The sequence below is a fragment of the Xiphophorus hellerii genome, chromosome 19 (assembly GCF_003331165.1).
Source record: "Xiphophorus hellerii strain 12219 chromosome 19, Xiphophorus_hellerii-4.1, whole genome shotgun sequence".
Taxonomy (NCBI): Eukaryota; Metazoa; Chordata; class Actinopteri; order Cyprinodontiformes; family Poeciliidae; genus Xiphophorus; species Xiphophorus hellerii.
Window position 1 is genome coordinate 22,382,546 of NC_045690.1, and position 286,266 is coordinate 22,668,811.

The following is a 286,266-nucleotide window of genomic DNA, read 5'->3' on the forward strand; positions in this document are numbered from 1 at the left end:
ACCGTGATGCGAGGTGACTCTTTACCTTCTTTTTTCACAGCTTCACTATTCATTACTGACCGCTGTAAGAGGACATGGCTCAGGGCTGATGTCAGGATTAGATCTGCTGATGACTGCCCCTCTACCCGCTCCACCACCTCCACCACCTCCACCACCTCCACCTCCTCTCCTAGCCGGGGACTCGCATCCACCGGCTGTTATTATTTTCTTCCTGCTGAAGTGATTGCAGCTTAAAAATGACCAGCATGCATAAAGTAACCATGTGTTGTATGGAGAGAGTGAGAGAGAGAGAGAGAGAGAGAGAGAGAAGTATACTAAATAAAAACACAAAATAACAAAATGCTATTTACTATTTACTGTTGCTGACATTTTCTTCCTGCTTCACATTCTCTACATGTGTTTTTATAAGCTGGTTTGTGCAAAGAGTTCAGTCCAATTCAAAAGTACTCTACTGATCCCAAAGGGAAACTAAACTCTTCATAGAGGAAAGGTTTCTATTTAAAAAGTCTTCATTTATTTACCTTTTTGTTCATAACGCGCCATTTTCAGTGCACTGTAGAGCTATGAACCAATTTATGTTGGTCTTAAGTTTAAAATCCCAAATGAAAAAAGTTTGTGGCTGCAACGTGACAAAATGTGGAAACCAGGGCTGCAGCTAACAATTCTTTAACTACTCGATTATTCTACCGATTATTTGGATGAGTAGTCGATTAATCTGATTTTTTTTTTTTTTTAAAAGTTGCCACATTCTGCAGATTTTTCATTTAAGCCACGTCTTATACAATATTAGAAATACAGTAGAACGTGGGAATAAAACTCCTTTTTCAAATAAGAAAAATACACATTTTCTTTCTTTTCCTTTATTTTACGTCTTTCTTTAATGAACTCTTGATCGTTTGTAGCAAAGGTTGCATCAGCTGCTGAAAACTATTCTAACATCAACATGTGAAGAGCTCAGCCCTTTCTGCTCGACTTCAACATAGTGTAACGCTGAGCTGGTGATTATTTTTTGGATTAGCTGATTAATAATTGGATAGGAAAAAGTTCTTAATAGGAAATTAACATTTTTGTGCTTCATAATTCGAACCAGGTGAAGCTAAGAACCGACACCTGAGGAGTTCTGGGTGGAACATAGTTACAGTTTAAAAGTTTTTTAATCTTAAATGCAAAATGTATACGTTTTTTATACAGCTTTGGGCTTCATTACTGCCGCGTGTGTGTTGTTCTTTCAGCAGACGGCTTTCTTTAACGATTAATTGATTACTAAATTAGTTGACGATTATGTCAATAATCGATTAATGGCGATTAAATTGACTGTTTCAGTCCTCGTTTAAACACAACCGCAGTACGATGTACGTCAAGCTTTGGAGCAGACGTAATTATGGAGCAGGAGATTGAGGTCGGCTTTCTTAGTTAATGTCACCAGGCAGTCACCATTGGGTCACATTATGACCCAATGGTCATAATGTGACCATTGGGTCACATTATGAGCTCATCTGTTGGAGGGAAGACATCGACTGGCGTTTCTTTCCACAACTTTACTCCATTAATCATCTCTAAACTCTGATGAAAGAAGCGAGAATCGGTCCAGAAGTCATACGACGCATGCTGGCTGCTGGTTCACTCCACCAGACTACACATAAATCTATCCGGAGTGTAAACAACAGCCACACTCCTTCACTCACATAAGAAAACTTCATTAAAAAAACCAAAACACAACTATATCCAGACATGAGGAGGAGGAGCTGCCTGACCGGACCGGCTCATCATGCACTCTGCCCACTGGGCAAGTAATTGTTTACGACTTCCCTACTTACAAGCATGCAAATCTGAACACGTTATTAGGATTCTATAATACAGTGCCGGGCTGTGTAATTAAAAACCGGATCCAATTGATTTTTCCCGCTTTGAGAAGCAGGCAGCATTCCACAGGAAAAAAGGGACTTTACACGCACTACAAGCGGGATGGGCCGCCACAAGTCTCACTGTGTTGTTTCAAGAACAAATGAACAACCATTCATTATTTATTAGGAACTAATTATTTCAAAGGTCATCCCTTTGTCGGCCGTTTCAACACAGGAGCCGCTGAAGGTCTTACTGAAACCAGGAGCAGGGAAAAACCGTGAGCTCGGTCCTCTTTATTGTCACAGAAACACACAGGACAACAACCAGGGACGCTTAGAGAGCTAGCACACATAAAGCTGACATACACGTTGTTGGACAGTAGGAAGAAGAAGTCAAAAATACTCGCACAGAACCAGGAAACCAGGGACGCATGCGCAGGAAGAACAGCCAAACTGTGGTTCAGGAAAAGCCTGCCTCAGGAAAGCTGCTGTCATTCGTCATGGCGAAGCCAGTAGAGAACAAATTACGAGGTTAGTGTTTTAATACTGGTGGTATTCTCAACAAATATCATCTCAAAAAGGTTAAGACCCATCAGAAGACGTGTGGTTAAGGTTTCTGGAGAAATAATTTCGGTTTGTGTCCAGTTTTAACTAGCTTAGCAGCAGGAGCAGCGGCGCTAATGTTCATGTCAAATATGCTAGCGTGCTGTGGTGGCGCAGGGGGTTAGCACGCCCCACGTTTGGAGGCCTTAGTCCTCGACGCGGACGTCGCGGGTTCGACTCCCGGTCCCGACGACCTTTGCCGCATGTCTTCTCTCCTCACCTTCCTTCCTGTGGGAAAAATACGAGCCACTAGCGCCGCAAAAACTCTTCGGAGAAAAAAAAGAAAAAAAAAAAGTATATGTTCTTCCCATATATGCTAGCATGCTAGTAGTCAAAGAGACGCATAGCAGGTTAGCAGAGAAACAGATTACATGTCTCATTGTTAGAAAAAAATTGTTACTATTGATAGATTATGCCTTAATCTATATTTCTCTTTTTAACAAACCCAGTGAGCTAAAGGAATGTGCCAGGATGTAACTTAATTAGTGTAATTAGGATAAGTGGTGGCTGGGTTTTACATTTGTCACAATTCTTGACTTTTTGTCCGTCTTTCTGTGGTTTTGTGGTGAAGATGTTCTGGTACCCCGTTCATTTGCCCCTCTGATGAATCAGAAGCGCTGCTCTAGGATGAACGTTTTTGGATTTGATCTATTTGTGTACATATGTGTCCGAAACAGTCATGGAATATGACTGTTTCGGACACAGTCATGTTCCATGACTAACACTAAATGTTCTCAATTTAGTGTGCATTTAATAAAAGCTATCTCATCAAAACTCTGTAGATTTCTTAATTTTACTCCACTTGCATAGAATAATTCCCACTAGTTTACCAAAAATGATTACTTTGAACTAAACCCATATTTTAACTGTTGATACTAATTTCTACATGCAAATATTGACTAATATTTATCCAGACCAAATGGATGGATATCGTTTGTTTATATTGTTTTATTATATAGTCTGTGGCATCCGCAGAACATTTTCATAGGAATGGACAGTCTGGGCCAGTAAATAAATAAAATATATACTTTCAATAAATACATAAATTACCACTGATTTTATATATTTATTGAATTATTAATTGGGCTTCGCATTTTTATATGCATGTTTTTGATAGAAGAAGATCACTGTATGTCTTTGTGTGAACTGAACTGGATTCTCTGGGGGACCTTTATGGTGGTCAGTGGTTTTTCCAGATGGTGCTATGCCCCCCCCCCCCCCCCCCCCCCCCCGCCTCCCCCTTTGGGGACGGCACTGTGTTATTTACTACAGTCTGCAGGACTGACCCAGTGTTCTTCTTCTTCTATGTGTTTATTTTAGCATCAGAATGAAAGTCTAACTCTTCTCTCCTCCCCTCCCTCTCAGTTTTTTTGGGTTGCTGGGGATCCTGGGGTTTGTGTTGCTGGCTTCTCTCGCTCAGCTGATGGTGACGTAGCTGCGCGGAATCGGAAGAGTGATTTTTATTTATTTATTTTTATACGACCAGAGAAGGGCTGTGAGTGTGTATGCGTGTGTGTGTTGGAAAGAGGGGGGGTCTGGGGGGGGGGGCAACCATTTCATACCTTTAACGCGTGAGCATTAAAGGGCTTCTCAACAGAGGATGACAATCCACAGGAGGAAAGACGCGCACACACGCACACACACGCACACACACGCAACCCGGCGTTCCTCTCTCAGATGCGCAAAGTCCAGCGCGCAGCTCTGCGTGGCAACTTCGCCGAACACGCAACGGGTGAAAAACTGCGGTCGTTAACAGGCTATCGATTGCGGTTTGCCACCGGCGCTTGAAAGAAAGGCTTTCCCTCCACATCCACTGGAGCGGCATCATAATTTCCAACGCTGTCGCGGAGGAGAGGAGGAGGAGGGAGAGGAGGAGGAGGAGGAAGAGGAGAGCGCTGATTCACGGCTTGCAGGAGGAGGCAGAGACGCTTGGACGGGCTCAAGAAGAAGAAGGAGGAGAAGAAGAAGGAGATCCATCTCCCGCCCAGCGTGCAGTCCTAAAATACCGAGCCACTCGCCTCCTGCTCCTCCCTCGTTACTGACAGCCCTGCGACCCACCGGCTCCGTCCTGTTCCGGCCAGGGGAGGATTCTGGGGAGGAAGGGCGCCACGGCAAGGAGAAGACGAAAGGCGATCGCCCTCCCCTTTGGCCCGGTTTGATCCCACACATTCGGCAGTACCGTGGGCAGGCTGGGGGGCGCGAGGGGGTGTGTGAGGTGGGGGATGGGGGGGGAGAGAGGACCTGCACGCTCCCGCTTGTTCATGAGGACGACACGGCAGCCTCGCGGTGGGATTGTGGTGTGCGGATTACTTTAGGACCAGCTCGGCAAAAACAACAACAACAAGAATAAGACTAATAATAACAATAAAGGGGGCGGACGGGAGCTGCTCAGCTGTCTCTACATAAACTCACTCACATACAGATCCAGGTGAGTAACAATCAACACGCAGCCATGCAAAGTGATACATGCATTACATAAAATAATAATAATGAAAAAATTGAAATCTATGTTTTGTAGAATGAGACGTTCTAGATGCACATGTAGAAATGATCACATTAGAGAGGGATGATGATGATGATGATGATGTGAGCTGGATGTGCTCCATCAGCCTGCACGCGCTTCAATCTGACCATCCTGCTGCAGACATGATCCATTACAACCGGCTCGCATGGATTCGTGATATTCTGTCTAAATGGGTGTGACAGTCAAATAACTGCCGTCTCAGAGAAAGCTGGAGTTTTTATTTATTTATTTTATCATCATCATCATTACTATTATTAATTTGTTCTCTGCGCTTCTCCTACACTCTTTGGAGTTGATTGGAGAGAACACACACACACACACACACAGAAAGAGAGAGAGGCCTGCCTGCATCCTATAATAGGCTAAGTTACGGTGCGGACCTATGGGTGCTCCAGCAGGGGATTCCCTCCCACCTTCGTGGAGGCGATGGCATCCGGCCCTCATGATGATTAATCAGCGACAGCTGAGGCTCTCGGTGTGTCTGCTGAGTCCATGTTTACGCGCATCTCAAATAGCCTCCTTAAACGAGACCCACCTCCCAAAATAGGGGAAGGAGGGAAAAGGGATCTGCGCGCAGATCATGCCGCTCGGAGCCATGTAGCAATATACCGAGTGCACAGCGACCTCTGAAACATGAAAATAAATACATAAATTCAAACAGCTAATAGTAGCTGTTTGAAATTACACATTGGTGTAACACTGTGCATGTATTTTATTCGGGTAGATACCGGTGAAAAGTGTGAAAAGAAAATGTAGATGTATGCAGCTTCAGCAGCTAGAAATAAATCTTTTAGATTCCAGAAATGTTTAGAATGTGCTTACGCTACAAATTTAGCTAAATCCTGACTATATATATTTTTAGAAAAAATTTCACTAAATTTATCATTAGAAATAATTACATCTTAATTAGGTTTTTGGCAGAAGTCAGTTATCAGCGGTGGCAGGTTTTAAAATGGGTCAAATGGGCAGTTGCCCAGGGAGGCGTTAGAAGAGGGGTGGAGATGTATATTTCTACTGCTATTGTTCACATGCAGAGTGGGATCAATATGTTCTTTTCTACTTTTAAACTTTAATTAATATAGATGTATATATACTGTATATATACAGTGTATATCATGATTACAGAGGCAGTGAGCGTTGAGTTGCACAGAAGTTCTGTCTCCCATTTGTTGCTACATGCTGCTGGAAAGCTGGCTGAAAGAATGCTACTTTACTTTTCTTACACCTACGCTCTGAATTTACATCCAGTAAGCTCTGAGCTGGTTAGCTAACTCTTCTAGCTGAAATGCGATGGATTGACATCCGGCTTTTAAAAGGTTTGGTGTGAATTTAAAGCTACGGCTCCACCATGATAGCTTTAGCCAAGCATTAGACCTGATTCTAATGCTTGAATTTTGGCTATTTATGAAAGTCTCCTTGCTCTCCTCACTGCCTGCCTGCTGCCGATTGCTAACTTTTTGTCTCTGACACATTCAAAGCTTGCAATTCTGTGTTACAATTCAATCTTACTTTAAACTTTTCCACATTTTTGTCCCCATTTGTTTATCTTTATGTTGAGATTAAATTAAACGCGAGGAGATCCTATTTACTAACGAGGCACCTAGAGTTGCAGTGGATTTTATTTATGGGTGCTTGCATTAAAGAGGACAATGCCACACCTTTCAGGTTAGATTTGGTCATTATTTTAAAACCGTTTTACTTCATCTTGACAATCATGCTCTGCTTTGTGTTGGCCTGTCATTTAAAATCCCAATAAAACTAAAGGCAAACTGTAAATTTTTTTTTTCAAAAGTCAGTGAAAGCATCAACAGTAAATACAGCAAAATGGATAAAAATGATCCAGCTTAGTCATCCAATCAGGCAGTAGGTGGCTCCTGACAATCTGAGTGACTCTGTTAGGATTAACTGGATGAAGTCCGGTTCCGTTTATCCATCCTCACCTTTCACTTTCTCCCTCTGTGCTCCAAAAACACACATTAGATTCTGATTGTGGGTTATAACGATAGCAATAACTGAGAAAGATGTCAAAGGAAATAATTTTATATCTGCAGCTTTCAGCTACGTTCTCACTACGTTTAGTTTGACATTTTCCAGCAAAAAAAAAAAAATCATTAATTGAACTTTGCTATTAAAACAGATGGAGGGGAATCATATTAGAGAGCTGCGTAAAAGTCAGTTTGGTGACTCATTTTAATCCTTCCCTTATCGACTTTGCATCATATTAAGAGGCCGTTTCTTTTCTGTCATAGTCAATAAATACACACTGCATTCCAAGTATGTGTGCAGGTCTGTAATCATAATTAATTACAAATCCAACAAGAATCCAACGTGGCGATATTGTTTCATCGGAGTTGTCTTTGTCTGAATATTGTTACTATTGTGATGCTGAACACATTGCAGTTCCATCAAAAAGCTGCAATACAACCATTGTGTATTTTTTGTTGTTTCTCTTTGACTTTATTGCAGCATCTGCATCACCTAATAAGAGAAGGTTTGGGAAGAAGCAGGCCGGTCAGCGTCGCCGCTACGGCTAAAGCAATGAAAACGCCGTTACCCACTGCCTCTCAGTGCCTTCTGTTTCTCTGGAAATAGTGCTTAAGGAAAACACAATACCTTCATTTTATTCTGACCAATTTCCAGGAAGTAAACAAACATTTTTTTCATGCAAAATTCAACCGTTGCTTTAATTAATAAGTCACACCTCATTCACACAGTTTCTCCCCTGTTGTTTTTGTTTGTGCTCTGCACTGCTGATTCTCTCAGGGATTGTATAGCTGGCTGCAGTCCACAGTGACGGCTCTGCTGATTCAGGAAAATACAAGTTCCTCGTCTCCAGCATGGGCTGCAATTCACTGTCATTCTTTTCTTTCCTCCTCCTTGTGTGTATATTGAAATCTACCATCAAAATCCTTTTCCCCCCACATCATATATATATATACAGTATATAACTTATTCATCTTATAGGGGGGATTTTTGGTACCACTAAAATTGTAAAAAAAAAAAAAAAATTGACATTCCTCTAAAACGATAATATGTGATGGAGTGTTGGAGTATTTTCCAAGGTAACCAATGCTTCAGACCGGTATCTGAACACAGGGATGCAATTTCAAGATACAAAATTGAGTGTAAATCCAGATTTAGGTCAACCAAAGCAAAGAGAAACAAGTGTCAGACTAATAAAAACTGAAATCCTCTACTGATTTCAGGACAGAATGATTGACTGCAATACTTTGCATGTTTCTTAGGTGACTGCTTAAACTGAGACTTCACAGTCAGTCAGCCCCAGGGTTCATGAAGTGTCGTGAAGTTCAGACTGTCCACCAACACTAAATAATCAGGCATAACTGAGGTGATAGTCTTTGCAATAAATCCCAGCTGTTAGAATGTGTATTAAGTTCAGGATGGTCAAGTGTTCATTACTCTCCCCCTGCCACTGGCTTCAGCCGTTAGCATTAAAAGAAGATGCAAGTCTTTACTGTTAAAGGTCTAAGAAGTGCAGTAGATGCTTTGATTGAGCTTTTATGAATTTGGACAACGTCTGAACTGTTCTCGCAAGGCTGCTTTCTATTGGTGTGTTAAGTTTCAGTGTGGTTTTTGATGAGCTTTTGTGTTTCTGTTTGTTGTCACGCTCTCACAATTCTTCATTCAGTAGCACTGCTGAGTGAGTCATTTTCTTCTGACCCGAGTGCTATCCCAGAGATTTCAAACAATCTGCACCACTGGATGCACATACCTGACTCAATTAAACTTTGTTCACAAAATATTGCTTTGAGGTCAAAATATTGTGTGTGAAGATCTTCATTTTCTACCTCACTGGTAACCTCTAGTATTATATTCAAGCCTGAAATCACAATGGAAACAACATAATTTTCATTATTTATGGGCTGAATTTGAGAAATATTCACAGATCTTGAACTTTTTTGCAATCTGTCACATTTGATCAGTTTATCAGGACTAAAATGATAGACCAACACCATGTAGAAGATAAATGGGAAGTTGAATGAAAAGGATTTATACAGTGTTTTCCAGTTGTCTTTCCAGATAAACACCTGAGAAGTGATATCCATATGTATTTAGCCCCTTCTACTTGCCTCCTCCTAAATAAAACCCATATTTTTTCCATTGGCTTCACAAATCAACAAAGTAGTCAATAGAATACACTTGTGTATAAGTTGTTCTCACTATAAGTATAGCTGCTATGTGCTAGATAAAACTGGTGAACAAGCTTTTCCTGAAACTGGAAGCAATAAAAATCAAGATCTGATTGTCTTGGTCTTGGTGCAAAGGGCAAAGATTCACAGATCATTTGGAAGAATGGTTAGTTGTGCCCTCTACAAATCTGCCGTTCACGGAAGAGTAAAATAAACAAAATCCATGAGCTGTCTCCTTTGCAGTTTGCTAAAGGTAGTGTAGGAAACATAGGAAAGATGTAGACGAAGGGTGTCTGGCCAGATGTGACCGATATTAAGATATTCAGCCTACAAGCAAAACTGTTGGTGTCACTCTCAACACACACACCAATAGTGAAACACAATGGTGGCAGCATCATTGACACAACACAGAAGTTGGTCAGAACTGATGGGAAGATGGATGGAGTTAAATACAGGCCAATACTGAAAGAAAACATAAGTCTCAAGCCGTTTAGATAGTTTAAAGGCTTGAGACTTAGGTTTGCCTTACAACTGGACAACAAGCCTAAACATACAGCAAGAGCTGCAATGGAACGGTTGAAATCAAAGCTTTTTCATGTGTTAGTGCCTACGCCAAAATCTAATTAAGAATCTGTGGCAATACTAGAGAATTCCTTCTCACTGGCACTCTCCATTCAATCTCAATTCAGTCAATAAATACACACTGCATTCCAAGTATGTGTGCAGGTCTGTAATCATTATTAATTACAAATCCAACGTGGTGATATTGTTTCATCGTAGTTGTCTTTGTCTGAATATTGTTACTATTGTGATGCTGAACACATTGCATTTCCATCAAAAAGCTGCAATATAACCATTGTGTATTTTCTGTTGTTTCTCTTTGGCAGGTGGAGGGTGGAAAAAAGCACAGCCCAGTGCTGGATCCCAGAGGGACTGTTAGTGTTGCAAGGCCCCTTAAGACGAAGAAGGGTGCATGGAGGGTTCAAGGCCTCTAAAACCAGGGACATCAGCCTGCCTCTGGTTGGGGCTGGTCTCTGTGGCCGTAGCTTTCCTTTGTACAGAGGCCCGGACTACTCCGAGCCCTTTACTCAGCCCCAACAATGCCACCTGCAAGGGCAACTCAAAATGTCAAACAGGGATCATCCTCCCCATCTGGTATCCCGAGGATCCGTCCATGGGAGACAAGATTGCTCGGGTCATAGTCTATTTTGTGGCCATGATCTACATGTTTCTTGGTGTGTCCATCATTGCCGACCGTTTCATGGCAGCCATTGAGGTCATCACCTCCCAAGAAAGAGAAATTGTCATCAAAAGGCCCAATGGCGAAACAACGACAACCACAATTCGGGTGTGGAATGAAACAGTTTCCAACCTTACTCTCATGGCCTTAGGGTCATCTACTCCCGAGATTCTGCTCTCTGTGATTGAAGTTTGTGGACATGAGTTCAAATCTGGTGAACTTGGTCCATCAACAATTGTTGGCAGTGCAGCTTTCAATATGTTTGTCATCATTGGCCTCTGTGTGTCCGTCATTCCCCAAGGTGAAGTGCGCAAGGTCAAACACCTGAGAGTTTTCTTTGTCACAGCAGGCTGGAGTATCTTTGCTTACATCTGGCTCTACATGATCCTGGCTGTTTTTTCTCCTAATGTAGTCCAGGTCTGGGAAGGCCTAGTCACACTATCCTTTTTTCCCATATGCGTTCTCCTCGCCTGGGTAGCAGACAGACGACTGCTCTTCTACAAGTTTATGCATAAGAAATATCGCACTGACAAACACAGGGGTGTCATTATTGAGACAGAAACAGAACGCTCCAAAGGGATTGAGATGGACGGCAAGATGGTCAACTCTCACTTTATGGATGGAAGTGCAACCAGTAATCTGATTGGTTTGATTGAGAGCAAAGAGGTAGATGAGTCCCGTCGGGATATGATTCGTATCTTAAAGGACCTAAAGCAGAAGCACCCGGAGAAAGATCTTGATCAGCTGGTTGAGATGGCTAATTACTATGCTCTCTCACATCAGCAAAAGAGCCGTGCCTTCTATCGTATCCAGGCCACTCGAATGATGACAGGTGCTGGGAATATCTTGAAGAAACATGTAGCAGAACAAGCAAAGAAGAGTGCCAGTGTGCAAGAGGTGCACGTGGAGGAACCCGAAGAGTATGTGTCTCGGATAGCATTTGAGCCTGCTGCCTACCAGTGCCTTGAGAACTGCGGTGCTGCCATCCTGACTATCACCAGAAAGGGTGGTGACGTCAACAAGACGATCTACCTGGATTATAAAACAGAAGACGGCTCGGCTAATGCTGGAGCAGACTACGAGTTCACAGAGGGCACAGTGGTGTTCAAACCAGGGGAGATAATCAAAGAAATAAGCATTGGCATCATAGACGATGACATCTTTGAAGAGGACGAGCACTTCTTTGTGCGTCTCAATAATCTTCGGGTCTTGGAAACTGAAGACGAGGTGTTGTCTGCCAACAGCCTCCCATACCCAAAGGCCATCCTAGGATTTCCCACTGTGGCTACGGTGACTATTCTGGATGACGATCATTCAGGCATTTTCACTTTTGAGAGTAGCTCAGTTCACGTCAGTGAAAGCATCGGCATTATGGAAGTGAAAGTGCTGAGGACTTCTGGAGCAAGGGGAACTGTCATTGTGCCTTATCGCACAGTGGAGGGACTTGCCAAAGGCGGAGGGGAGGACTTTGAAGACACCTATGGAGAACTTGAGTACAAAAACGACGAGACCTGGTAAGAAGAATCCTCTTCTTTTTGTAGCAGTTTTCTATGAAGTTTTATTGGCTCATGTTCATTGGTTAGTGGCTGATTAAGGCTTCTTGATCCGTAATATTCAAGAAGCCTTGATTATTAGGCTTCTTGATTGAACACATTGTATTAAATGGACACATAATTAAATAATATAACTTAAGAATTATTTCTTCGACAATTTTAATTTCCATTTTATATTGCATTTAAACATGCATAAGCTTTACTGTCTATGATGTAAGCTTTAGTGCTCTTTAGCAGTCTGCTGGAAACTGCATTTTGTTTTGAGCCAAAGGCTCAGCTCATTCTTTGACATACAATAATACAAATGTTACCTATTTATGTGGCATTTCCACTGACCACTTTGTGAACTTTGACTCCCTGTTTTTCTCTCGCTAGTTAGACAGCAAACACACTCATCTGACGCTTGTTTTTTTCTGTGTGGAGAGTTTTCCTCTCATCAGACAGTTTCTGCAGCAGCCGTCTGTTTTTTGTGTGCTGGAGATTCCACGCAAGCGTAGAAACAGGAAGTCCTGAAGCAACCCTCTCTTTACCCTTCAACTCCCTGCTGCTTTGTTTTCTCCATCCCCGGAGTTTTGCACGTTTCCCTTTTTCCCTGTGTTCTCTTCATGCCTTGTCAACTTCCTCTGACAAAAAAAAAAAGAAAAAAAAAAGCAGAGCGGATAGATAGAAGCCTAGTTAAAAGAGATTCACTTCTAAGGTCAAAGGTCTGGCTTTGATTTATATAATCAGTGTGTGACAGTGTTTTGCGTTTGATGGTGGATGGTGTTGAAATGAATTATGACACGTGAAGGTTTAATTTCTTCTGAGCGGAGCCATCAATAAAAATCCTGTGATTGGTAATGATGTCTTATGTAAAGTGGGTGTGTCATGTGGTCTTGTCAGCTGTACCATCTGTCTATGATACTGGACTACAACAAACATAGTCATGCAACATTTGGTAGTGTTAAAATGAACGTAGCAAACTGTGCTGTAGCATAGAGAGCGTTTGTCGATTGGACAACGTTTCAGCACATGTTTGTGAGACATTACGATTCTGGCGTCTCTGGAATGCAGCTTCACAAGCACTCGTGTTGTACATGTTGACCTACAGCCACTTAACCACAGAGACAAGTGTCTGCTGTTCCCCGATTCTCTACCAAATGGACCTAACTGGCAGAGACTGGGCTGCAGTGTGAGGGCTGAGACAGCCCCGGAGAACAATGGCAGGGGGATGAGTGTTGGGTGATCAGCATGCTCCAAGGACCTGCTGAGCACTTTGGATTTTACTTGATTTATGTGAGAGAGGCTTTTGGAAGGCTGCTGAGGGAATACAAGGAGGAGATGTGGTGATGTAGTTGTGAGGATGATGGTTTATTGATCTGCTTGCTGTTATTGCATATCGTGCTGAATGTTAGAGTCTCACATAGTGCCGCACTTCTCTACCAAGGGGATGTAAAGCCAAGAAAAAAAAGGCATGCTGTAATTGGTTAACTGAGAGATCTTGAACATAATCAGACTGCATAATAATTTGCTGAATATTTAGTGGGGAAAGAATGACAAAATTACAGAGCGCTATTGAGGAACACTTGTCTTTCCTTAGAAAAACGGTGTAGTTAATAACTAATGTGTTCAGTGGCAGGGCTACTTATTAGCAAAGAAAACGATAACATCCCTCTCTGGATTCGGCTGCTGTGCATCAGAATGAATCAGTTCGTATCAATTTTGACACCAATGAGAATGTCTAAAAAGTTCTTTTGCATAAATATTGACTGTTAGAAATTAATTATTTTTGAAAACCATGTTACACATTACATATAAAATCTATTTAAGTTGTGAGCAGTCAAATAAAACCTTTATTTCTAATAACACAATGTTCCTATGAATTATACGAATTAATTTTTTGCATACCACTTGATGAAGCCATGCTAGCTGTTTTCCCAGTTTTCAGGCTCGGATGTACTGCTGCTGTCGTCCTTTTATGACCCAGTTCTGGCGTGAACATCACCATTATTCCTGTCTTACTTCTACTTCCTTCAGCAGCTTCCACTCACCACAGTTCTACTTTTAAATAGTAGGTGTCCCTATAAATAAAATCAGCCTGTTGTATTGATTCAACAGAAGCTGCAACAATGCAGAGGTTAATCCAGTAAAAAATATCAAACAAATCGACTGAAGACAATTCAGCTAATTAGCTTGAATAGCTTGAGTAAATAGAAACTGAAGATTTCAAATGATGATGTCATTTATTAAGAGCAAAAGCTATCCAAATCACAAATTATCTCTGATTAATCAATATATTGGGGTTGAGATTCAATAGCCCGATTACTATATTACCAGAAAAATCAAGGAATGACCAAAAAAACCCAATCTGACAAAGTGAGGCTAAAAGAAGTCAAAAAGCAACACATTGACCTCCAACCTAAAGAATTGTCATAACAGATAAAAACAGTCATTGACATGGTTCAGTCTGCAAAGAAATACAAGGCCTAATAACCAAAGTTATTATGGAGACAGTATTCTTAAACCAGGAACTATTATAAAAAAATCATTATGATATTAAGCAAAAAATATACAAAACTATTGAATGAAATAGCTACTATAAAACAATGTGATGCAATATAAATCAAAATATGGTGGAACTAATTCAGTTTAATTCTCAATATAATGAAACTGTCTCGCTCCAATCCACGTAGGAGACCGGATCTGGGTTTGAGCTCCCAACACTTCCAACACTCTTAAATTGTAAAAACAAAAAGAGAGAATGATCTATTTGTTTTGTCAAAAAAACGCTGCCAAAGAGTATGACTTTATCCACAATCATACCAAAGGTTTGACAGGAACATTTCCAACATATTCATTTTCTCAGGGAAAAGGAATATTTCTAAAATTCACAGAAGACAAAATTACGTTGGTTCTTCTGCAACCTAAAAACTTCTCCTTGGAGTCATTTTTCTCTCTCTGTGGGACAAAAAGATTGTTACAAAACGTGTTTGCCTCCGCTGCCCTACATTCATATTTAACCAGGGAAATGTTATATTTTCTCTTGCCAGAAGGAGTTCCTCTGTTACAAGGTGAAAACAGTTCTTGGTGTGAAGCCATCGTAGTGAGTAGATGAAGGCAGAGCTGTGTGTGAGAAGGGGCTGAGTGTTTAATGCCCTTCAGCACAATTAGATCACACAATTCTCTCTTCCTGGTTCCCTTTAGCACCTCATTTTGCTGGTTATTTTGCTATCGACCACATATAAGACTGCAAAATGGTTGTGTGCATTTGTATGCAGTTTATGTAAATGTCTGCTTTCAGTAGTTTATTTAATTGTTGCTTTTGTGTTTTCGGTGATTGGATCTTTGTGTAAGCTGGTATTTTATTCCTCCATGTTTTATACTCATATCGTCTCATAAGACGGCCCATGTATACGCAAGATGATACCACACAATCATATTCAATAAATCACAATATTATTGAAAACTTCATTTACCTCATTAACATTAAAGATGAATGACACACAGAATGATGTTTTCGAGCATTTATTTTTGTTAACTGTGATGAGTTTCCACTTACAGCTAATGAAAAATATGACATTTAGGAATAACATATTACATCAGACCACAAAAAAAAACATTTTTTTAACACAGAAATGTGGGTTTAATGAAAAGAATGTCTGTTACGGGAACCAAATATTATTTTCAAAAGGTACTTTTAATCTGTGAATCTCATTAGAACACATTTTAATTAATTAGATATGACTGAAGGCACATATTTGCATCCATTCAGTTGGTGTGCTAAAATTTTAGTAGAAAAATTTTAGTAGAAAATACAGCTGCATTATTACGATTTTGCACAGAGTATGTATTGCTTTATCGAATTTGGATTAAAGCTTTATGCTAGTGGTGCTCCAACTGTGTTACAGCAGACCGGACAGCCCTGCAGAGGACAGTGAGGGGAGCTGAAAAGGCCAATGGGTTGGCCCTCACTTCCTCCACTAGAAACTGTAAAAAAAAACCTGAAAAGCTGTTAAAATGATTGACCTTTGGTCATTGCAGTTATTTTCTCCTGTCTGTTGTCGTTTTTTAAACAAATTAATCCTCGTTATAGTTTGCCATGGTGGTTGTTTTTCTTCCTGCTTGCGTATATCAGGACACAGAACAGTGACGTTTGTCGAGTATCAGTGACGTTCAGGTCAGATCAATGCGACCTGGATGTTAGGTCACATTTGAATCGGATACGTATTGGATATCCAAAGTGGCCTGGATCGCATTCGAAAACAATCCGCCCTGTGTTGTTCAGACTGTCATGAAACAATCAGAATTACGAGGTCAAATTGCGATTAAAAAAAAAGAAAATCGGAATTGGGTCACTTCAGGCTGCAGTGTGAACGCAGCCTTAGCCTGGTGGAACTGCACGGATGTTGAACTACAACACTCCTGAAACGGATATAAATGGCATCATGAAGCAGCGTTGTTGTGACGACATGCTGAAGGTGGAGTGTCCAAAAACGTAGCAGCGTCTTAAAGAGACAGAGGCCAATTTCACAGTGTCAAACACGGCTACTATGGACAGTGAATTTTCTTATGTGTATATGTTTTCCATATACGCAGCAGTAGTGACTTGGCTGTGCTGTATAATGACGCTATGTCCTGGAAAATACACAATATAAAATAACACCTTTAATGATTTCTCACTGGGCTGTACCCCTGTTTGGTATGAAAACAATAAAATGACAACAAATTAAAATTCCTGTTAGTGGTTTCGCCGCTAAGTCCACATAAAGAAAGATAATGATAATTAAATGCCTCTCCTCCCTTTAGTGGCTCATAGAAGCAGGATTAAGTGTTGCTAATGGGAACGGTGCCTCCCTCGCCATACATTCTCAAAGGATTCATATTCTCCTACAGGTGAGACGGCGTGCAGTCCAGAGATAGCTTTGTTAATAAAATAAAGTTAATTTTTTTGGGAGGGCTGGGGTTGGGGCAGTGGGGGGTGGAGGGGTGTTTAGTTTCTGTGATGACTCCGATTAACATTTAGGCCTCCTGAGAAAACTATCTCCAGGCTGGGAGCTGCCTGTGTAAAGCTGCAGAGAATATTAAAGTAAGAAAGGTAGCCAGGTTTGGGTCTCCTTATTGAGCCGGTGAAGATAACACAGCTGAGAAGCTCCATCCCTGGAGAGGCCGATGTTTAACTAAGTGCTGATGGATTCATAAACAAATGAGTGGTGCGCGGCAGACGGACCAGAATCACCCGGAGTATTCGTGGTCGTGGTTGTAAGGGGGAATGAATCTTCCCGTGCATTCACATGCAACCTTTAAGGATTTATAATTGCGGCGATGATAAAACGCGCGATTTTTTGACCTTTTGTAGGCGCCGAAGTCTTTTCCTGAAATGTTTCCTTCGGTATTTCTGGAATGTGTAAGGCGCTACCCCCTCCTGACATCATGACTGACAGGACACATGTTTACTCTGATCCTCGTCCTGCTGAGCGAGGCAGCTTTCCCCCCAGCCAGCATTTTCCATATCTCCCAGAATGGACCCACGGGGCTTACCTTACCCGCCTGCAGCCGGTCCCCTGACACCGCCTGGATCGTCTTCAGCTCAGCTTATCATATTCACGGCTGCTGCTTTCTTTTGTTTCATTAAGGCTAGCCTTATAATCTCTGGAATGATGTCTTCTGTTTTTGGTCGTCGTGTTTTTCTGCAATTTGTTGGAATTGTTTCAGTAGTATTATTCAATTTTCTTCATCATAGTTTGAATGTAGTTTAAATATAACTGATTTCTAGTATTTTCAGTAAGAATATTCAGAATTACGTACAAATCCATTTGGTGGTTTTTGAATTTTGGTTTCTGCAAATCTTTGTTGCACTGATTCCAGTTTCTCTTTAAGAACTGTAATAGAAAAAATGATACAGAAACTGCGTTTAAGTTTTGTTTTTCTGCATTCTGTATTTTCTTTTTTTGCAGTCTTTAGATTTGAAGAGAACAACACTTTACATCAGTCCACTCAATGTCGCACAATTTCTGCTAAAGTCAGTCAATAGCTGTGTTTCCATTGACCATGTAGTTACGCAATTTGAAATTACGAGAATAAATTCACTTACTGGAAACATCGCAACTTTAAAAAAACCAAAATTTTTTGATAAAACGTTTTTGTGCTAAGATGAGGTGGTTTTTCAAAATTGGTGTAGTTTGCAAAACTGCAATGGAAACACTTTTTTCATGTCACATGAGTCACATGATCAACAACTGGATGTTAGTGCTGGTGGAAAAGATGAAAACGACGACAGGAAGTAGTTCAAGAATGAACTACTTTTTTTAATGACTGACTGCGTGAACATCTGATTTTGATTACATTTCTTAGCTAACTGGAACACCTCAATTGCAAAATTGCGGGGGGTTTTTTATATACATGTGTATATACACATGTATATTAATACGAGTTTATAATGGAAACACAGCTAATGTGACTTTTGGTAATGTCGTTTTTTTTTCAGTAGTTTTTGCCGTACCTCATGCCAATATTTCGGCTTCACAGAGGCTTCGTCTAACTCTTACCGAAGATTTTCTTGGATTATGCCAGAGACTGCACTTTTCTGGCTGTTATTTAATAGTTTTTTTTTGAAGTTAGCTTCTATGTCAGTAAACAATGAGCCAGCGGTCATAATCTTCTGTCTGACTGGCATCCAAAATCATGGATTTGATGTTTGGTAATGATTCATAAAGTAAGGGAAGATATATCCTGAGTTGATTAATGCTGTGGTTGATCTTCATAAAAAAAAGATAACCTAAGAAAATACAAATTAAAAACAAAAAAACCCCCTGCTTTTAAACATTTATTTAACTATGGGAAAAAGTTACACAAACCAAACTAAATTGGTTTGTAACAATCTAATTTTGTTTTTACGTTGCTCATCAACTTTGATCGATTTGAATTTATCTTAAAACTCCTTTATATAAAAAAGTTTTGTTAGTCACAACCAGGCTGGATTCCTGCCTGACTGGTACAGCTTATATGTACAAATTACTGTGACGGATCCTCCTCACCTGTAAGAACTGAAATCCAGCTAAAAGTGTTTTGTCAGACCTTCATTCACGCCCTACAAAAACCCTTCGATGTGGCTGAATTAAGAAATTCAGTCACAAATTTAACAGTGGGTTAAATTTCCTCCACATTGATTTGAAGAACTCACTGGCGGCTATCACAGAAAACAACAAGTTATCAGGTTTACAAGAATAAGACAGGGTTGGTTCACACAGCTTTTCCCCCATATTAATTAAATTATTTGTCTATTGCCTTTTATTTATTTTTATTTCTTTCAGAATTTGTTTGATGATCTGAAACATGAAAAGAAAAAAAACCTCTAAGAGAGAAAACTACTATAATAAAAACGCTGATTTTTCTACAAAAATAAATAAACAAATAAATAAATGGCCGCACTGGAATAAGCCCGGCTCAGAGTGAATGTTGTGATCGTCCCGGGCCTGAAACCCGAGCACGGCGCGGTATCAGATATGGTTCTTGAATTAGTGTCTGCCAGTTTGTGAGTACACAGTGCAGGCATTCTGATGCTGCCTTCAATCATGTTCCAGCTTTATGCCAGGAGATTTCTATTTATTTATTTTTTTTTCAACTTTCTTTATTGAATTTTACAATAAAGACATACATCGAGCATTAGTACAATGAAAACACAGTAGTTATAGATAGAGAGAAGAGGAAGTTCAAGCTGATTTCTCCCAGAACCCAACCCACCCAGTCCAGGTCTAAGCACGAGACCAACAGCCAGCAGAGATCCAATCCCTGCAACAGCTTCTAGCAACACAACATACACACACACACATCCACACATACACTTTCCAAAGGAGGCAGATAAAGAAAAAATAATAATACTAAGATACTGATACTAAGAGATTTCTATTTTTAAGTCGCTGATATCTGTAGGTTGTCCATAACCTTTGGGATACTTCATGAGACACCAAAGACAAATTAAGATTAATGATGACGAACAACAAAGCGGCTCAGTTATCGATGCGATCGGTGTGTAACAGCCATCTTGCAATGCATTGCATTAAATGAAGAAGAGCAGACTATCACAGAACCTTACAACTAAAAGCTATTTTTGAGAGTAATGTAAGTCAAAGTACCCAACAAAAGACTTACACACACACACTACAGGAAAGTATCTGTAGTGTCAGTACATACTCTGAGAGAACAAGAAAAATTCAGTCCAGATTCCAGCTGGTGACCTGCCACCTCTGAGGAATCGGCGCAACCAACAATAACTGCCGGAATATCAAACCTACAGGACCAACGGGGTCTCAAGGTTGCCCCTGGCGATATTAGATTTGAAACAACAGTAAATCTGTCCTTAATAACCTGCTTTATGTAGCCGTAAAAAGTGTTGCCAACAAAGAAGGGAAGGAGAGGCATATATTTAGTGGCTTCTTTAGATTTTGTGGTGTGTTGTGATTGCCCCTGGAGTGTTGATGACTTAAAGGTAATCTTTGGAGCGTCTTCCCCCAGTCGCATATTCGCAAATGTTTCCGTGGAACTTCACTCCAAAATATTTGCGGATTTTTTTTCATTTAGCATACATAAAATAATTTTGGAAGGAAAATATGGCTTAGGAAGATGAAAAAGTGAGGACAAGTGCTACTTGACATGCTATTGGCTGGTGTTTTCAAAGCAGCCAATCCAGCAGCCCTATTAATTTTCCTGGGCACTGATTGGCTGTAAGCCGAAGAGCGAAGACAGGGAACACTGTGGTAGTGCTAAGACAGTTTCCACTGTGCAAATGAATACATATTGAGATCTATTTGGTGTTTGTGCTATTAAAATAAGCAGTTATGAACGTTTTTAGAGGTGGTATCAAGAATTCAGAGTTTTTAATTGTTCCCAAAACCCGAAACCACAGAAGTTTAACTCTAATACTTGAAATATACCCGTAGAGACTTTCTTGAAGAGAACTATTTCCAATTTACAATGTTTCTTTGGTTTTTTTTTGTGCCAATACCTTTTTTTCTTTAGGAAATACAATTCATAGTTAGCTTTCCCATTAAACAGGATTTATATAATTTTTTCTTTTTTGTGTGTGTATAGGTGACTTCACATTTTGGGGTTTTAATATTTTAAAACAAAATGATTTGGAGCTGACATCTAAACTGTTTTTAGCATCTTACATTAGCATTACTAGCTTCTTTATTCTGGTGTATTTTAAGGGGAAAAAGTAAGTGTTTGTCTAGTACGTTGGTCTTCAAAAAACTAAAGCTAATTAGAAGTAAGTGAAGTGTAAACAGTAATGTTGTAAACATCAGTATGCCCAACAACACATGGACCACCTGTATCCAAACTTTGGCTTTGTGGGCCAAAGAAAAAAAGTATTGATTATCATCTTTATATTCTAAACTTAAAAAAAAGTTCAGTTTTTTGTTTGCTTGTAGTAAATGGAAAAAAAAAGATTCCTGATGCCTGTAGGGTCATTAATGGATAAAATGTATGGTTTCATTTTACCCATTAACTTTCAGAAGCTCGCAAAACTTCATCGATGTAAACACCCCCGCCCCACAATTTTGCAATTGCTGTGTTTCCATTTAATAAGAAGCGCAATTTAAAATCACACATGAATTAGTTCATTTACGTGACATCATGGGAAAACACGCCACGCCATCATCCTCAAACTGCTTCCTGTCGTCTTCCCTGTGGTTTGCGCCAGTGGCGGCGTCCGGTTGTTGATCATGTGATTGGTGTGATGTGAAAAAAGCGTTTGCGTTGCAAAATAAACCAATTTCGATATGACAAAAAAAAAAAAGAAAAACACCTCATCCTAAAGGAAGGACTTTTTTTTTTTTTTTTAAATCAAAAATAATTTTTTTTAATTGCCGTGTTTCCATTGAGCAAATGTATTTTCAAAATGTCAAATTGGTCAAGGAAAGCAGCTGGAGCAGCTGTAGTGTTCGTCGTCTCAGCTTTGTACTGCAGTTGATCATGTTTCCATCCATGTCAGGAGACATATAAATAAAACATTTGCTCTTGAGAAATGGACAGAGTCTGGTCGCGGTCAATATGGGTCACCGTTCCCATTTCGTCCGCCTCTCGCCGCGGCGGCGGTCCGTGCAGCCCTTCCTGCCCGCGCAACTAATTCTGGCATCTGCATACGTTGATAAAGGTCAGTCCTTCCTGCATGCACAGTGCAGCGGCTTTAAAAGCAGAAATCAATACAGCTCACAATGAACGGAGCCACGAATCCAAAATGCTGCAGGAGGCGGGAGCGGCGCCGCACTTCCCTGCCCTTGTCTTTTTCATCTTCCACAGACAAAAACGTTGAAAGCATATGAAAGCGCAAGATGTTTTTGTAAATTTTTTAAAGCAGTCAGCTGATTTGAATGTGAGAATTTTGCTGCCGGCACCGGATGTCTGGCCAGTGTACAAGTGAACAACTCTGAAGGCAGATGGAAGCAGTAAAGCTGAAGGAATGAATTCAAATCAGGGTTGTTGTTTTTTTCCCATCACTGAAGTCTGAAAACCTCCATTCCTCCCCAACACATCCTGCCTATTCTTGCAATAATCTGCATATAAATATTATCTTTAATTAGATGGTATATTGTATTTTCTGGACTATTTACAGTGCAAATACACATTTTAAATATTTGATACAGTGTTTAATTCTTCATTTGACATCTGTAGGCGATTTTTTATTGTGATTATCAGATATAATGCGACATTTTTATGCAGCAGCAATTTCTGTTTTCTAGTTCTTACAAAGTGTTTTCACTTCTTTGTTTTAGATTTCCTCAAAACGACAGTTTTTTTCACGGCATTTATGTTATAGTTGGTTTGTACTTAAGCATAGCAGGGGTATGGTAGGTAGGAAAAGAGAAAGAAAAAAGAAGCAAAAAAAATAATAATTTGAGATTAATCTCAGAAATTTTCTAGAAATATTTTGGGAAATTTCTGAGTTTCAAAAGTTGAACAATTTTGATTTTGGAAAGTCAGAAATTTCCTTGTTTCTTCTGAGATGAATCTCAAAGTCTTTGGCAGAAATTTACTCCTCCTTTTCTTCTATCTACATGCTGTTGCAATACTTTGACTTGACGACTCCAAAGAAATTATGTTTTCTTCAACAATTTTACCAACATTTTTAAATTTACAGGATGTAATTAATCTGCAGTATAAGGAATGTTTTCTCCTTGCGGCTCCGTCGTGAGCATCGCTCTGGTCTCTGTTGTTCTGGTGCATGAAGTCATGAGTGCTGTTGTCAGAAAATGTAAGAAAACTTCTGCAGTTGCCTAGAATCTATTTTTGGAGTTCTTTATACTTCTTCTGAGAACAAACTTCCTTGGACATCTCCAAGGAAGATGTTAGTTTTCCCTCACAGTCTGTTTGACCGTCGGCGGATGTACTCCAGATAGTTTCAGAAATGGCCTCGTTCCAGGCCTGAGTACTGAGTCTTTGTTGAATTATTTCACAATATCACACCATATTTCTTTCTAAAATGCCCGGAAAAACCTCATATGGATGTTCTCATTGACATCTAGGACTTCATTTTCTGAATGCTGCTGTGTTTAAAAACCAGACTAATATTTAGCAGAGGCAACAATAAAGAAATCCTTCCTTTTATGTAAGATTCTTTTAGCTTGAAGTGCAAAGATTCACTGGGCCACATAGCTTCTATTTTTGACAAAAGGGGATTTTGAGGTCAGAAAAAACAAAAAGAGTCTTTATGATTTGCTTAGATGGAAATCCAAAAGGTTGGGGTGAGGGGGGAGCAGTGATCTGAAGGTTTGTGTCTTGCTTTGATTAGGACTGTAGACTCATCCTCTCTGCAGCCCTCCATCCCTGCAGCAGCGGGGCTCGTTCTCTGCTCCCTGAACAGATATTTGCTGTGATCTCACTCCAGTTTTCCTGTGTGGACGTTCCACACGTCCCACAGCGGCCCCTCTTCCCCTCCTCTCCTGTTGGAGCGCGCCGGGGCCGGGGCCGGGGCCGGTATGCTTTGCCTGCAGCTCGGGGGACCTCCTTTAGGGAGGAACTTATTTTTCCAATAATATTCTCTGGGTGCTGCAGTAGAAAATGCGCCAGAATGCATCAGTAGTTTCCTCACTTTATTCCCCCTTCACACACACACAAACACACACCCCAACACACGCCATCCTGTCCCTCCACTCTCAACTGCCTGGAAGTGCAGAAGCAGGCGTGACCTCGGCATCAGCTGTTTGAAGGGAAATATGGCTGATCCGTGGTTTAAGTTGAAACGAAGGCGTTTCTGCAGCACCAGCAGGACTTCTGGAAGGATGTTTGTTGTGTTTATTTACAGCCAGGGTTCTCTACTTTAGCTTCAGCCTGGGACTCTGAAGATATTTTCACAACAAGGCAGAACATGGACAATTCTTCAACGTGGAAGCGGTGAAGCAAGTTGTGTGATTTCATGTGTAATTTGCAGACTCTTTATTTTAACCTTTCGGGGGGTATTTTTGTAATTTTTTGAAAATAAATTCTTATAATTGTTCATTCAAACTGGTTTATGTTTGTATCCCCATGCTAGTTTAACAGGATAAAGACTTTAGAAATGCACAGATCGGAGACGTCTGGCCAATTTCTGACCACCGTTTTTTTTGTTTTGTTTTTTTTTTAGGAAAGTTCTGGCCTCGTCAGTTTTACGTGGTTTGATTTCTCAATAGAACGACGAATAGCCAACTTTTTCTACACTCAGGATATTTTTGAAAAACATAAACAGCCAATTTAAAAAAAAAACCAAAAATTAATCAAAATTTCTGAGATGTGTCTCTCTGCATCACTGAAAACACAAACACGCATTAAAATCCTCCAAATTATCCGACGGGGTTTTTTATAAAAGTAAAAATAAAAATTGGGATACAGGATTAGACATTTTTTATCATATCTTTCCCATATGTACAACTGGGCAGATATTAATAATTGGACAAGTGACAGTGGTGGTTATGCAGAACAGGATTGATGCAGATTCTTTTTTACATAATCCAGATGTTAATGTCAGATTGGTGCATCTCTACTTTTGCTTCGTCAGATTTCATTTTTGGAAAACCTCACTGTTAGTGAAACCTGCTGGATCTTCTTCCATCAGTAACAACTTCCACACAGAATGGTGTCGTCATCCCGACCACCTGTCTGTGCGTGTGCACAGTGCGTTCACTAACAACAAAAAAGGTCGTATTTTTACTTTTCCGACCCGCTGGTCAAAGGTCAACTTTAGCCACCAGCTGCAGCCTTTCTAAATCAAGCTTTCTGAAGGAAAAGCCAACAGAACGGAGAACCTTTTCCTCCACGTTCGGGTCTTATTTTCTCTTCCGTCATCGGTCAGGACATGCGCTCATTAACTAACGGAAGCGAATTGTAATTACATGGACAAATGGGTTTGACCACGTTATGGAAATTGCGATTCTTAATGAGGATTTTGTAACTCTGTGCATTGTGTTAATCTGGTAGAGTGGAAAACCCAACTTTGCTACTCAAAAATGGAGATTTCAGGTGGTCACGCTCAATCGGAGCGTCCTTTTGTCGGTGATGTGATGACAACAAGATTGGTTATTCTGTAAATCTGAAGGATCTATCGCTGATAGTTCATATAGGGAGAGGGAGGAAGTAGACATGACGGAAACAGGAAGGATGCCGTGTTCCTGCTAATCCCCGTTATTAATGCTCAAGCGGAAGATCGTGAATGTTTTTGTGCGAGCAGAGATGAAATCTCAGGATGATCACATTGACCTCAAACTTTGAGCGCCGCCTGCCGGTGTGCGTCTCTTCCACGGAGCAGGGAATGTCCTGAAACGGGCTGAGAAAACGAAGGGCAACCAACTTCCTCCGCACATCGGAGCAAAACCCTGAGACTGATTCAAAGAGACGCAGCTTCAGATCCACTCCTCGCCGCTTTTTCATTCTCTCCACACGTTCCGTCAGACATCTGATCCCGTCCTCGGCAGTTTAGCCTTTTCATCTATTTTTTTTTTTTTTGTATCCCTTTTGTTTCCCTGTGGATTTTGAGGTCTTTCCTGCCGAGTCGATGTTTCAGTTCTTCGTTTCATTCATGTGTTCTAAAGGTAGTCTCTTTGCTTTGCCTACTCACAGATGAGACGTAGTTTCTTTTTTAAACGCGCTCTCACGAAACACACGATCACACTCACCGGCGTCTGTGCGCTTCAGTGTCTTCAGAAAGAAGCTGTTTGTTCCTCTTCTTGACTTAGATTTTCATCGCTTGTCGACTGCCTCGTACCTTCCTTTTTTTAAAAAATTTTTTTCCCTTTTTTTTGGAGATATTTTTATCATCTTCTGTTTTGTGGCTTGCGCTCGCTCTGTGATTTTACCAGTTTTCTTTGTCTGACCTTGTCCCCAACTTTCCACCTACTCTAGTAGCAAAACTAAAAAGGTAGAAAACGTTTCACAACCAAATTCTAAAGGTAAAATTTGGTTTTAATACATCAGAGAACAAAAATAAGTTACTTAATTCTAAAAAAAAAAAAGAATAAAGTGAGAAGAACTCGTGCATTTTATTGTGCCATGCAAACCGCAAACCTTTTCCCGGTTTTGTCACATTACACCCTACAAATGCTGTTCTACTTGGTCAACTTTATGCTCACAAACAACACTCGCCGTCGCCTCAGACCGTACGTTTCAAGTTTTTCCAGAATAAAATGTTCTTGTCTGAGCTTGTGCTCAATTTTCTATTTAGTGTACTGGCAAAACTCAAACTTTACTGTAATTTTAGAGATTTTATGTGCGAGAGCAGCACAAAGAAAAGCAGAATTGTGAATTGGAAGGAAAAAGACGTGTAGGTTTTCTTTGACAAAAACTGGAAGTCTCAAAAAAAAAAAAAAGCACACATTCGGGTGAAGGAAAAAGCTACGGTGAACTTTAAAAGTGGTTGTTTGGCATTTATAAAGCAGCAAATAGTTGGCTAGTCAGATGAAACCAAAACCACACATGCAGCATCCTGTGTAAAACATGGTGGTGTCTGCGTCATGCTGTGGGGATTAGCGCTGGAAAGAATATAATTGAAGCACTTTTGCTGAAACAAGCCAATGCTGCATCAACGCAGATGCTTTGCGGCTGAGTTTTTTTCATCTGGAACAGAAAAACTGGTTGGGAACATGTACTGTGGTAAATACTGGGGGGGAAAATTTTTTTAGAGTGGTTCAGTCAAAGTCTGAACCCAAATTTAATTGAAAATCTGAGGCAAGTTGAAAATGGCTGTTCTTCTTCTAATCGGACTGATACTGAGCCATTCTGAAGAAAAATAAAATCTCTACACAGGCAGCTGTAACCGAAACATAAACGCACTCCACACTTTTCAGACTCATATCGGTAAAACAAAGATATTCAAATGAAATTTTCCTTCCCTTTCACAAACTTTGTCACGGTCCTCCAAATGGACTTAAAATGAAACAGTTTGAGCTTTTTCAGGCTGAGTGAGCGGAGGCTTTTCAGAAGTTCTCCGTTCTGGCTGCGGGTGGCGTGCGGAAAAGCTGCAGAGAGTCAGTTTGGGCAACAAGCATGTCTGTGCTGCTCCTCTGGGGTCCAGAGATGGGTAAAGCTGTCATGTCGAGGGAGCTGCTGAAAGATGAGGAGGTTACGCTTTTGGGATCTCAGCTCTGCTGAGGCCTGTGGGACCTGGCTTTCTTTACAACGCTCAGTATAATCTCCTGCAGCGTCCTCCCCTTTTATTTTCCTCTCTTCGTGTTCCCCAGTCATGCTGGGAACACACGCTGCCGGCTCCCTCCTGCCTGCTGCACCTTCGCCCCCACCAATCTTTGCACTCTTCCCCTCGGTTTTATCTTTCTAAGCCCATTTTCAGTGTGGGCTTTTCAGCCTTGCTTCTGTTTTTCGGCACTTTTCTCCAACTTTTTTTTTTTTTTTTTTTTACCTCAGCTTTAATTTATCTTCATGTGCATCTTTCTGATTCTTTTTCATTTCTTCTCGCCATCGTATTTATTATTTATGCTCAGCAATATCTGCAGTCCCTTCATTTTGGCCTACTTCTGTCTCACCATCTGTTTTTTTTGTTGTTGTTTTTTTAGAGCTGCTCAGGCCAGCTTCACTCTGAGTGTCAGTGCAGCAGAGAGACGGGGTGTTACAATGTTATAATCTGTATTCACTCGGTTAAAACACAATATCGTGGTATTTATGCAAAGAAACATATAAGATGATAACATTTCCTTGATTTGACAGAGAAAAGCTGCAATTATCATGCTGCTAAAATAGTGCTACATCTTGATTTGTGTTTGCCTATTTATGGTTAGTTTGATCTGAAAATGTAGCAAAAACAAACCCCAGCAGTGTCGTCAGTAAATTTGATGGGTTGTGCTTTTCTTGTTTGTGTTTTTTTTATGCCAACGTTTCCAAACTGTTGAGTTCATCCTCTTGGTACGTGATGGAAAACTTACAAGAAGCAGCCTTCTTTCAGCCAGCTGGCCGGCAGTCTGCAGCAACAACCAGAACTCTGGATTACTCTATGCTTCTCATACCAACATCGTTTGCTTTTGTGCGTGTGTAACGTGACTCCAGGTTATCATTTCTTTTCATGGTACTTATCTAAAACGTAATGAAAGAAAATGCGGCTCGGGAAGCAGAAATGGTCTCTAAAGCCGAATCTGTTAGGAATAACGATCTGGAATCCTGCTTTTTTGACTAATTAGAGTTTCTCGGAGGACTATCAAATACGTTTAGCATTGGTATCAAAGATTCCCTTTGAAGGGTTTTCTCTGAAAACCCACGGGGGCCACTACGTGAACTTTGAAATTATATATATACAGTATATGTATATATACTGTATATATATATAAAAGAACGTTAGCAAAATGCAGATTTGAAGCTACGTCCTTTGATTTGCAGCTAAATATCTTAATTGTAGTTGAAATCATGGGTTAACATTTTCTTTAATCCCCACGTGTCTTTTTCTGTTGACGTTATTCAGTAGTAAGATAAGAGAAGATAATCCTGTTGATGTGTGCCATGTCGGAGATACAGTTCAGGCTGTTCTCAGCCGCCTTATTGGCTGGCTATTTATAGCAAACAACCTTCAGGTTTTGTGTTAAAGGAAATAAGTAGGAAGTTATTCCTGGATGCAAGCTCCCCTCGCATCCAAAAAAAAAAAACAGAAGCCATTTGGCTTCCTGCAACATTCGTGGCATCTGTCATGTTCGATTTCATCCACCTCTGTGCAGCAGCTCTTTAACATGCCACCAGCTGAAGCAGCAACAGGGAGGAGGTGGAGGGTGGAGGGGAGGCAGTGGTGAAATGAAACATGCAGGGAGCAAGAGGAGATGGAGACAGATAAAGAGGGAGGGAGAGACAGGCGAGGAGAGGGAGGAAGAGACAGCATCAGAGGGAACAAGGTGCAGAAAGATAATAATAGAGACATGAAATGGAAAGCAGAGAGAAGGAGGAAGTGTGGAGCGTGTTTGAAAAAAAAGAAAGAAAGACGGAAAAGGGAGAGGGGAAAAACAGCACCTGGGGCAGACAGGAGGAAATGAGAGGAAAAGACGGGGACAGGCAGGGTGAGGGGATGGAGGAGAGAAAATGAGCGCTGAGCCCCCAGATTTCTCTCGCAGCGTCTCTTGGCAGGTCTGATGAGGCCTGACCAGGTGTGGGAAAGGAGAAGGAGGTAGAAGAAGAAGGCGCCCAGTTACTGTAAATGGGGCCAACTTTCCTCACGACGAGCGTTGATTGCTTCGGCCAGATGTGTGAAAAGCAGCAGCACGGGAGGAGGCGAGACGGGAAAGCTCGACCGATCGCACGCCTGGAAAAGTCGCAGTCAGGTTTCCTCCTCGTCACGCCGACCCTCAGCTTGTTGTCCATTCAGCATCACTCCAGCCGCGCTCAGACACACACCCGGCGACGGGTGGAGGACAGTCGGGTTTTTGATTGATAACACACAGAAACCACATCCTGACAGAAGGGAGCATTTAGCTTTATCATTCAGGTACATCAAGGTAGTTGCTATAGCTACAGCACCAGTACATTACAGCCACATGCTTCAGTACATTCGATTAGCTTTCCTGTGTTTGATCTACAAAAAGTAGTTGAAGGAAAAAGGTTCTACAATGATTTTCATTAATAAAAACCTGAAAAGTGTGGCATGCATTTATATTGGCTTTCCTCGGATATGCTAAGCTAAAGTCATTTGGATTTGCTTTCTACTTAAGCATCCAACTTAATCTCAGTAGATCCATTCAATAAATTAGAATATTAATGAAAAGTTCATTTATTTCAGTAACTTCATCACCATGTGAAACACATTATATTGATTATTTAGACAAAAGCTGATATCTTAGCGCCTTTATTTCTCATAATTATGATGATTTTCTAACAGTTAATGAGAGCATGACATTTAAAATGTTCTAAAATATTCAACCCAACCCGGCCTGTGCCCTTAGACATTGTGTCTGACCCTGATCCAACCCCAATGATTCATTTTAATCATAGACCCAAACCCAACAATTTTATTTTAATTCAGATTTTACTGCTTTCGTTTTTAGACCACCATTTGAGCAAGTCTTGTAAATTCTCCCATTTTTTAGCTTTTGTCTAATTTCTTCCGGCTCCATTTTGTCGCTTGTTGTGACAGCAGGGTGAGTCAGGTGCAAATCATCTGGGATGTGTGATTGATAGGAGCGCAGCAGGGCGGGGCTGAGTGCGCATTGTGCTGCTCTTGTCAATGAACTTCTGCACTCTTTCCTCAACAGGTTAAGCTACCCACTCCTCATTTTAGACTATAATAAGTAGATTAACACGACTTTATATTGTGCATTCTTGTTTAGTTTTCTCCAAGCTGTATGTACTGAAGGCTTATTAAACGTGCCAAAGAAGCCCGGGCCCAACCTGGCCCAAACTTTCAGGTCGGGTCCGGTTCATAATACATCTCAACTCTACTTTCCAGAAGGTCACCTAACCCCTAACATTACAGCCTGGCCTTTAATGAAATGGTTTAGATCAAGATGTATTCATGTGTTAAGATGGCCAAGTCAAAGACCAGCCCGAAATCCAACTGAGGATCTATGTCAAGATTCAAAAATTGTTGTCCATATATTTTGTATGTTGAGAAACATTTCCAAATGCTTTTGCGGTAATGGGTAGTTCTACATACCCCACATGCCTGAAGGGGTATGTGGATCCACGCCACACTTTTCAGATTTGAAGCTGTAAAAGATGAACACCATCATTTTACGTTGATCTACAATGTAAAATCCTGATGGAAAACGTCAAAGTTTGGAATTATAATGGCAGTAAATATAGAGAAGCTGCAGAGGCATGGATACTTTGGAAAGGCAGAGCGCCTCAAAGATGTGACAGCGCCTGACGTTTCACAAAACGCCCTTCATTTCTTAACTTTTTCAGTGAGAAACACTTTTTTTAGACATGTCACCAACGTAATAAGAAACCTACTGAGAGGAAATGGTGTTCAGGTGCGCCACCTGTCCACATGCTCCTAAAACAGACGTTGTGAGGCTGACATTTAGCATTCGCGGCGTGTCACTGTTCTGCGAGAATATTAATTTGCGCCACAAGTGGCTCCAGTGGGAAACGCTTGCTCTACACTTCCTATTGAACTGTACAGCTCCGAACCACAGCGGATGTCAGAAGGAGCCAAGTCTTTGAAACCAGAAATACACAGGCATTGTGTTATTTCTTCTTCTCATTGTCAGAAAGCTGGTAAGGAGAGAGGCGGCGAGGCTTTAGACGGGCCTAATTAAAACTTTCAGAGCTTTGAGTTCTCTTTGATCTCTGAACTCACTCCTGGATGATGAGCTTCGGTGTTGTGCTTCTCCCTCTGCGGTGCTGTCCTGTAACCCACCAGTTCCTCTTGCTTAAGCCTTTCTTTCTCCCCAGTTGTCATTTCCGTCAAAAAAAAGAAAAAAGTTCATTTAGCTGTTGCACAGGCATGCATCATTCTACTGATGTCAGTTCATCTCTAGTTAGCCTCACTGTGCTGTTTCAAAGTTGTCTTGCTTTTATGTTTGTGGGTGTGCTCTTGGGCAAAACGGGTATTGGCAAGGTTTTATTACTTTCATTTTTAGAGCATAGTAATTCAACTTTGTTTTTAGCTTTTGTCATCTTCCAGCTCCATCTTGTCGATTGTTGTAACCACAGTGAGTCAGGTGCAAATCATCTGGGATGTGTGACTGGTAGAGCGCAACAGGCTAGGGTGTGTACGCATTGAAGCCCAGCGCGCTGCACTCGTTCATATCTAATGAACCTCTGCGCCTTACTTGCTTTCTTTCCTCAACAAGCGACCTAATCACCTATTTAGACTTTAATACGTAGACTAACACAGCTTAATGCTGCGTTCACACTGAACACGTTTTGAGCATAAGGCGCATCTGGTTTATATTCCAAGTCTATGTAGACGCACGTCAAAATCGCTTTAGACGCTCGTCGGGACGAGCTGTTTTCTGTTTCTAGTCGCTTTTGTAATTTCTCAGATGAAATTATGAGCGTGGCACCAAAAATATTATGTAGCGAAAGCTTCTGCAATCGTAAACCGAGGCTCAGATGTCTTTGTGGAACATTTTGTGTTCAGTTTCTATTGAACAAACAACTGGTGACAGCTGATAACTGCACAATGCGCAAGTGGCGCATTGGAGCCTCTTGCCTTTTTATCCCCTCTCCCGGTTACCGTACTTTGAACAATGGCAGATGAAATATGAAGTGTGTAGGTTTTATTTACTGAAATCGACTCAATGTGACCGTCGGGCTCGCAGATAATTCGGAGGTGTTGTGAATTTTGTGAGTTTTACAAGCTAGTCGGGCGCTAGCTTGTAAAACTACCCTCGACGCTAATATAGCACCTGAGCCCAGTTTGACCGATGCCTGCATTTGCTTGCAGTAAACCGACTACAGAGCACTACGTCACATAGAGTCTCTCTGATTGGTTGACGCTCCATGTCCAGCGGCAAACGTTGGACATGGAGCGTCAAACGCTTGAAATTTTGGTTCAAGTCCGGGTAAGGCTTGAACCATCAATCTAACCTACTGCCAGTACCACATGGTACCATCGCAAGAGACCCCGATTCAGACTCAGAACACGATATAGGGACTGACGTCCTCTTTGTCCTGTCGTCTTCGCGAGGCTAACAGGAAATAAAAGCAATTAAATCATTTTACAGATTTTAGTTTCCAGATCTTTTGCAAATATTGTTAATCTGTGGTATTTTTACTAACGGCTGTCATACTGTGATCATGTCAGGCCTGCGCTGAAGTAGCTGAAATAAGGCCATAAATCTTTAAAGTTTGAAAGGCTTATTAAAGCCCTAATTTTCACAAATTTCATCCAGATTGATTATTATAATTACAAGTCAGCAAAACATTAGCAATTTTAAGGCGCAGAATAACTTACTTCCAAACCGCAAAATGAACTCAAAGTCTCAAACTGAAAGGTAAATTTCAGTCCGGGAAGTCAACGACACCGCAGCCATTAAAGAGGCGCAAACGCGTCTCCGTCCTAAATCGTTTGCTGGTGGAAGAACGTGAGCGTCGGTCCTCAGAGATATTCAAAACATCTGCGAGAACCGCATCGTCTGTCGTCCAACCGCTCGAGCAAATCGCTCCTTTGACTGCTAATTGAGCAATTAGTGCAATGTCATTCGCTCAAAATTACCCGTTGTAATCCCAAATTAGTTGTTCTTTTTCTTTTTCTTTTTTTTTTTTCCTTCTCCACATCCTCAGTTTGAAATCTTTTGGTACCTCGTTTAAAATTACAACCGAGCCACTTCTGATAAGGTAATTTGCGAGCAAGATAAAGGGAGAACGCATTTGATCTCGACATGTTTGAAGTTCAGACTGTTTCAAAGTGAGCGCAGATTAAAGATGGAGTTCAAGTCTGTGCATAAGCAGAAGCGTGTGTGTGTGTGTGTGTCAGGGAGAGGGAAGGGAGTCAGCTGAGGTGGAGTCGCTGCTCTGCTGAAGGGCCCTGGTTAAACACGGGATGTGGCGTCTACAGGGAAGCAGCGCGGAGCGCGGCAGACCCGGCTAATGAGGATCTGTTGCTTGTCATCTCTGGCCAGGGCCATCTCATCAGAATGTCGATAAGAGGAAAAGAGAAGTATAGAATTTCTGTTGCCGGCAGTGACTGAGGCACTCGGAGAGCGGAGCAAATGCGGCGCCTCATAGGAAGCAAAGAGGGGGGTAAAACGTCGGAGGCAGGGGGAGGAGAGGGCGATATAGATTGATGAAGGATTGTTCGCTTGGAATGAGATTTTGTAAGAAGCTGTAGATTTTCTCCCTGCAGGTGTGAACAGAGTTGTGTCACAAAAGCAGTAAGACGACACCCATTCAAACACACACACACCCACCCACGCACACACACACGCACACACACACCCACACACACAACACGCCCTCCGGTGCTTAACATGCAGCACCCAGCTTTGGTGGAGGTGGGAACTTACACATGAACTTACGCTAGTTGTTGGTGTTACAGTCTGTATGTTTTAGAAGAAAAACTGCATCTAAATACACTTCCTGGCCAAAAAAAAAGTCGCCACCTGGATTTAACTAAGCAAATAGGTACAAGCCTCCTATTGGATAAGTACTGCATAGGCGATCATCTTTCAGCTGGCAACAAGTTATTTAACCCCAGCTGATGCAATGAGTAACTCCTCATTTCTTAAACAACCATGGCGAAAGACACATCCTGTGGTCGTGGAAAAGACGTTAGTCTGTTTAAGAAGGGTCAAATCATTGGCATGCATCAAGCATAGAAAACATCTAAGCAGATTGCAGAAACTACTAGAATTGGGTTAAGAACTGTCCAACGCATCATTAAAAACTGGAAGGATGGTGGGGAACCATCGTCTTCCAGGAAGAAATGTGGTCGGAAAAAGATCCTGAATGATCGTGATCGGTGATTACTTAAACGTTTGGTCAAATCAAATCGAAGAAAAACAACAGCAGAACTCAGGAGTATGTTTAATTGTGAACGCAAAAGCATTTCCACACGCACAATGCGAAGGGAACTCAAGGGGTTGGGATTGAACAGCTGTGTAGCCGTAAGAAAACCTCTAATCAGTAAGGCTAACCAGAAAAAAAGGCTTCAGTTTGCTAGGGAGCATAAAGATTGGACTCTGGAGGATGGAAGAGGGTCATGTGGTCTGATGAGTCCAGATTTACCCTGTTCCAGAGTGATGGGCGCATCAGGGTAAGAAGAGAGGCAGGTGAAGTGATGCACCCATCATGCCTAGTGCCTACTGTACAAGCCTGTGGGGGCAGTGCTATGATCTGGGGTTGCTGCAGTTGGTCAGGTCTAGGTTCAGCAACATTGTGTGCCCAAAGAATGAGGTCAGCTGACTACCTGAATATACTGAATGACCAGGTTATTCCATCAATGGATTTTGTCTTCCCAAATGGAACGGGCATATTCCAAGATGACAATGCCAGGATTCATGGGGCTCACATTGTGAAAGAGTGGTTCAGGGAGCATGAGACATCTTTTTCACACATGGATTGGCCACCACAGAGTCCAGACCTTAACCCCATTGAGAATCTTTGGGATGTGCTGGAGAAGGCTTTGCGCAGTGGTCAGACTCTCCCATCATCAATACAAGATCTTGGTGAAAGATTAATGCAACACTGGATGGAAATAAATCTTGTGACACTGCAGAAGCTTATTGAAACAATGCCACAGCAAATGCGGGCTGTAATCAAAGCTAAAGGCGGTCCAACAAAATATTAGAGAGTGTGACCATTTTTTGGTGGCGACTTTTTTTTTGGCCAGGTAGTGTATATGACGACTTATGAAGAGATGATTGGAGCTTCACTTTTACGACTGAGTTTAAACCATAAACGACGTCTGGTTTTCAATTCCAAGAAATGGATTAAAGTGACTGATGTCTTGACTGGGAAAGTCCAAGTCAAGACAAGGCTTGACTTGGACTTTCCTAAGTCCAAGTCAAGCCTCTAATTTCTAATAACTTAAAATCACATTTTCATACCATTTAGTCTGCTTATTACGGTGTGACTATATATCCAGATCTCGAGACTGGGTGACAGACGAGTTCAGTTGACAGGAAGGACACAAGATTTTAGCGAAATTTGAGAAAATCCAGAATCCGTACAGTCGGGATTGTTGCTTTTACTATTTCCGCCACTGTTTGCTCAATGAAAGCGTCAATAAATATCAATTTAGTGAGGCAAATCACACTTTCTCATGTCGCTAGTGTTCTAAAGAAACACATTACAGACTGTTTTTCAAGAGTAGTATTTGTGATTGTGTGGCTGTAACTGCTAAGACATGATTTCACAGCCATACAGTTACCTAAAAAAAAGAAGTAATAAATAATTCTTATAGTCACAAAATCTAGGAATAAAATGTTAAGTCTATATCTCCCATCTGGTTCAGTGTAGATGAGTTCTAACAACCAGAGCAGGATTAGCTCCGCCCACTGGCTTTGATTTGACAAGGCGTTGGAAAAAAAAAATTAGCTCATGCCATCTGGCAGCAGGTTTGTGATCATAAAATATGTCCAAATCGTGATTTTTCAGTCAGTCACACATTTACTAATTACAATTTTTTTTGTGTATTTGTTCCCAGGTTTTTGAATGTAATCCCTCAACAATTTATTTACTAAATGACTTTTGGCACGTTTGGACTTCCATACTAACTTATAGTTATAACAAAGAAGAGAGATCTGTCCCTGGATCTGTTCCCATCCTTTTGGGCGCTGCTTTTCGGGGCTGCTAAGTTGCCACGCTCCGTCTTTAGACTCCTAGTCCTTCCCTTCCTGCCAAAACATAAATAAATAAATAAATAAATGCAGGGATAGGCCCTTGATGAATGTCTGGTTCATAACAGCGATGTGACTAAGGGTTGAGGGTGTGTGGGTGGCGGTGGGGGGGAGTAATGACTTAATCATTGTATAATGGATGGGGGACATCATTCAGGCTCCGATTAGTGCAGGTGTTTGCCACCCTACGAATACTCAGACTGATGAATCTCACTGTCAGCGGCCGAAGTGATGGTGTGGTTTCCTCTGGATGGTGAGCAGCCCACACAAGTTATTTCTTTCAAAGTGTCACCGATTCACTTTCAGGGTTTGTTTTCCGATTTGCCTCATGCATTATTCATGTCGACTTCCAGGAAACTCTTGCCAACTTAACACTTATTCACATTATTAATTCTCCGTTTAGTTGTGGATATGGAGAGTTGTTTTACAGTTTCCTGAAGCCAAAGATTACATCTTTTAGTTGATCTGCATTCATTCTCACTTTAATCTGAAAAGCCTTGCTTTCTTGAAAGTGAAGTTTTTGTTAACCGTCTGCTTAACATTAGCTTGAGATGAGGTTGACTTTTTTTTTTCTTTTTTTTTTAAAGGGATCTGCTTAAACCACTCTGTGGGTTTAAAGTTGGGTTTATAAAATAGCTGTAGTAAGTTTTACAACCCCCTGTCGAAAATTTAATAAGGCTTGCACAAAGTGCAATTTACAGTTCATTTAAATTCTGGGTTTTATTGCGGCCTGTATTGACACGTTAATGCATTTTAAAACTGCAGCACATTCAGAAAGAGTAAATAAAGCCTTTATCAGTTTTTGTTCTCCATCCTCGCAAGGATTAAAAAGATATATATATATCTTCAATCTGGAATGACATCAAATCCAAATAGAGAAAATATGCATTTTATTACTTCTTTGTCTTTTCTGAACAGGGGTTAGAAATGCAACTTTGTACAGTCTGTTGCAAAACTATTTATACCCACAAACTATCATGTTTTTAAATTATTTTTTTTTTAGAATTTTAAAGAAGTTTGTGATTGCAAAGTGGAAAAATATTGTTTGAATAAAAAGAGGCAGTCAGTAATTGTTTTCGAAAACGGGAACATGTACGGTTAATTGAGCTCCATAACCTCAATCAAGAAATGGAAGTATCAAGTAAAGTGTAATTTGGTTTAAGTAGTGGATTTAAATCATAAAAACTGACTGGTTTACAGAAATAAAAACATAAAAGTACCTTGCAAAAGTTTATACCTTGAGGTTTTAGTTTGCTTTCTGAGAGTACGGCTGGGTTCATACCCATTTTACCCGTTCAGTGATTTTCTTTACATTGCACGTGATTCTCTTCAGCAATATCAAATGCACACCACACTTCTCAGATTTTTTTCCATTTAAAAACATTTTTTTCTTCTACCACACAACTGTGTGGTGCTCTCGTCTAAAAAAACAAATCACAAAAAGGACATGAAAGTGTGTGATTTTTATGTAAAAAAAAAAAAAATGAGACCACAGTTCAAGCGGAATGAATACTTTTCTAAGTTTAAGATTAAAAATAGTAAAAGATTACACATTTATACATGATTATTATTTTTTTTTAAAAAAAGGCTTGCGTTCAAAGACAATAAATCCTCACTTCTCACTGAATCGGTTTCCAAAACATTATCAATGATTTATCCCCACCTCCCTTTATTTTTTCAGCATTTTACAATATATGGTTCTGCATTAAAAAAAGATGCAGTACATCAAGGATCTTTCATCTGTCTTAACACCCACTCTCTCTTCATCTGTTCCACTCAGACAAAAAAAAAAAAAAAAAAAAAAAAGAGAGACTAAAATAATCATGTAGAGGCTCACAGTCGGTTCTCGCGGGGCCTTCGAGTTGTTTTGGATGAATGGAAAATGGAACTCCACAAAAGTGCGCTACGTCTGAGAGTCCAAGCTTTGAACAAGGCTGTAATTGGAGAGCTTGACAAAGAGGAGAAAAGAAAACGGAGAGCTAGAGGGACTCTCTGGTCTCCTAATTCGACTCGGGGACACGTTGGTTTGACAGACTGGGAGGGAGAAACAAGACCTGCTGGGGGTTTTTTTGTACCAAGTTTTTGTTCTGCAGCTGTGTATGTGATCTAAACACGGATGTTTCTATGTTATTTGAGCCACTGCAGTGTTTTGAGTAGCAGCAGAAACGGCAAGCTGTAAGAATGAAATGATGAGCATTGTATAACTGTTGCAAAGATCCTTTCATAGACAGGAGGCTGCTCTGTTCAGTATGTGAGCTTCTCAATTCTAGGATTTTTTGGAGGCAACATGCTTCTTGCAGCACAACTTTCATGGTTTTAGATAAATAAAATCACACCAGCAGCGCTTCCATTGAGTGTCATTGACATTTCAAACGTAAACGTGTTTAATGGAAACGGGACAATTAAAAAAAAGCTTATTTTTTAATAAAATGTTTGGCAGTAGGATGAGATGTATTTTTAGCCATATAGAATTTTTTTTTTTCCCCCAAATGGAATGAAAATTCTTTTTTCACATGATCAACAACTACATGTTTCCACTGGCACAAACCACAAAGAAGGCGGCGACAGGAAGTAGCTGGAGGATGATGGCGCAGCGTGTTTTTTAATGACTTATTGAGTGAACAAGCTTGATCGTTTTTCTTATTTCACGGAAACACCACAATGGCAAAATTGTAGTTTTTTTTTTTTGGGGGGAAAACCCCCCCTCATTTTTTGATAAGATTTTGCACTAGGATGATGCCTTTTTTTTTTTTTTTTTATCTTTTTTGACAATCAAAATTGGTTTATTTTGCAAAACTGCCATGGAAATGCTTTTTTTACAACACAGGAGTCACGTACCAACAACCAGACGTCATCACTGGCCCAAACCATGAAGGAGAAGACGACAGAAAGTAGTTTGAGGATCATGGCAAGGCATGTTTTTATCACATGAAGAAACTTATTCATGTGTGATTCGTTAAAATTCAGTTTCGTTTGTAACGGAAACACCAAAATTGTGTTCCCCCCACCTACCCACCCCCCGACGAATATTGAAAAGGTTTTGCACATGTTTGTAATGGAAACGCGGCTACTGGTAAATGTTTAAATGCCTGAATGTGTTTGGACATTTTCATGCTTGAGTGCGTAGCCATGCTAAACGACTCTACAATCTGCAGATGTCCCTGCGGTTCTAGAGTTACAGGACTATCTATAGTCGTCCGCTGACCAAATGTGGATGAGCTCTCAGTCTGAATCAGAGACCGTGGAAAGGTCTCTCATGTCTTCAAACTCTCGTCTGCATTAATGCCTGGACTTAATCACATCACCTAAGGACGCATTATTCATTATGTAGCACGCTAATAGGAATCAGTGAGCGAGAAGCGGTCGGAGCGTTCAACGAGAACCTTGATACGTTGTTGCCGAGGTTAGTTCACGAGTAAACACGGGCCGGTAAGAGGTTCTCACGTCATGGTAACCTCGCTCTTCATTTCACCATCAGTGATGCCATCATCATCATCATCATCATCATCATCATCCTGCTCTGCTGCATATTTAATTCTATAAATGTAATTCTTTGAAACATATTAACTAATGCTTTTCCAAGAAGATGATTTTATTAAAGTTACAGTGATATGTGTCTATGTCATGAGGACTAAAGGGAACCTAAACCGGTGCTAGCGAGGCTTACCCTACTGATGACATCATTATTAAGATCTATAACATTTGTTTATTGTTATTTTCTAATCTAATGCACTGACTTAAGCAAAACATAACACTATGTAGCTGCTGAATTTAGCTCTACTTAATGCTTATTATTGCACAGAACATGATTCCTTTTTGGAGTTCTGGTCTCTATAAAGAACAACAAGCTAACATTAGCTAGCCCGCTACTCAGGCTATCTGTTCAGGTGGCAGCCTGCAGTTGACTGCTTGATAATTGTGGTCATCGCTGTAAGAGTAGTAAGTGATGCTCCTTTATTTTCCATGCCATGACTCTCCTGCTCTACTCTTCAGGGGAGAAATTATATCAAACAAACTCTTGTCTGCATTAATGAACGCAGCTGGTACCCCAAAAAGAAAAAAAAAGATGGTTGTGCCAAAATATTGACTCAGTAAGGTTGAACACAAAAGCATGCCACATTATTTACATCTAAATTCATTCAATATTTTTGAAAACCATGAGTCATATGTTACATTGTGTGGCTCTGTGTGAAGCACCCACTGGGTTTGTGAAAGTTATTTATTTTTTTCCAGTTTCAGACGACAACTGATCTCCTAAAGCATATTTGAAAGCGGTTATTAAACTCTTCCTTTTCTCTTTCCTTCCATAAATTTAGACTGTTTTCCACGCAGTCAGGTCTCTGGAGGGCCTGACAGCAGCAGCTCAGCAGTTGTTGCTAGGGAATCTGTGTTTTGTATGTGTGTGTGTAAATATAGTCTCTGTGAGAGTGTGTGTGAGAGAGACAAAAGACAGAATGCGAGAACACCAGCAGTGCATTTATCAGTAGTAATTGGGGACATTTACTTTGGTTTTCTTTTTCTCATAACTGATTAGTTTGGCATTTGTATAAATTGATGATTTTTCCAGGTTAAAAAAAAGAAGATGATAATTTTAGGTCTCTGCTCTTTTGTCACAAACGTCATCTGGACGGATTGGCCCGTTGCCACTACTCAAACACCTTCACCTGGCGCCCGTATTCTCCCGGCTCCCCACATGAGGGGGGTTACTGAGTGTTGCCATCTTATATTCTGCCCTGAGCTGGCAGAGGCATCTCCCGCAGAGTAGATTTATGAATAAGCAGGACAAACAAACTTAACAGAACAATTCTGTGGAGGCTTTAAGGGATGAAAGGGGGATTTAAAGAAAAAAGGAGGAGAGGGAAAAAAAAAACTAAAGCGGAAAAGTCAGAGGAGCATAGAGGCTCCGATCCATCCCTCCAGGAAGTCATGCCGCTTTCTCCTCTCCTTTCTGAGGAGGCTGCGTTGCCATGGCAACCGCGCCGAGATCTGCACCCGTCGCGCCGGCTCGGCCCTACGTGTGCATGCATGAACGTGTTTCATGCAATTGTCTCATCGCCGCTGCAATGGTGCTTCCTCCATCACTGATGTGTGGGAGTGTGTGAGTGTGTTGTTTTATGAGCATCGAATGCTGTGCGTGTGCAGGGGGAGAAAGCACACACACACACACTTTATCTCTGCCACGCACACACACACACGCCCACAGACAGAGCCTCGCATTTGCAGTTTGTACTGCAGGCTTTATTTTTAGCACGTGGCACTTATATAATCAGGGTGACACTGGGGGGAAATAAAAAAGAAGGAGAAAAACATCGCCAGGATTTTCTTTCGCCTCTGTCTGCCACTTTTACTTTCTGTTTTTCCTCCCTTCTCCTCCTGATCCGTTTTGTTGTTTCTCTACAGCATCTTTTTTTCTATCTCTCTCTCTCCCCCTTTTTTTTTGATCTGCTTCTCCTCTGTTTGCTTTCGTTATACATTTGACTCCATTTCATCTCTCTTTTTCGGCTCCTCTGCCCGTTTCCCCTCACACACACACACACACATCTGTCTCCCTCGCTTCTAGCCTCGCCATAGCAGCAGATAAAAGAACCGCAAGGAGACAAAAAGGCACAGAGTAAAAGAAAGAAAGAAAGAAATTGTTGAAATAAATGAGGGAGAAATTTTTAGTAGGGGGGAAAAAACTGGTGGGAGTAAGGACAACGCCGAGATGAATATAGTAATAAATACAACAGCAGACACTGAAGGAGGAAGCAGGCAGTTTAATTCCTACACTCTCTTGTCTGAGGCCCTTTCCCTTTCTCGTCGGCGTCCACGTTAGTTGGCGTTCATATTCCTTAAGGTAATTTGAAAATGGATGACATTTCAGGATTCATTAGGGGGTTTAGTGCAGAAGGGGCACGCCTGTAGCCGAGGTGATGGGAATAGCCCGCTTCAGCCTGTCTCGCGTTACTTTGAACAAATCCTAGCTTTGCTCATAAAGTGCCTCTCGGTGGGCTGACGTCATGGTTTACTTTGGAAGTGGCTGACATTTGCTGCAGAGCCGCAGCGGCGTGTTTGATGTGATCAAGTACCGCCGAGCTGAATGGCACGTCTGAGGAGTCATCAGAGAAGTGAAGGTATCTGCTCCATGTGCGTCCCACGACTTACTTCGTCTCCGAGGGAAAACTGCTAACGCTGTGATCTACAGCTGCTTTCGCTTGGCACCTGGCTGTGGATCCAGCATGGTGAAGGTCGGACGCTTCGGGAAATTATAAGCGCTTAACGTCTACCGTGAACTTAGTCAGCTGTGATCAGGGTCCCTGTTCCTGCGCATAGCATGATGGGTATTTACTCAGGGTATCTACAGGTTTGAGCAAGTCAAATTTAAAACTTTTTAAGACCTTTTTTTAATGCCACCTTGAATAAAATTCAAGACATAAAAGACTATTCATATAGGGGACGATTTATCGCAAAAAAACTCCACAGCGAAGCTTAAAACATTTTTTCTTTTTTGTACAGAAAGCAGGTAGCTTCGCATGGGTTGGCAACAGACTTGAGCCAGTGGCAAAAATAAATGTTGTCCGGGCAACTGGCGATGAATTTACACTTACCCAAACAGAAGCAGAAAAGCTAGCTAGCAAGTTAGCAAGGGTGTATTACAATTTGATTTAATTCATATACATGAATTTAAAACTTTTGTGGACACCCTGTTATTAGACGTTTTTTCCACAATATTTAAGCCAATATGAAGGTAAAAGTTTGGTGTCACCTTCTCCCATATTCTTCCTGTGTACTGTACTCTAGATGTCATGGTTCAAACTGCAGACAGGACTTCCTGTGGCAGCTCTAAGGCAGGCGTGAACAAATCCATGTGGAATCACGGTGGAGCTTGTATTACAGATGGAGGCGGCGGAGAGATGACTGTCGTTGGAACGGCTTTTTGGTAATAACAGCCCTGCTGGAGACTTTGTTGCGATGTTATTTCCTCAACTTCTGTCACGGCGTAAAATGAGGTTTGATGTTTACGAGTCGAGAGAAACGGACGCTTACTACACATCACTGAATGCGGCTCCTCACTGTTATTTGGCCATAGCGGGATGTAGAGGGGTCTTTCTGTACAGACAAATTTAACATCCAGACATTACAACTCACGACTGTGCAACTTGATGTTAGTGAGGTTTCTCTTTGTGACATAAGGTGCGTTCACACCAGCCCTATTTAGTCTGCTTTAATTGAACTCTAGTTCATTTCTTGGAAAGTCCGGGTCATAATCGAGTTATGATGCGAACCGACAAAGCACACATCTGGTCCGTTGAAGTGGATTCTGGTGTGGTTTGAATGCATATGTGAATGCCAGGAAGAACGGAGACCGCTCCAAAAGTAGACCGAAGTACAGGGCATGCTGGGTAAGTACAACCAAAATAAACCTGTGTGTCTAGCGCTACCAGGAGAAATAGCTTATGTTTTACCAACGAAAAAAGCAAAATCCTGCAGTCAATAAAATCTGACACCACTCCATTTTTGTTGTCATTTTGTGAAAGAGGAAGTTGTGCTCATGTCTTCTTCGGGGATTTTTGTGTCATTTCCGGGTCTTGATGCAGCGCCACCACAGGTGGAGGGGAGAACAGGTTTCTCGAAGGGTTTGGTTCGGTTGACACAGTGCAATCTGAAAACTACCCACACCTCCTGAAAACGTAACAAATGATGCAATTTTGGAACCCAATCGAACCGAGTCTACCGTACCATCAGGTGTGAAAACATCCTAAAGCAATGAGCCACTGCCTGATTCCCACATTGCATTGGACCCTGCATGTCAGCTGACTGAAACACGGTTACTAGGGAACGTAAAGCAACCTTATCCATTTGCTTACCACCGCTCATACACAGGACAAATAAAGCAACAAGTATATTGGAATCACATAAAAACTCAAAATACCTCTTAGTAAAAATTGAAGCATCACATAAAAAAGAAGAAAATGTTAAAATGCAATTACAAAGAAATAAAAAGCAAAGGAACCGATAAAGCTTTATGGGTGAAGCTGGACGAAACAGTAATGTGCTCAGTGTTGATTTAAAGCAGCCAACAGTTTCTGCACATCTCAGGTTTACAGATAGCTGGTTTCAGAGCTGCAGAGCACAGAAGCGATGAATCCTGCCTCCCCTTGTTTGTCTCCTGAGAACACTAAATGAGCAGCTCTCAGATGACCCGAGGGGCTTACATGGTTGATAGCTGACCAGCAGCTCTGAAATGTCTGGAGGTCCAGGACTATTCAGCGCCTTATAGACCATCAAGATTTAAAATTGTATCCTTCCGCAAACAGGGAGCCAGTGCTGTGATTTATCGACTGGTGCGACATGAACTATGGTACTGATTTTGGTCAAAGCAGACTATTTTGGACACTGATTCAGTGAAGTATGATTGGTGGGTGACAATAATTTAAAGTTTTATGCCATCAGTATAGATTATTGTAATACTCTAGATCAAAAAAATATTAAATTGAAGTGATCCGAGGATAGATCCCTCGGGAATATCACATGTAATCTTTATTTGCACAGATTTCCAATTACCAAATGACACAAAACAGTCCTGGCCTGCTAAAAAAAAAAAGTGAATTTCTACACTCTGCTAATTTAAAACAAATACAAATTTGGCTGTCTTGAAGTATTTAAGTGGAAACTAAAGGAACTCAACCCATAACAGTTAACATAAGTTAAGTGATAAGGCTACAGCTTACAGAGGAGAACAGCTACCTGAGCAGGTGGCCTGACTAATCTGCAAATATCACCTTGTGGAAACTTGTGTTACTTCATAAAAAAAACAGAGAATCAAAGATTGGAAACCAGCACTTACTGGTGGAAACTCTTGGTCGAAACAAGAGACATACCCAAGCTTCCTTGTGAATGTAGTCTTCAGTCAGTTTGGTAACACTTGGTTACTTCTCATCACAATCAACGCCGTTGCTCTATGGACAAACTGTATGTAAGAGTCGATATGATTACGGTGGGTAGTTTTGCATGTTTTTCAACTCCTCTGTCATTTCTTTTGCTTTAACTATTGTGCAAAATGAGCATTTAATAATTCACAGCTTGAAACTGAAATATTTAAAGTTTGTAGTTCACCACCCAAAGAATGTGCTCTTAATTTACAACATCAGCATATAATGGCACATGCTCACTCTAACAGTTTTTTCAAATGAAAATCTATTCAATTTCAGTCAAGTAATTCACCTATTCTTTGCCAGTTTCTGTTTCCGTTTAATTATGCAGGAAGTTCTCTTCCTGCATGTAAATATTGTATTTTAATATGGCAAAATTATCAACAAAGCTGCGCATATTGTCCTGTTTTCTTTCTTTTGACTGAAAAGCAGCCTGTTCAGGATATTTTGTTCATCCAAACGTTGGTGTTCCTTTGATTCACTTTAAGCACATCTGCTGACAAAATCTTCATCTATGAAAATGAAAATCAACACCTTTAGTGTTATTTTTGGCTGTACTAGCCGGCAGAGTGGTCAGCAAAAAAAAAAAAAAAAAAAGTGCAGGAGTGGCCGCCTGCGTCAGGCTCACGCTAAGTACTAACAAACCCACGTTGAAGAAACATCTCAGCACGATCTATGGTGTTAGAGCTGGCGTGAACTTTCAGTTCATACTGGGCATGAAGAGAGGAGTGAGGTATTTATTAGTAATGAGCAGCCTGAACTGCAGTGATGCATGCTTACACAGGTCAGCCACCAGGTCCTCACCTGTGAGGGTAAGTCGTGTCTCTTCACTGCGTAAAAAATTTGGAGAGGTTTGTTACTCCAGAGACAGATACTCTCAGATCAAATTAGTAAAAAAGAAGAGAAAATAGCAATAGTAAAGGAATCCTATCCCTAATTATATATATATTTTTTTCTTAATTCCACTTCTTCTGAAATACATAAACACGCCATAAAGGTCCAGGGGATTTGATTTGTTGAATATTTTTATGGAAACTGAATCACAGACGCAATGTGGCTTCCGGACGCAGTAGAAGAGTATTTGCATGAGTCCTCCGACACGCATTTTGACGGATTTCAATATCAGTCATCTATGAAGGGCGGTCACGGACCGATCACCACTTAAAAGGCACATCTTCCACGTGACGACTGTAGAGATGTTTTTTTAATTTGCATCCCCCTCATTCAGAGCAGGGCAGACATGACAAATAACCAGTCTCAGGCAGCATCCTCTGTCAAAATCTAAAACGCTTCTGTGGATTGTTTTTACCTTCCCTCGTCTGGCTGCTACGCGAGGCAATATTGAGAGGCAAAACTGTTGACTCAGGGGGGAAGGAAGCTGTCAGATTAATGACGAAGAAGGGCCCCGAGAGGCGACCGAGGAAGAGGTGGAAAATAGATTCGGCGCCTTCGCAGTTCACCCGACTGAGGCATGCATGTTGAATCCGAAGCGGTACAGGTTTAACTTTGGTTCATCCTGTGTCTGTGTGGGTTTTTCTTTTTCTTTGTTTTTAAATCTTGTGTCCCCTCCCATTGCTCTTGTCATTCTCCCACTGCATACATGTCTAACGAGAGCAAATAGGCAGACGTTTTAATTTTTAAAGGCGGTGATGCGTCCTGACAGGCGGCGGAGGAACAAAGAGGAACGAGCAGGAAAGAAAAAGTAGAACTTTTATTTTATTCTTCCCTTTCTTCCTCTTCATCTGTTAATATCTGTGACAAAGCGCGTTACACCAGGCTTATGTAAGACATTTATGAGCCGTCTGCTGTTTAGTTGACTGATTTCCTCTGGCTTTACATCAACAATCCTTTTATTAACTTTAAACCAAGCACCATTTTTATTACGTTAACTTGTGAGAAAATATTTTTTCCAGCACAACGTTCAGACTGTATTATAAAAAGCAATAAGAATTGTAAATGCGCACATTTGTAAATATTAGTAGCGCAGTTTAACATTAAAACCTTTTCAACATCTCGGCATGGTCACAACTACATTTAAGGGTTTAATTTGAATCTTACATGGCAGTAAAAGTAGAGCACAAGAGTGAAGTAGAAGGAAAATGTAACATGATTTCCAAAAGGTTTTACAACTAAAATTCTTTAGCCAATGACCCAAACGTTAAATATTGACTGAATATTGTAAAAATGATTGAAAACTGTGCAACATTATCATTCCATTGATGTATTATGGCCTATTTTGAGTTGATCTATTACATAAAGTGAAATCCATTAAGGTTTGTGGTTGTGATGTAAGTTTGACCATGTGTGAAAAACGGATACATGTATGTCCAAAATATTTGTAAAAACTGTAATTCAGCTTAGTGATCACTAATCTGAGTGATAAAGTTAATCATTAAGTTCTTTTGAATTTTGATGTAAATTAACGGAACAGTGAGAAAATAATTCCTGCCTAAAAACACATTTTAGGAAAAACAGGTGGATAAAAATAGAAATTTATAGAGGGTTTCTCTAAACACTGCTTATCAGATATACGCTGTTTTCTCATTTTTCTTAATCAAAAAGTCACAGACGGTGACATCATCCGCCTTCTCCTTACAGCTGTGCTCCTTCTCGTCTTTTTTCTTTACCGTTTTTCTGCGGGTCACGTGATCCCGTGTCACTCTTCGAGTCAGGATGCGCTGTTGTCCCGAGCCAAATTTCCTGCCAGGCAGAAGCGGGAGCGGCTCATTTTGGCTTCATAACAAGGTTTATTTTGGTGCAATGGTCCACAAAATGCAGAGCAGAAACCTTGAATTACCAGGTTTCCGGACATCCGTCAGTTAAGTCAAAAGTGGGATTATTCGGGGCGTGCTGTGGTGGCGCAGGGGGTTAGCACGCCCCACGTTTGGAGGCCTTAGTCCTCGACGCGGACGTCGCGGGTTCGACTCCCGGTCCCGACGACCTTTGCCACATGTCTTCCCCCCTCTCCTCACCCTCCTTCCTGTCTGCCTACTGTCTAAAAAATACGAGCGCCGCAAAAAAACTCTTCGGAGAAAAAATTAAAAATAGTGGGATTATTCGGCAGAGTAGAGAGTAATTTGTTATTGCCTGCACAGGGTTTGCAGAATTGCAAAAAGTATCCATACACCTGGAACTTTTCGGTTTTGTGACACTGATGCCACTAAATAAAACCAAGTGCAACCAAATACTTTCACTAGTCACCGAATTTTTAAAGATAGCAGACCAGTGAGTAAATTAATTCCAGTACACAATCATTTTTCCAAGGCCTCAGAAAAACTCAAACTGCACCATAAAAACCAAGGAACACATCAGACAGGCGAACTGTCACCAGGGTCTAACATGGTGGTGGCAGCACCAGGTTGTGAGGATTCTTTTGTTCGGCTGTTTTCATGAAGATGTTTCTTCGAAAGACTTGTGACTTTGGCGAAGGTTCACCGTCCAGCAGTACAACTCTAAAAAACGCACATTCATGAATTAGAAACGCCTAGTCAAAGGCCACACTTAAATAAACATGAACATTTTGAGCAAGATTAGAAGATTACTGCTTAAGGATGCTCCCAACCCAATCAAACTGAGCCCAACAACTTGCAGCCTTAATTTCAGCAAAACGTGTTTTTACAAAACATTGACTCGGGACTGCTGAAAACAAGCACACACCGCACTTTTCAGAGTTTTTAAAAACCGTTAAATGTTGAAATTCATGCCCCCCCCCCCCTTTAACGTCACATTTACACACTCCTTTGTGTTGGCGTGTTATGAAACTCCAGTAGAGCACATTACCGTGTAACGTACAGTTTGAGGTCGTCACACTACACAACATGAAAAAAGTTTTAGGTCTCCAAAGACGTTTTTGTAAAGCTCAAACTGACACCTTCGTTCCAATCCTCTGTTGGATTTCCAGCCTACTTTTGGTATTTCGAGTGCATCGGCTTCTCCAGCTCCGTTGTGGCACTGCTTGTCCACTAATTCACTTGAAGGAAAAAAACAAGACGGCAAATTGGGTTAAGAGTTTCAGAGTGAATTATCTAAATATGTTTATGCCCCAGTTGCACATGTCTGCTGAAGTAGAAGATGATGGGAAACTTGAGGGATCACAGCGTCGTAGCTGCACCACTCACTCACTCACTCACTCACTCACTCACTCACTCACTCACTCACTCACTCACTCACTCACTCACTCCTGCTCAGTGAGGATAATCAGATGGCATGACTGTATGTGCACCACTTTACATGCCTCTAGGAAAGGCAGTGCACTGTTGGTGTAAGAACAATCAGAGTTGCACAACTGATGGATATGTCGGTCCTCAACATCCTTTATTTTCAGCTGCAGAAGTAAATCAAACCAAGCTCCTCTATAAAAATCCTTGCTTTTCTAAAAGAAGAAGAAAAAAAAATCTGCCTCGAGCAAGAGTCAAATAATGATAAACAGAGAGCATTAAAAGATCAAATGTTTGTGTATAATTCATATTCTAAACCAAGGCGCAGCTTTCAACGCATAGTGAAAGCCAGCAAAATCGTCACGTTTTTGTTTTTGTTTTTTCCCACCCAGATTTAGATGCTGTTGTTTACATGCCGTTTATTAGGGAGCTGTTATATGTTGAAGGAGCTACATTATTTGACTAGTGGCACCTTTTTATCTGGAGTTATACGAGAGTAAATGCCGCCGGGGGGTTAATGCTTGAAGAAGGTATTTTGAGATTTGTTTTTGGAGTTTATTTTAAAGCAGAATAATTCAAATTGAAGGCAAATAAACGTGATTACATCCTGATATTAATGTCTGCATCGTTCTTGATGTTGAAAACAATTCTATACGGGGTATCGGTGACAATATCCCTGATCCATGAGGACAGATCTATTCAGTTTAATTCTATGCTTGGAGCTCTGAACGACGCCATGCTTTTACATTATATATTTAGAATTCCTAATTCCACTTTCTGAATCATTTGAAAGAAAGTTTGTTGCTGTTTTATTTTTACAACTTGTTGTTTTTGTCAGCTTATTACTTCTCTTACATTGGCTCCTGGTTGCACTGGTTGTACTGGTGCAGAGTTGTGAAATTAATTTGTAATTCAGTACATTTATGTCTGCGTTTATAAAAAAAAACGTTTTAAGTCAATTCAGCGATGTTCTTCTGTATCAAATCTGTATCGGCTGTTACTAAACCTGAGATAACTGTATCGTATAGGAAGTGAAAAAGGTGAACTGGTGCATTAAGTTCTCCTGACTTTATTTTAAACAACCTCATTAACACTGAAAATAACTAATATCGGCCCTTTTGACATTCTGGACATGATTTTCTTTTACACTAGTTGATTTGTTTTGACTTTTACTTTGTCATGTGTTTACCATTTTCCATTTCATAAATTTATTTTAGTTTTGGTGATGTTTTCTAATTCTAGACCTTGAGGATTGAGATAAGAGGGCGAGTGTCCATGTGGTTCCAGTGCTTTGCTCTGATCCTGCTCATGTGGGTAACAGTGTTTGTTCAGCTGTGAGAAACAGAGCCCTCCTGACTATTTTCATTCATAACTCACTGGTCAACTGAACACTTCATGCCAGTATTTATTTATTTTTTTATATTTCTCTCTCAATACACAGACGAGGAAAAAAATGGTTAATGTTAGACCCAACCTCAATTAAAATCTTAAAAAGAAATCTACAGGGTGAGTCATACGTTTCCGTACATAGAAAAATAAACATTTTATATCGGACAACCGTTTTTATTTTTGTGGGACTCGCTGCACGTCTTGGACCGCTTCGTGGTTGATCGGAAACATTTCCAGCTTTCTGAAACTTGCAAATAAGTTTTGCCACAGTGTCGTGTGTGTGTGACGCTCGTTCCATGTTTTCTGTTAAGGTTCCGTGCAACCTGCTTCCCCAGGGGTGTCCAAAGTGTGGCCCGCGGGGGCCTTTTGCGCCCCTGAACTGATTTTGTGCAGCCCTGTGATGTAATGATTCAAATTTGTCCCACTATGCAGGTGGTTGTGTGCGGAGGGAGACTTTTTTTTCCCCCAAGTAGAACAAAACTAGGACCCACAAATTAAAATCTTGTCACAAAAATGTTAAAAAAATAAATACTTTGCTTTGTATCTAACAACCAAGTTTTCTGTTTTTCCTTTAACTACATGGTACATTGGACCACATTTACCTATTGACATATACACTAACGCAGACTTTGGTGCACCCAAATCTGCTTTTAATTACGTAGTTAAAACATTTTCAAATAGCAAATGACTTCAGTCAAATTAAATCTTTTTCATCTTTCTTCAAATCGACCCCAAACTAAATTAGTAAGGCGGTTGACTTTCTTCCAATAATGGAAACATGCGAAACCCTTTTGAAATTTTGGATCTACAATGATTTACACACTCCTTTACTATAAAACAAACAATTTTCTTTGTTTAATAAAATGTTTCATTCTTAGTTTGTTGTTGATCGTGATGAGAGTTTGGTTGACTAGTCTACGTGTGTTTTCAAGACCTCTAAAAGTCAAACAATTGGGTCCTTCCTGACCACATCTCAGGTCTTTGGTGTCAAACTCATTTTCATTTTGGGCCAAGTCACGATCATGAATGTTCGATTTTGAAAGAATGTGTTGATAAAACCAATGAACAGTTAATAATTAGCTGTCTCTGCATTCGATAAAATTAAATATTTAACATCTTTTAACATTGATCAGTTCTTTCAGAATTTCACCATTTGTGATTCTTTTGCACCACAAAATCAGTGATTTTGGAATATTTGCACTTATGTATGGCAGTAAATGTGATTTTGTTACTCGCTGCATCGATCACGGACTATAACGTGACGTCAAGTAAGGCTGACACAACAGTGTCGTCAAAGTAAATACTTCCACCTGCAGTTCTCAGCATCATTTAAACCCAACATTTTGCAGAAACATTTCCATAAAACTCAGCTACACATTAGCGTGAATTTCCGAATTAGTACATTTCCGCGATCGTGGAATTACGAAAATTCGGAGGGATTGAAAGATGTAATTTGGTGTTTTGAATCGGGAGGGTTCATAAAACGACCCTCCTTGAATTTGACACACGTGTCTTAGGTTGTTGGGAGAGTTTGTGTGACGGAAGTACTCTGTAGTCACCAAACCAAGTTGAGCTTGTTCTCTGCAATCCAAAGACGGCGGATAGACAACCCTGGCACCAGAAACCTTGCCGATATCAAACCACAGCTTCCACGCTGCCATCCTCCTCCTGCTTGTGAATTTTAGAAAGATTTTACAATAAATTTATATCTAAGAGCTGCAACGCCCAGGGGCTGAACCACGTTGAAGGACAAAGTCTTTGTCCCGATAAGGCGTCTCTCTTTTAAAACATGTCATCCAGCTATTCCCCATGGCCTCTGTTTTATCTGCTGGAGTCCTTTGTTACTTCTGTCCCATCCTGTCATCTTTGGTTGCTCAGATTTATATTAGGGTGTGATGTCTGGTCCTCTGACTGAACGACGAAACTGAATGAACAGAGTGCTGCGTGTGCAAACAAGACACAGAGAATATAGATAATTGATTGTTGCACGGCAGACGGGTACAGCAGGCCAGCGCTCTGCGCGCCTCCCCCGGAAAGTTTGATAAGGGGGGAGCCAGAGGTTTGGATGTGTGAGCAGCTAGCTGGTGACAAAAATAAAGAACGATTTGCCTTAATAGGATGGAAGATATGCGGCGATACATGGATAAGAAATCAGAAACAATAGACAGCTGTCTATAGATTGGTGGTTCATAACTAAACCACTTTGTTGGATTTATTTTATATAGATTTTTTTTTTTTTTTTAAATAAGCCTTCTTCTTGTCTATTTATTAGAGCTATTCAGTACAAAGTGAAGTGTCTGAAGGGAGTTACTACTGCAGCTCCAAGGCCTTGCAGCAGCTGGTGACAGTCATCTATGACTAAATAAGTCAGTAAATCATGAGCTATAGAATTTGATGCAGATTTTATGTGTTATTTTTTTTTTCTTTCTTTTCATTGCCACCCTTTTATTGTTGGGCAGTGCATCAGATTTCTGGCCTGGGTAAAAGTAGGTTTTTTTGTTTGTTTGTTTTTTAAATAAAACACAGTTTCAGATTTCTGGTTTAGAATATTTCACCTTTGCATATGGAAGCTACGAAGAAGAGCTTCCTCTTGTCCTTCGTCTTGTTCGCTTTGGACTTCGGTTGAACATGACCCGATGATGTCACTTCACCACTTCATTGTTCTGCTCAAAATTATTGCTAAAAAAATATTACATTTTGTGCACACTCCTAAACTCCCATTTGTTCTCTCTCTTATAACAATGCGAAACGCAATAATCTCTTAGAAGGGTAAAGGACAAGGACTTTAACAAGACCGTTCGGTGGTACTGTGATCTGGCCTACATATTACCATCAGCGGGGATGCATATGTGCACTCAGTAATTATGCTACCATGCAGAAATGCATCAAGTACACCACGTTCCCTTGGTTTAACTCATTAACAAGCAAGTTTTATAATCAGCATCTCGGTACTTTAGGTAAATCATGTCATGGTCAGCAGTTTTGTTTAAGTCAGAAACCAAAGTAATTCTTATTTTAATGGTATGAAGCAGAGGTGTGACCAAGTCACTGTGTTGCAAGTCTCAAGTAAGTCTCAAGTCTTTGTCCTCAAGTCCGAGTCAAGTCTCAAGTAAAGACAGGCAAAAGTCGAGTCAAGTCTCAAGTCAGGAACCTTTAATTTCAAGTCATTTCGAGTCGTTTTTATTTTATTTATTTTTTATAATTTGCAATTATACAAAAAATTCAAATAATAGACCATTTGTTCGTTTTAAAATATGTATTTATCTCAAATGATAGAACATGTGTAGCTGAACACAAAGTATAAAAAACATTTTTAAATTGGACCACTTTATTGCCCAGTTCTGTTAAACTTGATATTCAATAAAAAAAGACGAAAATGCTGACATTTCCACAGCACAATACAAAGAACCAGAACAGCAGTTTTTTCCTCTTTTCTCTGACCTGTCAAAACAATATATTGTCAATATAATTTCCCAACGTAGATGTCTTCAAATACACCAACCATCCTTAGATGATACTAGACCCGGCTCATCATCATGATGGGACAGAGAGACTCTGTTCCCTGTGTTCAGGTCCAGAATCTGCTTTCTGTTCCGGAGCCCCGCTCACTATCCACCGGCTTCCTGAGCTAACACGGTGCACATTATTTGTGGAGGCATTTGAAGGACCGGATTTATGGTAAATCATCACCAATTTAACCCGGAGTACACATGCTAACACGAAGTTAGCTAAAGTCAACTATCTTACAGCAAAAGAAAAGTGCCACCTACCGATCTCTGTGAAGCTTCAAATGCCGGACAAAGTTGGACGTCGTGGCATCTCCATCCGATATTCTCTTCTTGCATGTTTTACAAGTTGCAGTTCGTTTTTTAGTCGAAAGTTCATAACCTACGTAGCCTAAAGAAATTACTCGCGGAAGCATATTTGAGCGGTTATTTCGTATTTCGTTCCCTGAGCTCTGTAGCTTTGCCGCGTTTTTTTAAACGTCCAAATCCTGTTAATTTGATTGGTTGTGCTGCAGCTACGTACACATACATACATAAGGAGAGAGGAAAACCATAGTGACGGTCTGCGCATATTGATACGGAATGAGTGAAATTAATTAATGACGCCACTTTATAAATAATGTGTTTTAAATTTTAAGACTTTGAGTAAAAAATATCAAGTCTTTTCAAGTAAACAGCTTCAAGTCGAGTCAAGTCCCAAGTCAATGGCATGAAAGTCAAAGTCAAGTCCGAGTCTTTGAGCATTTTTTCAAGTCAAGTCTCAAGTCGTGATTTTAACGACTCGAGTCTGACTCGAGTCCAAGTCATGTGACTCGAGTCCCCACCTCTGGTATGAAGACATGATTAGTGCACTCTTTCTACTACCTGAAACAAATTTAAAGGGATAGTTCAGAAATTTCAAAGTAAGACTCAGCTAATGTATTAAAAACACTTAATATCAGCAGCCAATATAACCATCTTGGTATCTTCCATTTTGCACAAACCCCAATAATTCGGTCTTGGGAGATAAAACTGACAGCTGGTTTGGACTTCTACTATCAACTAAACAACTCCATTCTTTTAAAACGTCATAGCCCACTGTTAAAAAAGTAACTGTAGAATTTACAGTAAATTACATTAATTATACAGGGTTACTATAAACTTTATAGTTTTACTATGCTTTTATTCCAATTGAACTGATTTTATCACTATTATACACTAATTACATTTCCTGTTTACTGCAACTCCTTTACATTTTTTAATGTAATTAAATTATATTAAAAAATAATGCAAATTAAGTTAGGCAAACACTATCTTATGGCCTCCATACTGTTGTAACATTTAAACTGGGTGGTAATTTTACAAAAAAGCTGATTGTTATTTACATGGAAAATGAGGCTATGCATCACTAATGGAACATGAACAGCATGTTCAGTCAGAGTTAATTCCATCCATCCATCCATTTTCTACCACCCTTGTCCCTAGTGGGGTCGGGAGGTGCTGGTGTCTATTTCCAGCTAACGTTCCGGGCGAGAGGCAGGGGTCACCCTGGACAGGTCGCCAGTCTGTCGCAGGGTCAGAGTTAATTGTTTTGCATAAACAATGCCATGTCAAAAGAAACTGTGGCAGTTTAAGTAAATGCTATTTTATAGATTTTTATTGTGTTGCAGTGTGAAAAATATCTTTTGCTATTTTCTACATAGAACATGTTGTATTTGTTTTGATGTAAATATATATATTTTTTACTATATTTAATTTTTCTACCCATATGTCACCATAGTTGAAGCAGTTTGCGTTGTGAAGACTGGCGATGGGTTTGTTCTACCAGCTCTTTACGGTAACAGAACAGAGTGGTTTCTACAGTGGACACAATGGTCACTATTAGTTTTATTTGAACTGACACATACCGTACAGTTTTCCCCCCCCCGAGATTTAAGGGAAGCATGATGTCCATTATGATGTCTACTTTCCTCTTGAAACGGCCTGTTTCTACCGTCTACATATCTGACAAGATAAATGGTAAATGGACTGATCTCGTACTTTTCCAGTCATACTGACGGCTCAAAGCGCTTTTACACTAGAGCCACATTTACACTCACAAATCTGCACAAATTTAGACACCGATACGCAGATCGCTAGGCAACTTGAGGTTAAGAACTTTGCCCAGGGGCACATCAGCATGTGATGATCAGGTAAAAGGATTTTAACCTTTAAGCTCAATATGACAATACGTTTAATCATGGTAAACCTTAAGCACTGCAACTGTTCCAAGGAAAGGAAATGTCTTTACCTATTCACGGCTTCTATCTCAGTAGATATTTCTCCTAATATCATTGGTTTCCAGCCCAAACTTCCAGACGTTTTACACCTCCGTGATGAAGGCAAGTAAAAAAAAGAAACAAAAATTCAGAACCTTCTTAGAACCAGTGGTATCAACGGATCAGAGGTAGAGATTTCGGCCTGGGAAAATGTACGTTTTATTCATTCAGTTGAGTTAAATATTCTAAAAATGTGTCTTTAAGTTCAATTTGCAGACGGCTTTTTTTTTTTTTTGTGCCCATGAAGGAAACCCATCTTGATGTAACTTTTGTCATTGTTCCACCGGTTCTAGCACCGACCTCTTTCTGATGGAGGTTAATCCCTGAAGCATGCACACAGAATGAGACATCTCCAGCTGAGTGACAGGTTTTCACTTTGACAAGCGGAGGCTGCAGACGTTTTCTTTTTCTCTCCCCCAGCCCCCATATCCTCCACACCCTCCCTCCCTTCTATCCTCACCATTCTCCCCCCTTCGCTGCTGTGTTTGACAGAGCCGGTACACCCGAGGTGCTGTGAACAGGTGCTGTTTCCCTGTCAGGGATCCCTGCAATGAAGGAGACATGAGGAATGGAGTTGGCGCTGAGAATTACTGGGAAAATCAGGTCGGCTTCCTGAACCTGCAGATGCAAACATAGCTACACGCCATCAAGAGTGTCTAAAAATAAGGACTTCACCGAAGGGGGGTGGAAAGGGAAATAAAATAACCAAAGCATCTGCAGAAGTAGATGTAAGAACACAGAGAAAATACACAAAGGAAGGGGGGTCATTTACATTAAACTACAGAGGAGAAGATGATGAAAGGGGAAAAGAAGAGCGAATATGAGGACAGAATAAGGTAAATTGACTGAACAGGACAAACCACATTCACAGTAATAGTTCCCTGCCTTCCTTTATTAAAACCCCATGGTGAGTTGCTCCCTCCTGAACCTTTCCTCTCTCTCACCAGGTGCTGACACTCAGCGTTCCTGACAAACGCAGCAGGGAGGAAATGAGGAAAAAGTTAGAGAGCTAAGAAAGAGCAGCTATAGGGGAAAAAATAGCTAGAACCTGTCCATGCTAATTTAGCTTCAGATTCAGATGTTACTATCAGAACTACGAGGAGATATATCAACAAAAAAGATATATTTTTTCTAACCTTCCTTTTGTTATCAGTCATTTAGTTGTGACTGATAACATAAATGATTGGTGAGTTAACAAGTTAAACCGAATCTTCTGCTGGTGATCAGTGTGTTTTTTTTCTAAAGGACATCAACATTAAACCCAAGGTGATCCGTAATAGACAGAGGTTGAGAACTCAAAGGGAGTAAAACAGACCAACTTGCATTAGCATCTTCTAGTAGCAATTAGCGTGGTTAGCGAGCTAGCATAACACAAACAGCAGTCTCCATGTGTAAATCCTCAAGACTATAAACTCTTTTCTAAGGGACACCAACATTAAACTCAAGATTAGAGAGTCTAAAGGAAATAAAACAGACCAACTTATAACACTTCAGACTTCCTGTTATCTGTTGAAAGTCTTGTTCTCTCTCAGTCTTATGGACCACTAACATTTCTAAGTATGTAAAAAAATATATATAATTTTGTTATAAAAAGAAATTCTTACACACCCGTACGCCGTCTGATTTAAACATTTTTTAGCAATACCAAAAAAATAGTTTTGTGACCTCCTCATTATTTACAAAGTCCCACCGAGTGTTGTATTCTGTAAAAATGATTATGCACCCAACAGGAAATTATGTACAGCTTTTAATTTTGCTCTCATTGCATGAGGCACATATTTGATAAACTTACCGAATTCAAAACCTAAGTATTTGTTTCAGAGCAGAGTTAATTTCACAAATTATGGTTGGATAACATGTCCTTTAGGACATGTTAAACGGGCTAGCAACTGAAAAATCTGGACTCAGTAGCTAACAAACAACTTATATAAGACACATAAAAGGAAAAATATGTTTCAAAAATAATTTGAGGTAAATGAATGCAAAGCATTATGCAGGCATTTTGACTGAGCAGATGAGTTCTTTTCTAGAGCCTGTCCCCAAGAGGTTTTCAGTGAATGTCACAGCGAATAAGGAAAGTGACAGAAGACAGGATTGATCGGTTTAGTTTCCGACGATTTTTTTCCCCCCCACTTCCTTCTCGTCTTTCACCGTGTGTGCTTTCCCTTCACCGCCCTGGAGGGCCTGAACTCTTTCCAGCAAGAGCCCGACTCTAACTGACTGCCTGAGTGACTGACTGACTGGTTTTCGTCTCTCCTCTTCCTTGAGGTCATACTAATCATCAACATCACTTCACCAACCCTGGGTTATTCATTAGAAGGCCCCGCCCTCTGCTGCTTGTATTTGGCTGTCTTTTTTTTTTTTTTCTTTTGGATATCCCAGTGCACACTAGCTGTTCTTATGACATATTTCAGTAATAAATAGACACAGCATCAAAATGAAACAAGCATTTGTGAATGACTTCTTTCTGGGCACATATTCAGACTGCCAAGTTCACCGTTCCTCTAATATACCTTTATTTCAACATGATCCTTAGGCCAGTAAGTCTGTAACATGCTACTAGTCAAATTAGCTCTTTTTTTGTCGAGACATCTGAGTATTTTGAAGTTTACTGCATTAGAGCAACAAGCTATCAGGCAGTGATCCGAAGACAGAAATATTAAGGTAACTTCCAGCTACATGAAATTTGTTGGGTAAAACAAATTTTATGAAAAGTTACATTTGACCATAATTATGGACTACTGGATGCATGTGCTGTAATCTTACTTTAATTAATGTGTTTTAAAGAGCCACTGTGACATTTTAGATATACATGTATTGTGACATAACCTAACAGATGATGTATAACGTTTATCATGTATACCTGGGATGCCTAAATCAAGATTTTTTGATCAAGTCCTTTAGGAATACGTTTTAGTCCACCTGTTTCACGGTTATGCCATCAGAGAAGGTATTCTGCATACCTTTTTTTTAATCTATATTGAACCAGTCTCTGTTTATCCAAATGATGGTTTTGACTGAAAAGCCCAGTAGATCAGCAGTTCCTGAAACACTTAAGGGCGCTGTATGGTCAGACTAAACAGCCAAAATTGGTTCTCATTGTCATGATGAAAATCATGTCATTTTGTTCTCAGCCTCATGTCGCCCGTACCTTCTCCTCACAACCCTGCTGATGAACTTTTCGTCCCCTCTCCAAGTGAAGCTACTGTATGATCGGTCAGGATTTCGTGGAAGGGTTTGCAGTTTGAGCGGAAAATCGCTCCAACTACGCAACTTCCAAAAGCGTTTTTTCAGCCAGAGAGCAGGATGGATAGTTCTGAGGAGCAATTTTCAGAGGAAGTACATACTGTCCTGGTCTAAAGGGTGAACATCTCACTAACACCTTCTGTTCTTTTTGTCTGGAAACAAAGTAAGATGTTCCAGCCCGTCAATCAGTATTTCCTCCTCCACTGAACTTGTAACTGTTGTCCTTCTCTGCCACGATCGCTGTGTTTACTGTAAACCATTTACTGTACACACATATGACAGAACACCAAAACGCATGCGGAACTTTGTGTGTGCATGAACAAATTTCCTCAAACCACATGACCACGTGTCAACAGTTCGACTTCAGTCCAGCTATGATGGCCCCTTTAGACCAACCTGCCTGGCACAAACAAGTATTCATTAAATTCCTTTCCTTCCCCATTTTGATCCTAATTTCAATAAGCCGTCGTCACCCTGTCCAGATGACTGAATGCATTGAGTTGTTGCCATGTGATTGGCTGATTTGCTGTTTGTGTTAAGTAATTTTACAGGTCCACCTCCTAAAGTGACTGCTGAATATTTGTTCAGCAGTCACTTTAGGAGGTGACTGCTAAAGTCCAAAGTGTTTTCGCTTTGGAAAATTTAATTTCTTACGTCCAGTGGTTGCTGGATTTCACTCAGACGATACGGACATGGCTTTATGAGATGGGAGAAAGTTGCATGAAATCAGTAGCTTATCAGTCCACACAACTCCTCCTTTGTAATCGGCCCAGCTTCAGCTGCACGGGAGTTGCAGGTGCTTGCGTCTGCCAGGTTTTTCTTTCTGGTTGCGGTGGGAGTGCTAATCCTCGAACAGGTGAAATACCGCAAACTACTTCTCACTCCACCATCTGTGCCGTCTGGACGGATTGGACGGCTCCGGCCTCCAATCCGATCTCCTCCGCTGTTAGCTAACGGTAATGAGTATCCGGAAGGACGGCTGATGGCAATGTGCTCCACGGGATGGAATTAGCGCTTTTCCCTGGAAGGCAGCGGCCCTTTTATCCCGTCATTATTGGCAGAGACAATGGTGTGGTTAATCTTTTAAAGACAACACAGCTGAGGGCCAGGAGGGAGGGAGGAGCTGTCCAATAATCTCATCAGAGACCAGAGGACATCCACCGTGATGGAGGAGAATTTCTCTCGCACATGTTGAATCATCCTCCTCTCCTGGCACATCGCAGCGCTTCCCTCTCCTTTAACTCCTCCGCCATGTCCACCATGACAGTCTTCATGCATGTGTGTGTGCAAACAACACCATACGACCATGTGTCTGTCTTCTATGACAGACACATGGTCGGGATGTGAAAGTGAGCAAGCACCATTAAGGGCATTACAGACAGCTTCACTATGTCAAAGAAGCTGTCAAATGTACACTGTAGATGTAAGGTGGCGATGTGAACGGGGAAAGAAAAACACAACGTGTTAGTTAGCGACTGGCAACTCTGATGCTGTTTTAAAGGAGAGCTGTTATAATAACTGCAAAAGAAACAGTTGTGCCAGAGACCTGTAAGGACACTTTTACATGTCTGTTGGTGTATAATATTTAGTAAATGCAATGATAAATTCAGCTCATGGGTTCACGAGTTGGGAAAATATTTTAACATAAGCTTTAGAAAAACTAAGAATCTAGGTTTTCTTGTTTTTAGTAAACAGAGGAAATGTCTAATGAACCACAAACTGTGTTTTAGAGACTCTGTACTCAAAAATTAAATATTCCAATCAAGTATCAAGCAGCCCATATATTATGTTTTTTATGCTTGGTCAATAGCCAACGATTAGACAATCAGGTATTCTTACCTGAATACCTGGTAGGGACAAAAGTTTATTATGCCAAATAAACTTTTTTGAGCTTTACATAGCCTTATGTTATTCCCATGTCAAAAACATACCCGGAGTGTTGCTTGTTTTGATTAATACTTTAATCTGCCATGGCAACCGTTCAGCCTGGTGGGAATGAGCACTGCTTTCCAGACACAGCTCCTCTTTGGACATGCTGTTTCCAGGCTTGTGCATTTCAGAGCATCTCTCCCACACAACTCACCCACTCAGTTCCTTCAGACTAGCAGCAGCAATTCAATACCTGGTGGAGATTCTGCTGAGCTTGTTATATGAGCTGCTTCTCACTGCTAGGCTGTGTTTTTGTGAGCGCTACCAATAAGATTGACAAGGCCTCTTTATTAGCTGACTACTCAGTGAGGAATGTAGCCATTGGCTGTCCTACAAGTCGCTAGAGGTTGCTAAATGACATTTCACCTAATTTCTAGAAATGGGAATGCGAATGAAATTGTAAAGGGCGCCCCATGACAGGGACTATCATCACTGCATTGCGCCATTGAGCGACAAAGTAGGCTTACCCTTTCAGAAGTCAACTGTGACAGGTCTGACAAAGGATTGCTTGGCAGCTCAGATTGAAACAGTGGAGGACTGACCTCGACCTTTCATTCTGACTTCATCTTTGCACAAATCACACCTAGACGGGAAGAAGACTCATCAGGTTTGACCTTAACTTTTTTTCTTTTTCTATAAAGAGACTTCTTGGTCCTTTAGCTACTTCGTTCTGCCTGTAAGGCCAGCATGCTTCCACCACATTGTCTTTAAGAGCCCTCGGACTGCTGCTGTCATGCTAGATCTCTACAAAATAAGTAAATAAAAACATGTCCTTGTGAAGCTGTTCTCCCAACTCACATCCTGTGTTGCAGAATAAGCCGAGCCTCCACTGTGACGCGCCTTTCCATTTTCAGACCAGGTCACCTTCCTTCACCGCTACATGTTCTGGCTGCGACAGCGACGAGCAATTGAAGACAATTCAATAAGAGGACAGGGCACTCTGATCAGTCTGTGGCTATGCATCTTTATTACAGCATTCAATCTGATGCACAGCTATTTGTGCTAAAGTAGCTTGTCAAACAGAATGAATCAAACAGGCCAACCTTTGGTTTCTACATGTTTCATTGTCCTCATGGATGTTTCAAACAGATAGTCGTGACTTTGGTCAAACAGATAATTTTACTTTTTCCTCCTCTTACAATGTTAAGTCTGTCTTAGATGCCTTATCATGGTGCCCTGTGATATAAAATCCCATAGCTGTCTTCTATGTCCATCAGTCCACACTTTGACACTTTATATGAGGGTGCATTGAAATAGCTTAACATTTTTTAGTCATGACAAAGAAACTTTTGATTAGGGATACACCGATTCACTTTTTCACTTCCAATACCGATCCGATACATTAAAACCTCCAACACGCTGCTTTCTTGTTGGACATGATGGTAAAGTCAACCCAGACATCACCAAGAGAACGGTGGAGGGCCACGGGTCTGGTCATCCTTTCGAATACTTTCCAGATGTTTGAAGGAGCCACATTCATCTGTTCCGACTGATTTAATTCTCAGAAAATAGCTGTTCGACTGAGGCTGTACTGTATGCGCATGTTTTAATTTGTCGAGGGCAGAAATGAAGGTTCTTTAACTCTATAACGAACTTTTCAATGGACATCTGTTGGCAAGCTATTCTGCATTTCAAAGTGGCCCTACGGTCCCCAAAAGCCAATGGAAGACAGAACGCTGTCATTTCCATATAATTAGGAATTTACCAAGGGACTCGTTTTAACATCACAAGTTATTACGTTAGATCGAACCCTGAGGTCGAGAAATTGTGTACGTACTTCAGAGAACTGAAGCACAAAACGTAGCTGCAGGCATGCTGTGAATGTGCTCTGTGTGTACAGAAACATTGTATGTCCAGAACCGCAGGCTGCACACAGCGATCAGAATTTCATAGTGGTTTTCCTGCCGTTTGTGTCAGTACGTGCTTGTGTGTGGGTGTGTGTGTGTGTGTGTGTACAATACACACACACACACAGAAAGGAACCCGTCCTATGAACAAGCAGACATCGTTTTATGTGACTACATTTTACTTTCAGTGATTTTTTTTTGTACTAGTTTATGCAGAAATATATATAATATTGTTTTATTCCAGTTGTTTCATGTTTTTCTTACTCGGCTCCTAGTGGTTTTTGTTTGTTTGTTATTTGCTCTTCCCACACACGGACTCAGCATTCAATATTCACTCCCTCACTGTGTATGTAGTCTCTGGTTGACTACATACATACTGACTGGTTGACTTTACAGCAAACACACCTCCTACACTAAAATGAGTGTGTAGGAACAGAGGACAACCGATATCAATTTGCACATTTCAGCTACCGAAATACCTGCAGGTTTCTTGGCCTTTGTATATATCCTTTTTTTTTTTTTTTTTTGCTTTACCCAAGTCTTTTTCTCTGCATCATTTAGATTTTTTTGATCCACATTGAGTCATTCACTCATTTGAAAACAAGCTTTAACTTGCATTCATACTCTAACTTTAGCAGCTGCAACAACAAAATTATACAGCAGGAAAAAGATAATTGTAATTGATAGGGTATAAATAAAATTTGTAGAATGCAAAGCTTATTTTTTTTGTGACTATGAAGCTGAGGATAAATCAGATGCATCTCCCTCATCATATCATTAGTAAAGATGGTGTGAAAAGAGGCCTGGTGACAGCTTTGCAAATCAGGTTTATTGTGTTGGCTAACAATCGGCTAACAGGATGGATTCTGTCCTAATGGCTGTTTATGAATAATTTAATCGCCTCTGTCTGTTCCCGCACTCGGCTCATTGTCGGGGTGCGACACAAAACTCAGACACAAACACAGCGCTGCAGCAAATATCCACACACATTTGAACTACTTCAAATTATAAGCCTGCAATTATTATGAAAACAATTTTTTTTAAAAAAACCTCAGGAGCATTTACACTGACTCTTAAACACTTTCTCTCGTTCACAAGGACTCACAAAAATTTGACACAAAATTTAATAAATTATTATGAGTTGCTGAAGTAAATTTGGAATGCCAACTCTTTAATAAATGTGTCTGTTACTGTCTCAGACGGGGGTCATGACGTCGCCATCGTTCCAAATCTCAATAACTGGGAGCGAATGGCATGAAGGCAAGAAAATATATTTAAGGTTGTGTTTATAGCTTCTTATATTAAGAGACCTTCATGCTACTATATGTAACTTTTATTAAAAAAAAGTTATAAAGTCATATTTTTAATCTGATACTAAAATGGCAAATCTCAAGAAAAAAAAGAGATATTTTTCTGAGAGTTCCTAAACCAAATTCTTAAAATCTCTTTCATTTTTTGATTTTTGGATGTCAATTGAAACCGAAAGAATGAATGATCAACACGTCAAATCTTTGGTACCAAGTTCTTTGGAACGCAGTTTGTCATCTACGATCATTTTATTATATTTCTGAAAACAAAATGTGGGCATGTGTCACTCAAATATTTATGAAATCTTGTCTCCATTAGTTCTGATGAACCCTGTATTGTGGCTCAACTGGATTTATTGTTACATGCCTAGTAGTATCAAACAACATTATTTATTTCTTTTTACTTTTAATCTTAAAGCCCTCACCAGGGCATACATAGAAATCTGTTCAATGCAACACCAACAGCCACATTTCTGTGTGTAGCCTCACCTGTTAGCCTAGCTCCTATAGATGACAGGAGGTTTGTCATTTAGCCACAGGCAGTTTGACACGGCCAGTTTTGGCTCTGTGAGCCAACACAGGCCCAAACCCAACAACCAAAAATAGTGCTCATGAATTTCTTGCCCTCAGTCGTACCATCTCCTTCACCCCCATCAAGCTGCTGCTTCAAATTTCATTTCGACATCCTGACTGCGTCCTCTTTTAGTTCCTCCTCTCTCCTCCTTGTCGTCCTCTGTCAGACACATCACGGCTGAGTGTTTTATTGCGTTGCGTCCTTGCAGAGGAGGACCTTGGGGCCCGCTCCAGACACCCAAAAAAACCTCCCCTCCCACTCTCTCGCATTGCTCTTGCTGTCTGTGTTTTTACTTCTTCTCCCTTTTTTTCTTTCCGTCCCCAGATTTGGTCTTTTTTCTCCTTCAGCGTGTTTTTATGGAGAGACCGTCGCCAGCCTGCATGACAAGTGAAGACGAGCCCCCGCTGCTCCTCCTCTTTCAAAAATCAGGTCTCTCCATTCAGATCAGTGACGGCCGCTTGCCTCTTCTGAAATTAAATCACCCTTTTAGTCGGAGTTCGGCGCATTTTAGTATTCCTGGTTTTGTCTGAGCTCCTTTTCCCCACTGTCTGTCCTGATCTCCATTTCTGCGAAGCTTTGATCTGCCGGTGCCGATGGTAGTTATTTCAGATTTGTGTTTAGAACTAAAATCCAAAAATACGTAAGACTTAAGAATATTGTTTTCACTCCTCTGTGCTGTGAGTGGTCGTTAAATATTTACATTAGTAGCAGAGCCCAGTGAGTAATCAGCCTGATTTCAATGTTGAGGCTACAGATAAACAACGGAGGATACCATGGTGCAAGACTTGTTGCCGCAGCAGAACCTTGTTAGAAAAGTTCGATAGACGGTAGTTGCGTCTCTAGTCACCATATGATTGCACAATTTGATACTTTGAAAATCTATTATATACATAACATTGAATAATACAAATTAAATGCTATTTCACGTGAAAATTTTTTTATCCATTTTATAGTCGGTACATATACAATATAGGTTAAATTCAATTAAGCAAATTGAATATATTAAACTTAACTTGTTTACTGCAAATACAGTGTTTGCTGATGTTACTTTCAAATGGTTAAAATAATATAGCACACTTAAATGCCGCTCTGCATTCCAAAATCCAAATAATAAGTTATTTTGTTTGCTTGACCTGTTGAGTTAAAACCAACAGCCATTAGCACAATGTATGCTAATTACAAATGATGCTAAAGATAGCACATGTTACGCACTTAGAGTAGCCCAAGAATGATGAAGCCTCTGGTATGGGGGACCCCAAATGAAAATCTGCTTGGGGCCCCAAAAAGATTTGAGCCGGCCCTTATGTCACCAGACAAAGTCTCTTTGTGTAGCCTAGCTTGGCGTAGATGTATGAACGGAAACCAACGGGGAAAGGTTTGAGTTTTACAGAAAGCGTTCATGTGTCACATTAAGATCTGAGCTGGGAAAAGGGGGTTTTGTAGCCATGACAACAAGAGAGAGCGAGTGCAGCAAATGGGAGCAGGTTGGGCACATTAGATATTCAAGTCCTTGGCTTGAGAATGGGAGACATCCAGGATCAGAGCGAAGGGTCTTGTCACTGAGCATGCTTTCGATCGGGCCATCTCATGAATCTGACACACGGTAATCTGAGCAGCTGCCCAATGGACGAACCTAAATAAGAGGTTTTGCTCTTTACTCGGAGATGGGTAAAGTCGGATGACACCAGGAGGGCAGGGCGGAGAGAGATAGATAGAGACAGAGAGAGGCCAGCAGTCCGGACAGCTGCAGTCCTGCCATGGAATCTGGTTTATGCGACTCCTTCTCCAGCTTCGTGACTGTGGCTCCTCTGTGCAACGGTATTAATAAACCTGGCAGCGTTCACACTGCGAGCGCTCGTCATGAGCTTCACATCAGTCATGCACCGGAGTGCCCGGCTCACCGGGAGGCTTCACCTCTCCATCTGGTTAAGTGTATCTTGTGCTGGTGCGCGAATCAGCCGGTGATGAGACATCCACCGCCTATGTCCTCTAAACAATATTGTGCAGTTATTTATACTCTATTGATCGGACTGTTACCGCGGCCCCTCGTGCGTTCTGCACGGTCAACTGCATCACTCTCACAAACTCAGGGTTCTGCGGTTCAGGCTGATGAATGATGTGAATGTACAGGAGCAATACAGCAGGCATAACCAAGGCTAACGCTACCGGTTGATGTGTAAGGCAATGCTAAGACAAATTGGGTTACGTCGGCCAATAAAACTGGTGTAGCAATTTGCGTACATTATATTTCAGCATGTTTTGTAAGTATTGTTTTCTTTTCGTCTTTATTAATTCCAGTAGTAGTTTTAGTTTTTTCATACTTTGGTTAATTTTTATGGTTAACTGAATCAACATGTCCAGTTAAAGTCTGATCAAAATGTTAAAAATAGAATTTTTCTCCAAAACAAAATAGTGTTGGAATCCCCTCATTATGAAACACGAACAACACAAACACATTTAATTGCTAATACATCCAGAATTACATTTCGTAGTACAGCGAAAGCTAATCTTGTAGGTTTTTTTTCAGGTAGTATTATTTTCTCAAATGTATTTTAACATGGTGGATTATTTTGGAGGTGGCATTTTAATCTAAGGATATAGATATTAAATCTTTTCTCACAAGTTGAATATTGCTCCAGGGTATACAGTACTGCACAGAAGACACAGATACATCCAGCCAGGTGTTAAATGCACCAAATCCTCTTGCTTTCTAATCTTTCCACAGCGATGCAGCTCCAAAAACAAATGGCTCTACTGTAGTACCAGTAAGAATCTAAAAGATGGTGTTGAATTATTATGATGATACTTTTCTGGTAGAGCTTTTGGTGCTGCACAAAAAGTTAGAACTTATTAAAAAAAAAACAATTTAAAAAGATTTAGTTTCTGGGAATAAAAACCAGGCAAGCTGGCATTATAGAACGACCAGTTCCTTTCTTTCTGGAGTTATTTTAAAACAGCTATTTCCCATGAGAATGTGTTGGCAATATTAAATTTGAAAAGAAAAAAAAAAAAAAAAAAAACAACAGCTTGGACTGGATTTCTGATGCGTCATTAGAACTGCCCAGTTTAAGTGAGCTTAAATCGATGTACAAGATAAAAATAACACATTTGCTTTAAAAGTGGATTTTGATGGTTGAATAATTATTATTTTCACAGATGACTCATCGTCAACAACAATCTGTTTTTCATCCACTGTTATTTTTAAAATCTTCCATAATTCCCAAGAAAGAAGTTATATAAAAAAGAAACTCAGTGGATCTACTTTGGAGCAGATCCAATGTGTGTAAGGTAAAAATAAAAAAAATTAAAAAAGTGGGCAAAATGTCTCTTCCTCTTAAAGTTTCTCTCAAAAGTCTGCATTCTCACTATGTTACCTTCCAGCCACAGACTTCCATGCATTTTACTCTTTCAGCATTGCCCTGTATTTATGCGACCAGTGATGCGTTTCACGGCGGCGGCTGCCGTCCGATTTGGAGATAAAAGTGCCGCTTAATCTGAGCGTGATCCCATCCGTCAAACCGTTTCCAGCAGTAGACGGGAAAGATGAAAATGAGCAGAAGTCGAATTCCCTTTTCAAGCGTTATAACGGTGATGAATCTCACTCACCCAAGATCACACAACCTACTGTAGAAAACGCATCGAGGCATCGCCGGTGTGGGCTGCAGAGTGCTGAGCGTTGTGACCGATCTACAACACGACCCGCCTTGCAGAGACTGTTTTAATAAGATTTTTGCCGAAGTTTTGCACTCGCGGTGCTTCTTAATGTCCTAGATTTTTGCGCCACCATTTTACAACTTCATTTGGTGCCCATGCAGGGTTCGTTTTCCGATGTGCATTTTGGATGGAGTCCAGAAGGCTCAGTTTTTGTCTCACCTGAACTGAGCAGCTTAGTCCACTTGTTGTTTTCAACGTAACATAATTTGGCTTGAAAGTTCTCTAAAACTGTATCTCTGGTCTGTTTATGCTCCTAATATGAGACTTTAATAAAAACTCCTCTGGTCAGACCGAGATTAAATTACATATGGATGGACTCCATTTGCAAATAACGCAAGAAAAATATTGTGCACCCAAATTGTTTTGGGATCTGACTCCTGAAGGCAATTGGTTGAACTGGAGATAAGTTACAGCTAACTTTGTAAAAATGTTAATTTCCTGTTTTGTGTTTAGTTGGGATACTTTTGAGTGGATCATTTAGAATACGTTACATTGGAGCAAAGGTCATCATAGTTATGTTTTTCACTTCTGCATTAAATGAATGCAGAATAGTATTTTTTAATCATAACGTATAGATTGAAAGATTTTGAAAAGTTTAGTTTTTTTGCTTACGCTTTTGCTTTAAGGCGCATGTTATTCAGAAACAGTCTGGACCGGTTTTTTCACCTGTTTTTTTGTTCTATGTAATATTTGTAATATTGATGTCTACTTTTAGCAAGCTGGGCAGCATTTCCTTGTTTTTGTGGTGATTTTTGGCTGGAGATGCAAATCTTTTAGTGTCAAGCGATTCAATTTGATTGCAATTGTTAATGTCATAATTCAATAAAGAAACCATTTTCAATTCTGAAACAAATTTTTCAATTCAAATGGTTAGATACTCTCTCTAAATTATTTGACAGACAAGAGGTAAAGATCATGTGAAAAATTACTTTAAATAATTCTGTCAACACAATAATGCTGTACCAAATTATATCAGTTTATATTTAAACAAAAGAAAGTTTGTGCATCAAATTCTGTGACTTAAATTATCAGGTTAGCTCAGCTGCCTGGGATTTTCTTACATGAAAAAAATTCAAACGCATACGGTGGGCGAGGCTGCCTTCTACAGTGGCAAATACGTACAAATTAAACGTATTCTAAATTCCATTTTTGGGAATTTCCAATCAAGAATTCCCAGGACTAGGAATTGCGATTCCTCATAGAATCAGTTTTATTCTGCGTTGCTTGCTGGATCGTCTGGTACACGTCCGCCTCGTCAGACCGGAGGAAGCCGGAAAGGAATTCAGAGGAAGCAGATTCAGACACGAAATCTGCAGAGAATTTTTTCAAAGAAATTATTGACGAATGTGTTTACTAGGGTTTTTTTCTTTTTTTTTCTATGATTGCTAGAGAAAAGCAATAATCAGGACTGTAATGAGCGCGCCCCATAATCCCTGAGCTTGGTGACAGAAACCAGGCCTGTTTAATTAAGACTCTGATTTCCCGTGAGGCATAGAGGTCTCTTTTTTTCCCTTTCTTTCTTTCTCACCCTCTTCCCAGCCTGTCTTAATTTTATTTCGGAATATTTATTTTTTTTTTTGTTCTATCTTGATCCAAACCACATTTGGAAAACAGCCTCTGCTCTCTTGGTTGCTTTGATGTGCTAGTGGCTCGTGCTTTTCTTTTATGTCCGCCCTAACTGCGGGCGAGGAGTTTCTCCACGAGCAAAACTTTTTAGGAAAAGGGGGTTTTCTCGTAATCCCACAAAATAGAAGACGGCAGTGAGTCAGAAGTAATGTGTGGGCTTAGGAATGAATGTTTCAGTTATTCTGCATGTACTTTGGTGGTGGATAAATGCAGAGAGGTGAAACAGAAACTCGCAACATAAAGGAGCACAACTAAAGGAGGCACTTTTGAGTGAATATTCGATGCAGCTTTGGTTTAAAAGTGAAAGTCGTTTCTTCAGAAGGACTGATGCGGCAGAGAGAAATGTTGCCATTAATTGCTGCTCCTTATCCTGAGGAACTGGATCTTCAGTTGTTGTTTTTTTGTTTTTCTTGTTTGTTTGACTAAATCAATTAAATGGGGAAAGACTTTGGTGGAAGTGATTAAAGGGTAGATAAGAAAAAGAAGGAATTAAGTTTGTAGCGATATCCCACAACATTAATAATGTTCAATGAATGTCTTAAACATGCATTTCCTCTTCTCAGTAGCAGGATGTATCCTGAGGCTCCGTTTACACGGAGCTGCTCTTCGGTGAAACCGTAACATTTTTTGTTGCGATCCAGCCGCTCGCTTACATGAGCGACTGGAGTCTCTCACAGCGGCACTTTTCGAAACCAGGTGTCAGAGGGAAACTTTTCTGTGAATCACTCCGCAGGCGCGAAAACGCACATGCGCAGAATGCACAGCGATAGGGTAACAACAAAAACAATGGCGGATAGCATTGTGCTGTTTTGTGCTACTTGACCTGTTTAGTTTAACACGATTTCTGCTAAGGAATAGATGTGTTACATTAACACTTTGTTCATGGGAAACAGAGACGGGTTCCTATGAGATGGAATCTAAGAGTCAAAAGTGCTTGTGTGCTCTATTCAATGCTAAAATCACAGTGCCATCTGGTGGTCTGGCATGACAACTACAGCTGACTCAAGATGTCTTGGCGGTGCCGTCTAAACGTGGAACATTCGAGTTTCCCAGGCACCAGTCTTATATCATATTATAACATATCCTATTGACCTACAGAGGTGTCTCCCTCGCAATGACATATTTCTACTTTTTAATGGAGATAAAATGGAAGCCGTATTTGAAAACAGAAATCACAAGGAATGCTGTAGCAAAAGAATTCAGCTGTGGTTTGTTTTTTTCAGATGAAATGAGAGTGAAGCGACACTGTTCAGCACTCTCTCTTTGGCCCTCTCTGCATCACCTTCTTCTATCTTTCAATTTCTTTTGCTGTTTGCACCAAACCCCCCAGGCACCCCTCTACATCCAGTCTGGGTCTGGAAAAGGCAGAGGCCTCTGGCTTCTGGCAGCCTGGTGCAGCGGAGGTGTGAACCCTGTAATCGCCAGTCATTACTCAGTGGCACTTCCCACACTCCAACTTAAGTGTGTCTCGTCTGCCATGTTAACATCAATACATCATTATCACATTAATTTTGACAGATCAGTGTAATTCAGTGTAACAAGGGAGAGCACTGTTGGAAAAGCCTGGACTACCATTTAATCCACTGTACTATAAAACAAGCCAGATTATTTCTTTTCCTGAACACCAGATTGGATATCATTCTTCCTTTAAGCCTAAAATATGAGATTAGCTAACTTTTTTCTTTAGATCCTTCTTACCCTTCAAAGCAAAGGCACCTTCCATGCGAGAAATAAAAAGAAGCCGTTTATTTTTCCAGCAGAACCTATTACGGCGTGTGTGACTTTTCTAGTCATGGAATCCTGAAAGCATTTGCAATGTCAAGTAGAGAACTATTGGCAGGAAACCGTGGGTGGGACCATCATTTCAATTCGTCAAGCCATGAAAATCTCTGCAGCTCGAAGGAAGTTTCCTGATCCAACAGTCAGGATGCTCCAATGGGGGTGTCTCGTGGTGTAACGGCAGCCATCCTGGGTTCTTCCTTCCTTCCCTCGCTGCCCACTTAGTTCTAGTCAATAAAGGCCGCTAGTGCCAAGAAAACAAGCATTTGTGACCTCAGGGGAAAACACCCAACAGCGTCCAAATACACTTCTAAACGACGCTTAAAGAGATGTTTTTTTAGGCTCTCACATTCTCCAATACTCTGATAAGTACAGCTTTGTGTAGCTATATTCAATTCAGGTTACACATATGGCGCCGAGTCTCATCTCAAACCATTTACCAAAACAAGTCGATTTAATTGAATCATACAGACAGGTTCCAAGTTAATTACCGTTCTAATTGTTCAAATAGTCTAAAAGTTTTTTGTTTATGTAAGGGTACCCAGCACATTGCTTCGAATCACTGACTTGCTGCATTCACTCCTCCTGGATGAGCAGACAGAGACAAACAATCGCTTGCGTTGTGTCGTCAACTTTACAGCAATGCTACACTGAGCCGGTAGCGACAGTAGCTGTGAAATGTGAGCAAATCTTGTTTATATTCTGCTAGTGTCGAAAAACATAATTTTGCAATTGCAGTGCTTCCACTAAATAAGAAATTAAATTAAAATCACATGAGAATATGCTTGTTCTCGCAATAAGTCACTAAAAATTACGGCAACAATGGTTGTGAGCAGCTAAATTAGAAATAGTCATAATTCAGTCATGGCGCTAGAACTCATTATCTATGAGCCAATCATAGGAGACATCAGAGTCTAGTTCAGGCGTTGGAACGGCAAGAACCTTATACTTGGGTGCGGCGACGTATGTGCCGCTTTGGGGAAATTGTAGTCCGTGATTTCACATTAGAGCAATGGGTTCAACACGTTCAAATGACACAAATCTTTTTATGAACGGTGGACCCAGCTGCACATTGCCCGAGAAAAAACAAAATTATTTCAAACAGAAAGAAACCGCCACCCTCCACAAGATCACGACTTGTGCGATGCAAGCAAAACCAAAGTGCAGTTTTGCGCAATACATCGATTTCGACGCGGCAGAAAAACCATCTCAACCCAACGCAAAAAAACTTTTATCAAAAAGCATGATTTTTTTTTGGAACTACTGTTTCCATTAAGCAAAATTATAACATTTTTATGGTTAATGAAAACACAGCCGGTGGGAAGGAAAACTATGCTTCAACAGGAAGTAACATTGAGCAGAGCCAGGACCTGGCTCAGTACAGGAAGACCGATCTTTCACGAGGAAACCCTCCACAGACACACTGATAAGAGGATAATGTCACTTGGAGAAGAAAAAGTTGAATTTATGGCAACAGTTGCTCATTTAGTGGCTGCATCTAGCAGAGAGACATGGTGAAACACAAAGTAAAATTTCTGTTTAAAAGCAAAAGGACCTTAAATTCATTACATTTCCACTTAGTGGGATGTTATTAGAAGGTTTTTGGTGCAATGGGGAATGTTTTAATGGCATTCGCTCCTGTGTGTTAAATTAGGAGTTTAGAGTATAATGAGGTTTTTGGGTTTAAGGGCTGAAATTAGTAGGCAAAGTTTGCAAAAATAGTCTCCAAATTGCAGGTGACTATTTGTTCAGAAGAAAAATATGTTTTTATGGACTTGTGTTGCTAACAGCAGTAGCAGTAGACTGATCACAGCAATTAGCACATCCTACTGGTCGGCCTGCTTTACACTTAGGAGATTAAGTCGGATTTAATGTGATTTCTAAAGTTTAACAGCTCAGAGCTTTTAAACAGATGATTTTTACATATTTATATATATATTTGTACATTTTTCCAGCTGATGGCACAGTAAAACTATCCACACAGTGGTCTTGAAAACTGTTGCACGTGAAATGACAGATCTGGACGCAGCTGCTTACTTACAGCCCAAAGGCAGCCTCTTGCGTCATTAAATGAATTGCTTTTTTCTGTTGTTTTTCCATAGAGCGGATAGTCATAGATTAATAGTGAGGCTGTATCTGTGGTTTGCTTTTAGCTTGCACTGATGTCAACCCCCCACAACATGCAGGCGGTGTGTGAATGCGCGCGCGCGCGCGCGTGTGTGTGTGTGTGTGTGTGTGTGCCAGATTCCATTAGTCCATTAGACTCCTGTGCGTCTTCTTCTCAGTCTTGATGAAAACCGAAGTGCCGTTCACGTCTGCAGAGCCGGCACTGCAGACTTGTCGCCTGGCTAGGAAAGGAAAGCCCCGCTGGTGAGATGTGAAGAGAGGGAAAGCAAGATGGATCGCTCTGCTGTCCGCGGTGTGTTAAAAGGCAGTTAGACTGTACAGTTTCCCTCGCACGGTCACTCACATCCTGAGCTACAAACATTTTAACCAGAGAATAGGATTTACTCTGTGAAGCATGCTTTTGTCTGGATTTATGAGACAGAATTTCAACTGTCCACAATTATAAAAAGACTCAAACAGAGGCGGGTAGAGAACCCAAAAAATTTTACTCGAGAGAAGCACAACTTCAACATATTTTTATCAAGTAAAAGTAAAAAGTACCCATCCAAGAAATTACTCAAGCAATCAATATCAGTAGATAATACGTCTGAAAGAATATTCAATCATTTCACTGAACTCTTATCCAGAATCGCACAGCATTCTGGGGGATGTAGGCAGAGACTTTAGCCTTTTAAACTCTCACGGTGAACTAAAGCTAGGTTGGTGCCATCGACTAACTTACTCACTCTTTGGTTACCTAGCAACAGCCTGTTGAGTAACTCGCGCAGCAGCAGTGCCTAACAACTGCTTAAAAATACACAACAATGTTGTAAAGTGAAAACTGAGGATAAAAGAGGAAAAGAGACGTCAGCAGTTTGGCTGCTGACGTCTCTTTCAGATATTTAAAACAAAAAATGAATCAATAATCATCGATATCGACTGATATGAAACGCTTATATTTTGAAACGTTTTTCAGCCATATCGTCCAGCCCTGCTGGTTAGGAAACAAAACAAACTCTGGCTGTAAAAGGGTATTTGGTAAAAAAAAAAAGGCCACTCAACTGAGTGATCAAAACATCAACAATTTCATTTTTGAAAATTACATCATCAAATGGACCAAAATATAAACTTATGTGGAAATTTTGATCTTTTAACAACCAGTGAAAATAATGAATATTGCAAAAATAACAAAATCAAGCCAAATACACATTTTTCCAAATCAGTTTCTTTCTAAACTTATGAAACGCTGACCGAAAACTCAGGTGTGTGTCTGTGTCTGGTGAATGTTTGGTTAAAACAAGTTTGTTCTTCATTCAGTGATGTTACTCAAGTGAGAGTAATGCTGCATTATATTGAAATTACTCAAGTCAATGTAAAAAGCACAGTATACCAAAAAAAAAAAAAAACACTACCCCTAAAAATACAGTTTTTCCAAAAAGTTTCAGTCAGTGTAAGCCAACTCTGGACTCAAAGTGTGCATTAGCACTGGTACCGACACAAAGTTGGAAAGCCAGAGAACGAGCTGCTTTTTGACTCAATGCATGATGCATGAGCGGCTATCTATAATGAATGGAGCCGGGCCACTCATCTTACTAGCTGGAACTCCTGCTTTCTAAATGCATTCCCCCAAATAGCATGCAGAAAAATCCGGTTTCCCTTCGCTTGTATTAGCAGGGAAAGCGTTCTCCCATGAGGTGTCAGACACATAATAAAGTATGTCATCCCCTTTTTCCAGGGCCCGCTGTGCCACTGTCGGCTGTTGTTTGGCTTGTCTGACGCTCGCGGGGCGAGCTTTCTGCAGCCTGAGAGAGCGGATGCAGAGAGTGTCATGACTCATTTAGGGTTTGCTTTCATTTCCCTGCAACCGACAGCGTGTGATGTAACCTTTGCATGAGTCCGGCTGAAATCAGCGAGGCTATTCCTCGAGGAGCCCCCTCCTCCACCTCCTCCCCCCCTTTCCGAGCCGCCGCCGAGGCATCAGGGTACCCACTGACCACTTAGCCGCCCGGACCCGTCAATAACTCTTTATAAAGATCAATTAGGGCCGATCAGTGGAGAGAGCGCCGCTGGGGCCGCGGTGCCATATCGAGCCGTTTCTGTGCGATGATGTTTCACGTAGAGCTTTTTCCAAAGGAAGGGCATCGCACCCTCAAGACATTTGACTTCATTAAAGGAGCGTTCTCCTCAAACCGGAGTCATAAACCCTGCGATGAACTACTTCTCTCTTTGTCTGTGCGCTGAAAAATAGCATAGTGTCCAGCCATCAGTCTGCCTGAAAGCACCGTGACGGAGGAATGGAAGCGATGCAAAGCAGCACGTAACTGTGAAGTGGGATCAGGCCACTTTATCATGATGTCCTTAAAGGCGCAGTATTGTGTGTTTTCCAGGCGCATGGTGCCATTTTATAGCGCGATAAAGTAACTATGTTACCTCCAATTGTTATAAAAATGCTATATTTATCAAATATGACTTTAAAGAAATTTGACTTTGTAATTTAACACCTTGAAATTGGGCCTCTGTCTCTTTAAAAACTCCTTTCACCTTCAGAAAGTCATGACATCGCTCCTCTATTAACCCTTTAAGAGCGTTTTTACTGGCATTGTACTGAGAAGCAGCTTCTATAATGAGCTCAGCAGATGTGCAGTTCCACCAGGTGTTTGCTAATTGCTGCTGGCTAGTCTGAAGGAGCTGAGTGGGGGAGTCGTGGAGGAGGAGCTGCGTCCACCCAGGCATTTTGCACAGGTGAAATAGTTGAAAGAATCAAATCAACACTCCAGCCAACTTCAGCGTAGCGCAAAAGCTTTTTATCGAAAAATATGAGGTTTTTTTTAACATTAGTACATTTCTATTAAGCAAATTTATTTTCGTAATTCCAGTTGCCACAATTTTAAGGTCAATGGAGATGCAACTAGCGCCACATTTGGTTAGATTTTATTAGGACAAAATTGAACAGAGCTGATAGCTATACCTATTATAATCTTAACTTCATATTTCTGCACCTCTTTGGCAACCAGGCTTCATTGTGTAGCTGTTAGATTAACTCATAGGGAGATTATGGAGAAACCAAACTCTCCAGCACAGATGACAAGTAATGTTCTGGAACTTTGAGCTTCGTAATGAAAATGAAAACTTGGTTTTTATTATTATTTGTTTTATTATTCCTATTTTGTTTTTTATTTTCTTTTTTCCATTTGACTTTTAGTTTTACATTTGAAATGAAGATTTCAAAAAGAAAAACATTTTTGTGTAAAATTTGTAAAAATGAAAGTCTGCACCGAAAGTTTTGAGAATGTTCATATAAAAAGAATCAACTCACACTTTTCACATTTTCATTTTAGGAAGTGAAACCACGTATCGTTTCTATCCCACTTCACAAATATGAGCCACCTGCTGTTTTTCTACCTCGTAGAAAAATCCCAGCAAAAATACTTTGTGTGATGTGTGAAAACGATATTTTTGTAAGGCACTGTGGCATTTACTTTTTGTGACAAAAAAAAAAAAAAAAAAATGTACACCGTTCACAGCCAGACTGACTAGAAGCTCGTGTTTTCAGTTCATTTTGTTTTTCCGTCCACTCTGCTACGGACGGGTTTTTACTCATGTCCTACTTGTGCTGGATGCGGTGATGAATGTGGTTGTCATGACACCAGCGCCGGCCAATGAGCTCGCGGGTTAGCAGCGCTGCACGTCATGTCTGACGGCTGACTGACAGGCCTGCTGCAGAGCGAGCCGACCGTTCACCGTCTAACCTTTCTTCCATGCTGATTATTAATCCAACTTACAGCGCGCTTCCCGTGTCCCTCCATCGCAAATTAACCTTTCTCTTCTTCTCTCTCCCTCCTCCCCTTCTCTGTCTTTTGTTGGGTTTTTTTTTTTTTCTGTCCCCTTACCTTTCGCAAAAAACCCTGTCCTTTGTCCTTTCCCTCCTCCCCCCTCTCGCAGCAAGTTTGTTCACGTGAAAATTATTGACGATGAGGAGTATGAGAAAAACAAGAACTTCTTCCTGGAGCTGGCTGAGCCTCGCATGGTAGACATGAGTCTGCAGAAAGGTGGAGTACTCAACTTCTTTCTCTCTTTCTCTGTGTCTTACTCTCCCACTTTTACTGCTGTGGCCTCCATTTGCCTCATTTCAGCCCCTCTTCTCTGTTTCTCTGCCATCCTCCTGTGTTTTTAACGCCAGGTTTTGTTCACAACTCTGTTTTTTTCACAATCCCGCCGCGGTAAAATCACATCTTTTTGTTCCTCTCAGCGCCACAGTTTCTCCCCCAGACGCCATCGGCATCTGCACAAGGAAGCAAACAGTCTAGACGTCACTTTCATATACTCAAAGGCGCAGGCAGACACTGTTATATAGAAACATGCAGGAGTTATTTATAACTTTACAGCCAGAGCGTCCATGATGAATGCTATAAACTGGTTCTGCTGAGGAAGGATTATTCATTCATTTTATTTAGCAGCGAGAGAAACGATTCACCAGATTCCAACTAATGGTTTCATCAGGCTATGAAGTATTATTTTAATATACTCATATTGTATAGCGTCCTGCTAAAGAGAGAAGTACAATAAAAGTATTTTTGCCCAGCTTTTCTTCCTTGCGTTTCAAATAAAAAAAACTTTAGTATCAGATTAAGATGTTAGTGAATAAAGTTTTTTAACTGATTTTATTTATTACTATTATTCACTTAATTTTAACGTTTTTATGCAGACAAGCAAATATTTCCAACTAGATGACTTTTGAAGGCAGATGCATCTTATTTTGAGGATGTGTTAATTGGGGACGAATGCAAATGCACATTGCCGTTTTCACATTTCTATTATGGTGCAGACTGCATGATAATAAGTTAATTGTACAGTCATAATTAGGAAAGAGTAAAAATTGTGACAAGAGTAAAAATTTAGATGTGTAAAATATATATAATGTGGGACATGTATGGACGTGACAACAGGGGGTAGGATTTAGTCAGCATTGTCTTCTTCCCACTCCTTTTCTGACTGGATATGAAAGATTTGTTTTTTCTATGGCGAATTGTGATTGTGCTTCTTTTTGGGTTTTTTTATATATTTTATTTATTTTTTTTCTCTGTCATTTTACGTGTTCGAAATGAAGAAAAATGTAATTTTATTTACAAAATATAACACTGGCCATAAAAGACATAGTTCTCTACTTTTCTTGACAAAGGTAGTAGATAGGGAACATGCAGTTGATTGATGTGTTGATACAGCGGATGGGATGCACCGATCAGAACTTCATGGCCAAAACCAATATCTGGTTGTATATAGTGTGAAGCTGGGTTCAGAAAGTTCCTATTTATTTCAAAGAATTAAATTAAATAATTGCCAGCGTTCGAAACGCTGTGTAGAGGAGATGTCATAGACTGTATTAAAGACAGAGTAGTTAGCATTAGCATTAGAAACTGTAAACACCAGTCTGTGTATTTCTCAGGTAACACAGATCCTTTCCCCAACTCGTTAAGATTTTTTTTTTTTTCAAAAGAACAAAGCAAAGAAATTTTGCTGCAATACATTTAGCCTTCCTGTTGTCCACTGACTTATCTGTGCCTGTTCAAAAGTGGGAGCCTTAATGAATGGAAGACATGCTCCAGAGTTAGCCCAGTTTCCTTTCTATAAACTTCATCCTTGTGTAATTTTTAAACACCTCACTGATATTGAAACTAGTTAACTCTCTTATTCGCTCCGTTACAACTTCCGACTGAAGCAAGTGGCTATTACTGCAACATGTTTAGGTGTTGGTGATTCATCGACTAAAAAAAACAACAAAAAAAAGAGATTGCTGCTAACCACCGGTTAAACGGAAAATAGTTTCAAACGTGTCAGGATTTCCTTTCGTCATTGATCTCAATGTGTGCTTTAAAAATAATAATCAAGCCGTTACAAAAAGTATGAACCACTCTGCTCCCATTTATGGTTCTGGAAATATCTGTGTTTTTGTTATTTATTTATTTTCTTTTCCGCTCGGAGTTGTACAGTTGCCCGCAGCGTTCTTGAGTTGAATTGTTGGAGACAGTAAAGGTGTAGAGGAGAAGTAAGCTAAGCGATTTGTTCAGACAGAGTGCCAGATAAAGATAGGTAACGACAGGTGAAGCTGTGCAGGATACATGCCAGTGGTCAGGTCCAGTCTCAAGGGTCAGACGCTTTGAGGGGAAAGAAACTGAACCTTTGTATGCTGTTTTTTTCCCCGCCTCTTTCTTTTCAGAATGCCCTGCAAAACCTGTTTATAGCTAATCGATGCATGAAGAGTTTTGAGTCACTATGCGTTACAGGAGCCTTTCATTCACTTCCATCTACTCACTAATTGACAGAATTCTTTGCAGTGTTTCTTTTTCACATGCTCCAGTTTTAGGTACATTGGAAATCACTTATATCTGCAACCATAGAAACTGATGCGTCTATTCTCTATGTAGTAATTAATGTTTTAAAATCCTGACTGAACAAAAGATCATTTGTCAAGATGTACTGTACATCTATGGGAAGCTAAAACATGATTTTATCCAGCTTTTTCCTGGTGATTGCTGCTGTAGGATTAATCGAGTTCGCAACGGCAGCTGCAGTGAACCAGTTTGTTTTCCCACCTAGTTGAGTTTGAATTTACTGCTACATTTTCTTATTTTTTGAGGGGGGTTTTTCTAACTGCACACCTATGGACATGTTCTTCGATGCCTAAATATGGATTTTCACCGTTCACTGCTACAACTTTAATGAGGTGATGCAGGTGGGGTAAGCAGGTAGGCGTCTGTAACATGCGCCCAAAGTGAAACAGGGTCAGTGTGGTTTCTCTTCTCTACATCACTGATGCTCCTGTTGTGCACATTTCCTGAGAAGTTTCTGGCCAGGAAACACTTTTTCACTCTTCCTAACCTTTGTGCATGAAGACGATGAAGTTAGGTTGTGTCAATTTTGATTAGCCAAATTCTTTATTTTGATCATCTTTCTCCTGAGTTGGCCTTTTAAGTCACTAGCTGTGTTTTCATTACAAATGTGAGCAAAACTTTGTCAAAATATGTCACTAGAACACAATGTCACAATTGCGGCGTTTCCATTAAGTAACAAATGGAATTAAAATAGCATGAATAAGTTTGTTCAGGTGGTAAGTCGTTAAAAACATGCCACTGCCACGCCATGATCCTCCAACTACTTCCAGTCATCTTCTTCTTCGTGGTTTGCGCCAGTGGCAACATCTGGTTGTTGATCGTGTGACTCGAGTGATGCAAAAAGAATGTACTATAAAAATAAATAAATTTTGATACGTCCAAAAATACCACCACGTTTTCTCAAAACTGTTGTGTTTCTATTATGATGTAAATCTCTTTGAACTGCCTTGTTGCTCAAATATGGTATACAAATAAACTTGACTGATTGATTAAGCAAATGAATTTTCAAAATGTCAAATTGCGCAATTGTGAATGGAGACGCAGCTAGTCTGATTTAAAAAAATGTTTAATTATTTTTTTCTAATTCTTATTTTAGACCAAACTCAGCACAATTTGACACATACTTTCATTTTCAATGTTTCTGTTCATTTCTATATTTTTTGGTTATGAAATGAATATACAGGACTACATAAAAAAAAACACCTTGAAGATTAATTACATGCAGCATTAGACCCTGTTGCATGGATTCCACCAATCGGGACGAGGGAATCCATATTTTACAAAGTTTTGTAAGGCCTATGATAAATTGTTTTCTGTTTTTAATTTGCACAAATATTATTCATGCTCAATAAAATACCCTGGGGGGACATCCCTCTCATTCAGAGCCAGACCTTCCCGTCCCAGCTGTAGTCTACACCTAGGTTTATTTTACTAAATGATTCAAATGTTACTCATTTCAACTGTAGAAGCAGAGCAACGCCGCTGTGCATCTAATGAAAGCCCAATGTTTGCAGAGAATTATACGAGATACGCCTACTTACTTTGTAAATGCAGAAGGTAATAAATGTTTGATTTAGGTAATGAATGTTTAAACTATATACAATGAGGAGGGTAATGAAAAAGCTCTTTTTGTGCAGCATCATATTTTATGAACGTGTCTTTGCTGATGAAATCACTTTGATGCCACATTAGAAGAAACAGAAGACGCTTTATTAGGCTCGCGCGCACGTTGTTCTCTTGCAATTACTCCTTTATTGCATCAATGAATGATAGGATGGTTTTATAGTTTTTCGATATAATCTAACAATCATATTGTTGTTCAAAATCAGTGATCTGCAGCTGATTGGGTTTGTTTTTCTCTTTATTCAAGCCAAAGTGGAAAAGCAGAAATGATGACTATTATATTAGAGTCTTTGTTTCTGTCATAGCAAATAGCCTCGCTCCAGTTTTCTTACATCAGAAGGCTACTCTGTCATTACAGCCGCACTAACTGTTGTTTACATACTGATTATTTCTTTGGAGAGAAGATCAAACTGAAAAGAGGGGAAAGGAGTTATCAGAACGTACTTTAGCTCTTTGATCTGTTAGGGGCTTATTGCTGTCAGTTACATCACTTCTCGAAACTTTTCCTGATTTGTTCATGGGATGGGATTCTCGGATCAGATTCTGGCAGATGTGACTGAGTCCCAGGCTGGCAGGTCTGACTTTGGACAATGTGTGAGTAATGAAAGCAATCAAGGCAGCAGTCACCCTGACCTGTCAGTCTGGAGATGTTTACTGCCAGCTCTAGCAATGCCCTTCTCTAACTCCTGTTGAAGTGGTCAATACCATTAGCACTTCCAGTGAGGTGGTTATAGCAGCCACTTCTGCCGCTGATGCAACCCAATACAGCCGAGTCTAAATGAGCCGCTTTACCGTTTGACGACAGTGCAGAACGTCTTTATGGCAAGACGTGCGAAGATCTGAACAGGTAGTTTCCAACGTTAATGCGTTAATGCATACAATTATTCTGAAAATGTTTATGCGCTACTATTACATAAACCAGATTAGTCGAACTACCTATTTTGGCATAAAAGCCTCTCTCCCGCAGAGGATTTCCTAGTTCACAGAGGTGCGTTATGATTCGACACAAGGAGCGACGAACAACAGCGAAAGTTTTCCGTGACCTGCTACTTTCCCTTGTCTCCAATTGAGCCTATAACCCGTTACAGAAATGCAACTCCGTTTTAACACAAAGACACCAGACCAGTCAGTTTGCACTTGGACAATAAAGTGTAAAGAGCTGATCCCTGAAGTAGAGAGGCGCAGTTCGTGACCATGTGTCAGCAAGTATCCAGCTCAAGTGTTCTTCACTCAGACACCATATTCAGTTATGACTTCTGACACATCCGTTGGCTGAAAGACGTCCTGGAGGCTTTTTGCTGCATTTGTTCGAATTGTTTCCCCATCCTCATGCTGCAGCGAAATACAAAGCTAGACGCATATTACATACATTAAAGGGTTTTTTTTGTCGTTTTTGTTGGACAAAAGAACCATATTTTGTTTATCATAATTTGTAAAAGCAAGACGAAGGGTAAAAACAACTAAGGGGGCAAGAATTGTCCAATACCAGTTTTCAGCATTTTTCCATGAAGAGCAGAATCACAAGTAGGGAGGCTACCTAGAAGTACTTCACAATGAAATCAAAACTTTACCCTCCAAAGTATTCAATTGCCTCCAAGACAACTGTACCCAGACAAGTCACTCTTCTAGCATCAGATGTACACACACTTGATGGGAATGAACCTGTTATCTTGGTCTGGCAATAGTAGGTTGCCAAGAGGAGAGAAGAGGCTGCTCTAACTCTTGAAATGCTACAAAGTCAAAGATGAGAGAAGGATGTATTGGGCAGTGGAAATTACTAGGTAGACCTTCAAATGGCACAGCAAAAATCACTGTCCTCATTCACGTTTAGGGTTTTGTCTTGTTGGTTTCAGTCTGTTTCTTCCCATCATGTGCACACAGCTCAAAACTGAACTCCGGCGAGAAGGAAGCATGCCTTTGCATTGGAGAGTATGTTCGGGTATATTGGATGGACGTTATAGGTGATCACGTGCACGCATCGGTGTGTTTGTGTATGCATGACTGTAGGATTAAAGTCCCCTTCCCAGCCCGCTCCTTGTGGTAATCCATCTCCCACTGCCACTTTCCATTCAAATCACGCTTGCCGTTGGGAAATGTGCCACCCGTCGGCTGCCTCTCTCAGAAGGAGCTCTCGCGGCTTCTGAGGGCACTTCACATGCTGTTGTTCGAGCCTGACCGTCTCCTTTCTCACAGTCCTCTTTCACACATGCATTCATTACCTCCAAATGAGCAGTGAGTCATGTTGTGGAGGAATGCAGCAGACAAAGCAAGGAATCAAGCACAGATGGAGTTTAAGATTGCAGGCCTTTAGATAATCTACAATAGGGGGAATTGATTTGGAAATGACCCTGTTACATTATTATATTGATTGAAACTACTCAATGACAAGGGCATGGGGTCCGTTTATAATGTGCAAACAATATCAGTTGCATTAATCAAATATGATCTTCATTGGTTATTTCATAACAATTGGGTGGGAAGTATGACTTCTAGTGGAATTTAGTTTTACTAGCCACAACCAGGCACTGACTGATCCCAGAACTGTAAAATCCGATTTAAGCCAAACCTTTCTGACACCACAAAGAGGAATGAAAAAGCAAAACATCAAGCCTTGGAGAGAAACAGAGCTGGTCATATCAATAACAAAAGAACCCAGATCAACATCTAGAGAACTGCAGGCCAAACTTGCCTCAGCTAAGGTCAGCGTTCATGATTCAACAACAACAGAGAGACCGGAAGAAAGAAAATGTCATCCATAGGAGAATTGAAAAGCGAAAACCACTGCTGACGGGAAAGAAAACGAGGTCCGTCTGACTTGTGCCAAAAAGTATCTCAATCTTGTCCAAGAAAATATTCTCTAAACTGACGAGACAGAAGTAGATCTTTTGGAAAGTGCTGTTTTATGTTAGACGCAGCGTAAAACTAACGGCATTTTGAAAAATAAGTTGTCAATGCAGGAATATAAGAGGCTGGCGGATGTTTCCAGTGGCCATTGGGCAAGAAAGAAATCCTTAAAAGGTGTGTGCAGCCATCAATTTGTGAACTTGAGCTGAGGTTGTATAGGATAGTGATCTAAGACAGTGATCCTTCTACCATTGTAGATAGAAAAAAAAGTAAATCTGGGCCACAAACCTAAACTTTTTAACTTTTCTTGCAGAAAATGTTCACTTTTTTTTTCTAGAAAATTTCTGAAATTAATCTAAAATCTTCTGAGTTTTTTCTAGAAAATATTTTTACATTTGGACCTCAGAAATGTCTTTTTTATTTCTGAGATTAATCTCAAAATTTCTAAGTACTTTTGCCAAAAATGTACTCCTTTTTCTTCTATGTACAATGGCCCTAAAACGCTGTCATAATGATACAAAGTACAAAGCAATACGGTTTATGTTTGATGTTCAAACAATCAATTCGAAATGAACTGCACAGTACAAAAAAAAGTTAAGCTATAATTTATTAACAGAATCATGTCCTACCCATTTCTTTTAATCAGTTTAGGTGGTTTCTGTCCAGATTGTAATTATCCACCCTTGTGAGGTTAGCCACAAAAAGCCCACCCTATTTTGAAACATTGCATGTTGGGATGCTCAGTCCTTTCCTGGAAGGCCTAAATGACCAGTATTAAATCAATTATCTGCCTAATTGAGCTGAGATAAAAACTCATTTTCCTTATCACCAGCCCCATTAGCCATTACAGATGCCCCGGGAGACTTTGAATGTGCAAATAGTTCAAAGTGGAGCACCTTAACGCTTCCAAATCTCATGTTTTTACAAATGATACATTTTATACTTTACAAGATCAGGCAGCTAAAGTCCTGACGAACACAGCAAGTGAGATTTCTTTGCGGTAAAAGTCATTTGCTTATCAAATGACACATTTCAAGCGGGCTTCAATTCAATCCTGGTCATTATAGGCCTGATATGTACTTTAACAAGCAAATCATTATAAGCATCATTACACAGATGCTCCTACCATGCCATGCGTTATTACCCTAGGAACTGACACAAAGACGACTCTAATCTGCTGATACCTACCGTTTTTCCTGTCTCCTGGTGCTTTTGCCATCAGTTTTCAGGCTGTGCCCTTGGGTTTTGTAAGTGACGGCAGAAGGGAGACCTTGCTGGGTGAGCGATGGGAACCAGCTGTCGCTCACTGCAGCTGGGGCCATATTCTTCCCACTTGTTGGAAAGCAATTCCGGGACCTGAACCTACACCTCAGCTCATTTAGTCGTCTCACTTCCCCTTATGCAAAAGCCAAAAATGATCAAAGATGGGTTTTGGTGTTGGGATGAAGTATTTAAAGCCAGTTTAATTTTAATAAATTCATGTGGAAAGTGCAGAAGAATCAGATGGTGAAGTATTTGATAATTACCTAGAAATGACTGGCCCCAAAAAAAGTCGCCACCTGAATTTAACTGAGCGAATAGATATGGATAATTACTGCATAGATAACCGTCTTCCATCCAGCAACAAGTTATTTAATCAATCCTACCTGATGCAATGATTAACTTCTCATTTTCTAAACAACCATGTGGAAAGACACATCCTGTGGACTTGGGAAATATGCTATTCTGTTTAAGAAAGGTCAAATTATTGGTATCAAACCGAGAAAACATTTAAGGAGATTGCAGAAACTGCCAAAACTGGGTTGAGAACTGTCCACATGTTATTGAAAACTGGAAGGATAGAGAAGGGCCATCGTGTCTGAGGAGGAAGTGAGATCAGGAAAAAGATCCTCGAGTGATCGTGATTGGTGATCACTTAAATGTTTGATGAAATCAAAAAACAGTTTTTTCATGACCTTGATGTGGCCCAAAATGAAGACAATCCAAGACAATTTCAAAAGACCTTAAATGTGTTAAGAAAGTCACTTAAATAACTGAGTGAAGTACAGTTAAAACACAATACTGCTCTAGGACTGCAGGGTGTTTGTCATTTGAAATATAGTCAATGTTAAATGCTCCACTCTGACTTTTAAAAACAGAGATACAAACTGGACATGTTTCGACCTCGTTATGTGTCCTATTAGAAACAAAATTAGTTCAGTTTAAAACCTTTCTGCTTATTCCGACGCAATGACTGAATACAGGCCAAATTCTACTTAATACAGGGAATAGCCTTTAAAATAAATAAACACTCTTAAAAAGAAGAGATATTTTAGTTTGAACACAGAGTCGAATTGCCAAGAATCTGGGATGCCTAGAAGGACCAACACTGGTGTGATGGCATTGTGGTTGGATTGATCTTATTAGGCAATTTTTGCAGCCTTCATTGGTCAGTCTGAACAGTTAATGAAGGTCACAGGATGCCTCATGGACACACTGGACACAGAATCACCAGCCCCTGACAGAGTTTAATAGGGGTTGCATGTGGACAGATGGTTGGATTGCCTAACATTTGCGGTGCAGAGATGCAACACTGCCAAGAAATGGGGACAAATATGTAAACGAGGACATCTACACATCATGAAGGAACCAGACATTTGTATCACAGCACCCCATGTCATAGCTGGACTACATTTTAACCATTCGATTCCACTGGTGTCATTAACGCCAGACCACAGACGGCTACTTTTGGAATGGTGCACCCAACAGAAGGCAGGGAAGAATGACAAATGGTGTCACATCAGGTTTAATAATACATCTAGGTTCTGAGCTGCCATTGATGTACTGTATGGTGGAAGAAGGACCAAACTTACTGCTGCTGCCAATGCCGTTTAGAAGCATTGACATTACTTCTGGCATCATGGTGTTGGGATCCAAATGGTCAGACTTTGGATCACATATAATATCGATTCAGTGGACTGTGAAGACACTGCACTACTACAGTGGTAGCTTGCACTGAGGCACCACCACAGCACAGTGTTTCAACTAGACAACACCTGTCCATACATGACAGGGCTTCCCCCTGGCGGTCCACCAGGCTCTACTTCTGCCCCCACCAGGCTTAGCATTGCTTACTTAAGTTTTTTTATGTTAGCATTTTTGTAAGACTGTATAGTTGGTGTTCAGACATTAATCTTCCAATAACACATAATTATTGAGTGATATTTTCAAATTTCCTGTCCATTTCCTGACCATCCATTCCGTAACAACGGAACAAAACTATTTTCAAGACGGCTAACGAAATCAGAGCAGTGCGTCTTGTGTTGCACTGCTCTAACGAAATCAGAGCAGTGCAACACAAGACGTCTTGTGTTGCACGTCTTTACCTTGACATCTGAATCGTGGGATCAAGCTCGTGGCGTTGCTCTAGTGGTTCTATTATCTTAATTGCTTGCGTTCTGTGTTGCATGCTGGCCTGTAAAGTTGCATCAGATCTGGTGGGTGTTTTGGCCTCATCATAAATCAGATTTTTTTTTTTTTAAATCGCTCTGTTTGCAAAATCTCTGAGCTCTCAACTTGTTTTCAAATTGCACAAAACCCACTATGAATACAGATTACTTTTGTTCATATTGAAATATGAGTGGGATTGCCGTAGCGTGTAAGGGGAGAAATTAAATAGGTGCGGTACTAATGTAATTTCAATGGGAATAGCATCATCGTGCAATGAATAAGAAACCCTTTTAGGACCAGTACAGGGGACATGCAAGGCATAGCCAGGAAGGCTGGTTGACTTTAATGCAGAAGTGGATAGAGAAGCCCAAAATTGTACTCAAGTAGAACTAGTTCAACATATTTTTACTTAGAAGTAAAAAGTAGCCGTCCAATAAATTACTCCAGGAAGAGTAAAAGAGTATTTGGTAAAAAGGACAAAACAGCAATCATTTAATATTTAAAAATGACATCAGATCAAAATGATAATTCATATAAACATTTACAAAATAGCAAAATCGGGGAACACAACTGAAACACTGAGTTCCTTTAAATCTAGACTAAAAATCCACTTGTTTAGAGTTGCTTTTGAACCACAATAAAGGAAACATCGACCAACATAGATGATGATTTTAATGACGCACTCATGAAAGTGTAATGTTTGTTACTGGTTTCTCAATTGCTGACTGTACACTGTTTTCTATGAGTTTTATTTTTGTGTTTTTAAGACATAAAGCACTTTGAACTACCTTGTTGCTGAAATGTGCTATACAAATAAACTTGATTGATTGATTGATTGAATAATGAGCTCAGCGGATGTGCAGTTCCACCAGGTGTTTGCCAATTGCTGCAGCCACCAGTCTGAAGGGGATGAGTGGGGAAGTCGTGGGGGGAGGGCTGCTCTGTGAGGCAGAAGCTCGGAAACTTGAAGACTGCAGCTCTGAGGAGGAGCTTTGTCCTCGAAGGTGGCACTAGGTCCCCCCCCCAGGCGTTTTGCACAGCTGAATGGTTGCCGAAGGAGATTAAAGGATTTCTCAAACATGCATGAAAGAATCAAAGCAACACTCCAGCTGTGCTTTTGGTGAGGAACTAACATTTTAACCTGATGTACAGCTCAAAATAGTTGATTATACACAATACTGAGCCTTCAAAGACTGTTCTTCACATACGCTCAACATCCAATCTGACAAGAGTTGTAGCTACTTTACAAAGAAGAATGGGCAAAAAACAGTCTGATAGAGACTGCAAAGGACTTGTAGCTGGCTCTGTAAAGCATCGACTCAGCAGAGTTGAATATAAATGCGCATCACATTTTTTTGGTATTTTGAAAACTACGCATTCTTTCACTTCACAGTTATCAAGTACCAACCCGACAACATGCATCGAAGCTTCTGGTGGTACTATGACAAAATATGAAACAGCTTAACGGGGATGAGTACTTTGCAATGCACCACGCATGTTGACATGTTTATCATTAGTTTTGCCAAAAACAGAGAATGCATTTTGTACGCTTTCCCCTAACCACAAACGAGTTTACAGCTTTCTTTGAAAGTAGCGTGCCTCACTACATGGAAAGTGCATTAACTCTTCAAATACGTTTCATTTTTTCATGTCTTAGCTGGGCATGTGACGTTCTCAGTGTGACCCAAGACAGAGGTGGAGGTTTCAATGAAATCAGGCTGGCAGGACTGAGTTAAATCTTTTCATCCATGCTGGTGTGATTTCAGTGCGGCACTGAGGCAAGCAAAGGTCCTCTGATTAGTGACATTTGTCCCATGGCTGGTGGAGCAGACTGGGAGGTGAACATCTGACTCTACCTGACAATGAGCCCCGGACTCAGTGAAACACATGAACTCTGGCTGGAAGCACACTGGAAGACAAAGGGGGTAATCTTTACGGTGTTCATGCCTCGTGGATTTAGTGTCTGCATGTGTCCCCGCTTGTTGTTAATAAAGTAAATGCACATTAGTCGGACGCTCTGCCGGAAATACGGCACGTGAGCAGCCGGTGCATCTGCTAACGGCACAGTGAACTAAACTCATGTTGATTTTAAAACCCAAATACGAAAACCATTAGATTTTTCAATCAGCCAGGAAACAGCAGTGATCTGGGCAAAGCAAAGTGGTTTTCTACACAACAGCAGGACGCAGTTAAATTGGTTAGCTTGAGCAGAAAGCGCTCAGCGTTGTCAACACAGCAGCTCACTATGGCTACTGCTTCAGAAGCGTTGATTTATTTTTTTTATCAAGTATTGATTTTTATCAATGCTTCTGAAGGATTTTTTTGTGTGTCTTTACAATCTTCAGTCGATATTAAATTTAAACTGAATGCTTTTTTTTGGTTTTGGATCAGATGGGATTGACAAAACGTATGTGTTTGATGAATGTCACATGAAATCATATTGATGAAAACTATTTATAACTTCCTATTATTTTTCTTCAAACTCAGCAGATTATACACAAAAAGTTTACAATGCCCATTTTGTCTGTTCAAACAAATGTATGTTTCTATGCTCCAAACAAAAAACCAAAAGACTTTGTGAAGATGCAGACTGAAAGGCCCATCAGCAAGGAAGAAGCCAATCCTCAGATTCCTCAGTTTGTAAATTCACTCAGTGAATTTACACCCCTCAGTGAATGGACATCCCTTACTCTTCATGTCCAGCGGTCTGATAAATCTAAAATAGAATATTTTAAAAGTAACGAAAACATAAATTCTTAAAATTTCCCTTGTCTCATCATTCTGCTACTGACCGTAAACTGGAAAACTTCAGTCGGTGTCAATGTCATGCTAAGAGAAAAGTGTTTATCTTTTAAAAGTGTATGTAAATATCTACTTTGAACCGTCTGTCACACCATTCTCTAATTAATGGCTAAATTTGTTTGTGATCAATTGTTAAATTGGTTACATTGTAACTAAATTCAAGTCTAAATACAAATAATATTGTGTGCGACACAAATGTGGTACATGCATGAATCTGACATTCCTTATTTTAAAAAAAATTCCCAATTTAAGCAAAAATAGTTACTACCATATAGATTTAAAATGCATGAAAAAATATTGGCACTAATAGGGTCAAATGATTTAAATTTCCACAGACGCTAAGGTCTATACTTTAACACGCAAAATATTCTCTAAAAATCTGAGCAGCAAATCATTTGACGCGATCTATTGGGTGTCATTCCATCGCATTCAAACGCTTTTCTTTCCTGTTTTACTGGAGAAACTGTCACAGCATCATTGATTGTATCAACATGCAATTAAATGTTAATGCGGAGATGCGGCTGTGTTGCCTGAAGAGTTGCATCAACAGTCCCTTTAATTATCGCTGATTGTGATTATAAACTTGCCGAATCTTCTCCGTTTGCCCTCGTCTTCATGCAGAGCCTCCGCTCAACTTTATAGAAATCAGTGTAACTTTAGTTTATGCTTAATATACGGCTCTTTTTTTCCTCCCATGCTGGGATTAGTGTGATTTTCTGAACTGCTAAAACTGCCACTGGAGGCGATCCATGTAATACAGATTTACAGACAAAGGTGTGTTTTTATTTTAGATGAAAATTGTATACATTTTTTGAAAAAATTTGCCTTAATTATTTATCTGTTTAATGATGATGTTTCATTAAACAGCCTTTTTTGAGTCTATATTTCAGTTAATGATTAACAGATTACTAAATTAGTTGCCAATTATTCCAATAATTGATTTATCACAAATAATCCAACTAATCAGCCATACTTTTAACATTTCCCAAGCTTTATCCAGGACCTGTCTCGTGTGTCCGTTGGACTTTGTAATGCCGTCTTGGACTTTCTTAACATGACGAACATAGGAAGGCTGTAACAGGACCCTATTAAATTAATGGTGACCATGTCAAGCCAATGTCAACTGAAGGTCACCGTTGTCACACAGAAAGCAGTGTGTGTGTTGACTCGTCAGGCTGCCGCTTTAAACACACCTGTTTTGTTCCGCCGGTGTGTTCTGATCTCAGTCGTTATGAGCACGCTCTCCTCCAGATCGCGGGTTGCGGTTGCAGGACGGGACCCGCCACTTAGCGAACGACACGAGGGCATCCATCGAAATGCGGCTCATCGTTTCAGTGCAACTCTCAGGCCTGTTTGTGGAGGCAGATGCACGGCGAGGTAGTTGTCAGGTAACAGTTGCCATGGATGCTGCGCTCTGTCAGGAGTAGGAGGGGAGCTTAAGTGTAATGGGTTTGAATTGGCTTGTTGAATTTAAGCCTGGAAGAGGTAAAGAGGGAAAGGTGGACGCAGAGCGATGTTGAAGGTGGAGACAGTGAGGTTATTTTGAAAACCCACGCCATCTGTGACAAGCAGCACTAATTGTCGCTGAGAGGTGTGTGGAGGCTGATCTCATCACTGAGCAATGGATGATCAACGCTACCACCTGCCATGCCCATGGCGCCCACGGTGTCAGGCGTGTCCTAGCGGCGCTGGTTGGAGGTCAGCGGGGGGCACCAGTTAATGTGGGCTCTCATTAACATTGTTGTCAGTGCTGACCTTAGTAGCCCCTCTACTCCTTCCTTAAACTATAAAAGCCCATCAGTGTAATGGCTGATGGCTTCCTGGTTTGACCCCTGGTTAGCATGCTGCTGAGTGTGACTGAGGTTGGATTTGCTGCAGTACAGCCCCAAGAAGCGGTTCCATCAAAGAGATTTTGACTGTGGATAACGAGTCATAGAATATCTCAGTCTTCCACGTTGTTCACACTAAGGAATGGGATCGCAACATGTAAATCTTCCACTCTAAATTAAACATCCAGGCCTAGTTAATATCTGTAGACCCTATCCTGACTGGGAAGTTTGACACAAAAACAAAACTGAATATGACCAAAGAAACCTCATTATCACAGAAAAACACGGTGGTGGAAGAATCATGATTGTGGCTTCCTTTGCTGCAGGTGAAGCTGTGGTTTTTGTGAAATTGACTGAAATACAAGCGGTCTTCAATACCATTTAGTTTTGATCCAGAACCCTAAGATGTTTGGTAAAAAAGCTAAAAATGAAGAGAGTTATTATGTTTTTTATCTGCCTTACAGATACAGTAAGTAACTTTTCTTGAAAAATATATTTTTTTTTACCATGTTTTGACAGTATGGTATGAGACAATCTGTGAAAAGTCAAGCTCCTTTGCCTTCTCCCAGAGCTAAACAACCAATCAGAGCCAGGAGGAGGGTCTTAGCGCTGTTAATCACGCTTGTGTATGTGCTTCTCATCATCCTCCCTTTTGCTATCTGTTACACTACAGCTTCTGTAATGGCAGGGTCTGCCAGGAATGCTCTAGCATCGCCACCACTAATGGTGGATAAACAGTTTTCCCGGAACGATAAGTTGTTCCTCCTCCTCAGCACATTGAGCAGCGTGTTCACCTGGGTGACTGACAGCAATAAGACCTTAATCCTGGTTCTAATTGGTTGTTGTACATACTGCAGCTTTAAGGATGAAAGGATAATTTAAGCTTTGGAATAGAGCATCTCAAGTCCAGAATTAATACTGCGTTTCATTCATGTCAGAAGTCGAAAGTAGGAGCAGGGTTTGTTGTCACGTCCAAGGAAACAACATTCCACCAAACATAGTCTGAGGAATTGGGGTTTCAAGAGTGCGACGCCGAAGTAGCCATTGTTCGCAGTACCTCTTACGAACATCGTTTATCCTGCACTCTCCATAAGTAAACACCGCTTTTAATTCACTCAGTTTAGACTCGAAGGCATTACATGTAACATTGATTCTAGAAGTACTCTTACATGTTTTGTCGTGTAAAATAAACTTGTTTCCACCACATCTCACTGCTGTTGATGCAAAGAGCAGCCATATTGAAACGCCAAGTTGGTCTTACAAATCGTAACTGGGGATAGCTGGAGCTTGTTCCATTTTCAGAATGAGAAGTCTAACTTTGGGGGTCGTTCAAGTGGATTTTTCGGACTTCCTCGTTGGAATTTGCAACTTCCCACTTCAACTATAACGCAGCAGAAGTTTAACAAAAAAAATTGCTGCAGTGTCCTGAAGAAAACTCTGGACATAAAAAATGATATGATAGTCTTAGATATTGAAAGATTTTTTTGCAAAGCACTATGGGAGAATACTAGTTAATCAAGCTGTGGCATGCTGAAACATTCTGATAAAAGGATTTATGGCAAAAGGGACCAGTATGAAATATTAGTATATATATATGTACATTTTTACAACAGGGTTATTTAACTTTTTTTCCCCTCCAACATGTTTGGTTGTTTTTCATTTGATAAATGTGACATTATATGCCTGTGATGGATTGGCGACCTGTCTAGGGATGACCCCGCCTCTTGCCCAAAATGTCTCGCTGGAGATAGGCACCAGCAGCCCTCCCGACCCTACTAGGGGTATAAGAAAATAAATGGATGGATGGGACATTATATGCGCAAAAAATGGTTTTCTTGGTCTCATTTTTTTAAAACATCAAGAAAACCTGGCTTTTTAACAGCTGTTTGTGGACTCCTGAGAGCCGCTGAGTATGAAATATTAGTGTATATCACATAGCCTAAATAGCAGTTTACTCTGCTAACACAACAAGGCAGCTGAATCAATCACATTAAAAAAAAAAAAGCTGGAGTCTCCAAGTGTTTAAGGACTGAGGCGACAAACGTAAACTACATTTTCTAACTCTTGCTTGATAACGAATAATAAGTTAATCAATTTTGTGTAAAACAGTTCTGAATCATTTATATTAACACCGTGGCACAGTTCCAGTATTTCCAAGGATAAGGATGTCTCAATTAGGAACCAAATTCTTTGAATAATCATGATAAAATATTAATATTCAGACTGTCACATACCCAGAGGGGTCGAAAATGTCAAAGTGTTTAGAGAAAAAAAAGTTACTTCCACAGACCTTAGTGGGAAATAAATGGTCTTTGGGCTGATGTTAATGTGGCGTATGACGAAGGTTCCCTCTTCTCTGTTTATCTATAAAAAGTCAATGAGACGACCCGCCGGCGCCTCTGGGTTTGTCTGGGTGCAGAGTGAAGACCAAGCGGGGCCGTTGATCAGAACTCAGGGTTATATTGGAGAGTGGAGTAGCCGCAGTACATCACACTGACAGAGACGCTCCGTCTCTGTTAGCTTGTCCTCCTGGTGGTCAACACTCAACAAAACCCCAGACAAAATATACTACAACTGAGATTTATATACTAGGACTATATGAAAACATGCACAAATATTTTGTGTAAGGTTGTCAATGCAAATGATCTAAAAAGTTTAACTTATTACGTAACGCAGAGCAATTTACCTATTTTGACCTAAAAGCCTCTCTTTTGCGGAGGGTTACTTAGTTCAAAGCAGCATGTTACTCAGGCTTGTACTGCGGTCAACGATCCAGAGTAGCCAACGTGAGTGAAAAGTTGATCGAGGAGCGTTTGTGTGCTCAGCGGTAAATTTCACTGATGGTCGTTTGGATAAAACCAGGGTAGTACAGTATGTACTTATTGTAACGGTGAATTATCCTCCCACCAAAGCACAACTAGTTCTTAGTTAACATTTCTAGATTAACATTTGAAACAAAATTACTTTTTTTTTTTTTTTTTTAAGTTTCCTGAGTATAAAAACCTGGAAAACTAAGATGTTTAGCTTGAGACAATAGAACTTTTTAAGCATTATTTTAAAGTTAATTTTTACATTTCAAGCTTACAAAGTTGAGCATTAATCGTAATTAATCACAGCGCTAGAGTGTGATTAATCAAATTAAATTTTGAATCTACTGACAGCACTCATCTTGGGATAAACAAATACTTATCAACGGGCGTCTTTCTGCTTTAAAGTGAATATGTTTGTTCATTATTTCCATCTTAACAACATAGTTTTAAATGCATTTGGCTGTATCCTCTTTTTAGGTAGAGGAACAGCTCAGTTGTAGCTCTCCTAATGACTTTCCCAGAGCATCTTAATGCCCCCCTAAAACATTTTCCGCTGCATTAATCTACAAGCATCACCAAATATATTACTAGCATTTAAAGCCTGGATAAATGGGACTTATATGATTAGCTAAGATTTACTGCAGTCCAAGCAGCTATTTTAGATTCAGATTCAGATGTTCTGATGTGCTTCGGACTGTGGTGGGATATAGCGAAGTGCAAGCACTTTAGTACATTTTTCATGTATCTGTACTTTACTTAAGCAGATTTAATCGCGGGTACTTTCGACTTTTACCTTCAGTACTTAAAGTATTTTCAAAAGCAAATACTTTTACTTAAGTAAAAATGTTAATTTGGTACATTTTTGTCTGTTTCTTTGTACTGTTACTTAAAATTACAGATGTGTTCACTTTACACCACATGTAACGACATTCAAGCCTTCCAAACTATGACTTTTAGTTTAGGGTCCAGTCTGTTGATCTTTTAATCCAGTTCCCAGAAGGGTTCTACTTAGGTGACTGTACAGATCTGGCTGCACTCAGGAGGGTAGCTATTTAAACATAATCATTAAAATATGGCTCATTACAGTTAATTCAAGATTTGACGTTGCTCTAGTTTTTATAGGAATACTTTGGTTTGGATAGTTTTTATGTTTCTTCAATATGTGATTTTACTCGGGTCATCTTTGCCTGTGATTAAAATCAGTCTGATAATCTGAATCATTAACTGTAATAAAGGAAATAATCTGTAAGAAATGGAAAATAGTTTTCCACAGAACTGTATTTATCTCCATCGGATTGCAAAAAAAAAAGTCATTAAAATAATGTGTGTCCTCATTGTCTCCTCCTGATTAAACCAAAATGCATAAATGCCCAAACCATTGTGCAGTTTGTGTGTTTTTGCCCCCAGTCACACACCAAACACTGATGAATGGAGTGGTGTCAGAAAAGAAGACAAACATGCAGCTTGATGGGTTTTTTTCTCTAGATATTATGAGGACACCTCTACAGAAAAATCAGCCTCAGATGCATTTTTGCTGGACGAACTTGTGAACCCGAGCGTTTATTTGTGCGCATGCGAATGAGAGCCTGTCCGCTTGGATTTGTGTGGAAGGACTGGTCTGAGGACATTATCAGGGCTGATTATCTGCCCTGTAATTGCCTGCCGCTGACACAGCAGAGAGGCTGATACTGCCGCTAAATAAACGAGACCGTTAACAACAGGGCCGTGCAGAGACCTATGGAGGGGCAGGGGCTCAATTTAAAAAGGGGCACATTGAACAAAAACTCCGCACAACAACATAGCAACAACCCATATTAATCAAGAATCTAATTGGATCCTACTATATCATTGTCATCATGCGGGGAAATGTAAAGCAAATCTAGTCTATATTTTCCCCAACAGGTAAAAAGTTTCTGTTTTTGCTGCTGACAGTCCTGGAGGGCTGAGCTGATCTGAGACTGTAGCTGTTAAACAGACCAGAGGAGAGAAGGTCAAAGGTTATGAAGTTATGAAATAAGCTAATTTGCTACCTTTCTACTAATTAAGCCCTAATAATATCTATTTAACCTCTAGAACAACCTGGCTGCAGACTGATTTATAGATCCAAAAACTCAAAGGGGTGAACTCTATATAATAGTTTGATGTTAAACCTCTAGATCTAGAATTATAAGACTGGGATATCAAGGCAAAGAAAACTCAGTAGCTGCTGGTAGGGGCCATTCAGGGGCCTCCAGACATTCAGGGGCCCCTAGAAATTAATTGTAACACAGACCGTAGATCTAAACCTGTAGCATCATTTATAGAGAATGACAATGTTATGAAATGTTATTTAATTCATTCAGCTGAGAAAAAACAAATAGTACATTTAGGATTTAATTAGGACGTTTACTTTGTAAAGCTTTAAAGAATCATCTTGACAGTTTGATTGTTGTGTTACCATGGCTACAATATGGTGTAATCTTTGTGTTTGAATTGGGTTTGTTCACAAATACATCACAGCAAATAACCAATAATCAGTGATTGATTGTAAACTCTGCCAATAAACCTGGTCTCCCTCTCACAGATTCACCTTATCGATATTTAAACATGTTAGTGATGCTGAGGTTCTTAGTAGGAAGGGGGGTTTTGTCTAAGGCCCCATATTACCTTGGGCCGGCCCTGGAGGAACAGCCGCTGCGATGCGCAACTCTGGAATCTACCTGGAATCTACCTGGAATCCACCTGGAATCTACCTGGAATCCCCCGGTGGCCCCTGTCAGTCGATGCTTTGGAGACATTTTGATTCATTTCATTGTGACATGTTTGGTTTTTTGCTGCGGTTCTAATTATTGCTACAATATTTTCTCTGATGTTTATTTTCTGAACTCTAAATGCTCTGAATCTTCCTTTAACACTTGAGGTTCTGCAATAATTTCTATCTACAGCCGTGAACCTCCAGCCCAGATCCCGTCAGCAGCGGCTTTAACCTGCCTGGTAGAAACGTTAAGGAGAAGCAGAGCGAACAGTCACAAGGTGGTACCGGATGGTACCGGGGCTTTGAGGTGCGTTGCGACTCGTGGTGACAGTCGGTACCGTGTCTTATATCAGGATGTCTGATATAAAGACAGATATTCTTTCTATATGTCGGTGGAACCAACTCAAGCTGCCTGTAGTGAACCGGGCCTTTAGCAGAATGATGAAGTTAAAGTCAGAAGTTTTTTCTGCAGCCGAAACATTTCTGTGTTTAGTGGCGAGGCGGGTTTTGTCCCACTATTGCAAGGATGATTATAAAAGTATAAATAGAAACAGTTTTTCTAACGTCAGCATCAGACCTACCTTTTTATTCACAAACCACTGTATGAAAAAATATTCTTGCCCATAATTTGATAGTTAGAGGACACAGAACCGCTCCTCCTCCTCACCATGGACCCGGAGTCTGAACAACATGGAGGCTCTGAGAGTCATTATTAGACTGAGGGCAGCCAGACTAGTTTATTTTTACAAAATTATTATATTTAGCTAAATATTATAGCTGAGGGGCACAAACAGGCCTTCTGACATACAGATTAAAAATAAAAAATTGAAAAACATTTTTTTTGAAAAAAAAGAAAAAAAACCTCAAAAGGGCACTAGGGGCATCAAGGATAAAAGGGGCAGGGGCTCAAGCCCCCTTGATCCCCCCCGCTGCACGTGCCTGGTTAACAAGTATGAGGCGCCGGTTTACACTCGGAACCGCCAGGCGTCTGGGCCGAAGGAAAAGACAGAGGGGCAGGAAATTAAAGCGTCGACTAGGGAGGCAGAGAAAATATGATGGTGTTGGGATTTTTTTGTTGTTGTTTTTTACAGTATTTCTGTATTCATGATAAAACATTACGTTGTTTTGGGCTCAGGAACTATCTCTAAACCTTTCATTTAAATTTCTGCCTAAAGTTTTGATTGTTTTCATCATAACAAATATGTCAACAACAATGCACACCACATTGTCAGCTGTGCTGCTAACATTTTTGCCAATGCCATTAGTTAAATTTCGAAGTACAAGATTGATGGTTATCAGAAGGATCCGTTTAGGGTCTGTGTTGGCATCCAAGTAAGCTGCAGAGTTGCTAAAATATACGGCTTCATTGGAGTTTGATCTGAAAAAAGGCCGTAAATTTAGTCACAAAATTACTTGTTAATAGTTTCATTTATCGAGCGCTCCTGCTCTGAAACATTATTTTAATCATTCATGAACAGAAGCTACATAGATCGTCTACTGAAAGCAGACAAAAAAACAACAACAAAATCTGCTGAAGCAACCTAACCAACATAAAAAGTTTTCTGATTTGTTTAAAACTTTGATGTGTATCAAGCGTAGGATATTTATGTAATTTTTATAAAGAATGTTTTTACATACAGTACTTCCAAAAGTTTGGACACAACTGTGTGTCCAAACTTTTGGTCTGTACTGTATTTGTTAAAACATTTCTTGAAGCTGTCACCATGTTGTGACAGTTTGTAATGAGACAGATAATCTGTGAAAAGATCAATTTCCTTCCTGAACTACTATTGCTGTCTGAAGAAATGCACCGCTCCCAGCTAAAACCAACCAATCAGAGTAAGGAGGCAGGTCTTAGTGCTGTCAATCAACTTTGTGTACACGCTACTAAATGTGTTAATGGCGGAGAAACAGCTTACCGTGACAGGAAAATCCATCGTCAGCTGTGGCTGTGCTAACTAGAGCCCAACAGGAGGATGAGGAGGAGATGAGCAGCGCCACACTTAGGGGTGATTGACAGTGCTAAGACTCGTCTGCTGGCTCTGATTGGTTGTTTCTAGATTGCCCTCGGAGAATGCTTATGAGCTAATCTTTTTCACAGATTATCTCTCATACCATACTGTCACAACATAGTGACAGCTTCAACAAATGTGTAAAAATTATTTTTTTATAAAAAGTTACATACCACAGCTTACACACACACACACATCATTTGAAAATTTTGTTTGTATTGGATTATCTCTGTCTGCTATTAGACATTATCTTAAAATGTTGCTGCTTAATGTGAAAGATCTGGACATTCAGATTTTTGCTTATGAGTAAGAACAAGAGACAGAGAGAAAATAGATGAATAGACAGACTAATCAACAAAAGTAAGAAAGGCACATTAAGAGTCTGAAGCTCAAAATGTTAAAGAGGCAGGAGGGGAAAACATTGATTTACCCAGACAAACAAAAGGAAAGGTTCCTAAAGAGAGAGAGAGTGGAAGGAAACACTTGTAAATATGAGAAACTATCCCCAGTGAAATGCAGCATATGGGTCGATTAGAAGCATCTCTAGAGTACTTTGAGGCAGACTGTTAGGGGTTTGCAGTTTCTCCCAAACAAGCCGTTATTTAAAGATCAAGACGGATACGGAAGCTGAAACCTGAAGAACTAGTTTCCATACCATATTCCTCTCTTTGCATATTACAGTTGAAAACAGCTTTTTTTTTTTCATACACTGGCTAAAACACAATATATTTTTTTCTCGCTCTTTGAAATTGAGTCAGGCTAAACCTCGGTGTCAAGTCAAGTTAAACTGTACAGCATTTTTCTGCAAAAAGACAAATCAAAATCACAAAGACATCCTACACTGACCAATTATGAAACATGAAATAAGCATTATGTTTTGTCAAAACCCATCATCAAAATCATCAATCACCAAGGAGAAAGTTATGTCACCTCTACCCATTGATTTGTTCTAAGTATCTGGAGATAGGCACCAGTAATAGTACTGGTAAAACTAAAACTAACCTAAAACAGTAAACACTTAGCTTGACTTAATTCCAGACAGTGAATTAAAGATTGTCTAATTATAAAGTGTATGTAAATATTTGGTTTCAACTATATAGAATAACAAATGTTTACTACAAAACACATGTCAGGTGATATTAGATAGTAATGGTGATATTATTGAAAGGGGCAGGACTATGTAAAATGTATTTTACATCATGTTGTAATGTTATTCCCTCATCGAAAACATACCTGGAGTGTCGACTTCCTGAATGTGGAGTTTCAGAAAGAGCTGGAGTGTCTTAAACAGACACTTCAAGACATTAAATTACAAAGTCAAATTTATTTTACGTCATATTTGATATATATTTATAGCATTTTTACAACAATTGAAGGTAACAGTTACTTGATTGTGCTATAAAATGATTCGATGTGGCAGGAAAAGACATAATACTGCCCCTTTAAAGTATTCTAAATTCAATTCCATAATGGAGGACTGCCAACTCTTGCTACTATTCTTTATCTCAGAGTAAAACCTCAGGAGTCAACTCCTTGTTTCACAGAAGAAGAAAAAAAAAAAGCGTTGCGAGACACTGCCAATTTTCCTGGCAACGACTGCATTTGTTTACTGTAATCACTGTAATATCTCAAGATGAATGAGTTCAAGATTTATTGATGTCAAAATGCCACACGCCGCAGCTTTAATTAGCTCGACGAGATTAAAAACACGACTTTTTCAGCCATGAAAGGCTTCCTTCAAAATGCTCGGGCAAAAACCACCCGGCATTCAGGTGAAATTATCAGTTTACCCCGTCTGGCTGTGCCGCTTCAAAAGATGAAGCATGGCGCGCTCTCAGCGTTTTGGCTCCCCGTGAATCCGCGCTGTCAGAAACATAGATACGGCATAACAAGATGATGGACGCGTTACACAGGCTGCATATTGAAAGATAATAAAGGCAGCTGAAGCATCCGTCTTAGTCATCTCGGTTCGGCGGTGTGTGTGTGTGTGTGGGTGGGTGTGTGGGTGTGTGTTTGTGTGTGTGTATGTGTGTCTGTTTGGTATAAATTGGCCCTGGTGGTCGCTGCAGCTGAGATCCTGAAATGTTATTATTTTAGCACATCAACTTCAGAGGTGGGAAAGACTGGGATGGGTTTTTTTTAGGTTTTTGGTCTCAATTTGCACGTCTGCCTATTTTTGCAATGTGCTGATGCAGGCCGACATTATTTCTCTAAGTACTTTCATAAATGCAGGAGCTTCACTAACGAAGACTGATCACACGTCGGCAGTATGACTGGATCTGAAAAAACAAAGATATCTCGTCTCTTCCCATCCTTTTATCCCTCCACAAACCTCTGACTTTCTACCTGCGCCTTCTTTTTGTTTCCTGCACACATTTCTCTGTGATGGTGTTGCCAGTGAGATAAAAGATGAAAACTTAGCTGTTCCCAGTTACTCCAGTGCCACCATGAGGCTAGATATTGTGGTTTCCCCTTTAATATCCAAACATCTATAGCACAGCACTTTAAATCTGAGGCACACATTACCTACTACTATCGGTTAAAAAAACTAGTGCTACTTCTTTTTTTAGTCTGATCTATTAACCAAATTTGTTTTCTCACAGTTTATTCAATGATTATGTTCCTTTAAAAAATTGCTTTTATTCATTTCTTTTTGTATTTTTTCAAAAATGACTTTGTATTAAAAAAAAAGAAGTTAAACAAAGGTGCTGCTCTTAAAAGTGTAAATAGTGCATACACAAAGTGCTCAGTGGAATCAAGCTTTTAAAATTTCTGACTTCACCACTGACTCTTGTATTCAAAGCGTCACCCAGGCCCAGCTCTGTCTCCATCCTAGTTAGAACTGCCTCGATAAGACAAATGATGATTCAGTCCTAATGAGCTGAGCACAGATCACTTCTGTATTGATTCCAGGACTCAGAGCCCAGATGTGAGATGATGACACTTAAAAGTGTAACGCCAACAAACACACAGTCCTCCAACGTGCTAATTATATCCTTCAGGTGATTGTTTTTCCCTTCCAGCTGTAAAATTACTGGCAGACTAACAGCACTGGACTGATTGTGAGTGCAGCTGGTAGACGCCCTAAATCACCTCTCGTCACATAATATAGCACGAGCTGCGTTTCCACTGACCTTAAGATTGCACAAATTGGAATTACGTAAATACTTTTTCTTAATCGAGACACGGCAATTTCAAGAACTGACGTTTTTTTCTCTAGGAGAAGGTGGTTTTTTCGGCTGCGTCGAAAGTAGTGTATTTCTCATGACTGCAACGGAAACAGTTCGCATTGCACACGTCATGTGATCAAAAACCCGGTGTTATTATGAAGACGAAGACGACTAGAAGTGATAGGAGGAGGATGATTATTGCGTGAACAAACATTTACATGTGATTTTTTTCTTTCTTTCTCCCCTCCAGGGGATCTGTTGTGGGCTCTAGTGTCCCTTATATGAAAGTAGGCTGACAGGAAAGGGGGAAGTAAAAAGGGGAAGACATGCGACAAATGTAAGCGGGTCCGGGAATCGAGGACTCAAGGCCTCCAAACGTGGGTCGCGCCATCACTTACGCCACCACGGCTCTTACATGTGATTTTAATTGAGTTTCTTACTGATTAGAAACACCAGAAATTGTGATTTTTTTTTTTTTGTCACATTAGTGAGAAACATTTTGAGCACATTTGTAATTGAAACGCATTTACTGCCTACATGATTTGAGGCAATGTGTAGTCAGTCATGTGTCTGTATACGTCTACGTATCTGCTGTATAAACGTCTTTGAGTCCTGGTGTTTGCATGTTCTCCCTGTGTATGGGTTGGCACTTTGCCCCCTTTCGTACCTTCGTCGGCCGTGTCACACCCTGTGTCTTTAGATACAAAAAGAGCTCTCTTCTGAAGAATGTTTCAGGTTGACCATGGCTCAATTCATACCGGCCAAGATGAGGTTTTTATTTTTATACCTGCTTTGCAGAGCTGGCCCAAGATCATAGGATGCCCTAGGTAGAATTTCAGCCCACTAGGCACCTCAGCATTCCTCATGCTTGATGATTTATGCATTCTGCACTAACACCGCTTGTTTTGCAGTTACTTGGAGAGCCAGCAGAAAAAATGAATTACTATATGATGCAATCGTATCGGTCATATCACAGTGTTTAATAAATTAAAAACAGTCTTGCAGTATTGCAAATATCCCAAAATGTGCTGAGTATTTAATTTCCTCAGTAATTGTTGAATGTTTTTATGAAGTAGTGTGCATAAAAATGAAAAACTGTGATCAAACAAGGCAGTCCTTCGTGTCGTTCTCTCTTTGGTATGGAAATTTTGATTTCAAGCGACTTTTGATGGCATTGTCATTTTCTTTTTCACGTGTTTCTACATAACAGGTTTGAGTATTTTGGGAATTTCTGTCGTGAAGTGGAATAACATATGATGGTTTACTTGGAATTTTTTTTTTTTGTTACTTTTCATGTTAAAGAAACTCAGTTATATGTTTAAAAAAAAACATAAAAAACTTATGAACATTTAAGATAACAATTAATCCAAATACAGGGCACAATGACATCATCGCAAGATAAAACAATGAAATTACATTTTTCAGCTCAGGCCAGATATTCTTTTGGCGTTAAATCGGGAAATACATCCATTTTAGGTTTGTTATGATTGTTCAAATTATTCTATTTGTTAAATGCCAGAATGAAGAGAGAGGTGTTGTCTTTAATTGTTTCCACAATCAAAGTTTGACATAAATTAAAACTGATTTGCGTTAATGCAATTAGAGAAAGCAGAGATGTTGGGCTTTGTAGGCTTTTGAGAGCTTAATTCACAGCAGTTGAGGTCGGCTGTAGCGTACTTTGAGGCAAACGTACTGCTTCCTTATCTGACATCATGAAAAATTCAAAGAAATGAGTCAAAATATCAGGAACAGAACATCGGACTTCTAAGAATTACATTTTTAGATGCCATTTCCCACAGTAAAATCAGTCCTACATACAAGCTTGCAGGCGATTTCACCTAATAATATCAATGGCATACTACTAAGAAAACCTTTACATAGCCATTGAGGTTGTATTGTACAGCATCTCTTAACAGAAAGATGATCTTAATGGCTTCAAGTAAAAAAAAAGAAAAAAAAACATTCAAAAAGATATAAACACAATCAGCACAGGAGTAAATCCAAAAGGAAAGGGCAGAGATTAAATATTTAAAAGCATACCAACTAAAATCCAAACCAAATTAAAGGCTAGGGTTATTTTTTTACTCATATTGTAGTATTTTTAATTTTTAAATGTATCTATTTGTGTCTTTAAAGGTTAAACTCATTTCCTTAAAGGCGGTCTTAAGACGACCCTTGAAAATGTTTTTTTTTAAAAAGTGTCTGAAGACTATTATTTTTCGTAGCTTATTCCAAAGAAAGCTTACAAACACACTGTATGAAATGCATGTAAATGTAACAATTTAATTTTGGGGGCATTTACTACATCAAAATAAATTTGGTAGTATTAACTGTTCTTCTGATTTAAAGTCAAATGGTAAGAAAGAAAAATCTAATGTTTTATGTAATGTGGGCTCATTTCAACCATTTTTTCTTCTTTTGTATCCGGATGTCTTAAAAAATGTACACAAAAATAAAGTGATACGCATTGAAGTACAAGGATAGGGACAAAATGGCTGCATGCAGGAATGAACTATAGATTATTCCAAACCCCTTTATTATTATTTTTTCCAACAAGTCAGTCTTTTTACGATCACTAGAATAAAAGCATATACTGAAGCCCATAAACCCAACATGCCTGCCTAACTGCCACATTGTGGTTATGCTGTCAGTAAGTTAAAATCCATTTAAAATTTAATCAGACTGAATTGTGTTTATTACTTTACAGCTTTACAGCAGACCTTAAAGCACATATTGTGTTTGAAAGGAAATACTTCTTGATAAGCTTGGTGTTTTGCACATAGCCGAATTGGTTCCTTTCTCTTTTTGTCTCAATACGGTTTAATGACCGACTTTACACAGTATATGTTGCACCACTGATATAAAATAAACATCCATCCCTTCCTTCTTCTGATGCCAACTGAAGTTATAACTAGGATGGTTTGGTTGGAGTTTAGTTTGGGAGGTTCTCTGACTAAACTCGGCTGGTTTTTCTGCCACATTTATCTTCAGATCACCCAGCTCTGTTAGCGCTAATGATAATGAAGCCGGTCGCCCGCAGCAATTATTGCGCTTACCTAGTAATGACGACAAACTGAGGGTCTGTGCGACAACAAACTGGTCGATTACTGTCTGAAAGAGGTTTGAGCAAGGAGTCAGTCAGTTTATGAGAGCGGTAAACCGCTTTGGTTTTTATAACGCCTTATCAAAGATGCAGGCCACACTGTTCAGATTTTCATTCATCAAAAAGTAAACCATGCATCTTATTCCTTCCACTTAACAAATATATATATATTTTTTTTTTTATTGTTGGTTTGTCAAATAAAACCCCCCAATAAAATGCATTGAAGTCGGTGGTTGTAATGTGAAAACTTCCTGGGGGCGTGAATACTTTTGCCAGGCACTGTAAACATCTTTCTAGATCAAATTTTCCGAAGCGCTTTCTTATTTTGTGTCATGATTTATCCTCTGCCGACGAGCATGTGAGATCATTTGTGGCGTCACCGAAGAGTCCCAACCGATGAATGAGCAAACAAGAGACATTCTTGACGTTCAACAGAGATGTCAACAGCAGTACACTTTATTTTTCAAAAAATATCGGGTCAGAAAAGGGATGTTTACTGAAAATCAGTTCCCCTGTTGACTAATTACAGAACAACAAAAGTGCCTCTGCTTATCACAACCTAACGCTCCAGTGAAATTAAATGTGTGTGGCCCAGTGGCAAAATATCCCTGAAAGCACTCTGTCATTCAGGGATTAGTTTTATGGAAGGCGAATTTACATGTTGAGTTTAAGCTTTAGAACAATGGGAGACACTGATGTGCAACCTTCCGTTTCAATAACATTAGGGCTGCACAATGTGGCTCATTTTTTATACACATTATTTATGCACTCACATTTTCTCTTGAATTGTCCATTGCTTAATTTCACAAAAGTCACTCCACAAACTGACTTGCACACACTTTTAAGAGTGCTGCGAACACACGGCTGCATTAAATCACCTTTCCCTCTCAGGTCATGCCTCCCCTCTCTCTATTCTTCAATAAATTTAGAATCTTCATTGGAAGCATGTTGTTTCTAGCTTTAAACATCACCTTTAAATTGTAGGAAATCCATACATTTTCTAAGGTGTAATTAAAAAAAAAAACAGTACGAAGAACCGATGTTTGTTTCCGTCTTGTTTCTGTTTGTAGAGAAGGGGTAGAGGATAGGTTCCTCTGTGGTGTTGGTTCTTTTCGTATCGCAGTGATAGTGATGCAGCACAGGGTGTTTAACTGGAGCAGAGGAACAATGTAGGCGGTGCGGTCGCTTTTGCACTGTGTCCAAGTGCAGGAAAACACATATAATATTGGTAAATATCAGTTATCGGCCATAACAGCAGTTTATCTGTGCATCCACAAACGTGGGATTGGTGGATAAAGTGTTATCTATCTCCATTGATCATTGAGTCGGGAACACCCTGGACAGGTCAACAGTCTATTACAGGACGACACTCAAGCCAATGGTCAAGTTAGACCAATTAATACCAACTACAATTGTACTCTCTTTTAGACTCTTGCAAGTTCTGTTGGCTGCATTCCCATTGGTCACTGCTTTTCCATTCCTCCTCATTCCCTCTCTCCTCTCCTCCACAGCCCTGTTGTTAGCTGATGGTAAGTTACCCATTCCTCCTCTCTGCATCATGTGATGTGTGGGTTGTGCCTGTAAATGGTTTGAAATTAAATACTACTTTTCAGGGTTGTACACAGACACTAGGACACTAGGGTAAAGCACCTGCCCATTTTTCCTCTGGACAAAAAGGTGCCCTTCTGAAATCTTTTTTTTTTTTTTTTTACAGTGTAGTATGTGACCTGCAATTAATCTCATACTACTAACACAGAGAGGGTTCCAAAAACCACACAAGCTGCCCTTTTTTAATACTTGAGCACCTTCCCACCAAAAGGCAAACTGCACGCCGCTGCTAATTTTGGGTGATAATGTTTCTGTGGTAAAAATGTAAAAGGTTCACTGCAAAACCACAAAATCTTACCAACTAATTTTGGTCTTATTTCTAGTGCAAATACCTACACTTGAAATAAGACTAAATGAACTTATAAGCAATTTTCTAACAAGATATAGGAGTTTAAGTCAGTAATCCCTTAATTTTGATGAAATCATTCTTGCTACATTGGCAGATTATCTAACTTGTAACAAAACATTTTTGCCATGTTATGAGTGAAATAATCTGCCAGTGGAGTTAGCACTTTCTCATCAATATTATGGAATTACTGACTTACAATAAATGCCTCTATCTGCTGAGAAGTTAGTTTTTTATTAATTTAGTTTTATTTCAAATGTAGATATTTGCACTAGAAACAAGAGCAAAATTTCTTGGTAAGATTTTGTGGTTTTGCAGTATTCAACATAAATAAGCAGTTTTGAATACAGCCTTTTTGAATTTGCTTTTTATGTTATAAATCAATCACAACCCCTTTTTTTAAAAAACGGTATCAATAAGCCAACACTGCATTTGGGCCAATTTTGACATCCATGTCATCCTGTCACGTCAACATTTGATAGCCGGCAAGATAAAATAAAATAAAAAAGTCAGCATTTTTGCAATTAGAAATGTAATTACCCACGTTTGATTGCATTTTTATTAATTTCCTTCTAATTGTCATGTAGCAGCGCTGCTCAGAGCGAGGGGACGGCTGCATAATCACATTTTTAGGACGAGCGAGAGATATCCCGTGAGGGTGACGGTACACACCGTCTTTTGGGTGTGGAATTGATTTTTGCTTTACAGTGTGTGCGTGCGCTAAGGAGCTATGACACTTTTATGCATGCCTCTGTGCGCACGCTTTCTCTCAGATACGCCCTCCTATCAGTAGAGGGCCGGCTGTGATCTTTAATGGCGGCGTTAATATTTAATGGTAAGCGTGTTGTCAGCAGAGAGCAGCAGGCTGGGACTCGGGGCTCGTATAAAAAAGATGACAAGTTCCCCACGCCAGGTGGCTCAGTCGGCAGGGGGGAGGGAGAGGAAGGATCCGTGAGCCACTCCTTGTTGATGGAGTCCGACGGCACAGGATTGATGCTGCGGAGCTCTTTATTGTGTGCGTTTCAAAAGCTTCTCGGAGCCTCTGGTCACAGTTGGGCCGCGTCAGATATGTTATAGGCAGATGTAGAAACTCCCCAAGCGACGAAAATGAGCAAATTTAAACTAATCTTTAACGTGTGTTGACAGTCGGTGGGTGGCCATCAAAGTAGTCTGGGTGTTTCGTTTCAGTTTTAAATCAACAGGGCTTACTCATTCCGCATGCAGCATCCATTAGCTGCTCTGTTATTAAAAATGAACAAGCGTTATCACTTAGTTCCATCAGTACCTATGGGATTGAAATGCAGGAACCTTTTCCAGTAGCCAGACTAAGTTTCTGAGCACTCCAGTTTACAGATTAAACCCCAAATGTTCATGGACAATGGGTCTAGTGAGCAGGTAGGACTTTGTTTCTACCGTAACCAAAGATGGAGTTTAGCATGGTTTTAACCATAACCACTGAAGCAATCTGAGATGACTTCTTTTCTGCTTTTACTGCTCTTGTGTTGTGGCGGTCACAGAAGCTAACTGGGTGTGAAGTGAGCACATTTGCTAACAATGATAAGTATTCTGACAATCTCCGTTTTAAGAATCAGAACGAAATTCACATTGTGGAAAATAGTAACTGAGGGCTGGACTTACTGAAGAGTCATTTTTTTGCCGTATAAAATTACTTTGAACTCAGACTAAATCTAACCATCAGCTCAATTCAATATGAGCTGTTGTCTCTCCCATTCTGACTTTGTTTTTCAAAAGATATTAATTATTGTGCTCTATAATTTTTCTTTTTGCTTTAAAACATTAACACTAATGTCTAACACAGAGATTGCCTCTTTTCCTGACAAGAAAATGACCGATCACAGGGGGAAGGCGAGATCAATCGTTTCAATTTATTTATTTGTTAGAGTTCTATAAGAGAAATCAGGATTAGCCATAACTGGTATAGGTAGGTAAACCATTTATAAAAATCAGTCACAAAACTACATTCATCCCATCTCTAGCAAAAATATATCATGTATTTTGCGGTACAACTGGTAGGAAAGTTCCTACTAAGTGTTTAGAAGGAAAATTGCCGCTGAATGGGCTTTCATTTTCTAAAATGTTAGCCTTAATCCTCTATGGGAACGTCCCATAGAGTCTCCAAACATATACGTTTAAGACAGGTAAGACAATGACTCTTCTATAATACTCCACACAGCCCCACTTAAAACAAAATTCAAGTAGCTTTTTAATTAATGTATAATGTTTCAGAATTTGAAATCAATCACTTAAACACTTCATACATATAGAAAATAATAAACATAACCAAATTAAACTAGCTTCTCAGTAGTTCCCTTTCATTAAGCAATCAGCTGTTGGCAAGTGAATTAAATGTTTGGTTATATTGTAATTAGATTGTAGGAACATCTAAAAAAGGGACATCTGGAGTAGACAGAACAAAGCAAAATGAAGGCTGAAGTGTTTCCGGATTAAATTGAAGCACTTCCGGATAAGAACCAGAGTTTAAACAGAAACAGAAATCTCATGTCACTTCTTTTTTTTTTTTTTTAAAGGGAATTCACATTTTACCGTCCTAGAGATTTGACATACATAATATATGTTCAGGGAGTAAGAGTTGAGCTTTTCTCAGTGAGATTTTTCTACTTATTTCATCCATGCTGCTTCTGTCCATTCAGACGTACCGGACAGGAAGCTTACGTCTGACGAGGAGGAAGCCAAGCGGATCGCCGAGATGGGAAAGCCGGTGCTGGGGGAGCACCCGCGGCTGGAGGTCATCATCGAAGAGTCGTACGAGTTCAAGGTGAGGGAAGCCGCCGCAGCTGATTTGTTTCTGTGAAGCTTGCTGTGTTTTCAGAGGAGCTTCTCGTTACCTGATACTGGACGGTGCCGCCACCGTGTGGTGAATCGGGTGCACTTCTCTCTGTGAAAGCAGCGTGATGGTGTTGGTTGGAGAAATAAAAGTGGTCTGTGTTGACATCTAGAGCACAGTGGACAAGCTGATCAAGAAGACCAACCTGGCTCTGGTGGTGGGAACAAACTCCTGGAGAGAGCAGTTCATGGAGGCCATTACTGTCAGTGCAGGTAACGCTTTCTGTTCTACTCTGTCTGCTGGACTAAAATCTGCTCATCTGCTCATGTGTGAGACTCGGGGTGTTCTGGTGAAAGAATAGGGTCTATATAATATCAACGCATCTTCTTTTTTTATGTTTAGGTATGAAATACAATGATATTTTGGGTCAGCTTTGTTCTCTAAAATAGTGGTTTTGTCATTCTCGTACAGTTCCATTGAAAGGTATTCACACCTCTTCAACTTTTTCACGTCCCGTTTTGTTACAACAAACTTTAATGTGTTTTATTGTGATCAGAAGAGGGTGTTATGGCTTCACTTGGAATTATTCTGACTCGCAGTGAATGTCACGACAGTATTCTAGCAAAGAAAAAAATTGACTCAAGTAAGAGAAAAAAGTAGCCATTAAAGAAATGACTAAAGAGTAAAAAAGTGTCTGGTTAAAAGGCTACTCAAATATCTGATTGGAACATGTGATTAATATTTAAAAATAATGCCAGACAAAAATGGAAAGTTAGATCCAATATTCTGGTATTTTAAGGACTAAAACTGAGAAATGTCTACAAATGAATAACACAATTATAAAATAACAGATTCAGGCAGAAGAAGCATTTCCAAATCATGAAAAAGAAACTATATGAAACTGATAATTAGTTAGCAAGAGACATGTATATACTGTAATTTAGAACCGGGTGAAGTATGTCCAGTGCCAAACGGCAGGTAGAAAATATAATTTGAAAAACAAAGCTTGTATTTAAGCAGCAGCTTAAGCTGTAGGTGTGTCTGTATTTCATGCATTTTGGGGTTTTATTTTCTTCATCCAGTGAAGCTAGTCACAGTTACTGAAGTGTACAGAAATTTTACTCAAGAGTAGCGGTACTTTACTATAAAGTAACGCAAGCATAGCAAAAATGATCCAAAAAGTACATTTCCCCCCAAATTGTTACTCAAGTAAATGTAACTGAGTGACTGTAACTACTTACTAACAAATCTGATCGAGAAAAATCTGCACAAAAGCAGAGCACAACTCCTGTGCAAGATTTGGGGGTTTTTTTACAAATAAGAAAGTGTCAGGTTTGACACCTATTAAAGACAAGTTGAACAACACAGAAAAGACAAGAGAGTTAGATTCTTTTGTACTCGCGAGGAGAACGGACAGAGATGTGTTTACAGTTACAAATCTCCAACCGCCCTGAAACACATTTGTCCGCTCCTCTCTTTTTATTACTTTCAGAGTCCCTATCACAGAGAGCACTGCAACTCTAAAGGGGTGGGGACAAAGCATTTTAGTTGCAGTGCTAAATGACAATCACTAACTAAACACATGTTATCTTGCATTAGAACACAGAGTAAAAACAGAACAGGTCGTATATCTTCAAGGCGACGATTCGTCAGCTATCTAACAGCTCAAAGGAAGAAGAAGTCCTGGCGAGCAATGAACCCGGTGAGCACGGTTATCACTGCTTCTCTTCAGGGAGGCCCTCTTGTGAAGACGGAGATAAAGTAGATCAAAACATACAGAAACAGTCTTTATGTTTAGAGAAAAGAAAACAATCATGGAACATCAAATATGAAACACTATTGTTATAAAGGAAACAACAAATATATGATAATATATTCATTTCACCTAACATTCCCCCGTGTTTATCACATATTTGTTCTAATTCTCACATCCCTCCAAAGGCAGCCACTTCAAACGATTTTCAGCCAGGAGTTCATTTTTTAGGAACGCAAACATGCGTACACTCAGGGATCATATTCAGCCCACAGGTTAGGGTCTGGATACAGGTTAAGAGAGTCGTCATCAGAGTATTCTTCGTCAGGCTCAGGATGGTTTGCTAACAAAGGATACATCTGTGCCTTCTGGTCTTCCATGGGAGAGATAGCTGTGGTAATGAGACGGTTAAACAAGGAACGCAGGCAAGGAATACAACAACATCCACACAAGGTTAAAATTACAGCAAAGACTGCAATTGATACTAAGACAGAGGACACAAGGGTTCGGTACTCTCCCAAAAACATCCATCCATGCATCCCACATGGAAGTATTCACACCAGAGAGTTCTGTCATTTTGCCATTAAAGGTACGGAGACCCGCAATGGCCTTCGTCAGGCTCCCGTTAGCTGCTGTGTTTGGCAGAAATGTGCAGCACCTTCCTCCAAAGATAGCACACACCCCCCCTTTTTCAGCTAGCAGCCTGTCAAGAGCAATGCGGCTTTGGAAAGCCATCAGTGAGGTAGCGGCCAGCTGCTCGTGCACCGCCTCGAAACCAGCCTGTGTCCAGTTGCCCAGTTTTTGCACGTTGTAATGGATGTAATTGATTCCGTCTACGTTTTTGTTTATCGTACACCACCAACAAATTGAAGATTCAAAACCAGCTGAAATTTGGTCAACCAATTTATATTCATCAGGTACACCGTGAGGGACGCCGATGGCGTCGATGTACGTGGGATCACCATAATTTTTCCATGTTAGATCGCGTTTCTCTAAATGATGCCACTGTTGTGGCAAAATGCTAGATAAGGTGTGAATTAGATCTTTTGCGGACATAGGATAGACAGACACAGGTAACAGTAAGGAGACTAATGCACAAAACCCTGTCACCTTTCGAGGTAATCTATCAAAAAGTCTGTCGTCACCGCACCACCACCAACATCTGCACGAGAAACAGGGTTAAAGTCATTGTTTACATTGATTACAGCAGTACACATGGTGTCTGAAAGATTTCCCAATCTTTTCCCAGACCCTGTTATATTTACACATGAGAAGTTACTCGGAGCTATCTTTAGAAGAAAAGGTTTCTTTTCATCTGCAGCTGTAAGGGGAAATATTGAATCATAAATCACACAGGTGCTATTAGGATTAGTCTTAGTCATTACTTCTAATAGACATTGTTTTGTAATGGTTGCTGGAGTCACACGAAGTAGAGGCCTTGGTTCCATACATACTACACAATACAACAGTCGTTCCCTGATGAAAACGCACACAAAAAAATAAATAAATAAATAAATAAATAAATAAAAACAAAAACAACATATTTACTCGCAATTTCATCAAAAGTGCATCAAACCTAAACTATCAAAATGTTATTTAAGAAATTTAACGGAAAAGTGAAACTTCTAAGATTTAAAACAGTAAAAGTGTTTATTTCTGGCAGTTTTAATGATTCTTTACAGCTACTAGAGACCCAAACTTTAGCTTCTCAGAAAATTAAAACATTAAAGACCAAAGAAAAAGGATTTTGAATAGAAATGTACCACAGCAAAACAATCTGGCTCTTCATTGAGAGCTGTATGCAAGCATATTACAGAAAGGTGAGTGGAAGGTCTTAATCCTGTCAATTAACCTTTAGCATGTTTTCTTGAACCAAAGGTCAGAACTTAAAGAGGAAAACAAATCAGTATCAACAAAAAAACCCTCGTCGAGTATTTCTGTGATTAAATTTTAAACAACCCAACCCCTCTGACAACATAACAAGTCTGAATATGGCCATTTCACAAATACACACATTATTAGGTCCTTTACAATACAATAAAATGTATCAAGTAAATAGTGATGGTCAGTGTTTCTCACACTACGTTACATATTGTGAGGTAGGTGTGCCTTCATTCCACGGCAGTGCTTCACTTATCACTACATATGCCTCATAAATAACCCTTAAAAATTCTTGTAATGAGTTTGTAGCCCTTCATATCTGCGAAACATCAAGAAATGAGAAAAACAAAAACAATGTGCAACAAAACTACAGATAAATGCACAGATGGACTAAGTACATGATCACAACTCAAAAGGCAGAGGAAAGCACTTTAAACTTTAGTTTCAGCTTAGAAAAGAGCATACAAAAGTTTTGACTGTTTGTATACTTGATTGTTTCTGAGATAAGTTAGGAAACTGTCTAAAAACACAAAGAAAACCTCAAAAAAGCCATTTTTAATAGTCATTTGTAAACATTCATAAAAACTCCTTCTCCCATCCTACAAAAAGCTTTAGCTGAGCTGAACCAGGTGTTTATGTACAGATGTGGGAACATCTGCGATAGCTGGTAGGTGCAGCCTAAAATACCTTAAACAATAATCATTACATCAGGATGAGACAGAATGGAAAAAACAAAACAAAAACTAAACAATTATATAACAGAAACACTTCAAGTTGAAGCCCGAGGGTGGTAAACAGGACTTATTCAAGATCTACAAACACACGCCACACTATCTAGTTTAGAAGAGAAATATGCTACTGGTCCCATTTTATCACCAGGTTGTTGAACCAGTACAGAAGTCATAAAATGACCTCGACAATCTACCATTTGAACAAAAGGTTTTTTATAGTTTGGTAGAGACAGTGCGGTGCTTGACACAAGGGCCTGTTTTATTCTGCAAAGGGCCTCTTCTGCTTCATCTGTCCAACTCAGCGGAGAGGACATTTTAAAATCTTTTTCATACATCAATTTGCTTAAAGGAGCCACAAGTTCTGCATAATTGGGCACCCAGGTTCGACAATAGTTAGTTAGTCCTAAAAAGGACATCATCTGTTTTTTGTTTGTGGTTTTGGGGGCTTGGAGAATTTTTTTTTTTTTTTTTTTTTTATCCTCCAATATGGTTCGTCCCCCTGCACTCAAATCATGACCCAAATATTTTACTTTTTCTTTACATAGCTGGAGTTTATTTTTATTGACCTTATGACCTTCTTCAGCTAAATGTTTTAAAAGCGCTAAGGTGTCTTGCTTACAGGTTTCCATGTTTGGAAAGGCTAATAAAACATCATCTACATATAACAAAACTTGGCTCCCTCCTGGGGGTCGAAATGTTGACATACTGGCACTCATCACTTGAGAGTAGATTGTAGGGCCTTCACAGTAGCCCTGGGGCAGTCTGGTATATGTGTACCTGTTCCCTTCAAAAGTAAAGGCAAACCAGAATTGACTCTCCTTATCAACAGGTACTGAGAAAAAGGCATTACTGATGTCTACAACAGTGAATACCTTTGCATCTGATCTAAGGGAATTCAACAATGTGTGTGGGTCAGGTAAACACGGTGCCCTCTGGATTACAGCATTGTTTACTGCTTGTAAATCCTGAACCATCCGCCATCCGACAGAAGGGGGCTGTTTTTTGACAGGAAAAATAGGAGTGTTGCACGGAGAATTGTCACACCGTACTACGACTCCTGCCTCAATAAGGTCTTGAATTACTGGCTTTATACCCTCCTGTGCATCTTTTTTTAAAGGGTACTGTTTCACCTTTGGCCTATATTCAGTTTTAGGTCGGACTTGCACTGGCAAGGCTCCCTTCACGAGGCCAACATCCGTGGGTCCTTTGGACCATAATTTATCAGGAATGTCCTTTAAGAGAACTTCCTCTTCTTCTGTAAGCAACAGATGTCAGTGTTGTCTAGAGTGCAAACGCTGCCCCTTTTGAACCCATGCTGTCCAAAAAAGTGCTTTTCTAGTTAACCCAGTAGACGCACTAGTTGCCACATTTGCGGAGGTTGCCACCCAATCAGTAGCAGCTTCTCCTTCCTCAACGACCCTGCCCAATTTATCCCACTGCTCACTTTTATGTTTAAACAGGGACACATGTGGAGGTGTCCATGTTCTGTTCAAAAACTTTAATTCCTCTGGGAGGCTCACTGCTGCCACTGAGGTGTGTTTTGTGTCAGTGTACAGATAGGTCACTGTTATCTTGGCCGGGGTGACCTTGTTGAGCCTGGCTTCATAGTTCTTATCAGGCCCCGGAGTTGTTTTAACCCAAAGAGTGATGTGAAGACTCTCAGGAGATCTTTGATCCTGCGGGGCAGAGATGGCTTTACGCCCCTCCACCAGAAGAGTCTGTGCAATGTTGTGTGGAGGCCTGTTAGGCACATCCAATGAATAGTGATAATATGGTTCCCCATATCCCTGGACGACAAAGAAATCTTCCTTTTTTATTTCTGATCCCTGCCTATAAAAAACTTGTTCCTCATTCTGGAGGAAAACCCCTGGAACCTTTTTCTTCTCTTTTACTACCTTCTCGGCATGAATAGCATGATTAATGTATTCATCTAAGGTTCCAGTCCCCAATCCTATGTAATGTTTAGTTACCCATGATCTTATTGCGTCTTTTGACCCTGCATGTAATGCATTTTTTAACTGTTGTTTATATGGACCATTTTCGTCATCATTTTCCACCAGTCCACTGTGCATCTTAAATGTGTTCATCATTCTTGTCCTAAAATCATCAAAAGTTTCTTCCTCCTTCTGTTTGATCCTGCTTATCTCAGTGTAGTTTGCTCTGCGTTTATATTTTTGAATTGTTCTTGCTGCCCCCTCTGCCCCTGTATTAGGATTTGAAACTTGTATCATTGGATACAGTTCAGATGTATTTGGCGGACTATCTTTCCCTACTGAAGGACAAAATGGGGGAGGGAGAGAAGGCGCGATGGAAGCAGTGGCCCCCTGCACCAAGCTCTCCCCTAATGTTCTAGACCATGCAAACTTTTCTCCTTTTGATCTAGTGATAGGCCTGTCACTATCGCTGTCCTCATATTCAGGGGGCGATGGCAGAGCTGGGTATAAACTTCTACTCTGCCCTCCCGGTTTTACCCCCTCTGTGTTTTTTTTTTTTTTTTTGTAGAATCACCATCTAGTTCTCCACCCCCTCCCGCTGCTTGTTGCTGCGTTATCTGCCTCCTTGACCCAGTTTCATTATCCTCGTTGCTGTAGTACATCACATTCCTGTCTTTATTCTGTTCTGCACTCCTTTTTTTAGATTTATTCTGCCCATTTTCTCTTTTTAGCGCTAATTCTAACCAAAAATTCACATCGTCATACCCCTGTTAATGCATTTTCTTTGGATTTGACTTTGGTTTTTTTTGTTTGATATTATCCTGCAGTAAAGTTTTTGTGAGTTAAGACGGCCGTCAAAGTTATAGTTTGTTATCCAATTATCCAAATGTTTTATTTTACCAGGATCCTGGGTTTCGACATATTTCCAGTCATTTGATGTTAAACTGTCTGTCGGCTTATTTCTACTCATCCCTTTTCCCATTTTTATGAAAATTTGGCCCAGTTTGTCGACGCCTAGGGAGTCCTAAAAACTGGGGTTCTGTTCAGTAGGCCAGCAATTGAAATAACCTGTTGAGGTAACCCACGCTTCAACTCTTTCGAGTGGGGGTTCTTACCTCTGCATCCTCAAGAGGTTTGCTGGTTACAGTCCTACTGTTTTATATGAGGTAAAATACCAAGTGGTATTTCTACCTCCAATCACTCGCACAGACACACACACTCTTTTTCCTATTTTTTATTTTGTCGCGGAATTTAAGCGCCTGTTCTCGCAGGACTCCGCCGTCCTTTTTTGCAACGGGTATTCGTCGGGCCCCGTCTCCCTGAACAGGAAGGCACCAGGCTCCGTCCACCTAATCACGGAATTTTGCGCGAGGACTCCGCCGTCCTCCACGGATTTCGTGCTCTATTTGTTACCTGTTAGAGTCTAGAATTGACAGGGTTTTCTGTGCGCGCAATGACCCTCAGTCACTCGCCACTTTTAAACAAGAATCACTCACCCCCGTTGTCTTTCCCTGGAGCACCGTCAACCGTGAGATCCCAGCAGGCAGGTCGAGCTCCAGCCCTTGAACAGGATCTGATAAGTTTCCACTAGGAAACTTGCCGTGCGCACGGTCTGTACTGGGGTCGACCAGACCTGCCGGAATCCTTCTGGTGTATTGGCGACCGGCAATCGAAGGACCAAGTAAATGTCAGGTTTGACACCTATTAAAGACAAGTTGAACAACACAGAAAAGACAAGAGAGTTAGATTCTTTTGTACTCGCGAGGAGAACGGACAGAGATGTGTTTACAGTTACAAATCTCCAACCGCCCTGAAACACATTTGTCCGCTCCTCTCTTTTTATTACTTTCAGAGTCCCTATCACAGAGAGCACTGCAACTCTAAAGGGGTGGGGACAAAGCATTTTAGTTGCAGTGCTAAATGACAATCACTAACTAAACACATGTTATCTTGCATTAGAACACAGAGTAAAAACAGAACAGGTCGTATATCTTCAAGGCGACGATTCGTCAGCTATCTAACAGCTCAAAGGAAGAAGAAGTCCTGGCGAGCAATGAACCCGGTGAGCACGGTTATCACTGCTTCTCTTCAGGGAGGCCCTCTTGTGAAGACGGAGATAAAGTAGATCAAAACATACAGAAACAGTCTTTATGTTTAGAGAAAAGAAAACAATCATGGAACATCAAATATGAAACACTATTGTTATAAAGGAAACAACAAATATATGATAATATATTCATTTCACCTAACAGAAAGAAAAAAAAAACTATGATGTTATTGCACATCATAACTATAATCGCTTTTCAGATGCAGTCAAATGCTTGTGTAATGTTATTTCTATATAACTTTAAGCTACAGTCATCCGAATACATGCGTCTGTACCCTTTATGAAAATACTCAGGTTACTGCTAACCCTACATCTTTTAAATCTTACAACAACAAAAAAAAAAGTAACATCCACAAGAGGCACAGCATGACTCGCATCCAGCAACATTAACTTCAACATAGCAGCAGCTGCAGCCGCCGTCCAGCGAGAGCCAGCGAAGGCCTTAAGTTTTGTGGTACTGAAATATTTAATCAAGAGTGCATCTTTACTATTTGATGATCCGTCGTGGGCTGAAAAATGCATGCGGCTCACGCGGCCTGACAGCTGGAATCATGACAGTTGCAGGCCTCTTGCTTGTCTGCTTAATGTCCTGCAAGCTGCTGGTGCACAGAGGAGCTCTTCAGCGTGGAAGAGTCCTGCTCAGGTCTTCCGGTAGCCGGACTGTGGAGCCTTGCTCGTCTCGCAGAACACAACAACCTGCAGATTGTTAATCCAATCGAGTTTATTAATTTGATATCCTTTAGGGCTGAAACGATTCCTCGAGTGATTCGAGTACCTCGATTATTAAAACTCCTCGAGGAAAATTTATCTGCCTCGAAGCTTCGTTGAATTATATTTTATTATTTAGCGCACCTTGTTCTGGCCGGGTCATTACTTGCGTTGCGCAGAGCTCTCACTTCCGCCTGAGTTGTTGACGAAAGCTTAGTGTTAGCGGCATAACGTCCAGTTTTCCAGTTCGGCCTGAGAGGATTTTATTGATTGATGATAATGTCCGGGTCTTCGTCGTTTTTCGGGGGACCAATAAGGATCCTTAAAATGACTGGCGCGATGCCTGGAGTACGGCAGCTTTTCTCCTCCCGGAGCTGCTGCCTGGTGGCGGTTCAGAGCGAACAGCGGGGAAAGAGCGCTGCAGGTGTATTTATACAGGTGAGCGGATAAACTGAACACTGCAGGCGGCTGCACATGAGATGATTAACGTAAGTGTAGCTTTACGGGTGAACCGGAAAATGTATTTCATATCACCCATCCAAATGGGTGGCGGAGCTCATCGTGACGTTACACACCTGGTAGATGTTTCTGTGTGTGACGAATGAAGGTGTTAAATCCCGTCGCTAACATGAACACAAAAGCTATAAATGTCTGGGCAAGGTGAGAGTTCATCTATTAAACAGACTGAAGATGAATACAGAAACCAAATGCTGGAGTACAGACATTTAACTTAACAAGTTATTTTTATCTCGTTAAAACGAGAAAGTTTTCTCGTTTTAACTAGACACTGTTTCTGAATTTATTCCTGAACTCTGGCAGTTAAAAGCTTCCATAGATCTGGTTGTGAAGAGATCATTTAAGCCAGCCCTTTTAAAATATTTTCTGTCATTTCTAATTTCTTTTTAAGAAAAAATGTTTTAAGAAAATCTATTAAAATCGATAATTGGATTCAGTATGAGAAATATCTGTGATTTTATTTACAACCTACGTCTGATGCCTTCACAGAACATCTGGATTTACACTTCAAACTCTGCCCATGTGGACTCGAGTACCGTAATTAATAAAGACAGATGGTTGCCCTGCATTTCAGAGTAAAGAGGGTGAATCCAAATATGCACGTCAAACATAAACGAGAAGTCTAAGTAAAATGCATCGACGTTGTGGTTGTAATGTGACAAATATGACCGAGCAGGAGTTTAACCTAAACTTTAAAGACTTACGCAAGTTAGTAAAAGTAACACTCATTTAAATAAGTAGTAATAAAAAAGAAACAACTAAAGTGCTCAATCTTTTTTTTTTGCCGCTGTCAGCAAACTTCACCTCATTTCTTAATTGCCATGCAGAGCAGCTTGTCCTTTGAGGCCTCTGGCACTGACGAGTAGTTATCACGCATTTGGAGTCAGATTTGCATAATAATAACCTCCGGCTGAAGTCAAAGAGACGTTTCCTGCTGGGAAATAAGTGAACATGCCATTTTAAGTGATTGTTGTTCTCCCTCTTTCCTTCTCTCCGTCACCCCCTTTACTTCCTCCGTTTTCTCGAAATCCTCTCCTCTGCTCTCTTTCTCAAAACTTTCTCCTTCGTGGCATTCTATTTTCATCTCCCTACATCTCTGCCTGCACTCTTTTCAATGCTATCAATCCGTCCTTCGTCCCCCTGCCCCCTCCCCGCTCAACCCCGCTTCCGCCCAGGAGATGAGGACGAGGAGGACACGGGCGAAGAGCGCCTTCCGTCCTGCTTCGACTACGTCATGCACTTCCTCACCGTCTTCTGGAAGGTTCTGTTCGCGTGCGTCCCCCCCACGGACTATCTGAACGGCTGGGCGTGCTTCGTCGTGTCCATCGTCATCATCGGCCTGCTCACGGCCGTCATCGGCGACCTGGCCTCCCACTTCGGCTGCACCATCGGCCTCAAGGACTCGGTCACGGCGGTGGTGTTTGTCGCTCTCGGCACGTCCGTCCCAGGTGAGTCCGGGAATAGCAGGGGAGCGGCGGGAGGGTGCCTCTGATAAGGACGCATCATTTACACAGTACTTCACCGGGTCTGATTTATAAACCTGTCCTCGGGTTTATAAAGCCATGCTGTTCATAGGTAGATTTTTTTTTCTATCCTTTTCTCACGTCCTCAAAACTGATATTTGACCTCGACAGGAAGATATTTTTTTTCCTAAACCAATGCATCAGGTGTTTTCTTTGATTAAAAGGTCCTTCAGTCAGCTTTAATATGAGGAAGGAATATACCAAATGATTTTTTTAAACTTCAGTTGACCTGGTGAAATGGTAAGGAGAGAAATTAGAGGTCATATCCCCGCAATAGCCACTAAATCTGTCAATGTATTTGTGTTTTCCTTTGAATTCACAGGGAATGACGTCGACCTCAGATGCTAGTTTTAAATATTTTTAAAGCGTGTGTTTTGTTTCGCCAACAAATTTACAAGTACGAATTAAGCTGATTTATAAATTTGAAAAGTTTATTTCTGTAAAGTTTGTTATGGTTTACAGCTAGTTAAAGAAGAAAAATTCTTAGGAAATAAGATTGAAGAAAAACAAAGAGTCATCCAACTGAATTTGCTTTTGCGTTACATGGCCTCCACACTCGATCAGGGTTCTCGTTCATGAATTACTGCATCTGAGCGGTGTGGCACAGAGGCGATCGGCATGCATCCGTGTTCCCAACTAAATGTCATGCAAATTTGTAGCAAACTTTTGAAATGTCAAAACAAAAGAATAGGAAAACGCAAATTTAGCACGTGTGCAGCAAATCGACCAGGCTACGCAAAGCAAAATTTGCCAGATGTTGACGTTACGCATAGATGTAATAAACACAATGGAGCAGTTGCAAGCAAGCATGGAGCACACATCTCAGAAAAACGTGGGAGAGTTGTCCACTCTGAGCTGGAGGTTTGGACTTTGAAATGTTTCATGCCTCTGGTAAGGCACAGACCCACCAGTGGATAGAGAGCATCGCTACGCCAGAACTGGTTCGGCTAGCGCTGAGAAAGCTTTTGGCTTGCGGAAAAGCCCAAAAACTTTCTCGGCGGAGTCTAAAAGCTTGTTTTGTGAAACTGAGGAAGGCATTTTGAATTTCGCTATTACCATCAAGCTTTTCTAATGCAATACTTCAAAATGCACATAAACGTGGCTAGTGGCTCTCCTGATGCCTTGAGGAGCCGGTTCCATATTAATGCTGACTCATGCATCTCAAATGTTTTTGCTGAAGCAGAACTGAGTCCAAGAAAACCCTCCTGTAGGGAAATTGGACTAAAATCGTGTAAATCAGAAGGAGAAAAGAAGAAAAATTCAAGTAAATTCACTCAAAAGAGGTTTGCTGCCTTATGTGATGCCACCAGAGACAACGCTTGTTCTTGGGAGGGTAGAATGTAACGTGATTTAGAAAACATTTAAAACACCAACTAAAATAAAGTATCAAAAAAAAGCTGACCATGACATACTGTGATAAATTACACCTAAAATGAATTGATTGATTTTACAGAAAAGTCTGGCTGGTAGCTTTAATTCACATACTGACGAGCTGTTGGGACATTAATATCAAACTTTTCTATCTAATCTTTTCTGGGTGTACTTGCCCTTTTGTGGAAATACTGTATGAAAAAAATAAAAACCACTAAGAGCTAAGCCTGCAGTAATGTGGCGTTTAGGCCACAGTGAAGGAGATTAATTCAGCTAATGTCTACAGAAGTAAAACATTATTTCTTTAGATTCCCTTTCAATGACTTTGTCAGTGCTGCCCTGTGGCTTGTAGTTCTTTGGTGAACCTTTTTGATAGTCTGAGCTTTAAAAAGTTATCAAGCTAAAATCTCTGGAGACTCTCAGGCTTCTTGTTGGACAGTAAATGAGTTCACTGTGAGGTGTCTTGCATAATTTTCCTCCTGCTGCAATTTACTATGCTCTTTTACTTTGGGAAAAGCCATTCTTTCCCTAAGCCCTTCCAATCAGACAGCTTTCTGAGCTCTGATTGGAACAACACTCCCTTGATCTCCACCGACCGAAGAATGCGTACCGCATTTTTTGTCCTCGAGGCGGATTCAATCAGTTTTCATCAACGCTCACCACATCCTCACCGCCAACGAAAGCCTAAATTACTCGCTCATCTGTTTATTCAGATCTTGATTGGTCAATTTGAAACTCGTCTGAGCCACTATTTCAGGGGAAACGACCACATGGTCACTGATTGTACCTCCTGATTACGGCAGAAGCTTTGCTTCATCAATCTATTTGAGTCTCTTTTACCAATGGAGTCTCTAGCAATCAGATTTTTCAGGTTCTGTTTGTTTCTATGGAGCTCTGATAACGCCAGGCAATACGTTTACACCACACAGTTTTCAGCAGAGATGTATATATTTACCTCGTACTGGGTGGAGGTGTTTAAACTTTTATACACAGTTTTTTCTTCTGGATCAGAGCTACACAGTCTTACGTTAACTAAACAGATCAATATCCAATGTGTACTGTATCTGACATAGACTAAAGATTTTATTTTAGCAGAAAAGGCTTTGGACTAAACTGTTACTCGTGTTAGCCACTCTAGCACCAAGTACAGTGTATCAGGCCTCGGCACACTCAAACATTTGCCAAAAAACCACAGGAATCACCCACTGATTTCAAAAGTAGCCTACAAAACGATGAATACCCGACTTACCCAGCCTTGCAAGAACAATAGGCATCAGTGATCTTTGTCCACAGCTATATTGATGTAGAGGGTGAGTGGATCTGCCGTTTTCCTCGTCGATTGAAAGCATTTTGCTGTGAGGTGCACAATGTTGGAGGCATCGCGTGGCTCAAACACCTTGATCTCATCCAAAACAGATGACATGAACTTCTTAGTTCCTCTGTCCATTGTAGAAGCTGATATATTGTGAAAATCCGGTAGAAATGATGCACTAATCGAGTCAGAAATACACTGCAGAGAATGAGTCAAAGTGGAAGGCGCCATGTTTACATAGAAACAACGCACCGCGAGGCTTTGTTTGTGGGACTTGCGACCACGTGGGATTTTCTAGGTCGGTGGTGGGCGGAGCTTGGTAAGGTCCATAAAGGCCTCCAGCGTAAAAATAAAATAAAAAAACATATCAACGGCTTCCCTAAACAAGGCTGACTTTAACACAGAATGTCTTCTTTCTGCAGATACCTTCGCCAGTAAGGTAGCCGCCGTCCAGGACACCTACGCGGACGCTTCCATAGGGAACGTGACCGGCAGCAACGCCGTTAACGTCTTCCTGGGCATCGGCATGGCCTGGTCCGTGGCCGCCATTTACTGGCACATGAAAGGGAAGCCGTTTGTGGTGGAGGCCGGCTCGCTGGCCTTCTCCGTCACCCTCTTCACCATCTTCGCCTTCCTGGCCGTGTCGGTGCTGCTCTACCGGCGCCGAGCCCACATCGGAGGGGAACTGGGCGGCCCGCGAGGACACAGACTGGCCACGTCGGCCATCTTTTTCAGCCTCTGGTTTCTCTACATCCTCTTCTCCAGTCTAGAAGCCTACTGTCATATAGAAGGCTTCTGAGCAGGTTGAGACTCCCGACGAAGAAAAGCAAAGAGTGGAAATTGGGTCAATCTTAATGCTAGGAACGGTTTTTTTTCTAAGATATGTCGTCTGCTCTCTCCCTCTCCACCTTTCCCTAAAGAAACCTCGGAGGCACGCATTCTGCCCTCTAGTGCCAAAAGGCCCGCACTGCAGCTTGGGTTTTATCTGGGTTTTATTTCCCAGCATGCCCACAAAGGATTGCCAAGGAGGTCCTGCATTCTGCTGTTAACCTGGAGAGAGCAGAGTTAATCAGAGGTTTATATTTTTCTCAAAACGGGACAAAAAAAGACTTTTTAAAGTAAACATATTTTGGGGATAAAAATGCAAAAACGAATGCAACAAAAATAAACAAGAGACCCAGTCACACAGAGGAATTAAAGAACTATTTTCTGATTTGAAAAAAAATAAATAAATAATAATAATGACATTACAGTTAGAAAGGAAAATACGATGCGACGCGATGTGGAGTGAAAGAGGGGTGGATTGATAGTATTTATTTTATTTGCGTCCTTTCCTAAAAGGAGCTCTGTCAGGAATCCCGCAATCAGGAAGAGGAACAAGAAACGACGGCGACGGCTCACACCGCCGGACGAATCACGACTCAAGCAGGAGAACATGGGGGTGGGAGGAATGCGAACACGGTCAAACTGCCCTGAACATTACTTCCTTACGCTAAATGTATCTATATATATTATATTTCCATATTTTCTGTATATTTTCAATATTTGTTTAAATGTGATCCTCTACTGCTCTGACAGAGGATCGCCGCGGCGCAGCGGGAGGAGGCCGGGGTGAGGGAGGGCAGGGTCAAACTATATATCTGAGGATGTCTTCACCTTTCTAAGAGTTATGTATCTTGCCTATAGGTAAACGAGTATGACATTGTATTTTTGTTTAATTACCGATATCTTGGTCTCACTTGACTTTTCACCGTTTTTTGCGATCGGAAGTCCGAAGAAAAGAAAAAGAAAAACGGCTAAATTTGTTGCTGCAGAAATAAATTCAGAGGTATTTTTGTACTCTTCCTTCCATGCACTTTGCTGTATAGTTCTACTTCTGGAGACTTCTTCTTCTTCTTCTTCTTCTTCTTCTTCTTGTACATGTGCAAAAGGCTAATGGTCAAAGTGGTCACGATGAGCTGACCGTCACGATGAACTGACGGGCCTGTGGAGGGAGAGGTGTTTGCTGCAGCTACCCCACAAAAATCAGACTCTTGGTTTGGTCAGAGATTCCCCGTTCTCTGCATGAGGATGCATTAGTTAATATACATTTAGTATCTGTGTCCAATTACTGACACTCGTGATTTGTGCATCACTTTGTCTTGGGTCTCTAGGCTGGTTTTCAAACTCAGAACGTATTCGTTATCACTTTGTTTTGTTCTACACTGTAAAAACACAACATCTTACCATGTATTTTTGGTGTACTTATAGTGCAAATATCTGAGTAGACTTGAAATAAGACAAAACTAAGTTATAAGTGACTTTCCAGCAGGAAACAGGAGCTTGTTTGATATAAATAATTCCTTAATATTTATGTCTTTTTTAAAAAAAAACAGTAGTTCCACTGGGAGATTATTTCACTCATAACAAGACCTCTTCCCATATTAATGAAATCATTTGCCACTTTTTTATTAATATTAAGAAATTATTGATTAAAACAATCTCCAATGTCTTAAAGAAAAGTTACTCGTCAGTTAAACAAGACCAAAAATATTTGGTAAGGTTTTGCGTTTTTGCAGTGTAGCTAGAGTCAGAAGTGTCACTATTGGACATAGATGATCTGCTCTTTCTCTAAGGAGGTAAGTGGACCCAACCAGTGAGCTCGTATGATACCGGTCCTAACGTACAGATCTGGAAAACTCTTTAATCCTGCAGTTTTCAAACAAGCAAGTCAGCTTGTGTGGTATAACAACGTGCAGTTTTGACGCGCTCCAGCACCTCACACATAATCCGCTGTCCTGGAATCTTTAGAAAGAAACCTTTAGAAATATGACATGGAAAAACTTCTGGCAAAAAAACAAACCAAATGGAATCATTAGAGAATTTTGCCCTGGTTTCTCAATCGGATTACGGCCTGGATTTTTTTTCCCCCCTGTGAGGAATGATGGAAAGCATCCCCACAGGATGATTGCTGAATATGAATAATCCACTTTTTTGACGAGGCTTTTGTAAAAGACACCTCACAAAAATTCACTGACTGAAAACCTAAGTTTATGCAATTGTTTTTTTTCTCAGTTTCGTTAAAATGTCTTACATTTTTCGATAACTTGAAGCATAAATCTTTTCGCGTTCTTAAGAGAGCTCTAAATGTATTTGTAGGAAGGAATAACATGAACATGCTGCAACAATCTGTAAGATTTATTTCTAAACATTTATTCATTTTCACAATTACAATATTGATGTTAAAAATAGTGGAATGTCAAATTTTCAGCTCAATAAGAAAAAAAAAATGTCGGCTTAAAACAAACGGAAAAAACTCACAGTCATCTCAAAATTACCTATGAAATACAAATAATATCATTAATCAATCAGGCTCAGAGTACAGATCTGTAATTTTTATACAGGGCAGGGTCAAATAAATACTATTTTAATTAAACTCTTGCTTCCTCAACAAAGGTTTCCCTATAACTTCTCCAAATAGGCATTTTAAAGGTGACTAAACCTTATTAGTACGCAACAAATCTCTCTTCCAAACACAAGATTAGACTAGTGTTGCTATTTGTTCTAGAAATGCATCTGCATCTTAACTCGAGTCGAGCAAATCTCAATCTCGTTGTAATCTGTTGATGACAATGACAAATAAATCTTATCTTATCTTATCTTATCTTATCTTAGAAATACAGAATAATCAGTGAGTCCCAATTTCTATACAGTTTAAGTTATTAGCTTTAGAAATCCTGAGGCCTTCAACTGGTAAATTAAAAAGCATTGTGTCATATTGGTATTAATTTTATCTTTAAGTAAAACAACTGGATAGACGTCATCAAAACTTGTGATTTCTGTTCTGACTTTTTTTTCTGCCAGATGTTGTAGAAGCCCTACGCATGTTTACGGCTGCAAAAATAAAATATTTCTCATGGAAAAATATTTGACTGAGACTGAGTGGGAATATTCTCAACACAAGCACCCTGTCGTTTCACCAAAAGCGCCAAATAATCCGGAATATCGAGTTATTTAAACGGTCTCCGGAGATTACTGCTTACTACGGCTTTATGCAATGAACGTATCTCGTTGTTTTTCCAAAATATACAAATCCTGATTTTCACAAAAAAAAAAACTCCAGAATATCTTCTCTGTTGTGATCTCTGACCGAAACGCTTCGTATCAGGTCAGCGTCCAGGGCTGCTGGTGTCGGTGCTGCAGGTAGCTCTGGTTTCAGATCCAAAAGTCGACATAAATCCACGTTATGTACAGAATCTTCAGTGTGTCTCCACAGAAACACACACACACACACACCCCAGGGGTCACTATAACGTCACATTTCACCCACGGACTGTCAAATTTTTTTTTCATTTGTTATAAATTTGCTATCAGGAAGTGTGTCATATCTACATTCTGTGACTATCTCTCATTTATTTAGTTGTACTTTGTAGCTAAAATGTCAGCCGGTTTGCGTGTGTGTGTGTGTGTGTGTGGGTGTGAACACACAGCATATCTGAAGGAACCCGCCTTTCTGTTTTGCTTCCTTTTCTTTCCCTCTCAGCCGGTGGGATTGAAGGGAAACATCATTGTGCAGTAACTGGACTTGTGGTTGTCGTGGGAAACTGAAAGGTTCAATAGTAGTGTGTGGGAGCCTGGGGGGGTTATAATACTGTTGTTTTAATTGTTTTTCTTTTTTTGCGTGTGTGCGGGGTTGTGTGGGCGTGCGTAGGCGGGTGTGTGTGGGTGTGTGGGCGTGTGCGTGTGTGTGTGTAACAGAAAAGGGGCACATTTTTTTGGATGAGTATGTTTTGCTTTTTTTGTTTTTGGCCTGCTATGAGATGTCAAAATAATAATAATAATAATAATAATAATAATAAAAATTAAAAAACACAGCAAAATCCAAAAGCGGATCATTTCTTCTTTTTTTTTTTTGCAAAATTGAACCAGTTGTTCCGGTTCCGAGACATATCACTCTCACCTTCACTAATTAATCCTGTCACCTCTGCTCTCTGAATTCTAGTTAAAATATTAAGACAAAATATCTGGTCAAAATCTGTAAAAAATATCATTATTGCACCTGTGTAATCTCACTCTGACAAATTGAGGAAAAGCCAACTTTTATTCGAGAATATTTATACACTGCTGGCAAAAAAAAAAAAATGTGTAAAGTAATAATTGTTTTTAACAAAATCACAATATTTTTGACTACCTTTGCATCTTGTTTAACATTTCACCTCCCTTTGGATTCTCTCACACTCTCCTCTCTTCAGGTCACACACTGTATGAGACTAAAATGGCTGCTGGGAAACCATTTCTGATTAATTTGGCCATACATTTTGAGCCATTATCCTCATAAAGGACAAAGTTATGACCCATTTTCTGCTTACTGGTAGACTAAAACACCCTAAACAATTGGTGTAAGGTGTTTTTCATCATATTTGTGGTTTGTAATATCCTACACCTATCTAGATTGTTCACTGGAAAAAAAAACAAACAAAAAAAATCTTACCAAAGCACAACAGTTCCTGTTGAACTCCCAGTTGATTTTATCTACTTTGTTTATGATGTGTTGAAGGAAAAAGCTTTTTATTATTATTATTATTTTTTTTTTAATAGGCATCAGTTCAACCAGATAGTGTCTCATCACGCCACACTGAAAAAACACAAAATCTTACCAAGTATTTTTGGTCTAGTTTCTAGTGCAAATATCTTAGTACACTTGAAATAAGACGAAACTAACTTCAAATAACTTCCCAGCAAGATATAAGAGCTTGTTTTAGTCAATAATTTCTTAATATTGAGTACCAGTGCCTGAAGAATGTTAAAACCAGTTGTTTTTAATCTTTTTTTCTGAATTTTTCAGTGAGATTGTGCCGCTGCAGTAAAAAAAAAAAAAAAGATTTTTTTTTTTTTTTACTTATTTTGAGGAAAATTTATATTTTCCAGGGGTTCATTTGTCCAATTCTCTTTTTTGTTGTTGGGAACCGGGGTTTTGGGGGTTTTTCTCTGTTCGCCTGCTGCTTCATTCTTTATCCACCAGATGTGTTAGAGGCTGCACACCTGGAGAGGCGTGCCCGCTGACTCAGTCAGCACACCTGTTACTCATCGCCCAATCATCCTGGAGCTTAAGAGTAGCAGACTGCCAGCAACTCGTCGCCTGAGTGTTTGCCAGTAATGGTACTCTGAGCACTATGAGTTAGCGCTCTGTGGTTTCCTTAGAAGACCTTCTAGTAATCAATTCTTGTTGCCTCTCTGTTTCTCACGTGATTCTTCGTGACACCTTGGAAGTTTCCCTGTGAAAACCCTAGACCTGGCTTTTGGATTTTTCCTCCTGTGTAAGAGATGGCACACATCTGTCATTGTATACAGTCTGGCACCATCATTAGATGGACTTGTAGTATTAACGCTCATTTCTACAGCCTGTGATAATCAGATTTATTTAAATGTTCCAAATCCTTGGGGCAGACTGTGGATAGTTACCCACTGGTTGCCCGAGCCCCTTCTTCATCTCTGCAGATTAACCATAAACCGTTCCTGGATTACCCAGCTGGCAGTCGGCTCGCTCCTCTGCTCTCCTACACGCCTGAACTTACCTGTCCGCCCTCCACCGCAGCCTCCACATCATCTGACCAGAACTTACTCGGTCAAGACCTCACTCTGGAACCTGGATCACCTTTAGGACACCCACAAAGATACCAAACCCACCAACCAACAGTTTCCCCTCTTCTGGGTGGAAGTAACCTGCAAATCAAGTAAGATCGGTCTAATTTCTCGAGTTCCGATTACCTCAAACTCACCATCTTCCTTGCTGCTCTTCAGTGTGCAGACGATCCCGTGGGCCTTCCCCCAGGACCAGACCCTTTCACCAACATTTTCATATTATTCAAATAAACTTTATTTATCTGATTTCCCGTTCTCCTGGTGTTCTGCATGTGGGTTAAGAAACTGGAACCCAGCATGGCATTAGTATTTTTTTCTGCTTTTAAGATGACAAAAGAGAATTTATTTTTTCCTTAACTGATCATTTTAAGTCGGTAAATGCTGCAGCTTAAATGGGTTTCCTGCGTGTAAAGAAAGCACAACAGTGAATCATCCCAAACTCAATTGGATTTTGTAGTTGATTCATTTTACTGCAGCCGCTGTCTGCAAACTCTGAACGTTTTCGTTTTCGTTCCGCTACATCGAGGAAGTGTTGCCTTCCTGCATACATGACATTAAGCTCCTGAAAATAGGATACAAATTTGTGTTAAAACTAAACTCAGTAGTTTTTAACTTAAGGATGACAGTTCAGTTTAAACACACATGCACATTTCTTATAAGTAGGACTGTTTGTTGGAAAGCCGTTAATGAGATTTCATTTTTTTTACTCTTTAATTCTGCCTTGTTTTACAGAGTTGTGTATGAATTCTCCTTAGAATATGAATGTTTTATGCTGAGTATGTTTATCTTTCAAACATTTTAATTTAATGTGCATAAAAACACATTAAATGTTTTTTTAGTGTGTTCAAAAAACATTAAAAAACACTTTTTAAACTTTTATTAATAAATAAACTTTACTTTAAATTAACTTTATTAATAAATAAACTTTTTATTTATTTTTGCTAAATAAATAAAAAGGAACGCCTATTGTATGTGTGTGTGTAAAAAGGGGCTCGCCCAGGGAACCATTCATGCTAGAACCGCCCCTGTCACTGAGCTGGAACCGCATGTTGGGAGGAGGAGGAGGCTGGGAACTAAACAACTGCTGACGTATCCATGCACCAATGGGATGGCAGAGGATATTCGCACGTTAGACAGCTAGTTTGGAAAGAAAAAAAAGAAAGAAAAAAGACCACTGCGTCCAGGAAGTCCCAGCGATGATTGGATGCTGGATGCAGCATGGGGATCCATGAAGCTGCGGTAGCGATGCGCTTTATGGGGTCCAGCAGGGATTGCAAGGGGGACGGTGCAGCAGCACAAGGCTGCTAGTTCTCCACGGTGTTTATTTGTGAGGTTAAGCGCTACTTAGCTCTCTGTGCGTGTGTCTGTGTGTGCGCGTCGGGGTGTGAGGACGCAGGACGCTCCAAACCGCGTCAGGTGGATGCGCTGCAGCGATCCACTTCGCCCCTATGGATCGCGTCCATGGATGTCTTCAAACCTGCTTTGGACAGCAGTTTGAGTCCCCAGGCGTCACTATCTGAAGAAGCGGAGGCGGATGTTTTTCGCTGGCCCGGCACAGCGGAGAGCGGCGGCGGCGGCTCGGCTCAGGATGCGGAGCCCGCCGCGCCGCCGCCGCCGCCGCTACCGCCGCCTGGTGTCTGGACGGCCGTGTTCGACTATGAGGCCGCTGCGGACGACGAGCTTAGCCTGCGCAGGGGGGACCTGGTGGAGGTCCTGTCCAAGGACTCCCTGGTGTCGGGAGACGAGGGCTGGTGGACCGGTATGATAGCCGACCGGGTTGGCATTTTCCCGTCCAATTATGTCAGCAAAAGGAACGGAACAGAGGAGGAGGCAGGCCTGCGGGAGAGCTCGGAGCACCCTGTGCCTCCTCTGCACCGTGAGTATCCCCATTGTGCAAAGAATCTTTAGAAGAAAAAAAATAACTAAGCAGTAAACCAATGCGCATCTAAAACACGGATCATGGGGATGGAGCGCTTCTGGCAGCATGCTGGAGGAAGCTGCACATTAAGAGTGCTGTGTCACTCCGGTTGGCCTAGAAACAGGCTGGCTAGGCATCCTCAGCTTCAGGACCATTATTCAAGTGGTGCACCCCAGCTCACCGTTATCCTATGGTATCCCCCAGAAAACAAACCGAGGAGAACACGTCCTCCTTTGCGTGTAAAATTAGGTTTTAATGTAGTGTGTGCGCTTGGTTTGCAATATGATACAATCGGTTTCGCAATAAATAGAGGCTCCAACGGGGTGCCATGACCAGGCAGTTTGCTGTTCCCTACGATGCACAAGTATTTGTAGCGCTAGTGGCCTTTTACTTGATCATGAACATGCAGGAAAGGCGACCAGGGGTGGAGGATGGGGGGTGAGAAGCAATGAATGGCCTGGGGTCAAGAGAGCTGCATCAATATATGATGATGCACCTGCTCCTGTGCTGACTGAGCTACACAGCACCTAATATTAGATTTCTTTTTAATGGGAACTATCAATTAGTTGCCATATACACACATTTTTTCATATGTACTTTATTTTTTGAGCTCTCTGCCAGTTTTGAATACCGTCAGTCCAACCCTGTCGAAATTGTAAGTGGCCCTCATCAATAGTCGCCCTTTAAAACATTTCTGGACGCGGCCCTGTAAATGTACTGACGACGCTAGTGAAGTTATGCTCTAACCACAAATCCAGTTTTACTCACTATAACAGATTTACAAAAGAAAAAAAAGGTTATCAGATCTAGATAAACCTGTTTTGTTTGGGCGGACCGCGCTGTCGCAGCCGGTCGTTCACACCGGTGACCCACTTCCACTCACCTGAAATATTCATCAAGGTCAGCCTCGCCACGCAGACGTTCCCTTTTCTGAAAACATTTAATGTCTCAATTTAGTCGATAAATTTACCGTAGCAATTCTGCATACATTTTGTTTGGAAATATTTTTAATCGATATTTCCGGTTAGAAATAATGTGGGTGTAACAGCTAAAATAACGTCTATTAATTTAATATAAGTTTTGCGTGCCTGGTTCGTCCACCGTGTTGAACGAAACAACAAATATAACAGTTGGCTTTGTGATAAACATGAAATATACGTTATTTAGCAAAAACTCCCTCAAAGTTAAGGAGCTTAGCTTGCTAGCAAGTTTAGCATCCCCGCTGTTGTTAAGCTAGCTGGATAAAACTTTCATTCTGGCTCCAACAAAGAAACTATACTACAAGTCGCAGTTGTAACTTCGAAGAAAGTTAAAATACTATTTAATTATTTAAGTTAAGATATGGAAAAGTAAAAATATCTCAAAGAAAAATGCCAGAATGCTAAATACGCTTTGTTTTACACAATAAAGTGGTATTGTTCTTTACAGCTCTTGCTTGATTCAATGATCAATATACAGTTTTTTTAATTGAAAAAGCACTTGAATTTAAAAAAAATCTTTCTCATAGCATATCTGCTTTGTTCTTAATATAGTTCTTAAGCTTTTTTTTCTCTAAACTTCACTTTTATTTTGGCATTTTGACTCAGTTTTGATATTTTTTTCCTTTTTTCATCTATTTTCCAACAACAGGACAAAATCAAGCAAAAAAGTGTTTTTTTCCCCCTCACCGTTTTCCAAAACTTGATCAAGTTGTTACTCTTGACACCATCACACTCTTGACTTTTACAAGTCAAGATCATTATTATATCAAAGTTGATATAATAACAAGCACCCATTTAATCATATTAGCCTTACTGTTCTTTGTTAAACCATCATCTTTAGTTCAATTCTAATCATATTGAGGTAGGATTTGTAACCAAAGTGGTTAAGAATTGAATTGTTTAAATTTACAAACTAATTATTCAGACAAAACTTAATACCATAAAGAAAAAATCTATTTTAAAGTGCACAGGACATTATTTCTTCCTTCTCCAACTCTAGAGTCTACATTTTAGGACAGATACTTGATCTATCTGAAGCAACACAGTGACTTACAGACACAAAAAGCATTCTTCTCATAAATGACCTAGTTTGGAGCATGGCAAACTTGTTTAATTGCTGCAAGTGTTGTTTCTGTCTCCTCTCCGCCGCAGTCTTGGAGATCGATTTCTCGGAGTTCACCCTGGAGGAGATCATCGGGGTGGGTGGCTTCGGAAAGGTCTACCGCGCAGTGTGGCGGGGCGCCGAGGTGGCCGTGAAGGCGGCCCGACGGGACCCCGACGAGGACGTGGCGCAGACTCTGGAGAGCGTGCGTCAGGAGGCCAAGCTCTTCGCCATGCTCAGCCATCCCAACATCATGGCTCTTCTGGGGGTGTGCCTGCAGGAGCCCAACCTGTGCCTGATCATGGAGTACGCTCGCGGGGGGCCCCTGAACCGGGCCCTCGCCGGGAAGCGCATCCCCCCATGCACGCTGGTGAACTGGGCTGTGCAGATTGCACGAGGCATGCACTACCTCCATGACCAGGCCATTGTCCCCATCATACACAGAGACCTCAAGTCCAGCAACAGTAAGATTCCCTCACTTTGTGTTTTTATTACTGTCTCATTGAATAACTGCCAGAACACTGTGAAATATACCACAGTCCCGTTTGTGTTGCGCTACTACTCTTGTATTTTTCACGGTTATAGAACGGGTACGGAAATAAGCAGTTTTGAAACTCCAGTCAATTATACACTAATCTGCACTAGTACGGACTTTCTCTCTCATCTACCAGCTTTTTTTACCCCAAGAAAAATTCTCTTAATGCACCTTTAAAGTGTAAAATAAATCTATTACTGTATTATATTTTTATTATCATTACGTGGTTAGAAAGTATGTGCTTCAGAAGTCAAATCAGGAGGAAAAGGAGTTTGCATGTTTACTTGTGGAGTTGTTGTAATCTTGCATTTTGCCCAATTGGATCCTGTAAGTCCCAAGCCTATTACTGAGGATTTGCCCAGCGCTCTGCCCCGGCCTCCTCATTGGTGGCTCCGACAATGTGTGCAGTGAGGCCCCCGGCTGCCATTGGCTGATTCTGTGGCGATCATCTCGGGAGCTTCACTTTCAAAGTCACTCAGACTTGATGTCACGCTGGACTTTGTGGGGAAAACCCAAACCTTCCTGAGCTTACGGAAGCAAGTGGCCAGAGGCTGACCTCTCTTTCTCTTTTGCTTCTGCCTTTGACGTTAGCCTCTAAATGATTTCATTAGGACAGTCTTAGCAAATGAAATATTTGTGTTTATTTTTCGTACCTGTGTTTTACAGTCTTCCAATGGATTCCTTGTTTCCTCAAACGTATTTTGCCTGCGTTTAAGCTGACTTTCAGTCCAACTCTTTCTTCATTTATAAACAGTTGAAACTTGATATTTTCATTCACTGTAAAAGATACCCATATTGATTTTTCTGACTGTCGGTATTAGCAGGCCTATTTCTGTTTGCTAAATGCCAAACACACACAAGCATAAGCTCCTCAAAATAGTTTGATGGAGTTTTGTCTCATTCCTCCTGACAGAACTGGTGGAGTAGAGTCAGGCTGAACGTCTTGCTCACACACACCTGCCGTCCCATCCTCAGTTACATCAGATCTAAAACATGTGGAATAGAGGACGAAATCCAACACAACCACCACCAAAATGCCATGAGAGACTGTTGATCTTCCCACTCTCCCCCAACAATGTTTCTAAACTCACATTTTTATCTTGAAATGACCATTATTTCCCCAAAATAGTCTTTGTAAATCCTGTTCATAGTTTCAGCTACATCTGCTGCATACCAACCCATCTTACCCAAAGGGCTGTGCATTACAGCGAGTTCAGACATCTGAAGCATGACTGGCCTATCTGGGATGGAGAGGGGAGTGACCACATCTGCAGTCAAGCCTTATGTAAAGGGGCAGTAGTGTGTAAAATTGACCTTTTTACAGCTGTGAGTCGTGTTATGATGTTGTTTCCTCATCAAAAACATACCTGGAATGAGAAATCCTTTAATCTCCCATGGCAACCATTCAGCTGTGCAAAACTCCTGAGTGGACCTAGCTCAAACGATAAGTCTTCCGAGCTTCTGCCTTACAGAACTCCCATCCCCCGTGACTCTCCCTCTCAGCTCCTTCAGACTAGCCTGCAGCAATTAGCAATCACCTGGTAAAACGTTGTTAAAGGGTTAATAGAGGAGCCATGTTGTGATGACTTCCTGAAGGCGGAGTTTCAGGAAGAGCAGGAGTTTTTAAAGAGACAGAGGCCCAATTTCAAAGTGTTAATTTACAAAGTCAAAATTCTTTTAAGTCATATTTAACAGCATTTTTAGAATTGAAGGTTACACAGTTACTTGATTATGCTATAAAATGTCACCATGTGGCTGGAAAACACAAAACACTTTCCCTTTAACTCAGCTGCTTACCAGCCGGGTTCACTTTAGCCCCATAGTTTGGGTAGAATTTCTGCGGAAGCCATTTCCACGGCGTCACAGTGACGTGAGGGGTAGATGAAGAGGCGCTTGATGTGCACCGCAGCCCTTGGACACTCCCCTCCTGGGCTGGGCGGGTGCAGCCGCAGCAGATGGCCCGGGCTTTGTGGAGCTGAGAGGAAAGGCCTCAGCGCAAGTGTTCAGGATTTTCCAGGGCACGTCCGGACAGGGGGGTGTTTTTCATTGCCTATTAGAGCAACCTTGGTTTGTTGTAACAGGCTATTTCAGGAGTTAAACTGTATAATTAGTGCTATGTATGAGACGTTGGGTTGTAAAAGCATGAGGGGAATACATTAGCATTGATCAAGGGGGAGTTGGTTTTCTCCTCTGGATTGCTTTTGTTGTCGTAGCTCGTAGTAGCTTTGTTTTTACTGTTTATTCTTTCTTCTTCTCTTCTCTGCTTTCATCTTTTGTATCCTTTCATTCTGGCCTTCCAACAACCACACCTTGTTTTGTTCACCCCCTCTTGTTTTTTTTGTTTTTTTTAATTTGCCGTTGTGGTAAATCACGGGACTCATGCTACCGCTTCATCTCAAATCCCGATGGTGATCACCTGAAACCCTCCACCCTAACCTCCCACCAACCTGCACGCAACCCCTCCTGCCCCTCCCACTACCTCCAAACTCATTTCCATTCACCCAACCCAACATCCCCACTTCCACCATTGCCGCACCCAGTCCTGATCCTCGAAAGGGTGGAGATGGAGGACCTCAGCAACAAGACTCTGAAGATAACCGACTTTGGATTGGCCCGGGAGTGGCACCACACCACCAAGATGAGCGCCGCCGGGACCTACGCCTGGATGGCTCCTGAGGTTATCCGCTCGTCCACGTTCTCCAAGGGTAGCGACGTGTGGAGGTGGGCGGAGGAAGGAGAGCCCCTGCAGAAAAAAAACAAAAAAACAACAAGCTGCACAGAGCTTAGAAAACGAATCCATGAAAGAAAAGAAAATCCATGAAAAATTGACTTTATATTCACATTTATGTAATGGTATGTTAAGGCCATTGTAGATTGAAAAAAGAAGAGGAGGAGTAAATTTCCACCCAAAAAAACTCAGAAATTTTCTGGAAAAAAACCCAGGAAAGTTTCCAAGTTTGTATAGTCAAAGATTTTCTAGAAAAATTCTGAAATCATTCGATTAAACTTGGAAATGGGTATGTTTGAAAAGTCGCAAACTTGCTAGAAACACTACATTTTCTAGAAAAAACTTTTTGAAAATGTTTGACTTCTGAAACTCTGCAAATTTCCAAATGTCGAAACCTGTTGAGACTTTAAAATAAGAAATTTCTCCCCCTCTCAGCTCCTTCAGACTAGCCCAGAGCAATTAGCAAACACCTGGTGGAGCTGCACATCTACCTGAGCTCATCATAGGAGCTGCTTCTCAGTGCAACGCTGGTAAAAACAATGTTAAAGGGTTAATAGAGGAGCCATGTTGTGATGACTTCCTGAAGGTGGAATTTCACAAACAGCAGGAGAATTTAAAGAGACAGAGGCCCGATTTCATGTCGTTTTTTTAAGTCATATACAGCATTTTTATAACAACTAAAGGTAACTTGATTGTGCTATAAAATGACACTATGTGGCTGGATTACTGTCTCTTTAAGGATCAGTAAATCTCTAAAGTTTACCTTTTGAAACAAAATCTTTGCTATTTTTCTAAAGCCCAACTGAATTGGTTTTGACTGGATTTAACAGTTTGAATACATTTTCTCATCGTGATTACTCTCTCTATATTTAGAATCCCGATCAAAGTAACAATCCACCCGTTCGTTGTCTTCCACCTACCCGAGATCCGGTCGTGGGGTCGCCAGTTCCATATTTCCCGACTGATACCCTTTTGACTTTTCTGTTTGTCACATAACAAACATGCCAATATCCGCAGCTCTTACGATCAGCTGCAGAAGAAGAGGTACTAGTGGTGCCTTTAAGAGCTAAAATATCAAAGTTGCCACAGTGTAAAAAGAATCTGGCGCATTCCTACACGATTCCTTGCTAACGTGATTTGTTTGTAAGCTCTTCTTTTATCTGTCAAAAGACACACCACTCTGCTTCACACACTCACGCTCTCTGATATTGACCTTTTTCCGTCTCCGCTCGGTATTTACACGAGTGGGGTGCAGAATGATCCTGTTTTTGACATTTACCAAAGTAATGTGGCTTTCTTGACAGTCCAGTCTCTTTCAGCAAGCACGCTGTTTAACATTCATGTATTCCTACGCATTGAAATCAAAATGATCAAAATCCCACATCTGAGTGATCAAGTGCAATTTTCATGCCATAATCACAAGTCTCCCTGCGTTTTTCCCCTCGTGCGTTGGCAGTTATGGCGTGCTGCTGTGGGAGCTGCTGACTGGAGAAGTTCCCTTTCGAAGCATCGACGGTCTCGCCGTAGCCTACGGAGTGGCAATGAACAAACTGGCTTTGCCCATTCCCTCCACATGTCCCGAGCCTTTTGCACGTTTGATGGAGAGTAAGTAGAAAAAATAAATAAATAAATGCCATCCCACTTTATCAACTGGTGCACTTTTAGCCCCAGAAATGTACCATGAAATAACCAAACAGAATATCTAAAGTGGTCTTTTTTTTCTTTCTTACAGACTGCTGGAGCCCGGATCCTCACTCTCGGCCGCTGTTCACAACTATCCTGGACCAGCTCACTGCCATCGAGGAATCAGGCTTTTTCGAAATGCCAGCAGAGTCCTTCCATTCCCTGCAGGACGACTGGAAACTGGAGATCCAGGAGATGTTTGATCAGCTTAGGACCAAGGAAAAGGTGATGAGAAGAGCTAGAAAAAAACCGGAAAAAACCCCCCCAGAATGTCATTCTTTTTTACTTGATTTCTTAAAGACTACAGTTAAGTGAACTTAATTTATGTAGCACTTTTCATATGTCAGAAACTGGAGAAGGAAATCTAAAGATAAAACCTTTGTTAAAACTATCACCATGTTGTGACAGTACGTTAAAATCTATAAAGAAATCGAGCTCCTCCACCTCTTCCCTGGGCTGCTATTGCCGTCTGAAGAAATGCACCGCTTCCATTCAAAAACAACCAGTCAGAGCCAGGAGGCACCTCTCAACGTGCTAATGACAGAGAAACGGCTTACTGACAGAGGAAAACCATTTATCCGCAGTCATTGGTGTCCATGCCTAGCCTTAGCATTCATGACGGGCTATGCAGATGGGGAGCAGTAGAACAGTAGAGCTGTATGTCATCAGCATAGAAACAATAGTACACGTAAAAAAAAAGAAACGGACATGTTATTTGACCCAAGGGGAAAGTATACAACAACAAAAAATAGGTCCCAAAGATTGAGCCTTGCGGTGCTCCACATTTTGCACACTCGAGTCTGACATGATGTACAAAACCACTGAAGATGTGATTACACGTCACTCATAGTTTATTTCTCCTCCCCTCCTCCACCAGGAGCTGCGATCGTGGGAGGAGGAGTTGACCCAAGCTGCGCTGCAGCAGAAGTGCCAAGAGGAGGCGCTGAGGAAGCGCGAGCAGGAGCTGGCGGAAAGGGAGATCCACATCGTGGAGCGGGAGCTCAACATCATCATCCACCAGCTCTACCAGGAGAAGCCGCGTGTGGAGAGCAGGCAGGGCAAGTTCCGCCGCAACCGCCTTAAACTCAAAGATGGAAACAGGATCAGCCTGCCCTCAGGTACAAACAGCTGGCAAGCATCAACGTACAAAAGGAGACAAAATATGCTTGTGAGGCGCCAAAACCTTAGAAACTGGACATTAGCATAGATTTGACTTAAAGCTACCGACTGCAGCTACAATGAAATGTTTCCTTGAGAAATAGTTCACGCATTAGAAATTGTTTAACTAAACACTGTGAAATGTTCAGTGCTTTGCAAAGACATTAAGAAAGATATTGAGCCAGCCACTAACTTCAGTGTGTTTTAAGGGTGTATTCATGTGATAAGAAGCATTTTTTTTGTCCAAGTCATCTTTGAGGAATAAAGAAGTTGTTAAGCAACCTACTGCAAACAACTTTGTTTAATACTTTTGCTAAAATAACTTTTGGCAAAAAATAACTTGGGCCATTATTTTAGGAAGGTGATTGTGATTGTATATTCACGGCAACCTTGCAAAGTATTTGTACCGCTGGAGTTTTTCGTTTTTTGTCAAATGACAAACACAAATTCCTGATGTTCTCTTCTTATAAAAGCCATCCAGACAGCATGATGCTGATAAACAGGATGATGTGAGTTGTTGGGATTTTTTTGTACCCAATTGTAAAAGTGAAAGTAACTTTTTAACCGTTTTAAAAAATATTTTTACATATAAAAAATATTAAAAGTGGGGGGTCCATCCCTGCTGCGTGATGCTGCCACAAACCTGGGACACCATGGAGGATGTTCCATGTATGTTCATGTATTTTAAATTCCCTTTACTGTGATGCCAATAAATAAATTCATTCTCAAGTCACTGTACTGGCAAATAGAATCCACCTTGAAGAGGGGTGTGAATACTTTTGCAGGCTTTTGGGAATGTAGCGCTCCACAGTCCACGGCGTGACAAACTCAAGGTTCTTCCTTAGTTACTAGCACCAGAGTTCTGTTATGGGTTGCAAAAAGTTAAACTGTTTCGTCTTAGAAGGATCAAGCTTTTCTTACTTGGCTGTTTTTACTCTGTTACCTTCGGCACTGTCATGGAAGCTAAGGGGTTTCCGTTAATGTCCTTTAGATTTTCAGCACAAAATCACGGTGCAGGCGTCTCCGTCCCACGATCATCGGAGGAGTCTGCTCAGCAGCGGCTCCAGCCCTCCAACCAGCCCGCTCATGCTGCCGCGCCTTCGAGCCATCCAGCGTAAGGACAAGGCTTCTGGGGTTTTTTTTAAAAAGCAAAGAAACTGGAATTGTTAGCATGTAGGACAGCACTGATCATACGGGAGGAGATCAGGGCCACTGAAAAAAAAAAAAGAAGAAAGAATTCTGACTTTTCTGACTTTAATGTCAGACTTTCAAGTTAGAATTCTGAGAAATTTTTAGAATTTTGAGATTCAAAGTAAAATTCTGAAAAAAGAGCCACAATTCTGAGAAGAAATTCTGAATTTTGAGATTCAAGTTAGAATTCTGATAAGAAAGTCAGAATTATGTGGGGGAAAAAGTCAGAATTCATACAGTATCATGCAAAATTATACAAGCTTGTCTTAACACAAATTTCTAAGTTGAACTTTTAATAATATGTGAATCAAACTTTCAATATTTTTTCAGTTACCCCCGGGGAGGGCTGCACAGAGCTGGAGAGAAAGGGCTCGAGGAAAAAAGGCCGCTCCCGTGGTTGTGGCGTTTATCGGGAGCACAGCGCAGACGCCAGGTGAGAGAACCTGAAATCAAATCCTCTTGAAGTCCGTTTAACCATTCATTTTGAATTAGTGTTTGATTTTTTATAATTTTTTTTATTTTAGTCAGACAGCTTATGGTTTTCTCATCCGTCACAGTGTGAAGCCTCCCCACGAGGGCAGCAGGCAGCGGTCCTGCAGCGCCCCAAACCTCCGCAGATCTCCCAGACACAGTCCGGCCGTGCCTGGGGTGCCCAGCCTCCTGGAGACAGGTCAGCAGGAACGTCTCAGCCGGTTTGAGTTTGCCTGAGAAATGAAGCTGTTGGCGTAACAGAGACACATCAACCCCACACTGCTGCGGTTGGTGACCCACAAGTGTGTCTGCAGCTGCTTGACCACAAACAAGCACTTGCAAAGAAAACAAAAATCTATGAGGGGCCGTTTAGGACAAAAACTATGTTTTGTCTCACACACACTACTAAAGACTCATACACACACACAAAATACTAAAATTGCACATGTACATTATTAAAAATACGAGTCTCTCAGGGCGTGCCGTGGTGGCGTAGGGGTTAGCGCGACCCACATTTGGAGGCCTCAAGTCCTCGACGCGGCGGTCGCGGGTTCGACTCCCGGACCCGGCGACATTTACCGCATGTCTTCCCCCCTCTCCCTCCCCCTTTCCTGTCAGCCTACTTCATAAAAAGGGACACTAGAGCCCACAAAAAGACCCCCTGGAGGGGTTACAAAAAAAAAAAAAAAAATACGAGTCTCACACAGACAAACACAAGTCTCATCCCCATATATACACCACACTTTTCAGATTTGGATGTTCACTATGTTGTGTTGGTCTATCATAAAAAAATCCAATGAAAAACATTGACACTTCTGGTTGTAAAATCTAAACACAAAGGAACAAAAATGTATGCATATTAATGGTTTTGCTTTTAGCTTTTGATGAAGTTTTTTTTGTTGTTTTTTTTTTTAGAAAATGAAGATTGCTGCTTCACCACAGAGCCAGGCGCAGCTCCTGGCCAGTCCTACCTCTGCATTCCCTTCCAAAAAGACGCCCACACATCTTCCTCCATCGAACACGAGGGAGATGAGTACTGCCTCAGCGGCCAGGTTCCCGGAACCCCGCCGTGCAGGAAGAGCCCCGGGGGAGGCCGGCGGTCTGAGCTGGTCCTGCTGGGCTGCGGGGCTCTGTTGGCGGCCGTCGGATTGGGCTGCAACCTGCTCACGCTGGCCCCGCCCGAGGAGGGCATCAAATCCAGATGGGACGCTTTCTTCCACAGAACCGCCGGCCAAAGGCGGAGCACGAGCTCCCCGACCCGCAGGCTGTTCCACAGGGAAAGCCCGCTCAAGACTTCGACCCCCGCCCTGCCCGAGCGAGGTTTGCCCTCTTCGTATACTCTCCTGTCCTTATCGTCGGTGTCCGACTCCAACTCCACCCACTCACTGCTGCGTTCCGACAGCGACGAGCTGCTGATCTGCAGGCCCGCCTCGGCGGCGTCCCGGCCGCCTGCGCCGCCTCCGCTCTCGCAGCGCAGGGCGCCGGTCCGGACGCCGGTCAACTCGCTGGTCAACATTCACGTGGAGAGCTTCAAGCGGAACCCGCGGCAGTCTCTGACGCCCACACACGTCCCCTGCGTCCCGCCCTCCGCACGGTGCCTCCGCAGGACCCCGTCGGACGGAGCCATCAAGAAGAACGGCCCTTCCAGTTCACTGGAGCCGCTGCCGGAGAGGAAAGCTTTGGACAGTGCGGGTAAAGACGTGACGTCCCGTTTTATGTTGTAGAACTCTACATTTAATAATTTCATATCCTATTAGGTTGTCTTTAAATAGAAGCCTTATGAAAATGTTTGGAATTATGCCTGCATAGGAAATAAAAATACAGCATTCCAACATATAGTACAGACCAAAGGTTTGGACACACCTTCTAATTCAATGGGTTTTCTTTATTTTCATGACTATTTATAAGGCAAGAAATCCCACTTATTAACCTGACAGGGCAGGTTGACCTATGAAGTGAAAACCATTTCAGGTGACGACCTCTTGAAGCTCATCAAGAAAATGCAGAGTGTGTGCAAAGCAGTAATCACAGCAAAAGGTTGCTACTTTGAAGAAACTAGAATATAAGGGCTATTTTCAGTTGTTTTACACTTTTTTGTTTAGTGCATATTTCCACATGTGTTATTCATAGTTTTGATGCCTTCAGTGTGAATCTACAATGTCAATAGTCATGAAAATAAAGGAAACTCATTGAATTAAAAGGTTTGTCCAAACTTTTGGTCTGTACTGTATTTGTAAAGGGGCAGTATTATGTAAACACTACGTTTTTTTTAGCTTTACCTCATGGTATAAAGTTATTTCCTCGTCAAAATAAGGTAGTGTTACTTTGATTCTTTGATGCATGTTTGAGAAATCCTTTAATCTCCATGGCAACAATTCAGTGGAAAACACCTGGGAGGGACCTGGGAGGGACCTAGCAGCGCCTTCGAAGCACAGCTCCTCCTCAAAACCGAAGCTTCTGAGCTTCTGAGCTTCCGCCTCACAGAGCAGCCCTCCCTCACTCAGCTCCTTCAGACTAGCCGGCAGCAATTAGCAAACACCTGGTGGATCTGAGAATCAGCTGAGTTCATTAGACGAGCCGCTTCTCAGCGCAACTCTGGTAAAAACTTTGTTAAAGGGCTAATGGAGGAGCCACGTTGTGATGACTTCCTGAAGGCGGAGTTTCATTATGAGGAGGAGATTTTTAAAGAGACAGAGACCTATTTTCAAGGCTTTAAATTACAAAGTCAAGTTTCTTTTAAGTCATATTTGATATATACAACGTTTTAATAACAACTGAGGCTAACGTAGTCACTTGACTACGCTATAAAATGGTACTATGTGCCTCAAAAATACATAACACTGCTCCTTTGAGGCAAAATTAAATAGTTTTCCACAGAGATGGACGGATGGACTAATCTCCAGTCTGGCAGCGTGTTAACAATAATCTGTTTTTTCTGGTTTAACAGCAGCAGGTGGCTTCAGGGGTTTAAGAGTAGACTCTCCTGAGGTTCCCCGGCTCCCTGACCCCAACGTGGTTTACCCCCCGACCCCCCGCCGTCGCTGCGCCCCAGAGCGCCCCAAAACCCTGGACTTCGTGGCTCGGCCTCGCCCTTCGCCGCGGCCGCGATGCGACATGTTCTGGGGGGACTCGCGCGTCAGGGCCAACGGACAAACGCTGGGCAGCGGCGAGTCGCCCGCCTACACCTCCAGCACAGAGACTCCGCCCACCGTGGAGTTCGGCAGGGACTCCGCGGTGCTGCCCACCCCCATGGAGGCCCCGACCCCCTTCTCACCCCGCAGGAATGCAAACCTGTTGGATGAGTCGGACGAGGGACAGTTCCGGGACGGGACGGTCCCTCTGTGCAGGCCGGAGTTCAGCCTTCCCAAAGACTCTCCTTATCATCCAGGATTCTGGTCCTGACTCATGGACAGAGGTTGCTCCTCCGCTAGCTGGAGGACTGTCACCACTCTATGAGTTTGAGTTAAGCTTTCCCCCCTTCTACACCATTCACACAAACCTGCAATGAAGTTTTGTTCTTGCTTCAGTTTAACTGTATTTTGATAAATATTTATCAAAATTGGCATCTAGAATTTGTGAAATGTCTGGCTTCAGAGACAGCCGGAAACCCCTTCGTATCACGTTCATCAGCTTTAGGTTCTCGTTTCACAAAGCTTTGCTCTCCTGTTTCAAGCTTTGGTTTCGATTGTGCATTTACTGAAGTGCACTTTTGAAAATCATCATGAATGTAAGACAGCTTTTTATTATTATTATTATTATTATTATTATTATTATTATTATTATTGCCAGGAAGTAATTTCTAAAACCACTTGAGCTCCTCTCCTCCGTCTGTTTCCCGCTCAGGTTCTGCCGGTGGACGGATTCCCTTTTTTTGCACCCAGTACACCTTCCTCACCAGTCGCTTCATGTCCCACAGATAGGGGGCGCTGTTTGATATAAGCACTCTTGTGTCTGCTTTAGAGCCACATTGTTGCGACTGTAAGAAGCAGAGAAAATAAGTTAATAGATTGTTTTTGTCTTTTGGTCCTTTTTTGTTTTTAATGGTTAAAGACATTGAGAAACAAATCTTAAAGCTGAAAGGAGAACTTTGTGCTTTATTGCTGCTGTTAAACTGTTTGGGTCAGAAATGCAACGTTTGTTTCGCCCACATGGGAAGCAGGCCCAAGAGATGTATGGAAGTTTGTTTCTTATTATTTGTATATTTTTAATGAACTACTTCATTTATTGATTTGTTTGGTGTCTTATTTTATTTTATTCTTTATCCTGTATGCCTTGATTTTTGACACTTCTTAATGCTTTATCTGAATGTTTCTGGGGCTTTCGGCCTTTGCACAAAGCATCAAGTCATTTGTTTGTAAGCTGCACTTTCTTCATCGCTCATTTAGGAATTACATTTTTTTTTATGCATTTACGTTGAAAGATTAAATTTTTTTTACAGTGTCTTTGCCAAGAAATGTAGCTGCCCAAACGAGCACTTACTGTATCATCACAAATCAGTTTTTCTTGTTTTCTTTTTTTAAATATAGTGTTTCAATCTGAAGAATCCCAGTTGTTTAATGGGAAGAAATTATTAGCTTTCTTCAAAAGGGATTTAAAAGAAAATCTGTTATAATTTGGGGGAAGGGTGTAGATAAATTAACCATTTTACAAATCTTAAATAAATATGGGATTTTAAAAAACGGAAGCATGGGATAATGCCAATTATTATTTATTTAATTTATTTAATACCTGCAACATAACTGCTATGAATAATTGAGAAAAAAAGAGCTGAAACGTGTCCTAACACCCTGCAGCGTCAAGTTATTTATTTATTTTCTTCAATTTAAGTGACCTAAGTTACATATGAGGTCCTTTTGGTCTTGATACATGTGTAAAATGTAATGCCTCCCCCCTGGGCCCCCAAATCCCCCTCAGAACTGTGAAGAACATGATCATGTTCGATGTGTACCATAACCATCTGTTTGAACTGCAGGTGACGCGACGCTGAGCTCTTGGATGAAACGTGAGCACAAATAAGCTGGAAATACTGTTTACTGATATTGTATGTTGGAGGGGAGGGGGCGATTCTGCTACTGAGTGACTTGTATTTGCACTGGAACACACTGACTCAAGTAAAATCGGAAGAAAAACATAAAACTGTTTGTTTACTTTCTTGTAGCGCTTTGGATGGTGTAAGGATATACTACACCTATCGTCAGTGGCTCTCTGCCCAGAGCAGCATAGTCTAGGGGGCGGTATGAGTACATGGAGGATGAAAAACATGGAAAGTTATCCACCAGCATTGACCAAAGCAAGCCGTGTTTTGCTAATCGATATGTCTTGTTAAATATGTGTTTGCGACGCCCTTTGTTGTGCAAACTTTAACCACAAACAGAGGCTAGCTAATAATGCTAAAGCTGTTTTTCACCATCTGAACACTGCTCCGAATTTGGCCACGAATTAAAATAATGTGAAATCTGGACTGTGTTTCATAATCTCTAGACTTAAACCTAGAATATCAAAACTGGTTTTCGTATTCTATATTTTCTAAATTGAACAGTAGGGGTTTATCAATATATTCGTTTCACAGGATGAGACGATATACAATGTTCTATTCATGTGAGTGGGATGAGCATTCAGCAATATTTTGGGAGAATCCAAAAATATTCTTTGGTTATTTTCACAAATAAGGTTAAAAAAAAAATCCCAAACTCAACAATTTTATTATAATCTTGTTATCAGTGCACAGTAACACAGTACAGGTTAGAATTGTTTACACAGAAACCCAGGCTGGGTTTCTGTGTAAACCTTCTTGCTGTAAGAAAACAGTGCAGACCACCAGGTGTGATTAATTTATGTATTTTAGATTTTGAACTAGAGGTGATCAAATAGAAACAAGAAGCTTTGATAAAATGGTGAAACAGCCCTTTAGCTGCAGTAGGAACTTGCAAATTAGATGCTAACTTTAGTGTCTTTAGCTGCTAGCTTCTTATGGTATTCATATCCTCAAAGGGCTTACAAGCTGTATTGTACTGTCACTTTGTGAACTACAAAAACTGTTGCTACGCAAATGATTAACAACTGATTGGAGCGGCCCGTCAAGTTTCTGAGTTTAAAAAATGTTTAAAATTGACAGGAAATTTGAAATGATCACTTAATAATTATGTGTTATTGGAAGATTAGAAGATTAATATCTGAACACCGACTATAAAGTCTTAAAAATGCAAACATTAAAGAAAAAACTTAAATAAATAAGCAATGGTAAGCCTGGTGGGGGTACAAGTAAAGCCTGGTGGCCCACCAGGCTTATAATACACTGGGGAAAACCCTGAATAACTACTTCCTTTCTTACTTCAAAATAAGAGTCTTAAACATATAAGGCGTACAGGACAGTGTCAAGTTTACAGCATTCCCCTACTTTTCTGCGGCTTAGGTCACACTTACTTCACTATACCAAAATAAATCCCTAAAATCTGTTTACATTTGTCTATATCCAACTACATTCACATTTTGGAGGAGTGATCTGCCTCATAAAAGCACATTTTGATGTTCAAAGTCATGACCCAGATTATTATATGGATATAAATGTGTAAAAAGAATGAAAAACTATCTTTGTAATTATTAAACAAGTTTATTACACATATACTATTACCATACACATAAGGAATTTTAAGATACAGTAAATGTTGAGTGATGTGCTTCGTTTTGGCATTAATAAAGACATACAGTTTCCCTTTTCATTTAGATTTCCACAGGATTTTACATAACAGCCTATTTACATACTATATGTGTGATATGTATCTGGTGTCGTACCATAACCGTGTGCTTCGTGATGCTTTTGTGCTTTTACAGCACCTTTTGTGTTCTTACAGTCAGATATAATCAAGAAGACAATAACATTTGAATTACATTTTCAATTTTAAATAATCAAATAATAGTAAGGGGAGAGGTGTGAGGGTGGTTGCTGCTCACTTTTAGGAAGGCATTTGAAGCACGTCTCGTGCGCGTGCCGACTTTCAGTGAAACTTGTCGCTCCAGTTTCCGTCGCAGGTGTCGGCCCGGATGTGTCGGGACTGGCAGTGCATCGGTTTAGAAGAGCTAAAGCGCAGTGTGTAGAAATTCTTGTCAAATGCATTTGGTGCGGTTTCTTTTTCTGAAGGACAAACATAAAAAAAACGAAATTCCGGAACCTCCGTAACAACAGACCCAACCTACACAACAAAGTTTAACAACTGGCAACCGTATGCAGTGCAAAGCAACAAAACAAAAAAAACCGCTAAACAAATATGATTTCACACTATAAGACCTCTGGCAGTTTTTAAGGTCCGAGTGGCACACAGTGGGGCTGCAACTCATGACAGGTGAGGCGCCGGCTTACGACGCTTCTTTCTTTTCCTTCTGGGCATTTCGGCGAATCTTCATCTCTGTCAGCTGGATGTAGCGGACGGCGTTTGTGTCTGTGGAGAAATCGAGAGGAAATTGTTGTGTTTTCTCATGAAAATGGTCATGAATGTGTCACTTTGCAGGCATTTGGCCAGTCAGATTCCCGTCGATGAATCGTCCGGCAGAACCTCGGTCGGCCTTCAATCGTGATAAAAATGTAGATTAAAAGATGCGTGACAATGCTATTAAAGGGATAGACCAACAGTTAATGAACTTCCTTGGCGTCTTCAAGTGAGTTTCTTGGTTTCAATTGAGATTAATTGGACCTGTAGGTTTAATCTGATGGAGAGTCTAAAGCTCCTTTCCTCTGACGGGAACTGCCTCACATGCTCCATCCTCAGTGCAATGTTTCACACAGGAAGGTGATGGATGGCGCACCGTGTCCAACCTCCATTTCCTGTCTAAATAACAACATACTTCTGTTTGCATAAACTACGACAACATTTTTGAAATCAGAGTTGTTTCCAAACGCAGAAATTCACTTTGCTCTAGCCGTTAGCTTCAGGCTGCATGTCCAGTTGACGTAGATTTTTACTAAGCAAAGACACAAAGAGGGTTAATTACTGCAGGAGAAACATGAACTGCTTTAAACTGAATCAGTTGAGTGTTTATGCATTATCTCTCTAGAGATATTTTTGAAGGCCTTCCTAAGATTAAATGATTGAAATTTAGTTTATTGGAAGAATTTCTACCCACAGATTAACTTTAGGGGTGACAACAACAGCGTAGCATCTTCCACAGCACAGTCCACTTTAGATGTTTAAATGATTGCCGACAAATCCCAGCCTGGTTTTCGTTTCCCAGAGTCTCCGGCGTTTCATGGCTTGTAGCCATGACAGAATTTCTTGACTCATAATGAGCTCCCCAGCACACGCATTCAACGTCTGCCTCTTGTTCCCCCGTGTGCCTGCCCGGCCTTGTTCGCGGAAAGCATTTCTGCAAGACGCTGCCTGCTCCTAGAACCCGACACAATCCTTTCAGATCCACGCATGAAGGAGAGAGTTCAGCTTTGACATGACGCACGGAGGAGGATTTGTGTGTGGACCACGTTTGGGTTTCGAGTAAGCAGTCCAATCTGCCACTTTGATTGGGATTGAAATATTTCATCGGTTTTAAAACTGAGTGACAATCAATCTGCGAATTCATTACCATTTTGCTGACAAAGCCTGATCTGACACGAATAAATAAATATGCACACAGACCTACATGTATCCTCCACAGACTGAACATTCAAATAACAGAAATTTTCTTTGAGATATTACTTTTTGTTTTTTGATGTTTTTTTTCAAGCGGAGAGCCCCCAGAGCTTTGCCGCCCAGAGCGTTGAGGCCCCCCCCCCATTTCTAAGACAGTGCTGTGACTGCTGACCTGATGGCTCCTGTTTGTTCGACTCCTTCAGGTAGTACAGGGCCTTCTGGTAGTCTCCCAGGTGGTAGTAGGCCACTCCGGAGCGGTAAAGGGCTTTGAAGTTCTTCCCTTCCTTGAGAAGCACTTTCAGGCAGTACTCCTTCACCCGCTCGTAGTTCACCAGCTCCATTTGCAAGAGGCAAGCTGGAACGGAGAAAGACGTTAAGAGGTCACATTTGAACGTTTTTCGTCTTTCGTGCACGTAATGATGTATTTCCTGTAAAGTGCATATTATAATTGGTTATTTTTGTTAACCCGACTCACTGGGCATGTAAAGAGAAAGGGTTGTGGGTTGTGAGCAGGGCCGGATTTACAAGGATGTGGGCCCCCGGGCTGAAAACCATTTGGTGCCCTATCCGCTAAATAAATATATATATAAATATATATATATATATATATATTTTTTTTTTTTTTTTTTTTTTTTGCTATTGCAAATTTCAGTACATTACATTGTCAAACTTTGCATAATTGAGTGTGAACTGATGATACCAACTGAGAATGGTTTGTTTAATATCATAACATCCCCTGATCACTACATCCATGCTGCTCCCAATAAATAAATAAATACTATAACTTCACAATTGACAGGGTTTCCCCTAGTGAATTATAAGCCTGGCGGGCCACCAGGCTTTACTTGTGCCCACATTCGCTAAGCATTCTCTGTTTATATGCTACAGGTGTCTTTATACATCTGTAACAGTGGTAATAAAGTGTCTCTTTGGTGAAACAGTCGGAAGTAGAATGACATCGTTACAGTCAGTATGTGAACACACAGGAAGTCTGAGGTCAGGGGTCATTTTTCATTCACCGGAGCTCCGGAACCACGGCCTTCCGACACGCTGACAACTTCAGCAAATAAAGAGACAAGTGAAGGATGAAGGATATAACAAATCTGTACACTTTTAATTAGGATGAAACAACTCAAGTGCAATTTTTTATTTATTTTTTTCATTTTAATTGTATTTTTTTATGTTTGTCTTTTTAAAGATTTTGGTGTTTACATAGTGTTAATAATGTCTTCTGATAACACATAACTGAAGGGTCATATTTTCAAATTTCCTTGTCAACTTTAAACAGTTTTTATCCAAATACACGACGGCTGCTGGATGACTGCGCTGGCGCCCCCTACCATCAGACTTAGCAAGATTTCAAGGGAAAGCCCTGCTTGATATGGGCCTATGAATCTTTAATGAAGGACAATGTTTGCAAAAAATACATTCATACATTTTTATTTTTTTTTATCTGTGGCGCCCCCAAAAAACTGGTGCCCTGGGCTACTGCCCCTGTAAGCCTCTCCTAAAGACTGGCTCAGGTTGTGAGTCGTTGCTAGACTTTCTTTCTTTTTTTTTTGTGGCAAATCAACAGTGAGTGAGCATCGGTGTGACAGGAAAACGTCTCCTACCAGCCAGGCTGTTGTAACACTCCAGCTCCGCATTCTCCATCGCCCCCTTCTGCTCGTCCGTCAGCGTGCTGGACTTGCTGATGGTCGGCAGGAGGGTGGACGTGGACTTGGGGCCGGGGTCCGGATCCCCCAGCACCCTGCACAGCCCCTTGATCTCCAGCAGAGCGCGGTGGTACTTGCCGATCGCCTCTCTGTATTTCTTATCCTTGTAGCACTGAGTGCCTTGGCTCTTAAAGTCCAGCGCCCGCCTCACGACGTCAGCTGGCTCATTGTGGGATGGTTGCTTCAGCATCGACCCACCATGATGCCTCTGCTGCAGGAGCTGGAGCTGCTGCTGTTGATTTTTGCTATCTTTCGTCCGGCTGCCGCTGTTGGGGGGCTGAACGCGCTGCTGGAGCCTCGGGGAGACGCTAACGCCGCCGCCGCCGCCGCCGCCGCCGCTGTTGGCGGTGAGGCTGCCTCTGCCGCTATCCACCCTCTCTTCGCCTCCAGCCTGGACCGCACTCATCTTGGACCCGTTCCCTTTTAATTTCCGTCTACCCTGGCCCTCCGTGGTATTTAAAAAAAAAAAAAGGAAGCCTGCGTAGGAGGGGGGAAAGTGGAGCTTTTCACCGCATCTTATCGCCTGTAGTCGCGCCTTTCGCCTCGCCAGTGTCGCAGCTACGTCCTCTCCGTGCGCAAACCTGCGCTGCGCGATGCGCGCTCCTCTGTTGTAACCAGCTGCCCGCGTGTTTTCTATTCAAGCGAACCGATTGGTCGAAGAAGAAGAAGAAAAAAGTAGAAATAGTGCATCCATTATAATTCCCCAACTGAGTGGTTTGATTTCATTGTGAGTCTGAAAAAGAAAGTCCTGGCAGAAGAAAGTTGTATTCTCTTAGTCTTATTTTGGGCGCCTCTTATTGGTTGGCTGTAATTACAGATCACGACGCTTTTATTGAGAAACCGCTACATTTCACCTCGTTTCCTATTTTAGCGACCAGATGTGTTGGAGCTGAGTAATGTGGACTTGGAGTCGCTTAATCAGTTCTGCACCTAATGAAATCCCAAAACACCTGGACCGAACCAGTACCAGGACTTTTCCCGCCCCTTCAAATATCAAAAAAAAAAAAAAAAAATTCACCTAACAGGATGTGTTATTTTATACATTTCTTGACTCTTCTCTAACCTTATTCATTTCATGTAGTGCATATTCAATTTAATGTGAGCTCTCAAAAGGCTAAGCAGGTTTCCGTGATTACATAACGAGACTTATGATAAATAAGTTCAGAACAGTGTATTCTGCACAACTCAAGAAATGATCAAACACAGTTTTGTTAGAAAAAAGTCGTATGAAGAAAAAGTTGCGGTTAAGATGTCGCTTACTTGTTCAAACTTAAAGTTAAACTATTTAAAAGGAGACCCCCCCCCAAAAAAAGAAGCTTATTTACATCCTAGACGCCACAAAGTATTTTAAAGGATCTCATTTTACAGTCAGGAGAAGGTTACCAGAAAAATTCACGGATGCAGTTACCTGTTAATTGGAGAAAATACTCACCAATATAATGTTTAATTGGAGGTTTTCTATAGTACACATGGTATTGCTAATAAATATTGTTACTGTGTAAAACATTTTTTTTTTTTTTTTACAAAAATACATCTTTTTGGATGCCTTAAAAATATATTATCACCACAATAAACTAGTTAGATTTACTAAATAAAATGTACAAAAACTAAATTGTTTTAATTCTGAGTTTAAAATATTTTCAAAGAAATGGAATAACAACAAATCAATAATTAAATGATTAGTTTTGCAGTGTTTTAATGTATTTAATGTACCTTTGTTGAAAGTGTATGTTCAAAATATCCAAAATGTATTTAACACGTTTTATTTACCAAATCAAATGATCACCTATCACTCTTTTTCTGTGCACAAATTAGGAAAAAAAATATTTTGACAAATTCTTCAAACTAAATCTGAAAAAAAAAAAAACAGAATAAAAAAAAAAAACAACAATTCAAAAAACTAATAATTATCCCCGTTAATGCATTACAGCATACGTCATCGACCTTGATCTGATTTTTATTCTACACATAATAAAGTGTATAAAAGCGTATTAAAGTGACTGGTCATAACAGCTGTAGACCACGCTAGCACCTTTACGCCACAAAGCTTAACGTTTGGCAGTTTATCAATAGTACATGACCTACACATATAAATATACTTTAATACTTTACTGAAGAGCTATTTCTGAACAAACACAGCGAAGTATGGAGGAGTATTAACCGCTAATACACATTAATTCATCTATGGTTACATAGGAATCAGTGAGAAGTGGTGCTGAATCAGCTACTTGAATAAGTACTCCATTTCTCAGTGGAATATTTGAATCATGACCCAAATTCAGTGCAAGAAGGGGAGGGTGATGGACAGGGGATGGCATATGAAATTATATTCTGGCTAAGTCTTTAATAGCTGCTTGTGATAAATTGTCTTTTGGCTCATCTTGTTCCCAATTGAGCAAATAATGTTCTTTGAAAATGTAAGTTTTTTGAACTAAAGTCCAGCTTCATTGTAAACATCAGTCATAGAGGATAGTTTACATCTCAGTTCCTGGCAGGTTGATCTAAGACATCAAAACAGAAAGGACTTTTTTTTTTTTTTTTTTAAACTGACAAAACAATGCATTAAATGTTTCCTTCACAGCTTAAGATTAATGTCTTTCTAAACAGAAAATTCATGTTTGCACGTTTACCTGTCAGTGTTTTTTTTTTTAACTGTTTTTATAGTTAAGCGTAACAGATGTGACCGGTGTATAACAATTTTGCAACGCTCAAACCGTGGTGTGATAAAAGAGGAAATGTGAAATAGGAGGAAAAAATAATCAGAAAAAAAAAATGTTAACATAACTTGAAAAAGCTTATCGTATTTTAATGGCACTAAAATGTACAAACGTGAAACATAAACAAAAGTTTGCTGCAAAGGCGTACTACTGAAAAATACAACAAAGTAGCTCGTAAAAGCTTAGACTCGAGTGATATTATGGAAGAAAAACAGATATTTTAAATGAGTATTGAGCAGTAATGATTTCCAATGGGTTGCGTCATTAAGCTGCGACACGACGGACAGCAATGACGCAATTTTTAAGAGACTATTTGTTTACTGTCATGGCGTCGGTTGATTTCCGAGGTAGGCTAATTTCTGTGTTGCTATGTGGAACGCGTTAGCTGGTTTATTTAAGATTTAAAGATTTTAATTAACATAGTCTAATGTGAAACGAATGGAATAAAGCTTAAATTTAGAGTTGGTGTGTTTTAAAGGCTTTTAGTAACGCTGTAAGGTAACGTTAGCATGCCAGCTAGCTTTGATAGCTCCGGTGTTCTTATATTATATGGTTTCAGACTTCATTTCTTTTACAGTGTATTAATTGTTTTGTGGGGGTTTTTTTGTTGCTCTTAAGTATTCAGCTTCTTTAGCTTATTATTTCTGTCATATTCGTGTGTCAAATGGCAGGGAATTAAAAATGAGGTGTTTATTGCCAGTCGTATCTATAAACAAATCCCAGGTTTTTAGATGGTGTTGGATTGTAGATAAATAGAAAATTCATATTACGCTTTGCTTGCACACAATAGGTTTACATGTCAGTATTTTTTTTAAACTGTTTTGAAACTATGGTGTGATGAGGGGGAAGTTGAAATAGAAGAAAAGAGCACAGCTATACATATATTTTTGCAAACAGGATAAAGATATTAAATATCACAATGTGTGTTTTAGAGCTTCCATCCTGATTGACAGATGTGAAGTAGAACCAGTGCTAAAAAAAAAATAAGTAAAATAGTTTTCTACCACCAATTAGAAGCCAGTTTCAGTATTGTGTTAGTGTACAATTCATGGAACATGACTGTAACAAAACTGTCTGTTCAAACATTTTCAAGATTTTAAAAACTGGAGAAGTGTGAAATGTAACAATACTGCCCGTTGAGGACTTGCCAATGAAGCCTGTTTCCATGGCAACCTTGCAGACAACCTCCTGGGCATATCGTGGGTGGACAGCGGCTGGGTGCCGATTCTCAATCCCGGGAATGTTCTGGACTACTTCTCCGAGAGGAGCAACCCGTTCTATGACCGAACCTGCAACAACGAGATTGTGAAGATGCAGCGGCTCACTTTGGAGCACCTCAAGTAAGTTTATGATATTTCATGACTACGCTTTTTTTGTGTGTTGATTTTTTTTCTTCTTCTTAGATGTGCCAAAAGTATTAACGTAAACTGAAATCGATGCACAGAATTGGAACTGGATGTAATACAGAAACTCCAAATCTCTAAGGTTTCCTGGGTCCTGCTTATTAACTCAAAGTGTTTCGCTTCCTCCCATATTAACTCTGCTACTTTCTCTCTCTCTCTTTTTTTTTTTTTTTTACTTTTTAAGTTTTACATTATGAAGGAAAATGTTTAACAGTTTTAAAACTGTAACCTCTACAACCTTGGTAGTTCTACCCTAACCCTATCCTTGTAATTTGCGCATGCCTAATCACTGTGCGGCTTATCGATCATCTGATTTTATTTCTGAATACCGACTATAGCCGCATGTAAAAACAAAAAACAAACAAAACATGAAGTTTGTCCTCAAAGTGAGGATGATACTGAAAGCTGTTTTCCCTCCATGTTGTTTTTATTTCCAGTCAGATGGTGGGAGTGGAGTACATTCTTCTTCACGCTCAGGAACCAATCCTCTACATCATCCGTAAGCAGCAGCGGCAGTCTCCAACACAAGGTGAGCGGAGCAACACACCACACCGCTGCTGCGTTGTAGCCAGTGCATGAACTTTATATTTGAAACATTGATAATAAGATTTTTCCATCCTGCCACATGTAAAAAATCTCCGTCTAACATTTTCTAGTGATTCCTTTGGCTGACTACTACATCATAGCGGGAGTGGTGTATCAGGCTCCAGACCTGGGGACGGTTATCAGCTCCAGAGTGGTAAGTCTGGTTAATTATAGCTGCTGTTAGTCTTTTGGTGTGTTAAGATGCTGGATTTATTTTTAAGCTTTTGTCCTCTTTGTATTCATTTTGTGCTGGTTTAGCTTTCTGCAGTCCATGGAATCCAGTCGGCTTTCGACGAGGCCATGTCGTACTGCCGCTATCACCCCTCCAAAGGATACTGGTGGCACTTCAAGGATCAGGAGGAGAGAGGTTGGATCTTTTTTTTTTAACTTAATTTATGTTCCCAACCTGTGGTTGGTTGATAATTACTGAAACATACAGCCCTTTGTGAAAGTAGTCATGGCACTAGAGATGCACCAATCCAAGATTAATATCTGTATCAATATCTGTATCGGTCCCAATATTGGGGGGAAAAAAACCTCAAGATCAGGTATGGATGACAACGTGCCCGATCTGTAAGGCCGGATCTATTCAGTCTAATTCTATGCTTTGTGCTGTGAGCGACGTCATGCATTATTATTTAATTTACTGTACATCATATTTAGAATTCCTAATTGTACTTTCTGAACTATTTGAAAGAAAGTTTGTTTCAGTTTATTTATTACATTTTTGTTTTTGTCAGTTTCCGTTTGTTTATTTATTTTACATGGACTGTTCTACTCCTAGTCGCACTGACTGAATAAATTAAAGTTGTGATGTTTTTACATGTTTGACCAAGCTTAGTGGAGCTATTGGTGGATTTAAATGTGATGTACTGTATTTTAGGAAATAAAATTGCAATTCAGTACTTTTATATCTGTGTAAAAAACAAATAAATAAATAAAACAAACAAAAATAAGTTTTAAGTCAATGTATTGAATTGGTATCGACTGATACTAAATTTCAGATATCTTTATCTGTAGTGGAAGTGAAAAAAGTGGATCAGTGCATTCCAAGATACCGCTCTTTTATTTTCATTTTTCCTTTACATTTTGCCATGTTACAACCACCAACTTCAGTGGATCTTATTGGGATTTGACGACTTGAGGAAACTTTCAGCCTGCCTGAGTCAACACTTCATAAAGTGACCTTTTTTAGTAAATATATCTCCAGGCGTTTTGGTTTGTCTCTGCCAATGTCGTACATGTCGAGACTGAAATGTGGGCGTGTTACTCTTCAAAGATTTGTTCCATCTATGTCCAATTGGATGGAGAGTGTCTGTAAATATCCACTTTCAAGCCTAATTCCAGACTTTGACTGGGCTGTTTTTAGTAAGATAGCATAAATTCAGAAAATTTGAATGGGTGTGAATACTTTTTGCAAAGCCCTGTATGTGTCGGAACTATTCAACAATGCAAATCCAAAGACATTTCCCACATTGCTTTCTAGGTTTGCCGTCTTTCTCAAAGGTTTCATAACTAACTTTGTCGCTTGTTGCAGAGAAAACAAAGCCTAAATCCAAGAAGAAAGAGGAGCCCAGTTCTCTGTTTCAGAGGCATCGCGTTGACACACTACTTCTGGACCTCAGATCAAAGTTTCCACCAACTTTTTACCAGGTACCTCTAGTATGTCTACATGATTATTCATACTAGAGTTTTTATTGAAACCAAACATCTCGCAAATGATTGCCGATGTGTTTTCTGTCTCTGATTTCAGCCCAAGCCTGGCGACAAACCGATTCCAGGTATCATATTATATCGACATAAAATTTTGAATCTGAAAATGTGTACGTTTTGATGAATTCTTCATATTAATCCCAATTAATCAACCACAACCTATGTTTCAGTCGAGGTAAAGAAGGAGCCTGAACCTCCCGCAGAAGCTGTGAAACAAGAGGAGCGGGAGCCGGCCACCAAGTCGTCGGCGCCGGCTCCGCCGAGCAAACCTCCGCCTGAGAAGAGGGCGAGGCTGCAGTAACGGGAACAACATTGTATTCCACTTCCTTAGCTGGGAGAACAGCTGCCCTCTGGGAGTCGTCGTGCTTCGCCCCCCCACCCCTCCAAAAAATGCAACCTTGTCTAAAGTAAAAATATATATATATTTTTTTAACTGAACTGACACAAAAGGACGTCCCGTCTCTTTTTTGTAGACTTAGAGGAGGAGCTTAGAGCTGAGTGCGTTTCAGGGCAGCTGGACTGAAAACATGGCCGACCCGGGTTACGTCAGTAGGATCTCTAATGTGGATTATTTTTTTTGTTTTGTTTGTTTTTGTTTGCAAAGGTCAGCATTAGTGCCAGCTGACTTTTTAATGTCGGCACACTTTTTTGTTGTTGTTGTATTGATTTCAAAGGACGGTTTCAAAGCCTGCTTTTCAAGAGATGTCATTACGTTGACAGTGAAGCAAAAACCAAGGTGCTGACTTCCAGCTGTTTCTAAAAAAAATATCCACCACACTTACTTTATTTTGTGATCAAATTATTGAGTTAATGTATATACTTGTTTCTTCATTTGATAAGTTTTGACGAGTTGTAGTTTCCTATTACCTTAAACACACCAAAACACTTTACTGCTACCTTGTCAACTGCATGCTACTCTTTTTCAGACTAAAAGTTGCTTATGGGTAAAGCATAAAGGGGTTTGAGGATAAATGGTTTTCTTGATGTGCTTAGTAGAACTGTGTTAAGTTTGCTGATGAAATGTTCAAAACTGGGTTGGTTTGTAACCACATCGATGTTTTACAGCCGTGCCAGAATCAGAAGGGTTCAATATGCTTTTAAAGCACAGTGAAAATGCAGAATGAATCCAGATAATTGGACAACATCCTTCCATCCAATCTTCGATTTTGATTAATTGTTTTACTCTGGCCCGCTCCTCTGGAGAACATTTTTTAAATATTTTTGTGTGACGAGAAAAATAAACCTTTCAACGAAAATATGTTGTGTTAGAACAATTTTAGCACCCATCAAAAAAGTTTTAATTAAAAAAAATCAACGCTAGGTGTCTCTGTCGTTCCATTGAGCCTTTCTGCTGTCTGCCTTCAGCAATAGCAATTAAGATTTAAATACGTTGTTTTAAAACATTGCTACACATAAAAATGGAGCATTGCTACTAGAAACTTAGATATTGGAAAAATAAATATCGTAAGAAATTTACATGTTTTCTTGATTATTTTCCATCTTCCCATTATTTTTCCTGTAACGCTCATAGATGTAGAAGAACAGAAGTCACACGAGTGTCAACGGCGTCCATATTGTGAGTGGCATTGTTTTAAGGTTTGTAGGTCACGAGCTCTAGAGACTTATAGATGAAAATACAACGGACAAAGACTGGACACTTCATCACTGTATTTTTTAATAAGCTGGTCTAAATAATGCTAAAACATTTATTATATTTCTATAGTAATAAATGTATTAATAGACATTTATTATATATAATAAAAAATCCATTATCATACAATAATTTATAGTACAGTCATATATTATAATGAATAATATTAACTACATATTAGTTAATATATATAGTTAACTGTAATTTCAGTATTGCTATATGTTAAGCTACTACTAAATGAATAGAAATTTGAACACGAGGATGTAATATATGGTGACGTTATTTTACATCTACCCTTAAATAAAACTTTGTTAAAAAATCCGAAATGAATGTTTTAAATCTTAGAAACTAAATTTGAATTTACTAACATATTTTTGTATATTTCCAGGGGTGAATTAGGAGATGCTGACGTGGATTTTACGCGCACCGTGTTTCATACGGATCCCTCGAGCTTATTTTGAACAGCGGACTTCTTTGAATTTTTCTACTTATAAAATTATCATATATTAATTTGCGTTATATATGATTAATCAATATAAAACACAATTAATAGTAATGCTTCTTTTATTCTGAAAACACCGTTCCCAAGTAGACTTCTATTGGCTTTTTAAAATGAATTTGCCACTTACAACATGGCGGACGCGCTGACGTGTCGTCCCAGGTTCGGGTGGACGAACCCAACGCGGCGTCTTCCTCTCCTATTTCTCTCTTGATAGCGCTCCCAAACGTGCTTCCACGGCGCCTGCGCACGGACGCGCACGAAGAAGAGCCTTTCCCTGCAGGGCGTGGAGGACCGAAACAGTGCCCCAGCTGGCCGGACCGGGCTAGCGTCAGAGAAGATGGCTGCAGAGGGGATTTTTCAGGCCACTGGCTGAAAACAGAGCGCCGTTTGTCATGTTGAGCGACGAGTAGCCAGCGTGTCAGCCCGGTTGTTCCGTAGGTCGGTTCCGCCCGGATTATTCGGAGGGAGGGGATCGAACAACATGGGGTCGCAGACTCTCCAGATCCTGAGGCAGGGGGTCTGGGCTTCAGTCACAGGCGGATGGTACTACGACCCCGATCAGAACACGTTCGTCAACGCTTTGCATCTCTACATCTGGCTGTTTCTGCTATGTTTCCCCTTCACGCTGTACATGGTGAGTGGTTCTGTATGACTCCATACTTTAATTTCAGCCTCAGTTTTAGGTTGTTTGTTGTTTTTGTTTCTGGTGCCGTTTTAGAGCGCAAGTTACCGAGCTAAAGTGTCCGTTAGGTTAGCCGTTAAAGGATCCCCACGGTCTGTTATCTGGAGCAAAGACAATGTAACCTTTATACCAGTTTCACGTCGCGGCACAAACATAAACTGTACTCAGATTGTTCCTGTAAAAAAAATAACCCGACCAGTTTATTATCACGTAGTGCCTGGGAATGCCGCGAGCGATCCCGCAAAATGCGCTTGTCCAAAAAAAAACTAGATTAGGTCAGGAGAAGCTCTGTTGTTGAAATTTAGTGTTGAAAGACGATTTACAAAACAAAAAAAAACAAAAAAACAGTTGATTAATCAATTACCGGCTGTAATCATTGAATTTATCCCCCGCACCTTGTTTGTTTTCCTTTGTAGTGGTTTGGTTTCTGATCAGTTTCAGAAGCAGCCAGCTGTTAACTGCAGGAGGGCAGCTGATGGCCACAATAATAAAGCCTTTATAAACAAATGCAGTTGTTATTGCAGTAACATTATTACACGGGGGAATTTTTTTTGGGGGGGGGGGGGGAAATATTTAGCCTTTAGTTATAACCCCACATTTAATCTGTGGGGTTATTAAAAAAAAATCCTATTTTAGGGATTAGTTATCATTCAGAGTCCCTTGTGGCACAATTTAAATCAGTTAAATATAATGTAACTGAAGCACTTTTTTTTAAAATGCTTTTTTTTTTTTAAAGTGCTTTTTAGTTTGTTTTTGTTCTTTTAGTTTTATTTTTTAATTTCGGACTTTTTGTTTACAGGAGTAGCTCCAAAGTTCGCGGCATGTTTCCATAACAACTAGGGTTACAGGATAAATATCGTCCGGCCGATAAATCGGCACCGATTTCCTTAATTGTGTTAGATTACCAGTCTTTAAAACGTCTCAATTGTCGATTTCAATTACGGGGATACTTGATTTTTTTATTTTATTTATTTATTTTTGTCGCCGAATATGGAGACAAAGTTGCTGAGTTGTCGTGGGGTGACGATTGTTATCTCCGCGCCTGCAGACATGACCTGGTGGACGGGACTGTCAGTCAAAACCTCTCTGACGGCGAGCCAAAGAGGACAGTCGCTGGTTTTCTAGCGTTTTCCCAGCTTTGATAAGATCCGTTTCGCATGCAAGCATCACCCAACTATTAGACGCTATGAAGCTTCCATCCAATTGTTTTGGGACCAATGTCAAGAAAAGAAAAAAAAAGCATCCCACCAGCACAAACGTAAACACGTGGAGTTTAGCTGTGCATAGACTTTAACTGAAACCGTGTTCTTATATTGTGGGAGACTGGGAATGGGGTTTTGGTATGAAAATAAAGATAAAACACAATAAAACACCTCCTTTCCAGTGTACGGTGGAGGATCTATAATGCTGTTATAATGAGACTTTGATGGGCCGGACACCAAATCGGATATCTTTCATGGATGTCTATGTCAGAAAATAGCACTCCAGGTAGACTTGATCTAAAACACAGACTGTTAAGTCTGGCAGAGGATCTGTGATGCTGTGGGCTTGCTTTTCTTCCAAATTTCCTGGCAGCCTTGTCAGAGTGCACGAGATCATAATGTCTTTGAAATAACAGAAGATTTTGAATATAAATCTGCTGAACTCTGCGAGTGAAATCTAAATGAGTCATCGTGAATTTTGATCCAAATCACTTGGTTCAACAGACGCAATATCTGGAGGATATATCTTGTTTTTTGCTTTTTTGTTTGTTTCATTTTGTTTTTACCTAGGTGAGTAAATGCACTCATCGTGAGGTGATTCTGCAGCAATAAAAGGAGATCACTCAGGAGATCCAAACTGGGTTTAATGTGACTGAAATGTCGCTTTAAGATCTCAAACTCACACACAAATAAAGAATTGGATTTTCTAATGCAGATGTGTAACAAAAACTAAGAGGTCATGTGGATAATTGATTATTTAAAAAAAAAAAAATACTAATCTGTGTCTCCACCCAGGGGTCAGAGAGGTCAGAGAGTGATTTACTGACCCCTAAGGCTGGTTTGCAGTTTCAGTTCTATTCCTGGAGTGGAAATGTGTTGGTCAGCGCTGTGTTTTATATAGTCCTGCTGTTGTTTGTGTTGACTTGAAAATGAATGCAGGAAGAGGGTCTCGAAGAGCCAGAGACGGCAGCTGGCGGTCAGGCAACTTTTAGGGAATGTGGGTCACTTTCCGCGCTGCAAAAAAAAAAGGAAAAAAAGGGACTTTTTTTCAAAGTCAATCACATACAATGATGTTTTAAAGACATTTCCGGTTCCCATGGTACCTGACTGAAACAGTTGTTGATATGTGGTCCAGCTGTTACGGTGAGCTGTCGGTCATGACTCCACACCTGAGGCCCCGCACCCAACGCTACAAGAGGGCAAAACGTTTGTAACTGAAGAAAAAAAAAATCCTTGAATCTCAACATTTGTTTTGAAAATTTTTGTTCTTTCAGTTACAATACAGTTTCACATCCTTATTTTCAGTTTCATTTTCTTCAGTTTCAAATCTTTTTTTTCTTCTTTTTTTTTTAAATTCTGAACAGACTATATGGCCCCAATTTAGCTCCATATTCACAGCACTACCTGTACTAAAGTATGTGAGCTATGAGTAAACAGCTGACTGCTGTTTACTCGTAGCTCTGGCTATCTGGAGTCTGGAGCTAAAATAAATAAACAAAAAATGATCCATCCATCCATCCATTTTCTGTTCACCCTTGTCCCTAATGGGGTTGCGAGGGGTGCTGGTGTCTATCTCCAGCTACGTTCCGGGCGAGAGGCAGGGTTCACCCTGGACAGGTCGCCAGTCTGTCGCAGGGCAACACAGAGACATACAGGACAAACAACCATTCACACACACTCACACCTAGGGAGAATTTAGAGAGACCAATTAACCTAACAGTCATGTTTTTGGACTGTGGGAGGAAGCCGGAGAACCCGGAGAGAACCCACACATGCACAGGGAGAACATGCAAACTCCATGCAGAAAGGCAACATAAAACAACATTTAATTTCCCTTTGGGATCAATAAAGTGCTTTTAAACTTGAACTGAATTTGTGTCTGTGGGACTTTAATTGCTGCGACACAGTCGCAGCCACAGTTACCTAACAAAGAAGTAATAATTAGTTCTTATCGTCACTTTTATCGTTATCACAATAGTACCGCAATATATTGTGATAAAACTTTAAGTCCATATCGTCCACCCTTATTATTGTCATATATTAACTTTTTATTCACTTACATTTTATAATTTCTTTCTTCTTCTTTTTTTTGGGGGATTATTTCTCACGTTTTATGCTAAAACGTGAAGCATTTTCTTCCTGTAAACCACTTTGAATGACTTTACCGTGATCTCTGCCAGCAGCGCACCTTACAACTTCCTCTCCCTTCTCCCGCCTTTAGGCCCTGCCGCCAACGATGGTTATAGTCGGAATCTACTGCGGCGTGATTGCCGCCATATTCCTGCTGCTAAAGATCGTAAACTACCGCCTCCACCATGCCCTGGACGAGGGCGAGGTCGTGGAGCACCAGGCCAAGGAGAACCAGAGCCGCAGAGGGGGAACGCAGGGCGCTAACGACGGCAGCGTCACCCGTCGAGAGGACAGCAACGGCCCGGGGTGAGCTGACCGGTCCCGATACGAGAAACCGGATGAGTAAGAGCGTGGCGCGCGAGGCGGTCATGCCTTCTTATCGACGATAGCAGAGGGTCACGTGGAGCGGGGGATGGCTGAGGTCATCAGTCTACTATTTGTATCTATTTGTATCTACTATTAGTCATTACTAGACAGTGAGACGACTGGAGCAGAAGCGCTGAGTCAGGCGTTAGCCGCAGTTTTATATGTCAGGATTTTTATGTAAATCCTAGGGAGTTCCATATAAACGGAAAGATCGATAAGAACACAGAAAAATGGATAAATAGGAAGAAAAATATGAAACCGCGCTGTCAGATTAGGATGCGTTCACGTGTAACAGAGGTGGGTGGAGTAGCCAAAACGTTGTACTCATTTAAGATCAGCAGCATGTTTTTATTTAAGTAAAAGTAAAAAAAAAGGTAGGAAGTAAGATTAAAAAAGTACTGTAGGTCGTATTATGTTATTCAAGTAACTGTAACTGATCAAAATATGAATCATTTGATATTTTAAAAATTGCATCATCCACCAAAAACATAACGTTGTGTGGAAATTTTTGTTCTTTAAAGACCAAAATGAAAATAACATAATAACAATCAGGCAAAAAAAAAAAAAAAGAAAATAACAACACATTTCCAAATTAATTTATTCAATACAAAACTTATGAAACTTTAACAAATACTACAAGTGTGTGTCTGAGGAGTTATTAAAGGGACAGTAACTTCATAACAACTTTTATCCTATTGACCAACTGAATAACCGTCTGAATTGCGTTACATACTATATTTTTAGTAGCCCCATTTTGTACTGATGCCCCTAAATACAATACAGAGCAACCAACCGGCTTAAGAAACAGCATCATGATTAGCAAGGAACAGGCGTGTCGAATGGATACTAACACCATGTGGTGGCAGCAGCATCATGCTGTGGGAATGCAGCTAAGTACAGGAGAGTATGGAAATAAAACAATAGCCTAGACCTGAGGCATCTAGGCAATGACTAAAACGTAGGAGCCACTGTGCAGATCACAGCATGTTTATGTGTTAAAATGGCCTACTCAAAGCCTAGACTAAAGTAGAAATGAAAATTGGTGACAAGACATGAACATTGATGCCCTATCTAACTTTTTTTTTTCTTAAAGAATAGGGAAGAATTTCAGTCAGTAGATGAGCAAAGCTGGTAGAGGCGTACATTAAAGGACTTGCTGGTGCAGCAAAATATTATTCTACAAATTATTCGCACAGGTAGATACATTTGCACTCCACACATTTCTACGGAGCCCTCTAGGGGACATGGAGGATTTTTTTTTTCTCTTACGTTCCCTTGCAGATTATGCCGCACTTTATGCGTAATTGAATACGGTATCTCTGTCTTATTAGGTTCTGTTTTGTCTTTGTCTGTTGCATGAAGTACATTAAATTTAATTTTTTTACACTGCAAAATGTGAAGCTGTGATGGCACCAAAATATATATATATATATATATTTTTTTGCAAAATATTTGATAAATCCACACAATGTTTATTCCAATCGTATTAGTAAGTGGCATAACAGCGAATAGTTCTGAGTGTATAAATACTTTTCCAGGACAATGTATGGATTTTGTTCTTTTCCGAAACTTGTGAAAGTGCTAATGAAGTCTTTAATGGCATGTTTATAGAGAGGCTCGGCGTTAACCTATCATTCTGAACACTTGGTTTTATCGTTAGTTTTTACTTTCTTTTTTTTTGAATTATTATTGAGGTACTCATTTCTCACTCTGGTGGAAATAAAAGGCAGCCGGTTAGGGGTTTTTGGTGCCCAGGAGTTGCAGAAATGACTCATGTTCACATTCCCAAGGGGAGCGCTTGTAGGACGCAGGGGAAAAGCAACGGGATGCATGACGGTCCTCGACCGCAGGGACAGTTGCAGTCGCAGCTTTGCCCGCAACATCTGCAGCAACATTCCAGGTCGTTTTCAGTTTAGCTACCGACAAGAGCTCCTGCCTGTTTTGCACTATTTTTGTCACTTTGTTTGAGTTTTATTTATTTATTTATTTTTCTGGTTTGACCTGGTATGGAAACTTTTTTTTTATTTATTTCTTTTATTTTATTTTTGGCATATGGAAATGATTTACGTCCTTTGAGGGATTTTCTGTTTCAACATACCAGCTGGTTAAGTAAGCATGTCTGGGCTAAATATAAACCTGGAGAAAATCTGCATGAATGCATTTCCCTCCCCCGCCCTTTTTTTTTTATCATCAAGTTTCATAATCCAAAGAAAACTTCCAGTATGGAGCTCTGATTATTGTGAAGGACACAAAAATAAAATGTTGAGAATAATTTTGGGGCCTCCAGGAAAGTGTCTTCAATTTGTGTTTCGCAAAGGGACCCTGGCGGGGGCATAGAGATGGCAGATTTCATCCGACAAGAGACTCCGCCGGTGGACTGCAGTTCAAGAAATTCTTATATTGGGATGGAATCTAATCAGGTAAACAAACCAGCTGATCCCTTGCATATGTGACTATCAAAAAGATCAGTTTGACTTTGAGACACAAAGTCAAAAGGCTTGAGATTTGACTTGGACTCTTGGTTTGAGACTTGAACCTTTGTCACTTTTAATTGAGCGTAATGAGTGAAGAGAAGCCATCTTGTGAGTTACGAGCCACAACTGTTTCCCAATTTTACTTTCTCGAGCTCAGATTGAGGAGAGATCCGGTCAGAAATTGAACATCGACAGGTTTTAATCTCTTATTATTGTTTGTCTTTTGAGCATAAACACTTATTTATATTTCTAGAGGCATACACATTGCACTGGATGGTGTTTCAAAAATACTACTACGCGGCGTTTAGCAGTTTTTTGTTTGCAGGAATACATGTTAAAACTAAAGATATACTGTATATAAATTTATTTTATTTAAAATTCCCAATTAAAAGAAAATTTGCTATGTATAACATTATTGCGGTAACATAGCCAAAGGATACACAGTAAAATTTTATATTACTAACTTGTAACGATTTATTTTCAGGAATTGGGATCCACTTTTTTTTTTTTCTTTCTTTACTTCCGATACCGATACAGATATCTGAGGTTTAGTATCGTTTAGTATATTCAGCTGAATATTATTAGAAAAATGGGAATCTCATTCTGAAATTTGATTTAGGTATGGTTTCTTGAACAGAAAATGAGAGATTCATCAGATTTGCAAATAGGAAAAGGAAAGGAAGGAAAACGGGGCCGATTTATCGGTGCACCTCCATGAATTCGTTGGACGTATCAGAATCAAAATATTAGCAATAAACATCATATGCCAGCCTTCACCTAATCATAATTTGTAACTTTGGATTACAGCACAACTAAAGTGTATGTCATGCAAAATGTAATTAGTTGGCCTCTTTTGTGTTTCGGTGCACCACCACAGGGATGTAAATATCGCTCTGAGGAACTGAGCTCAAATGAACCCATTTGAGCGCATCCCTTACCGGAGAAACAAGCGATTCTTTTCACAGCAGTTTTAATTTAAAACACTTTCATTTTTGCTCCACTTTGGTTGGAGAGTCAAGCTTTTAATCAGCATAACTAAGCAACCAGCTGGCAAGTGTTCGATGAGATATTTGTTACGTAATGGCTTCATATAGGCAAAACTTCTTTTTACAAATATCTATTGTGCCTTTGGCTAATATTAAAAAGTTTTGTAAAAAGGTTGCATTAAAAAATCATAAAGAAAACCACGGTTTCCAACTTCATAGTAGCAAAAAAAAACAAAAAAAACACACACCATCAAAACACATTTCCTCATAGGGATATAAAACATTATGCATTAGCACTGATAGAGCGTTATTTGCTTTTCCCTTCCTAAGCGAATGATAATTGCTCTCTGTTATTGCCAAAGCATAAAAGCAAACGAGCTCTGACTTCCCTCTTTCAGATGCAAAATAATCTGAAGCTGATAAAAGGTGGGAAGGATTAGTCATTCATTTAGGTCAGTCAGAGTGACGTTGCCTGTCCGTTTAAACTCGGTTAATATAGGAATTGGAATGAAAAAAAAAACCGCTCTATTTTGTAATTGCTGGTCAACACGTCTAAGGTTTATTTGTACGTTTACAACTCTGACCTCAAGATCCAATATGGCTGCCCCTTACCAAATGAATTGTCTTTTGCCGATCCGTCCAGTTTTCAGTAACAATTTTGTTTTCTTTTTCTCTTCCCCCTTCGTTTCTCAGATTGCATCAGCTCACGGGAGAGCGATGGGTGTCAAAGGTAAACGGAACAACACTCCGCCTTGCTACATAATAATATGCTGTACTTTGAACTACATTTATTGGCCTTATTGAGGATGTTATAAAAGTGCCTTGAAATAGATCCGGTTTTCATCGAAGGTCGATTTCACTTTAGGTCTCGTGAATCATGTTTGTGTGGATTTTGGAAGTAGGTCTCAGATCATCATCTTGTTGCAGACCATCTGTCTCCAGTTTACTACAAGCCAGGAGGATCTGATTTAAAACTTCCTGCAGGGTTGTTATGCAGCCTGGAGCTGAATTTCAGTATTCTCCAGGTCTGGATAAGTGGGGTAAAATAAATTAGATATTTTTTTTGTTTTGTTTTGTTTTGGTACTTTCATACAGTAGTTTGTTCCCGATGCCATGGTCTAAATGTTGCATCCGTCCTCCCACACGTACTCCTTTTCTTTCTTTGTTTTTTACTTGGTTTTCTCTTGATCACTTTTTCCGTACCTGTGTAACTCCATATATGTGAAATTTAAAAAAGAAAAAGAAAAAAAGAACTTGCTACAAGAGTGCAGAGCTGCTAAATGCCTGGTTTTACAATCGTCTCATTATGGGTTGCCCACATCCTTGACCGTGAGCTCCCTGCTGTCCAGGAGATGTACCCTGACTCAGCATTGCTTTGACCTCGGCAGTCAAACCGGGACGAGCCGGCCTTAGGCAGACCGCTACAGTTTCTGAAAAGATTCACTGTAATACTTAGCATGGGAGGCATTCTCCGGTAAGGCTTTATTGGAATCCGACGTAGAGTGTAAATCAGCTTCTAGCTTTGCTTTGGGCCCATTACGCTGTCAGGTTGAAGTGGTTGTTTCGCTGAGTTTTTCAATGAGTCATCCTAATTAGCCGGCGGTTTGTGAATTAGGGTTTCAGATTTTTGCCTTTGGTGTATCATCCTTTACTTCCCTATTCTTTCATTTCGTCACCTTCGAAGTGGTCATAGAGTGTTACTTTGAGGGGGTAGGGGGGGGATCATTGCAGAGTCTGAACATTTGGTTCTCTGGAGGGAAGTTTCCTATAACAGCCATGCTGGCATTCCAGGAATATATTGAGAGCTGCTTCTTTTGACTGTTGCAAAAGCAAATCTACAGTGTTTTGTTGGGCATTCATGGTATGAGGCTAGGCTAGCTGTTTTCTTCATTAGTATTCTCTTTAGAGGTCTGTTGCATGTTGAGTCCAAGGACTAGTGACTGTTGAAGATGCACCCATCAAAACGTTTTGGCTGATTTCCAATATTCTTCAAAGCCTTGAACTGTGGAGCATTGCTTTCATGTTTGGGAACAATAACATAAGATAAACAATAGTTATTTATTAACTTCCTACTGTGAGCAGCTACTAATTATTTATATAAGACGCAGAGGTGACGCCACACTGTGTGAGAGAAAGGTAGCGAGAGCAACTGATGTGAGCAGGGTTTTACTATTCTTCCTTGAATCTTAAATGAGCAACTTGTCCGGTTAGCTAACGAAAACAGTACTTTCTGTGTTTGTATTCCTACTCTAAGATTTTGGAAAGAATGTAAACATTTCCAAATTTGACATGTTCCACAACAGACAGAGGCTGGACATTAAAAAAAAAAGAGATAAAACACAGCAACTTTCCTGTAGCCCATTCGGACTTCCTGGTACCTGATGAAAAGCTCACACTCTTTCATAGCCCGAATGAACCACAGACATCTCTCAAAATTGTTTTAAAATTTTATTTATTTTTTACTTTTTTTTAAAAAAGCTAATTACTGTACATCTCTTGGACTTCATCTTGAAAAACTTGCTCGTACTGAAAAAGTTAGCTTTGGGACGTTTTGTCTCAGTAACGGTGTCCTCACTGAAGAGTGTTGCTCCAAGTACCGTTAGTAAAAGGTCATAGTTCTGTTCACCAGTCGGTTAATATTATGATTGTTACATTTATTAAATCTGTCAGCTCCTCATTACTTTTAATCTTGTTATCACAGGAGACGTGGGAAAGGCTCCGGACGACATCAGCTTGACTCTCATCGGGAGCTGCAGTCACGATCACGGTAACGACACTTTGAAAACAAGCCATAGTCTACCCACGCTTTGAAACGTCGTCTAATGTTTTCGCGTCTTCTGTGTTCACCCGTTATAGACCTGCTGTCGGAAACCAAGATGTACTGCCTCGTTCCCAGTGACTCCTTTGCCTCGTTGCAGCCTTCCACCTCCTTGTGTCCTTCAGAGCTGTCTCGGGAGGCCGGCGACATGTGCACCTCTGCTGCTTATCACGTCAGCCTGTCGCACTCGTCTTGTGACACGGAGGTGGCCTCCCACGCGTCCATGCAGTCTCAGGCCTTCAGGAAGGAGCTCCGTTCTCGGGGTCTGCCTCGGACCTCCAGCTCGTCGGGCTCTGCCTTTCCCGACCCCTGTCTGCCAGACTTTGCTCTGTATCCTCCACCCCGGAGAGGGGGCCTTGACACAGTGTGCGAGCTGGAGGCGGCAAGACCGCACAGGCCCGCGCTGTGCGACAGAGAACAGCTATACCAGCAGGATCAAGCGGTGCCCTCCACCTCAGGGGAAGAGTGCTGCAAGCACAAGGACTCGCACAAAGTGGCCCGCTCTGCCTCCAGAGAGGCGGGGGAGGGCAGCTCAGGGCTCTACCAGGTTGAGGTGGGTGCTGGTAGGAAGGGCTCGGTCGGGGATGGAAAGTCTCACGCAGGAGAGCGAAGCGCGGACAGCTTGAGGAGCTTGAGTACCCGCAGCAGCGGCTCCACCGAGAGCTACTGCAGCGGGACAGACCGCGACACCAACAGCACCGTCAGCAGCTTTCACAGTGAACAAACCAGTTCTACGCATGTGGAAAGCCTTCTCTCACTTTCGGGGGATGAGCACGTGCCCTCACCCGCAGACGGCCGGAGTTCCAGCCTCGCCGGGGTGGTCTCTCGAGGTCTCGGCAACGTTCCCTCTCGGGAGGCCAATAAAAACCCTCATGCTAATGAGCTGACTGCTAAGCAGACTGTGGGCACCTCTACTTCTTCCGTAACCCAGGAGCAAGCAGAGCCTGGGGAGAGCACGGAAGAACCTGGCGTCAGGACCAGTGCCGATGGCTCGACGGACGTAGCCGCGACTGAGCAGGACAAGGCAAAAGCCGATGGCCGGCCGAAACCTGAAGCCGGCGTTCAGAGGACTTTGTCTCTGTCAACTGGGCGCCGTGGACGCCGGCACGGAGGGAAGAAAAGAGCGAGCAGTTTCGATGCCAGCCGACGCCGGGACTACATGGCGTTACGTGGAATGGTTAAACCCTGTAGCGCCGTCTTTACTGGAGGAGGAGAGGACGACTCTAGTGATCAAAGTGAACTCAGCTGTGCCTCCAGTCTGCATTCCACCAACCATCTAAGCACGGACAGCTCGTCCAGCACCACCTCCCGCTCCTGCCACTCGCCAGAGGGTCACTTCAAGGCCCTGAAAGCCAAGCATGCTGCTGCCACTTCCCCCTCCTCCTCTGCGGTCAAATATCCAGGAGTGTCTGAGGCGGAGGTGGGACTCAGAGGGAAGCGCCGGGCTTCCCGCCGTACGCCCAGCACTGGCAGCGCCAAGACGCACGCTAGAGTGTTGAGTTTGGACAGTGGCACTGCCGCTTGCCTTAACGACCCCAACCGCTTAGGAGCGCCGCCTGGGCCCCGGCCCCTCACCACCTCCAAGTCGGATTTGGAAGCCAAAGAAGGGGAAGTCCTGGACGCTGCGTCTCTGCTCGGTCGGGCCTCCCAGCTGGAATCAGTGACCCGCTCCAGAAACAGCCTGCCCAACCAGACGGCTTTCACTGAACCTCAGGATGCAACTGCAGCTTCACTTCGAGGTTGGTACCAAACGTCTTAATTTTTACCCTCACTTAAAGACTTTGTTTTAACAAATCGCCCTAGAATGCTGTTACTTATCTACTCTGTTTGGCTTAGTTTGTTTTTCTTTTTCACTTTAAAACTCCTTAATTTCTAATTTCCTGAGATGTTTAAGGTTGTTTGTCCCTACTTTACGAGCGTACTTCCTGTTGGAAGCTTTTGTCAACTTTTGTTATTTTAGTTTATTAACACAAGCATAAATCTAGAGTTCATGAACTTGTTCTCGGAGCAAATGAGGCCCTCCAGACACTGGGAGGGTTTCACAGCGGCTCGCGCTGGTGATTGCAAACGGGATGTTGTCGGTCTTCCACATTCAGCGTAACCATGGTGAGTTTCCATGGAGTAGCAATTCTGACCCAAGCAAAGTGCTCCCTGTGCAGATCACTATTAGTATGACAGCACAGTGTGTGCTTTGTGTTGAGGTTGAGCAAACAGATGCTGTCTTATTAGCATGGTTGTGTTGAGCACTAGCGCTGTTCCCTCCCTGGGCCTTCAAGCTCGTGAATTAATGTCACAGTTTTACTCAGGTCTTCAAATATCTTTTCGCTCTTGTTCTATTGCTACATTAGGCTGTGTTTTTTTTTGAAAATGATGCTGACTCTCCTTGGCTTTCTGAGCTGTCATGTGATCTTGCAGCCATGAGCAGCATTGTATTTGCAGCAGTGGTGATGCCACACGGTGTGTATGAGAGAGCAGTTGCTGTTCCCCGCGCATCCTATTGTTGACAGCATCTCAAAAGTTCAAAATGAACAGCACCTGCCAAACACTAGCTTTCTGTTGCACCAGTCTGAATTCATACCTGTTATGCTTCCACAGACAGTACAGTGTTTTTTTTTTTACTTCTTTCACTTTTTTTGTGCCTCTTCTGACTTCATTTTAAAAACCCAACTGATGCTGATAATAGAGGCTTCATCTCATAAGTATTAACCTGCACACCGAAGGGTGATATGTTCGGACAACCCAGTTACACCTTGGTAGGTCAAACCAAAAATTGCCCATTTCTGATCATCAGATGATTTCTCAGTGCGTTTTTAAAAAAAAAGAAAGATTTAGTTTGATTCCTGCTGTTTTGATTCATATTAATGCCACAGTTAATAATATGCAGTAAACAGACTTTTGTTTGCTCTTGTTCTGTTTGAAGTTATTTTTGAATTTGATTTAGATCATGGCTATTTTTTTCAGTTTGCTCAAGGACGTTGTGACTGAGTATGCTGAATTTTATTCATAAATGAACATATTGTTAAAGTTTTAGGCGCTTCATTATCTTATTTAATGCACTCGAGGTTTTGGTAAAGCATTCTTCCAAACTGGCCTAAACTCATATATCCAGGAGCTGTTGCTACTTAAATATTTACTATGAATTAAAAACATTATCTAAAAACTGATGAGTCATTTTTCAGTTCAATACTCCTCTGTATTTGTCCTGCTATTAAATTGTCTTTAGGAGTGAATTTCTTTAGAAATGTTTTTCAGGACAATGAAAAGCACCGAGCAAAGCTAGCACTAGATAGCTAATAAGCCAAGAGGGCTATTTTATTGTTTCACTCTAAAACTATAAAGTATGTTTTTATTTATCTAAATTGTTTAGTCTTATTTTAACCATTATTTAAGTGTCAGAAATCCGTCTGTTCTCTCGGGTATCAGAACAACAAAATGGGTAAATCCCCGAGACAAGCTAACTTCATGTGCGCTAATATAAGCTAAGTGGTGTTTTTATCTTTGGAATATAAAACCATAGAGTAAGCTGAATTTATCAGTCTTACCATAACAACTATGAAAATGTATTGGAAATTTCAAATGTCGGTTCTGGGATATCCAAAGAATAAATCTGTTAATCACAGAGACAGGCTAGGTCTAGCCCAGCTTTGCTAGCCTAGTAAAGCTATGTTTTTACTGCTAATGGGTTTATGACTGTAAAAAAAAATGATCCGGGGTGTAATGTATCCAGGGAGAATTTTATTAGGCTTTCCTTCAATGGCAGCAGTGTAATAACTCTCGTCTCATCCACCACAGTCTCAGTGTTAGTCATACATCATAGTTTTCTTTTAAGGAGCGCCCCGGGTTACAGGGGGGGGAAATAAAAGCAGAGGTCAAAACATCTGACTATTCTGCATGCAATTTTTCAGGGACAGCAGTGTTGTGTTGGCCAGTGTGGAGCCAAGAAGGTAAGATCGAAATCAGGTAATAAAATAACCCTGCATTGAAACTGATGCAACATCCAGGCTGTAACATCCACAGTCTAAATCATTTTAGATATTTATGTATCAGAGATGCAGATCTCTGGTAATGTCATTACAGCTGTTAAATTAAAAACATTTCAGTTTTGATAATCATCTTAACTGCTTTTATTTTAATTGTGCTTTGTTGACATTTCCTTTGCGAATATCTAGTCGGTATGACTTACAGGTCCGTCTCAGGATTAGAATATTGTGAAAACAGTCTTTGTTTCTGTAATTTACCGAAAAAAGTCAAACTCAGGCAGATGTTTCATTGCATTATTTCCGTTCATTTTGATAATGGTTTAGTGCTAATGACAGAAAATTCAGTTTCTCAAATAATTTAAAAAAAAGTCTACTTAAAAGTATATTTCATCAATATTTTTATTTTATAGTGGCTCTGGCATCTCTCGTTTGTGTCTGGACAATGCTCCACAGCCTGTCTTTGAATCAACCAAAATCACAACTTTTTCGAGTGCACGTTTTCCTTCCACTCAACTTCCTGCTAATATGCTTTGATAGAGGCCTCTCTGAACAGCCTGCCTTTTTAGCAATGGTCCTAAGTGGCTCATCCTCCTTTTGAATTTGTTGGTCATAAAAGAGCATTTCTGTCAAATAAATACGTTTTTATATGAATCTAGTGTCAAATTTTGAAACTAAAATTTTGATTATGAAATGTTATTGTTTATTATCTACAATGGTCATAGTTAACATACAAATAGTCACTAATACACGAATATATATTACTCTGTGTTTATTTAATTGGTCCAGTCAACTTCACAAAACCCAAACATTGACCCTCATGCAGAAGGAACTGATTATTTTCTTTTGCCCCTTAATACAGAATTAGGTCAGTAGGTTTTACTTTTCAAAAACCTACTTTTCTAAATGTCATTTAGAAAACATTTCCTAGGTCGTTTTCCAGCTGTTGTTTATATATAAGTGCTGGAAAAAAATCTTCTAAGCCACACATGAAAGCATAATTTCCGGGAAAGGAAACAAATCCACACTAACGGACCGATGACGTCTCTCACCACGACAGCGCCAGGAAGTGAGGAGACGGTCATATTCCGTCGGGAGCGCAGCACGTTTCGTCGGCAGGCCGTGAGGCGGCGGCACAACGCAGGAAGTAACCCCACCCCTCCCACCTCGCTCATTGGATCTCCTCTCAGGTACGGCGTGCGCAGGGTCGGTATGTGTGTGTGGGTGTGTGTGTGTTGGGCGGATCTCTATGGTTGTGTTGCCTGGTCTGAACATGTCACCTTCCTGTCCTCACATCGACATCGTTCTGCCCCTTCTGTTGTCCAGAACTTCAAACCAAACATCATCTCTCTACCGCTTTCTTTGCCCTGCTTGCCTTATTTTGCCAACTCTCGCTCTTTTCCACTTTTTTATATTTCTCTCTGGTGTTTTAAAGTTTACATTCTAACCATTAAAGAATTAAATCCTGTAAGACTGAGAGTGTCTTGAGTGAGAGGACCAAAGTTTTGATTTATCGACTTGGCTGTAAATTGTTTGGCTTTTTTTCTTTTTGACGTGACTGCATGTTCTTGATCACGCTTCCCTTTATATTGCCTGCAGCCGGCATTTGTTTCAAATTGGCGCTGTATAGATAAACTGAACTGAATAGATCACATTTAAACACACACATTTCATCAACATAAAACAATTTTACCAAGTTTTAACCGAAGTTGGGGTTGGGCATATTGTATCGGTTATTGCGATACATTTCTTATCATAAGAATCTTCATTTATCGTTGTCACAATAAATTCCAACTAGCGATGTTTTTAAAAAACCCAAAACACTCCGCATTAGTTTGACTAATATTTCCACTGTTTATTCTATTACAGCACCAATAAATATCAACACATTTAAAAAATATGATTAGATTTAGTGGCTGTGTGCAGTTTTGTGAAACAAATCACACGTCTTTATGTGACTGGTGTCCTAAAGAAGCTTGATGGAAATGTTTTTCAAGATCGGTATTTGTGTTTGTGGAGATATAATTGCTGTGCCATGCAGTCGTAGCATTACAGATACTTAAAAAAAGAGAAGTAATAAATAGGTCTTATCAGCACTTTTATCATTATTAAAATAGTATCATAAAATATCGTACTACAATGTTGTAGACAACAATGCGATAGTTGTGCTAATGCAGATGTTCTGTTTTTTCTCTGTTTTCAAATTCTGTATGTTTTTGTTTTTTTTAATACGGTGTTTTTAGTCACGGTTATTACACAATTAGACTCTTAATATTCACCAATATCTGCTCTTAATAAACTGATGCCAACCTGGTCAGTTTCGCAGGAGGTGAACGGCCGACAGGGTCTCACCTTTAGCCGAGGATCTGTTTTGTCCTGTTGCGATCTCTCAAGGTCACGCCTCTAAATGCCGACTCTTCAAAAGTGTTGAGCAAGAAAAACAAGTGAGCAGCCTGCCAGGGGTCATAAAGTTAAAACTAGATCCTTTGTCCTTTACTGCCTTTACACTTTCACCTTCTCAGGCATTTTCTCCTTTGATTATATGATCCATATGTATAAGCAGTAATCGTAGCTTTGTGCAGGGCTGGTGAAAGGTTGCATACGTTCACCATAAACATGCATTTTATGCTCGTTTCGAGGTTTTTAAAGGTGAATTTGAACCATTTTTCAGGTTTATTTGGTCATATACAAACAAGTGAGTGAATCATTCATTTCACAAGTTTTAATTGTGGATTTTCTCCCCACACACACACAGTGTCTTTCTTGCTTTCTATCATTTTTTTTAAATCTCTCTCTAGTGTTTGGGTTTTGAAGACTCCGTATTTAAACTCTACCTGCTGCGTACATTCATAATAAACGTTATTATTTTAGTGTATGTGTTTTTTTTCTTTTTCTTGAAGAACGTTAAGGACTGAGAATTTGGAAAGTTGAGTCTGGAAAAGTCAGGAATGTTTGCATTAAAATGTCTAGATTAGAACCATGCTGTTTTCATGCCAGGGGCGCCGCCAGGAATCTTGGGCCCTATGACAGAAATTAATTTGTGCCCCCCCATGCAGCTGCAGTTCCAATTTTTTTCAGTCTGACTGTTAACTACTGTAAGTTAAAAATGGGCCTTTACAGTTTATTAGTTTAGTTGCAAGCAAGTTAAGAATGTTCCAATGCACAGCACAAGTGATAACCGAAAACTAGTGGTTAAAAAAAACAACCCAAAAAGCGCTTAAACATCATTAGTTTTTTCTATTCTCATATCCTTCTGTCGCTAACGCAGCGCTCTCTCCTCCAGCCTCCCTCTGTGTTGCTGCTGTTAACTAGAACAAATCCCACCACTTATTTCCTCCCCCTCTCTCTCCTCCAACAGTCTTCAGGAGGCTCTCAGCCAGGCCGCCCAGCCTTCTTCCTCTCTGGTGAAAACTCAGCCATCCAGAACCCCTTCCCAGGTGACAGTGCTGAGCGCGAGTGTGTCCCTGCTGGCCAGGAATGGAAGCGCGCACCTGGAGGGTTCTCAGGACCAGGCCTCGACTGTGGGCGCCACCAGCCTGCAGGACGACTTCGGTAGGCGGCTTATCGAGAGCAGCTTTTGTTTTTTGCCTCTGTTTTAGCTTTTATTTTCTCGTTTTTCACAATCAAATAGTTCAGAGTTTATTATTAGTTACTTATTAGCTAGACTTACAAAATCTGAAAAAACTTGACAGGGGTGGTGGTTGGGTTTCCAGCAGGGCAACCTGCTACAATGTAGCTTAGCTTATAGCTCACTTATGTGCTAAAACGTCCCAGTCAAAGCCCAGACCTAAATCTGATTAAGAATTTGCAGCAAGACTTGAACCCTGATGCTCGCAGATGCTATTCATCCAGTCTGAGAACGGACACGATTCTTAGTTTCTGTTCAAAGCTGATAGAGAAATTCCTGAAATATTTTCCAGCCGCGGTTGTAGCAAAAAGTAGAACAGAATAAAATCCTTTATTGTTCCACAACGGGGAAGTCTGTGCAAAGTGACGGGCAATAACAGCAAACAACTCACACGAAGACAGAATATATAAAAAAGTATAAAAACACAATAAAGATTAAAATATTGTACAGTAAGTGGAACATTTCAACATAAATAATGTATAGTTTAAAAAAATATTCAGGAGGAAGTCAAGCAGGCTGAACAAAAACAAACATTTTTCACATTTTACTTTCAAGAAAAAACCAAATCAAAAATCATGTAAAATTTCCCTTCTGACTTATGATTATGCACACCCCTGTGTTCTATCAAATAACATCTTAATGAATTAAAATTGAATCTTGTGGCTAAACTGACACAATGTTCAAGGGGCGACTCAGAGAGAGAGAGAGCAGGTTATGGAAATGACGGTCTCAGTCAATCACAGGAGAGTGCCTGTTATTTACAGCTGGCGGGCCGTTGTAATCAGTTAAAGCCCGCTGGCGTTATGCGTGCTCCATTTATGGCGCCTGGCTGCGTCTGAAGCCAGGGGGGATCTGACCTTTGATCCCAGCAGAGCGCATCCATGTTCCCTTCGCAGACGCACTGACACTGACCGTGGCTCTTCACCATCAGAAAACCGATGGTCAGAGGAAGTCCAGGAACCTGTGTGCAAAACAAAGAGAATGCCCGATGTGACCTTTTCTCCTGCTGTCCTTGTGTAACACCTTCCTTTCTTTCCTTCCTTCCTTCCTTCCCCATTCTTCCATCCTCTATAACAGCATTAATCCATATAGCATTGCATTAGGTTTCTTCAGTGTGTGGTTCCAGCCTCTGACCTTCAGCAGCTCGTGTTAATGTGTGTGTCGCTCAGCTCCTCAGCCTGTGGCTGTCGTTCCACATGATTACAGGGAAACAGCAGCAGATCTGTTGCTCCACAGCTGAACTGCGGCCAGCTGCTTGAACAGTTCTCTGAACATTTGTGTTTTCTGCACAGCGGGGCCGTAACCTCCTCAAATATCTCTGATAAACACATTTCAGATTTACAGATTCCTCGGTCGGAGTACGACTTTATTTCTTTCTCTTCCTAACAGGAGAAAACGCACCTTTGCTTTTATTAAAGTCAGGCAACTTTTTACAGCAGCTGATTATCGACTGTTTGGTTTTGCAAACCGAGTCGTGACATTTACACCCCCCTCTCGGCGCTTGAATTTGAAGTAAATATTAACACAAGCCGGTTGCTGTTACCACGGCAGCGTTTTAAGGATCGCAGTACTTGACGTAAATGTTGCAGCTGAACAGAAACTGAAATGAGTCCGAGACGGAAGCGTCGCTAAGCGTTCTCCTTCCGTCCGCTTCTCATTAAGTCGTTTTCAGAATCCGATTAAAACGCCGCTGTTCATCTGTTAAACTCTGTCCAGACTTGCGCTAAGAAACAGGAATACAATGAGAGCGACTACTCCAAGGCATTAGCCGCCCTGTTTTCTGAACGCAAACATAAAGCTGACTGGTTTTTTTTCTGTCATGTTTCCCCCAGGAAAGCTCGCTCCGTCCCTGTACGAGGCCGGCGGATGCGACATGTCGCTGGTCAATTTTGAACCCGCAACCAGACGAGCCTCCAACAACCTGTGGTAAATTTCAATTTCAGAAAGTTGGGCTTGAGAGGCTTAAACTCTTCCTGGCTTTTTCATGCAGTTTGGTTAAAAATTTTGTGGGGGGTTTTTTCCCGGTTTTTCTCATGACTACGAAGGCGTATCAGGGCCATTGTAAAGAGAGAGAGAGAGAGAGAGGAAAAAAAGAAGTAAATTTCAATCAAAAACTCGGAAATTTTGAGATTCATCTGGAGAACTTTTGCGCGGAGAGAATCGGACATTTCTGAGTTCAAAAAGTTGAAAATTAGCGAAAAAGAAAATTGACATTTTCAGATTAATCGCAGAAAATGTCTTGAAAATTTCTATGTTCAAAAAGTCAAAAGATTTACAAGAAAAATTTCAGAGATTCTAATAATAATCTCAGAAATTGTTTCAAAAAGGGTAAAAAAAACCAACAAACAAAAACAAAACGTTTCAGTTTCAAATTTTCTGAGTTTGAAAACCTTTTATTTAGCATCTGTGTTTTATATCTATCTCTGGGGATACATAACTTACTTTTTCTCACACTTTAAGAAACCCCCATCCAGGATAAAACTGCTGAAAACAGTCCAGCCGTTTTGTTTTTAACTTGATGTCATTGGAAAACCAGGATCTGCAGACGTTTTTCTTCATTTGGTGTTTGTGCAGGGACACCGACTCCCACCTCTCCAGTTCTACCTCAGTTCGCTTCTACCCTCACGACCTGGTGAGTAACCAACTAATAAGATGATGTGTGTGCGCACGTATGTGTGTGTGTGTATGTGTGTGTGTGTGTTTCGGAGGACTTAAGGGAGGGAGACCAAAACACATGACCTTGAGTGACATGTGGAAATTTGTCTGCTTATGCTGGTTTCACAGCTTCTTTAAATGCGCTCTTTGTTTTTGATCTGTGTTCTTGTAAGGCTTAAAGTAACAACATTCTGTCAAACCACCTTAAAAAAAAGAATCACTTTTACTATTTTTGTTTTCCAGAGGTTTAATTTCAGCACTTTTTTTGGGAAGGAGGGGAAAAAGAAACGTCACGCGCTCCCTTGAGTTTGTGATGTTAGTCGCAAATTGAGGGAACTGTAGCTGACCACGAGACAGTTCTCCCTCCATCAGATCCGTCTGAACCGCCTGCTGACCATGGACCCGGAGCTGCTGGAGCAGCAGGACGGAGACCTGAGCCCGGAGCTGCAGGACGCGCCGGTGGGACAGGACAGCGCCACGGCCTCCGCTCCCGCCGGCAAGGCCAAGCAGTACTACCGCCTCTGGCTCCTCCCGTACCTGTGGGTCGGCCTGCATTTCGACCGGCTCACGCTGCTGGCGCTGTTCGACAGGTGGGCTCGTCTTTATTTCTGCCCGCGTTTCACGTCGTGTTGGGTAACTTGGAGTTTCAGACGACCAAACCGATCCATTCGATCTGTGAATGCATTGAACGGTTAAGAAGTTTTGGTTTTAGTAGGCCTGCTGCAATAAGCAACGATTCAATTATAATGGCGTGATAAGTTCGAGCGACCTCAGTCATTTCCATTTGCATGATTTGTTGTTTTGCTCTTTCTTCAAACATTAGATGATAAAAGTCTTCAGTCTGGTGCTGACTGAAGACAGTGAAGGCAAGAAATAAATTGTCTTTATATTGAAAGACAATTTTTGTTTACAGAGACTTCATAATTCATTTTGTTTTTTGCTTCTATTGTTTTGTTTGTTTATTTTGGATATTTCAAATATCTTCCAGTTCCAGTGTTAAGTACTCATCAGAATTTTAACGTTGTTGATCTCCGAGAATATGTTCTTGCATCAATATGCCATTACCATTATGTTACTTGAAAATTATCTCAAAACAACAATGTTATTGTTTATCGCAATAACTTCTGGGACAATTTATCGTCCAGAAAAATTTGTTATCGAGACAGATGACAAATTTGGGGATTACATAAATATTCTTATTTAAACCCATAAAATACATATGGATTCTCATTGATTGATTACAGGAAAAATAAGAAAAAAAAACTTTTCTCGTATTAATAAACAGGAAACTCTTAACATTAAAACTAAGCTCTTCATAAGTCATTTCAACTTTTTAATCTTTGGAGACAACATGGCGAAGTTGAGAGAACGAACGATCGATGTGGTGTTAACATCACCAGCATCACACATTTCAGTGTTTTCCAGGCGAACCTCAGGGTCCTGTCATTGGGCCGTTTTGAATTCTGAATTTACATGTTTGATTTATTGCGGATTTCTTTTTATTAATATTGTTTTTCATGCTATTTTTAAAAAAATACTTGTCTTTATTGCTTCTCTCATTTTTCTTTCTTCTTTTGGGTATAAATTGTGATACACAATTTGTGTTGCCGTTTGAGCCACCAGCAAGCATCGTTCTCCCGCCGTCGGTCAGAATGAACTTTTCATGAACGGCAGCCCAAGTTCAGAGCACGTTCTTTCTCCCTCCTGTCCAGTCCGCTGACCCATGATTTGTTGCTTTCTGTGTCACTATTCCCTCTTTTGTTCAGTTTCATTTGAAAGAAAATGCCATTTTTCTCCGTCTTCGCACTTAAACGGGCTGTCGCATTTGTATTCGTCGTCGCTCCAGGAACCGCGAGGTTCTGGAGAACGTCCTGGCCGTGGTGCTGGCCGTCCTGGTGGCCTTCCTGGGCTCCGTGCTCCTCGTCCACGGCTTCTTCACCGACATCTGCGTCTTTCAGTTCTGCCTCGTCATCGCCAGTTGCCAGTATTCCCTGCTGAAGGTGAGACCCCTTGACTCAGCGGCAGCTTAACATTGTGTCGACTTGACCTGAAAAAAAGAAAGTAAAAGAAAAAAAAAAAAAAAGAGGAGGTGAAACGGAGAAGCCGCTTTTGGAAGGAAGGAGTTCAGACGCTGCTCTCATTCGTCTCGACGCGGCGGGGGAGAACATGAAAGCGCGGCGTTCCCCTGAGGGGGGAATCTGTGACGCTCTGAAGTGTTGGGCTTTTCTTTCTCTGTCAGAAATGTTTAAAAAAAAAGAAAAAAAGAAAACCTCTGATATCTACATGTTTGCTCAAGGCGTATCAACTTCCTTCCATTATTTATTCTGCTTTTCTTTATTTCCAGAGTGTTCAGCCAGACTCCTCCTCGCCTCGACACGTACGTAGTTATTTCTCATTTGTTTTACGCCACATAAAACTTCTAAAAGTTCATCTTGAACCAGTTCAAATGAAGTGACTTCTGTGTTTAAGGTAGAAATTCTGTCTGGATTGAACATGTTTACAACCTGTACTTATTATTTAGTGGGAGTTGTTTTTTGGGGGTTTTTTTTGGGGCTTCTGGAAAATGATGCTGCTTTTCCTCTTGTGAGTCGCCCCCCTCCACCTCCCTCCCTCGCGTCAGTAGGGCTGCTCTGAAACGGCGTCTTTTATTAATGCAGCTCTTACTCAGCTGCAGGCGCAAAGCTTTAAATAGCTGCTGAGAGTTTAGGCCACGGCTCACTCTCTCACTCTTTGTCTGCATCTCACTTTCTCTCTCCCGCTACCCGCCGGTGTTGTCCCCGTTTCCGCTCCCTGAGCTGACGTTCCGGACTTTGGATCGTGACGTAAAAAAAAAACAAACAAACAAAACATTTTTTTTTTCCAAACCCCAAGTCTGCGGTGGTGTGAAAAGCACGGCAGGTCACTGCCTCCAGCGAAAACTGGCACGAAAATGACCTTTGTCCCTTGGAACAGATCTAATGTGACTCTGATCACATTTTCCTTTGGGATAATTGTATGAATCACTGAACAGCAGTGGGAAATTACTATTACTTCTAGTATGCCTTTATGAATACATATTGAACTTTTATATATTGTATATAGTAGAGTTGGTAATATTAACACACAAGATTAATATTAAAATTTTAATACATAACGCAGATTAATCAAACTACCTATTTTGACCTGGAAGACCAATTAACTCATTTTATTTGTTGTTTCTGTTTGGTTTACTTTGAATATTTAAAATGTTTTCCAGTTCCAGTATTAAATGTTCAATAGAATTGAAAGTTTATTGATCTTTGAGAATGTGTGCGCTATTATGTTCCTGAGCGACGTTGCGAAGACATCCGCTCTCGTAAACGCCCGGCTGCGTCAGGACATCGCCCAAGACCGTGATCCTTCCCCTTGTGCCTGCAGGGTCACAATCGCATCATAGCATACAGCCGGCCGGTCTACTTCTGCCTGTGCTGCGGCCTCATTTGGCTGCTGCACTACGGCAGCCTGAGGATCACCTCATCCCGCTTCACCCTGTACGGAGTGGCGCTCACCAGCTCGCTGCTGCTGGCGTCGGCCAGAGACCTCGTCATTGGTGGGTGCATGTCCCGCTGGACGTTTTGCATATTTTATTGTTCCAAAATAAGTAAAAGGAATTTAAATCATGTCAGAAAATCTGCTGTGTTGCTAGTCCAGATGCAGAAAGCGCTGAAAGTCACCTTGTGTGTGTGTGTGTGTGTGTGTGTGTGTTCCTGCAGTCTTCACTCTGTGTTTCCCCGTCGTGTTCTTCATGGGACTGCTGCCACAAGTCAACACGTTCGTCATGTACCTCTTCGAGCAGCTGGACGTCCATGTGTTCGGGGGCAACGGTGAGTGGCTGTGACCTCGGCGGGATGACGCGGCACACACTCACACACTTTGTCACACCCAACACACTGCAACGCAGGGAGGCCTCATAGCGGCGCTCTTCCTGGCCTGGTTCCTGTCAGAGTTGTCTTGTTGCTGCTGTTTTATTTTCTCTCTCTCTCTCTCTCTGCAGCCTGCACGAGTCTCCTGTCGGCGCTGTACAGCACGCTGCGCAGCGTCGTCACCGTCGCCTTGCTCTACGGCTTCTGCTACGGAGCGCTCAAGGTAAGAGCTGACCAAGACGTAAAGGTGGATTGTTGCAAAAGCATGCCCGCCGGTTCCCTTGTCAGTAGGCTAGTTCGTGATCTATTTGTTTGGTCTTTGAAGCCGTAAAGTGACATAAAAGCAAAGCTTTCGTCATCGTTCTAGGAGACCTGGGAGCCGCACCACATCCCCGTGTTGTTCTCTGTGTTCTGCGGCCTCCTGGTGGCAGTGTCGTACCACCTGAGCCGGCAAAGCAGCGACCCCTCTGTCCTCATGTAAGCCTCGGCTGTTTTTTCCCGCGGCTGCAAAATATTAGCGTATTTTTAGGAGCTTGCTTTAAAACATCTGATTTCTCTGTCAGCTGGATTTTGAAACACTAGTGTGGAAATACAAATCACTGCTCTCCTTCTTCAGAGCTGGATGTAGGTCACTGGCTTTATTTTATCAGGTTAAGGAAAGAGAATTTAGTAATCTAAGTGTTTTTTTAACCTTTGCAGTGACTTTTACAGTGATATACAAGTGTGACTGTATCGGCTGCTGCAGCTGCAGCGCCCTCATCCGGCTTTTATTCCTTTTTCTATTCATAAACAAATGGATTTCTACCCATCTGCTTAGCTTTTGCTTATCACAAGTTAAATATTTTGAGCGCATTACAAAGACAGTTGATTATAAAAATACTCAAGTATAATTCAGCAGATTAATCTATATTAAGACGGGGACTTTAACACAGTAATATTAATGAATTCGATTTTAACGTGTTCAAAAATGTTATACTTTTAGTCTTCTTTTTTTTTTCAAAAGAAAGTCCTGAGGTGGAACCATTGTACTGTGTTTCTGGTACGCCTGTAAACCTGACGCGCCAGCGACATCTGCTAACAGCAGCGATGGACGACAAACTTTTTGTCCATCTCTGTTTATTTCCATCTGCACACATGTATATGTAATATTCATGTGACTTTTTTTTCTTTTTTTTTTACAAAAATATTTCTCAAAGACTTACTAGTAGTTTTTAAAGCAATAAACAAAGACAACAAATTCTGCTGAACTAGTGAATTTTTTTTTTATGTCAACCATTACTGGGTACTTGTAATATTGTGGAATTTGAGATAAAAGATAAAGGCATTTGAGGAAAAAATATATAAATTAATTGTGCCCGGGAAGTTATGAGAAGAACTTATTATTTTCTCTTCTTACTTCGCAGCTCACTGATACAGTCCAAGATTTTGCCAAATCTAAAAGACAAGAACCCAGAGGACCCCCTGTCTGAGGTGCAGGACCCTCTGCCGGACAAGCTGAGGGCCTCGGTGGTGAGTCTGGCATCCTGAGCCTTCTAAGCTCTGGTTAGGCGTAGACCAGCCACATGACATTTTGTTAAATACCAATTTCTCATCTCATGCCTGATGTTTCTTTTCAAATGTGTAGAATGAGCGCCTGCAGTCGGACCTGATTGTCTGTGTGGTCATTGCTGTCCTTTACTTTGCCATACATGTCAGCACAGTGTTCATAGCACTCCAGGTACAGTAAAAACGTTAGCTCTGAAAACTACAGTCAATGATTTTTGGAGGAAATGAGTAAAGCTCGCAACATGGCCGCAGACTTTTTCAAAGTCTCGCGCGATTTTTAGGCCTCCATTTGTCCGAGGAGCATCCATGAACAAAACCTTTGACCCCTTGTTTCTGCTTGCGTGTTTGGATTGAGAAGATGTAACGTTTAGGTTTAATGACGGCCTCGTTTTCTCCTCAGCCCTTCCTCAGTTACGTCCTGTACGCTCTGCTGGGGACGGTGGGACTCCTCACCCACTACCTGCTCCCACAAGTTCGCAAGCAGCTGCCCTGGTACTGCTTCTCTCACCCGCTGCTCAAAACAAAGGAGTACTACCAGTTTGAAGTCAGAGGTAAGCAAACGGCGCTCCCTAAAGCTTTGACCCCTTTTTTTTTTTTCATTTTTGAAATTACAGCCGCATATTTCAGTGAAATATATAGAAGTTTTCTGCGATACGCCGTACAATGAAATAAACAGAAATACAAACGGAGCAATGTATTTCTGTTCATGGAGGAAATACGAAAAAACAAAGAGAGTAGATCAATATTTCTTATTAAAATATCGTGGTTTTTTTTTCTTATTTTTATTATTTCCATATATACTCATTGCCTTTTTGTGTTTCTAGACCCATTTATCTGCAGCTCTGGAAAAAATGGAGAGCCCACCTCACTGAACCCTGTTGAAAACCTCCTGGTTGTTCCACCAGATGTTCATTTCTGAACTCTTCCTCAGTTAAAACATCAGCAGTGTTGTTTCTAAATGAATATGAACTTGTTTCCTTTGCACTATTAAAAAAAAACACTGCATCTTTTTCGTTATTTTAACCATTTCTCATTTTCTGCAAATAAACACAACATTTTTGCTTTGAATTTCAGAGACATGTTGTTATTGATTCATAGAATAAAAGAACAATGTTCATTTTACTCAAACACTTACCTATGAAGAGCAAAATCAGACAAAGGGATCATTTTAAGTGGTCTCTTAATTTTTTTCCCCCCAGAGCTGTAGATTGACGTTTAGTTGTTTAAACAATAGTTTAATCGACTTTTGAAAGAAGAGGTGGACCATGCAGGATGTTTTTTTCTTCAAACTTCTCCATTTCATTCAAAACCTTTCTTTATGTCGGCATGTGACATGTTCATTTCGAACTGCAAATGAATGAAATAAACAAGTAGAAACGTGAAAATGTCACCTTTTTTCAAAATTATTTACAGATAAGAAATGAACAACTGGTGTGCATTTGTGTTCACCCCTTTTTATTCTGACACCCCTAACAAAAACCCTTACTTGACCAGCTGCTGTCAAGTCACCTAATTTGTAAATAAACTGTGACAGCAGCTAAAGCAGGACGGCTTTGAGAAGAAATGAACAGCATGAAACACTTTCACAGTATCACGGTATGCCATTTTAAAAACGGGTGCAGCGATTGTAGTTTTCTATCCGATCACCGATTTATTTTTTTACATTTTTTTTCGAAATGCCTGACCTGCCTGTTCGGGTTTTGGCCGTCCCGCCGAGCTGAACTCTGAACCTTTTGTCCCCTCTCAGACGCGGCTCACGTCATGTGGTTTGAAAAGCTCCATGTGTGGCTGCTGTTTGTCGAAAAGAACGTCCTTTACCCGCTCGTCATCCTCAACGAGCTGAGTGGCAGCGCCAGGGAACTCGCCAGTCCAAAGAAACTTGACACAGAGTGAGTAGTCTACATTTTGATGTATTATTCATGTGCTTTTACTTCCATTTCGTCTGTCTGCGACCAAATTTGCAATGGGATATACAACGTTTTGCTTTATTTTAGACACATTTATGGGAAACCCTAGTAATATATGAGTAAAAGAAAAATAGGAAAAAAAATGTTTTATTGCTGTAGTATTAAATCACAAAAAATAAAAATTTAAATTCAACTTTTAATTGAATTAAATTATGAAAACAACAAGGTCACAGATTATGTTCCAATTTTTTTATTTGATTGTTTTTGGGGGGGGGGGGGTTAGAAATTTTCTATTAGTAATCCGTGACTTTCTGTTTTTCTTGTCAAATGCTTCCTGCTAGCTGAAACCTCACAGAAAAGTTGTTCCTCATAAACGACAAAAAAACTATGCCAAATGACACACCGCCTTATATACCGCCGCGTTTATAGATTTGACACATCTGTGAGTAAAATGTTCCTTCAGTGTCTGTATAACAACATCATTTCATAACATGCTGTGCAGATGATTTCATAATATTGGGTGCTTAAACTAAAAAGCTTCATTTCCAGGTGGTTAATAAAAATTTTTTTTAAAAATGAAGCAAGTCAATGTAATGTAAAGTTACAGGGGAAAAGTAACGTACCCGCTCATGACGCAGCGGGACGCTGCAAATTCCACATTATTGATGTCGACATGTAGCCGACGCTTAGAACGAACCCACATCCAGTCCTGCATCCTTACTTTAAAGGCGTAATAATAGGACTTGTTGGTCCACAAAATCCTCCTTTATTTCCTGATACGTAGACATGCATAATAACACCAGCATGCATGTAAAGACAGGAAACGGCGCAAAAGCAGCTCAGGATCGAACCTTTCACCTGCAAACATTCCAGCTGGACTGGGCTTGAAAGTGAGGATATTTATAAACCTGTTGCAATAATCAATTAATCAATTAATCACACAATAAATTAAAATGAAGCTCCGTAATTTCCATTCTGACCATTAATATTTTTTTAAAGGGCAATTCTGTTTACAAAGACGACATGATCCATTTTATTTATGGTTTCAGTTGTGTGTGGGTTTTATTTTTCATCTTTGGTTGTTTAAAATATCTTCCAGTCCTCGTGTTCTCAGTAGTTAAGTGTTCTTAAGACTTAACGAGTGTTAGGTTTGTTCACAAAATGAAAGTTTATCCGTCTGTGAAAGGACGAACTTGCATTATTACGGCATTTTCAAAATGTTCCTTGAAAATGGCCTCAAAACAACAATACTGCCGTTCATCGCAATAATTACCGGGACGATTACATGGACGAGAACTTCGTGTTGACTGCTGAGTACAACCGTGGGCCTCTTAAAAATAACTCTTTTCTTCACGTGGCATTTCTTTCCACATGAAGTAAATTTACTCAGAATAAATGCAGTAAAATGTTGTTTTTTTTGGTGCTTGCTGTGCCAGGGTCGGCGCTCTGATGATCACAGTGGCCGGCCTGAAGCTGCTCCGCTCCAGCTACAGCAGCCCCACCTACCAGTATGTCACCATCCTCTTCACCGTCCTGTTTTTCACCTTCGACTACCGCCATCTGTCCGAGACGCTGCTGCTGGACCTCTTCCTCATGTCCATTGTTTTCAGCAAGGTGAGCGGCAGCAAATCGAAATCCACCGCGACTTTCGGAGGTGTTCATTTGGGACCGTGTTGATGGACAGAACGTGTGTTTTCTCCCTCCTTCTGTCTTTACAGTTGTGGGAGCTTTTTTACAAGCTGCACTTTGTTTACACCTATATCGCTCCGTGGCAAATCACCTGGGGCTCAGCCTTCCATGCCTTCGCTCAGCCCTTCGCCGTGCCTCGTATCCTTCGGCCCTGCACTCAGCCGTTTGACATGTTCGGTTTCAATAATCACTTCGTTAAGCGCGTTGTCATCACGGCGCCTTGACTCGAGCTCGCCCAGATTCCGCCATGCTGTTTGTCCAGGCTGTGGTGTCCGCGGTCTTCTCCACTCCGCTCAACCCTTTCCTCGGCAGCGCCATCTTCATCACCTCCTATGTTCGGCCTGTGAAGTTCTGGGAGCGAGACTACAAGTAGGCAACGCTGTCGTAAGACGGCACCTGTTTGTTCCTGTCTACGCGTTTCTAAGGTGGTTGATTTTTATTTATTTATTTTTTATTTTATTTTGAGCAGCACCAAGAGAGTCGATCACTCGAACACCCGGCTGGCCTCTCAGCTCGACAGAAATCCGGGTGAGTCGTCGTTTTGCGTTGATCTGTTGCCAGAAATCTTGACAGAGACAGACCGTGAGGCTTAAAGTAGTTCTCAAACGGCGAGCTTTGGATTTTTTTATTTTTTTTTGCCTTCCTCGCCACTTTGTACGTCTTTGGAACAATTTAAATTTGTTTCAGATATCAGCATGAACATTTTCCCCCAATGAATTAATTAAATAATTGGCTCAAAGTAATAAAACTGTTCTTACGTTTCTCAGTGTGAGATCACGCTGCATTGCTAAAAGCTAGATATGTTGTAAAGGGGCAGTATTATGTCAAATTGACTGTTTTGAGCTTTACAGAAAGTTATAATGTTATTAAAGTCATACCTGGAGTGTTGCATATTTGAGAAAACCATTATTCTCCGGTGGCAACCATTCAGCTGTGCAAAATCCGTGGGGAGACCAAGCGAGTGCCGCCTTCGAGACGCAGCTCCTCCTTGGAGCTGCAGTTTCCAAGCTTCTGCCTCACATGGTGTCCCTCCTCTGCAAGTCCCCACTCAGCTCCTTCAGACTAGCCAGCAGCAATTAGCAAACACCTGCTGGAACTGAGCATGCGCTGAGCTCATTAGAGGAGCTACTTCTCAGTGAAATGCTGATAAAAACGTTGTTAAAGGGTTAACAGAGGAGCCATGCTGTGATGACTTCCTGAAGGCGGAGTTTCAGGAAGAGCAGGAGTTTTTATAGCGGCAGAGGCCCAATTACAAAGCGTTAATTTACAAAGTCAAATTTAATATTTAATACATATAGCATTTTTAGAACAACTGATGGCAACATGACTTAATTGTGCTCTAAAATCTCACTATGTGCCTTGAAAACACAACAGTACTGCCGCTTCAAGGCCTCTTTTACACATCTCTACCATGTTTGCGCAGCCTCTAAAATGCGCCTTTTCATTTCGCCTTTTCTCAGGATCGGACGACAACAACTTGAACTCGATCTTCTACGAGCATCTCACTCGCTCCCTGCAGCACAGCCTGTGTGGAGACCTCCTGCTGGGCCGCTGGGGGAACTTCAGCACGGGGGATTGCTTCATCCTGGCGTCCGACTACCTGAACGCCTTGGTGCACCTCATCGAGATCGGCAACGGCCTGGTCACCTTCCAGCTCCGGGGCCTGGAGTTCAGAGGTGAGGCTGGAGATTTGGTAGCGGCGTTGTGGCCTCTAAAATGATGTCTGTTTTCTAAATAACGGAGAATCTGACGGAAAAATGACTCAGGAGGAAGGAAAAAAGACAAAACTTTTATTAATCGTCTCGTACTGTCCATTATTAACCGGTTAATCCAAAAAATAATCAACACCTCAGCTCTCCACTGTATTGCTGTTGAGTGCTGTTGTTGTATAAGCAAGACTTGGGTGCTGAATGTGCTGATTATTTTTATCCAATTAATTGATTAATCGCCGGAATAATCGATTACTAAAATAATGGTTGATTTGCCTGAATGAGGCTGAGTCCTTTCTTTGTTTACTAGCTCTTCTGTTGTTGTTGTTGTTGTTGTTTTCTCTCCTTTCTAAGATTTTGAAAAATAAATAACATGTAAACAATTACTCAGCAAGTTTAGATCCAAATGAGCTAAAAAAAACACAAATATATGAATAAATGATTTTACTACCTCAGTTTAACGCTTTATTGCAGTGGAAAACACACCTGGCTGCTGTTTATCAGCGTGATTCTAAGTCAATTATCTCGAGGGTTTGTGCTACACAGCGGACCTGATGAAACGGCAGCGGCGCCAGCAGCATGTGACGCCGTGAACCTTTTGACACAGTCACCAGCTTGTCAGCTTCTTTATCTGTAAACCCGACAACGTCTTGTTTTTCAAAGCATGATATAGTGAAGTGGTGTGGAAAAGGTTGCTTAGCTAGTAGTCTGTACAATAGAAGAGGAATTAGCTCCCTATTGTAGTAAAGCCAGAGTTTAAGGGGGTTTTATCGTCATGGAAATAAACGCTTGAAAATCTCAACTTATTTATGGACAGCAGAAGTTAAAAGTCATCACTCTCCTTCTCATTTGTGATTGTTCCCGTTTTGTTCTTTTAGGTACTTACTGCCAGCAGAGGGAAGTGGAGGCCATCACCGAGGGAGTGGAGGAAGACGAGGGCTGCTGCTGCTGCGAGCCGGGCCACCTCCCTCACATCCTGTCCTTCAACGCTGCCTTCGGTCAGCGCTGGCTGGCCTGGGAGGTTCTGGTCACCAAATATGTTCTGGAGGGCTACAGCATCACCGACAACAGCGCCGCCTCCATGCTGCAGGTGTTCGACCTGCGGCGCATCCTCACCACTTACTATGTTAAGGTTGGTTTTCTCATTTGTGTTCATTTTTTTTGTGTGTGTGGGGGCGGGGTTTTTCGTTTGTTTGTTTTTTTTCATTTTTTGACATTTTGGACGACGCTGCATACGTTCTGATCAAAACAGCGTGGCACGACTATATAAAACATGCTGTTTTCTTTTGTTCATTTCTGTCATGTCACAGGTCTTAAATTTCAATCAAAATGGCTTAATTTTTTTTTTTACTTATTTGGCCTTAAATATGTTAATTCAGGTCTTAATTTGTTTGGCCTACCAGGACTATTCAATTTTTAATGTGTAGTTTTTTGGGGGGTTTTTCACACGCAGTTCTGTGACTCAGCGGTTCAGGTCACAGCTAACTAGCTCTTAATATATCCTAGCTAAAAGCTAGCCAGCTAACTTTTTTGCGACTAAGTGTAAATTTATTGGCAGTTGGCTGGACAACGTTCGTGTTCGCCAGTGGCTCACTGCTGTTGCTAAGCTACACGATGCTACGTGCATCCTTATCACAAAAGCTTGACACTATAAAATATTTGATTTTCTTTTGTACATTTCTGTCGTGCTACAGGTCTGAAATTTCATTCTTTCTGAAAAACGCCTGAGGTTTAAGTTGGCGAAGCCGCTGTTTGAAGACACTTTGATGATTCAGTTGATTGTCTGAAAGTTGAGAACAGATCTGAACTTGTCGCTCTCTGGGCTCAGGGTATCATCTACTATGTGATTGCTTCACCCAAGCTGGAGGAATGGCTGTCTAATGAGACCATGAAAGAGGGCCTGCGAGGATGTGGCGAGAGGAACTACGTGGACCTGGATCCCACCTTTAATCCAAACATCGACGAGGACTACGACCACCGGCTGGCGGGCATCTCCAGAGACAGTTTCTGTGGCGTCTACCTGGGATGGATCCAGTACTGTAACTCTCAAAGGGCTAAGGTATGCCTCAAAAAAATACATCTGATCAGATTCAAATCTTTTCTGCGTATGATTTATGTTGTTTGTTTGTTTCTGCACAGTTTGGTTTGTGTTGAAGCTGATGGGAGGGAATGCTTTGTTGCTTAACACACCTGGTCTGATCCAGCTGTAAACATTTTGGATTTGATCAGACGTTAAAACAACAGCTGACTCCACCTGCTATGAAGCCTAACGGGACTTTCCTGTTTCTGCTTCGTCCTGCAGCCGCTCAACGGTGACAAGGACTCGCCTCTCGTGCTGCTCTGCTTCGGCCTGTGCGTCCTGGGAAGGAGAGCGCTGGGAACGGCAGCGCATCACATGTCCAGGTTGTCTAGTCATCTTTTTTATGCCAAGTGAATGATTTACAACGCCTGCGCAGCATGCTGTGTGTTTTAAAAGCTAAACAGCAGCGGGAGGGGGATTCCTCGTCCCCCGTGACTTTTGTAAATTTTGTCACAAGCTTTTAAAGTGTCCAGTTGTGTGTGATTTGATTTCACTGTAATTGCAGCTGTTCAGCAGTTATAGCGAGTTAACTATTTTACAAACGGAAAAAATCCAAACATTTTTCCATTTGTATGAATACTTCTGCAGCACGTGAGCACTAACGGTTGAATGGTGGAATGGTTTAGATGAAAATAAATTTGTGTGTTAGAACGGCCCAGTCAAAGTCCTGAACTAAATCCAATTGAGAATATTTACTTTGTAAAAACCCACATTAAATTTATCCGGTTATTGAAAAACAGCATTGGTCTATTACATTCCATCCCAGTAAAATACACTAACTTTGTATTCGGATGATGGCAAAATGTGAAAAAGTTTGATTGGTGTGATTATTTTTTCTACACACTGTGAACACTAGACGGATAGCAGCATTTAAAACTTCCATCTCTTCTTTCGGATTTCCCTCTCAGCAATCTGGAGTCTTTCCTTTATGGACTGCATGCATTATTTAAAGGAGACTTCCGCATCTCTTCCGTGCGAGACGAGTGGATCTTCGCAGACATGGAGCTGCTCAGGAAAGTTGTGGTGCCTGGAATCCGAATGTCTCTTAAATTACACCAGGTGAGCGAGGCTGTAACAGGGTTTTCGCACATACTTAAAAAGTCTTAAATTCATGTATCTAAAATTAAGGCCTTAAAATGTCTTGCATTCATAAAAGTTTATTTAAATGTTGTCATGGCAGGACTGTTTAATCTTGCATATTTTACGTTTTGTTTTTTTTTTCATTCCTTTCGGTGACTCCAGGGAATTCAGGCTACTAGCTGCTAATATACACTTGCTAGCTAACTAGTGTATACCCTCAAGTTGAAGGAAAATATTTATCAGTAACATAATACCGTTTCTAGCTAGCTAGCTAGAAAGGGAATCAGCCAGCCCTTGCTAGCAACCCTAAAATGTACCCTAATATATACAGTTATTGAGAGTATATACTAGATAGCTAGGAAGGGTGTGTTAGGGTAGCTAGCAAGGGCTAGCTGATATCCTTGCGAGCTAACCAGCTAGCCATAAATGGTATTAGGCTATTGATAAATATTTTCCTTCAACTTGAGAGTATATACTAGCTAGCTAGTAAGGGTTATCAGATTAAATATTTTCCTTTAACTTGAGAGTTATATGGTACTTTGTCTTGATCTATCACATACAACCCTAATAAAATATACTACGTTTGTATTCAGAAAAAAAGTGAAAAAGTGTGATTGGTATGAATACTTTTTGCAACACATGAGCGCTAAGACCCTCCTCCTGACTGATTGGTTGTTTCTGACCAAACGGTGTATTTGTGTAGTTAGCACTGGGAGCACTGGGAGAAGGCGGAGGAGCTTGGTCATTTCACAGATTAACTGTCTCAGTCAATTCTATTTTTTACAGATTTTGACAAATACGTAAAAAACAGATTATTTTATAAAAAAGTTGTAAGGCTCAACTGAGACGCCATCTCATCATCCGCTGGTGCGTTTCTCCTGCAGGACCACTTCACGTCCCCCGACGAGTACGACGAGCCGGCTATTCTCTACGAGGCCATCTCGTCGCACCAGCAGAACCTGGTCATCGCTCACGAGGGCGACCCGGCCTGGAGGAGCGCCGTGCTGTCCAACGCCCCGTCGCTCCTCGCCCTGCGCCACGTGCTGGACGAAGGCACCAACGAGTACAAGATCATCATGCTCAATCGCCGGTTCCTCAGCTTCCGCGTCATCAAGGTGGCACCAGTTCGAACCGGAATCAGCCACCCGTCGTTGTTCGACACGCTGATTTAACGAGAATCTCCTGCTTTTGCGGGACAGGTGAACAAGGAATGCGTCCGAGGCCTCTGGGCCGGGCAGCAGCAGGAGCTGGTGTTCCTGAGAAACAGAAATCCTGAGCGTGGGAGCATCCAGAACGCCAAGCAGGCCCTGCGGAACATGATCAACTCGTCCTGCGACCAGCCCATTGGGTATCCCATCTACGTGTCTCCGCTGACCACCTCCTACTGCAACACACACCCGCAGCTCGGACACATCCTGGGAGGGCCCATCAGCATCGCCAACATCCGCAACTTTGTCGTCAGCACCTGGCACAGGTTCCGGGACGCTTATGGAAACCCACTTCCACATCAGCACGTTACTGATGTGCTAGTTGTGTGTGTGTGTGTGTGTTAAATATATTGGGTAAAAATGAGACCAAAAGCCTTTTTCGTTGCAGGTTAAGGAAAGGTTGTGGTGCCGGCTGTAACAGTGGAGGGAATATCGAGGATTCGGACGCAGGGGGGTTGTCGTGCGGCAGCGGGAATGGGACGGGAGGAGATTCTCACCAGAGCTCAGTGTCACACAGTGGAACCACCGGACCCGCTCCCCCTCACTCTTACCAGCCCCATTCACTAGGTGAGGCGACTATTTTAAGATGTTTGCCACATAACTGTCCACTGGTTTTAGTGGAATTTTATGTAAGTCAATTAAAAAAAATACTTTATTTATTCTAAAGAGAAATTAAATGGTGTTGTAAATCATATGATCCACGTGTCTTCAAAGAGTCGCTGTGATGCTGTGGTAGCAGTCAGTCTAGCAATGAATCTAACGAGGCCTCTGACTGAAGACTGTTGCTGTATAAATGTCTTACAGCTCAGTATCTGGGCAATGTTCCACAGCAGCATTTCCTGCTTTTGAGACACGATTGTTAAAAAAAAGAAAGAAAAAACACCTGGTTGCCGTGGTTATGCATCATAGCTTTCTGAATGCAAAGATCCTTCCAGCTTCTTTGATAGCCCAAGGCGCACATGTAAAAGAGTGACCAACATCCCGTCATTGCTACTTAACTTACACTAACATAAATAAATCATCCAAAACTGCCTGTCTGTTAAGAGCAGTTATTAAACACCCTTTGGATATATTTTTATTTACAGTTACAAAAGTCTAGTTTGGTTGTTTCAATGCAATTTTTTCACTTTTAGTTTATTTTTTGAGCAGACAAAATTAAATCAAACTCAATCAATTTATTGATAAACTTTAAAAGATTTTTAAAAATAAAATGCGTTTTCAGTTTGACAGTTTTGGAAAAGTTTGAGCATCCCTGACAAATGCTGAAATTGCAGCTTTTGTTACATTTTCAGACGGTACGGTTCAAACGAACCAAACCTTTTGAAAAACCTGTTCCCCTCCTCGCCTGTGGTGGCGCTGCACCAAGAACTACTGAAGGAAATGACAAAAACTGCAGAAGAAGACACTGAGCGCGACTTCCTTCTTCAGGAAATGAAAACAAAAACAGAGTGGCATCAGATTTGAGCATTTCTAGGATTTCTCTTTTGTCTTTGGTAAAAGACCACGAGCCATTTCTTCCTCTTGCGCATTATTTTGGTTTTACTTACCCAGAATGCCCTGCGTTACAATCGGCTTCCTGCTTTTGAAGCACTTTCCAGTCTGCTTGGTATTTGACCTGCGCCAGAGTTCACTTCAACCGAACCGAGACTTAGGCTTTTAGGCAGACCACAGTTTGCTTTTTTTGGTCCGTATCAGAGTTCGTTGGGCGTTCACACCTCCCCAAACAAACCGGACTTTTAAAGACAAACAAACTAGAGTTCGATTATTGCGGGCCAAACAGGGCTGGTGTCAGTGCATCTCTAAGCTGCTCCATTGTAGCTCCTTCTGAATGTTTAGGGTTCTCCTGCTGGAAGCTGAACCTTTACCAGAGTTACCATAGGCCTCTTGGCGACTTCACTAATTAATGCTCTCATTGCCCAGTTTGCCATTTTAAATGGAAGGCCATGTGCCGGAAGGGCTGTTGGGTAATATTCTTTCTAATTTCAGATGATAGATTGAACAGACAGACCATGTTCTGTGTTCCTTAGTCCTCACGACGCGGTTTCCTTAATGTTCTCTAAGTCCTTCCCAGAACAGCTGTTCTGTTTCTGAGATTAAATAACGCCGCCGGCTTTTCGCACGTCTTATAAACAAAACTTATTGGATCTGCTTTGAACCTCCGCGTCCAGGCACCAGCCAGAGCTCCCAGTCGGTTCAGTCCGGTCTGGTTCGTCAGTCCCCGGCCCGCGCCTCCATGGCCAGCCAGTCCTCGTCCTACCGCTACAGCAGCAGCCGTCATTCGTCGCTGCGCACCTCCGCCACGGGCCTGGAGCCCTGCCGCCGTTCCTCCACCAGCCAGCTGTCCCTGCGCACGCTGCCCACCTCCCTGCAGCTGCGGCTGGGCTCCACGTCTGACCCCGCCGGCCCGTCCTCCTCCCTCTCCAGCCACAGCATCCCGCCCTGCAAGCGTCACACCCTGGTGGGCCTGCTGGGAAACGACGGTGTGTGCAGCGCCGTGACGGACCCACTCAGCCAGCTCCACAACCACCACCACTACCCGCAGCAGCACAACCCCACCGTCTCCACAGTACGAAGAGACGACATCTCGTACAGAGTCCAGGTTTGGGGCTTTTTTTTTTTTTTAAGATGATGTATTATGCAAAAGGCACTCTTTTGTCCATTTGGGTTTCCTGCGCTTCTAAAAGCAGACCAAGCACTTAAAAAAACCCACCCAACCATTTTTCGGTAATACGTTAATGTTTTTTGGTGTCTGGAAAAAGAGCTGTGTCAAAAACCTCCAGAAAGTAACGTCACAAATCAGCAGGCACTGCCCGTTACCTAGCAACCTCAGCGGAGCTTCAGTATGTTTGGTCAGCTGGTTTTATCACTTGAAATGGCTGCTGGAAAAGATAAGTGTTTTACTGTTGACTTATCATCCAGAAACAACGTGCTACATTCTTGTTGGTTGTGCAGGAGGCTCCACTTCTGCTTTTCAAAGATGTACGGTTGTACAATTGCGCATCTGTTTGCAGCCGTTTTCATGTGCGAGTGTAGACATTGAGTTGGGGGGGCGTGGCCAGCAGCAGATTATTTGGAACTTAAACTGTTCAAGGAAGCATGATAGGTCACCTTGAAATATAAGACATTCTAGCGCTACGCTTGTCAGATTTGTGTGTTTGTGAATTTATCAGCTCTGATTTAAGTCTGTGTTTTTTTTTAGATCGTGGACGTGACTCAGGTGTTGGAGAACATCAACCTGCCGAAGCGGAAGGAGCTGCTGTGGCCCGACGAGGCGATGAGACTGAGGGCAGGACGGACCTGCTGGAGGGACTGGAGCCCCGTCGAGGGCATGGAAGGTCATGTAAGTCGGCCGTGAACGTTACTGTGTTCAGCTACAAAATCCGAATTTTTCCCGTTAGAATTAGGGGCGGGCGATATGGACTTTAAGTTTTATCACGATATTTTGTGGTGCTATTGTGATAACGATAAATATGACGATAAGAATATTTATTACTTCTTTTTTAGTCAACTGTAGGACTGTGACTGCATGGAGTGTGTTATTTTGACTTTATTGTCATTTGACTTTTCCTTGTAGCATTATGACTTTATTCTGGTAATATTTCAACGTTGTCATCATATGTTCACTCTGGCAGTATTATGTCTTATGGTATTATTACGACATTTTTTCTCATGTTATTACAACTTTATTCTGAAAATATTACAACATTTTGACGTAAACTTTGTTCTTGTATTATTATGACTTTATTGTGACTTTTTCTTGCAATATTATGACTTTTTTTCTCGTAATAAAACTTTTTTTTCGTAGCCTGGCTCTAATACTCTTGTCGTACACAAGAGGCAAGATTTTATTTTTTTCTTAATTTTTTTGTTCATTACTTTTAAGTTGACTAAAGTCACCTAATTACATTAGCAGCCACCCAGCGTTAAAAAAAAGAATAAAATACTCCCGTTTCCTCTCCATACTTGCCTCATAAATGTGATTGGCTGCTTCTTCTCACTGACGCACTTCCTGTGTCGCCCCCTGCAGGTGATTCACCGGTGGTTGCCTTGTAGCCGAGACCCAGCCAGTCGCTCCCACATCAACAAGACCATCCTGCTGGTACAGGTGGAAGATAAACTAGTGCCCATCATTGATACTGGGGTCATCGAGTTGGGTGCCGAGGTTTGAGACTATTCAGCCAAGCACACGCAGCCGCACGCAATGACCAGGTTGCTTGTGTGGCGACACCCAGGCCTCCTCCCACCCTACACCCTCCACCCTCCACCCTCCACCGCCCTCTGGCTTTTCAGCAGGATGCCAGATCCTGCAGACAATGTGGAAATGGGAGCTTCCCCCCTCGCTCCCGTTCCTCAGCGCCGAGGGGGAAAGGAAGCCAGGGAAACGTGCAAACGCGGGCAGAGTCTCCATTCGTCGTACACGCTTTGCTGCATCCACGGTATCTGCCTTGCGTCGCATCTCAGAAATGCTGCATGACGGTAAACAACGCTTACATTAAGTTATTCTTTGCTGCTGGTGATTTCATTTCTATGCACCGCATCTATGGTTTTCTTAGATTTTTTTTATTATTATTATTATTACAAAGCGTAAGACCAGAGGAGTTGTTTTTTTTTGCCAAATAATTCTGTTTATGATTTGCTATGGTTTCATACAAGTTAAAGCTTTCTCTCACTTTATTATTATTATTTTTTTGGGCTGCCAAGACTGCAGAGGAAGTTATGCAGAACGGAGACAAGTGGGTCCCCAAGCAACTCTGCTTGATTGTTGTCATTCCTTTTTGTGGATTAGTTAGATTTCTTTTTTTTTTTTTTTTGCAAGATTACGCTGCGCAAAGAATTAAACAACTTGCACTACTTTTTCTTTTTTTTTTTTTTTTTACAGTGATGCACTACAATCTTTAGATCACGTTTTATTTATTACAGACTCTGAATGACCATGGTTACCGATGCCTTGGGGAATGACGAAATGCAATCATTATTCTGTTTTCGGACATTTTTGTTTCGATTTTTTTCAGTTTGATAAACTTGAAAATAACTTTTTACTGTATATGAATTTATCTATACATATATATATTTACACAAATATATATATATATATATATATATAATGTCTATATCTAAAAGATTTTGTTTTCGATATTTATTACTGTGAACATAGTATTTTTTTTTTTTCCTTTTGGGACAAAGCTTAATGTATTAAGGACCATCAGTTGAAAACAAGATGCCGCTTTTTTTCGATGGACTGTTTCACTATTTAACTTGATTCTTTTCTATATGGAGAAATAAAAAGTTTGATTTATTGTTCTCTTTACTCGACTCGTTTTGTGTTTTCCGTCGACTCAGTGGCTGACATTTCAGAAGAGTTTACGGCAGCTTTCAAATATATTTGTCCTTCCACATTTTCTCAAACCACGCTGACTTTGTTCTCGTTTATCTGGATTTTATTTGGTCTGATCCAACACAGAGCAGCGTGTGATATCGAAATACAGCCAGTAAAACAAAGCAATGTTCAACTCAGATATGAGCACTTATGAACACCACTGGTTTAGGTTCTTTGTTTGTAAAAAATTGTTTAATTGCTTTGTGTTTGTTTACCGTATTAAGTTTAAGGAGTTTAATTTGACAAACTGCAGTAAATAGGTACAGTAAAAATAAATCTTCAAACTACTACAAGAGCTAAATTCCTACAAGGCGGTTTAAAAAAAATTTTTTTTTAAAGTGAAACTCTAAAATTAGTTATCAGAATGGAACCTCAGAGGAGGAATAGATTATAGGTAGAATTTAGGTTTTGTACCCCAGGGATTACAGCAACATTAAAGTTTCCCCCCCCCAATTATTTAATCAAGGTTTACTGTAAGCTTTGTGTCTTTAGACTTACTTTTCCTTGCATATTTCTGTATTTTACACAAGATCTAAGCAAATAAACTCAGTTCAGTAAAGAATGGAGAAGATAAAAATTGCTCCGACACCACATATCCAGGAATTTCATGCAAAACAAAAGGTTGGGTAACAGATTTTCTTATCACAGTCCTTTTTTCAGGATTCCCTGACCTAAATAAATATTTAAGGTCATCTGTGCACATGTTCAAAGCAGTCTCTTTTTCTCCAGGTAAAAGCACATTTACTGTTTTTTTTTTGTTGCTGCTGTTGTTTTGTTTTCAATGAAGATGAGCAGAAGTGTTAACATATGGAAGACATTAAAAGTTTTGTTGTGACCGATGAGCTGCTGGGGGACGTTTTATAGCAACATATCTACATGTTGCATCCTCCCATCTGACTACAGGAAGGTGAGTCTGTTTACTTTGACTAGTCCGCCTGCTGACTGGATGTGGCAGGTGTTGCTCGGATCAAGTTCTGTTGATCTGCTAAATCTAAAGGACGACTCTACTTATTAATATAATCCAAACTACAGAAGCATCGTCGGCATGTGTTTGCCTCCGATGGGCTTCACGGAGTTGCTGCATATAAAACCGTATTAAACTGCACAACAAGGTGACTTGAGGCACTTTTGTTGCGAGTTTTGTTCTTATTTCTGCAATTTAAAAAGATCCGTGAGTGTGTTGGAATTTTTGAATATCTTTGTAACAATAAAAATCATTTCCTTTCAGCAGAAAATCCTTACTTTACAAAAAAAAAACCCCAAAAGATCTTCACCTCTTTGTTGCGCTGAATCGTGAAACAAAGCAGCAATTGTATTCAAAATAATTCTACACGTACACATTTGACCTTTGCTCCTGCTGCTAAAAAAAAAAAAGAAGTACAAACTAATGTGAGAAGGAGAAAATTGTTCCTCTTGCTGAACTCTGTTTGCTTTATCAATAGGAATCATAAACTTCATGTGTTCATGAGTGTTTTTTATCTGTAGATGCTGCACTCAAACCTCGCGTCCTCTTCTGAGGAATCTCTTATCTCCAGAACATTTTTATCGGAACTTCAGAGTAGCATTGATCTGTAGAACATGTCGATTTTTTTTTATTTATTTTTTTGTCAAAGTGTAACCTTTGTCTTCATGATGGCTTGTTTTGCACCGAACGCTGAAGAATCCACATCGATGAATCTTTGAATTAAGAGTGAAGCCTAGTTTCTGCTGAATATGCGAGTCATGTTTCTCCCTCAGAGCTCCAGCTTCCTGTTCATCTCTGCGCTTTTAGAGCCCTTATGTCTTAGACTCTAATGACAGCTTGCATCTCTACGGAAAAGGGAAAGAAAGCTTTGAGGGGGTTTTCTTGTTGTTTTTTTTGTTTGCCCCCTCTGCTTGGATCGCCTTGCTATGGAAGCCCGTTTCCGCCACTCTGTAAAAAAAAAAAAAAAAAAAAAATTATCTCATTATAATGAGATACTATCTCATAGATACTATACTATCTCATGACAAAATATATATATATATATATATGTATATATATATATATATATATATATTAAAAAAAAAAAAAAATTCCCTTCTCACCCACCGCGGGTGGTTCTTATCCTCTGAGCTCGGGTCCTCTACCAGAGGCCTGGGAGCTTGAGGGTTCTGCGCAGTATCTTGGCTGTGCCAAGGACTGCACATTTCTGGACTGAGATGTCTGATGTTGTTCCTGGGATCTGTTGTAGCCATTGGTCCAGTTTGGGGGTGACTGCCCCGAGGGCCCCGATGACCACAGGCACCACTGTGGTCTTCACCTTCCAGGCCCTCTCCAGTTCCTCCCTGAGGCCCTGGTATTTTTCTAGTTTCTCGTGCTCCTTTTTCCTGATGTTGCAGTCGCTTGGTATTGCTACATCTATCACAACGGCTTTCCTCTGTTGTTTATCCACTACGACAATGTCTGGTTGGTTCGCCATTACCATTTTGTCTGTCTGGATCTGGAAGTCCCACAGGATCTTAGCTCTGGCGTTCTCCGCCACCTTTGGGGGTGTTTCCCACTTTGATCTCGGGGTTTCCAGTCCATATTCTGCACAGATGTTTCTGTACACTATGCCTGCAACTTGGTTATGTCGTTCCATGTACGCTTTCCCTGCCAGTATCTTGCACCCTGCTGTTATGTGCTGGACTGTCTCAGGGGCCTCCTTGCACAACCTACACCTTGGGTCTTGTCTGGTGTGGTATATCTGGGCCTCTATTGCTCTGGTGTTTAGGGCCTGTTCCTGGGCGGCCAGGATGAGGGCCTCTGTGCTGTCCTTGAGTCCAGCTTTTTCCAGCCATTGGTAGGATTTACTGATATCAGCCACTTGGGTTATTTGCTGGTGGTACATCCCATGTAGGGGCTTGTCCTGCCATGATGGTATCTCTGGCACCTCAACCTCCGTTCCCTGTTGTCTGAGATATTCACTGAGCACATTGTCTGTTGAGGCTTTGTCCCTGATGTATTTATGGATCTTAGTTGTTTCGTCCTGGACTGTGGTTCTCACACTCACTAGTCCTCTGCCTCCTTCCTTGCGGCTCGTGTACAGTCTCAGGGTGCTGGATTTGGGATGGAATCCTCCATGCATTGTTAGTAGTTTTCTAGTCTTAATATCAGTGGCTTTTATCTCCTCCTTTGGCCAGCTAATTATTCCAGCAGGGTATCTGATTACTGGCAGGGCATAGCTGTTTATTGCGCGGATTTTGTTCTTGCCATTGAGCTGGCTTCTCAGGACTTGCCTTATTCGTTGGAGGTATTTAGCTGTGGCTCCTTTCCTTGTGACCTCATCGAGGTTGCCATTTGCTTGTGGTATACCTAGGTACTTGTAACTGTCCTCTATGTCTGCTATTGTTCCTTCTGGGAGTGAGACCCCTTCTGTGCGGATGACCTTCCCCCTCTTGGAAGGTTGGCTGGCTGGATAGCTCAATAGATAAGGCATCAGTATATCACCCGAGAGGGCAGGGTTCGAATCCAGTCTGGGTCCTTAGGCAAGACCCTTCAAGCTACTGCCTACCTCATACCATGAGAGACACAAAAATGCATAACATGCCGGCTCAGACGTCGCCTGGCCAAACAAGGTCTGCGTCAGGTGTTGGGGAACCAGAGCACCTTGATGACAAATGGGCTACTGGAACAAGACGGAAATGGGCGAGAGATATATATATATATATATATATATATATACGTATATATACAGTACAGACCAAAAGTTTGGACACACCTTTTAATTCAATGAGTTTCCTTTATTTTCATGACTATTGACATTGTAGATTCACACTGAAGGCATCAAAACTATGAAGAACACATGTGGAAATATGCACTAAACAAAAAAGTGTAAAACAACTGAAAATAGCCCTTATATTCTAGTTTCTTCAAGGTAGCAACCTTTTGCTGTGATTACTGCTTTGCACACACTCTGCATTTTCTTGATGAGCTTCAAGAGGTAGTCACCTGAAATGGTTTTCACTTCATAGGTGTGCCCTGTCAGGTTAATAAGTGGGATTTATTGCCTTATAAATAGTCATGAAAATAAAGAAAACCCATTGAATTAGAAGGTGTGTCCAAACTTTTAATCTGTACAGTATATACAGTATATATATGTATATATATGTATATATAAATATATATATATATATATATATATATATATATATATATATATATATATATATATATATATATATATATATATATATATATATTTATATAAATGTGAGTTTGTGTATAATTAATATAATATCAGGGTTTCCCCCAGTGTTTTATAAGCCTGGCGGGCCACCAGGCTTAGCACTGTTTATTTTTTTTGTGTTTTTTAATCAGAGCCTTTTTAAGACTTTATAGTTGGTGTTCAGGTATTAATCTACTAGTCCTTTAATGACACACAACTATCAAGTGATATTTTCAAATTTCCTGTCAACTTTAAACATTTTTTAACTCAAAAACTCGGCGGGCCGCTGAATGAATGACTGCCGAGTGTCCCAACCACCAGGCTTAGCAAGTTTTGTGGGGGAAACAATTTAGTTACTGAAACACATGAACTTTTTAAGTAATCCATCCATTCACTATTTTACACGTTTATCCATACAGGGGTCACGAGTGATGCTGGTGTTTATCTCCAGTGGTGGTGAACACATTCAAACATGGGGAGAATTTAGAGAGACCAATTTACTTAACAGTGATGTTTTTGGACTGTGGGAGGAAGCCGGAGTACCCGGAGAGAAACCACCATGCACAGGGAGAACATGCAATCTCTGTGCAGCTCTTTTTAAACAATAAGTAATAATAATTGTATAAATGCCAGAGGCTCGCCAGCTGAAGGTAAAGGTAATTTTATTTAAATAGCACATTTTCAGCAACAAGGCAATACAAAGTGCTTTACAGGATTTAAAAGGAAATACAAACAAAGTAACAAACCAAAGGAAAGAGCAAAAGAAGAAAAATAATCTAATGTTGATCTAAAGGATGTAAACTAGTTGATCCTGTTCAGGTTACTAAATATCCTCTGGTCTAATTCTGGGTTGGGAGAACAGGAGTCGTAGTTTGTAGTTATTCTGATTCTGATTCTGATTCTGATTCCATTTCTCGGCTATATAATATTGATCTAAATAGTGCGTACTCCACAATTTTAATATTACTAATAAACTAAAATAAACCTTTTCTGGGTTAACAGTGAGTACTACACAGTTTCTAACAAAATAAAATAAAAAACAGGAAAGGACGCATTAGGGCAAATGGCAACATTCAGACAAAACAAAGGACAAAACAAAGACGTCACAGGGCCATGACAGGAGGGGTGAGGTGGGAAGGAGCGTTATGTTTACATCTCTTCAAGGAGATTGGAAACATGCAGCCCTTCCAAAGCAACACGGGAAAAGAAAATTCCGATACAGAAAGTTTTAGGTCGGGTAGATTATAAATTTCAATCTTACCTAAAGTCTCTCCGATACATCTCAGTTCAAAATGATCCAAATTAGTTTGGTCGTTCCACTGAGCCGAAACTAGCAACTTCTCCAAGATCGATTATATCCCGTTAGTGAGTTTTGAGTCCTCAGCTGGGCTGCGAGTCTCAGCAAGACTCACATCCAACTTGCCTCTCTGTCCACACCAACAGTCTGAGTGTTTGCTAGTTCGGCCAAGTCCGTCATAAATTTGTCGATAAGCCAGGAATCCACAAGCTCCAAACAGCAGAAATCCTGTTATCATAAATAAATCCAGGGTGTATCCTGGCAGCTGGAGGCTCCACAGCTGGAGGCTCCACAGCTGGAGGCTTCACAGCTGGAGGCTCCACAGCTGGAGGCTCCACAGCTGGAGGCTCCACTGCTGGAGGCTCGACAGCTGGAGGCTTCACAGCTGGAGGCTCCACAGCTGGAGGCTCCACTGCTGGAGGCTCCACAGCTGGAGGCTCCACAGCTGGAGGCTCCACTGCTGGAGGCTCGACAGCTGGAGGCTTCACAGCTGGAGGCTCCACAGCTGGAGGCTCCACTGCTGGAGGCTCCACAGCTGGAGGCTCCACAGCTGGAGGCTCCACTGCTGGAGGCTCGACAGCTGGAGGCTTCACAGCTGGAGGCTCCACTGCTGGAGGCTCGACAGCTGGAGGCTTCACAGCTGGAGGCTCCACAGCTGGAGGCTCCACAGCCGGAAGCTCCACAGCTGGAGGCTCAACAGCTGGAGGCTCCACAGCTGGAGGCTCCACAGCTGGAGGCTCTGGGACTAGCGGAGGGCTAAGGGACCTTGTCGCTGGAAACGGATGTTGCATGAGGAGGCTTCTTTGGGCCAGAATTGACGGAACCACAGAGAGGCATCATGGGTCAGTGACCGATGGAGGCACAGAGAGGAATCTCACTTAGAAAAATAGTGTCTCAAGCTTTTAACAGCGCTAGAAAAAATCCTTTTAATAAAGCTGCCCCTCTTTTCCTGTCGTTTTATCAGGTGCCTTTCAAGACATGACACTATCACATCGTCGACTACCTCGTGCTCCATGAAGGACAGCGTCCATCCAGCAGAACACTCAAAGTTTTTAGTGAGATCACTAAAAACTTTCTTGCTCAAGGCAGGAATCCATTTCTGCTGGATATTGTACAGCCGTCCCTCAAATTCAGCACAGATTTTATCGACAATACGATCTTGAGTGTCCCTCAGGAAGCTAAGACACCAGGGTGTCTTCGACTCCTTGATTCCTTTAGAGATCAACGACTTAACAAAAAGCCGTACGCCGTCTTTTTGGTATGCCTCGAATGACTTCCTGATTGAAAACAGTTTCTGGACGAACCAGATGACAGGATTCAGCAGAGAACTAAATTCTAGCTCCACCTTCAGCCACTCGATGGGGTCTTCGTCGTCCAACGGAGGTGTCACCATTGAAACAACATGCTTTAAGAAAAGCATGTTGATTATCTCCGTGCACTCCTCTTCAAAGGTGTCATCAAAGCCCATAGCCCAGACGAAGGCTTGAGAAATCATATTTCCAAATTTAGCTTTCAAGTCTTCATATGAGAACTTCTGGTACTCAATCAAGTCCGATACTGGATCTTGAAACACGGTCGTCAGGTGTTTTAAGAGATATTTAGTGTTCTCTTTGATGTACTCGTATCCTGTTGTCAGATCCTCCCAGTCTTCCCACCGGACTTGGTCGTAATATTCCTCTATTGCAGGAATTACATTGTCTTCCACTAAGACTTGGAGATCTTCTCTTATCAAATCTTTGGGAGCCATTTTGCTGAACGCAGATCCTCTTCTTCTTGTAGTAACTCAGAATGAGGTAGAATTTTACCAACAGGAGTTATATACCTGTTACACAACAAAGCGCTAGTGACATCACAAACTATGACGCATCAGCACAAGAATACGTGCAGAGCTATGACGTAATCGGCCTGCAAGTGTTCTGACGATCTGCGCTACCTCGTCATTTTGTCTTATCTGACCACTTTTCCCCCCCCAGTAACGAGTAATCTAACGCGTTACTATTCCAAATCCAGTAATCAGATTAAAGTTACTTATCCAAATCACTGTGCGTTACTATTTTCTTTAGTAATGTAATTTTATTTCCTCTGCGCGTCTTGGGGAGCGACCGCCGTTTCTACGCGACATTTATCAGCTGATCAGAAACATAAACAATGGAGGGAGGAGGGAGATGCGCATTTTGTTGCTGGAACATCAGGAACTATTTTGAGTTTCTGTCAAGTCCGATTATTATAAGTGACTTTGGGCTTTTTTTTTTCTAACGTTGCTAGCAAACCTAATGAGTCGCGGGTTGCGGTTTTTTGGGCTTGTTTTTGAACGTGAAGTTGCTCATTTGGGCTTGGAAATAAGCGGAGACGCAAAATAAGACCCAGATGTTGACCGACATCCGGGTGGTTTTAGTCAGGCTCTCCCTGCTGTCCACCATTTCCTGGATGAACAGGGAAATGTTCATCTATGTCACATGTGTCAAATTCAAGGCCCGGGGGCCAAATCTGGCCCACCGTAGCTTTTTATATGGCCCTCCAGACTCCAAATTACATCAATAAGTCCCTCACATTTTTTACAAATACGCAAAATTCACACAAAATCAACAGATCCCCACATTTTGTCTGATTTTACTGACATTTCTTCTCAAAATTGGCCAAAAACATTTCGTTTAACCTCACTTGATGTCAAGTTATATCTGTGACTGATACAGCACTTAATAAAAAGTCAGATTTAACATCATATATTAGAGCAAATATCGTAAAAGAATTCCTGACAAACATTTCTATATTCATATTTCTATATTCATATTTTTTATTTCTATATTATTCTGTGATAAAAGAACAAAAACAATCAAAGTCCTGTTTGGACTGATCAGTGTGAAAAGATGTTCAATATAATTTCACTTTAAGAAACACTTATTGAATGCTGAAACAGCTATTTATAAATATTTTAATTTAATTTTATCATTATACTCTGGAACAACTGGCCCTTTAAGAACATTAAGCTTTTCTATACCGCCCAAAATGAAAAAAAGATTTTGACACCCCTGATCTATGTCTTTGTTAATGTCGAGGTAATATAAATATATGTATACATACAAATATGTTTAGTATATATATATATATAACTATATAAACCAATTCTTGCTATGTTTAGCTCAGAACTTGGAAAGCAAAGTGTAAAGTGAGCGTAAAGACCATAAAAGTGCTCAGTGGTCAATGTTGTCAAATTGCCCTTAAGAAACTCATAAATAGGAGTCCCCCAAGGGCCCCTAGAGGGCACAGTTAATATGTAATGTATATATGATAATGTGCAATTGTATGTCGATGACACAGTCATTTTTATTATAGCAAAACAATCTTTAAGAGGCAGCAAGAACTTGTTCCTCGTCCTTTGCACACACAGAAAATTAATTGAACTTATGCTAAATCTAGGGAAAAAAATTTTTTAACACCATGCATACTGTCCTTCTGGATGATGAAGAGCTGAAACTAGTTAAAGTCCTGTCCTTAAAGACTCATATTAAGACCATGACTATAAAAGCATAATGTGAATAGTTGATGCCGATATGGTGATTAAAAATGGCCAAAACATTCTACACATAACCGCTGTAAAGACCTAGATCGATATGAGACGTTACCTTTTGAAAACTTTCAAAACATTTTACAATGTTTTAAACACCTGTAATAAACAAATACCTTAAAAACTGTCCTGAAATATCAAACACAACTCATTGAACAAAACTTGCCAGTTTTGGGGATTGTAATATCCCTTCAGGAATTTGGTCTGAATTTTTCAGAAAACTACTTTTTAATAAATTGTTTTCCATGGATTGATCTGCCTCTAACCTTAATATGCAGATCAAGCCCTGGTGCCTTTAAGAGCCAGTTGAAGGTGTGGCTCACCAGTCTTGTGATCATGAGTCATGTGCGTCGTTCTGGGCTTCACCTATGCTACAGTGGTGTGCCAGCTGTGTTTTGTGGGCACCGCTGGATGGACACACACAAGCTGTATTTGTTCAAGAATACACACTGCCCCAATTTTTTTTTTTTAAAAAAGCAACCTGAGTTCTTAAAAGCAAGCAAAATGACTGTAATGGAAAATGTTATAATGTGCCCCTCACCCCTCTTGTGCTTTAGATTATGTCTGCATGATCTTTTCATGACATTGGTCAAGCTGCTCTCCTACAGACTTCCACAGTGTCATATAACAGCAGGGGATGTCTGTGATCCAGGAGACCATCTATGAGTTACTTCTCCAACCCAGAACTGAGGCTGCATTTTATGCATTGAGTAACAATCCCCCCCCCCATTGCTTCACAATAGACAAACGGCAAGACCATCGGTGTTGGGCTCCACAGAATCCTTGGTGCATAACAATCAAGGATTCACACCTATAATCCAATCAAGTCTCTCTTCTCTCTGCTGAGAAACACCCAGAGACGGTGACACCCTGCTGCTGTATGATCTGCTGACCAGCACATACAAAAGGAAGCCCAGAATCCACTGTTAGTCGGAGCAGACTAGACAGGCTTCTTTGACTCTGTGCTTTTGTTCTCACCTTGCAAGTTTTTAATAAATTTCTTATTTTCTTCTCATCCAGACTCCTGTTAAAGTATTTTTTTTCCACAACGGTGACACTACATTAATTTGATCCCGTAGCCAAGTCTTCATTTTTATTTATTTGCAGTATCTTATTTCTAACACCAGATATCATTAAAGCAGTGTTTTCTCTTATAGTGTAACTATTGTAACTGTTTTCTCTTATAGTTACAAACCACCAGGACTCTGATCCTACTTGATACTGTGCGCCCTAGTTTTTTTTTTGTTGGTTTCATTGAAAAACATGCAGGCAGGTCTGTGCCTGAGTCTGTTGGAATCACATGATCTTTTACAGTCAAGGCCCGCCCACCGCGCGCTCTGATTGGCTGATACGTTTTTCCCGACGTCGCTTATAAACGTGCCTCGCGAGGCGTTTCGGGATGTACGTCCAGCTGACGCGCCTCTCCAGAACCGTCTGAACCACGGCATTACAGGTAATGAAACAGCTACATGTTTCCTTCTCACACATATTGCATTATTTTGTGACGTTGGAGAGTCAGAAATATCTGACTGTTTTTTTAAATTTAAAAATAAAAGACAGTTGGCTGCTTTGTTGTTCCAACGGCTTCGCCAGCTTCCCAGGATGGATGTATCACGTGACAACAGGCGTCACGTGGCTGGTTAGCAGCCTAGTTGTATCTTCAACCCTCCATATATGCCGCTGCTCTGACCCGGTGGTAGTATTTGCTTTATTGCGTGGTTAAAATCCCCCTAAAAGGACCGTTTTATTCCGTTTCTTTCCCACTCAGGGCTCCTGAACTAGGCAACAGAATCATGCGTCAGTCCGTGCTGCTCGCGCTGCTCGGCCTCAGCGTCGGGCTGGTTCTCGGGTATCCCGCTGCGGAGGAGCCGGACTCTGGGAAGCACTGGGTGGTTATCGTGGCCGGCTCCAACGGCTGGTACAACTACAGGCACCAGGTAAGACGGGGACAAACGCGGGGCTGTGGGAATGACTCGTGTTTTTTTTTTTTTTTTTTTTTAAATCCCCCCCTCTGTAACTCGCACTCGCTCCAGATAACACAGACACCACTGCACTTCAGATAAGCTTCCTTCCTCGTCGCTTTGTGCTTTCCCAGCTTCCCAGAAAGTTTAATAACCGCGTCTATGTGTCTGTTAACCCGCATGTACCTGTCTTTTCCTCGCGCAGGCCGACGTCTGCCATGCCTACCAGATTGTCCACAGGAATGGCATCCCGGACGAGCAGATTGTGGTCATGATGTACGATGACTTGGCACGAAATGAGCAGTGAGTTTGCTTTTTTTTTTGTCTTTTACTGTTTCTCTACTTCTCCTTTCTTCTAAAGAGTTCAGAAACTGCATGCCTATTACTGATTTCTTAATAAGTTATAACACTACAAATGAATTTACAGGAGGGATTGTTAATTGTTTACGTTGGTGGTTCTCAAGCTGTGGTGCATGTACCACAGGTGGTACTTGGGATGGCTGTAGTTGCACTCAGGAGAAATATTATTCTTATTATTATGTGCGGTGCAACAAATTAGCAGTACTGTAGTGAAAGAAACAGATTCCAGCAGCTACTTATGTCATGTTCAGATTCATTTTGAAGTTGGAATTTGAATATGACTTCACCATGTTCCAGTTCCACGTCTGCAAAGAGGTGGGACTTGCTGCTCGACGTGCTCCGTTATCAACGATATGTGCCAATAACGATGCATTTCTCCACATTTTTGCATAGAGCCGTGTGTGTGTCTGTGTGTGTGTGTGTGTGTGTGTGTAAACCGATTTAAAGAAATACAAATGATCACAAGTGGAAATAAAAAGTTGTATTTTTATGACATCTAAGGTTTTTCTCAGTCAGAATCCCAACTTCCATGGTCTTTTTAGTAAATAGTTCCAACTTCAAACTTGGAAAGTTTTAACTTCCAAGTCCAAAATGCAGCGTGTAATTACACAGCATTCTTCAATTAATCATGCAGTGATTTATTTATTTTTTTACGACAAATTCCCAACGTCTGTCATGTCTTTTCCTGAGTTTCTGTAGAACCTCGTTAAATACACTTAATGTTAATAATTTATTACTATATATTTAATCCAGTAAGTAATCATAAGCAGCTTTTTAAGCAATATCGCATTTCGTGTTGACGAGTAATAACATACAAGTATAATATTCCTTCTCTAATCTGATTGTTTTGTTAATTTAATAAAACAAACTTATAATCTTACAATGTCACATTATTAATACAAAGATTTCAAACTAAAATGCACGAAATGATCTGCAACAAAATATTGATTTTTACAGTTGTAACACTATTTACAATAGTGTTATTGTAAATAGACATTCTCTAAATTATATAAGGGTTTTAAAATGAACAACTTTTTTTCCCTCAGCTGCTCTTTATAGACTAACACAATAATAACCATCTTATTTATTTAGATTTATTTCGTCATCCGCTTAAGAGATATTGCTGGTCGAACGTTTCTAGCTGTAGTTTTAAATCAGATTTTTCTTAGTTATTGCCAAACATGCTAAATAACAGTGTAGTCCACAGGTGTCAAACTCCAGTCCTCGAGGGCCGCAGTCCTGAAACTTTTAGATGTGCCTCTGCTGCACCACCTGAATAGAATAATTAGGTCATTATGGCTCTGGAGAACTTATCTACACAAGGAGGAGGTCATTAAGCCATTTCATTCCAGTGTTTTGTACCTGTGGCACATCTAAAAACTGCAGGACAGCGACCCTCGAGGACTGGAGTTTGACACCTGTGGCGTAGTCCATCAGACAGCTTGGCTGTAAAGGAGGAGTAAGAAGACGGGCTTGTCACACGGCCCGCCATCTTAACAATCTTAGCAGATTATTAAGGTGCTTCGCACTGTTGGAGTGGCGTTTTGGTAAATCTTGGTTCTTTTGAGATCCAACCCTGGTATGACAGGCCATTGAGGGATGCAAAAGATTTAAATAGTAGGCACAGACAATCTGCCAGTGAGCAACTTTTCAAAATAAAACTGCTAAGCTCGTGTTGATTTGGTGATAGACGTAGCACAATAGACTCTTTTTGTCAGTCAGAGAAAGTCTTTGGGACTTTTGGAGAAAACAGTGGGAATATTTCTACTGTATTTTTTTTTTTTTTTTGCTGTATAGGGGCATCCTTGTCACACATCTTTAAACCACAGTAAAACAAACCAAAAAAAAAAAATCCTGCTTCCCTGTCGCCGTGGCACACCAGCCTTCTGTCGTTAATCATGAAGAGGCTCGGGTAAAGTCACGAGGAAACGCCGGCGGTGCTTCCTTATTAGTCTGTTTGACCCGACGTCGGGTGAAAGAGGCGCAGCCGTTGGTTTGACGAGACAAGCGTTTGATGCAGCAATTTTAGGCTAGAGATTTCATTAAATAAATGAAAAACTTTAAACCTAACAAGGACTATGATTTTCAACAAATTTGCTCATTTGGTTGAAAAAAAACGGTTTTTCTACAATCAGATACCTAATTGTTACACAATTATTCTGTAAATAATTTCTCTTTTATCAGTGGTTTTGTTGCCATCAACGCATCAAATATTGTTTTACTACATGATAACTCGCTTTTTTTTATTATAATATCAAGAAAAAGTCATTTCTTGAGCAATAGGGTCTGTTGACGTTTTTATTTGAGCTGCATGGTGGATTAAACGCAGCCTATGATTGACTTTGAAATGCAATCAACTGGAATCCTCCTTATCTCTGACTCCAGAAAGTGGGCGAAGTTCCTCTTTACATGTGGATTGTGCTCTAATATGACGTTATTATGAAGATCGGGGTCAGTGGTTAATGAATAACGAGCAGAGCCAACACAGGTTCTCTTACATAGCACATACAGAGCAGGCGGATTTGTTTTATCCAAGTAATGATGTGATTTCTGGGATGGAGACGATGATCTGCAGCTCGATATCATGTGACTGGTGAATATAAAAACAGTAAAGCGCTGCAGTGCTCTCACCGGCTCCTGTCACCTGACACGTGAATCATTATCCTTCGCCTGTTTCCTCGTTAGCTCCTCAAAACCCTTTGTCAGCTCTCTGCACTTCCTTTTCTCTGAAGTCGAACCATTTTGTCGTTCCAGAAACCCCACCCCTGGAATAGTGATCAACAAGCCCAACGGCACCGATGTGTACAAGGGAGTACCTAAAGACTACGTCGGGGATGTGAGTCGCTCAGTACCAGCTTTAGCGGAAAAACTGTAAATGGCAGCTATGAATTGAAAGTAAACTTTATTTGTGTGTGTGTGTTTTTTTTTGGTTGTTGGCAGGATGTGACCCCAGAAAACTTCTTGGCCGTTCTGAAGGGCGACGCCTCGGCAGTCAAAGGTGGTTCTGGAAAGGTGTTGAAGAGGCAAGTAGGAAATAAGAGAAAAAAAAACAAATTTTTTCATAGACAACACCTGACACCAGCACACCTGGTTCATCTGGTTTATTTAGTGTTTTTTTTAGTAACATTAATTTCTTTCTTTTTGTCTTCTCTTTGGCAGCGGCCCCAACGATCATGTGTTTGTGTACTTCACTGACCACGGGGCACCTGGAATTCTGGCTTTCCCCAGTGATGATGTGAGGATTCCTGTCTCTGTTTTCTTAAGATTTAAACTGCAGATTAAAACTTTTTGCTCATATCAGTTCATCACATTGCAAGAAGATATAAGAATGGCCTCCCTGCTGTGAGCCGAAACTATTATTATCGGAATGTGACGTCACATAGCTTTTGCTCATATAAAGAAGGATTTTACTCATATTTTATAACAAAGACAAAAGAATTGTGCATCTGATACAAACTTATATTTGTATGAAGGACAGGTAGCATGACAGAAACACAATATTTGTGTGTATATTCCAGAGAATGCAGACCTGAACTCTGAAAAACATATAAAAAAAACATTTGGATTGCTTTATTTAAACTTCCTGTTAAAAGTTTAACTGTTTCCCTCCGACTGATGGAACTAGAAACATGCCTTTGAAAATTGTTTCCTTTTACATAGCTTGTTACGTCTTTGGGCTTTTTCTAAATTCATACTTAAAAACAACAAAAGAAGGGGCGTGCCGTGGTGGCGGAGGGGTTAGCGCGACCCACATTCAGAGGCAACGTGGCCTCGACGCGGCTGTCGCGGGTTCGACTCCCGGACCCGACGACGTTTATCGCATGTCTTCCCCCCTTTCCTGTCAGCCTACTTTGAAAAAGGGACACTAGAGCCCACAAAAAGACCCCTTGTGGGGCAATTAAAATTTTTTTTTTTAAAAACAACAAAAGAAATTTTTTTCAGTCATTCTCAGTCAATAACAACTTCCACACCGAAGAGTGTTGTCACCATGACTAGATAATGCTCAATATGGTTCATTTTCTGATTGGAAAAAGATCGGAATTTTGAGTTTTCAACTGCGTTTTTAAATCTGGATTAAGATGCATCATTTATATGATCATGAATCAGTTTGAAACATTTCTGCTCGCTGGCGCTTCACTATAATGAACCTGCAGAATCTTTTAGACATTATCTGATTATGCGGACATCTGCTACTTCTTGTTAACTAGTTTGACTTTGCAAGTTCGAGATTCAGAGTTGGTCTGTAGCTCAAATAGCAGGATAAGAAACAGTCACAAACAAAACTGCTGAGTCTGAAGTTTGTCCAAAAAAAAAGAAAAATAAAACCCTGTCGCCATTCGCTTTGTCTCCCGTGTTCTGTAACGTTGGAGAGCAACAGACAGATTCCCTAGTCAGTGCCCGCTGTCTTGGTGACGTAACGTCTGTCAGTCTGCAGCAGACACTGCGTCCTTTCATCCCGCGTTCAGTTAAAAATCCTCTTGTTTTTCAGCTCCACGTTGAAGATCTCCAAGACGCCATTCAATACATGCATCAGAACAAGAAGTACAAAAAGGTGAGCTTCTGCACACGCGACCAGAGACGTTCTGTTCTGGGGGGAGGCAGAATACTGACATGTTCTTCCTCCGCAGATGGTGTTTTATATCGAAGCGTGCGAGTCCGGGTCGATGATGAAGAAACTGCCTGTTAACATTGACGGTGAGCCAAACTTCCTGTGACTTGAAGCCACTGATCCGAGTCGCAGGCTGAGTCAGAGTCATGTGGTTTGTTTCTTCGTACTGTTTTCACATCGTTTGTCCCGTCTAGACTGGACTATGATCCTCTTTTAACCTTTTTAGATGTTTCTCTAAACTCAGTGATGTCAGCATTATGGCTTGTGGCCATTTCTGAGCATCATGTGATGAACAGAACCTGCTTACAGTACAAAAAGACTGTTTCATCGTCGTTTTTCTCCTAGAAATCGTCACCTGATTGTGATTTAATTATACTTTGCTTTTCAAATAGAAATTTCCTTCCATATTTAGTAAACAGAATGACATCAACTTCATTTGTTGCCAGTTATTTGTGTGGCTAGCAGTAAAATGAGAATGCACTTCCCCAGGTTATTCAACAGCTTATTGTGGAAATGTATTAAACTAATAAAAACAAAGCTAATGAAAACATGAAAGAAACAAATTGTTGCATTTTACCAGCTTGAGAAGGAAAGTTGAGTATTGGTGTGCCTGACAGTAGCAGTGCAAATAGTTAATGAAGAGAGTGTAAGGACTCCCTGCTCCTTCAGAGGCTGTGAAAATGATCCTGGACAGAGGATATGGACTAGGACTGGGTCAGAACCAGCCAGGACACTCTGAGATTGTTTTAGGTGTTACAGTTTTAAACCACTGTTCACATTATTTAAATTCCCTTTAATAGGAAGTTAGAGACCAATGATTGTTTGTTTTTTTTATGACAGAGATTCCATGTTGCCACTTCCCCACATGTTGCTGCCCACTGCCTCTCAGCTGGCTAAAACAAGAGGTTTTCCCTCAAACTCAGAGAAAAAATTGATTTGACTGTTCGAAAATATTTCAGACTGACATGTCATGGAAACTAAAGGAGCACAACCCATTACTTATTTTATTATTTATTTTTTTTTACAATTTAGGTGACAAAAGATTAGCAATAAGTGTCATCGATTTGCTAAAACCTGTCAGCGCAACATGCAGGTGGCAAAAAAACGAACCATTTAAGTTGACAGTTTCATTTAGTTATTTGAAACTTTAAAGTTAGCTAAATACACGTTACTAAAGTGTTTTGGTTAGTGACGTCTGTCGAAGCTGAAGTAGCAGTGTAACCCGAGGTCGCCTGTGGTTTTTTTAGTGTACGCCACCACTGCAGCCAACGATCACGAGTCTTCATACGCCTGTTACTATGACGAGAGCAGGGACACCTACCTGGGCGACTGGTACAGCGTTAACTGGATGGAGGACTCTGATGCGGTACGTAATGTTAGAGTTCAAGCAAGCAGTCATTCTTTAAATGTGTTTATCGGTTACTACCATTAACTAAATGTTTTTATATTCATAGGTTCTTGACTCGTATTTGAGTTCAACATGGTGAAACGTCTTGATTAACATTTTAGGAAGTGGGGAACATGAGTGAACTGTCATTTCTGTAACCAGCTGCTGCTCTGAAATACCGTTAAGATGTCAAAAAATATATTTTCTTTCTGAGATTTCTGCAACTCTGAGGAAGCTTCTTAAAATATGCAACGGATAAGAAACGTGCATTTTCATAAAACAATTTTTTTTAAATTAATATACATTTTTAAGAAATATACAAAATCTGGAAGCAGATTTTTACACATTGTATAAAAAGACAACATCCTTTCTTTCTCCACAGTCTGACTTTATGTCAGATAAAAATTCATTGTGTTTTTGTGTGGGATTGTGAATTTTTAATTCTCTTTAAAGTCAGCAGTTTTAGTATTTATCTGAATTGTCTAAAACTGTATGACTAAATGATATATGTGTATGATTAACTGGACTACTTATATCAAAGTTGTTCACACTCACTTTCTCAGCTCTACTCATAATTTTTTAGTTGGCAAAACCTTCAGACTTTGTTGTTATCGACTTGTCACTTGTTTCCTTTGAGTCAATTTCCATTTGGAGGACCCGTTGGTTACCAAACTTTAACTTCCCATCTAAATATGAATATGAATATTAACTGTGTAACTCCTAATGCCTTCAGTTGGCATCTTCATAAATTACCTCCAAGACACAAAAGCCACTTTTTCACTGTCTTTTTGAAGTCTTGGCTGATTTCTTTACATTTGTTTCATTATGCTTCCATGTAATATCCTCCCAGACATACAAAGCCATAAAATCATCATCTGGACCTTTACGCTACTCATTTACAGAACAATAACGTAGATTTCGCTCTCCGTTTTAGAAACAATTGTCAGTAATCCCAGGTTGACCTAAAACGGGAAAGGTTTGGTGTGATTTGATGTCAGACAGTGAGAACAGAAATGTTATATAAAAAGTATCTTTCTATGCAGTGTTTGCAAGTATGTGGTTTCAACTGTATGGGTTAGGAAAAAATACATTCTCTGCTCCAAACACCTGTTGTCAGATGAGCAGGAAAAGGAAGTGGTGAATGTTTGTAAAAGCAGCTGCAGCAAGTGGTTTTTGAAAAGAAGAATTAGATCTGACATAAAAGAGATCTGCTGTTGGAAAAAAAAAAGAAAACTATAACAGAAACCTCAACATTAACATTTACTGTAAATCAGAACGGATGTGGTAATTTTTCTCTTATACAAGATTCTAGGAGAAAACATGAAGTGTTGCTTTTAAAGCAAAGGTTATTTGAGGAAATATTCATATTTATTTTGCGGTGTGATATTGGGTTTCCAGGAGGACCTGACTAAGGAAACTTTAATGAAGCAGTTCAAAATTGTGAGGACCGAAACCAACACCAGCCACGTCCAGCAGTTCGGCAACAAGGTGAGAGACGGGAAACTTCACAGTAGTGTTTATAGTTTATTCTTGGTGTTTTATTATTTTGCTTTTCTTTTGTCTGTCTGCAGACTTTGGCCCACATGAAGGTTATCCAGTTTCAGGGGAACCCAAAAACATACAGGCCACCTGCTCCTCAGTTGACCAACCCACCAATCACAGCCAAGGACCTGACCCCGAGCCCCGACGTCCCCCTGGCCATCCTGAAGAGGAAGCTCATGTCCTCCAATGACATCAGAGCGGCGCGGGCCCTGCTGGCGGAGATCAGCTCCCACCTCAAGGTACAGGAGAAATCCCCCTCTTCCCCTCCGGGGGGCGCTCCAGAACTTTGGACGTTCCAAACTGTTGATTTGTTTGCGTGCGTTCAGGTCAAGGAGACTTTGGCTGAGACCATGCGCCACATCGTGGAGAAGGTGACCGGCAGCATGCTGAAGACGGAGGAGGTTCTGAACGACAGAGCCGAACTCTCCCAGTATGGCTGCTACAAGGCCGCTGTCAACCACTACAAACGCAGCTGCTTCAACTGGCACAAGCCTGAGGTAAGAGGCAACGCTTCCAGTCACTGAATATGGCTGGACGGAGTGTGTCTGAGAGACGTATCACCATATAAACGTTTCATATCAGTTGATATTGACAATTTGGTTTTAAACATCTGAAATACTGCCAGATGTTTTCTGTTTTATTCACCATGCAGAAAACCAAAACTTTTTTTTATTTTTAACCAGTTTTGAGGCACAGTGGTGAAATCTAAAACTGCTGCTGTGCAAGTTACTTAAAAGGTTGTTGCTGGTAGGGGTGGGCAATATGGACTTAAAGTTTTATCACAATATTTTGTTACTAGTGTGACAACAATAAAAGCGAAGATACATAATATTAACTACTTCTTATTTAAGTAACTGCATGGGACGGCAATTATAGCCTCACAAGCACAAATACTGCTCTTTTAAACATTCCCATTTGGTAAAAAACAATGTGATTTGTGTCACTAAAGAGCACATAATGACTTCATTTACTCATATTTTCAAATATATTGATATTTATTGATGCGTTCAATGAAGAAACAATGAAGAAAGTAGTAAAACTAACAATTCTAACAATTTGTTTTGTTTTTTAACATCATTAATTAGAATTTATTGTGGCAAAAATAAATCAAAATTAAAATCATGATTAAAAAAATGTATCATGATAAATGATAAACGATGTGATAAGCGCCCACCCTAATTGCTAGGTAACCAAAGAGTGAGTTAGTTGATGCCACCAATCTTGCGTTAGCTAGCCTTGAGAAGTTGAGTGGCTAAAACATTTCCTCTGCCTACATCTCCCAGAAAGCTGTGCAGTTCTGGATGGGAGTTTGGTGAAGATTCTATATATTGAATATTCTATGAGGCGTATTAATCTATTGCCATATATATTGCTATTGATTTATTGATGCTCAGACCAGCGTCAGACTGATCCAGATCATTGTGGTTGATGAGGCGAGCATTTTGGACTCTATGGCTGAAACTCTTTCACGTGACCTGAGTTTGGTTCTGTTTCCGAAGAGGAAATGCATCTTTTCTGACAGATTGTTCATCAGAAATGTCGCACACAGCTGGCATTAATCCAAAACTGTGGTTGGCACGCTCTCATAGGAGGATAGCAGGGACGGCTTGTAAGCTGTTGGACCTTTACAGTAATACAACTAAAAGTTTTAAAAAGAAAACATTTGATATAAATGTTCTCCTTTTTAATAGACTTTCTGAGTCTGCTCTGTAATGTCTCCTGTTTATCAACTGCCAGCAGCTCCACACAACTCTTCATTTTTAGTGAATGTGACAAAATGTCGGACATTTGTACCTCAGTATGTTTGGAATGTGAAATATGTCGGGACAGCATCCAGCTGCAGCGTACACCTGAGATATAAAAATGATTAGATATGTCAGGAAATCTATAACCAAGTAAACTGAAAACTAATAAATGCAGGGAATACAATAATAGAATACAAAAGTATTCTGTTTTGTACTATTTCCATTCTCAGGTGATGAATTGAACAGGTGAAGTTCTAAGCAGGTGATTGCACTGACTTTTATTAAGTGGTCTCTGAGTACAAGGGGTCTAAATACAGACGTAGTAAAGCAATCAGTTATAAAATGCAATTATACGCCAGTTTATATCAAACAACGACATAAAATGTCAGTAATTTATGTTTAAATTTGTGGTTGTAAAGTGACAAACTGTGAAAGTTCAAATATTAGCAGTAAAACACGATTTAAAGAAATAAAATACATTACAGTTTGTTTTACTTCTAGTTTTGCAGAATGCTAACTACCTCAAAAAAGAAACATTACGTATTACTTTCACATCAGGGGTGTCCAAAGTGTGGCCTGGGGGCCTTTTACGGCCTGCAGACAGATTTTGTGCGGCCCACAACAGCTGGTGGTTGATGCAAATTGAGATTTTTTTTATTTTTAATCAGATCAAAAATGATTACAGACAAATTTAAATCTCACAATAGAAGATTTTGTCTACAACACGAAGTATTCAATACTCAGGCTTTGTGAACTTTTCAATAAAAAAATGACTTAAATCTGGTTTTAAATGCTCAGAATTGACAAAAAAAAAGTTCCATTATTTTCAGTCGAGACATTAAAAAATTCAGAGTGGATTACTTTCTTTTAATGAAGCAAAAACCCTTTTTTACATTTTGAATCTGTAATAATTACACTTCCCTTTCCAACATAAAAAGATGACTTATTTAATTAAAGTATTGTGACTTAGTTTATTGTTCAGAAGATAAAAATTTTTTTTACAGTATTTTGGGAATTTTTAGTCCACATGTGACAAAAAATTTGGACGCCCCTGATTTACATATTCTTTTTAAGTCAGTGAATTCCCCACGCCGCCTCTCGTTCAGCTGTAAGGCTCGAATCAGAAAATCTCCTTCTTCTCCTGGAACTTCCTGACCTTTCGGTCGCCTGATTATTTACGTGTTGGATTAAAGCGGAGACTGTGGCAACGTTTCTGACGTGCGGCACCCTTTTTTTTTTTTTCTTTTCTTTTTTTAGTTTGAATATGCGCTCAGGCATCTCTACGCTCTGGTGAACCTGTGTGAAAGGGGATACCCTGCTGAGAGGTAACGTCCACTTCCCTGTTTTCAAACCGCTTCTTTATTCTGCATTTGTAATGTCGTAACTGTTAAACCTGAAGTGTTATTTTTAATGTGAAAATGACTCAGCTTTCATTTTCTGTTGCCAAGTATTTATTCAACATCAGTGAAATGAATCGATGCCCTTATGCGGCGCAGTCGTTGCTAATTTTGTGCTGTTTTCTTGTTTTCCAGCATCCTCATGGCCATGGACTCTGTGTGTCCCTTCAGCAAGTAAAAACCACTAAAACCATTTTTGGCCTCAAACTGAGCAGCTTCTCGACGGAGCTCAGAAACTTCATTTTGCACTGCTGAGGAATCAATCGGATGATGTGGAGTTGACGTTATTGTTTCATGAACACACTATAAGCACGTTTTTACCATGCTGTTTGATTTTACCTAGAATTTTTACGCTTTATGATGATGTTGCACTATCACTGTGAAGTTTGTCAATGATGGATTACTGCTTCTGCCTGTTTATTTTGTTTGTTTTTAAAGAATATAGGACAATTATAACACTGGGATTCCTCTGAGCTTTATCTGTCGGATTAAGTGTCTTACTTTGATGGTTGATTGAGATGTAAAGGATGGACCCTAAGCCATGAAAGCTGGTGGAGTCTCAAGATACTTTATTGTACTTCAGAGATTTTGAAATTAAAATGTGACAAACCAAAATTGGTAGTGCTTTTGTTAAAATGTTATTTGACCTTTTAGGTGAACCCAAACACATATAAACCTAAGAATAGCATCAGTATGTGTTAAAAATCATATCAATTTCAGGATCGCCAGCAGTCGCTCACACAGGAGACATTAAACAATGTTTCGGTAAATAAAAACAACACGGTGGAATTTTTTGACAAGTGGATCAAACTTGCGTGATATGTCAGCGCAAGAGTAAGCTAGGATGTTCACGCTCAGTTTGTTTACGGTTCCTTAGACTTTGCTTCAATTTCAAAGAGCAGACAGATTAAAGATATATTAAATACTGCATATTCAGCCTAAAACTGGAAAAGAAAAATGAGGTAGCAATGTCTGAAAATGCCGATGAACATTAGTCTTCAGTAAACTGAAATACAAAAGAAAATATTCTAGGATTGTTTAAGTGAAACTCAAATTTGTTGAGTCCCTGTTAAATTAAATTCTGTTACACTTTCAAACACTAGCTAATTTTTTGGTATCTCTATGAAATAGGGATGGAAACCAGTAGATAAATTCATATTTTCTAGAAGTAGTATAATTTCACAAATAGATATTTTTTAAAGTCCACATGTTTTCTACAGTTTGTTTTTTAAACTGAGGGCTAAGATACCCACATATCAAAGCAGATTATTTTATTTTCTATTAATTTATTAATACTTTTTGGATCATTATCCTAGTACTGACCCATTTTCCTGCTATTCCCAAAAGTACATATTTAATCCGGATGATAGGCTATAAGGACCTTCCATACATCCAGATGCCATGCACGAAGCGTCTAATGCGTGATATAGAAACCTTGTGAACGAAGATGCCACTCTTCACTTCAGCTAAGCCTAAAAAAGGGAAAGTAAGCCAAACTAAAATAAATGTGTAAATGTAAAGCCACCGATTGACCTAATAATCATATGACTGTCGAGACATATGACAATAACCAATCAGCTAATACATCACATGATTCAGTTTCTTACATGACTTTGGTCAAAACTGCAAGTAGACTGATTATTGTCACAACAATGACAATAAATGACTTAACATCACATGACTCATTGTCACTCAAAATTCCAACATCCCTCCACTTTTTACATAATGTGTTTACGCTGGTGTGGTCTGCTTTTGGTTTTATTGTTTTTTTCCCCCCCGACATAAATAACATTCAGCTTGACTTTTTAGATGAATCTCTGCAGCACAGATTTACTGTACAGGCCCACCTGTATGTCCACATCGTCACGCCTCTGGGAACAAGCAACATAAACAACGAAAGTGCGACATCATGTGGCGAGATGTTTTATTGCATACTCAAACAATAATTATATTCTGAATTGAGCTAACTTTTCCAAAAACAAGCTGACCTGGTGGTTATTAATAGCAAAATGAGTCGCGTGTACAGGCACTCAAACAGCCAGGTTTTGCTTTTCTGTAACAATAAAAAAAAATGTAATTAATTTTTTTTTTTTTGTCACGTAACGCCTTAACCGCAAACCATGCAGTTATTTTTTTTAAGTGGACCAATTCACATTCCCAACTAAATTATTATTATTATTATTATTATTATTATTATTATTATTATTATTATTATTATTATTATTGTTTTCCATGCAGGCAAAATGCTATGCTACCTAAATGTAATGAAACGAGACGGACAGATCCGGTCAGGGCATCAGGGCGGCGTCGTGCTTGCTCCCGCCCACCTCATTAGACAGGAACCTAGCCGGACCGAATCTCGCCTCAACAACGTGAAATCTGGACCGACTGGAAGGAAGCTTTAACAGAAAGCAGGCCGCTGGTCGAGTTGTGTCAACAGAGAGGCAGCAAGCGACCGCCTGGGCTAAACTCCGCTTCTGACCTCTCTTTGAACGAACCGTATCATTTCTTAAGTTCAGCCCGCAAAGGTTAGCTTGCTTGCTAACTTCCAGCCTCGACGTATCTCGGCTGGTCTGTTGTGCAAGATTGGGAGCTACTGAAGTCGGGTTTTTTTTTTTAAGGTTTCGCCATGGGGTCCAGAGCGTCCACGTTACTCAGAGAAGAAGAAATAGAAGAAATCAAGAAGGAAACAGGCTGTAAGTTAAAACAAAAGACGGATATTGAACTGTGTGTGTGTAGCTGGAGGTTTACTGTGCTGTTTTGTGGATTACCTGTTCGCTGTCAGCGTGGTGTAATTGTATTAAGTATTAATTTAGGAGAGTTGTGTGTGTGTGTTATGTTCTGTTGTCCTGCCTTTTAAAACCTTGAAATTGTTTGGTTTGCAGTCTCCCACAGCCAGATCACCCGCCTGTACAGCCGCTTCACCAGCCTGGATAAAGGAGAAAACGGCACACTCAGGTAGGCAGCTGCACATGAACGCACCACCTAACATTTTCTGACGGAGGCAGCAGCTGGGTGGATTTACACCAGACATTAAAGTCGGTTCTTACAGCTGTTTTATATTTGGTAGTAAGTATCGATCATATTTTCCAGGATGAATCTGATTTCCTGTTGATATTTCAGATCTATTTTCGTGACTGTAGGTTCTTTGTTAGATGTCAAAGTTTAGAATTAAGTGGGGGGGGGGGGGGAAATACAATATAATCCGCAAATTTCCAATACTTCCTGCTATAAAAAGTTCACGCAGTTGGTTGATGCGTTTTATAGAAAGAAATATGTGGAACTTGCTTGTTTGGACGCATTTTTGAGCAGTTGATTCTCGCAATCTCTGCCCTATTGATTGTTGCATCTTTTTTTGTTTTTTTTAATGTGCTTATAAATGGGGAATGTCTCCACATGGAACAGAAGAAGTAGAGGATTATTCTTTGTGGAAGATCAATAAGAACCTCAGGGAGGCGATTTAACTGGCTCTAGTTGAAGGTGATAGGTGATGGAATATGAGATAATTATTGAGCAATAAAGACTTTCGTGTGAACCTTGGTTTAACACGGCCCTTTGGTTTGGCAAGACAATCATTTGCAGGTCAGCCCTTCAAGGACGCTGAAATGTGTCTGCAATTTCGCGGAAGCGTGTCTCCTGAAAGACATTCTGTTTACAGAAAACACGTCTCGGGTGCTGCTTGTCCTCATTTATTATCAGTTTCCCTTATCGAACGAGAGTTGCCATAACAATGACCTCTAGAGGTCTACATCCAGCCCCCACCTCTCTGAGAGCTTGGGGGGTGGGGGGTGATTTTGATTTAAAAACTTGGTTAAAGTATATTTTTCTGCTAAGCTAAAATCTCCTTGTAGCGGACCGTTATGGGGTTGTCTTAGAAGTTAATCATATTTTCTGATATTGGCAGTCGAGAAGATTTCCAGAGGATCCCTGAGTTGGCCATCAATCCTCTTGGGGACAGAATCATCAACGCCTTTTTTCCTGAAGGGTGAGTTTCTCTAACTCGCCGTTTCTCTCTGCCTTTTGTCTGCAAAGTCCTTGAAGGCCTTGTCAATGAGGAATATTGATCGATGAAATTGATGGGGCATTTGGAAAAGTTTGGGTTTGAGTTTGAAGAAAGAAAATACAAGGTTTTCCTCCAGAAAACTTGCTAAGCCCGGCGGCTGGGTACTAGTTCGGTCATTCATCCAGCGACCCGGCATGTTTCTGAGTTTAAGAAATGTTTAAGGAAAACATTTTCAAGAAAAATATTTCAAGAAATTTTAAAATATCCCTTGATAATTGTGTTATTTGAAGATTGGAAGATTAATAAATGAACACCAACTATAAAGTCTTTAAAAAGACTTAAATAAATAAGCAATGTTTAGCCTGGCCGGGGCACAAGTAAAGCCTGGTGGCCCGCCAGGCTGAGAATACACTGGGGAAAACCCTGAAAATGAGATATAGAAATGTTTTTTTTTTTTTTTCCCCATTTGTCTAAATATTTAATCCACCCAGCAGTCTAATCATTTATCCGTCCATTTTTCCATCCATCTGCCTCTCTGTTTGTCCGTCCATCCACCAATTCCTCCATACATTCATGCATTTGTCCATCCGTTTGTTTTCCCCTCCATCCATTAATCTGTCAATTTGTTTATTCCATTTTTCCATCCATTCATTAGTTCATCCTTCTGTTTTTTCCCATCCTTGTCCATCCATCAGTTCATTTGGTATTCCCTCAATGCATCCTTTAGGACTGTCCCTTTGTTTTTATTTTTTCTCCTAGTTTTTTAAAATTATTATTACCTCCTAATGTATTTAAAAAAGGTATAGAGACATTTTCTTTGTTTTGTTTTCCACTTTCAAAACTAGTTTCATAAGTTCGGAGCGCTCTGTAAAATTAAAGGACTTTGACCTAAAAATGTGTAGGAACATTTCCCATCCCTAAAATAAGCCTCATTTATATATATATATATATATATTTATATCAGAGTGGAAGACTGGAAAACCAGATGTTGTTTTGTCTATATCATTAAAATCCCTAAATGTCTCAGGAGTGGGCGTTTGGATTCCAGACGTGGCTTTTAATGGTTTCACATGGCTTCGATTTCCTCTCGGAGGTTTGGCACCGTTGGCTTTCGCTCAAGCTGGAGAAGAAGAAGAAGACCGTACCGCAGGTGTTGGATTACCGCTGACTCTGAGGGTTTTTGTCTTCCAGGGAGGATCAGGTGAACTTCAAGGGCTTCATGCGCACCTTGGCGCACTTCAGACCCATCGAGGACAACGAGAAGAACAAGAACCCGCCCGCCACGGAGCCGCTCAACAGCAGGACAAACAAGCTGCTCTGTGAGTGTGCGCCGAGGTCGCGTTAGGGTGGAGCAGCTGGCCATTATGGGGAACATTCACAGGGGTTTTGGTCAGCGGGTTACCACTTGCTTAACTTGTTTTAAAAAAAAAAACGTTTTATTCTTTTTTTCCCAGTTGCTTTCCGTCTGTACGACCTGGACAGAGACGACAAGATCTCCCGGGACGAGCTGCTGCAGGTCAGTGAGTCGGTTTGCTCTGACTTCCTCTGCTTTTTTTTTTTCTTTTTTTTTTACATTACAAAAATCAGTCAGATTCAATCAGTTTGTTTCCAAACCTGTTTCCAGTAGAGACAAATAAACAGGGTTTAGGATTTGGGTGCTTGAAATCCTTGGAAAGGCTTGAATTTCAGTTTAGTGTTTCCAAGGTTTGGAAAGTGCTTGATTTCTGTATAAAGTCCTTCAAAGTGCTTGATATTCTATCTGCACAACTTAGTAATAAAGTTCAATGTAGCCTTTGAGTAAAATCCTAAAGTTGCTGAATGTTATTTACAGTTAAAACCAGATGTATTCATTCACCTAAATAAAAAACACACAAAAAACTTTTGTCTCAACGGCTGAAGTTGTTTTAAGTTAGAATCACCAAAATAATTTCTACTTGTTAAATGCCAGATAACATCTCAAGGATATATTTTTTAGATATTTTTTTCTTGTAACTTTCTTTGTACATTATGTTTACGCCTTTATTTTGACCAGGGATTTGAGTCACCTTCAGATTTGTTGGGGCTATCTCAGTGCATTAGTTCTTAATTATTTCTAATGGCTCAATGACTTATTGATCTGTGTAATTACAGTGAAGGTCGTCTTACAATTTAAACACTAAAGTTACTGAAATTGGAGGATTTTTTTTTTTTTTTGTGCTAAATTAGTGTTTTGTTCTCGGACCAAATCAGGTGTGTGGTGTACAAGAGACATTTGAAACCATAAAATTCTTACATTTTAGCTACCTTGTCCCCTCACAAGACATTATCAATAACAATCATAAATGATATCAGATGATAGTGAATTGAAACAGTCTTTTTTTTTTAGTTAATTTGTATTGATTTGATCTCCAAAGTTTCAAAACTTCCCTTGAATTTGCTTGATTTATTTTTTATTTTTTCCTGTGGGAAAAGTGTGCAAACCCTGAATAAACCAACCCAAATCTGCCTGGTGTCACTTGCTTCCCAACAAGTCAGAGGTCAACGGGACTCAGTTTCGCAACTTCAGCTCCAAGGCGTTCTTCACGGAGCTCTATTAACCGAGTCAATGAAAAGACTTTGGCTTTGTGCTGACAGTGATGTGATAGCTCACCTTAGCTGCAGGCTCTTCATTCTCCCGTCTCGGGGCTTCCTGTGTGTTATTTGTCGTCTCTCCGTGAAGCCGCTCCGGTCTGGGTGACATTGCTCGACCTGTAATTGGTGGGAAGCTGCTGGTTGAGTGAGTCAGACGCAGGCCTTGTTTGGTGCAAAACAGTCCTACCACCTGGCCTGTCTGATTCAGACTAAATATGTGACTCCCAATGCTGTTTATGTCATTTTTTCACCCCGCTAAAAAACTGACTTTGATTCCTATAATCACTCACCAAGGAGCTAAAATACCTCCAAGTGATCACGTTTCTGCAGTCAGTGTAGCGTTAAGTTTTTTTTGACCGCCGTATTGTCTGCGTAAACGCTTATTTCATCTTCAGCCGTTGCTTTTTTTTTAAAAAAAAAGAAAAACATTCAGTAACCGTGACGACGTCGCTTGTTTCAGGTCCTTCGGATGATGGTCGGCGTAAACATTTCGGACGACCAGCTCGGCAGCATTGCTGACAGGACCATCCAGGAGGCCGACACCAACGGAGACAGCTGTATTTCCTTTCAAGAATTTATCAAGGCGAGTTGCATTTCACCTTGTAGGCTTTGACTAGACCAGTGCGAGGTCACATTCGGCTCTGTTCTCAAATTGACCACTGATTTGACTCCGTCACTGTCAACCGAGTGACTGTAATTTGCTCGGGTCCTGTTTGTGCAAAACGGACCCAACGACCATACTGCCACTACCGTGCTTGGCTGTGATAAAGTTGTGATTTTTCTTGCCATTTCTCCGAACGTTTTTCTGGGAAAATTGGAAAATATTTTCACTTCTTAATAGAGCTGCAACTAACGATTATTTTAGTAATTGATTAATCAATAATCAATTGGGTTTAATCGATTAATAATGTTTTTAATAGACTAGTTGATTTTTTTTAAAAGTGATTAAAAATATTGGTAAATTCTGAAGAATAAATGCATTAGAAGATGGAAATAAACAAATAATTCAATATCTTTAAAAAAAATGGCCATTTTAAATGAGAAACTAAACATTGTTTTGCTTAAAAAGCAATAACATCAAATTCCTTTGGTGAATTTGAAAAAATTCAGCTTGAGGAGTTTTGTATTATATTAACATATTAACAGACAAATGGGTTTTTATCTTAAATGTGAAACATGTGTATATATGTTTTCTACAGTCTGGGCTTAATTGCTGCTCTGAATATGTTCTAAATTAAAGGCTCTAAATTGCCTTTTTTTTTTTTTTGTCTGTATACACCAGCTAACGATTAATAAGAATTGTGAAAACAAAGTTTTTGTTTTTATTTTACTGTTTGAACTGTAATGCTATAAATTGCTTGCAGCCTCACCTGTTCGCATACTTGCAGTAACCTGCATGTATGCGAACAGGTTTTAGTTAAACTAAAACTTTAACTATAATTTCTTGTGTGTTAACATGCAGTTTTGCCTGTTTTCACAGGTTTTGGAAAAGGTGGACGTGGAACAGAAAATGAGCATCCGGTTCCTCCACTAAAGTTTCATTTTTTGTTTGTTTGTTTTGTTTCCCTACACACTTCATGAGTAGAGCTCGGACTGGTCAGCTGTTATCAGGTCATAGTTTCATCCTGCTTTTCCGCAGCCACATCCAAGTTACGCACCGTTTCACAGCGGGCAGACGTCTCCGATCCTGACGTTCTGCCGCTCCGGGGACAAAGAAGGGGTTGGGGGGCGTTGAGTTGTTTTATCCAATGTCACGATGTACACCTTCCTAATCGCCCACCGGTGTTTATTAGAGGGCCATAGTGGGTAACACTTCTATTCTATGTGGTAAAGCTCTTCGCTGTCGCTATGAGTAAGTTCAAATCAAAGTTTACTCGTGCTGATAATATATTTAATTCATGCGTCTTTGTAGAAATAATGTGCAAAGTGTTAAATGTGTTGATTCCATTTCATGTGTTTTTTTTGTTGTTTTTTTAACGCTGACAGGATTATATGACTCCTTCCCTCCGGCCTGCTGCGGAACAAGCTGTAATTTATTATCCAATCCCCCGAGGCGAAGCGAGACCAGCCCCACTGATTGTTGATTTACTCACTGAAGTGCCATGACTAAACACTAATCACAATTCTGTAGCCTTGACTGTGTCACTTTCATGTGGACTAAACCTAAGAGTTGTTAAAACTAAAGTCTTGTGATTCTTTTTGAAATGAAATCCTATCGGGACTTGATCAAAGCCTAGGAATGAATGTTGGGGTCTACGGTGGAGCGGATCACCTGAATCCACACAGATATCGTTTCATTCTTCTGTTACTTTCATCTGTTTCTATCGTGGCTAATAGGGGGGGAAAAAATACAAATGCTAATCATCTGTTTTCTAACTTATTTCTGTGTTTAGCTCTAGATGCCAAAGAGTGAATAATCTGCATAGGAGTATGAATCTGAACCAGAGTTTAGTTGTCTGAGCCATTAAAGCTTCAGTGTGACTTTTTTTCATCTCTGCATTCCTCGGTAACAGAGTGCAGGAAGAACAGCTCGACTATTTTTATCAATCATTATGGGATCATAAGTTATATATTATGTGATGTCTCTCTGTAGCTGTGCAAGTGATTATTGAACTTGATTTGAATAAAAAGTGCCATGCACTCTGTGTTGTTTTGTTGACGTTTGCTGCTTTACTAGCTGATGATACATGGGATTTGGGGAACCAATATATAATAGCTGATATTTATAGTATGAAAGTATTTTAAGGAAACCTACCTGTACTTTTCTGTAAAATCAATTGTACTATTTTATCATTTTAGACTAAATCTTTTTAAAAAAAATCCAAATCAAGTTTTTTTTCCTCACATATCCTGCTAATGACATCAGGATAAACTGTATTGGTCGCATTTGTGCGCCCAAATAAGGAATTTAACAATGGTTTCACTTTGCCTCCACGTACATTTGCTTTATGCAATTTCCTTCTACAGAAAGGATTTCATTGATGGCCCAACTATTTCGCTTTTCTCATGTTTGTCTTGCGTGACTGTCGCACAACAGACTGTGTTGTTCCACTTCTCAATGTCTATGGTAATGAAAACCTTTGGAGGTTTCCCTCCTCCAACACACGTTAAAAGCCTGAATTTGGATTTAGAACTAGATGACACAATGGGTGTAAATTCTTAAACAGTAAGCTGGCCAAAATCTTAGTTTTACTGCTGCGGTGCCCTGAGCAGAATTTTTTTCTTTTTCCTGTTTAAAAACTCCGATAGGCATTTTTTAAAAAGAATGTAATTATTTCAACTGCTGTAGTGGAAATTGCTGGGGGTTTTTTATCCGCTTGTGTTTTGTATTGTCGTACATTAGAAAAATAAAAATATCTGTAAATAGGAAATTTGCCAATTTATAACGTCTCTATGCGTCTGAATATCTTTTAACTAAATAACCCTTTAACGTTGCAGTGATTATAAACAACCTCTAATCCTAATTAAGATAAAGGACGAGAGAAAAAAAAGAAGTGTTTCCGGGGCGGGGTTTAAGCTTCGACTGACGACCCTTCCGTCCAATCGTCGCACTCCTTTTTTTTTTTTTTTTTTGTGCTCGTGCTAACAGAGCAAAAATGGCGTAGGGAGCGGAGGGTGAAGGAAGGAGAGGACCTTCTTCTCTCCACCTCGCCGCGTCCAGGAGAGGAGAGAAGGGGGTCCGCAAGTTTGAAGTTTTCCTATAAAACTGTCGAGTCGCCTTATGGGAATAAACCTGGCAGTCCTGCAGGTGAAGAGGACCGCAGAGGAAGGATCCCCCCCCCCGGCTTTTGTTTACCATTGTGTGCGGCAGCAGCTCGCAGGAACAGAGGAAATATTTCTCCATCATTTCACGCTGAGGTCAGTGCTTCGGTCAACAATTCCTTGAAAGATTTTTTTTTTTTTTTTTCCTCTGCGAAATTTATTTATCCAGTTCTGAGTGCTGCATCTGTTATGCTATTCAGCTGGTTAGTTAAGGTATTAACCACTTAGTGTTAGTGCTTGCGTGTTTATTTACATTTTAAAATTTATGCAGTGGCGGTTACAGATTTAATGGCGCCCTGGGCACCGTGCATATATATATATTTGTATGTATACGTTACCACAATATTATCAGAATAATGCTTAAAGAAATGATCATAAATACAGAATGATACCTGACATACATTTAGAATGATAAATAGATTAGAAAATGATCATTATTTATTATTATTAATTATTATTATTATTATTTTGGTATCTGCCTAGGAATACCTGAAATCTGTGAATATTTGGGACTCAGACCATATTTAGGTTAATATCCATTAATGCGCACATTGGAAAATATTCTTATCACTGCCACAGAAGCTAACATCCACAAACTGTTTTATTCACGCTTGACGGTGCAGCCAATCGACACCAAGAAAAATGAACGGGCGCTCCTGGATTGGCTGGTCTGCCAGCCAATGATGTGTCACGTAGCATTGTGCTCTTTTAAAATGTTTTCGATATAAACAACAAAACTTCTGCAAATAGGTGGACTTTGTGCAAATAATTTAGTAACTGGGAGATTTTAAGGTGTTAGTTTAATACCGCGTTTTCTCTTCCAGTGAAGCCGAGGCTTGCAGGTAGAGAGATGGCGCCGATCCCGGGAGAAGACCCAGAACCTCTACTTCTGCCGAGCCCAAGAGAACTGTAGCTAAACTAACCCTCTTTTGGGGTCCTCACACTTCTCCCACTGCCTGTCCTGCTGTTTTCTGGGACACTGGATATCTCTCTCTCTCTTCCACAGCCTTCCCATTTGTCCTGACCTCTTTCTGCAGCCTAATCGTCAGTGAGGACCGCTCGCAACATTTCAGATTGACAAAGATTTAAAGTCGTCCAACTTCGGACATAAAAACTATGACATAAAGCATGGTGTAACGACACCTGTAAAGAAACGGGTGATTTCCGGGTGACGCTTATGTAAACATTCTCAAACCGCACAAGAGGTTAAACTATGTGTTTTTTTCCGAAGAAAGTAAAGACACAACATACTGTAGCAAAGATCAAGCGCCTGTGATACAAATTAAGATTCGTTGATTCATTTTCCTTTCTTCAACTACCTCATTGCCACAGTAAGGCCAACGGGATTGAGAGGAGCATTTTCTGAACAAAGAGCATGGCGCTACGGAGCACCACAGCGGTCACTTTTGTCTGTCCGTCAATGTTTCAGTATTGAAGTCAGGTAGTCGGCAGGAGAGCAGAAGATGAATATCCTGTTGCTTATATTCAGCATGAGTTTTGTTTGTTAGGAGGATTCCTTAAACGTCTTGCCTAGGCATGAGCTGGTAGGTTTTTATAGACGGCACAGTATTTCTATAAAAATCTGAAGCCAAAGTGGGTATTATGAGACAACTGCTTTTATTTAACCAGTAATATTTAGGTCGCTGAAAACGTACAGCTAAATTTGGGCTCCTAATAAGCAGGGAAAACAGCAAAAGTCCCTGCCAGATTACAGTGTGCAGCAACGTGTGGGGAAGGGGCATGGCTTTTTCCGGCATCTCGTTAAAAGCATCTTAGTGTTTTGTTAAATTCAGTCTTTAAAATTTTTTATTAACAACCGAAATTTATTTCCATCTTGCTGCCGTTTTTCTGGAGGGGGAGGAGGTTGGTTATGTGATAGTGACACAGCACAGGATTGTGGGTAGTTTAGCTGAAGCAGAGAATGAGCGAAGTTGGCGGTAAATTATCGGTTATCGGCCAAAATGGCAGTATTAATATCGGGTATTGGTATCAGCACAAAAGTTCACTTCGGTGCATCCCTGCTTCGGACCTTGATGCTAATATCATGCCTAGCCGTGTCTGCGTAGCATCAAGAGTTTACATCTCACGCTTCTTGCAGCTTATAAATGGTTTCCCCTTTCAATTTTATTTTAATTTTTTGGCCATGTACATGTAAAGGGAAAACAACAACAACAACATAATTACATTTTACTGGGATCTGTGCAATATTTGATCTTAACTGTCATGTTGTTGACCAAACTGTATATTGTATAAAACAAGTGACAAGTTGTTTGAAAGCAACAAAATCACCAATGTCTTCCATTAAGATATGTATAGACTCATGTGCGTTAGCTTATTTAGCGGGACTGTGGTGCCAAAAAACACCATAGCAGCCATGCATGACCAGTAGTAATGCTTGCTTCATCAAGAGTATCGATTTGTAGGCCGAGCTGAAGCTCAAATCTGTGGAGTCCATTTCAGTAAAAACTAGCCTCACATACTTAAAAAACCTCTAGGTACGTCAAATTTAGATACCGCTTTAACCTCAAATCTAGTGCTTGAGCTCTGTTTTAAGGCATGTATATGCTAGTAGGAAATATATAGCATGACACAGTTGGGATACACCATTACAAAGAGGTGCACCAATCACGATTTTGTGGCTTTTGTACGTCTTTGACGTGCCAACGTCGATTTTAATCTTTTATGACTTCTCTTGAACTGTAACGCGAGAAAATATAACGGCATTCAAAATATTTTATTTCTAGTCGTCCTGTCGTGATTGGAGATCGATTGTGTATAGTAAGAGCCGAGGCAGTGTCACATTGTCTGTGAAAGAGGAGTCGCTGTAGAATAGGGTTTGCAAGTATTTTAAAGTGCAGTTTAAGGATGTCTAATTTTAGCTCTTACCATCGTTAGCGCAGCTAGCATTAAAGAAACAGCATCAGTTGTATGTATTACTCATAGAGAGCGTAGATTCTTACACCAGCTCTTAAGGATAAGATAGCAACCTTGCTCTACTCTGTTCAGCCTTCCTGTTTTCCGCTGAAGTCTGGCTCTCTCTCGCCGGACTGCAGCCGTTGAGAGAGCTGTGAACTATGAATGAGTCTCAGACTGAGGTTGCATTTCCATGAACCATATAATTGCGCAATTTGGCATTTTGAAAATAAATTTGCTTAGTGGAAACACGGCACTTTCAGAGAAGTTGGTTTTTCGATAGAAAATATTGTCTCTAGGAAGAAGCGGCGTTTTGGCCGTAGAGAAACTGGTTTATTTTGCAAAACTGCAATGGAAATACTTTTTCAAATCACCCAAGTCATGTGATCAACAACCGGATGAACAAACTTATTCACATGTGATATTAATTGCATTTCATATTTAATGGAAACTTTAAAAAAATATATATATATTAGCATAATATCAACAAAATTTTGTGCACATTTGGAATGGAAACGTAGCTTATGGTGAATTCGCTGGCTGGAAAGAGTTTGAATTTTCCAAAAGCGGATCTCTTGGTGCACCTCTACGCGTTTTAATGTTTGTTTTGTGTTTTATACTACATTGTAGTCTGTAAAGGTTTAACATGAGAGCCAAAAACTTTCTTCGAGTACCTAGTCTCAGATGGGACAATCTTTACATAAATGATTTAGGAGGAGGAGCTTAAATACCCAACTCAGCATCTTGCATAGGGCGATGCTGTTTCAGTCCTCGTTGTGAAATTGTACAAGTGACCTCATAGTTTTGGGATTCAGAGCGTTCTATTTTAATCCACATAATTGTATTTAATTAGATTTTTTTTTAGAAGCAATAACCTGAAATAATGCATGAATATAGCTCCAGGAGTTGGTGTTAAAAGGATTGTGTTGACATCTCATTGAAAATCCCCCCTTTCCCTTGCTATGCCTTTGAACTATAGGTGTTAGCCACCTATTTCCTTTTATTGTGTCTTTGCTTTTTAGCCTCATTTAGTTTTAGTCGTTATTGAACACGGAAAAGGCTTTAAATTTGAACTCTTGTAGCATCCACAAAGACCCTCTCCTCGTCTGCCAGTTGCAGGCTTGAGAATAAACGCGGCTGCAAAGAACCGGCCGAACGACGCTGGCGTGAAAAAGCACTTTCTCTCCACGTACCGACTTGCACCGCCCATCGTCACCGTCGCGTCTTGAATGCTGTGTTCAGGCAACCCTGTAATGTTCTTTCTGGTGATTTATAATCCCGATTTATGAGCAAGTAGACGTCCAGGTGATATGAATTTTGTGGGTTTAAAAAAAAATAAAATATGCATGATTTAGCAGAATAACGAATGAATTGTATTGCATGCAATAACCTAACCTTGTAATGTGAATGAGTGTAATTATAGGGAGAGTGGGGGGGGGAAGTATTATGATTTTCCAATCCAACTGAAGGTAACGCCGACGGTTTTATCGATTAGCTGCGATTTTATCGATTAGCTGCGATTTATATATATATATATATAGAAAAAAACACCTCTAAAACAAGGAATTGATCAGTTTCTGTGTTTTTCCTGTTGTGTCACATGCTATCTGGCAGTACCACTACAGTGCAGCTCTGCAGTTCTTGTTCCCATGAGGAAAACTTAACGAAAGCTTTGGCGAGATTCCTGAAATTACTTTGTTGCTCAACTTTCCCACCGAGATGGTGGGCTGTATAGCGACTATGCACTCCAGAGGGAGGAAACGGGCATGCCTAATATGTGTGAGCCTCTTGTCTGGTTTTGTAATAAATGAATTTAAAAAAAAAAAGAAAGAAAGAAATCTGTATCAGAAAAATTTAAGCAATAAACAGCAGCATGGTGCCAATTGAATTGTGTCGTTTCCTTTACGCTTTGATAATGAGCAGCAAATTATATTTTGAGACACGGAGTTAAAGCCGAAAAAGTAATCCAAGTTGTATTTTTAAAATGTTATTATACCAAAGAATTTTTATTTAGTCATTCAATCAGATTGATAAACTAAAGCTGAACGTTTGTATCCATGTTTAATGCTAACATTTACTTTGCGGCCCAGACTTAAAAAAATTAAAAATCCAACCTTTATTGTTCAAACTTTTTGAATATTCCCCTTGCACAGCTCCCAGAATGGCCCAAATTCCTGGCTCCCATCTCCAGCTCATTCCCCATTTTTACTGGCCGAGTTAAAGAAAGTACATTTTATTTTTCAAATGGCCTATGCACTCAAAAAGGTTTAGCAATCATCATGTGTCTAGGTTTTAATAGGGCAGGTAATGGTTGCTCTGGGGACCTCAAGAGGCCACTTTCTGCTGCTGTTATCCAACAGTGAGTATATTTTGAAACTGAAGTTTATAGTGTTTATTACATTGACAGTAAAGGGATTGGTGGAGATATTTTTTTTAAAACATAATTTCCTAGGTTGAAACAAATGGAAAAGCACCACATGCCCAATGCCTGTGATGCTGTTTCTCTTACAAAGGTCCCTGCAAGCTTCTTAAAAGAGTTTTTTTCCTCCTTTTCACGTGTTATTCCTTTCACCCTTGCTGTATTTAAATAAAGGTCAAACTTTTTTTTTTATGCCCTTACGGTGAGGTTATGCTTTTGAAATAAAAAATAAATTAAAAAATCCTAATTTGAGGGGGGTTTCAAACGTATTACTACTAACTACGTAATATTTGACAAAGAAATAAGGATATCAAACTGAAATTTATTGTAAAATATATATATAATGTACAAATAAGTGTAGCAGAACTTGAGTGAAAAATTAATTTAAAAAAAAGATTCATTATCAGTTTAATCAAAAGAAAGGTACATTATCAGCTTTGAAAAAAAAGAACACAGAACATGTGCAGCCTAACAGCATCCAGAATGATGGAGCATCATTGACAGAACAAGTCCACACACACATAAAGCACAAACATCTTACAAACACCACTTCCTGCTTCGACTGCTGGTGTTCATACTCATGTCAGCCAGCTGGCTGCAGGTGTGTGCCATCAGATCCAGCTGTTCTTCAACCTCCTGCCTTGCCTGCAGAGAAAAGGACAGAACTGCTCAAAGTTTTTACTAAAAAAAAAAAAGGAAGGAGTGTCTCATTTAAAATCACACCTTCATTTAACTTTTGAAGTGTAATTTGTAGGCTGAAATTTCCGCCACCTTTTGTCAGGTGAAATTAGCTTGAACTAATTTAGGGTACTATAATCAACCGGAAAGGTCTACAAGATCAGCAAAAGGAATCCAGTCAAAGTGCATCTTAGTGTTCCCAGTTGGCTCAGGTTATTTGGTTTTTGTTTTTCTCACCTCATCAACAGTTTCCTGGAGAGGCGCCAGCTCAAACGAGAGAGACGACGCCTTCACCATTGAGCTGCTGTCCAGAATGTAACTGCAGGCACAGACATTTGTTATTATTATTAATTATGTGTGCTAAAAATAATGGCATAAATAATTATTCACTCGTCACGTGACAAGCTCGGTAGTTTGACAGACACAACATGCAGTTCCAGTCAGAGCTGCTCACCAGCTCATTTTGGCTTTGCTCAGGAGAAAGACGGAGCGAGTAGCGGCCAGATGCGCAGGAGCAGCGTGGATGCGTTTCCCCACGACACTGTTGCACAAACGGCATTTTAGATTGGAGCAAATGCTGAAAGGAAACAGAAAAATACAAGAAATTTAGTTAAAAAAATAAATAAAATAATTATGAAATACCCTACAGATGAGGTTAAAGGTGAAAGGCTGGGTTCAGAAGAGGATCCATCCAACATGGCGATCCACTTAACAGGGAGAAAAAAAAAAAAGTCTGCAGTGGTGCATAAACACTTGTTCAAAAGCAAAAATATATATATATATATATATATATTTTTTTTTTTTTTAAAGCCTTGCATAGCCTCTTTAACATATTTATATTGTCAAATTACAAGTAAAGCTTAAATTGTAAAGTGGATTAAATGTTACATTTTCAGTTTTTTCGATACTAATAACCTTCAGAAGTAGAAAAAAAAAAGATTAACCAGAGTTCACGTAAGTGTAATTTTATGTCAGTGGAAATACTTTGTGCAAGTCACTATTATCCTCACCAGTCAGCCATTTCCCCTTTGTGAACTGACTCCAGAGCGCCACTCACAACCACGTCATTGGTTACTCCTGAGGGAGAGGAAAACTTACATATAAGTGTAAATAAATCAGAAAGGAAATAAGCTCAAATTAATCAAAAATGACTAAACAACTTAATATCGCGAGACATTCTGTCGAGCGATAAAAACTGTCATTAGCAACACGATTTCGGTGGGTGGGTTTTTTTGTTTTCAATGATAGTAGTAATAATAAACAATACATTAATCTTGGAGGATAACAGATTCTCCACAAACAAATTTGCCAACAATAACTTCGGAACTACTTGCATTGACTAAATTGCATACAAACAAAACGCAAACAAAACCTACGCATGCACATGACGGAGTCGATGCATGTCAGCTCTCCGCACAGCCCCAAAGAGTCCGCCAGAACCGCGTTACACTGCGCACAGTGAAGAGTCATTAAATGTTCTAATGGCGTAACCGTCTTTAAATCGTCGATTCGCTCCACTATGAGATCGCCGTCAAACTCCATTACACCCAGATACACGGCATAAAATAAGCGACTGGTCCGCGCTGCAGCGTTTGAACCAACACAGGAAAGGAGAATACGTCACGTCCTCTATTGGTTTGACCGTGAAAGGCCTGTGGTACAACACCGCCACCGTGTGGGGGATCGAGATACTGTTCTATTTATACACTCATGCACTGAATTTTATGAATTTTGTCTTAATGTGCCCTAAAAAACGATTAACACTCTGAACTAGACACTCATCTCCAGTCGCAACTTGCTGTCATGGAAAATATTGTTTTAGTTCTAAAGACGTCCATTTATGTTAAAATATCAAAAATGTCTTCCTTGGGGTGTAGAGCAATAACGTTCAAATCACATTTTTATATCATATGTTTGTATTTAAGAGTTGATCAAAATGATCAGAATTAAATTCATACATATTTTTATAGAATTAATTACAATAATATGATGAATAACCTGCATTCAATGTCAGAAAACGACGTCAGTGATAAAAAAAAAAAAAAAAAAAACACAGAAGAAACATGAAATAATTTAATTCTTATTATTTTATCACACGATGTGCTACAAAAAGTTCTTCTTTTGTTGTTGTCCACATTCATTTTTAACGCAAGTTAACGCCGTTCTAGTTAGCAGAGCCGTTTCTCTAGGTTTGATGAGCATTAAATTAATCAATAATTTTATGATGCGACACCACAAGAACCATAACTTAAAACAACAGTAATGATGTTGCTTCATTTTCAAATGAAATGATATACACAGATTACATGGGATTTAACGTAAAATTAGCTAAAGTTTAACAAATACGTTTTGAATCAGATTATTTAATTTGAACATTTAAAATGTAGAATAACTGTATTTCTTTCACACTTTGTCAACCAAATTTACTACGTTTTTTTTTTTTTTTTTTTTAAATCAGGTTGAACCTGATTGGCTGTGCGTCGCATCCGGTCAAAGGGAAAGAGCCAATCGGGTAGCTCCTTTGGCTGTGTTTTGAATCGGCGGCTATTTTAACCGTCGGGCGCCGAGGAATCTGGGAGAAAGCGGCGTAGACATAAACCCAGATAAATAAGTGAACTAACGCGCACCTTGAAGTGGAAAAGCAGCAGATGAAGATGGATTTGAACTCTATGAAGTACGCGGAGCTGCGAAGCATCGCGAAGGAGCTGGGGCTGAAGGCGAACACGAAGGTACTTTGACGCGTTTACTCCGACCGGTGATGCTAACGGCAGATGTCGGCTAACTTTTAACGCTAACTGTACGTGAAGTGCGCTTGAGATTGATTTCTTTGTTCGACGCAGGCCGATAAGCTCCTGAAAGCCATTAAGCAGCACTATGAAAAAGAAAAGAAAAATGACGAGGGAGATGAAAATGCAGCTTCAGACAGCGGCCGGGAGGATGTAGATGATGCTTCCCAACAAGAGGCTCCCAGTACGGCTGTGTTTGTGAACACGCGTCGGGGGAGAGGAAAATGCATCAAGAGGAAGATCACTGATGCTGCTGAGGTATTGGGTTGTAACAGTGACTTGCTTTCGGATTTCTATTCTCTTGATTAAATCCCCCCCCCCTCTCCTCACTTTTCTAGGCTGCTGACCCAGCCGAATCTTGCAGCAGTTCAGGGGAGAAGAAGAAAAGGAAGGTGACCCTGGACAAAGACTCTGAGATGAACGAACCGGAGCCCCAGCTGCACCCGGCTCCTGTGCTCGCTGAAACAGGTCGGTAAAGCTTTTTGAGAAAGATTGTAGAAACCCAGACATGGACTAAAGAAATTCTAAACCAAAAAAGATGTTCTGGTTGAAGAGACACAGAATGAAGTATTTTTCCCTTGATGGGGTCTGAGTGGTGAATGATGAATCCAGTAACATTGGAGTTATTAATTTTTCTTTTCTACGTTCACTAAATGCATCAAAGCTAAGATCTTCCACTCTTCTAACCAGACGCATACATAAAACAGCTTGTATTTTGATGCACTTTTATTTTTTGAGTGTAATCAAAATCGTAGGGCCATTTCATACCATAAAACAAAGTCATCCCTTCATGTTTTGTTAGATTAAAAGCTACGACCTCCATCGACAGAGCCGAAATCCACCTTTTCTGCTTTGTGTTGTAATTCTTAAAATAAAAAAAATTGCTAACCAGAAGGTCAGGCAGGAAAGGATATTGAAAATCAGTGTTGGCGAGGAAGAGCTCCATCAGTACATTTCTAATTGCGTTTTTTATTTTTTTTTAAGTGAAAAGCCACAATTATTCATACTGTTGCAAAAAATTACTCCTATTTATTAATAAAAAAAAAAAAATATGATACAGAGTTTAGCAAAAATCCACAATAAGTGCATGCATTAAGTTTGTATTGTGCAGAAATATTTGTAGATTATATCTATGTTTAATATATATTTTTGCTTTCCCCCTCTTTATGAGTGCCACAACTATAACAAGTTAACATTAGTTGGATAATTAGCAGGTAGTGGCTGCTTGTATAGTTAATTCTGGTTTTTAAAAACAATTCTAGCACTTTAGCCAGAATGTGTGAATCTTATTTTTCCCCACACTGTGACTTTACATGTCTGTCATGACTTGAAATATTTTCGAACAGGTGAATTTGACTTCCTTGTATTAGAAAAAAAAAAACTTTTTTTTTTTTTTTTTTGTTCAGCTACATAGCAACGCTTTTGTACTTGTGCAAAAATTCTTTAATAATTTTTTTTATCATCTTTGTTTTTTGGGGGGCAAAGGTATGACCGATTCTTTTAGCTGTAACGGAACTGTGATTCCTTAGAGTGGTCTACAGCTTGATACTGGTAACCATGGTTACTCATAAGGGTAGAGTTCACTTTAAACGGCGCGTTTCTTTCAGAGATGAATGTGTTCCCGTCGTCTGGTTCTCGTACAGAAAAGGCACCGAAGGTGGTAAAAGGCGGCAAGATCCCTCGTCACCAAGGCCTCCAGCAGAGGAGCAAGGCTTTGTTGAAGCCCACAACTCCTAGTAAGTTTTCTCCTCCCCTAACTCACTGTTCTTGTGGACGAATGAGAAGCGATGATCCTTTCGAGCCCTTCAAGGTAACTGTTGTGAATTTGATTTCCAAACCAGACTTTAAAAAGCTCCATGAGGCCCAGTTCAACAAGATGGAGTCCATCGACAGCTACGTCCAGCGGAAGACGAAGCAGGTGGAGACGTACAAAATTCCAGTCAAAGACCTGAAGGTGATTAATGAAATCATATTGGTCGGCTTTCATTTGAAGATTTGGCGTGTAATGCTAAATGCACACTACAGTACCTCTGGGGGGGAAAAATGAAACCAACTGGAACATGTTCACGTTTTGTTGCATCAGAACCACAAACTTTGATGTATTGAGATTTGACGTGACGGATCCACGCATAGCTGTGCATTATTGTAAAGTGGAAGGAAAGTGATGCACTGTTCCCTTGCAGACCTGGATTATGTGTTCTGAAGGCTCCACATGGAAGGAGAATCCACCAATTGAAATCGGTTCAGAGTGACTAGATCTCAGTCAATCCTATTAAAACTTTTAAATGAAGAAATACTTTAAAGTGTTTCCAAAGGAGAATCACGGCCCCAGCTAACTATTGATTGTTCTGATAATTAATCAATCTGATTTTTTTCTAATTGGCACATTCTGCAGATTTTTCATTTAGCCTCTTGCACTTCTTTTTTTAATCACATTAGAAATTGAGTGGGGGGGATTCTTCAATTCTTTTAAACAAAAAATAAATATTTAATTGTTAAGTAGCATTTGAACTTGAACCAGGTGAAGCTAAAACAATGCCGCCTGGGTTTTAAATGGAACATATTTACAGACGAATGTTCTTATCCTAAATGCAAAATTTGTACACATTTGGCTTGATTACTGCTCCCAATATGTTTTTCAGCTTTTGGCCCTTTTTTTTTTTTTTTTTGAGTCTGTATCCTCCAATTAACGATTAATTGATTACTCAATTAGTTGCTGATTATTTCAAGAATCGATTCATCACGATGAATCGTTTCACAGACTGAGAGAAATCCAGTTGTCTCCGTCCAACTCCGTTCCAATAAAATACACAGAAAAATACACGTTTGTGGATGTAACGTGGTAGCTATGTGCGAAAGGTCAAGGGTCATGACTAGTTCTGCAGAGCGCTGTTTATTGAGGACCTTTTTGGCTCTGTTGATCGGTGTGTTTGTGTCCTGCAGAAGAATTCAGCTCGTGCCACCATGTTCAGCCCCGTCCCCAGCAACAAGACGCCGGCCGAGGAAAACTGTCGCCACACTTTGCTCTCGGCCAGTAAAATCCCTTCAAAAAAACCTGCACAAAAAGAAGATGGTCGGTTCAGACCCTCTGTCCTTTCTGCCCGCAGGGTCAATGTCCGGTGAGCCACCTTTGACCTTTCTCCAGTTTACCAGCATTAACACATTCGAGCCAAGTCTATTTAACTTGCATTAAAGCTGATGGCGACTCGAAATGTGCTGCAGCTGACTTTATCTAATTGAATCCTTAATGCGTCGCTGTAAAAAAATCTCTCTAGATTCTCGGAGGCTACACTCGATAATGAGTTCAAGAGGTCGCTGGTGAAGACGCCAGCACGGATGTCGCCATGCGTCGCCTCCAGTACCCCGCAAAAACCGACTGCAGACGCAGCAAAGCCGGCCGCCGCCAAGTCTTCAGCTTTATCTGCCCAGAAAACTCCAGGTAATTTCACTTTTCACTTCATCAGATGATCTGGAAAACGAGTAGACGTCCTAAAATTTGAGTATTGTGAAAAAGTAGGGGGGAGGGGTTTAAATTAGTTTTTTTTTTTCTTTGGCACTCATCTTAAAAACTGAAACTCGTATTATATCGATTTATTAAACAGAGTGGAATATTTCAAACCTGTATTCCTTGCAGTTTTGGTGACTCTGGCTTATAGATGATGAACAATAAGAAAATATTTCCAACAGAAATGTCAGGATTTCAAAAAGTGTGTACATTTCTGTGCCCTCAGTAGTTGGTTGGGGCTCGTTTTGCATGAATTGCTGCGTCAATGCAGCGTGGCATGGAAGGAGATCAGCTGGTTCTAAGGTCGCAATATCGACAACCATTGTATCGTCATCTGAGCAAATCGATATATCGCAATACAGCAGGTGATTTGCACTAGGGCTGAAACGATTCATCAGATTAATTGTCAAGAATTGATTATTGAAATAATTGTCAACTAATTTAGTAATCAATTAAATGTTAACTGGAGTATACAGACTCAAAAAAGGCAATTTGCCGAAAGAATGGCATATTCAAAGCAGTAATTAACCGCAAAATGTACGCAAAATACACATTTCGCATTTAAGATAAAAACAAACACCTTTGTGTGTGAATCTGTTCCACCCAGAACTACTCAAGTGGCAGTTTTAGCTTCACGTGGTTCTAATTCTGTAAAAAGAATAAAATAAAATCCTACTAAGCACCTTTTGTTCTTCAATTATTAATCGATTAATCCAAAAGTATTCAAGAAATTAGCCCTACGCTGTGTTTGTTTTAACCTTTGCTACAAATGATTAAGCATCCGCTAAAGGAAGGCTGCATTATTGCATTTTAGGCAATAAAATGTCTTTATTTAAAAAAGAAATTACACATTTTATTTGGATTTATAAGTATTTCTCATATTGCATAAAAAAGGCTCAAGTAGTTAAATGAGAAATCTGCAAAATGTGCCGATTTCTTTATCTAAGAAATCATCAGAATAAACTACTAAATTGTTGCAGCCGTAATTTAGACTCCTAGTTTTCATTATCCGTCAGCCGCGGTCAACAAAATGAAAAGAAATAAAGGCTGTGTCTGAAATGAGATACAAAAATATTGAGCTGTTTCAAGATATTGTACATTTTGAAGCTGTACTTGTAGATGTCTACAGAATTTTAAAAAGACATTTATCTTCTCTTCTATAAAAGGACCCTTCATTTTCACCGGTAACACGAGTGCTTTAGGAACGCCTGGAACCCAAAAGAAACCTGCCTTCGACCTGAAGGCGAGTCTGTCGCGTCCCCTCTCCTACCAGCCCCATAAAGGTACTAAACATTCCTCGAGGTCTGTGAATGCAGCACATGATGATTTAATGCTAGACATGTTATTGATCGCCTAAATACTTCATAGGTAAACTGAAACCTTTCGGAGATGTCAAGGAAAACGCAGCAGGAAACAAGTCTGCGATCGCCAATCCTCGCCAAGAAAGTTACAAACAGCCCAAAATCCAGTCAAGGTAAGTCTTAACGGAATCTTTAAAAGTCTTATGGGGTTTTCACGCCTGATGGTCTGGTAGACTCTGCATGATCTGGGGGCCAAAATCGCAATGTTTGTTACATTTTCAGCTGCTGGTTCCTTTGACAGAGCTCTGCAAATGATCCCAAAGAGTTGAAAAACCCGTTCTCCTCCTCGCCTGTGGTGCCGCTGCACCAAGAATCGAAGGAAACGACACGAAAACCTCCACAGACGACATAAGCGCAACTCATAGACATGAATTATTTCATGCGTTCATGTCTGACGCGGCTTCCTTCTTCACAAAATAAAAACAAAGAATGGAGTAGCGTTATATTTTAGAGGTTGTAGGATTTCTCTTTTGTCTTCGGTAAACGACCATGAGCCATTGCTCCCGCTAGCGCTAGATACGTGCGTTTGTTTTGGTTGTATTTACCCAGAATGCCCTGCGCTATAGTTCATTTCCTGCTTTTTGAGCGTTCTCTGGTCCGCTTGGCGATTACAGATGCGTTCAAACCAAGCTAGAGTTCACTCCAACCGAAGCGAGCCCGAGGTTTTTAGGTGGACCAGACTTCTCCATCTTAGTCCGTATCAAAAGCGGGAAGTGGCATTCTGCGCGGGGCATTCTGGGTAAAAAAAAACCCAACAACAAATAAACGAAAGAGTTTCGACGCTAGTGGGACTTGAGGCCTTTTACCAACGACAAAAGAGAAATTCTACAACTGCTCAAATCTGACGCAGATCGGTCTTTGTCTACATTTTGTGAGGTAGGAAGTTGCGTCCAGCGTCTTCTTCTGAGGTTTACGTGTCGTTTTATTTAGTGCTTCTTGTTGCGGCGCCAACACAGGAGTGGAGGTTTTTCAAACAATCCGTGGAAAACGAACCCCTGCAGCTGAAAATGTAACAAATATTGCGAGCTTAGTCTCCATCTGTCCAGCTCCTCCTGATGACGATCTGTCCTGTTTTAGGGAGGACCGGCGAACCAAACAAATGGAAAGCCGGAAGCAGAAAAAAGAAAACATGCTCGGGGCGAGGAGAGGACTTGTGATGACGTAGACGGGGGTATTCTTCAAAAATGACGGCCATTGCGAAAGCGTGACGCTTTTTACTGTAAATATTTTCACGTAGAAAAGCTCAGGCTTTCTCCAACCTGCTTTATTTGTAGAGATATTTGCTTTAAAGCTTTATTTCTGTCAATGCTGCAATTTTCTCTGCTTATCAAGTAGAAACTCTTGTTCATGTACATTTTTAACAACTGTTTTATATGCTCTTATTTTTTACATTCTTCTGAGGGGAAAGCATTTAATGGAATTGATTTTAAAAAGCTGTTTGACATGTAAACCCTCTTCTTAATTGTGATGTTTTATTATTGAATTTTGTAAATAAAAAAAATAATAAATCAAAATTCCCATGAGGAGAAAAAAAAAAGTTGAATCTTTATGATAATTCCTCTTTAAAGAACATCAGCAGGGCTCCTGTAGAGTAGGAAAATATTTCTACATTATACACTTATAGTTTCCAATTCATCTGTTTAAAGGCTGGCCACCATAGATATGTGCTATAAATTAATTAATTTATGGTTTCTTTTAAAAACTGCTTACTAAAGGATGAAAACTTTTAAAGCCCGGGTCTTTCGGGTGTGAAACGTTTATCCATTTGTTTATTTTACTAAGATCATCGTTCCAAATGTACAGATGGAGGAAAAACGAGTCAAAAGTCTTGTCACAAGTCCTCATGTCCTGTTCGAATGCTGCGCTGCGGGAACTCTCAAACTTCAGGGTTCCTCTTGTACTTCTCGTATGCGAAGTCCTCAGTGTGCGCGTAATCTTTGCACACGCCGATGAAATCGATTTCGAGCTGGAAGGGACCATCTGCTTTGTCTCCAAGAGTAAATCCAATGGCATTAATCTGTCAATAAATAAAACAAGGAATTTATAGATTTTTTTTTATTATTATTTTTTTAATGTAGTTTGTACCATTTTAAAGTTGAAGCTACCTTATCCAGCCAGAGCTCGTGCTGGTCGTCTTGTACCCTCCCCCGATGAGCCAGGAAGAACTTGGAGAACGGGATCTGGAAAGGAAAATCGGGTTCAGCGATTGGCTCAGATCATCAAAATCCTCCCAAAATCCATATTTGGATATAAAGTTCAACTGCTGTGAATACTTTTATGTAAAATTAAAAATGGGTACTTGGTAGATTGCATCAGCCAAGAGCAAATTGATTATTGATAGAACCACAGTTTTGTTGAAATATGCAAACTACAGTTTTAAGTTAATTCACAAACGGTGAAACAAGCAACCCTACATGCAAGTATCAAAATAATTACTTTGATCATTAGTAATATTATCAATACTAACCATTTTGCAGGAGTTTCTTAAAGAGACAGAGGCCCGAATTCAAGGCGTTCAATTTCAAAGTCAAATTTCTTTCAAGTTGTATTTGATAGATACAATATTTTAATAACAGACGGTAAAATTATTACTAACGTTACTCTTAGTAATAACGCTAATGTTACTTGATTATGCTATAAAACACATAACTCCTTTAAAATAATTTTTGTGGCCCCGAAGTGTTTTCAAATTGACAATTTTGGCAGTGGTGGCAAAAAACGCTTGGACACCTCTGACTTCAAACGTTACACTTTATCTGTCCTTACTTTCACATCTTGCCAGTAGGGTCCTCCCCTGGTATACAGGAAGTAGCTGTACATGTCATCTTTCTGGTGAGTGTAGTAGGTTTCTGCTATGACGTTGATCATCCACGGCCGGCCGTCACCCCGGATACGCAGGTGGAGGGTGTTGAAGCTGGACCAGTCGTGGTACCTCTTCCTGTCAAACGAAGCCTACGGGAGAGGAAATGTTTCAGCTTGTGGTTCATCACCGTGTGGACCTAGAAGCGATGAAATAATTTGAAACACTGAGAGAGAGACGGCGGCGCAGCACTCAACCAGAGGTTGCTTGGCGCGCATGGTGCAGTATCCGCTGTAGCGCGTTTCCCCGTCTTTAGGAGGATCGGAGCAAAGCGTCCCGTACAGAAGGCAGGTTTCATTGTTCCTTCCGACCTTCAGGTAAACCTCGCTTTTGCCTCCGATCTCCCGGTCGCAGGAAATCGTCCACTCCTGGAGGCTGTGGGGGCCCCTGAACTCCCACAACACCTGGTTCTGCTCCAGCATGTGTTCGATGATGGGTTTGCCCATCGGACCAACGAATTGGGCGAAGAACTCCTCCTTCAGCAGCGTGAAGTGCCTCTTCATGCCCTTCAAACCCTTAGAGAGGTCAAACTTGACCCTCCACCACGGGGGCTTGTCCTCTCTGGGCTGGCCAGGCCGCCGGTAGCCCATCTGGGTCAAAGCTCTTCTGGGCGTGGCAAGAGGCGCGATGGAGCGCAGGAGCCAGCGCAGGTCACGGATGGAGCGGAGGAGCCCGGACGCAGGGACGCGTGAGATAGTCGGAAGGGACATCTGGATGAGTCTCTGTTGGGATGGAGGACAGGAAATGGTTCTAGTAAACTGGAGTTACAGAGAATTACTGGCAGAATTTAATAAATGTCTTTATTTGGAATACATTAAACCAAGACAAGCTGATTTGTAGTACATTTTATCAACCCAAAACATGTACGAGTTGTTTTTATATGCACTAGCTCTTATTTTTATGTGCTTAACAAGTATAAATTAGCATGATATTGGCATGTCTACATCTCATCTGAACTAGTTATTTATATAAGCCTTAACTTGCATAAAAATTACAATTTTGACTTCTATTTGTATAGTGACATTTACTTTTCTTGTATGTGTATTGTTGTGTATGTTTATTGCTGGTTTCACAATTGGTGATTGTTATTTTTAATTACTTTATTTTTGTGTTTTTATGATGTAAAGCCCTTTGACCTGCCTTGTTGCTGAAATGTGCTATACAAATAAGATTGATTGATTTCTTATTGCAAATTAAATAAACATAGATTTGTATTTCACTTTCCAGAGTTTCTATGGCTTTGCACGACACTCTTTCTCTGTCTATCTGGATTTTGTTAGTAAAAACAGAAATAAAGCACATAAAAGCCAGATATAATAATCTTCTCTTATTATGTGGAAGAATATATCAATGTTGGTAATAAAGTACAAACTAGAATCAAGTGACATCCTTTCTTGATGTTTTATTCGTGTTCTTTCCATACAAACAATTATTCCCGGCATCTACTGTTTGGTAGTTCCAGTGTTTGAAAAATAGTAATTTTTGACATTACAACACAGAACAATGTAAACCTCCAAGTCATGCATTTCTATGGATAATAACGTTTAAAAGTCAGAGGTTTTTACTGAGAAATGCATAAAGTTTACGCAAAATGCCACTAGGTTGTAGATTGAATCGAATTACCACGACTTTGTGTTTTTGTCCACACAGAGAAATCAAATGTTTATTCAATAAATAGTTAAATTATGAACAATCTCAATAGCCGCAATTTCCTTAGGCCTGAAGCAAAACATTAATAGCAGCACATGCTTCCTTTTATATGACCATCGTTTAAGCAAAAGTAGATTGAATTCAAGCAAATTCTCTCATTTAAAGCAACAGTCCTCCTCTTCTGATTCCCTTCAAAATAAATACATTTATTTGGCAATAAACAAATGTAAGATAATTCAAGTAGTTCAACTGATTGAAAGTTAGTTTTGCAATTAAGTTCATTTTTATAAGCTTTGAAATTAACTGCATGCCATCTGATCACTCTTCACAGCAATCTGAACTCAACGCAAACTGCCACCACAGTTTCGATCAAAAACAAACAAAACATGCAAAAATCACAATTTCTGGTCACCACAGGTATTTTTCCTGGAACACTCACACGTTGTTAACCTGTCATGTATGAAGGAAAATGTATTTTTCGCTTACTCTATCCGCGTTGTAAGTGGTCCAACCAGAAGCCGTCTTACATTAATGGAACAGACAATACAATAAAACAATTCAATACATGTATTAAATGCTACAACAGTCACGAATACGTTCAAGGTTGGCCCTGTCCGCACAGGAAACACCATCTGGAAAGCTACGTTCAGAATACTTTCGACGACAACCTGTGTAATGAACGAGAGCTACAGTGAAAGTCACATGGTTTTGTAACAGCAGCCTTAGTAGTTCTTGAACATAGCTTTGTTGCACTTAGATTCCCGTCCTGACTGGCGCACTCACTAACCTTTAGTTCCCCTCTCTGTTCTCAGTGTCCTTTTGTCCGTGTGCTTTTTTTCTATTACAAATATATTTTTTAAAGCTTCCAGAATAGGAAATGAATATAGTAAAATTACACATTTTGTGTTATTTCCTTAATTCTTTCCAATATATACAAGTTGTTGGTTGTAAAGCCATTGTGCGCGCATGCTCCGTCCTGCCTTTGAACCAAGAAGACAAGTAGCATCAGCGGCTAATCGCAACCGCTTTGACGACACAGGCGCAGCTAGCAGGTTAGCCGCGTAGCAAATCATGGTGAATGTTAAGAAGCGGAAAGTTCGAAACGTGATTGACTCTGACTCAGAAGACAGTGCTAGTGATGACAATTTAGATCAGGTAGGTCCCGTTTTTTCTCCTTAAATTGCCCCCAATGGTGGGCTCTCTTAAGTAGTCAACAATTTGGGACGAAGCTAGCGGACGCTAATGGGTTACGCTGCGTTTGGCCTCGCTTGAACAAGCTGATAGTGGGCCTGTCTCACTTTTGCGTAACATAATGCTAAGCTCGTCCCTACTGTGTATGTACACCATATATCATCAAGTAGAAAGTGCTTTGGGCTCTTGTGCGTCTTAGAAGCAGCCTGTCCAGTCTAGCAATGTTTGCATAATGCTAGTAATCATGCAGTCTTGTGTTACCGCGCCATACACCTTCGTAATGGTTTCCAGTCTTTGGCTGCCCGTCTGTGTCTGCGCGCGGACGAGTGGGATGTTTGCGTGTTTACAGACTGGAGGGGGAACGTGGAAAATGTTCAAATTGAATCTGTTATGTAGAGCTTGCTTTGGTTTAGCGTGAGCCCTAGCTGCTGTATGACGTCATGGGCTCGGAGCTGAAGTTCTATTTCGGTGATGTTGATAAACAAGCTCTGGCAGCCGAACGTGACAGCGCCGAGAGCTGCACGTTCATGCTGAAAATCCCTAAAATTACCGTGTGTATTCCTTAAAAAAAAAACAACAAAAAAAAAACAGAGAACTCGCGTAAAAAGCCCGGTCAGGTTTTAGTCGGCCAAGTTTCTCCACACACTCGCTTTCTACATGACTGACTCACAGCAGGAATAGGAATGTTAGCAACATTTCCTATCATAGAAAACCAGATGTAGAATTGGTCCAATAACTTACATTTGACCAGTAGGCATGTGAGTAAAAGAAGAATACAGCTAGAGCACATTGAAACCTGAAATCCTACTGTGATTTTTCTCCCCCTCAATGTACATCAATATCTATGAAAGTTTGTCAGTGTGCACAAAGAAATGTTAATTTCTAAAAAAAAAAAAAAAAAGTTAGATGTTCTCGTGAAATATGTATATAAAAAAAGAAAACCCCATACACAACAAAAAAAGTTCTACTTCTCTGTTTTAGTGGTTGAAATAAATGTCAGTTTATGGGAGTTTTATTAAGCCTGAAGATGAGAACAGTGATAAAGAATGTTCATCCTTCATATAATGGGCACATTTGCTTTCCTTTTTTGAAAAATAGTAACTTTTGTAGTTAAATTTGGAAGTTGAAATAAAAATTATTCATTGTGTATAGAAATCTTACCTTTCACCGGCTAACCAAACATGCCTTCATATTAAATTGTCTGATTTTTGTTATAGATAAATACTTAAAAACATTAACTGGCTATGCACAGATGAATAACATATTGGATTCTGTCCAACAGACACTGTATGAAACAATTTGACAGATCTATCTGTTGTCTGTAGAGCCAAGTCAGCATCCAACTATAAATAATTGACAGCGACTGGCAGCAAAAACAGAATTTATTTGTGCGTGGGCAGTGATGCAGGGTTGGTCACATCCAAACCCATTCTACCTGTTTAATAAGCTTTGAGCTTTCTGCTGTACAAAACTTGTATGCAAATACTTTTTTGTAATGTATTTATTCACTTTAAAATAGATGCATTTGCTCATACATAGAGAGTACGATCAGCAGAGGTATCACATTTCGACATTTATTTTCTCCCGAAAGAAAGTCAACATGGCCAGTTTAACAGATTAACTAGTTAATCTCAGCTTCTTGTGCTCATTTTATTCTATAAAAACACCCGAACGCTACTATTGTATCTATTAAAACGACGATAAATAAATGGTATCGGCAACGTTGCCATATTTGTGATAATCGAGCTATTATCAGTGAAACATTTTATAAATTATCGTTTTTTTTGTAAAGTGTAACACAAAGTGCTTTATGGTGGTAAAAAAAAAAAGGAAATATTAAAGTGAATAAATTGAAAAAAATTAAGTCAAACAACTGTAGGAAGAACTGAGTAACTATTTAATGAGGAAATACGAGAAAAAATTGTTTGATTAAAAAAAATTGATAGACAAAAGTATATAACCTGTAAAATGGTCAACTTAGAAAAGTCAAAAACATTTTTGATTAGAATAAAAAAAAAACTGAAACAGTACGAGTAAAAATGTAGTTGATCAAACTATTATCTATAATGTAAATAAAAGCAAATTTCAACTTAAATGCTGGCCTTTCTGGCTTTTAAGTATTCAAATTTTTCATTTATGTTAAAAGTTTTGTGGCAGATATTGTGAATAGAGGCTGCACAATTATTGCTAATATAACGCAAATGGAATATCGGTTTGTGCAACATTCAGATCACAAAGGACAGTTTAGAGAGCGATAATCGTTGGCTAACATATTCCAGGTGTTTTGAACTTAGATTTTACCTGCTAGCGTAATATTTAGCCAGGTTGACTGAGCCTCATGGCAGCAGATGCTCACACTGGACACCGACATTGATCCTAATGCTAAAGGCTAAAGGTCACAGCGATGGAAACACAGGTGAGGAAGACAAAAAAGAAGAAAATAGGCATGCATCGCAGCTGACGTAGTCAAAACTATTTACTAATTTTCTGCGGCCTTAACAATAAGAATAACAAAAACCATACTTGTAGCATTCATAACAAGAGGTCAGATCGGTGCAGGTTAACTTGAACATCTTTTCAAAATTTCTGGATTTTTTCACGTCACTCGATTGGCTGAAATTGCAATATCACTTTTTCGTTCATCAGTGTGCTGTAGAGTTCGCCTGATTTCGCTAAGAAGTTATTTCTGCTGTAGATTTGGTTTCAAAATCAGAAAAAAAGGACATGTATCTAACTCCTGCTGCATCGGTCTATCTATTCTGAACTTGTGTCGGATTAACGACGATGACAATTAATGCTGCAGATTTTTTATTTAAGCCTTTCTTTTAATACAATATTAGAAATAAAATAATTCAATTCTGTTTATAAATGGAGGAGTTGAATTATTGCTGTTATTGATTTATTCTCTGAATTCAATAATGGCATTAATTTAGCCAACTCTTAATCTTCTTTACCAAAGGATGAATCTGCAGATAAAAGCAATAATTTCTAACATCCACATGCGAAAAGCTCAGCTCTTCCTGCTTAACATTAACACAGTGTGGGAATAATCTGTTCATTTTTTTTGATGAATAATTGGATTTCTTTAAATTGATTTTGAACCAGGTGAAGCTAAAAGTGCCACGTGAGGAGTTGTGTATAGAAAATATTTACACACAAAAACCTTTTTTGTTATCTTAAATGCAAAATCTATGCATTTTTTGTACACATTTTTCTTAATTATTGCTTTGCATATGTTGTTTATTAAGCAAATGACCTATTTTGAAACTACACACTAGTTAGCGATTACTCAGTTACTAAATTAGTGGACGATTGTTTCAGTAGTCGATTCATCCAATTAATCGCTTCAACTCTATTATCTACCTTTGTCCTTTTAGCTAAATGTTGAATTAAATTGCAAATTTAGAAAAAGTTCTTGAAATTTTATTATGACTCAAGATTTAATAAAGACAAAAGTATTTAAAAAACGTGTTCCGTTAAGCTTGCGTATTCTCCAGTATTCATTAACGACTGACATTTTTACTATTTTTACCATCTTGCTCTCACTCCTGTTTGTATTTTTTTTTTTTTTAATCGCATCAAGTTCTTGTGTACAACATAAGCAGCTGTCCTCTGCGTTTTCCCTTCAGGAGCTGTTGTCCTTGGCGAAGAGGAAGAGGGTGGACTCAGGCGAGCATGAAGAGCCTGTAAACAAACCAGCAGCGTCCACAGACTCCGAGACGTCCGACAGCGACGATGAGGTAAGGCAACCGGACCCGACGGAATGGACCAGAACCCGGTCGCTTCCAGCTGTGAAAATATGAAACACCTTAAAGTGAGACTTGTTTTTTTTTTTTTCTTTCTGCGTCTTAGTGGACCGTGGGCGGCACCAAGGGCAAAAAGAAGGTTAAGGCGGGGAAAGGCTCTGAAAAGAAGAGCGCCACTAAAAAGAAGGTCAACAAGGCCACGGCGTCCGGCAGCTCCGATGGAGACAGCTCGGCGGACAGCTCCGCTCCCGAGGAGGGTAGGACTCTGCATTTTAGAAAATTTACCCACACAGAACGTCCCGAGGTTTTAAGAAAACACAGAACATTTCTGGTGAACTCCAGATTACATGTCACCCTGGTATTTCAGGTGGCTGGGATTACATGACTCACTGTTTCATCTCCTTTCTCCCTGGCGGCGTGCAGCACCGGCGCATCGACTCTCTTGTAAAACAGAATGAAATTCAGACGAGAGATGCTACGCTTTGAGATTTGGTCACTTTGCTGCCTTTGATTTCTTATGAAAAGCGATACAAATGTTATCGTTTTTGAAAACGATACAAAAACAAACGGCAAAGTACATTTTCTCTTCTTTGCTTAAATATAGCAATGATTTTTTATTTTTACCCCTCCAGGGGGTCTTTTTGTGGCCTCTAGTGTCCCTTATATGACAGTAGGCTGACAGGAAACGGGGAAGGAGAGGGGGGAAGACATGCGGCAAATATTGTCGGGTCTGGGAGTCGAACCCGCGACGGCCGCGTCGAGGACTCAAGGCCTTCAAACGTGGGTCGCGCTAACCCCCTGCGCCACCACAGCACGCCCCGTATAGCAATGATTTTAACTCAGAAACACAGTTCCTGCATTACCAAGAGCCTGCAAATGGGATCGTCATGGTAACAAATTTTGCCGGACGATAAATTGTCCCCGAAGTTATTGCGATAAATGGTAATGTTGTTGTTTTGAGACCATTTTCCAGTAATATGACGGTAATAGCATAATAATGCGAAACAAAACATTCTCAAAGATCCGTAAACTTGAACTTCTAATAAACATTTAACACTGGAACTGGAAGATATTTAAAAAAAAAAAACCAAAATAAATAAAACAACAGAATCAACAAATAACAGTTATTTATGAAGACTCTGTAAACAAAGATGTCCTTCAAACAAAAAGGGCTGATTGAGACCAACTCTGGGTCGTTTCGACACAAATCAGGTTAAAAAAAATCAGCGATTTACGACATGAAACATCATACAGCACAAAGTCATAGGATTCATTCGTTAAATCTGAACGAACTGAGGTGCTATATGTATATATATATATTTTCCCCCGCAGGCTAAACCAAAAAGTCAGAATAACGACTTGATGACGTGTTCTCCCTTTTTCCTTTTCTTGTAGGCGAGGTTTCAGATACAGAAAGCAACAGCTCGTCCTCCAGCTCCGACTCGGACTCCTCCGAAGACGAGGTGTTCAAGGACGGCTACGACGACGACTTGATGGGCGACGCCGAGGACCGGGCGCGCCTGGAGCAGATGACCGAGAAGGAGAGGGAGCAGGAGCTGTTCAACAGGATCGAGAAGAGAGAGGTGCTGCGGAGACGGTCGGTGATCCTGCGTCGAAACACGAAGCGAGGCGTGTGGAGCATTTCCGTGTTGCTGCTCAAAATGTTCTGATTTCAGCTGATTCTTTGCTTCAAAGGTTCGAAATTAAGAAGAAGCTGAAGACGGCAAAGAAGAAGGAGAAAGAGGAGAAGAAAAAGAAGCAGGAGGAAGAGCAAGAAAAACGGAAACAATCTCAGGTTCAAGACACTCTGGTGGTGGGTCCAGATTAATAATAACAAACAGACCTCCTTTAGGTTCTACTTTTATGGGTGATGCTAAAACTAAGTAGCGTATGATCCTCTTTTGTTTGTTTTACGGAAACTAATTGGGGGGTAAGAAAAAAAATTGTACCAACATCGGTGTTTTTATTTTTATTTGTGTTTTACGCTCCTGTCCAGGTGTCCATGTCACATAACAAGGAAAGGCGATCCAAACGCGATGAAAAACTGGACAAGAAGTCCCAAGCCATGGAGGAACTGAAAGCTGAACGTGAGAAGAAGAAAAACAAAACGGGTGAGTTTGATCTGAGGCCGCTGAGGACTTCTCATTTTTTTTTAGCGGTAAATTCTGACCTCGTTACCGTGTCTGGGCGATGTGAACTGAATTTTTTTTTAAATCATATTTTGTGGTGCTGTTGTGATAACGATACAAGTGACCATAAGAAACTATTCATTACAAATTTTTTTTAGGTAACCCTGTTGCTGTTACTCTATGACACAAACACAAATACTCTTGAAAAACATACCAATGTGTAATGCACTTCTTTAGGACACCAGTCAATTACAAAAGTGTGATTTAACCATTTTTTTTCAAAGTTATTGATATTTTGTGATATTTATTGATGCTCTCATTGAACAAGCAGTGCAGAAAATGACAAAACTGACAATCCCAGCAATACGGAAAGTCTTAAACATGAATTGGAATTAATTATATCACGATAAATCTAAATTCTTATCACAGTAAGAAATGTATCACAATAAATGACAAACGATGCGATAAACGGCCACCGCCTCCACAGCTGAACTGCTGGCTAAACGAGAGCCCCTCAAGACGAGCGAGGTCTACTCCGACGACGAGGAGGAGGAGGAGGAGGACGACAACAAATCGTCGGTCAAAAGCGACCGGAGCTCACGCTCGTCGTCTTTCGACGAAGACGAGTGAGTGTTTTCGGAGCGAGACGCTCGTCCCTCGGTGCCTTCGCGCGGATTCTCAAACTTGTTCTCCTTGTTCACCAGGAAAGAGGAGACGCCGCCGAAGTCGCAGCCCGTCTCCCTCCCCGAGGAGCTCAACCGGGTCCGACTGTCCAGACACAAGCTGGAGCGCTGGTGCCACATGCCCTTCTTTGCGAAGACGGTGACCGGCTGCTTCGTGAGGATAGGGATCGGGAACAGCAGCAGCAAACCGGTCTACAGGGTGAGCTCTTCGCTTTGGTCGCTCTTCCACTGGGCACCAATGTGCAGCTTTATTTTTAATTCAAAGTTCTTTTTCTGAAGCAAAGTTTTTTAAAATTTTTTTATGTGCGTTCTGTCCCTCTCTAAATGTCTAAAGGTTGCTGAAATCGTGGACGTAGTAGAAACGACAAAAGTTTATCAACTTGGATCAACGCGGACAAACAAGGGATTACAGTTGAGGTAAAAATTTTGGAAGATATTAAAAAAAACAGAAGCAGCAGTTTGCAAAAGGCTTCATACTGATGAAGCTCTTTCAGATTTTGTCATGTTAGAACAACAAACCTAAGTGGGTTGAATGATGGTTGTCCAAACATTTTACATGCACAAAACGTCAAAGTTTAACGTGTATTTCTATTCAGGGATTTCTGCTGTAAATTGCAAACAGGAGTTCTTATGTCTTAATTTCAGCAATTGTTTTCTTCTAAACCACATTTATGGTTCATAATTGAAATTGTCCTATTAAGACCTGAGAGGTAAGTCTGTGCAGCTCCCTCTGAGTTACCACATTTTTATATTGTCATTTGTAAAAATAAAATAAATAAATTGAAACTTGTTAACCTATATTTTTCCAGTGCACAATTATGCAATTTTATGCAGAAATATTCATGTACATTTAGTTAATTTTTTTAAATGATCCTACTCGGGTGCACATTTCTTTTAACCAGATTTTGCTGTTTTTCATCAGGTGTTTATTCCTACTCTGTAAATTTCCCCTTACTGTACCGTCTTTTATTTCTATTTTTTGCGTTCATATTTCTACCTTTGCTTCCATTTGCCTGCCAATTTAGTGTGGAATAAACAGAATCACAATAAAATTCACTGAGGTTTGTGGCTGTAATGGGATACAAATGTGCAGCTAGGAAGATTTCTGCGAGGCATTTCATTTGAGACGTTTGATAAACCTTGTTATTCTGTTTTCGTGCTTTATGCTTGTCGTTGTCAATCTCCTCTAGGCATGGGGCCGACACGCGGGTTTTCAGACTTGAGTTTGTATCAAATCAAGAGTTCACAGAAAGTGAATTCATGAAATGGAAGGAGGCGGTAAGCACTTTTGGAAAATTAAACGAGCTAATTTGTGGAAATGGATGAAAGAAACGAGACCCTTAATATGTTTTTTTTGTTTGTCTTGCAGATGATAGTCGCTGGGATGCAGGTGCCAACTCTTGATGAAATCACCAAGAAGGAACAGTCAATCAAAGAAGCTATGAATTACAAGTTCAACGATAAAGACATTGAGGATGTGAGTCAGTGTCCACCGGCGCTGACGGACGTTCGTTTGGCGTCTCCTGCAGCGGACTGAAACACCCACCTCGCTTTTCTCTCCACAGATCGTCAAGGAGAAGGACAGGTTCCGGAAAGCACCGCCTAATTATGCCATGAAGAAAACACAGCTACTTAAAGACAAGGTGGCGTAAAATTAGATATAATCATGTGCAACTTTTAACTCTTAATTCTTATCTTCACAGTTACCTTTGACTTTTTTTCCTTTTTTTTTTTAACTGAAGGCTATGGCAGAAGAAAATGGTGACGGCGAGAAAGTAAAAACTATCCAGGATGAGCTGAATGAGCTCGAGGAGAGAGCTGAAGCACTTGACAGACAGAGGACCAAGAACATTTCAGCTATCAGGTAAAATTACAATTAATTAAAACGTGACAGAAAAAAGTTAACAAAGATTTCCAAGATTGTCTTTTTAAACACTAAACAGTCCACCTTACATGACCATGTTTTCTGTCGTTAGATGTCTTTTTTTCCACTCTTTTAAGTGAAAGCAACAGAAAACTTAAGTCTTATTAAGCCAAAGGCGATAAATATTCAATCCACATTACAAACTAACCTGTTTTCTGTCCTCCAGCTACATTAACCAGAGGAACAGAAGCTGGAACATCGTTGAGTCTGAGAAAGCACTTGTGGTAAGCGTCCAGCATTTATTGCGGTTTCATCCACTAATGGGACGTTTCCGGAACAGAGACTTTTAAAGTTTTTGCAGCACTGTCTGACAAATATCTACTTTATCGAAATTTTTTCTTAGGTTTGGAATACTCAGTCAAAATAAACTCAAACTTTATTAGAAAATGGTCACATAGCACAGGGTTATGAGGAAGTATTGTTGTTTCTTTATACCATATTGTCAGCATGAGGTCTAAAGTGTGACAGTAAGAATGGGTAGGACTGAAACCAATTGAGTTCAAGGTAGCATTAAATGCTACGTTTTTTTTCTTTTTTGTGGTGGATTTTATTGTAATCCATGGGGGGGGCCCCAGAAGAAAATCTTTGGGAACCACTGGGGGCCCCAGAGGAAAATCTTTGGGAACCGCTGCTTTAGTGCTTAATGCTGCTGTACCGAACGTTTGAAGCATTTTACATGGTTCAGGAGAAAATATGTTTCAACTATTAAAGTTTAATTCCCCCTTTTTTTTTTTTTTTTTTCTTTCAGGCTGAAGGGCAGAATTCCAAAAACCAACAAATGGACCCCTTCACTCGAAGGCAGTGCAAACCCACCATGGTGTCAAATGTACGATTTCTATAATAGAACTCACTGTCTTTGATATTTCGCCTCATATTTCTATCTAAGCCCTCTTGATCTGACTAATAAAAATGACGAGTGTGTGTTAGAGCAATACAGTTAAGATATTTTTTGATGATACATATAAGATTTTGCTGTTCTGTCCCTTTTTTTATATAAATGACCAATGGTAATACAACAAGCTAATCTTTCCTGGTTGATTGGTTAAGCTATCTGCTGGGGTAGCTAAGTCCCAGAGACGTGTAGCTTGTCTTTAAAACAAGCTTTTTGCTTCCCATTAATTTCTGGAACTGACTTTTTCTTTTTTTCTTTCCTTTGCTTCTTCAGGCCAGGGATCCGTCGGTCCATGCAGCTATTCTTGCTCACCTGAACCAAAAGTATGGCTCGGGGTCGGGAGGTGTAGATCCCTCTAGCACAGAGAAGAACAAGGTGGTAAGGAGAACTAGAAATGATTTCTTTTCCTTTTCTCTTGAGGAAATTTGATTGCATTTTAAGTTTGATGACTTTAAGTGAGACTTGTTCAACGGTTTTATCCTTTAATCCAAAAGGAATTCAGCTGATTAGCATTTTTTTTGTTTTTGTTTTCAAAACACAGCATCCCATTTTTTGTTGTTGTTGTTGTTGTTTGGAGAATTCTTATGATGTTCTAGTCATGTTATAATAATTAGTAGGAAGCCATCAGAACCTGCCAAGCTGAGCCAAACATCTTAGCCTTGACCTCTATCTTTATCTTTGCTCATTTTGCTGCAGGGCCCAGCAAACCCTAAAGACAAAGATGTCCCCAAACCAACCACTGACCTCTCAGAAGACTTGTTTAAAGTTCACGATTTTGATGTTAAGATTGACCTGCAGGTCCCTAATGCAGGTGAGATGGTTTCTGCTATTCATGGTTTGTGTTGAGGGTCAAAGCCTTTCAGGTTGTATTTTTATCGTGATTTTAGGAGCTCGGTTTAAAGAGCAGCGATCTGCTTTGTAAAACCTCCAGTTAGTCTTTTGGGTGAATGTCTCTACCAGTTTTTCACGTCTTGGCACGAACATTATTCTCCTTTTAAAGTCTCGACAGATATTGTTAATTGTAGTAACGTCGGGACTTTGACTGGACCATTCCAACACATAAATATACTTCAATCCGAACCATTCCATTGCAACTCTTGCTGTGGGCTTAGGGTTGGCTGAAATGATTAATCGGATTAATTGTGATTAATCGTGATTGAAATAATTGTCAACTAATTTAGTAATCGATTAGTCTCTAACTGAAGCGACTAATCTAAAAAATAAAAAAAAGGCCATTTGCTGAAAGAGCAACACACTCAGAGGTGTAATTAAGCTAGAACTGTACAATATATATATATATATATATATATATATATATATATATATATATATTTTGCATTTCAGACAAACAAAAACCCTTTGACTATAAATATGTTCTACCAGACCTCTTCAAGTGGCATGAGCCCTATTAAGCACTTTTTGCTATTCAATTATTAATCTGTTAATTCAGAAAATTATCAACAGATTAGCCCAACACTGAAAAGATCGAGCTGTAGAGTTTGGTTAGAATTATGTTTGAATTATGTTTTGTTGTTAGCTGCAGACGCGTCATTGGCTACAAACGTTATTGCAGCTTAGGGAATAAAATGTTAATTTTCTCATTTAAAAAAAATTAATCTAGTCCTTTCTTTGTTTGCATCTTTTAATGCATATTGTATAGAAAAGACTTGAGATTAAATGAAAAATCAGTAGAAGGTTTCACTTTGTTTATCCGATTAGTTGATCACTCATCAGAAAAATCGATAGATTAATCGATTTGCCAAACTGATCTTTGGCTGCAGCTCGAGTTGGCATACAAGTGGAAGCCGAACCTCCGTCGGCGTCTCGAGTCTTTCGCCAAAAATCCCGACGAACACGATTTCGTTCGTGGTCGAACTCGGAAGAGTTCTTTTGCCAAAACACTAGCTCGTAAGCCGACACACTGTCCTGTCTTCCTGCAGAAGCGAAATCTCTCTCTGTGAGCTCCAACGCGCTGCCGGTGAAGGACGGTGCTCCTCGCCGCTCCCTCAACCTGGAGGACTACAAGAAGAGGAGGGGCCTGATCTGACGGGGCAGCCCCTCGCGCCGAAACCACATTGCATGTGCTATAGGTTTTTCTGAGAAAGCGTATGTGTGTTTGAGTGAGCGAGAGATAGCGTGGGTGGGTGTGTGTGTGTGTGTGTGTGAATGTGAATGAGTGAGTCCAGGAGAATGTGTGTTCATCCAAACAGAGGAATTACTGATGGAACAAATGCAACAAGGATCACTGTCGGAAGAAACATGTTTAAATAACTGTTGTTCTTGCATTAGCTCCAAACCAGCTGGTGTACCGAGGAGTTGTTCTTATTTTATTTTTTTATTTCTTTTGCTTTTTATTTAATCTCTTTTTTTCCCCTCCCACTCTCATAAAGGCATCACATTCGGATTATTACCTTGGATAAGGACACTATCTTAGAAGACTTTGGGTTGTTGTGTTTATTTTTTTATTTACTGGACATCTGATGGAGCGGTCAAGCTTTGCCCCCTCCAGCAGTCGGACAACGTTGTATACCTTTTACCTGCCATAAATGTACAATCATCTGCAGTCCATCCTGGAGTCGGAACAAGTCTCGTGGGTTTCGCAGCGTCGACGCTTATAGTCCGGTTCGGCCACATCCACGCCGAAGAAGACAAACTGTTCAGAAAACACGTGAGCTCGGACACTTTTTAGGTCTTCAAAAATAGATTTACAGAGGAACTATTTTTTCTTTAGCCTGGTTATAAAGGTGAAGCTTCATTTCTCTTATCTTGTTTGGTTGTTCATGGCACTAACTCTCCCCGCGCTCCCCTGCTGTGAACTCCCAGAGCAGATTCCCCATGTTTATCGATTGTGTCAATAGTAAGTTCTTGTATTGATGTGGCATGCCATGTAAATATGCATTTTCAAGTGAGTGCGGAAAAGAATAAAGAGGCACTGTTTCATATCGGTCGTGTCCATTTGTTTGCTACTACTGAGCGGCAACATCGATTAATTCAAAATAAAAATATCAGACTAAAATAACTATACTCTTAATTAATTCTTCAGTGATAGTATTATTTATATTAAACCATCTACTGTTTTCCCATTCCTTCCCACTAAACGTGTTTCTTTTCTTCTTCTTTTTTTTTGTGGTTTTGGTATTGAAAAGTAGTTGTATGTAACCTTCCAGTCATTAGGAAGATGCTGTTAAAAAGTTTTGTTTAAATAAAGCTTCGTTCTGAAAACAAAGTCTGACATTTTTAGAGCAAAATGTGATTCAAAAACAAAAAATGATTAAGAAGAAACACTGGGAATACCTTTATTATGGGTATTATAACCCAGATGTTTTATTTTTAACCTATAGCAGTTTGAAATTAATGGATGAAACTTCTGCGACTACATGGGGCAGTATTTATTTCCATTTTTTTAGTGTACAGATATTAAAATTTAAAGGGCAGCCACTGACTAAAACGCATCTAGTCTGAACCCAGGCCAACTACAGTGCTTTATAACCTATTTTAAAATATGTTGTTCACCGTAGTGTTTACTGATACTATGATTAGTTTGACTCCTTGCTTATTTTATTAATGCCATCAACCAAATTACTGTTTGTTTTTAAATAAAACTTTAATATTAGAAATAGAATACACTAAAAATACATGATCAATAATACACATTTCCACAAATTACAGGAGGACTTAAGGAGTACAATGGAGAGCTAAAAAAATACAGGGTTATGAAACGTCAATAATAAAAATAACCAAAAACCTGGCGTTTACACTACAGAGAGCAAAATATGAGTCCAATAATAAGAAATTAATATTTAAAATGTATTCAGTTTAGGTCTTAGCAGTCGAATGAACATAGTATATACATATTGAAATGGGAACAGGACACTCAAACACTTTGAGGTTTTATGTATCTTCTTAAGCATTCAACCCAAATACCTGAGTACAGTTGTGTATTTGTTTTTATTTCAGTGTATTTTTATTTATTTATTTTTTGTAAAAACCCCAGTATTGCAAATTCTTGCTTCATTACAAAAATTGTGTTAGTATTGCCACTGTATATTTCTCAAAAGGGGTAAAATTACACTCTACCGCCAGCTAGTACGTTTTAAAGGCGTCTCCTCTCCCAATATGGCGGACGAGTTGACGTGTCGCTGTAGCGGCCAGAGAAAGTGGGCCATTTCCTGGAGCAGTTCCTGGTCCACGTATTGAGAAGCTCACATTATATCCTCTTTGACAGATAATGACATTTGACTATGTTTGTCCAACGGGACGTTCCCTTTCATGTCTAAACAATAAACCTCGACGACGTCCGGGAGACTGGAAACCCAGAGAACTTCGACTTTTTATCACACGGTACGCTTGAAGATTAATATATATATTTTTTTTTTAGCTAGCTAGCCTGTTAGCTTTAGCTGTGATGGAACTCTCAAGTACAAGTTTTATAGTTTGTGGCACAGCAGCTAATGATGCTTTTCATCCTAATTATTTCCCCCTCTTGATGTATTTCTGTCAGTTTTTTTATCATCGGAACCGACCATATGGAAATAGGCTAGGATTAAATTGGTTGGCATCATAGCTGTGGAAGAGTCGTGTATTACCAAGAGTTCTGGGTGAATTGCTTTGCTCTGCTATAAAAACTTGGAAAATCTTTAGCTAAGACATTGGCGTGTTTGAACTGTTTGTCATTTGCACTTCTCCAGTTAAAGTTTTTAATTAATGAAAGCACAAAAATCTGCATTACATCTTAACATTGGGAGCTCTTGATCCTGCCTGTGTTGGTGCAGTTCAATTATTTACATGCTCTATGCCTTGCACAAGTATTCAATCTAGCTGGAACAATTGGCAGCCATAAACCTAAGTGTGCTTTTGTTGGATTTTAAAGTGATCATCCTACACAATAAAAAGAGCAAAAACATTAAATGAAAGGACAGTGATGCTTGGGTTTGAACATTTTTGAATGAAATCTAAAGAGGGTAGGGCGCTTGGTTATTTTAGCCCTTCGTAATATAAATCTCCTGAAATAAAATCTAGTGAACCTCCAGTTGAGAATCTGTTGCAAGAGCTGAAACGTTGATTTCCATAACTGCTACACATTGGACAGAGCATGAGCGTTTCGCTCTCTAGATGTGCAGATAGATGACTGTACAAAATACAGACTCAAGATGGGCTGCAAATACAAATGCGCACCACACTTTTCAGATCTTTAGTTGTCAAATGCGTCGGTCTGTCACATAAGATCCAGAGAAAATATGTTGAAGGTTTTTTTTAAAATGAGAAAAAGAAGCTTTTGACTAAATTTGACTGATGTTGATCTTAGTAATCGATTAACCCATCAGTTGTCCTGATGATTAATTGGATACAGAATTTACACATTCTGTAGTTTAAAAAAAAAAAAAAAAAAATTTAAACTACTTAGGTGTTTTCTATGCAATATTAGACATGAATTAAAAGAAGGAAATAAATAATTCAATTCCTTGTTTAAAATAAGAAAGTAAACATTTTATTGCCTAAAATACAGTAACAAAGTATTCCTTTAGTGGATTTGAACCAGGTGAATTTAAAAGGGTTTATCTTAAATTTGAAATTTAAATACATTTTTTGTTCATTTCTGTTCATGTGTTGTTTCAGCAAATGGCCTTTTTTTGAGTCTATATACTCCAGTTAACGATTAATCGATTGCTAAATTAGTTGGCGATTATTTGAGTAATTGACTAGTCTTAATCAGTCCGATTAATCGTTTCAGTCCTAATGATGAGTTTTGCTGTGCCTGCTTGCCGTTTCAGGGTGCAACATGTCTTGGTTTACTGATCTGGCAGGAAAAGCTGAAGACTTCCTGAATAAAGTGGACCAAGGAGCTGCTACCGCCCTGAGCAAGAACCAAGACGCGGGATCCGCCTTCTCCTCGCCCTATGGAGAAGAATCTACCGTCACCGACTACAGTCCTGCTGCGTACAAGACAGAGACAGCCGTGACGCACCATGGCTACCCGTCCTCTCGTGACGCGCCCAGCTACATCTCTGCCGCGGCCGGCAACGTTAAGAAATCCAGCGCCACTCTCCTCGCTGGGACAGCCAACGTGCCAAGCAGCCCCTCCTCTTCTGGCGTCTCAAACCCCGCCAAGTCCTCGGCTGGCTTCGTGAGGCCCAAAAAGAGCGAGCAGGATGTGGACGACGACATGCTCTTCGACTTCCTGAACAGCTCGGACCCGCCAGACAGCGGCAGCAGCAGGAGGGATTCGAGGAGAGAACTCGCGAAGGCTCCAGTTATGGAAGTCCAGAGCCCGACGCCTCCGCCTTCTGTTACCCCTCATGCCAACCTCTCGGCCCCATCCACACCCCCTTCCACACGCGGGGTGTCGAGGGCCTCGAGCATGAGCTCGCTGTCGGCGCACAGCATCAAAACCTCGGAGGAAAATTCTCCTAAGGAGCAATGTCAAGGTTGGAGCTCGGGGTTTAATATCCTCGATGATGACTTAGAATATTTAAGATACTCTAAGTATGGATGCAAACAATTAGTCGATTTACAATTAATTGCCAGTGGACGGATTAAAATTATTAGATTAAAATGAGTACCAATCGATTAACTAACATCGTCTTACAGTCTTTTAGTGTTGCAGTTTGGCCGCCAACCAGCAGAGGGCGGCGCTGGTCATCCTTAAATGGAGCCAGGCGACAAAGATGGCGGAGAAAGAGAAACGGTCCCGCTAAATGCACTTTGTGCTGATCTGTTTTAAAGTATAAACACTCAACAAACTTAAGTTGTCACCTTTTTAGCGCTCATTAAGACGAGCTGCATGATGGAGCAGAGTCAACTTCTCATTCAGAAATGACTGATTTGTTAGGGAGGGGAGGATCGCAGAAATGTTCTAAAAAAATTGGAAATGTCTGAGTTTCAAAAGTCACACATTTTTAACTTTTGAATTTCCGTGCTTTTTCTAGAAACATTTTGAGTCTTTTTCTAGCAAATATTTCAGTATTCAACTGAGAAATGTCCTCGTTTTTTCTAGAAATATTCCGAAACCTTTTCGTCGACATGTACTACTCCTTTTTCTTTGCTATCTACAATGTTCCCTAATGCGCCATAGTAGGTGACAGAAAAGTGGAGTGGAGAGCATAGAAAATTTGTAACATTACGGAAAAAAGCACGATGCCAATAAGCACCGTTAACTTTTTTGAGGGCTTCAAGAGCAGCCAGAAGATACTTCTGTCTGAACTTCCCTGTTCATGTTCCTGGTAAACTAAAGAGTTTCACGTATTTTAATCTTTTTATCTTTTAATTTTCTATTCAGCAACCTAAGAGGTTCCTGTTTTGTTCTTTTTATTAATAAATATGTCTAAATTTAGTAATATGAGAAAACTACAATTTTCTTTTTTATTCAGTCAGTATTTAATACAGCGGACAAAATAATGTTAAAATTGTATGATTTTGTTTTTAAATTGAGCATATTATGAAAAATTTAGTCGTTTCTGTTAAGGACAGATATTCGGCCCTCTTGATACAAGAGAAAACTCAAGATTTCAAGAAAAATAACTTGCGTCACTAGCCGGAGCTCAACAAGGACTCTGCTGTCATTAAGTTAACAGCTTCAGCACTCAGTTCTCCTAAACCTTTTTCATAATTTTTCCCTCTGTACCGCAGACACACCTGAGAGTTCTGACTCCGGCCTGGCCCCGCCGCAGGAGACCAGCAGGCCGGAGCCCGCCGTCCCCACAGAGGAACCGCAGAGCCAGATCCTGTCCAGCCTGCGCCTGGAGAACCAGCTGCTGCGCAACGAGGTGGCCTCCCTCAACCAAGAGATGGCCTCGGTCATCCAGAGAGCCAAAGACTTGCAAGATGGCGAGTTCAAATACAAATCGCGCCAGAAACGGTCGACGCGTCTCCCGTTTTTGTTTGTTTTGTTTTTAATTTGGTTTCTCCGTCTCCCTCCAGAATTGAACCAGGCCCGCCTGCGCGCCGACAAGCGGAACTCGGAGCAGTCGCAGACCGACCGCGCGTTGAGGGAACTTCGCTCGCAGGTCGACGACCTCACGGAGGCGCTCTCTGCCAAAGACGGCCAGCTCGCGGTCCTGAAAGTCCGACTCGACGAAGCCGATCAGCTGCTGAAGTCTCGCAGTTTTGCACTGGAGGAAGCACAGAAGGAAAAGTCGAGGTGCTGCTTTGGCGCCACCGTTTTAATATCAAACTCGGTTTGATTTCAAATCCTCACCGTGGGGAACTATTTTCTTGATGTTTTCTGTAGAATAATGCAAGATCACACGGAAGGCAGCAGCATGCATTCCCAAGCTCTGGAAAAGATACAGGAGAGGCTGCGGGAGGCGGAGCTCTCTGTCAGGAGGGAACAGGACAGCTACCGGCAGATGCAGGTGAACCTTTTTCGCTTGTTGAGTTTAACGAATAGAAAGAAAAAAAAAAAACAGCCGACACTAAACAGCTTTCTGGTCTTTGTGAAGAGTGAGTACGCCGACCGACTGGGCAAGCTGGAGGCCGAGCGGCAGACCCTGGCAGAGACGTTGACGGCGGCGGAGCGCCGAGCGGTGGAGGAGAAGGTCAGGGTCGACGACCTCCAGCAGCAAGTGAAAAGTGCCAAAGCGGCGGCCGAGTCTGCCAAGCAGGAGCTACAAGACTACAAGCACAAGGCTTCACGCATCCTACAGGTAAGGCTTGGCTTTGGCCTGGAACAGGGCCGTGCAGAGACCTGTGGAGGGGCGGGGGCTCAAAGTTAAAAAAGGGCACATTGAACAAGATGTTAAAACTCCGTACAACAACATAGCAACAAGCCATATTAATTAAGAATCTAATTCAGGGGTGTCAAACTCATTTTGGTTTAGGGGCCGCATGCAGCTTAATCTGATCTAAAGGGGGCCACACAAGTAAACTCATTGCAAGATTAAATAGAACTAGTAAAAGTGCACTTGTTGATTTTTATATTAAACAAATTTCACTTTTACAAAATATATTATGAAAAAGCTCAGAGTTTTTAAGAAAAGCATGTGCAATTTCAACACTACTTTTACATTTATTTAAGTGCATTATGCACAAGAACTGATCACAGTGATTGTACAATGTTGCAAAAACATTTATTCACAGTTTTTGGAACTTAAAAACACTGTCCTGCATGACATAATACATCAAACAGATAAAAATTAATAAATGATTTGAAATCAATTTTCCACATCTGGGAATCAATTTGAACAAATTGTCTGGCTTCACACATTTGAAATCTTAAGTGTCAGCTGCTTTAAACAGATATTTGATTAAGTACATTTGTCACTGTTCTTGTTGATGCATAAAATGTATACATATAGAAAAACTTACATGCATAACATGTGTTGCATGCATGAGAAATATTTTACTCAACAAAACTCTTTTGATGTAAATCTGTTACTGACTAGCACTAACTTTAATAGAATTAATTCAGCAAATATTCAAAGCTGTAATTTTTAATAGTGCAACGTTGACAGTAACATTCCATAGGATTTAGTTTTACTCAGTTTTTGCCCCTGAAACTTGGCATCTTTTATCCTGGACAAGTACATCAATATCAGGCATCATGTCCTGAGCAGCAGCCAATTTCAGAGTCTCATTTAAGTGCTTATGTGTGAGCTTTGAGCGCAGCTTTGTTTTATTTATATTCATTAGTGAAAATTTTTTTTCTCAAAGGTAGGTAGTCCCAAACATGGACAACATTTTCGCAGCCAGTGCTGTCAGTTTAGGATATCCTGGTAGGAGATACTTGTAAAATGTGTCCAAGCCAACTGATGCAAATTTGTCCTTCAATTCCACGTCACACTGCAAATCAATGATTTCAAGTTGCATGCCAACGGGCATATCAGAAGCTCTGACTGTGAGTGGTGAGCGAAAAACTGAGAATTCTGTCTCGAGTTTGCTAAATACCTGAAATCTTTTCTCAAACTCACTCAGCAACCTTGAAGTCGTATCTTTGTACCGTTTCACATCACGGTTAACGCTTGCTGCGCACACATCTCTTGGACAGGTGAAGATGAACAGGGTCCCCGCTTGCCGTCTGCGTCTCCCATAACGTCAGCTTTGACTTGAATGCACATATGGCGTCATAATACTGTGTTACAATTTTTTTGCGTCCTTGCAACATTTTGTTCAGATTATTCAAGTGTCCTGTGATATCAACCATAAATGCAAGGCCCTGCAGCCATAGCGGGCGTTGTAATTCCTGAACAGGTTTACCTTTTTTCTCCATGAACTGTCCAATTTCCCCACGTAGATCAAAGAAGCTCTTCAGCACAGCACCTCTGCTTAACCATCTAACTTCAGTGTGGTGTGGTAGACCATGGGCAATGTTGCATTCACTGAGAAGGCTGTCAAACTGACGATGATTGAGAGCTCTGCCTCGGATGAAATTAACAGTTCGGACAACCACCTCCATGACGTGATCCATTTTTAACGACTTGCAGCATAATGCCTCCTGATGCAAAATACAATGAAATGTCCAAAACTCACCCCCTTTATTTGCAGCTTGTACTTTCTCTCTGAACTTTGTCACAACACCTGTCTTTTTCCCAATTATTGACGGCGCACCATCAGTAGCCAGGCTTACAGCGCGGGACCAGTCCACCCCGACTCCGTCCAGCGCTCCAACAACGGAGCGGAAAATGTCTTCAGCTGTCGTGGTGTCGGTCATGGGCACCGACTCAAGAAACTCCTCTGTGACAGTCAACGTCTCGTCAACTCCACGAACGAATATGGCCAGTGGAGAGACGTCCGCAGTATCAGTAGTACTCTCATCAATTGCAACAGAAAATGCGAGAAATGACTCCGTTTTGCGTTTGAGTTGGTTGTCCAAATCTGCCGATAGTTCCGAAATTCTGTCTGCCACGGTATTTTCTCGTCAAGCTAATATTGGCAAAAGCTTGTCGCTGATCAGGACACACAATTTCGGCAGCCTTCAGCATGCAGTTCTTGACGAACAGTAAGGCTTTGATGCTAACGTTATTTGGCTAGCAATTAGCTAGCTGGCTTTCACCGCGGCATCACTGGCCTCTCGACTCCGGGTGAAAACAGACCGCTGTTTCCTCAGACCCGTCAACATTTCATTTATCTTCTGATTTCTCAGTTCTCCGTTAAAGTGCTTGTATTTTTCGCCATGCTGAGTTTCATAGTGGCGCCGAATATTGTATTCCTTAAGCACCGAAACCTGCTGCAGGCACACAAGGCGCACGGGTTTTCCATTCACCTCCGTGAACAAATGAGAAGAAGTCCATTTTTCTTGAAAAATCCGACACTCTGTGTCTACCTTTCTCTTTTTTGACAAAGACATTTCGTTGATGAGGTTGCCAGGACCAAAGTAAAAAGCTGGTAAAGCAATAGAATCGAAGCCGTTTACAGGACCTGAAGCTCAGTGCTGCCATCTGCTGTTAGTTCCGATGCAGTGTTGCATCATGTTGTCCACTCTGAATAAAACAAAGCGCCCCTCGCGGATAATATAGGAACTGCAGATTTTAAATTAAACGAAGTACATGTTTTTTTCAATAATCGTTGTTGAATAATGATAATACATTTAGCCACCGGGCCGGACTAAATCATTCGGCGGGCCGGTTCCGGCCCGCGGGCCATACGTTTGACACCCCTGTTCTAAACCGTTCTTCATTCTGTTTGTGTTGTTTTGTGAAGTCCAAAGAAAAGCTAATAAGCAGCTTGAAGGAGGGCTCGGGTCTGGACGTGGGCGACGGCGGCGGGACCGTGGCCTTGGAGATGGAGGAACTCCGTCATGAAAAGGAGCTGCAGAGGGAAGAGATTCAAAAGCTGCAGGGGCAAGTCAGCACGCTGCGGGCGGAAATACAGGCGAGTTCTTGCACCTGGCAACAAGAAAGGCTGACAAATCACGGTGCCTTTGCCTAACGCACGGTCGTTCCTTATAGGATTTGGAGAACCAGGCGCTGGCAGAAGCAGAAACATGGCGGGAGCAGCAGGTCCACCTGCAGGAGCAACAGGCCTTCCAGAACCGGGCCAAGCAGGATTTAGAAGCCGAGGTGGAGCGCCACAAGCTGGTAAAAGGCGGCAGTCGGGTCTAATGTTCGCATCAAAAAACCAAAACGGTATTTGTTTGGGCGGGAAAGTTTCGACTGATTGCTGGTTTACCGGAATGCAGGAGCTGCAGTACCTTGAGGACGAGCACCACCGGGCCAAAGTCAACCTGCAGAGCCGAATCAAAGACCGAGAAGACGAAATCCAGAAACTCAGGAATCAGGTCAGAACCGCTTTAAAGTCACAGAAAGTATTTTTTTAAAAGAACCCCGACAGATTTCAGCCTCGTAAGTGAATGAAGCATGTTTCATTGAAGAACACTCTCCTTCTTCCAATTCACCGGTGTTTCTTTTGAACTCTTTTACTTTATTTATTTATGTATTTTTTTTCAGCTGACCAACAAGACTCTGAGCAGCAGCAGCCAGACGGAGCTGGAGAATCGCCTCCACCAGCTGACGGAGACGCTGATCCAGAAGCAGACTATGCTGGAGGCCCTGGGCACGGAGAAAAGCTCGCTGGTCTTCCAGCTGGAGCGTCTGGAGCTGCAGCTGAAGAGCGCGCAGGGAGGCCAAAGCGGGGGCTCGTCCATCAACATGAGCACCCTGGAGGGTCCAGGTTAGACCTTTCTTATTAGTTTTATTTTATTTGTTTTTTTCAGTAACCATAACTCTGACCACTTTTTATTCATATTTAGACATAAAATAGTTCAAATCATTTGTGTTTGTTTTGTTTTTTTCCGGCGGTTAGGAACGCGCCAGAGAAACACACCGGTGCTGTTCAGCGATCAGGACAGTCCAGGTGTGTACGGAAAAGTCCGGAAGGCAGCCAGCACTATCGACCGTTTCAGGTGAGCCCTCATCCTCGTCTTTACACAAGTATTTAAATCCTTCCTCCGTTTTGACAACCTTCCTGTTGCCTGGCAGCATAAGACTGGGGATCTTCCTGAGGCGCTACCCTATGGCCAGGCTCTTCGTCATCCTCTACATGGTGAGTGCTCGTTTTAACACCGGGCGTCGGTGAACCTGTCGCAGTGAGCGATAAATCGCGTGATAAATTAAAGTGAGCGCGACCATTTCCATTTGCACAACAGTCGTCAGAGAGATGCTCCCTTTTAGTAGCGTTGAAAAGCCGCCATTTTGAGAAATGCTGCAAAAATTTGACCCCCAGTACAAAGTAGTTTGTTTGCGCCACCTGCCACTTTTGCCTGTTTTCCCTGTCTAAGCTGAATGATTGATTTGGAGTTTTTCTTTTTTTTAAATGCAATTTTGGTTAGACACGTAACAATTAATTAATTTAATTATTGCTGGGTTGTTGTTTTTTTAAATTTTATTTTGGATATTTAAGTGGGTATACTTGCAATAATAAGCCATGTTATTATTCATATTATTAGTTGAAAATGGTCTCAAAACAACAACATTGTTGGTTTTTACCACATGGGATAGTTTATCGTCTGACAATACATTCAAAGTGTTTAATCAGTTTTTGTTTTGTTGTGTTTTTTCTTCAGGCGGTGCTGCATCTGTGGGTCATGATTGTTCTTCTAACTTACACACCGGAAATGCACGGCAGCCCTGACGGAAGATAGAAGGCAACCGGAAATTTCTAGATTTTTCTGTGGCCTGCAACGTAAGGAAGCTGCTGGAAAATGGGCCCTGGGACCTGACTCTCCCTGTTTTGCACACACAATGCTACGAACTGAAGGCATTTGCTGGCTTTTCTTGTTGGTTTCTTGGGCTGATGGCCGAGAGCTGCAGTGAGTTTTAACATGAATACAGAGTGGTTATACTGTGTTGGTTTTGTTCTCCACGTTAAACTTTCCTTCCGCTGTACTCTTAAGAGATTGTATGCAACACTATGTAAAAACAAAGGATTTTAATAAATATGCAAGAGGAGAAAACGTTGCGTTATTTCTTGGTGGTCCCTAAATTCACCCAAACCAATCGTTCTGGTTGCAGTGCTTTTGCAAAAGCATTCAGTCATTTTCACATTTTGTCTTGTTACAATCGCAAACCTTTTTTTTTTTTTTGCATTTTACTGGAATTTTATGTAACAGATAAATGCAAAGCAGCACTTAAAATGTGAAGTGGACGTATGAAAATGTCAGCGTTTCAGATGGTTGGGAAACAAATACATCATCATCATCATCAAATGTTAACTGTTAGGTTTATCATTTAGGAAAACTGGGAAAAAAAAGACTAAAATCAAAAAGATTCATGTACTGCATGGCTTTATGGCTTTTCTTTTTGTTTCATAACTCGGCATGGTGACTTAAAGGTTTGTAGCTTCTGTCTTGGTTCTTTGTTGACCACTGTGTAGCGGTCAAAAAAGAACCAGACTTAATCACTTTTTGTTTTGTTTTTTTTCGGGGTTTTTTTTTTCATATTTCTCAGTCGTTGCAAAAATATTTCAGCCAAACTCTTATTGTAAAAGATTATTTTGCCCGTAATGTCCGTCTCATGTCGTCATGCCGGGCAGCTGGACGGTGTTGCTGGTGAAAGCCGTCCTGACTGGCGCCGTCTCTCTCTGCTCACTCCTCCTGTTTGTCACTCTGGTTCACAGCAACTGAAGAAGCAGCAGGCCGTAAAAAAAAACCTTCCACAGTCTCGGCTCAAACTGGAGGAAAGGTTTTCATAAGTCAGAGTCAGAGCTGTGAAGCTTCAAAGGCGATCGGTGTTGGCTACTTGGAGTTGACCGACTTGATCCACCAACTGGTTCAGCTTCCAGTTCTTCCAGTTTGTTTCACTGGTTATGAGTCCATGAGGAAAAAGAGCGTTCTCTGGGTAACATTTCTACCCAACCCTTCAGTGAATCAGTTGAAGCTAAGGGTCGAAGGTCAACATCAGGAAACTTCTTCAGTGTGACTGGCTTGTGTTTGTTTTTAAGATGTGAATTTTGTATTTATGTAACTACAAATGAATTCACACTAAAAAAACATTTCTGTTAAACCTGTTCTCCAGTTTGTGCTTTGATCAGTTATGAAGTTCTATTAAAAATGTGGGCGTTCCTTTAATATATAACGTTTCCAAAAATGATTATGGTTAAAATAAAAAGACTCCAGAAATAACAGATTGAAAGAAGAACATTTTATTCAACTCAAGAGTTACAGCACTGATGAATTTTGTGTTATGGAGCATTAATAATGAAAACAACAACAAATAGAAAACAAATCTGCCTTCTAACTATTTATTCTGACGTTTTGTTTTGGCTCTTGAATAATCAGAATCTCGTCTCCAGCCAGGCACCAGAAACCTCGCTGTCCGCTTCTCGAGTCATTGATGTTTTAATTGACAGGAGAGTCGAGCTGAGGAAACAGAAGAACAAATTTGAGAAACGCAGAGTTCCAACGCACGTCATTAAATGCTGAAACTTTTCTGAGATGTCTCAGCAGCTTCAGTTTCTGCTCACCTACCTGTTACATCCAGAGTAATGGTGCCAGGTGAGGTCCATCTCCCCAGCGGTCGGTCTGCCTCAAACCTGTCACAACGGGGGGGAATTTAATGAGAATTGTTTACTGCACTGTATGTATAAAAGTGTTTTAGCGTTGCTCACTGTAAATAAACTTTTTGCACGTTAAAATTTGTTTATTTTTTTGCTTATATGATCTAACAGGAAGGAAAACCAAGGTTTCAATTCTTGAATAATTAAGAAAATAATCTCAACTATAGAATGGCTGAAAAGTTAAGGTTGTAAAAAATGTATTTAGTACCAGCAGATGGTGTGTAAACCTGGGGCCACTGGATCGTCTGCCTTTTTTGGCAGGCAGAGTATTTTCGTTTTAGTCCTCAGTCCTCTCTGTCTTCTCTCGCCTGATTGGTCCAGTGATGCTGGCGAATCATCACATGATCAGACACACGTTCCTTAATCTCTGTCTAAATCACGGATTATTGGAAGAGACTTTCTGATCAAAGTCATCATCATGTCCTCACCTTTCCCACAAGCTGTTACAACCAGTAGATCAGCAGGTGGAGCAGGTCTTCTTCTGCTTTAATTGTTGGTCAACTCCAGTCATCACATGAGTTCACAGAGAAATTAAATAAAGAGAGAAGATAAAGTTAAGGAGGAAAATATGCATGGACAGCAGACAGCATCTAACTTTCAGCTCAGCTCTCTGCAGCTATATTTGAAATGATTAGTCATGTTGTGTAGATAGAAATGTTCTTACTTTTTTTGTCAACTGGGTTCTCTTATCTTCCTCCAACTGACTGGTGGTGCTAAAGGCGGAGGATTACAGGCGGAGGAGATCCAACCTGGGACGATCAGAGACATTATTGATCTGCAGAATCTGAATCTAACAGATGACTGAATCAGACTTTCTGATCAAGTCATAATCATGACCTCACCATTTATAAAATCTACTAGAACCAGTAAATCAGCAGGTCCTCTGCTCTATTCCTGATCCTCCTTCCATCAACACAAAGCTCTGCTGTTATGAAAGGACTCAGTAAAAAAACACACACACAAAACAAAAGTGTCAGTGAGGAGAAAGTACAACAGGAAATAGGAAATAGATTTGAATATTGACCTCGACGTTCTATGTGTTGAACATTTTTTGTTGTGTAAAAGTAAATGTTCTTACTTTTTTTGTCAACTGGGTTCTCTTATCTTCCTCCACCTGACTGGTGGTGTTGAAGGTGGAGGATTACAGGCGGCGCTGGTCTTCTGCTTTAATTGTTGGTCAACTCATGTCATGTGACATGAGTTGATGTAGAAATGAAATCCAGAGAAAAGACAACAGGGTTAACAAATAGAATATAGGTGGACAGAAGGAAGAACAATTTTGAAATTTGAGCTCAATTTCATCCATATTTAAAATGAAAATAAGTTTTCTTACTTTTTTTGTCAACTGGGTTCTCTTATCTTCCTCCACCTGACTGGTGGTGCTGAAGGTGGAGGATTACAGGCGGAGGAGATCCAACCTGGGATGATCAGAGAATCAGAAATCTGAGAAGTCTGAACTTGGGTCGGGTATTTTTTTAATGTCTATTCTTCTTTTGTGATTTTTCTGTGTTGTAACACATGAACATGCTATTGGCCATATAAACTATTTGTTTCATGAGATTAATAGTTTATCTACATAAAACTTTACTCCACATGCTCTCCATTTCCTTTCCTCTGATCCTGTTCTCTAGTGTCTCTCTGAATAAAAGCTCTTAATTAAATCCTTCAATCATAAATTATGTCTATGTTCTCCTTTGTCTTCTAATTTCTTATTGTCCTGATGCTTTAATTTGGCTTCTGATACAACGTATTGTCAGGCAAGCATTCCTTACTTAATGTAAATTTTAACTCTATGTGGTTGAGCACTTTGTAAATTACTAATAACTTCTATTTCTATTTTTATTTAGTAAAGCTGATGGTCCCCACCACCAGCAGGAGGCAAGCAGTATCATGTGAATGTGGAAAAACTTACAAGCAGTGTGAAAAACAAGGGGTCCAGAAGGACAGGAACCACATGGACGACGACGAAAGGATCCAGCGATGAGCAGCTAAAACCTGAAAGATTAAAACCTTGGAGAGTGGATTAGTGGAGGAACAGAATAGAATAATTTACTATATCGGAGAGCACCGCGTGGGGAAGAACCGCTATTTCACCCTGAAACATGGGGAAGATGAGAGGAAGACACAAAGACGAAGAAAACTCCGGTGCAAGGCGCTACCTAAGGCTTCCTGAGTCCTGCCAGAATCCTCAACATCTAAAATGCTACATCTAGCAGCGGGATAAAGAAAAGCCCCGGTGCAAGGCGCTACCTAAGGCTTCCACAGGCTTGCTAGAAATCCATTGGCTTTAATAAAACAAAAAAAAAAAAACAGAGAAATGATGATATGTCCTAATGTGACTTCCCACATAGGTCCTCAGTTTTTACGGATCCCAATCTAATCAGAGTCACTTGAAACGTAGCGAGGTCTAAACCACACGTGTCTGGAACTTGCTCTTGCTGTAGTTCCACCAGATGTTGAAGGTGTCGGTTCCTCTTCTATGTCCTTTTCAGTCTCCATCCGGAAACGGAGGTCAGGGGATGACAAAGTTGGATTTTCACGGTGTGTTGATGGTGAAGGACTGAAAACGCGGGGTGACAAAACGGGATCTTCACAGTGCGTCGATGGTGAGGGACTGACGTCAGGGGATGAGAGAAAAAGATCCTCTTGCATCGTCCCTCGTGAGGGACTGAGGACAGGGGATGACAAAACAGGACGTTTACGTGGCATTCTATACGAGGGACTGAGGACAGGGGATGACAGACCAGGATCCTCACACGCTGTCCTTGGTGAGGGACTGAGGACAGGGGATGACAGACCAGGATCCTCACACGCTGTCCTTGGTGAGGGACTGAGGATAGGGGATAACAAAACAGGAAGTTTATGCGCCATTCTATACGAGGGACTGAGGACGGGGGATGACAGACCAGGATCCCCACACGACGTCCTTGGTGAGGGACTGAGGATAGAGGATGACAGACCAGGATCCCCACACGACGTCCTTGGTGAGGAACTGAGGACAGGGGATGACAGACCAGGATCCCCACACGACGTCCTTGGTGAGGGACTGAGGATAGGGGATGACAGACCAGGATCCCCACACGCTGTCCTTGATGAGGGACTGAGGACAGGGGATAACAGAATAGGATCTTCATGGTCTGTCTTTCGGTATGGAATGAACAGAGGGGTTGACGGAATGGGCTCGTCCTCCCATTTTTTACCATATCTCCATGCCATCCTTCTGCCGATACTTTGAAGGACCTCGTCCCAAATGGGATCTTCATTATACTACTGTGCCGTCGTGGCTGGGAGCTCCTCTTCAGCAACAGTGTCTCTAGTCCTCTTGGCTGGGGGCTCCTCTTCAGCAACACTCTCCCTGGTCCTCTTGGAGGGGAGCACATCTTCAGTTTGATTCTCCCTGGTCTTCTTGGCAGAGGACTCCTGTCTAGCATCATCACTATTCCTGGTCCTCTTGGCTGGGAGTTTCACTTCAGTAACACTGTCCCTGGTCTTCTTGGCAGGGAGCTCCTTTTCAGCAAGAGTGTCCTTACTCCTCTTGGCTGGGGGCTCCTCTTTAGCAACAGTGTCCCTGGTCCTCTTTCCTGGGGGCTGCTCTTCAGCATCACTGTCCTTTGTCCTCTTTCCGTTTATGCCAGTCACAGATGTCGCATGAGTCACGTCCTCTTTTGAACCTACCCGATCGCTAGGCTTGGATGGTGTGTCATCCTCCTTCGCATCAACCACCTTCTTTGGAATTCTAATGGCGCGGCAAAAAGTCACTAAATTTCTCCAACCTGCCAGAGGTTGTGGCGAGGCACTGATAGGAATGGAGTCCTCTGGACGCAAAATGGGCTCTTCCGGTTTGTCAAAGCTGGAAGGAAGCACTGTACCAGAACTAAGCTTTAATGGTGGGTTGTCCTCCTTCGCAGCATCCACCTTCTGTGTAATGCTCCTGGCGCGGCCAGAAGTCAAAGAAGCCCCGTCCTCTTCCAAACCTACCTGATGGTGTTGCGAGGTACCAATAGGTCTGGAGTTCTCTGGACGCAAAATGGGCTCTTCCGGTTTGTCAAAGCTGGAAGGAAGCACTGTACCAAAACTAAGCTTTAATGGTGGGTTGTCCTCCTTCGCAGCATCCACCTTCTTTGGAATTCTAATGGCGCGGCAAAAAGTCACTAAATTTCTCCAACCTGCCAGAGGTTGTGGTGAGGCACTGATAGGAATGGAGTCCTCTGGACGCAAAATGGGCTCTTCCGGTTTGTCAAAGCTGGAAGGAAGCGCTGTACCAGAACTAAGCTTTAATGGTGGGTTGTCCTCCTTCGCAGCATCCACCTTCTGTGTAATGCTCCTGGCGCGGCCAGAAGTCAAAGAAGCCCCGTCCTCTTCCAAACCTACCTGATGGTGTTGCGAGGTACCAATAGGTCTGGAGTTCTCTGGACGCAAAATGGGCTCTTCCTGTTTGTCAAGTCCAGACGTGAATTCAAGTGAAGTAGAAGGAGCCGTGTCTTCTTCAGGCTTCTCAGCTACCCCAATGTCTTTTATGTATTTGAAATTTGGGGGAAGAATCTCAAGAATCTCAGAGCGCAGCGACGCAGCACTGCCACGGTCCACAGC

The 286,266-nt window shown here is 40.6% G+C and overlaps 12 protein-coding genes and 2 long non-coding RNA genes across 28 annotated transcripts; 10 read left to right on the plus strand and 4 right to left on the minus strand.

Annotated features, from left to right (window-relative positions):
- Nucleotides 1-4,660: 4,660 nt before the first annotated feature.
- On the plus strand, nt 4,661-128,722 carry slc8a3 (solute carrier family 8 member 3). Of its 4 annotated transcripts, XM_032547084.1 has the most exons (8): nt 4,661-4,875; nt 10,010-11,876; nt 78,963-79,069; nt 109,277-109,294; nt 112,392-112,516; nt 112,698-112,797; nt 123,334-123,603; nt 126,784-128,722. In XM_032547084.1, the coding sequence occupies exons 2-8, from the start codon at nt 10,096-10,098 to the stop codon at nt 127,158-127,160; spliced, it is 2,778 nt and encodes a 925-aa protein (XP_032402975.1). In that variant the 5' UTR covers nt 4,661-4,875; nt 10,010-10,095; the 3' UTR covers nt 127,161-128,722. The 4 variants fall into 4 exon arrangements, with proteins under 4 accessions (XP_032402975.1, XP_032402976.1, XP_032402978.1 ...); XM_032547085.1 differs by lacking the exon at nt 109,277-109,294; XM_032547087.1 differs by lacking the exons at nt 4,661-4,875; nt 78,963-79,069 and having other exon boundaries at nt 11,674-11,876.
- A 5,209-nt stretch (nt 128,723-133,931) lies between these two features.
- On the plus strand, nt 133,932-149,884 carry map3k9 (mitogen-activated protein kinase kinase kinase 9). 3 transcript variants are annotated; one of them, XM_032547797.1, is made up of 11 exons: nt 133,932-134,858; nt 137,033-137,446; nt 140,058-140,238; nt 141,702-141,850; nt 141,978-142,153; nt 142,806-143,046; nt 144,078-144,200; nt 144,608-144,710; nt 144,835-144,947; nt 145,664-146,440; nt 147,699-149,884. In XM_032547797.1, exons 1-11 carry the CDS (start codon nt 134,444-134,446, stop codon nt 148,148-148,150), a joined length of 3,144 nt encoding a protein of 1,047 aa, XP_032403688.1. In that variant the 5' UTR covers nt 133,932-134,443; the 3' UTR covers nt 148,151-149,884. The 3 variants fall into 3 exon arrangements, with proteins under 3 accessions (XP_032403688.1, XP_032403687.1, XP_032403689.1); XM_032547796.1 differs by having other exon boundaries at nt 133,934-134,858; nt 147,696-149,884; XM_032547798.1 differs by having other exon boundaries at nt 133,943-134,858; nt 142,806-142,986; nt 147,696-149,884.
- A 1,454-nt stretch (nt 149,885-151,338) lies between these two features.
- On the minus strand, nt 151,339-155,729 carry ttc9 (tetratricopeptide repeat domain 9). Its single transcript, XM_032548105.1, has 3 exons — nt 154,980-155,729; nt 153,539-153,721; nt 151,339-152,184 (listed from the first exon to the last, which is right to left on the minus strand). The coding sequence occupies exons 1-3, from the start codon at nt 155,485-155,487 to the stop codon at nt 152,102-152,104; spliced, it is 774 nt and encodes a 257-aa protein (XP_032403996.1). The 5' UTR covers nt 155,488-155,729; the 3' UTR covers nt 151,339-152,101.
- A 2,323-nt stretch (nt 155,730-158,052) lies between these two features.
- med6 (mediator complex subunit 6) lies at nt 158,053-162,810 on the plus strand. The gene is made up of 8 exons (XM_032548053.1): nt 158,053-158,145; nt 158,979-159,138; nt 159,639-159,730; nt 159,858-159,940; nt 160,045-160,153; nt 161,324-161,439; nt 161,540-161,567; nt 161,670-162,810. Exons 1-8 carry the CDS (start codon nt 158,088-158,090, stop codon nt 161,798-161,800), a joined length of 777 nt encoding a protein of 258 aa, XP_032403944.1. The 5' UTR covers nt 158,053-158,087; the 3' UTR covers nt 161,801-162,810.
- Nucleotides 162,811-163,880: 1,070 nt separating this feature from the next.
- On the plus strand, nt 163,881-204,977 carry pcnx1 (pecanex 1). Of its 3 annotated transcripts, none has more exons than XM_032547123.1 (36): nt 163,881-164,286; nt 167,758-167,972; nt 170,350-170,452; nt 172,186-172,222; nt 174,194-174,259; nt 174,349-176,049; nt 179,348-179,477; nt 181,646-181,839; nt 183,748-183,841; nt 184,490-184,547; nt 184,928-185,160; nt 186,417-186,570; nt 186,915-186,947; nt 187,967-188,138; nt 188,302-188,412; nt 188,583-188,674; nt 188,819-188,928; nt 189,855-189,960; nt 190,076-190,168; nt 190,397-190,547; nt 191,744-191,885; nt 193,340-193,517; nt 193,622-193,730; nt 193,832-193,961; nt 194,062-194,120; nt 195,053-195,268; nt 196,180-196,433; nt 197,163-197,360; nt 197,604-197,704; nt 198,290-198,440; nt 199,346-199,576; nt 199,661-199,935; nt 200,058-200,236; nt 201,838-202,268; nt 202,869-203,009; nt 203,697-204,977. In XM_032547123.1, exons 1-36 carry the CDS (start codon nt 164,134-164,136, stop codon nt 203,835-203,837), a joined length of 6,942 nt encoding a protein of 2,313 aa, XP_032403014.1. In that variant the 5' UTR covers nt 163,881-164,133; the 3' UTR covers nt 203,838-204,977. The 3 variants fall into 3 exon arrangements, with proteins under 3 accessions (XP_032403014.1, XP_032403012.1, XP_032403013.1); XM_032547121.1 differs by having other exon boundaries at nt 163,884-164,286; nt 197,130-197,360; XM_032547122.1 differs by having other exon boundaries at nt 163,884-164,286; nt 184,943-185,160; nt 197,130-197,360.
- Nucleotides 204,978-215,403: 10,426 nt separating this feature from the next.
- Nucleotides 215,404-229,774, plus strand: lgmn (legumain). 2 transcript variants are annotated; one of them, XM_032546942.1, is made up of 14 exons: nt 215,405-215,530; nt 215,846-216,014; nt 216,244-216,341; nt 219,153-219,234; nt 219,339-219,421; nt 219,558-219,633; nt 220,888-220,950; nt 221,027-221,093; nt 222,255-222,373; nt 223,793-223,882; nt 223,966-224,175; nt 224,263-224,433; nt 226,939-227,006; nt 227,214-227,693. In XM_032546942.1, the coding sequence occupies exons 2-14, from the start codon at nt 215,871-215,873 to the stop codon at nt 227,254-227,256; spliced, it is 1,314 nt and encodes a 437-aa protein (XP_032402833.1). In that variant the 5' UTR covers nt 215,405-215,530; nt 215,846-215,870; the 3' UTR covers nt 227,257-227,693. The 2 variants fall into 2 exon arrangements, with proteins under 2 accessions (XP_032402834.1, XP_032402833.1); XM_032546943.1 differs by lacking the exons at nt 226,939-227,006; nt 227,214-227,693 and adding an exon at nt 229,700-229,774 and having other exon boundaries at nt 215,404-215,530.
- On the plus strand, nt 229,362-236,336 carry chp1 (calcineurin-like EF-hand protein 1). The gene is made up of 8 exons (XM_032546944.1): nt 229,362-229,606; nt 229,700-229,774; nt 229,964-230,036; nt 230,983-231,063; nt 232,273-232,400; nt 232,536-232,597; nt 234,152-234,274; nt 235,172-236,336. The coding sequence occupies exons 2-8, from the start codon at nt 229,708-229,710 to the stop codon at nt 235,223-235,225; spliced, it is 588 nt and encodes a 195-aa protein (XP_032402835.1). The 5' UTR covers nt 229,362-229,606; nt 229,700-229,707; the 3' UTR covers nt 235,226-236,336.
- A 917-nt stretch (nt 236,337-237,253) lies between these two features.
- LOC116709369 (uncharacterized) lies at nt 237,254-241,744 on the plus strand. Its single transcript, XR_004336855.1, has 2 exons — nt 237,254-237,549; nt 238,278-241,744. It is a non-coding gene; the product is annotated as an uncharacterized LOC116709369 (long non-coding RNA).
- A 1,343-nt stretch (nt 241,745-243,087) lies between these two features.
- Nucleotides 243,088-245,542, minus strand: oip5 (opa interacting protein 5). The gene is made up of 5 exons (XM_032547849.1): nt 244,840-245,542; nt 244,474-244,540; nt 243,918-244,040; nt 243,701-243,782; nt 243,088-243,430 (listed from the first exon to the last, which is right to left on the minus strand). The coding sequence occupies exons 1-5, from the start codon at nt 245,003-245,005 to the stop codon at nt 243,323-243,325; spliced, it is 546 nt and encodes a 181-aa protein (XP_032403740.1). The 5' UTR covers nt 245,006-245,542; the 3' UTR covers nt 243,088-243,322.
- Nucleotides 245,543-245,993: 451 nt separating this feature from the next.
- On the plus strand, nt 245,994-252,294 carry nusap1 (nucleolar and spindle associated protein 1). 3 transcript variants are annotated; one of them, XM_032547844.1, is made up of 10 exons: nt 245,994-246,192; nt 246,304-246,507; nt 246,588-246,717; nt 247,857-247,985; nt 248,091-248,203; nt 249,193-249,368; nt 249,525-249,688; nt 250,921-251,037; nt 251,123-251,228; nt 252,193-252,294. In XM_032547844.1, exons 1-10 carry the CDS (start codon nt 246,112-246,114, stop codon nt 252,278-252,280), a joined length of 1,308 nt encoding a protein of 435 aa, XP_032403735.1. In that variant the 5' UTR covers nt 245,994-246,111; the 3' UTR covers nt 252,281-252,294. The 3 variants fall into 3 exon arrangements, with proteins under 3 accessions (XP_032403735.1, XP_032403736.1, XP_032403737.1); XM_032547845.1 differs by having other exon boundaries at nt 249,196-249,368; XM_032547846.1 differs by having other exon boundaries at nt 247,893-247,985.
- A 520-nt stretch (nt 252,295-252,814) lies between these two features.
- Nucleotides 252,815-256,277, minus strand: ndufaf1 (NADH:ubiquinone oxidoreductase complex assembly factor 1). Of its 2 annotated transcripts, none has more exons than XM_032547848.1 (5): nt 256,065-256,277; nt 254,173-254,697; nt 253,882-254,067; nt 253,221-253,295; nt 252,815-253,132 (listed from the first exon to the last, which is right to left on the minus strand). In XM_032547848.1, the coding sequence occupies exons 2-5, from the start codon at nt 254,683-254,685 to the stop codon at nt 252,992-252,994; spliced, it is 915 nt and encodes a 304-aa protein (XP_032403739.1). In that variant the 5' UTR covers nt 254,686-254,697; nt 256,065-256,277; the 3' UTR covers nt 252,815-252,991. The 2 variants fall into 2 exon arrangements, with proteins under 2 accessions (XP_032403739.1, XP_032403738.1); XM_032547847.1 differs by having other exon boundaries at nt 256,112-256,276.
- Nucleotides 256,278-256,424: 147 nt separating this feature from the next.
- On the plus strand, nt 256,425-269,134 carry rtf1 (RTF1 homolog, Paf1/RNA polymerase II complex component). 4 transcript variants are annotated; one of them, XM_032547841.1, is made up of 18 exons: nt 256,425-256,780; nt 260,446-260,556; nt 260,669-260,819; nt 261,958-262,159; nt 262,258-262,375; nt 262,559-262,673; nt 263,179-263,317; nt 263,396-263,573; nt 263,709-263,791; nt 264,565-264,652; nt 264,744-264,851; nt 264,940-265,017; nt 265,117-265,238; nt 265,465-265,522; nt 266,047-266,124; nt 266,464-266,565; nt 266,887-267,001; nt 268,131-269,134. In XM_032547841.1, exons 1-18 carry the CDS (start codon nt 256,697-256,699, stop codon nt 268,235-268,237), a joined length of 2,037 nt encoding a protein of 678 aa, XP_032403732.1. In that variant the 5' UTR covers nt 256,425-256,696; the 3' UTR covers nt 268,238-269,134. The 4 variants fall into 4 exon arrangements, with proteins under 4 accessions (XP_032403732.1, XP_032403733.1, XP_032403730.1 ...); XM_032547842.1 differs by having other exon boundaries at nt 262,258-262,357; nt 266,464-266,568; XM_032547839.1 differs by having other exon boundaries at nt 256,426-256,780; nt 266,464-266,568.
- Nucleotides 269,135-270,348: 1,214 nt separating this feature from the next.
- Nucleotides 270,349-280,080, plus strand: golga5 (golgin A5). Its single transcript, XM_032547999.1, has 13 exons — nt 270,349-270,531; nt 271,962-272,615; nt 273,817-274,014; nt 274,108-274,327; nt 274,418-274,541; nt 274,629-274,832; nt 277,825-277,995; nt 278,073-278,201; nt 278,303-278,401; nt 278,571-278,793; nt 278,926-279,025; nt 279,102-279,165; nt 279,686-280,080. Exons 2-13 carry the CDS (start codon nt 271,970-271,972, stop codon nt 279,761-279,763), a joined length of 2,256 nt encoding a protein of 751 aa, XP_032403890.1. The 5' UTR covers nt 270,349-270,531; nt 271,962-271,969; the 3' UTR covers nt 279,764-280,080.
- A 1,159-nt stretch (nt 280,081-281,239) lies between these two features.
- LOC116709459 (uncharacterized) lies at nt 281,240-282,220 on the minus strand. The gene is made up of 4 exons (XR_004336873.1): nt 282,105-282,220; nt 281,885-282,002; nt 281,588-281,652; nt 281,240-281,479 (listed from the first exon to the last, which is right to left on the minus strand). It is a non-coding gene; the product is annotated as an uncharacterized LOC116709459 (long non-coding RNA).
- Nucleotides 282,221-286,266: the final 4,046 nt, after the last annotated feature.

Bases quoted from the DNA above. Each gene is read 5' to 3' on its own strand.
- slc8a3 (XM_032547084.1), top strand. From the start codon at position 10,096: ATGGAGGGTTCAAGGCCTCTAAAACCAGGGACATCAGCCTGCCTCTGG. The intron at 11,877-78,962 runs GTAAGAAGAATC...CCCCTCTCGCAG, and splicing joins TACAAAAACGACGAGACCTG to CAAGTTTGTTCACGTGAAAA. The intron at 123,604-126,783 runs GTGAGTCCGGGA...TTCTTTCTGCAG, and splicing joins TCTCGGCACGTCCGTCCCAG to ATACCTTCGCCAGTAAGGTA.
- map3k9 (XM_032547796.1), top strand. From the start codon at position 134,444: ATGGATGTCTTCAAACCTGCTTTGGACAGCAGTTTGAGTCCCCAGGCG. The intron at 141,851-141,977 runs GTAAGTAGAAAA...TCTTTCTTACAG, and splicing joins TTTTGCACGTTTGATGGAGA to ACTGCTGGAGCCCGGATCCT. The intron at 146,441-147,695 runs GTAAAGACGTGA...CTGGTTTAACAG, and splicing joins GAAAGCTTTGGACAGTGCGG to CAGCAGGTGGCTTCAGGGGT.
- ttc9 (XM_032548105.1), bottom strand. From the start codon at position 155,487: ATGAGTGCGGTCCAGGCTGGAGGCGAAGAGAGGGTGGATAGCGGCAGA. The intron at 153,722-154,979 runs GTAGGAGACGTT...TCTCCGTTCCAG, and splicing joins GTGTTACAACAGCCTGGCTG to CTTGCCTCTTGCAAATGGAG. The intron at 152,185-153,538 runs GTCAGCAGTCAC...ATTTCTCCACAG, and splicing joins GAACAAACAGGAGCCATCAG to ACACAAACGCCGTCCGCTAC.
- med6 (XM_032548053.1), top strand. From the start codon at position 158,088: ATGACGCAATTTTTAAGAGACTATTTGTTTACTGTCATGGCGTCGGTT. The intron at 158,146-158,978 runs GTAGGCTAATTT...GCAACCTTGCAG, and splicing joins GGCGTCGGTTGATTTCCGAG to ACAACCTCCTGGGCATATCG. The intron at 160,154-161,323 runs GTTGGATCTTTT...CGCTTGTTGCAG, and splicing joins CAAGGATCAGGAGGAGAGAG to AGAAAACAAAGCCTAAATCC.
- pcnx1 (XM_032547121.1), top strand. From the start codon at position 164,134: ATGGGGTCGCAGACTCTCCAGATCCTGAGGCAGGGGGTCTGGGCTTCA. The intron at 174,260-174,348 runs GTAACGACACTT...CACCCGTTATAG, and splicing joins GAGCTGCAGTCACGATCACG to ACCTGCTGTCGGAAACCAAG. The intron at 197,361-197,603 runs GTATGCCTCAAA...TTCGTCCTGCAG, and splicing joins GTAACTCTCAAAGGGCTAAG to CCGCTCAACGGTGACAAGGA.
- lgmn (XM_032546942.1), top strand. From the start codon at position 215,871: ATGCGTCAGTCCGTGCTGCTCGCGCTGCTCGGCCTCAGCGTCGGGCTG. The intron at 222,374-223,792 runs GTACGTAATGTT...TTGGGTTTCCAG, and splicing joins GGATGGAGGACTCTGATGCG to GAGGACCTGACTAAGGAAAC. The intron at 223,883-223,965 runs GTGAGAGACGGG...GTCTGTCTGCAG, and splicing joins TCCAGCAGTTCGGCAACAAG to ACTTTGGCCCACATGAAGGT.
- chp1 (XM_032546944.1), top strand. From the start codon at position 229,708: ATGGGGTCCAGAGCGTCCACGTTACTCAGAGAAGAAGAAATAGAAGAA. The intron at 231,064-232,272 runs GTGAGTTTCTCT...TTTGTCTTCCAG, and splicing joins AACGCCTTTTTTCCTGAAGG to GGAGGATCAGGTGAACTTCA. The intron at 232,401-232,535 runs GTGAGTGTGCGC...TTTTTTTCCCAG, and splicing joins CAGGACAAACAAGCTGCTCT to TTGCTTTCCGTCTGTACGAC.
- oip5 (XM_032547849.1), bottom strand. From the start codon at position 245,005: ATGGAGTTTGACGGCGATCTCATAGTGGAGCGAATCGACGATTTAAAG. The intron at 244,041-244,473 runs GTGAGGATAATA...GTTTCCTTTCAG, and splicing joins AAAGGGGAAATGGCTGACTG to CATTTGCTCCAATCTAAAAT. The intron at 243,783-243,917 runs GTGAGCAGCTCT...CTGTGCCTGCAG, and splicing joins AGCAAAGCCAAAATGAGCTG to TTACATTCTGGACAGCAGCT.
- nusap1 (XM_032547844.1), top strand. From the start codon at position 246,112: ATGAAGATGGATTTGAACTCTATGAAGTACGCGGAGCTGCGAAGCATC. The intron at 251,038-251,122 runs GTACTAAACATT...AATACTTCATAG, and splicing joins CTCCTACCAGCCCCATAAAG to GTAAACTGAAACCTTTCGGA. The intron at 251,229-252,192 runs GTAAGTCTTAAC...GTCCTGTTTTAG, and splicing joins CAGCCCAAAATCCAGTCAAG to GGAGGACCGGCGAACCAAAC.
- ndufaf1 (XM_032547848.1), bottom strand. From the start codon at position 254,685: ATGTCCCTTCCGACTATCTCACGCGTCCCTGCGTCCGGGCTCCTCCGC. The intron at 254,068-254,172 runs GTTGAGTGCTGC...CCTCTCCCGTAG, and splicing joins TGCGCGCCAAGCAACCTCTG to GCTTCGTTTGACAGGAAGAG. The intron at 253,133-253,220 runs GTAGCTTCAACT...ATTTATTGACAG, and splicing joins ACGAGCTCTGGCTGGATAAG to ATTAATGCCATTGGATTTAC.
- rtf1 (XM_032547839.1), top strand. From the start codon at position 256,697: ATGGTGAATGTTAAGAAGCGGAAAGTTCGAAACGTGATTGACTCTGAC. The intron at 265,239-265,464 runs GTAAAATTACAA...TCTGTCCTCCAG, and splicing joins AAGAACATTTCAGCTATCAG to CTACATTAACCAGAGGAACA. The intron at 266,569-266,886 runs GTAAGGAGAACT...ATTTTGCTGCAG, and splicing joins GCACAGAGAAGAACAAGGTG to GGCCCAGCAAACCCTAAAGA.
- golga5 (XM_032547999.1), top strand. From the start codon at position 271,970: ATGTCTTGGTTTACTGATCTGGCAGGAAAAGCTGAAGACTTCCTGAAT. The intron at 274,015-274,107 runs GCGAGTTCAAAT...GTCTCCCTCCAG, and splicing joins AGCCAAAGACTTGCAAGATG to AATTGAACCAGGCCCGCCTG. The intron at 279,026-279,101 runs GTGAGCCCTCAT...GTTGCCTGGCAG, and splicing joins AGCACTATCGACCGTTTCAG to CATAAGACTGGGGATCTTCC.